The 223,230-nt window shown below is 41.1% G+C and overlaps 6 protein-coding genes and 2 pseudogenes across 12 annotated transcripts; 4 read left to right on the forward strand and 4 right to left on the reverse strand.

Moving 5' to 3' along the window:
• Positions 1 to 878: 878 nt before the first annotated feature.
• Positions 879 to 39,322, reverse strand: LOC143383245 (putative ATP-dependent RNA helicase DDX28; annotated as a pseudogene).
• Positions 10,177 to 12,017, reverse strand: LOC143383640 (DPEP2 neighbor protein). Its single transcript, XM_077105794.1, is given in 4 exon segments — positions 10,177 to 10,274; positions 10,310 to 10,420; positions 10,423 to 10,509; positions 11,936 to 12,017. Coding segments are annotated over 4 exon segments (378 nt in total).
• Dus2 (dihydrouridine synthase 2) lies at positions 38,705 to 86,898 on the forward strand. Of its 2 annotated transcripts, none has more exons than XM_076837463.1 (16): positions 38,705 to 38,856; positions 41,545 to 41,686; positions 48,912 to 48,957; positions 51,716 to 51,807; positions 52,894 to 52,937; positions 54,176 to 54,236; positions 69,966 to 70,013; positions 75,588 to 75,653; positions 75,833 to 75,903; positions 78,132 to 78,218; positions 79,449 to 79,617; positions 81,824 to 81,945; positions 83,184 to 83,333; positions 85,023 to 85,110; positions 86,010 to 86,083; positions 86,313 to 86,898. In XM_076837463.1, the coding sequence occupies exons 2-16, from the start codon at positions 41,561 to 41,563 to the stop codon at positions 86,548 to 86,550; spliced, it is 1,482 nt and encodes a 493-aa protein (XP_076693578.1). In that variant the 5' UTR covers positions 38,705 to 38,856; positions 41,545 to 41,560; the 3' UTR covers positions 86,551 to 86,898. The 2 variants fall into 2 exon arrangements, with proteins under 2 accessions (XP_076693578.1, XP_076693577.1); XM_076837462.1 differs by lacking the exon at positions 38,705 to 38,856 and adding an exon at positions 39,371 to 39,454.
• LOC143384126 (DPEP2 neighbor protein-like) lies at positions 63,270 to 65,347 on the reverse strand. The gene is made up of 3 exons (XM_076839187.1): positions 65,281 to 65,347; positions 63,469 to 63,649; positions 63,270 to 63,378 (listed from the first exon to the last, which is right to left on the reverse strand). Exons 1-3 carry the CDS (start codon positions 65,345 to 65,347, stop codon positions 63,270 to 63,272), a joined length of 357 nt encoding a protein of 118 aa, XP_076695302.1.
• Positions 86,899 to 92,159: 5,261 nt separating the features above from the next.
• Nfatc3 (nuclear factor of activated T cells 3) lies at positions 92,160 to 192,444 on the forward strand. Of its 3 annotated transcripts, XM_076837424.1 has the most exons (11): positions 92,160 to 92,522; positions 142,498 to 143,632; positions 146,581 to 146,743; positions 154,256 to 154,455; positions 157,167 to 157,339; positions 158,299 to 158,439; positions 160,875 to 160,930; positions 161,644 to 161,770; positions 168,228 to 169,235; positions 179,863 to 179,966; positions 190,928 to 191,013. In XM_076837424.1, the coding sequence occupies exons 1-10, from the start codon at positions 92,420 to 92,422 to the stop codon at positions 179,961 to 179,963; spliced, it is 3,207 nt and encodes a 1,068-aa protein (XP_076693539.1). In that variant the 5' UTR covers positions 92,160 to 92,419; the 3' UTR covers positions 179,964 to 179,966; positions 190,928 to 191,013. The 3 variants fall into 3 exon arrangements, with proteins under 3 accessions (XP_076693539.1, XP_076693538.1, XP_076693540.1); XM_076837423.2 differs by lacking the exon at positions 179,863 to 179,966 and having other exon boundaries at positions 190,928 to 192,444; XM_076837425.2 differs by lacking the exons at positions 158,299 to 158,439; positions 179,863 to 179,966 and having other exon boundaries at positions 190,928 to 192,444.
• LOC143384584 (U6 spliceosomal RNA) lies at positions 139,783 to 139,872 on the forward strand (annotated as a pseudogene).
• Positions 192,445 to 193,319: 875 nt separating the features above from the next.
• Esrp2 (epithelial splicing regulatory protein 2) lies at positions 193,320 to 199,962 on the reverse strand. 3 transcript variants are annotated; one of them, XM_076837427.2, is made up of 15 exons: positions 199,744 to 199,962; positions 199,528 to 199,656; positions 197,887 to 198,000; positions 197,661 to 197,775; positions 197,209 to 197,307; positions 196,945 to 196,999; positions 196,766 to 196,876; positions 196,561 to 196,693; positions 196,437 to 196,479; positions 195,977 to 196,278; positions 195,654 to 195,866; positions 195,348 to 195,546; positions 195,033 to 195,219; positions 194,443 to 194,608; positions 193,320 to 194,363 (listed from the first exon to the last, which is right to left on the reverse strand). In XM_076837427.2, the coding sequence occupies exons 1-15, from the start codon at positions 199,960 to 199,962 to the stop codon at positions 194,274 to 194,276; spliced, it is 2,175 nt and encodes a 724-aa protein (XP_076693542.2). In that variant the 3' UTR covers positions 193,320 to 194,273. The 3 variants fall into 3 exon arrangements, with proteins under 3 accessions (XP_076693542.2, XP_076693541.2, XP_076693544.2); XM_076837426.2 differs by having other exon boundaries at positions 196,766 to 196,906; XM_076837429.2 differs by lacking the exon at positions 194,443 to 194,608 and having other exon boundaries at positions 194,268 to 194,359; positions 195,029 to 195,219.
• Positions 199,963 to 207,016: 7,054 nt separating this feature from the next.
• Pla2g15 (phospholipase A2 group XV) lies at positions 207,017 to 220,950 on the forward strand. Of its 2 annotated transcripts, none has more exons than XM_076838287.2 (6): positions 207,017 to 207,217; positions 211,117 to 211,273; positions 215,842 to 215,960; positions 216,194 to 216,292; positions 216,690 to 216,914; positions 219,136 to 220,950. In XM_076838287.2, the coding sequence occupies exons 1-6, from the start codon at positions 207,088 to 207,090 to the stop codon at positions 219,645 to 219,647; spliced, it is 1,242 nt and encodes a 413-aa protein (XP_076694402.1). In that variant the 5' UTR covers positions 207,017 to 207,087; the 3' UTR covers positions 219,648 to 220,950. The 2 variants fall into 2 exon arrangements, with proteins under 2 accessions (XP_076694402.1, XP_076694403.1); XM_076838288.2 differs by having other exon boundaries at positions 216,815 to 216,914; positions 219,136 to 219,335.
• The last annotated feature ends 2,280 nt before the right edge of the window (positions 220,951 to 223,230 follow it).

Genomic DNA, 223,230 nt, shown 5'->3' on the forward strand with positions numbered 1-223,230 from the left:
GATTATGGCACATTTCAAGGTGGTGGACAAAGGGTGTTAAATGTGCTCCAAGGCAAAATGAGCATCTCCAATAACTTTATAAAGTAGGGATGTCAGGCCCATTTTAACATCAAATTTGAAACATGTTCATGACAAAATGACATTACAAAATTACCACATTATCATTTTAGTCCCCTTCAAAAAAGGCCAACAAACCATGTGTGGTCATGCAAGCCTATAATCCCAGCAACTCTGGAGGCTTAGGAAAGAGGAATAGAAGTTTGAGGTCAATCTCAGCAATTCAGTGAGACCTGTTTCAAAATAAAAATAAAAAGGACTGAAGAGGTAGCCCAGTGGTATAGCACCCCTGGGTTCAATCTCTATTACCACAAATAAGTAAGAAAAAAGGGAAGAAATCTGGGATGTAGCCCAGAGGTAGAGTTCCTCTGAGTTCACACCTTGGTACTGCAAAAAAAGAAAAAAGCAAACAATAGGGCTGTGAGGATGTAGCTTAGGGGTAGAGAGCTTTCCATCCACAGCACTGCAAAGAAAGAAAATAAACTCAACTGATTCTTTGTCCTACATGTGGCACTTTGGAACTGTGAATCATCAAATACAATAAAGTTTGTCCCAATGATAATTATAGTTAAACCTGCCCATAAAATATCATTTATTGCTAGAAATCATGACAGAAAATCAAAATGCATTTTATTATTCACATTTTATGTGAAAGACTATGCTACTATGGTCCAATGCTCCATTTCTCCGATGCTGGCCAGTAGCTCATTTTGTAAAGCAATAAGCAGCCCCAAGGCCCTGAGAGTCATTAAGGGCAGCCTAGCTGACAAGTGTTTTTATCCATCCAGGACACCAGGAAAGATCCCTAATCCAGAATCCCATTAGTTAGCCAAAATCAGGCTTGCTCTCTCACTGAGGATGCCTCTTTGTCCAGCTGCTAGTTCAATTTTCTGAACCAGGCTCACATCCCACAGATGGGTCACAAAGCTGATGACTGAGCCTGGCATCTCACTCCCAACATGGCCCACTCTCCCTGCTCTGTGGATGTAATCTTGCAGGGTGAGGGGAAAATCATAATTGACAACCAGGTTCACATGTGTGCTGTCTAGGCCGCAAGAAGCTATGTCTGTACAGAGCAGTATGTCTTGGGAGCCCTTCTGGAAGATACCTGCCCTCGTTGAGGCTGGCATTTGCCCCTGAAGCTTTAGGTGTTTGATCTTGTGGTCATCCAGAATATTTTTTTTATTTATATATAACAGTGGAATGCATTACAATTCTTAGTACATAAATAGAGCACTACTTTTCATATCTCTGGTTGTATACATAGTATATTAACATCAACTAGTGTCTTCATACATGTACTTTGGATAATAATGATCATCACATTCAACCATCATTAATTTCCCCATGCCCCCTCCCTTCCCCTCCCACCCCTCTGCCCTATCTAGAATTTGTCTATTCCTCCATGTTCCCTCTCCCTATCCCACTATGAATCAGCCTCCTTATATCATAATATTATCCCAGCTAGTTCAGAATGCTGGAACTGTTACAGAAAACCAGGGCTGTTCCTGAGGATCCAGTCTTATCTGCTTTGTCATGCTGCTTGAGGATCTGTACCAACTCTGTCACTTTTTCTGTTCTCTTCAGCCTCATAACTGTTTAACTGCCATGAGGCAATGATGCAGTGGAGCTTAGAACTGGTGATGGTGGTGAGAGAGTCTGGGATCCCACTTTAACTTAGTGACTGGCCCACACCTTCAAGATCTTAAATTTGGGCCCAACCTTAGCAGCTTAGGGAGACCCTGTCTCAAAAAGGATGGGGGAGGTCTGGGGTTATTGCTCAGTGGTAGAGCAAGTACCTAGTATATGTGTGTTATTGGATTTGATCCTCAGTACCAGATAAAAATAAATTCTACAACTAAAAAAATTATATTAAAAAAGGTGGGAGATTTGGTAAAGGATCCCCCAATACAAAAAAAAAAAAAGTATATATTTAATTAAAAGTCTCCCAACTTTTAAGCAGAGGCAATATTTACTTTTTTTTTTTTTTTTAAGGAGAGATTCTTTCTTTATTTTTTTAGGTGTAGATGAACACAACACAATGCCTTTATTTTTATGTGGTGCTGAGAATTGAACCCGGGTCCTGCCCATGCTAGGCAAGCGCTCTACCATTGAGTCACAATCCCAGCCCTACTTTTTTTTTTATTATTTATTTTTTAGTTGTAGTTGAGCACAATACCTTTATTTATTTATTTTTAAAATATATTTATTTTCTAGTTGTAGTTGGACACAATATCTTTATTTTGTTTATTTTTATGTGTTATGAAGATCAAACCCAGGGCCTCCCATATGTGCTAGGCAAGCGCTCTACTGCTGAGCCACAATTCCAACCCCTATTCTTTTTTTTTTTTTTTTTTTTTTTTTTAGAGAGGTAGAGAGAGGTAGAGAGAGAGAATTTTTTTTAATATTTATTTTTTAGTTATCGGCAGGCACAACATCTTTATATGAGGTGCTGAGGATCGAACCTGGGTCGCATGCATGTCAGGCGAGCGCACTACCACTTGAGCCACATCCCCAGCCCCTCTTTTTTTTTTTAATAGTGTTATTTGTGACTTTTTCTTTAAGTTTTTAGTTGTAGATAGACACAATACCTTTATTTTATTTATTTATTTTTAATATGGTGTTGAGAATTGATCAATGCCTCACACATGCTAGACTAGCGCTCTATCACTGAGGCATATCCCCAGCCCCAATATTTACTCTTTTATGTTTTGAACCTCTTACATTTTGAATATATTATCTAGTCCAAAACAGAAAAAGTTAGAAAGGAAGGAAGGAAATTCTATTGTGTTAAATTGCTGTGGAAGGGGCAGTGAGCTTGAATTTTAGATCTATGGTTCCATAAGGAAGGGCTGGATTGTGTGTGTAAGGACGGATGGAGCTGGGTAAATGCCCAGGCTTCCTTGAGGCCTCTAAGGTTTGTAAGCTGAGTTCTCTAAAGTTTGTATCACAAATGCAGAGCTGCTAGCTCCTTCACCCTACCAATTCTCAAAATGCAAGCCTGGCCAAGTCTCTGGTGTTTGTTGTTTGTTTGTTTGGTAACAGGGATTTAGTTCAGGGTCATTTAATCATGAGCCACAATCCCAGTCCTTTTTATTTTTTGTTTTGAGACAGAGTCTCACCAAGTTGCTGAGGCTGGCTTTGAACTGGCTCACTGTCCTGACCTAATGGTAGTACAGGCATGCACCTGGCAGTCTGTGGTGATTTAATGTTCTGATTGAATCTGTCATCCTTAAACATGAAAATAAACTAACAACTGAACTTGAACCTTCTGAGCACATCCTGTGAGCATTCATTAGTATGCAGTGTGTATACTGTTTTTATTGGATTTGTTTTTCTCCCCTTCATTCAGATTTTGAAGATTCCCTCCTCTACTACTCTTCCTGAGACACTGATTAGTAAAGTAATTCATTGCATTGTCAAGTACATGGGATATGTGGAAACTGTAAAAAGCTAAGTATGATGGCATGGGCCCAAAATCACAGCTCCTCAGGAGGCTGAGCTCAATGGTAGGGCAACCCTGGATTCAATTCTCAGTACTAAAGAGGGAAAAAAGAAAAGGGCAGGGGAATTGTTGGTAATAATCTCATTGTCATGAGACAACCAGTATTGTTAGCATTGAGTTCTGAGTTGGTGGTTTCTGTTTGCTGGTGTTTGGTTCAAGTTTGGCATGTATCTGGATCCTCAAGACTGGGATATTGTTGGTGGCAGAGGAGAATCTCCTGGACAAGGTTTGTGTCCCTGAGTGTCTTTGCTGATGTGGGTACCAAAGTATTGGTATGAGAGGAAGAAGGAGTATTTAATCTCTCATTTAGGGAGGATCCATTGTTTTTAAAGGGGTGGAAGATAGTGGTGTTTAGTTTCTTATGACACTGAGACCTGGGTAGGGAGTAGGAAGGTCTGAAAAAGAATTTTTTTTTTTTTTGGTACCAAGGATTGAACTGAGGGGTGCTTAAACATCAAACAACATCCTTTTTATTTTATTTTATTTTATTTTTTATTTTGAGATATGGTCTCATGAAGTTTCTCAGGGCCTGGGTAAGTAGGTGAGGCTGGCCTTGAACTTGTGATTCTCCTGCTTTAGCCTCCCAAGCTGCTGTATTACAGGCATGGGCCACTTTATTCACTACCTATCCCTGTTTTTTAAAATCTAATTTAAGCCATGGGAGTATAGCTCAGTAGTAGGGCATCTACTTAGCCCTGGTTTTCATCCCCAGCCTCAATAACCAGCAAGCAGACAAACAAGGGTCATCCTCCTGCCTAAAATTCTTTTGCAGTTCCAATTGCTCTTAGAATATCCCAAATTTTTTTGTTTTGCTTTCAAGTTCTGGGGAGTTAGCTGCCACCAACCCTTCCAAACTCAGCACATAGCACAAACCCTTTGCTTTTAAACTGTGGTTGTGTCAGTCATACAGCTTCCCACCACAGAGCCTTGACACGTGCCATACTGTCAGCCTGTTGCCAACTGCTGGGGCTATTGAGGCAGGTCCAGGATAGGAAATTTTGTCACTAGGAAGTGATAAGTATGCAAGTTCTACCTCTAATTGGTCCCCTATGCTGCGGACAAGACAGTGGTAGAAACAGTTTTCCTCTTCAAATTCATTCAGAGCTAACCACCCCTGCTGATTTCCAGTGTATTGCAAGAACATGCTGGGAAGGCCAGGTGTGGTGGCAGCACCCCCTTAATCCCACTGAGTAGGGGCAGAGAGGGGGGAATATGCAGGAGGATTGCAGGTTCTAGGCCAACCTCAACAAATGAGCAAGGCCCTTTGTAATTTAGTGATTCTGAGTCTCAAAAATAACAAATAAAAAGGGCTGGGGATGTGGATCAGTGGTAAATTGCCCCTGGGTTAAATCCCTGGTACAAATAAATAAACAAACAAATAAATAAAAATAAAAGGTTTTTGGTGTAACTTCATAGTTGAATGCCCCTGTGTTCAGTTTCAGTTGACAGAGAGAGAGAGAGAGAGAGAGAGAGAGAGAGAGAGAAGAATATTCCAGGAAGTCAACATCAGGCTGAGTTATAGGTACCACTTTATGTGTTCAGGTGCTCAGCTGCAGGGATGGGTGGAAATGGGGGCTTAGTTGATATTCAGTGTTGCCCAGTTGATGGTCATCTATATCTGAGGACCCCCATATCCTAGTCCTGGAGTCTCACACTGCCTCTGCCTCTTTTTTGGTATTCTTCTTGATCTGTTCCCATAATTACTGATAGTGAAATTCCTAAGAAACAACAGTCTTCTGAACCAGAAGATAGCTTGGCCGTTTCCGACACACATCCTTCAGTCATAGAGCCTAGGTCACCGTTCCTAAAGTGGTAGCACATTTTTCTTTCTCACAAGGCACTCAGTGTTTATCTTGCTAGGAGAAATGCAATAACCATGAACACATCTTCATTTTCTGCTCCCACCCAACCTTTTCCTCAACCTTCTTCTCTTCAACCTCCATCTTTCTATCCTGGACTCTTACCAGCCTCTCTGTCCAACATTCCTAGGCTTTTTTTTAAGGGAGTTAACGTTTGATTCAGGTCCCTACTTTATCACTGAATCCCATTACAGATGGGCTCTGTCTGGTTTCAGATCATATTGAGGATGTATGTGCATTACAAGGTCTCCAAGCCAAGGTCACATGTTGTGCCTGAGAGGCCTGAAGTGTCTGGGCTGCTTCTGGAGACCAGATGAGTGTAGCACACAGACTTGGAGCCTATGTCCTAAGATTGGTCTATATGCTGTCCTGAGTCCTTGAGCTTTCACCTTCAGCAGGCAGTGTGTGTTCCAGGGTACAGGAGCTGCTTCCAGCAAGATCCTGGGGGTGTGTGTCCTGGGATTCAGATGGCCTCCTGAACCATGTATGATCATCAGTTCCCTGGATGGGGACAGGTCTTGCCAGAAGTTCACCAAATCCAAATCCTCTCCTGTAATCTGACTTCTCTACAAACTGGGACAACGGGAATCCTCTCCACACCCTGCTTAAGTTTTGCTGGGAACTCTGCATTCTCCTCATGGTCTTCTTCCTTCTCGTTACTTTCCTCCTTCTCCTCCTCCTCCTCCTCCTCCTCCTCACAGCAGTCTTACTTGCCTGCTGCTGATCTGGCAGATGAACTGAGCACTCTGTGACCACCACCACTCTATGCTGGCACCTGTCCCTGCACCACCAGTCCCCAGCAAGGGTGCCAACAATTTTGATGCACTTGGCACTTAGGAGACTGCTGTCTCCCCTTACTTTATGGAACAAGGACACATGATAATGGTGATGATGAGAGCAGCTTATGTGACTGTGTGTCCATAGCTGTGTTACCTGTTTGATGTTTTAGCTCATGTGACCCTCACAATAGCCTACAGAGGAGTTTATTTTTTTTCTTTCCTTCTTGTTTTTTTTGTACAGGCAGTTGTACCCAGGGATGCTTTACCTATGAGCCGCATCCCCAACCTCCTTTTTTATTTTTTATTTCAAGACAGGGTCTTGCTAAGTTGTTGAGGGCAATTCATCTGCCTCAGCCTCCCAGGGGGCTGGAACTACTGGCATGTTCCAGTACAATCAGTGAGGTAGAGTTTTACCAGTCTTATTATGTTGGTGGGAAAAGTGAGCTGCTGGGCAGGCAGAGGAACAAGTGGTCCCTCGTGGCCAGGACAGATGGGTTTCCTTGAATCCCTCCACTTCTGCTCCTTTCACCAGGAAAGGCTCTGTTTCCATACATCCATCTGTTTTTTCAGACATCCTCTGCTGCTCAGCCATGGTGTTGGCTGGGGCATTCAGGGAGGTGGCTGGACAAGTCTCCAGTCATCACATGTGCTGGCATAAGCAAGCAGAAAGGTGGCTTGCAGGGGCACCAATTGTGCGAGCCAGTTCTGACCAAAGAAACATCTACACAGCACAAACGATTTGATATTTAGCCTCCAAGTTCAGACATTACATGTCTTTGTTCAGTGTGGTCAGCTCATGTGTGAGGTTGTCAGCTACTTCTGTAAGAGCACTTTGTTCGCTGGCACACTGCACCCCTCCTTCCCATCCATGGCTGCCACAAGCTGGCTGATATTGCAAAGCCATCATCTGAGCCCTCACTGATTGCAAGTCTGACTGAACATTAAACTGTACTTGAGAAACTATCTTTTGTTTTTTTTAAGAGAAAAAGTCAAACATAGATAAAAAAGAAAAAGAAAAAGTAGAGAGAAGGGCTTGGAGTGTAGCTCAGTAGTAGAAGTGGTAGAGTGCGTCTCTAGCATGCACAAGCTCCTGCGTTCTATGCCCAGTACCAGAACAAAGGAACAACAAAATATTAGCAACAACAACAACAAAAATCTCCCACTGCCATACCATTATGACTCTAAAAATGTTAATAATACTTCTGTTATCATAAATTATCATGTTGAAATTTCCTTGCTTATCCAATTTTTAAATAATAAAATGTATTTGAATCATAATAACTATTTTACATGTATGTTATGGCTCAATCTGTAGGTTTCTCTTCCTTTTTTTATCTTCCTTGCAATTTATTTGTTGAAAAAACATTATGTTCTTGTCCTTAGGGCTTTTTCTGTTTTTGAGTTTGCTGATTGCATCCCACAGTGTCATTGAACATGTTCCTCTACTACTTGTTTTTCTTAAGAACTAGTATTTGTTACAAATTTTATTTATTTGTTTAGAGACAGTCTTGCTTTGTTGCTCAGGCCACACTGTGAATTATGGGCCGCTGATATGACACTGGCCAAACCTTGTTCTGTTCCTTCTCTGTTGACTGCCCCCAACCCCCATTCCCCAGCACCAACTGTCCCCTTAACTGCTGAGATAGACATTCCACTGGTAACAGCCAGTGCCTTACTGCCAAGGCTCACACAGTCAGAGTGATCTTTTTGGCATCTTCATCAGATTTCTTCACTACCCTGTTCAAATGTATCCTATGACTTCCCCCTTCCCCCTTGACATCTAAAACAAGATCCATACTCCTCAGTATTGCTGATGTGGCCCACTGGGGTCTCACTCTCACGTACTTCTCCAACTACATCTTTCCTTCCTGGTCACAGTAGCCTTTCTCCTGCTTCTTAGGTAGCTCAGTCTCATTTCTACCTCAGGGTCTTTTCCTGTGCTCTTTGGTCTAGGAATGCTCTCTCTTCAGTCCTCATATCAGTCTCTTGCTTCCTTCCTTGATGAAATGCCCTCACTTTGAAGGGTCCTTCTGTGACTTTTTTGTATAATGTAGTATTCCTCATCACTCTATGCTTTTGTTTTTCTTTATAGTAATTTTAATTAATTGAATTGATTTTTTTTTTTTTTTTTTTTTTTTTTTAGTGTTGGAGATAAAATGCAGGACTCTGCCCACACTAGGAAAGCACTCTATCACTGAGCTACAACCAAGTCTCTGAAATTGTCTCTCATTCTTTGTTGGTGCGGGTCTCGATGAGAGAGACTTGGATCATCTCACTCAGTAATATGTTCTAAGCAGCTAGCACAGTGCCTGCGATGTAATAGGTTCTCAATAAACACTTGTTGAATAATGGAATAGCCAGATGGGTGGATGTAGATGGACCTGTATCTTCTCATTCCTGCCCCTCCCTCACTCATATACACCACATACACACAGAAGCACTCATCAGGGTTTTTTTTTTTTTTTTGGCTCTGGGAATGGAACCCCATTAGCCTCGCATGCTACAGCACGTGCTCTACCACAGAGCTACATCCTCAGCCCAAGGCTCTCATTTCTTGATGAACTGACCTGGGTCCTGATCCAGTTCACCTAGGCATCATTGCAGATGTTACCAGTTGTAAACTGGTACCCGAGAGTCCCTTGTGAAGACAGAAGGCCTTAGAAGACCAAGTCCTCCATGTAGGAACATACTTAAAGGGGATATTATGGTTTGAAGCTTGACCTTGAACAAGCCGAATTTCAAGTCAAATACTGTTACAGAAAAATTTATTGAGGAGTAGGGGGTGTCTTGTGGCCGTAATGGGTTGGGATAAAGGAGCATGTGGGGCTCAGAGTGGCGCTACTGCCTTTCCCCAACCCTTCCTGTTCCAGGTAGCTACTGTGCCCACTGAGAGCACAGGCAGGAGGCTCCCTGGGTAAATACTGCTTCTAGTTTCAGAATCCTACCTGATGGTTTGTGCTGATGCTTCTGGCAATAAGTCAGGGCTGGACCTATTTGGTGGATAGGGCACCAGTGGGCCACTATGTCCTTCTCTCCCTCTACACTTGACTCCTCCTCCCCTTGGAGAGTGTGGAGTGTTCTCTCTTCTGACCAAGGAGAGACTTCAGAGGATTGAGCAGAGAAATGGCAGGTCTTCTTCAAGGTCAGCTTCAGCCCTGGCATGTTTAAAGGAGCCTGTCCTTTCAAAACCCATGTTCTGAGGTTTCTTGCCTGTGGCCAGTTGACATGACAGGGGACCCCTGGCTGTAAAAGGCTCATGCAGATTGACTGAGGTACTGTCTCCAGTAGGGTCAGTAGAGATCACTTCAGAAGATGCATTAGCTGAACATATGTAGTGAAGGCTACCTAATTTGTATTATTCATATTGATATAGTTAATCTTTATAAGGGAAAACAGATTTGAATAACCATACCATGACAAAAGGTATTATAGATGCTCGAGTGAGGCCTGCCAGGCTCCAGTGTGCTCTGCTATAAGCAGGGTCTTCAAGGTTTGTGTATGACGTCCTGGAGGCATTCCACCTGGTATTTCCCTCCTTTCAAGGATTAAATGTAAAGCATTATATGGCATCAACCAACTAGCTGTCATGAGCTAATGGATGAAGAAAAGCCCTTTAGAATGAGAAGACTGTTTTCAAAGAAGTCAGCGTGATAGCCATTGAAAAGGAGGAGTATAAAGGATGGCTTTTAAATACTGCTAAGTCTCTGCCAAGCTGTGAAGACACCAGCTTAAGCTGCTGTAGTTCCTCATGACAAGCTAAACCACGGCCCTAGCTGTGACACCATTGAAAATCATTTCAAACCTTCTGCAGTCCATATCTTAAATTTTTGTATATTGGAATAACTTTATATATAACACAACAGCAACAATAAAATTTTTATTTCTCTAAAAAAACAGGAATTTTAGCTTAAAAATAAAAAAGAAGTTTCATTAGTTGACCTGGGTATTGAAATATTTGTCCTCTCTACAGAGAGGCTCAGCCTGCAAGCCTCTGTGGGAATGGGCTCTTGCCAGTGTGCTTAAAGCCATGAATTTGGGGGCTAGGGAAACACAGAGCCTTTTCCGCCTCTGCTGGAGCACAGTGTTTCTTCAGAGCCCCTTTGCCTCTCTGCTTTGGCTTCTCTTTCGCTTCTCTGCTGGCCTCTCTGCTTTGGCCTTTGGTGGAGTGGCCAAGGGAGCATCTCCATAGAGCTGGTAACCACCAACCAGGCAGTATGTCTCCCATGCCAGCCCACCTGCGTTTCTCCACATCCTCTGTAGAGGACATGGTGGTTTGCAGGTGTAGAAGGAGACATGGGAGGCACTGCTGCTGGAAAGAAAACCAGAACTGATTAATTGCTTCTGCTTTATATACTCTGCCCCCAGGACCTCGTTCTTCTATTGCTTCCTGTTTCTGACTGAAGCCCTCTTCTCTGCTTGGCATTCAAACACAGCCTTTTCCTGTCTCCTGTATAGATGCTTTGCCTGTCTCCTCAAGGGCTGCTGTCAGAGTACTTGAATTCTGTGGAGCCAACGGAAGCAGCAGGAGAACAGGTTTTCTCTTCCCTAGTCCGAGAGAGAACAGTGAATACTCAAAATTACCACAAGCAGCACCCTCTCAGTTTCTCCCGTCTACAACTGACAAAAATTTCTTAAAGTCTGTCATTTCTGAGGCTTAATGAAAATTATTTTCAAGGTTTGGAAAAAATGGTCTAATATAAATTGGTTTAGAACCCCTCCCACCTTGGCAGTTCCTTTTGGGGCCCCATCATACAGCTTGTTTCAATCACACTGAATTTTACCCCAGTTTTTATAGATTTTTCTAATACCTTTTTTGTTTTGTTAAGATGGTTTTTTGCTGTGTTTCCTCAGATAGGCCTGGAACTCTTAAGCTCAAGTGCAATGTGTGGCAGTCCAGTAGTCCTGCCTCAGCCTCCTGAGTAGTCCTGCCTCAGCCTCCTGAGTAGTGGGACTATAATTGTGTGCCCAAGTATACCACTTTCTGAAGGCCATATACTCAGACAGAGGGATTAAGAGATTGAGATCCAAATTCTGGGTACCAAGTTTAGGTCCAGTAGCCTTCTCATATCCATTTCCTGAGACATCATTTCCTCAGACCTCCAGATTTGGTAACACTGAGACTGGCCCTTCTGTTCTTCCCAACTGCATGACACCACCCTTTTCTTCAGCATTTCAGACTGGGATGTGTGTGAGGGGGTCCATGTGAATGTATCCATGACAGTATGATAAAGGTGCCTGGGTGTGAAGGTGAGATTCCATGAGAGGCCAATAGCTCTCTCTTATCACTTGGAAAAAAAAAAAAAAGCACATTAGGCTCCTGTAGGACTCTTATTAAAAAGGATCTGATAAAGAAGCCTCCTTTTGGTATGGTGATGAGTGCTCTCACCCTGTTTCCCAGGTATCACTATATTCCCTACCAACATCCTTTAGCCCAACTCCTGGGTTTTTCACCTCTCAGCCACCCAAGTAGCTGGGACTATAGGTGTGTACCAGTGTGCTGAGCTCTGAAGGAAGCATTGGGAGAGGCTAAAGGGGAAGGCTAGATTGATAGATTAGCACCTTTCTGAACACTTGCCCTCAGCAGTGAGCAGAAACACTGTGGGTCCTTGAGGGATCACCAGACCATTGGTTTTACTCATAGCTAGGGAAGTTCTGAGGTATGATGGGGAAACCCAAAAGTAATGTGTGGCAGTCCAGTGAGATTGTGTGTTTATTAAGGGCTCCATTACAGATACCTGGCCTAGGCCTCCCTGCTGCTCTGCTCTCCCAGGAGATAGAGGACAAGTTAGACTGAATATAGAATATCTGGTCAGACATTCAACCAGACACTCTGGTGTCTTGTAGAGAACTGGTAGAGAAGATTCCTAGCGTTAACCTGCCATGGAAACTGAGGCTGTGATGTCATCACTACTCAGGTCACAGAAGGAATGTGTGACTTGAGGGGTAGGTGACAGATTCTTGGTATGTTATGGAAAGCCAGGTGAAAAGAGCTCTGCTTGGGCACCCCCTCTGGCCTCTCCCCCCATAGTCAGATAGCCACTCTCTGTGGAGCACAGCCCAGACCATAGAGGGGCAAGCAAAACCCAGATTCTGAAACTGGCCTGACAGTCATGATTAACATAGACAGCTAAGTTGCATGACCCTGATACTAAGTATTTTCCTGTTGGAGAGGCAGAGATTTGAGTGGATTAGGGGGTCAGGGAATGCTCCTTGGATGTGAGCCTGAACATAAGTTAAGATTTGGGTTGAGCGCGGTAACCCATGCCTGTAATTCCAATGGCTTGGGAGGCTGAGGCAGGAGATTTTTTAGTTCAAAGCCAGCTTCATCAATTTAGCAAGTCCCTGAGCAACTCAGTGAGACTCTAGCTCTAAATAATATAGAAAGAAAGTGCTGGGGATGTGCCATACTTGGTTGAATGCCTCTAAGATCAATCCCCAGTACCCCCCCAAAAAAAAAAAAAAAGAAAATTTGGACATGTGGAAGAACATTCACATTGGGAATAAAAGCAAAGACCAGGTCCTTTTAATCTCATTCTGCTCCAAAGATTTATCCTTTGATGCATTGGAGATGTGTGGCTGTTCCTTTGATCCTGGGCAATACACACGCACACACACACACGCACACACATACACACACAGAGAAATGCACCGTCACCTTCTTACAAGTGAGATCTCAAAAAAGAGGCTAAGGGGCCTACTCAAGGTCACACAGATAATACAGAGGTGTTCTGCTCAACAGTAATGTTGTTCATGTTGAGGTTCCAGATTTATAGCTGATAGGACAAACTTGTCACATTTCAGTGTGATGGACATAGCGAAGGTTGTTATAGGTGCTCCAAGGCAACAGGAGACGTCTCCAGTGACTTTACAAAGTAGGAGTGATAGGTCTATTTTAACATAAAATTTGATATGTGATTATGACAAAATGACATGACAAAGTTACCGTATTATTATTTCAGTCTCCTTTCTTTAAAAAAGGCAAGCAACCCATGTGGTCATGTAGCCCTGTAATCCCAGCAACTCAGGAGGCTTAAGCAGGAGGACCACAAGTTTGAGGTCAGCCTCAACCATTTAGTGAGACTTTTTCAAAATAAAAAATTAAAAGGTGTGCATGGTGCCAGGGCACACCTGTAATCTCAGCAGCTCCAGAGGCTGAAGCAGGAGAATTATAAGTTCATAGCCAGCCTCAGGAAAAGTGAGGCGCAGTGCAACTCATTGAGACCCTGTCTCTAAATAAAATACAAAATAGGGCTGGGGATGTTCTGTTTGATGGACATTTATGTCTGTGTATATTCCTTTGTTATGAATTAAAAGTCTTAAGAGAAAAACATTATTTTATTCTTCCTGTGTTATGTGAAAGACTATGCGACTATGGTCCCACTGCTCCACTGCTCCAATGATAGCCAATAGCTCATCTTTTAAAGCCACAAGCAGTTCAACAGGCCCTGACAGGCATTAAGGGCAGCCTAGCTGACATACTACAGATCTGTATAACCTAGAAAATGAAAATCCTTCATAATCTCACACTTAAAAAAGTTAATCAGGGGCTGGGGTTGTGCCTCAGTGGTAGAGCACTTGCCTAGCATGTGTGAGGCACTGGGTTCAATCCTCAGCACCATATAAAAATAAATATAGTTTCCATATATAACTATTTAAATAAATTTTTTTGAAAAAAAAGTTAAGCTGGATGCAGTGGCATATCCCTGTAATTCCAGCAATTTAGGATTATGAGGCAGGACGATTGCAAACTTGAGGCCAGCCTCAGCAACTCAGCAAGACCTTCTCTCAAAAATAAAAAGGGCTGGGGATGTAGCTCTATGGTAAATTTCTCCTGGGTAAAATCCCCAGTACTGTCCCCTAAAACTAAGCATAATGGGAAATAATATGGACTTTCCTAGACATACCTTATGAATAATGTATAATATATAAATATATGACCTGTTTATATCTATACCTCCCTCCCATGAAATCCTGTCATACATATTGTTTTGCCATTTACTTTTCTACTAGGACATTTTTGCAAGTCAGATACATTAGAATTGGTTTCTCTAGTGCCTTTACTGAGGTGTCAGTATTTTGCTGTTATCAGTAATCTTTATTATAGGTACATCCAAGTTTTCGTGGTTCTCTCACAGTTCTTTCTGCCAGGGTTGAGCTGTCGCTGTGAGAGATCACAGATTACTTCTCCCAACATGTCTTTTTAGGCATCTAATCTGTTCAATGCTCGAATGATAATTACATATTCCCTTTATAGAAATGCATTACATGCTTTAAAGGTCTTAGTTCTCAAAACAGCCTTCAAGATAGGCTTATTTTCTCATTTACCACATTGTCTCTTTTTATTATAGTAGTCATTTTTGAAAGTTAATGTGGTAGTGTTATGGCGAGATTGCAATAAATCACTGAGTTGATCTTAAAGCAGGAGATGGAACCATCTTTTTTAAAAATTTTTTTTACTTTTGGTGAGCACAATATCTTTATTTTGTTTATTTATTTTTATGTGGTGCTGAGGATCGAACCTAGGGCCTCACACGTGCTAGGCGAGTGCTCTACCACTGAGCCACAACCCCAGCCCCAGAACCATCTTTATTTACCACCGGGTGGTCCAGATCCACCAGCTGGTGGGCCAAGGGGTGGGCTGCAAGTCTATACCCTTTGTACCTCTCTCGGGGTTTGAGTTCACCTTTTAGAGTCCAAAACCATATTAATTATAAGTGGCTGTTGCTATGATTCAAAACCATAAACAAATGTCATTAGATTTAAAATCAGAAGCAGAAGTGGGGGAATGGATCAAAATGACCTTAGGTGACTACAAGTTAAAGAATGGTTACTAAGGTCTAGACAGTCAATCTCTGACAGGGTACATTGTCCGAGAAAAATGGGAACCAAAGAGAACAATTTTACATTGTATATGAATTGCCATTTTGTGTTGCCAAGCATGCTATGCTAAGCAACTGTTGATGGGGACAGAGGCAGGGCTTTCCCATGGAAGAAGCATTTTTTAACGTGACATGGAGTCTCAGAGTAAAATGGAGTCTGTTTAGTCATTGCCCATATAGCCTGGCCCACAATAGTTATTGTAGAGCTTCATTAATAAGGATAGATGAGATTTTGTTAATGTTCAATTAAGTTGCTGAGAACACTAAAATCACTACTAAACCAAGTGACCCTTGGGGATATACAAGATTAGAAATTTGCTAGCCTCTGGTCACATTTTCATGAACTGATCACCACTTAAACTCATTTTATGTGGGTTTCTATTCAGAGACTATTTGTTTAGTAGAAGCTAGGGATCAAACCCAGTGCCTTGTGCATGCTAAGCATGTACTCTCCACAGAGCCAAACTGGCAGCTCCACCCATTATACCATTGATTCATTAACCTTGAACTCAAGAGCCAATAGCACTGTATTGTCATGCCTAACCAAGGCTTATCTAACACAAGATTCTTATGCTTAAAGAGTACTAGACAGAACTTCAGCACTATGCTTGGACCCATTTTAAACAGTGAGATCACTAACAAAAAGCACAAAAATACAAAAAATGAAGGGCAAAATATGCCATAAAAGGGCACATTTTTACAGTATGAGAGCTAAAACAAGAAGACAAGTGACACCGTGTTTGAACTCAGCTGGAGATGTGTATGAAAGGTGACTCCAATTTATTGTCTTAGCATCTGTCCCTGAATGACTAGAAACACCACATGTATTGATTTAGGGTTATAAATCAATTTTACTGAATAGATACATTTAAAAATATGTAACTGCAAATAATAGTGAAGATTGACTGATCCACTCCAGTTTTCTGACTCACTCTAAGTAATTAAGAAATGATCACTTGCCTGTCATGTGTAACTAATTAGAACAAATTAAAAATTTCTTTTCAAATGAAGTGATCACTTGCTGCACCTCAAAGGATAACCTTCCAGGAAAATTTGGACCAGTATTGAAACACAAAGTTCAATGTATATACCTTCTTTCCAGTATTTCAAAAAATTGTAAAGTGCTAGTAATCATGCAGAAAAAGTGCATAAAACCCAAACATGCAGTTTAACAAATAATTATAAAGTGAATCACCCATTACCTGTGTCGTGAGATGGACCATCATCAGCACCTTAGATGCCTCCCAGTGCATACTTATTTTGTAGGAATCATCTATGATCCCTTTTTTCGTTTCAAGGTTATACTTGGCTGTGTTCACTGCCAGGGCTTAGGCTAGTCTGAACTTGCATCCCATGTGTTTGTATTTTCTTGCAGAGGTGCTTAGAACAGTGGATTTTGTGGCCCCTGATATCCAAGTCATCTTCCAAACCTGTGAAAGAGAACAGAGCAGGGTGGTCTTCCAGATGTTGATGAGATCCTAATGTCAAGTGTCCTCCTGAGTCTTCCTGTCTCCTGGATTTCATTACTTGGATTCTGTGCTGGCCATTATTGAGTGCCTGAGCTACTTTGCACAGCAGGGACTTCCTGAAGACTTGATTATTTTTCAGAGGGTCATTCCTAAATGCTTATAGTATTGGAGACAGATTATGGAAATCAAGCTGTCACAGTCTGTTACATGCCTGCAAGTCTCAGATTTAATTTATTTAATTATAGGAATCTTTTGTTTTGGCAGCATGATATTTATTTTCATTGATTATTCATGTCATGGTGTTTGATTTTGTGTCGTCTGTAGTTATTTCCTACCAAATGGATTAGATTTCTTCAAGAGCAATTAAATTTGGGTTTTTTTTTTTTTTTTTTTTTTGGTAGCAGGAATTGAACTCAAGGACATTAAACCCCTTTTGAGATAGGGTCTTACTAAGTTGCTTTGAGCTTCGTTAAATTGCTGAGGCTGGTTTCAAAGTTGTGATCTTTCTTCCTCAGACTTCTGAGCCCCTGGGATTACAGGTGTATACCACTGCACCTAGGTAGTTAGAATTGTAAGAACTATATAACTCTCTTGTCTTGCTCTGGACATTTCTTGTTGCTTTTTTAGAAGTAGCTCCTGAAGATATTTAGGTTTTAAAAAGCTAAATGCAATGGGTAGACATGTGATCAAGTATATATAATTATAGACTCCAAGTTGTGAGTATCTGAATGTCCTCTGTATTTTCATAGGGCTGGGGTTGTGGCTCAGCAGTAGAGGGCTCACCTAGCACGTGCGAGGCCCTGGGTTTCATTCTTAGCACCACATAAACAAAAATAAATAAAATAAAGGTATTGTGTCCAACTACAACTAAAAAATAAATATTAAAAAAAAGATTATCTTCATGTTTTTGTATGTTGGAAAGTAACTGCATTAATGACATTGTTAAGGTTTTCCAAGTCCATCATTTCTTTTACCAGTGGCTAATTTATTAGGCTGGCTTTTTGTGAGAAAACTGACCCATTCTGCTTATTGGCATGAACATGTTGTGTGTGGGGAAGGGGTTGGATGTGTTTGTCATGCACTTCTGCCTTTATCAGGGCATTGGTTAATGAAGCCTTTTGTGTTTCTAGGGAACCTCAGATGCATAGTGAGCCCTTGCTGTGGCCAGGCTTATGTAAGTTTCTCCCTCTTGAGCTTCCTTTGTCTCTCCTATGAGTTAAGAGATTCTAATGTCACTGGTGACTTTGAAGGTGACCCACGCTTATGCCTCCTGGCACATTGCTATTTTTAGCTGAGGGTGATTTCCTTTCCTGTTTATGACATCTCAAATCTGTCCTGGGATTCAAATGTACCCACTGTTCCCAGACTGTAGAGGTCCTCATGTGGAGGCCCAATTTTAATGTTTATTCATGGGATTCCCTTTCTGGGAATATTTCTGACTGTGAGTCTTGAAGTTTAACTCTCAGTGTAGGTAAGTCCTATCGCTTCTTGAGTTAACAAAGCAGCAGAGTACCTTCTTCAGGAGTGGGTTTTAGAGTTAAGGTGGACCTGAGTTGGAATTCTGGGTTTGCTACTGACTGTGTGACCCTACTTAACCTTGCTAATAACTTAGTTCCTTTCTCTGTGAAATGATACAAACTTCTGCTATAGGGCAGGGCAAATGAAATAAGGCATGTTATATGGAGCTTGTCACACATTGGAAGTACTTAGTAAATATTAGCTTTTGTTATTGATGAGAGTGATAGCAAGAAGAGACTCAGGCAGTAATTGTTGTTGATCACAGACTATTAACTGTACAAACCAGAGAATAAGGTCAGGGTCCTTTCAACATCTGAGAATTGTTTGGAGTAAGCTACCCATGTCACTCAGCAAATGAAGGCAATCTGTTGTAACTTCTGCCAGAATTGTTGCTCTGGCAAAGGGCTCTTGTGCTTATGTCACTTCTCTGCCTTGACAAATGGCTTTCATTACCCCAGTGAGAAATGGTGACCTGGAATTGAGTTTAGTATGAATGTTACTTAGTATTTGAGCTATCTGATGCAACTCAGGTGTAGCAAAGTCCTCAATACCTAGCTCTTTTCAGATGTGTAGACACTTTGGTTTTCCTCTGGAACTCTGCTCAGATGAGGTCTGTCATCGAGGGTGATGTGTTTCATGGACTCAGAGACATAGTGAGAGGTTCATGAGCATTGACCCATGCATGCTTTTGAGTCTACCGTCTTCCTTCAGTTTGAGTGATCATTGCCTTTTTTCTTTCATGTTTTTCCAGATAAAATAATGTAGATGGTATTGACGTCAACATGGGCTGTCCAAAAGAATATTCCACCAAGGTAAATTGATTTTTTCATATTTCTCAGAAGTATCCTATGGAGATTAAAGGAAGCTAACAAGACATGATGGCTAGGTACAGAACCCATTTCTGGACTAGATCCTGAGCTGGATGGGGAAAATGCTTGAAAGTCTGTTAGTGGATCAATGGAACAGGGGCAGGCATGGTGATCCATGCCTGTAATCCCAGTTATTTGGGAGGCTGAGGCAGGAGAATTGCAAATATGAAGCCATCCCAGGCAACTTAGGAGGACCTGTCTCAAAATAAAACAATAAAAGAACTGGGGATGCAGCTCAGTGGTAGAGCACTTGCCTAGCATGTACAAGGCCCCGGGGTCAACCTCTGGTACTGTTTAAAGAAAAAAAAAAAAAAAAAGCAAAGAAAAAACAATATGAACAGGGCTTTGTCTTGTCATGAATAATACATTTAAGATTATAGAGGGGCTGGGGATGTGGCTCAAGTGGTAGCGCGCTCGCCTGGCATGCGTGTGGCCCGAGTTCAATCCTCAGCACCACATACAAACAAAGATGTTGTGTCCGCCGAAAACTAAAAAATATTAAAAAAAATTCTCTGTCTCTCTCTCTCTCTCTCTTTAAAAAAAAAACATTATAGAGGATGCAGTATAAATGTCGTATCATAAAAGATCAGATCAGAAGGCTATGGCAAGACTGAGAACAGAGTGGAAAGGCGCCCTTAAATTTGTTTCTGAAGAGGAAATGTGGTCCTTGAGGAAGAGATATAAGACAGTATGAGAAGATTTCCATGTGCAGGAGCATGGAGGCCTCTAGGTGTTGAAGACAGAACTATGAATGGCTCATTTTCATCAGAGGACTGGGGAATGGGAGATGAAGAGGAAGCAAAAGAGCATAGGATCACAAACTTGGACTTCGGGTATCTTTTGCCTTTTTTTTTTTTTTATGAGCAGAGAAGTTACTGGAGGATTAGAATGGCAAAAGGTAGCAGTTGGGATACTTGGACTTGGCTAGCAAATTGTTAGGTGTGGGATAGTGGGATAAGAGGTTGGGATTTAGGGAAGAAAGACTGGCAGCCAGGAAGCAGGATTCTTGTTCTTTATCTGTGGTCAGGAACTGAAGAAAGGACAGGTTTGGAGCAGATAATAAAAACAGGTTGTGGTTGCTGAGTGTAAGGCATCAGAGGGACTCCTACAGTGATGTCACTGGAACCTTGTTCAGGGTGAGCAGAAGGTCGACAGTGTAGACATAGTTGTGATGGCCCACTGTCCAGAGTCAGCCACCATGCTCTGAGGAGTCACCAAGCCTGACACCAATGCTTTAGGTATCAGGAGGCTTCAGAATATCTGCCTTACCTGCTTAAAATACTCGAGGGCCCTGTGGACAGTAGCTTCAGAGAATTTCAGAAAGTTGAAAGTGCCTGTTAGGAGTTGAAAACTTATCACTCTGTTTTCTCTCATTATGTCTGTGTGTTCCTGAGTTATGTAAGGAGCAGAGTTAAATGATTTAGAATGATATCCTTGATGTAATGAAAAGAGCAATGAGCAGAATGTCATACAGCATACTACTGTATACTTTAGGAAAATCAGAATGAATATTATGTATTTTGACTTTTTTATTACAGAATTACTTGGAAAGATAAAGAAGAAACTAGAGACATTGGTTTCCATTGGGAATGGAAAGTTGAGTTTTATTTGGTACTATGTAGGTAGTAAATTTACAATCTTGGGGAGCTATTTAAAATAATTAGTAACTGGCACTAGCCAGTCAGAACAGATTTCAACCAGTATGCTGTAATGGCACATAGCTGCTACCTGTCTACTCTGTCCTTCTGGTTCAAAAAGCAATGCCAAATAAAAAGTATAGACTGAGCTGGACATAGAGGTACACACCTGTAATTCCTGTGACTCCAGAAGCTAAGCAGGAAGATCTCAAGTTTGAGGCCAACCTCAGCAACTTAGGGAGACCCTGTCACAAAAAGAACTGAGGGGGCTGGAGTTGTGGCTCAGCAGTAGAGTGTTCACCTAGCACATGCGAGGCCTTTGGTTCGATCCTCAGCACCACGAAAAAATAAATAAAATAAAGATATTGTGTCCAACTACAACTAAAAACTAAATATTTAATAAAAAAGGGGGAGGGGGCTGGGGTTATGGCTCAGAGTAGAGCGCTCGCCTTGCATGTGTAGGATCCTGGGTTTGATCCTCAGCACCACATGAAAATAAATAAAAGGTATTATGTCCAACTACAACTAAAAAATAAAATATGTGAAATAAAGGTATTGTGTCCAACTACAACTAAAAAAATATTAAAAAAAAAGAAAAAAAAAAGGAGATGAGGGGTGTGGTAAAGCACCCCAGTACCCAAAAAAGGAAAAAAAAATAGAGATTGAAAGTCTTCCATTCCTTAATCAGAAGGAATCTTTACTCTTTTATCTTTTGATCCTTTTTATTTTGAATATATGATGTATTAAAAAAAAGAAAGGAAGAAATTTCATTGTGGAAAATTGCTGTGGAGGGGGCAATGAGTTTGAATTTTAGGCCCTGTGATTCCATAAGGAGGGGCTGGATTGTGTGTGTGTGAAGGACAGATGGAGCTGGGTGAGTGCCTGGGCTTCCTTGAGGCCTCTAAGGTTTGTATCTATGGCCTGTAAGGTTTGTATCCTGAGCCCTCTAAGTTTTGTATCTCAAATGCAGAGCTAGTGGCTCCTTTATCCTACCAATTCTCAAAATGTAGGCCCAACATGGCCAGTATATAGTGATTTTTTATTATTATTAGCAGGGATTGAACCCCGGGATTGAACCCTGAGCCACATCTTCAGCCCTTTTTATTTTTATTGTGAGACAGAATCTCACCAAGTTGCAGAGGCCGGCTTTGAACTTGTGATCTTCCTGGCTTCCCCTCCCAAGCTGCTGGGAGTATAGGCAAGCACGACCAACCCTGGAAGTCAGTAGTGATTTAATGTTCTCTCTGATTGAATCTGTCATCCTTACGCATGAAATTAAACTGTTAACAACTGAACTTAAACCTTCTGAGCACATCCTGTGAGCATCATTAGTATGTAGTGGGTATACTGAATTTATTGAATTTGTTTTTCTCCCCTTTATTCAGATTTTTAAAGATTCACTCCTCTACTACTCTCCCCCACGACTCTGATTATTAAAATAACTCATTGCATTCTGCAGAACATGGAAAATATAAAAAATTGTAAAGAGAGGGCTAGGGTTGTGGCTCAGGGGTGGAGCACTTGCCTGGTATGTGTGGGGCACTGGGTTCTCAGCACTGCATAAAAATAAAATGAAATAAAGGACTATAAAAAACAAAAAATAAATACAACAATAAAATTGTAAATAGAACAATAATAAAATTGTGAAGAGAGATGCACATGTCAATAATCCCAGTTTCTTGGGAGGCTGAAGCAGTAGGATCACAAGTTCGAAGCCAACCTGAACAACTTCTGAGACCCTGTCTCCAAATGAAAAATAGAGAGGGTTGTGTATATAGGTCAACAATAGAGCAATTTCTAGTACTAGAATCAATTTCTAGTACTGCAGAGGGACATAAGGGCAGAAAATTGTTTTTGATAATGTCGTTAGAATGAAAAGACTACATTTACAAAGAAGTCAGAGTGACAGTCAGTGAAAAGGAGTATAAAGAATGGGTTTTAAATACAGATGCAGTCTCTGCCAAACTCTGAAGACACCAGCATTTGCTGCAGTAGTTCCTATGTCAAGCTAAACCAAGGCCCTAGCTGCATTGAAAATCATTTACAACAACTTCCAAGGCTTCTCTCAAATTTTTGTATATTTGAATAACTTTATAATTAACACAATAGCAACAATAAATTTTTTTATTTTTTAAAAAAATGGGTAAAATTTAAAAAGAAACATGCCTTGGGGTCCTAGTTAAATAAATGTCCTCTCTACAGAGCAGCTTAGCCAGCCAGCTTCTGTGGCAATGCTTTCATGGCAGGAATTTTGGGCCTGGGACAGCCCAGGGTCTTTTCTGTCTCTGCTGGAGCTTGGCGTTTCTTGGGAGCCCCTCTGCCTCTCTGGTTTGGCTTCTGGGCTGGCTTCTCTGCTGCCTTTTCTGCTTTGGCCTTTGTTAGAGTGGCCAAGGGAGCATCTCCATAGAGTCGGTAGCCACCAACCAGGCAGTATGTCTCCCCATGCCAGCCCACCTGCATTTCTCCACATCCTTGGTAGAGGACATGGTAGTATGCAGGTGTAGAAGGAGACATGGGAGGCACTGCTGCTGGAAAGAAAACCAGAACTGATTAATTGCTTCTGCTTTGTACAGTCTGCCCCCAGGACCTCGTTCTCCTGTTGCTTCCTGTTTCTGACTGAAGCCCTCTTCTCTGCTTGGCATTCAAACACAGCCTTTGCCTGTGACCTCTATGGATGCTTTGCCTGTCTCCTCAAGGGATGCTGTCAAAGTATTTGAATTCTGTGGAGCCAATGGAAGCAGCAGGAAAACAGGCAAACCTCAAAATATCCCAAACAGCTGTCCCTCAGTCTCTCCCTTCTATAACTGAGAAAAATGTATTTTCTGAGACTTTAATGGAAATAATTTTCAAGGTTTGGAAAAAATGGTCTAATATACATCAGTTTAGAACTCCTTCCACCTTGGCAGTTCTCATTGGGGTCCATTCGTAAATGGACCACACTGTTTCAACCACACTGAATTCTAGCCCAGTTTTTATATATTTTTCTAATGCAATTTCTTTTTCGAGATGTTTTTTTGCTATGTTTCCCCAGACTGGACTGGAACTCTTGAGCTCAAGTGATTCTCCTGCCTTAGCCTCCTGAATAGCTGGGACTATATTTGGGTACCTGCCCAACTCTACCACTTTCTGAAGGCCATATACTGGGGCAGAGGGATTAAGAGATTTAGGTCCAAATTCTGGGTACCAAGTTTAGGTCCAATAGCCTTCTCACAAACACTTCCTGAGACATCAGTTCCTCAGACTTCCAGACTTGGTAACATGAGACTGGCCCTTCTGTTCTTCCCAACTGCATGACACCACCCTTTTCCTTGGCAGTTCAGACTGGGATATGTGTGCTGGGGTCCATGTGAGTGTGTCCATGACAGTATGGTAAAGGTGCCTGAGTTTGAAGGTGAGGTTTTTGAGAGGCCAATAGCTATTTCTTAGAGTGCTCCATTTATCACTTGATAATAAATGCACACTAGGCTCTTGTAAAACTCTTATTATGAAACGATCTGAGATAGAAGCTTCCTTTCTGTTTTGGTGATGGGGATCACCGTGTTGCTCAGGTTTCACTATATTCCTCACCCAGATGCTTGAACCTAATTCCTGGACTCAGGTGATCTTCCCACTGAGCCACCCAAGCAGTTGGGCCTATAGGTGTGTACCAGTGTGCTGCACTCTTAAGGAAGCACTGGGGGAGGCTAAAGGGGAAGGCTAGATTGATAAAGATTAGCACCTTTTTAAACACTTGTTCTCAGCAGTGAGCACAGCAACACTGTGGGTCCTTGAGGGAGCGCCAGACCATTGGTCTTACTCATGGCTAGAGAAGTTCTGAGGTGTGATGGGGAAACCCTAAAAGAAGATGTGGCAGTCAAGTGAGGTTGTATATTTACCAGGGGCTCCATTACAGATGGCCTGGGCCTACCTGCTGCACTGCTCTCCCAGGGAACAGCAGACAAGTTAGACTGAATATAGAATATCCGGTCAGACATATTCTCTGGAGCAACCATATTCTCTGGTGTCCTGTAGAGAACTAGTAGAGAAGTTTGCTAGCATTATCCTGCCATGGAAACTTAGGCTTGTGATGTCATCTCTACTCAATGAGGTCACAGAAAGGAATGTGTGACTTGAGTAGCAGGCTTCAGATCCTTCTATTTTATGGAAAGCAGGGTGAAAGAAGCGAACTCTGGGCTGGGGATGTGGCTCAAGCGGTAGCGCGCTCGCCTGGCATGCGTGTGGCCCAGGTTCGATCCTCAGCACCACATACAAACAAAGATGTTGTATCCACCGATAACTAAAAAATAAATATTAAAAATTCTCTCTCTCTCTCTCTCTCTCTCTCTCTCTCTCTCCTCTCTTACTCTCTCTTTAAAAAAAAAAAAAAAAAGAAGTGAACTCTGCCTCAGCCCTCCCTTCTGGCCTCTCCCCTCATTTCCTAGTCAACTAGCCACTATTTGTGTAGCACAGCTGGGAGTTGAGGACAGCCTATGACTACAGGTGGCTCGAGAACCCAAATTCTGAAACTGGTCAGTCATGATTAAACACAGAGACAGCTAGGTTGCATGGCCCTGATGCTAAGCATTTAAGTGTTGGAGAGGCAGAGACTTGAGTGGATTATTTGTTGAGGGAATGCTCCTTGGAAGTGGCCTGAACATAAATTAAGATTTAGGCTGGGTTGGTAACCCACTAGGGCCTGTAAGTCCAGTGGCTTGTGAGGCTGAGGCAGATTTTTAATTCAAAATTCTCAGCAACTTAGTGAGGCTGTAAGCAACTCAGTGACACCCTGCATCTAAATGAAATATAGAAAAAGGGCTGGGGGTGTTACTCAATAGTTGAATGCCCCTGAGTTCAATCCCCTGTACCAAAAACAACAACAAAACCCCCAAACAACAACAACAAAAAACCAAAATCTGTATATGTGGAAAAGCATTCCAATTTGGATTAAAAGCAAAGGCAGGTTCCTCTTCACCTTATTCTGCCCCAAAGATTAGTTATTTGATGGGTTGCTAGTGTGCTTCAATGGTAGAGTCTTGATAGAGTGTTTGGCTAGTATGTGAGGTCAGAGGTGTGATCCTGTACACTAGAAACAAAATGAAATAAAATTTTTTGCACCATCACTGCTTATAAGGGAGGTCTCAAACAGATGTTAAGGGGCCTACCAAGGTTCCACAAGTAGTGTAGAGGTGTTGTGCTCAACAGTAGTTTCAGTTGTTTATTTGGGGCTTCAGATTTATAGCTGATAGGACGATCATGTCACATTTCAAGGTAATGGACAATGAGAAGACTGTTAAAGGTGCTCCAAGGCAAAATGAGGATCTCCAATGACTTTATAAAGTGGGAATGACAGGCCCATTTTTTTTTGCGGTGCTGGGCCTTGTGCATATGAGGCAAGCACTCTACCAATTGAGCTATATCCCCAGCCCATGAAAAGCCCATTTTAACATAAAATTTGAAATGTGTTCGTGACAAAATGACATTACAAAATTATCACATTATCATTTCAATCCCCTTCAAAAAAAAAAAAAAAAAAGCAAACAAACTATGTGTGGTCATGCAAGCCTATAATTCCAGCAACTCAGGAGGCTTAGGCAGGCAGACCACAAGTTTGAGGCCAGTCTCAGCAATTTAGTGAGACTCTGTTTCAAAATAAAAAATAAAAAGGGCTGAGGATGTAGGTCAGTGGTAAAGCACATCTGGGTTCAATCCCTCATCTCACAATAAGTAATAAAAACAGAGGAGAAGCCTGGGAAGCAGCCTAGAGGTAGAGTGCCCCTGAGTTCAAATATTGGTCCTGCAAAAAAAAAAAAAAAAAAAGAAGGAAAAAAAAAAAAAGACCTGGGGAAGTAGCTCATTGATAGAGAGCTTTCTGTCCACAGCACTGCAATGAAAGAAAATAAACTGAGTCTTTGTCTTATGTGTTGCAATTTGGAGTATGACGAGGCAGCCCATAAAAACATCATTTATTGCTAGAAGTCATGACATTACAAAAAACAAAATGCATTTCATTCTTCACATTTTATGTGAAAGAATATGCTACTATGGTCCAATGCTCCATTGGTTCAATGCTCCATAGCTCCACTTATTGCCAGTAGCTCATCTTTCAAAGCCACAAGCAGCTCACCAAGCCCTGAGAAGAATTAAAGGCAGTCTAAGTGACAAATGTGTTCACCCAACCAGGACACCAGAAATGATCCCTAATCCAGATCCCATTTTAGTTAGCCAAAATCAAGCTTGCTGAGGCAAAGGCTCTCTCACTGAGGATGCTAGTCCTGGAAGGCTTCTCCTTGGATGAGCTGTAAGTTCAACCTTCTGAACTAGGGTCGGTCACATCCCAGGGAATATATATAGAATATCCACTCAGACATATTCTCTGGAGTTGATGACTGTGCCTGGTACCTTGATCCCAATCTCTGCTCTGTGGATGTTATCTTGCAGGGTGAGGGAAAAAAATCATAATTGACAAACAGTTCCACATGGGTGCTATGTAGGTCCCGATTGGTTATGTCTGTGCAGGGTATTTATTTGTTTGAAACCAGGGATTGAATCCAGGGTTGTTTAACCAATGAGCCATATCCTTGGCCCTTTTTATTTTTAATTTTTAGACAGAGTCTCACCAAGTTGCTGAGGCTCTCTTTGAACTTGTGATCCTTCTGGCTTGCCCTCTTAAGCTATTGGGAGTATAGGCGTGCACCACTGCCCCTGGGAGTCTGTGGTGAGTTACTATTCTATCTGATTGAATCCGTCATCCTTAAATATGAAAATTAACTAACAATTGAACTTGAATCTTCTGAGTACATCCTGTGAGCATTCATTAGTTTGCAGTGTGTATACTGTATTTATTGGATTTTTCTCCCCTTCATTCAGATTTTTGAAGATTCCCTCCTCTACTACTCTCCTTAAGACACTGATTATTAAATTAATTCATTGCATTGTCTAGTACTTGGGATATATAGAAAATGTAAAAAGCTAAGTATGATGGCATGGGCCTATAATCACAGCTCCTCAGGAGGCTGAGCTCAATGGTAGGGCAACTCTGGATTCAATTCTCAGTACTAAAGAGGGAAAAAAGAAAAGGGCAGGGGAATTGTTGGTAATAATCTCATTGTCATGAAACAACCAGTATTGTTAGCATTGAGTTTTAAGTGGTTCTGAATTGGTGGTTTCTGTTTGCTGGTGTTTGGTTCAAGTTTGGCATGTATCTGGATCCTCAAGACTGGGATATTGTTGGTGGCAGAGGAGAATCTCCTGGACAAGGTTTGTGTCCCTGAGTGTCTTTGCTGATGTGGGTACCAAAGTATTGGTATGAGAGGAAGAAGGAGTATTTAATCTCATCATTTAGGGAGGATCCATTGTTTTTAAAGGGGTGGAAGATAGTGGTGTTTAGTTTCTTATGACACTGAGACCTGGGTAGGGAGTGGGAAGGTCTGAAAAAGAATTTTTTTTTTTTTTTGGTACCAAGGATTGAACTGAGGGGTGCTTAAACATCAAACCACATCCTCAGCCCTTTTAATTTTATTTTTTATTTTGAGACAGGGTCTCACGAAGTTTCTCGGCAGGCTGGCCTTGAACTTGTGATCCTCCTGCTTTAGCCTCCCAAGCTGCTGATTACAGACATGAGCCACTTTACTTCCTACTATTTTTGTTTTTTAAAGTCTAATTTAAGCCATGGGAGTATTAGTAGTAAGGCATCTACTTAGCTCTGGGTTCCATCCCCAGCCTTAATAACCAACAAACAAGCAAGCAGACAATCAAGGGTCATCCTCCTGCCTAAAATTCTTTTGCAGTTCCAATTGCTCTTAGAATATCCCAATTTTTTTGTTTTGCTTTCAAGTTCTGGGGAGTTAGCTGCCACCACTCTTCCAGCCTCAGCAAACCCTTTGCTTCTAAACTGTAGCTGTGTCAGTCATACAGCCTCCCACCACAGGGCCTTGACACATACCATACTGTCTGCCTGTTGCCAACTGCTGGGGCTACTGAGGCAGGCCCAGGATAGGAAATTTTGTCACTAGGAAGTGATAAGTATGCAAGTTCTACCTCTAATTGGTCCCCTATGTTGTTTTAAAGCAAACAAACCAAGTCCTGTGGACAAGGCAGTGGTAGAAACAGTTTTCTTCAAATTCATGTTGTAGCAGAGCTAACCACCCCTGCTGATTTTCAATGTACTGCAAGAACATGCTGGGAAGGCCAGGTGTGGTGGCAGCACCCCCTTAATCCCACTGAGTAGGGGCGGAGAGGGGGGCATATATAGGAGGATTGCAGGTTCTAGGCCAACCTCAATAAATGAACAAGGCCCTAGGTAATTTAGTGAGACTGAGTCTCAAAAATAACAAAAAGGCCTGGGGAAGTGGATCAGTGGTAAAGTGCCCCTGGGTTAAATCCCTGGTACAAGTAAATAAACAAATAAATAAATAAAAATAAAGGGTTGTTGGTGTAACTTCATGGTAGAGTGCCCCTGTGTTCAGTCCCAATTAGAGAGAAAGAGAGGGGTTGGGGGGAGAGGGAATGATGAAGTGGGGGGGGGGGTCGCGAAGGAGGCCGAGGGAGGGAGGAAGAGAGGGAGAGGGAGAAGTAAAATAAAAACAGTATTCTGGGACATCAAACTTAGGCTGAGTTATAGGTTCCACTTAACATGCTCAGGTGCTCAGCTGCAGGGATGGGTGGAAATGGGGGCTTACTTGGTATTCAGTTTTGCCCAGATGATGGTCATCAGTATATCCGAGGACCCCCAGATCCTGGTCCTGGAGTCTCACACTCCCCTTGCCTCTTCCTTGGTATTCCTCTTTTCTGTTCCCATAGTTATTGACAGTGAAATTCCCAAGAAACAATAGTTTTCTATACCGGAAGACAGCTTGGTCACTCCTCAAATCATAAAGCCTAGGCCAGGGCTGGAGTTGTGGCTCAGAGGTAGAGTGCTTGTCTAGCACAGGCAAGGCCCTGGGTTAGATCCTCAGCACCACATAAAAGTGAAATAAAGGTATTGTGTCCAACTACAATTAAAATAAAATATTAAAAAAAAAAAGCCTAGGCCACTTTTCCTGAAGTGATAGCACATTTTTCTTTCTCAGAAGGCACTCAATGTTTATCTTGCTAGGAGAAATGCGTAACCATGAACACATCTTCATTTCCTGCTCCCATCCAACCTTTTCTTCAGCCTCTCTTCAGTCTCCATCTATCTATCCTGCAACCTCGCCAGCCTCTAGTCTAACAGTCCTAGGCTGCTCTTTGAGGGAGATGACTCTTGTCCCCTCTGTACCACATAGCTCTGCCTGGTTTCAGATAATATTGAGGATCTGCATATAAGGACCCCACGGCAAATTTATTTGTTGTATATGAGAGGCTTGAAGTTTCTAACTGTACTGCTTCTGGAGATCAGATGTGTGCATCACATGTTCTGAGTTTGGTTTACATGTTGTGCTTGTACTTGAGATATCAGCATCAGCAGGCAGTGTGTGTTCCAGGGTACAGGAGCTGCTTCCAGCAAGATTCTCAAGGAGGGGTCCTGGGGTTCAGATGGCCCCCCCCGGAACTGTATGTGATCATTAGTTGCTTGGATGGGAACAGATCTTGCAGAAATCTCCCAAATCCAAATCCTTTCTTGTGACCTTCCTTCTGTACAAACAGAAACATGGGGATTCCTCTCCATACCCTGCTTAAGGTTTTGCTGGGAACTCTTCTTCCTCCTTGTGGTCTTCTTCCTCATCTTTGTTTTCGTCCTGTTCCTCCTCACAGCAGTCTGCAGTGGTTGCCTGAAGCTGATGTGGTAAATGAACTTGAGCATTCTATGACCACCACCACTTTATGCCGGCACATGTTTCTCCACCACCAGTCCCCAGCAAGTGTGCGAATGAGGATGTGGGGAAAAGGTACACTCATACATTGTTGGTGGCACTGCAAATTGGTGCAACCACTCTGGAAAGCAATATGGAGATTCCTTAGAAAACTTGGATTGGAACTGCCATTTGACCCAGCTATCCCACTCCTCAGTCTATACCTAAAGGACTTAAAATCAGCATACTATAGTGACACAGCCACATCAATGTTTACAGTAGCTTAATTCACAATAGCTAAACTGTGGAACCAACCTAGATACCCTTCAATAGATGAATAGATAAAGAAACTGTGATATGTATACACAGTGGAATGTTACTCAGCATTAAAAGAGAATAAAATTATGGCATTTACAGGTAAATGGATGGAGTTGGAGAATATATTGCTAAGAGAAGTAAGCCAATCCCCAAAACAGAATACCAAATATTCTCTCTGATGATAAGTGGATGCTGATCTATGGTGGGGGTGGGGAATTTGGGAAAAATGTAGAAAGTTTGGATTGGGCAAAGGGGAGGTAGAGGAGGGGATCTGGCATGGGGGTAGGAAAGATGGTGAAATGAGAAGGACATCATTATCCTAGGTACATGTATGATTGCACAAATGGTATGACTCTACATCTTATACAACTAGAGAAATGAAAAGTTGTGCTCATCTGATACAATGAAACAAAATGCATTCATGTATGAGTAATTAAAGCAAATAAAAAATATTTTTAAAAAAGATCCTCAAGGGAGGGTTTTGCGATTCAGATGGCCCCCCTGAACTGTATATGATCATCAGTTCCCTGGATGGGGACAGGTCTTGCCAGAGGTTCACCAAATCCAAACCCTCTCCTGTAATCTGACTTCCCTACAAACAGGGACAAGGGGAATCCTCTCCACACCCTGCTTAAAGTTTTGCTGGGAACTCTCCATTTTCCTCATGGTCTTCTTCCTTCTCGTTGCCCTCCTCCTCCTCCCCCTCCTCCTCCTCCTCCTCCTCCTCACAGCAGTCTACACTTGCATGCTGCTGATCTAGCAGATGAATTGAACACTCTCTGACCACCATCACTCTATGTTGGCACCTGTCCCTGCACCACCAGTCCCCAGCAAGAATGCCAATGAATTTGTTGCACTTGGTACAGCAAAGGAGGCTGCTGCATCCTTTTCTTTTAATGGAACCAAGGGCACATGATAATGGTTTTGTGTGTCTACAGCTCTGTTTTAGTTTGTGACTCTCACAATAGCCCACAAGGTAGTTTGTTTGTTTAATTTTTTTTCTTTTTCTTTTTTTGGTAGAGGCAGTTGTACCCAGGGATGCTTTATCTGTGAGCCACATCTCTAACCCCCCTTTTTTATATGTATATATTTTGTTAGTGTAGATGGACACAATAACTTTATTTTGTTCATTTGTTTTTATGTGGTGCTGAGGATTGAACCTCACATATGCAAGGCGAGTGCTCTGCCACTGAGCCACAACCCCAGCCCATCTCCAACCCATTTTAATTTTTATTTTGAGATAAGATCTTGGTAAGTTGTTAAGAGTGAACTGGAACTTGGAATTCATCTGCCTCAGCCTCCCAAGTGGCTGGGACTACAGGCATGCGCCAGTGCTGTGGGGCAGGCAGAGGAACAAGTGGTCCCTCATGGCCAGGACAGATGGGTTTCCTTGAATCCCTCCACTTCTGCTCCTTTCACCAGGAAAGGCCTCAGTTTCCTTACATCCATCAGTTTGTTCAGACATCCTCTGCTGCTCAGCTACTGGTGCTGTCCATTTGCTAGGGCATTCAGGGAGGCGGCTGGACAAGTCTCCAGTCATCACATGTGCTGGCATAAGCAAGCAGAAGGGTGGCTAGCAGGGGCACCAGTTCTGACCAAAGAAATATCTACACAGCATTTATGATCTGACATTTAGCCTCAAGTTCAGACTTGCCATCTCTTTGTTCAGTGTGGTCAGCTCATGTGTGTGATTGTCGGAGACACTTCTGTAAGAGCACTTTGTTCACTGGCACACCCCACCCCAGAAGACCCACTCTCCTTCCTTTCCATGGCTGCCACAAGATGAGTGACCCCATGAAGTGACCATCTGAGTCCTTACTATTCCAAATCTGACTGAACATTAAGCTGTGCTTAGAAACTCTTATTTATTTTATTTTTTAAAGAGAAAATGTCAAACATGAAAAAAATGGTGAAAGAAGGGCTTGAAATGAAGCTCAGTAGTAGAAGTGGTAGAGTGCTTGTCTAGCACTCACAAGGTCCTAGGTTCAACGCTCAATACGGCAAAAGCAAAAATCAAAATCACTCAGTGGCAGAGCGATGGCTTTGCACTTGTGAGGTACTGGGTTTGATCTTTCAGTACCACATAAAAATAAACAAAGACATGCTGTCCATCTACAACTAAAAAAAAAAATTATAAAACAAAAACAACAAACTTAAACAACTCTACCACCAACTGCCATAACATTATGAATGTAGCAAAGTTAATAATACTTTTATTATTATCATAAATTATCATGTTGAAATCTCCCTGCTTGTCCCATTTTTTAATAGATGTATTTGAATTTTAATAGCTCTTCTTCATGTATGTTATGGGTCCATCTGTAGGTTCCTCTTCCCTCTTTTTTTTTTCCTTGCAATTTATTTGTTGAAAAAAATCATGTCCTTGTCCTTAGAGTTTTCTCTGGTTTTGAGTTTGATGATTGCATTCCATGGTGTCATTGAACATGTTCCTCTACTCCTTATTTTTCCTATAAACTGGTATTTGTTTTTTTTACTTTTTTTTTTTTAAGAGAGGGAGAGAGAGAGAGAGCATTTTAATATTTATCTTTTAGTTATTGGCGGACGCAACACCCCTGTTTGTATGTGGTTCTGAGGATCGAACCCGGGCCGCAGGCACGCCAGGCGAGCGCGCCACCGCTTGAGCCACATCCCCAGCCCCTAAACTGGTATTTGTTAGAAGATTTTATTTGGAGACAAGGTCTTGCTCTGTTGCTCAGGCCACACTGTGAATTATGGGCTGCTGATGTGACACAGGCCAAACCTTGTGCTATTCCTTCCCTGTTGACTGCCCCCAACCCCCATTCCCCAGCACCAACTGTTCCCTTAACTGCTGAGATAGACATTCCACTGTAACAGCCAGCGCCTTACTACTAAAGCTCACACAGCCGGAGTGATCTTTTAGGCATCTTCATCAGATTTCTTCACTACCCTGTTAAATCTATCCTATAACCTCCCGCTTCACATCTAAAACAAGATCCATACTCGTCAGTATTGCCGATGTGGCCCACTGGGGTCTTCCTTATACCTGCTTCTCCAACCACAACTTTCCTTCTTCTGGGGCTTTCCTTCCTGACCACAGTAACCTTTCTGCTCCTTGAGTAGCTCAGTTTCATTTCTAACTCAGGGTCTTTTTGTGTACCTTTTGGTCCAGGAATTCTCTCTTCAGCTCCTCACATGACTCTCTTGATCCCATCTCTGCCGAAATGCCCTCTCTTCAAATAAGCCTTCTCTGTTTTGTATAACTATTCTTTATCACTCTATGCTTTTATTTTCCTGTATAGCACTTTTTTGTGTCTCTGCGGTGCTGGGGATTGAACCCAGGGGCTTGTGCATGTGAGGCAAGCACTCTATATCCCCAGCCCTGTATGGCAATTTTAATTACTTGAATTTTTTTTTTAATTTTTTTTAGTGCTGGGGAATGAAACACAGGAGTTGGCCCACACTAGGCAAGCACCTTGTGACTGAGCTACAACTGCTGCCCCTGAAATTGTATTGTATCCTTATCTCATTCTTTGTTGGTGGTGCCTTAATGAGAGAAATTTATTCGTTAATATAAAAGTAGCTAGCTAGCAGCTTGCTATCTGAAATGTAACAGGTTCTCAAAAATACTTGTTGAATAAATGCATAGCTGGATGGGTAGACTGTAGATGGACTAGCATCTTCTCATTCCTGCCCATCTTCTCACACACTCACATATACCACATACATATGGAAGCACTTGGCATATTTTTTTGTTTTGGCTCTGGGACTAAAACCCCATTAGTCTCATGCATGCTACAGTGCGTGTGCTCTACCACGGAGCTATACCCTCAGCTCAAGGCTCTCATTTCTTGATGAACTGATCTGGGTGCTGACCCAGGCATCATTCAGTTAGGCATCATTGCAGACGTTATGTTAAAAACTGTACCTGAAAGTCCCTTCTGAAGACAGAAGGCCTTAGAAGACCAAGTCCTCCATGTAGGAATGTACTTCAAGGGAACGAGGGGGTTTGAAGCTTGACCTTAATAAGCTGAATTTCATGCCAAACATTGTTACAGAAAAATATATTGAGGAGTATGGGGTGTTTTGTGGCCATAAAGGACTGGGGATAAAGGAGCATGAGAGGCTCAGGGTGGCGCTACTGACTTTCCCCAACCCTTCCTGTTCCAGGTAGCTACTGTGCCTCGCTGAGAGCACAGGCAGGGGGCTTCCTGGGTGAACAGTGCTTCCAGTTTCAGGAAGCCTACCTGATGGTTTGAGCTGATGTTTCTGGCAGTGAGTCAGAGCTGGACCTATTTGATGGATAGGTCACCAGTTGGCCCCTCTTTCTGCACTTGACTCCTCCTCCCCTTGAAGAGTGCAGTGTTCTCTGTTCTGCACAAGGAGGCACTGCACAGCATTGCTCAAAGGAATGCCAGGTCTTCTTCAAGGCCAGCTTTAGCCCTGCTTTCTTCAAAGGTGCCTCTCCTTTCAAATCCATTTTCTTGCCTGTGGTAGTTTATATGGAAGGGAACCCCTGGCTGAGAAAGGCTCATGCAGATTGATTGAAGTTCTGTCTCAAGTAGGGGCAGTGGAGACTTCAGAAGATGGATTAGCTGAACATATTTAGTGAAGACTACCTAATTTAAAAAATTTATTTATTAAATATATAATCACATTTTGATACAGTTAATCATTATAGGGAAAAAAAGATTTGAGCAACTGTATTGTGACAAAAGGAATTCTAGATGCTGGGTGCTAAGCCTGCAGGGGTCCAGCGTGCTCTGTTGTGTGCAGGGTTGGTGCCCATGTGGAATCTGGGAGGCATTTCCACTGTATTTCCCTCTTTTGTGAGTATTTTAAGCATCATATGTTATTTAGCCAACTGGCAACCACGAGTGAATGGATGAAGAAAAGCCCCTTAGAATGGGAAAACTGTTTACAAAAAAGTCACTGATAGCCAGTGAGGAGTTAAAGGATGGCTTTTTAATACAGATCCAGTCACTGTCAAGCTCTGAAGACACCAGTACAAGCTGCAGTAGCCCTTACAAGCTAAACCAAGGTCCTAGCCGTGACACCATTGAAAATAATTTGAAACCATCTTCAGTTCTCTCAATTTTTTGTACATTTTAATAACTTTATAATTAACAAAACAATATTTTTTCTGTAAATTATATGGGAATTATAATTTAAAAAACAGAAGTTGTATTAGTTGTCCTGTGTAGTCAATGTTTGTGCTCTCTACAGAGGCCCATCCATCAAGCTTCTGTGGCAATGGTCTCTTGCCACTCTGCTTTAAGCCACTAACTTTGGGGTGAGGGCAACCAGGGTCTTTTCTGTCTCTGCTGGAGCTCGGCGTTTCTTGGGAGCCCCCCTGGCTCACTGCATTGGCTTCTCTGCTTTGGCCTTTGCTGGAGTGGTCAAGGGAGCATCTCTATAGAGCCAGTACCCACGAACCAGGCAGTATGTCTCCCCATGTCAGCCCACCTGGGTTTCTCCACATCCTTGGTAGAGGACATGGTAGTACACAGGTGTAGGAGGAGATGTGGGAGGCACTGCTGCTAGAAAGAAAATCAGAACTGAGCAGTCATTTCTGCTTTATATATTCTGCCACCAGGACCTCGCTGTCCTGTTGCTTCCTGTTTCTGAATGAAGCCCTCTTATCTGCTTGGCTTCCCAAACATAGCCTTTCCCTATCTCTTCAAGGGATGCTTGCTGTCAAAGTACTTGAGTTCTGTGAAGCCAGTGGAAGCAGCAGAACCAGATCTCTCTTCCCCATGCCTAGAGAGAGAACAGTCTAACCTTAATATTATCACAAAAAGCCCTCATTCAGTCTCTCCCTTCTACAACTGGAAAAAAAATCCCCTGTCCCCTGTACTGGAGATTGAACCCAGGGGCACTTGTCCACTGAGCCACAGGCCTAGCCCTGTTTTGTATTTTATTTAGAGACAGGGTCTCACTGAGTTGTTTAGGACTTCACTATTGCTAAGGCTGGCTTTGAACTTGCTATTCTCCTGTCTCATCCTTTCAAAAATTTCTTAAGTTCTATGATTTCTGAGAAAGAAAAAAGAAACAGTAGGCCTGGGATATAGCTCAGTGGTGGAGAGCTTGCCATCCACAGTACTGCAATGAAAGAAAATAAAATCATCTGAGTCTTTGTCCTACATGTGGCAATTTGGAGTGTGAATTATCAAATACAATGAAGTTCTGCCCCAGTGATAATTGTTAAGGCAGCCGATAAAGCATCATTTATTGTCTGAAAGCATGCCATGAAACAAAATAAAACCCATTTTAAGATTGACCCAAATATCTTCTCCCTGAGAATCTTGGGGAACTCTGGATAAAAGTGAAATGTTCCCCCAAAGTGTTTATGAATAAGGAAGTGAAACCAGGCATGAAGAACAAAAGCAGAAGAATGGATCAAATTTGAATTCCTGAATTCTTGTTTTGCTCTGGGATTATTTTCATTAAGGTCAAAGACCACCTATTGCTGTCTCCTTTCTAGAAAATAAAATGTGCTTGGGAGAAAAATGTAGTCAGGTTGGAAAGTTCCCACATATATGAGAATGCTCCAGCATGTATTTCTTGGAATTTTCTTTTTACCTTCTTCAGAGAGAAGGGAAATACTGTGGGGCCAGTACAGTTGCTGACATCCCAGTGTTATTCTTGGCAGAGATTATGTTTAAAGTATCTTTCAACTTATGGCCTTAAAACTCTTTCTAGACAGAAAACAGCTGGGTTCTGGTCTGTGAAAGCTTTGAGCTGCCTGAGGATGATGCAGAAGAAAAAGGACACAGGCACACGTGGATCAGCAATCTGGGGCTTACTAGGTGTGCAGTGCCAGCATCTGACCCTATTTTTAGCAATTTCAGCTTTCTAACCATTGTTCTGTTTGACAGACATCTCTGTGTGTATTCCTTTGATGTGAATTAAGTCTAAAATGAAAAAAAAATTTATTCTTCATGTATTACATGAAAGGCTATGCTACTATGGTCCCATGCTTCACTGTTACAAAGGTGGCCAGTACCTTATCTTTCAAAGCCACAAGCAGCTCACCAGGCCTTGAGAGGCATTAAGGGCAGTGTAAATGATAAGTGTGTTCACCCACCCAGGACACTAGAATAAAGATTCCTTACCCAGAATTCCACTTTAGTTGGCCAAAAACAAGCTTGCTGAGGTAAAGGCTCTCTCACTGAGGATGCTAGTCCTGGAAGGCTTCTCCTTGGATGAGCTGTAAGTTCAGCTTTCTGAACCAGGCTCACATCCCAGGGATAGGTCAAAAAGCTGATGACTGTGCCTGACACCTTGCTCCCAATCCCTGCTCTGTGGATGTAATCTTGCAGGGTGAGGGGAAAATCATAATTAACAACCAGTTCCACATGGGTGCTGTCTAGGCCCCAGGAGGCTGTTTGTGCAAAGCAGTATGTCTTGGGAGCACTTTTAGAGGCATTATAAGATACCTATTCTCACTGAGGCTGCATTTGCCCCTGAACCCTTAGGTGTTTGATTTTGTGGTCATCCAGAATATATTCCCACCCGATTTCCAGTGAAGGAAGCCAGAGACCCCCACACTGAAGACCCTTGCCATAATTAAGCTTCTCCTCTGGTCAGAAAGATTTTTACAAAGAGTATCAGCAGGCAGGATGTCTGCAGAAGGCATTGTGGTTTGAAACTTACTCTTTCTTGTAAGTGCCAGGAATGCACACACAAGGTATGAGTAGAGTCTGCAAGCTCATTGTACAAAAAGATATTATCTCTGTTTTCTTGGTTAAAAAACAAAACAAAACAAAAAAACAAAACAAAACAAAAAAAACCTTGTGAAATCTGTGTCTGGAACACAGAGCACTTGTCAGCACTAACTGAGCTTTGGGGTTGAATGGGTCTTGTAAGAAAGCTGGGCCTTGGGCTATATAACTCTTTTCCAAGATGTAGTTCACCAAGATGTTTCTGCCTCATTCAACAGCATGAAGGAGAGTTGCTCCAGGGTGATCAGTTGACTCTTCAGGGCCTTCCATAAAGCCCCCGGAGCAGCAACAAGCATATATGTGCTGAAGGTTGTTTGGACAGTTGCAGCCTGATTCTACGCATGCCATGACCTTCTCCTAGTTCTTGTACCCGCAGGCCCAAGGAGCGGCCTAGCGATTGGGCCACAGCCTGCACCTGTTCTGCTAATCTCGGGAAGGCACAAGGACCAGATCCCGGGGAGCAAGTATGCGGTGGGTTTCCAGAGCTGGACGATCAACAAGCCTTTGCAATAGAGTAAGTAAATAGCTTAGAGTCTTGCCACTGCCCGTTCTGCGGCGCAAAGGAGGTAGTGGCTGTGAAGCAGTGGGGGTCAGGTGCGTGACTGCACGGTGGTGGGCCGAACGACTTCGGTATCGCGGGCAGCATCGTGCAGTGTGCGCAGCAACCCAGGCTCCAGACCCAGATCCGCGGCTGCCGTCGGACGGCAGGCCCGGCAGCGCTGGCGCCTCCAGTTGTGCGCGCTCCATGCTCCCAGTCACGCGAGGCGAGCACTCTCAACGGTCCGGCGTGAGGCGCGCTGGCTGGTTTAACTCAGGCCGCTGGGCAATCCACGCATGCTCTGTCGCTGTTCCTGCCGCCGCGGTAGAGCTCGCGGAATGAGCACCACTGGGAGGGGTTCGTCGAGGACGCCTGCAGCAACTGAGCAACGACCAACCACAGCAAGGTCGGGCGCGCGACAGTCTTGTTGCCCTTGTTGTTGGAGAGGCGCACGTCAGTTACGTCACGCATGCGCCGCTTCCTAGCGTACGGCGGCTGGCTCGGCTCAGTAAGGTGCGGAGCTGGAGACGCGTCAGGAAGTGGGGAGGATTCCCTACGTTTCAGTGACTGCTAGGTCTGTAGATCAGCACCGGGATGGCGATATCCAGATCTAGACCGCCTTTGGGTGGGGAGCGCGGTGGAGGCAGGAGCATGGGCCTGCAATACCCGGCGTCAGTGGGGCCCTGGTCCTATGGACCTGGTGGGCTGGTGTCTTCTGGAGATCGGGTCCCCATTCTTTGAGCTTCTCGTTTGTCGTCCTCATTGCCCCTGTTGATGGCTTGTTTAGTGCCAGGCTCCCCTTGCAAATTCTTTGGGTGAGGGATGCGGTGACGTTTCCAGACTTGCGGAAAGACTGGTAATACTTGTTTTCCCAGCGTCTGAATGAATGGTAGGTCTGGGGACTGACACGAGGGTGTGGAATTATAAATCTAAGCTCAATTCCCGCTCCACTCTGGCTCAGAACTCGCAGTACAAGGTGGTGTCCTTAAGCTTATTTTTTTTCTCTGAAGTGGGAGGTAAGTTGATAAGGCTTTCTTTTTAGTGGTGACATCTCTTCTTCACATTAAAAATTTTTATTTTTAAAGTCAAATTTCTCTCTCTGCTTCCTTGTCACCTTTCCATATTTCCCATCCTGAATACACCACTCACCTTCTGAATACAGCCAACTCACCTTCTATCTCAGGTATGGTAATTTCACAGATAGTAGTAGAAATAGATCCAGAAGTCCTCAGCTTTGTTATGTGGTTTATCTCACATAGGCCTGGTCAGTAAGAATATTTGACTGAAATTCAGGTATTCAAGTTGTAAAAGAGAGTTACACTAATTATACTTCCTGAAAAGTTCTCTCTTGATTGTAGACCCTTCCTATCCTCAGATTGCGAATCTGTAGATTCAATCAAGTGTGGATTGGAAACATGCAGGAGAAAAATGTATCTGGGACTAGTGGAATATCTCAGATGGTAGAGCTCTTGCATGGTAGGAGTGAGGCACTGGGCTCAGTCTCCAGCAGGACACACACAGAAAAAAAAGAAAGAAAAAAGGAAATTTGTATTGAATATTAAGAGATCTTTTGTTTTAGTGGGAAAGCCTTGAACCAAGTACCTCAAAACATGCTAGGCAAGCTCTCATAATGCCTTTATCCTCAGCCCTTTAACAGTGTCTTACTAGGTTGCCTAGGCTGGCCTTGCACTTGCAATCTTTCTATTTCACCCTCCCAAGTAGCTGGGATGATAGGTGTGTGCCTCCAGCACAGCTTCTATGCTACTTTTATGATTCTTTCTAAAAACGTAGAGCTCATTGGAAGTCTGACCTGAAAATTTTCCTCCATTTCAATGTGCTCTTGCACCAAGCCAGAACAGATAACAGTTGCTGACTCAAATAACAAAAAGGGGCTAAGGGTGTTGCCCAGTGGTTAAGTGTTATGGGTTCAACCCTGAGCACAAAAATAAATAAATAAGGGGCTGTGGTGGTGGCTCAGTGGTAGAGTGCTCGCCTAGCATATATGAGGCACTGGGTTCGATCCTAGGCACCACATAAAAACAAACTAATGTATCCACCTAAAAATAAAGATACATAAATAAATAAATAAATACATAAATAAATAAGGGAATAAATAAATAAAATTGCAGCCCACCAGGACTGGCACACACGTTTGCAGTCCTTGGTACTTGGGGGGGTTAAGGCAGAAGAATCTCTTGAGTCAGGAGTTGGAGACCAGCCTGGGCCATATAATGAATGAGACCCTGTGTTAAAACAAAATAAATAAACAAACTAAAAAAGTAAAAATAAGATTGCTTCATTTTAAGAAAGGCAAAGTTTGCAGTTCATCACCTGCTCTTTTCTCTTATAGGTCCCTACCAGTTTTTCAATCTGCTGCTTAATGACTTTTGCCTGTGTTCCTCCAGTAGCATGAAAGCTCTGCTGAGCAGGAATTTTTGTCTGTTTTGTGTTCTAATGTATTCCAAGAGACTAGGACAGTGCCTGGCAGAGATTAAGCACTTAATGAATACTGGTTCGATGAATGACTGAACATGCATATTTTGCAAGATCAGACAAAAGGAACACAAATGACTGTGGGTTGGAAGGAAAATGGAAAACCTGTCCTTGCTAAGAGAAGGGACTGTTTCCACTTGAATTTCTGACCCTTATTTTCCTGTTCTTCAGGTGAAACAGAGGAGGAATGATTGTGAATAGTGTCTCTCTGTGCTACCACAACAAACTCATCTTAGCCCCTATGGTTCGGGTCGGCACTCTCCCAATGAGGCTGCTGGCCCTGGATTATGGAGCTGACATTGTCTACTGTGAGGTAAGTGCTCCTGGTTTTTCTGGGAGGGCTTTCCCACAAGTGCAGCCTCCTCATTTGGATGTGGGAGTGGTCAGGAGTGGGGGAGGCAGAATGGGAACTCCCCACACAGGTGTTTGTTGAAGATGGGAGGGGAGCAACAGGCAGGCACTGATGAGTTCTGTGGGCCCTACTTAGGGCCAGCATCCTGGGCAGCACAGAGGAGTTTGGGTTACTGAGATGAGTAGATGAGCATCAAGTTGGGGAAGTGCTGTGGCCCCTGTAGGAGCTAACATACATTCAGTACATCAGTAAATGGACTCAGAGATTAGGAAGAAGAGGAAAAGGACCAGAATCAGGCTAACGAAGCTGGATGAGGTTGGTTTTTGGTTGCCATAGGATTTTCTGGTGGTGATAGCTGGTAGGCCAGTAGATATACTTGCTGACTGCTCTGGAGAAAAGTAGGCTTTAGACCCAGGTTTAAAAAGATCTGTCAAGGGGCTAGAGTTGCAACTCAGCAGTAGAGTGCTTGCCTCAATTTCTATCACCACAATATATAAGCAAATTAAGGAAATGTCCATCAACAACTAAAAAATATTTTAAAAAATCTATCAGGAAAAATGGAATTGAAGGAGTAGCTAATGTTGGATGATGAAGGAATGTGAGCAGTGGTTCTCAAATGAGTATGTATCAGAATTAATCTGGAGAGGTTTCTTTTTTTAATAATATCTTTATTTTGTTTATTTATTTTTATGTGGTGCTGAGGATTGAACCCAGTGCCTCACATGTGTGAAGGAAGCACTCTGCCACTGAGCCATAATCCCAGCCCTGAGCCACAATCCCAGTCCTGAGCCACAATCCCAGCCCTGAGTATAGGCAGTGGGATGATTGTGACTCTAAAAGGCAATAAGAGGAATCCTTGTAGTGATGGGATCTTTCTGTTCCTTACCTGTGTCAGTGTCAGTATCCTGATTGTGATTTTGTGTTATTGTTAAGATGTTGCCATTGGGGAAACTGGGTGAAGGGTACTTAGGTCTAAGATCTCTCTCACATCCTTATAGCTGCATGTGAACCCACAGTTACTCTAAGATAAAATGTTCAATTGGAGATGACCCCACTGTGTAGAGATTAAGGAAGGTGTGTGAGTGGAGTTGGGGAAAATACCCTATATTCTGTGTGGGGTGTTTGAGAACAAGAGTCAACATGAGAAGTAAAAATATGAGAAAATAGGCAAATTAAGAAGAGTCTATGGACTGGGGTTATGTCTCAGTAGTAGAGTGCTTGCCTCACATGCGTGAGCCATTGGGTTTGATCCTAAGCACCACATAAAAATAAATAAATAAATAAAATAAAGATATTGTGTCTATGTACAACAAAAAATATTTAAAAAGTACTGTTAGGGAAGGCAAAAGTCAGGTCTGTGAACAATGACAGATGGTACAGAGAGATTGAATTGCAAGAAGACTGGTGGTGGTATATGTGAGAATGAGGTCACTGGGGCCTGGTGAGGAGTTAAGGGCTTAAAGATGAACAGCAAACAAGGAGGCAGAAAAAGGACTGCTGGCTACTACTTCAGCTACATAAGCGTGGAACAAGTATAGGCAGGTGGCTTGAAGGAAAGGAAGTTTATAGATATTTATAGATGAGTTGCATGTTTGAGGAATTAGAGAAAGGAAGGAGTTAGAAGTGAGGGGGTACCAAGGGTGATGGCCAGTGGTGAAGTGGAGTCAGTTTCTTTTTTTTTTTTTTTAATTTTTCTTTTGGAGGGGAAAGGATTTTTTATTTTTTATTTTTTATTTTTTTGGCAGTGCTGAGGGTGGAACCCAGGACCTTGCATATGCTAGGCAGGTACTCTGGGACTGAACTATATATCCTCAGCTTAGGACACAGGATTCTTTTTTTTGTTGTTCTTGTTAAATTTGTTCTTTTTTGTTATACATTACAAGAGAATGTATTTTGGCATAATATACATACATGGAGTATAACTTATTCTAATTAGGATCCTATTTCTGTTGTTGTACATGATGTGGAGTTACCCTGGTCTTATATTCAAAACAAGTCTAGAAGACTAGGAAGGTTATGTTTTATTAATTCAACTGTCCTTCCCATTCCCCTTCCTACTGCCTTCCCTTTGTTTTCCTTTGTCTAATCCAGTAGAATTATATTCTTCCCCTTCCTACCCTTTGTTGTTCTTGGTTAGCATCCACATATTAGAACATTCAGCCTTTGGTGTTTTGGGATTAGCTTATTTCACTCAGAAGGATTTTCTCCAGTTCCATCCATTTACCAACAAATACCATAATTTCATTATTCTTCATGATTGAGTAATATTCCATTGTGTATATATACCACATTTTCTTTTTCTTTTCATTTGTTGAAGGTCACACATAGCTTAGCTATTGTGAATTGAGTTGCTCTAAACATTGATGTGGCTATGTCACTGTAGTATACTGATTTTACATCCTTTGAGTATAGACCAAAGGGTGGGATAACTGCATCAGTTGGTGGTTCCATTCCAAGTTTCTACTTGCTCCCCACATCCTTGCCCACGTTTATTGTTCCTTGTATTGTTTATAATTGCCATTCTCACTGGAGTGAGATGGAATGTCAGTGTAGTATGTGCATTTCTTAATTTTGCTAGATATGTTGAACATTTTTTTCACATATTTTTTGACCATTCATATTTCTTCATTTCTGAAGTGCCTGTTTGTTGAAGGACACCCAGGTTGGTTCCATAGTTTAGCTATTGTGAATTGAGCTACTCTAAACATTGATGTGGCTGCATCACTCTAGTATGCTGATTGTTTTTAAACATTATTTTAGATGTTGAGGGACATTTAATTTATTCATTTATTTATACATGGTGCTGAGAATCGAACCCAGTTCCTCACACATGCTGGGCAAGCACTCTATCACTGAGACACAACCCCAGCCTCTAGTATGCTGATTTTTAAGTCCTTTGGGGTAACATTAGGTCATTAGTACCAATAACCACATTATTGTTTAGAGTATCAGTAAGGTTGCTTATTCGGAAGTTACATTTCATAGTTACAATATGTAATGTTCAGGGCTTTGTGCAGTTCTCAAGGAGGTCCATTGTCTGAAGTTACTGTTAGGCTGGCAGCTCCAGGAGTGCCTGACCTTGGTGAAACATAGTTACCAAGCAAACAAGTTCCTTTATTCTCAAGAGTTATGTGCCTAAGATTAAGGGGGAAGCTGATAAGACTCTAGCATGGAGGGCATTACCATAGCAACTGGGCATCCTATGCCTTTGCACAGGAACTTTCCCAGGCACCAAGCATGTCACAGCCATGAAGTCATCAGGGACACAATCCCAAATACAGAACCCCTTCAAATTTTTAATTCTAATTTGTCATATATGACAGCAGAATGCATTACAATTCCTATTACACATATGGAGTACAATTTTTAATATCTCTGGTTGTATAGAAAGTATATTCACACAATTTGTGTCTTCATACTTGTACTCATGGTAATGATGTCCATCTCATTCACCATCTTTTTTACACCTCTTGCCCCCTTCCTTGTTCCATCCTCTTTGCCATATCTAGAGTTCCTCTAATATTCCCATGGTCCCCCTCCCAACCCCATTATGAATAAGCCTCTTTATATCAGAGAAAACATTCGACATTGGTTTTTTGGGATTGGCTAACATCACTTTGCATTGTATTCTCCAACTCCATCCATTTACCTGTAAATGTCATGATTTTATTCTCTTTTATTGCTGAGTAATATTCCATTTTGTATATATACCACGTTTTCTTTATCCATTCATCTACTGAGGCATCTATGTTGGTTCTACAGTCTAGCTATTATGTGCTGCAATAAACATTGATGTGGCTGTTGATAGACCCAACCTGATTTTCTTTCAAAATTGGGAGCCATCTTGCCACAAAGCCATGAAAAGATAATTTCAGCTTTACTATAAATTACTGTAAATTCTGAACCTGCTTGGAATGCCTGCCTGTGCCTTGAACTCACCCATGCCTGGCTCTCTGACCAGATAGCAGCCCTCTCTGAAACTTTAGTGACACCTCATGAATATTGGCCTTCCCTGGCCAGATAACGACCCTCTCTGAGGCTCTAATGATCCTCATAGATTCTGATGTTGGGGCCAGCAAAAACTGTAAACTACCATTTGTGTTATGCTCCTCAGAGTTCTGTTATCTGTAACCCCCCTTTGTGTAATTTTCTGGGCTATAAAGCTGAACTGCAGGAAAGCTGCGGCTGCTGTCTTGTTCCTGCGGTTTTGGGTGGGAAAGGCAGCCCGGACGGTCGAAATAATAAGCTTGCTTTAATTTGATTTTAATTGGAGTCAGTGCTCTTTTCTTGCATCCTGGTCTAACAGCTGTGTCCCTGTAGTATGCTGTTTTTAAGTCCTCTGGGTATTAGACTGAGGAGTGGAATAGCTGGGTCAAATGGTGGTTCCATTCCAAATTTTCTAAGGAATCTCCATACTGTTTTCCATATTGGCTGCACCATTTTGCAGTCCTACCAGCAGTGTATGAGTGTGCCTTTTTCCCCACATCCTTACCAACACTTATTATTATTTGTATTCTTAATAGCTGCCATTCTGACTGGAGTAAGATGAAATCTTAGAGTAGTTTTGATATGCATTTCTCTAATAGCTAGAGTGTTGAACATCTTTTTATATATTTGTTGATTGATTGTATATCCTCTTCTGAGAAGTGTCTGTTCAGGTCCTTGGCCCATTTATTGATTGGGTTATTTGTTATTTTGGTGTTTAGCTTTTTCAGTTCTTTATATACCCTAGAGATTAGTGCTCTGATGTGCAAGTGGTAAAAGTTTGCTCCCAAGCTGTAGGCTCTCTCTTCACCTCACTGATTATTTCCTTTTGTTGAGAAGAAACTTTTTAGTTCCAATCCATCCCATTTATTAATTATTTTTTTTAAATTTTGTTTTTAAAGACCTTTATTTCACTTAATTTTATGTCCTGCTGAGGTTCGAACCCAGGGTCTCACGCCTGCGAGGCGAGCGCTCTACCGCTGAGCCATAGCCCCAGTCCCATCCCATTTATTAATTCTTGTTTATACTTCTTGCGCTATAGGAGTGCTCTTAAGGAAATAGTGTCCTAATCTGATATGATTGAGATCTAGGCCTACTTTTCTTTTGTTAGACGAAGGGTCTCTGTTTTAATTCCTAGGTCCTTGATCCACTTTGAGTTGAGTTTTGTGCATGGTGAGAAATAGGGATTTAATTTCATTTTGTTGCATATGGAGTTCCAGTTTTCCCAGCACCGTTGTTGAAGAGGCTATCTTTTCTCCAATGTATGTTTTTGGAGCCTTTGTCTAATATAAGATAACTGTAAATGGGGCTGGAGTTGTGGTGCAGTGGTAGAGTGCTAGCTTAGCACATGTAAGGCCCTGGGTTCGATCCTCAGCACCACATAAAAATAAATTAAAAAAAAAATAAAGGTACAATACTTTGGGTCCAACTACAACTAAAAATAAATATTTTTTAATAAAAAAATAAGATAACTGTAATTATGTGGGTTAGTCTCTGTGTCCTCTATTCTGTACCATTGATCTACCAGTCTGTTTTGGTGCCAGTACCATGCTGTTTTTGTTAGTGTTGCTCTGTAGTATAATTTAAGGTCTGGTATAGTGATACCACCTGCTTCATTCTTCTTGCTAAGAATTGCTTTGGCTATTCTGGGTCTCTTATTTTTCCAGGGGAATTTCATGACTGCTTTTTCTATTTCTATGAGGAATGTCATTGGGATTTTGATTGGAATTGCATTAAATCTGTATAATGCTTTTAGTTGTATGGCCCATTTTGTCATATTGATTCTTCCTATCCAAGAACAAGGGAGATATTTCCATCCTCTAAGGTCTGCCTCAATTTCTTTCTTCAGCGTTCTGTAGTTTTCTTTGTAGAGATCTTTCACATCTTTTGTTAGGTTAATTTGCAAGTATTTTTTTTTTGAAGCTATTATAAATGGCATAGTTTTCCTCATTTCCCTTCCAGAGGATTTGTCCCTGACAAATTTATGCCTATGATTTTCTTTTTAAAATAATAGCCATCCTAATGATCATATGAGGTGTATTTCATTGTTTATCTGGAAATGTCATATTAATTTTTCTTCCTATTTTTTTTAAAGAGAGAGAGAATGAATCTTTTTTGTAGATGGACACAACACAATGCATTTATTTATTTATTTATTTTTATGTGGTGCTGAGAATCGAACCCGGGTTGCGCCTGTGCTAGGGGAGCGCTCTACCGCTGAGCCACAATCCCAGCCCTCTTTCTTTCTTTTTTTTTTTTTTAAGAGAGAGAGAAAGAGAGAGAATTTTTAATATTTATTTTTTTTTAGTTTTTGGCAGACACAACATCTTTGTTTGTATGTGGTGCTGAGGATCGAACCCGGGCCGCACGCTTGCCAATTGAGCACGCTACTGCTTGAGCCACATCCCCAGCCCCTCCCAGCCCTCTTTCTATTTTATTTTTTATGGTAGTGGGGATTGAACCAAGGGATGCTTTACCACTGACCCCTATCCCCAGTTCTTTTAATTTTTTTTTTTTTTTAATCTTGAGACAGGGTTTTTTTAAGTTACTGAGGTCTTAGTAAGTATCTGAGGCTGGGATTACAGGTATGTGCCATGGTGCCCAACTCCCTCCATGCTTATGATACGAAATTTGAAGAACCCCTTATTTCTTTTCTTTCTGTGTCTGCTTGAATGTTTCCTGAGTTGGGGAACTCACTGGATAGACTTTTCATTCCTGTGTTTATCTCAAATCTTCGTCTCTATGCTTCTCTGCCCTGGTCCCAGTTTTATCATTCATTAGGCCTTTCTTCAGAGCTCTTCACTTGTCACCTTCTGCCTAGGGATTGAGGTGAGAGGTTGTTTGAGGGGAGTGGGCTTGAGCTGAGACTAATAAATGAGGAGAATATCTCAGTATCCACATTCTAGGTAGTTATCTGCTCTCTGAGTGGCTCATCCTTCCTCAAACATCTCCAAGGTTCCTGTTAAGATAACCTGATAACCTGATTAAGGCTAGCTTACTCAGGGCCCTGTTTTCCATGCTTGGGTGGAGAGGACCACATTACATGTCCCCCAAATCATGATTTGTTGTTAATACTAGTGTGACCGTCCATGCAATACCCATGTGATGTGAAATGAAGGTAGTTTTCCTGAGTCCAAGGCCTTCTCTTGTGTCCAGGGTCTACATGTCCAGGACTGACCATTGTTCTCCAATTTCTCTACAGGAGCTGATTGACCTCAAGATGCTTCAGTGCAAGAGAGTTGTCAATGGTGAGTCCAGCCCTGGCCCAGAATTGTGTGTGTGCTCATTTGGCTTAGGTGACACTACCACTGTCCCTACCTGGGTTCCTGCCTGGCTGCATAATGTGATTGTGTGGATCATGTGCTCCCTTGAGAGTAGTCATTGCTCTCCACCTAAAGCCTGATGTGAAGCAGGCTAAGAATGCCTTGGTGACATAGAAATGACCATGTTTAGTATACAGAAGGGACCCTAGGATCCTTGAAGTCACAATGGCTTCAGTGCTTGGCCTGGCCTGTGACTTGGGCAAGTCATAGCACTTCTTTCCACCACAATTTCTTATCATTCAGATGTAATTATGAGCCTTGGTTTACTTAAATTGTACAGTTAAAGTGAAGACGAAATAAGATAAGGAAACAGTAAGTAGTTTGTACACCTTAAGCCCTGTGAAAATGGAAGTGCTTGTGGTGAACTGTGGGTTTTCTTCTAGTTTATTGATGAGGCTGATTCTGCTTTGATTAGAGTTGTGGTAATCTTTGAGGTTTCTGATACATATGTATGTACATATGCATATATATATATATCAAATATTGATATTTCACAAAAAGTCATGACTCAATTTCATCAAATTCTCTTTTATTTACATTTTTGTATGTTATGAAAAAAATCAATATTATGAATCCATAAAACCTAAAAAATGAAAATCCTCCATAATCTCATACTTAAAGAGTTAATCAGGGTGGGTACAGTGGCACACCTCTGTAATCCCAGTGACTCATGAGGCTGAGGCAGGAGGCTACCCTCAGCAACTTAGCAAGACCTGTCTCAAAATTAAAAATAAAGAGGCTTAGGGATATAGCTCACTGGAAAATCACCCCTAGTTTGAATCTCCAGTACCAAAAAGAAAGGTTATTATAGGGTTTTGCATGTAGCTCAGTGGTAGAAACTTCCCCAGCATTCATGAGATTCTGGGGTCATTCCCATGTACCACCACAACAACAAAAGAATTAAGCATAAAGAGGAATAATGTGGGTTTTCCTACGCGTATATTATGAAAAATGTGTAATATTTAAAAATGTGACCACTTTTTATCTGTGCCCCCTTCCCTTGGGATTGTGTGGCATGTACTGTTTAGCCACTGTTTTACATTTTTGCCTATCAGATACATTAAAATTGGTTTCTCTAGTGCCTTTACTGGGGTTTCGGTATTTTGCTTTTATCAGTAAACACACCCTAGTTTTTGTGGTTCTCTCACCTTTCTTCCTGCCAGTGTTAAAAGCTTTCTCTGTGAGAGATTACTTCGATTACTTCTCCCAGCATGTCTTTTTAGCCTTCTAAGCTGTTCAATGCTGGGATGATAATTCCAGATTCCATTTATGGAAATGCTTTACATGCTTTAAAGATCTTAGTTCTCAAAACAGCCTTCAAGATAGGTATATTCACCCATCTGCCACATTGTATCTTTTTATTATATTAGTCATCTTTGAAAGTCAGTGATGATAGAAGCTTTTGTTGAGTTTCTGCTGTGGCTCAGCAGTAGTGCATTTGTCTGGCATGTGTGAGGCACTGGGTTTGGTTCTCAGCACCACACACATATAAATAAAATAAAGGTCAATCAACAACTAAGAAAAAAAAAGAAGAAGAAGGATATATGAGATGTAGTTGATTTTTGTTAATGTTCGGTTAAATTGCTGAGAAACACTTAAAATCTATTCATGACTATTGAACCAAATGACCCTAGGGGAAATACAGGATTAGGTTTGTGCTAGCCTCTGGTCATATTTTCATCATCTGATCATCACTTAAACTTAGTTTATTTCATTTGTTTTTGTTCAAAGACATGCTGTTTATTTATTTAGGAGCTAGGGTTCAAACCCAGAGCCTTGTGCATGTTAAGCATATGCTCTCGTGGAGCGATATTGGCAGCTCCAACCCATATATTATTGATTCATTAACCTTGAACTCAAGAGCCAATAGCACTATATTGTCATAACCAAGGCTTATCGAATACAAGTGTTTTGACCTTTAGGTTCACCACAGCCTTCTTTTGCTTAAGATAATAGACAGAACTTCAGCACTATGCTTGGAGCCATTTTAAACAGTGAGATCACTAACAAAAAGCACAAAAATACACAAAATGAAGGGCTAAATATACCATAAAAAGGGCTCATTTTTACAGTATAAGAGCTAAAACAAGAAGACAAGTGGCACCGTGTTTGAACTCAGCTGGAGATGTGTATGTACATCAGGTGACTCCAATTTGTTGTCACTTAGTGTCTGTCCCTGAATGACTGGAAACACCACATGTATTGATTTAGGGTTATAAATTAATTTTACTAAATAGATGAATTTGAAAATATGCAACTGCAAATAATAGTGAAGACTGACTGAAATAGAGTACTCCTCCACTTAATTACTCTAAGTAATTAAGAAATGATCACTTGCAGACCCTCAAAGTGCCATCTTCCAGGACAGTTCTAGTATTGAAACACAAATTAAATGTGTGTACATTTTTTCCAATATTTCAAAAAATTGTAAAGTGCTTGTAATCACGCAGAAAAAGTGCATAAAACCTAAATATGCAATTTAACAAATAATTATAAAGTGAACCAACCATTACATGTGTCGTGAGATGGACCATATCAGCACTTTAGATGCCTCCCAGTGCATACTTATTTTGTAGGAATCATCTGATCCCTTTTTTCTTTTCAAGGTTATACTTGGCTGTGTTCACTGCCAGGGCTTAGGCTAGTCTGAACTTGTATCCCATGTGTTTGTGTTTTCTTGCAGAGGTACTCAAAACAGTGGATTTTGTAGCCCCTGATGACCGAGTCATCTTCCGCACCTGTGAAAGAGAACAGAGCAGGGTGGTCTTCCAGATGGTATGAGACCCTAAGGTCAAGTGTCCTCCTGAGTATTCCTGTCTCCTGTTTCATTGCTTGGGTCCTGTGCTGGCCACTATTGAGTGCCTGAGCTACTTTGCATAGCAGGGACTTCTGAAGACTTGACCATTTTTCAAAGGATCATTCTTGAGTACTTATAGTATTGGAGACAGATTATGGAAATCAAACTGACACAGTCTGTTACATGCCTGCAAGTCTCAGATCTAATTTACTTAATTAAAGGTCTCTATATTTATTTTTCTAATCTGTAACATTGAGTATTCATATCATACTGCTTATTTTTTATTGTCTGAATTTATTTCCTATCAAAGGAATTAGATTTCCTTAACAGTAAACTTTTGAATTTTTTGTTTGTATTTGTTTTTTTGATAGCAGGATTGAGCTCAAGGGTACTCAACCCCTGAGCCACATCCCCAGCCCTTTTTATTTTTTATTTTGAGACAGGGTTTCACCAAGTTGCTTAAAACTTTACTGAATTGCTGAGGCTGGCTTCAAACTTGCAATATTCCTGCCTCAACCTCCCCAGCCGCTGTGATTATAGGTGTGCGTCTTGGTGTCTGGGTAGTTAAACTATAGCTCTCTTCTCTTGCACTGGACATTTCTTGGAGCTTTTTTAGAAATAGCTCCCAAAAGGTGTTTAAGTTTTTATAAAGTTGATGACAATGAGGGGGTATGTGATCAAGTAGATATAATTATGGAATCTAAGTTGTGGTATCTGAATGTTTTCTATAAGATTTTTTTCATGTTTTTGTATGTTGGAAAGTAACAACAGCATTAATGACATTGTTTAGACCTTCCAAGTCCATCTTTTTTTTTTTTTAAACCAGTGAGCTAATATATTGGGCTGGCTTTTTGGGAGAAAACTGGCCCAAACTGCTTGTTGGCGTGATCATGTGTGTTGTTTGTGTGTGTGTGTGTGCGTGCCTGTGTGTGTGTGTGTTTGTAAGAGAGAAATAGAGAGTGGGAAAGAAAGAGTGTGTGTGTATGGTGGGGGAGATGGGTGTGTTTGTCATGCACATTTGCCTTTTTCAGGGCATTGGTTGATGAAGCCTTTTGTGTTCCTAGGGAACCTCAGATGCAGAGCGAGCACTTGCTGTGGCCAGGCTTGTGTAAGTTCCTCCCTCTTGAGCTCCCTTTGTCTTTACTGGAGTTAAGAGGTCTTACTGTCACTTTGGAAGTGACCCACACTTATGCCTCCTGGTATGTTACTATTTTCAACTGAGGGTGATTTCCTTCCCTGTTTATGGCATCTGAAGGCTGTCCTGGGGTTCAAATGTACTCACTGTTCCCAGACCGCAGAGACCCCCATGTGGAGGCCCAATTTTAATGTTTATTTATGGGATTCCCTTTTTTGAGGATATTTCTGATTGTGAGTCCTGAGGCTTTAACTCTCAGTGTAGGTGAGACTTATTGCTTCCGGAGTTAATAAAGGCAGCAGAGTATTCACAGTTTAAGAGTGGGTTTTAGATTTAATGGTTTGCTACTGGCTAACTGTGTGACCTTAGGAAGTTACTTAACCTTGCTGATCACTTTGATCCTTTCTATGTGAAAGGATACCAGTAGTAGTAACATCCTCTGGCATAGTGTAGGGCAAGTGAAATAAGGCATGTTATTTGGAGAATGTCACACATTGGGAGTGCTTAGTAAACGTTCCCTTCTGATATTGATGATAGTGATAGCAAGAAGAGACTCGGCAATAATTGCTTTTGATCACAGACTGTTAAAATCAGAGAATGAGGTCAGAGTTCTTTCTGCATCTGATAATTGTTTGGAGTAAGCTACCCATGTCACCCAGCAACTGAAGGCAGTCCTATAACTTCTGCCAGAGGAGTTGCTTTGGTGAAGGGCTCTTGTGCTTATGTCACATTTTTGCCTTGGCAAATAGCTTTCATTACTCCAGTGAGAAATGCTGCCTTGGAGTTGAGTTTAGCATGAGTGTAACTTGGTATTTGAGTTATCTGACACAACTCCATTGTAGCAAAGACCTCAATACCTAGCTCTTTTCAATGTGTAGATACATTATGTCTTTCCTCTGGAACTCTTCTCAGATGAAGTCTGTCATTGAGGGTGGTGTGTTTCTTGAATCCAGACTCACAATGACAGGTTTATGATCACAGACTCATCCATGCTTTTTACTCTACTTTCTTCCCTCAGTTTGAATGTTTTTTTTTTTTTTAATATTTACTTTTTACTTGTAGGTGGACACACAATATCTTTATTTCATTTTCTTATATGTTGCTGAGGATCGAACCCAGTGCCTCATGTATGCTAGTTGAGCACTCTACCTCTGAGCCACAACCCCAGCCCTTTAATGTTTATTTCCTTTTTGCTTTTCATGTTTTTCCAGAGAAAATGATGTAGCTGGTATTGATGTCAACATGGGCTGTCCAAAAGAATATTCCACCAAGGTAAATTGATTTCTTTATATTTCTCAGAAGTATCCTATGGAGATTAAAGGAAGCTAACAAGACATGATGGCTAGGTACAGTACCCAGTTCTGGACTAGATCCTGAGCTGGATGAAGAAAATGCTTGAAAGTCTGTTAGTGGATCAATGGGCACAACTGGAACAGGTCTAGGCATTGTGGTCCATGCCTGTAATCCCAGTTATTTGGAAGGCTGAGGCAGGAGGATTGCAAATATGAAGCCATCCCAGGCAACTTAGGAGGACCTTGCCCCAAAATAAAACAATAAAAAGAACTGGGAATGCAGCTCAGTGGTACAGCATTTGCCTAGCATGTACAAGGCCCCAGGGTCAACCTCAGGTACTGTTTAAAGAAAAAAAAAAGCCAAGAAAAATAATAGGACCTGGGCTGTGTCATATCAGAAGAGATCAGACTAGAAGGCTATGTTAAGCCTGAGAACAGAGTGGAAAGGCACCCTTAAACTTGTTTCTGATGAGGAAATGTGGTCCTTGAGGAAGAGTTATAGGACAGATGAGAAGAGTGGCATGTGTAGGAGCATGGAGGCCCCTAGGTGGAGAAGACAGACTGTGAATGGCTCATTTTCATCAGAGGACTGGGGAATGGGAGATGAAGAGGGAGCAAAGGAGCATAGGATCGCAAACTTTAGTTGGGATCAGATCAGCTGGACTTGGACTTTGGTATCTTTGCCCCCCTCCTTTTTTTTTTTTTGGAGCAGAGAAGCCATGTGTCTGGTGGATTAGAATGGCAAAAGGCCAGAGGTTATTGGCTGGCAAATTGTTGGGTGTGTGGTGGTGGGATAAAGTGGTTGTAGCTCAGGAAGGATTGACTGGTAGCCAGGAAGCAGGCTTCTTTTTCTTTAGCTGTGATCAGATGTTGAAAAAGGACAGGTTTGGAATAGATAATAAAAGCAGGTTGAGGTTGCTGAGTGTAAGGAATCAGAGCAGAAGGTCGACAGTGTAGACATAGTAGATGTTTCCCTGACCCAGTGTTCAGAGTCAGCCACTATGCTCTGAGAAGTCACCTAGCCTGACACCAATGCTTTAGGTAAGGAGGCTTCAGAATGCCTGCCTGCCTGCTTAATAAACCAGAGGGCTTTGTGGATATTACCTTCAAAGAATTAACAAAAATTTGAAATTGTCTATGAGCAGTTGAAAACTTATTGCTGTTTTTTCTCATTACTGTGTGCTACTCAGTTCTATAAGGAGCAGAGTTGAAATGATTTGGAATGATCTCCTGATATTGTGAGAAGAGCAATGAGAAGAATTTCAAATAGTGTGCTACTACTGTATACTTAAGGAAAATGGGAAATGAGTATTTATATATGTTGCCTTTTTTATTTATAGAATATAATTGAAAAGACAAACAATAAACCAGGGACTTTGGCTACTTCTGGGGAGGGAAACTTGAGTTTTATTCAATCTTATATAGGTAGTACATTTATACTCTGGGGTGCTACTTAAAATAATGAGCAACTGGCACTAGCCAGTCAGAACAGATACCAAGCAGTATGCCGTAACAGCACATGCCAGCTACTGTCTGCCTTGTCCTCCTGCTTTAAAAAGTATAAAAGTGTAGATTGAACTGGATACAGTGGTACATGCCTATAATTCCAGTGACTCCAGAAGGTACATAGGAGGATCTCAAGTTTGAGGGCAACGACAGCAATCAGCTCCCTGTCTCAAAGAAAATTGAGATTGTCAATTAAAAAAAAAAAAAAAGTCTCTTATCCCTTAAGTAGGGAAATGCCGCAGTCTGGCTGGGCACAATTCAGGAGCCACTTGTCAAAAGAAACTAACTTTATTTTTAGAACCACACAAGATAAACAAAACAGCTCCTCAGGAAAAAACCCTCATAGCCCAACTGCCACCACCGGCTTCCCACAAGCCACACACCCCAACAACCTCTTCCTCCCACAATCCTCCTGCTCTTGAGGCCGATTGGCTGGGTCGCATGGGCGGAGCCAAAAAAGTCCCCCAATGAGCAGCTCCGTGGTCTGAAAGGGCAGGGAAACAGCCCAATGAGCATCACCACAGAGGAGCCAATCAGCTAGATGTTGCTGGGGCCGCTGTGAGCCAATCATCAGCTGGCAGTCTGAAAGTTTGCTGGGACCCCTTCAGCTCATCAGCTGGCAGTCTGAAAGTTTTTTGGGGCCCCTTCGGCTGTGGCTCTCAACATCTCCCCCTCTCTGTTTAAACAACAAGCATGTGGCTTAGGGACCGTGCCTGCCTTAGGTTGTCCAGTAGTACATATGGTCCTTACCCGTTATCGGATGAGCTGACCTCAAGGCGTCAGCCTCCTGACTTAGGTTGGTACCATAGTAATTGGATCTTACCCGTCATTGACTACCAGTCCAGTATACAGCCACACCTGTGTAGAGGTCTTCGTACCAGCGGGGGGGTGAGGTTCTTTGCCTCACCTCTGTTGGCCCCCAAATTTTAGCTGAACGATCATGACAAACAGAAGGGAGGAAGATACACTAAGCTAGCTGACGGCTCCTTTTGGAAAAATTGTACCACCGATGACACCATCAGCATAAATACCCCAACACTACCAGAAGTTGCTGCACCAACAGATAGTTCACAATGCATACAAGTGAGTTCACAATGCATATAAGTGATGCATAGTCCAGGCAAGTTCTGCAAGCAGTTCAGTGATGGCTATTGCAGAAGCTGTAGATTGGGTTTATCTTTGTCTTCATGCACTGGGATGAAGATAGGAATTCTGGCAATAATGGCTAAAGAAAAATTATATAACATTATATAACATTCCAGAAGGCACTAAAAGAAAACAATTTTCTTAACAATTTACATTGTCTTCACTGAAGATAGGAATTCTGGCAATAATGGCTAAAGAAAAAATTATGTAACATTCCAGAAGGCACTAAAAGAAAACAATTTTCTTAACAATTTACATTGTCTTCACCGGCACTGGGATGAAGATAGGAATTTTGGCAATAATGGCTAAAGAAAAAATTATGTAATGTTCCAGAAGGCATTAAAAGAAAACAATTTTCTTAACAATTTACATTATCTTTAAGAGAATTATTAAATATAATGAAAAGGAAAGGTGAAAGTAAACAAACAGATCTGTTAACCTCCTTTTTTGTTCACATTTTAAAACAATCTTCAACAGCTATTTACCCAATTTAAATTAAACCATTTAAATCACGTGAATAAAAAAAAAATTATTTGGATCCATTTTTTCATGAGCGCTCATCATATATGACATATGGACATACGTACATTCAAACACAAAACACAAGTGTGCACACATAATACATACGACACATAACATAATAGTAAAGGCCTTATAACTTTTTACAGGTGAAATCTCCATTGCAATGTTTAAAAACTCTATATAGTCAAAAAATAGGACTGATCATCAAAACATTAACCTAGGTCTGTATGAGCTCAAAAAAAAAAAAATATGGGAAAGGGCAATAATAAAATAGATATTGAAAAAAGCATTCTGGTTCTGTCGCAGATGTAAGAATAACCAAACTGGAGTTCTGGATATCACATCTTCTTTTTGGTCTGTAGAAATCCTTTAGTTAATCTGTCTGGAATCCAAATCAGCTGCTGTTCTCCCTGTGGAAACACATAAACAGACCCCCGATTCCAGGCAATCACTGGGTCAGGACCTTAGTTAATCTCTCTGGAATCCAAATCGGCTGCTGTTCTCCCTGTGGAAACACACAAACAGACCCCCGACTCCAGACAATTACTGGGTCAGGACCTTTTCATTGTCCTGTTAGAATATCCTTCCAAAGTACCTTGGGCTTATGTACATTTTTTGGACACGTATGCCTTTCCGCAGCACTAAGCCCTGATGAATCCAAATTTAAAAAGTTTAGAGTAAAAAGGGTTATTTTAAGTTTATCTTTGGGGAATATATACCCCTTCCCAATTCCTTCTTTTTGCTTTAATAAGTACGTTTTAATAGTTTCATGAGCTCTTTCAACTATGCCTTGTCCCTGTGGATTGTATGGGATTCCTGTTATATGAGTAATGCCAAATGATGAGCAAAATTGTGTAAAAGAGGTAGAAGTATAACCAGGGGCATTATCTGTTTTTAACTGTTTTGGAACGCCCACAGTGGCAAAATTTTGTAAGCAATGAGCTATAACATCTTTAGTTTTTTCTCCGGCATGAAGGGAGCCCATCAAAAATCCAGAAGAAGTATCAACTGTAACATGCAAATATTTTAATTTTCCAAATTCTGGCAAGTGTGTGACGTCCATCTGCCAAATATGGTTAGGTATCAATCCTTTAGGATTGACTCCAAGATTAACTTGTGGTAAAAAGGTCACACAATTTTGACATTGTTTTATTATTTGTCTAGCTTGTTCCTTAGTTATTTTAAAACGCTTTTGTAAAGTATTAGCATTGACATGGAACTTTTTATGAAAATTTATAGCTTCTAGTGTAGAGAAAATATGGATGTCATGTGTAGTTTTATCTGCTAAATCATTGCCCAAACTAAGGGCTCCAGGCAATCCTGTATGTGCCCTGATATGTCCTATAAAGAATGGATCTTTTCTGTCCCAGATTAGACTTTGTATAGTGGAAAGCAAAAAGAAAATAGTAGAGGAAGGGGAAATCCTACCAGCATCTTCAAGGGATACTATAGCATTAACTATATACTGACTATCGGAAAATAAATTAAATACAGAATTTTTAAACATCACAAAAGCCTGTAATACTGCCTTAAGCTCTACCTTTTGAGCTGATTGTTTGGGTACTAAAAATGTAAAAGTTTGGTCAGGTGTAACTATTGCTGCTGTACCATTATTTGATCCATCAGTGAATATATTTGGAGCATTCCCGATAGGTGTTTTTCTTGTCATTTTTGGAAAAATTACAGGATGCGATGACCAAAAAGACAATAAAGGATTAGATGGTAAGTGGTTATCAAATGAAACATTAGATTTGCACATGATTATTGCCCAAGTATTTAACTCATTAGCTAACTCATCAATTTGATTCATAGTATATGGAGTAATAATTTTATTGGGAGAAATTCCAAACACTCCCTTTGCTGCTTTTATTCCTTTGAGTATTAATTGTCCTACAGCCTCAGGATACCTAGTAAGAATAGTGTTAGGAGAATAAGATAAATGTATCCATAATAATGGGCCTTCTTGCCAAAATACTCCCGTAGGAATATTTTTTGTTGGTAGTACAATAAATAATAAAGGCAAACTTATATCAATTCTATCCAAATGCATATTTTCCATATATGTTTCAATGATTTTTAATGCCTTTCTTGCTTCAGGCGTTAACATTCGGGGTGAATTTGGATCTGATGGACCTTTTAGGATATCAAATAAAGGTCCCAACTCTCCTGTTGGTATACCTAGATAAGGCCTTATCCAATTTATGTCTCCTAATAACTTTTGAAAGTCATTAAGTGATTTGAGTTGATCTACTCGTATTTGAATTTTTGGTGGACGGACCATGGTTGAGGATAATAGAACTCCTAAATAATTAATTGGAAAATTTAATTGTACTTTATCTATTGCTATCTCTAGATTATAATTTTTTAATAAGTTTGTAAGTGTGGCATAACAGTCTAGCAATGTGTTTTTAGCTTTGTGTGCTAATAATACATCATCCATATAGTGAAATATTTGTAGTTCAGGATTTTGATTTCTAAGTGGCTGGATTGCTTTGTTAACATAAATTTGACACATAGTTGGGCTGTTAGCCATCCCTTGAGGGAGTACTTTCCATTCATATCTCTGATCAGGACCTTCATGATTCAGTGCAGGGATAGTAAATGCAAAACGTGGACTATCCTCAGGATGAATTGGAATTGAAAAAAAACAATCTTTAATATCTATAACTAAAACATACCAGGTTTTTGGCAAAGCAGACAATTGAGGAATCCCCGATTGAGCAGGTCCCATAATAACCATCTCATTATTAATGGCTCTTAAATCTTGCAATAATCTCCATTTACCAGATTTCTTTTTGATGACAAAAATGGGAGTATTATGGGGAGATACAGAAGGTTGTATATGTCCTTCTGCTAATTGTTGTTTGACCAGATCATGGGCTGCTAGTATCTTTTCTTTAGTCAGGGGCCACTGAGGAACCCATACTGGTCTTTCTGATTTCCAAGTAATTTTTATTGTCTCAGTGGCCCTTTCTGAAAATCCAACCCATGTCTGTCTGTTCCTTGATCTATTTGTATTAGTGCTGCTATACCTTGTTCTTGTTTTCCTAATCTTTTTCCTTTCCTAAAACCTTGTCTAGTCATAATAGTGGGTGCATTTTGGTTGATGTTATTTGTTAATGTCAAACCTAATTGATCTAGGACATCTCGTCCCCATAAATTTATAGGAAGATGATCCAATACATATGGCTGTATAGTTCCTTCACATCCTTCAGGATCCTTCTAATCTAATACCATTGCACTTCTATGGGGATTAGTCGCCACTCCTAGGCCTCGAAGTGTTTGAGTGGCTTGTTGTAATGGCCAATGTTTTGGCCATTCTTGACGAGAGATGATGCTAAGGTCTGCACCTGTATCCAGTAGCCCATTAAATTCATGTCCTTGAATATTTAGTTTTAGCATGGGGCGAGAATCTAAATTTAAAGACAGCATAGCCCAATCTACACCTGTGGAGCCTAATCCCTTGGAACCTCTTTCTGTAGCACGACTGGAAAATTTATCATGTAGGCTTGGTATTATTAGTAACTGTGCTATTCTATCTCCTGGTGAAATTACTGATATACCATTTGGAGAACTGGCTATAATTTTTATTTCACCTTCATAATCGGGATCAATTACCCCAGGACTTATCATAAGTCCTTTTAGAGTAGAAGAGCTGCGTCCCAATAATAAGCCTACTGTTCCTTTGGGAAGAGGTCCTTTCACCCCTTTAATAAGTACATTTGGGCACAATTCAGGAGCCACTTGTCAAAAGAAACTAACTTTATTTTTAGAACCACACAAGATAAACAAAACAGCTCCTCAGGAAAAAACCCTCATAGCCCAACTGCCACCACCGGCTTCCCACAAGCCACACACCCCAACAACCTCTTCCTCCCACAATCCTCCTGCTCTTGAGGCCGATTGGCTGGGTCGCATGGGCGGAGCCAAAAAAGTCCCCCAATGAGCAGCTCCGTGGTCTGAAAGGGCAGGGAAACAGCCCAATGAGCATCACCGCAGAGGAGCCAATCAGCTAGATGTTGCTGGGGCCCCTGTGAGCCAATCATCAGCTGGCAATCTGAAAGTTTGCTGGGACCCCTTCAGCTCATCAGCTGGCAGTCTGAAAGTTTGCTGGGGCCCCTTCAGCTGTGGCTCTCAACAGGGAAAATTGTTACTTTCTTAACTTTTGAACCTCTTGCATTTTGAATGTATTATCTATTCAAAAAAAAGGAAAAAATTAGAAAGGAAGGAAATTCCATTGTGGAAAATTGCTATGAAAGGGGCAGTGAGCTTGAATTTTAGATCCTGTAATTCTTTAAGGAAGGGCTGCATTATGTGTGTGTGTGTGTGTGTGTGTGTGTGTGTGGTGAAGGACAGATGCAGCTGGGTGAGTGCCCAGGCTTCCTTGAGGCTTCTAAAGTTTGTATCCTCCTGCCTCTAATGTATCCTCCTGCCTCTAAAGTTTCTATCTGAAATGCAGAGCTAATGGCTCTTCCTCCCTGCCAATTCTCAAAATGCAGGCCCAATATGTTCAGTTTGTGGTGATTTTTTTTGGGGGGGGGGGTACCAGGGATTGAACTCAGGGTCATTTAACTACTGAGCCATATCCCCAGCCTTTTTTATTTTTAATTTTGAGACAGTCTCACCAAGATGCTGAGGCTGGCTTTGAACTTGTGATTCTCCTCGCTTGCCCTCCCAAGCTGCTGGGAGTATTGGTGTTCACCACTGTACCTGACTGTCTGTGATGATTTAATGTACTCTTTGAATCTGTCATCCTTAAGCATGAAATTAAAACTGTAACAACTGAACTTAAACTTTCTGAGCACATCCTGTGAACATTCAATAGTTACGTAGTGTATATACTGTATTTATTGGATTTTTCTCCCCTTTATTCAGATTTTTAAAATATTTTTAATTGTAGATGGACACAATACCTTCATTTTATTTATTTTTACATGGTGCTGAGGATCGAACCCAGTGCCTTCCACATGCAAGGCGAGCACGCTATCACTGAGCTACAGCCCCAGCCCCTCAGATTTTTAAAGATTCCCTCCTCTTTTACTTTCCCCTGAGATGCTAATTATTAAAGTAATTCATTGTATTGGCTAGAACATAGGAAATGTAGAAAATTCTAACAAGAGGGCTCTGTTTGTGGCTCAGTGGTGGAGTGCTTGCCTGGAATGTGTGGGGCACAGGGTTTGATTCTCAGCACTGCTTAAAAATAAATTAAATAAAGACCCATTGACAATTAACAAAATTAAATAAAAAATAAGAAATTTGTAAAGAGAGCAAGGTATCATGGCACATGCCAATAATCCCAGCTCCTTGGGAGGCTGAGACAGGAGGATCACAAGTTTGAGGCCAGCCTGAGCAAGTTCTGAGACCTTGTCTCCAAATAAAACATAGAAAGTGCTGGGTATATAGATAAAAGGTAGAGCAACCCTGGAATGAATTTCCAGTAGTATAGACGGACAAAAGAAAAGGACAAGAAAATTGTTGATAATGTCCTGAGAATGGGAAGCGTGCACTTATAAAGAAGTTACTCGATACCAGTGAGAAGGAGGAATACAAATGATAGCTTTTAAATACAGTCACTGTCTCTTCCGAGCTCTGAAAACTCAAGTTCAAGCTGCATTAGTTTCCCATGTCAAACTGAACCAAGGCCCTAGTTGCAATGCCATTGCAAATCATTTGCAACCACCTGCAGGGATTCTTTCAAATTTTTGTATATTTGAATAAATGTATAATTAACAACAGCAACAATAAAATTTTTTATTTCTTTAAAAAAATATGAGTAAAAATTTTTTAAAAAGATGCATTAAGTGTTATAGGTAAATACAAGACCTCTTTACAGAGAGGCTCAGCCAGCCAGCTTCTTTGACATTGGTCTCTTGGTACAAATTTTGGGGCTGGGACAACCCAGAGACTTTTCTGCCTCTGTTGGAGCTCGGCGTTTCTTGGGAGCCTCTCTGGCTCTCTGGGTTGGCTTCTGGGCTGGCTTCTGGGCTGGCTTCTGGGCTGGCTTCTGGGCTGGCTTCTGGGCTGGCTTCTCTGCTGGCTTCTCTGCTGGCTTCTCTTCTTTGGCCTTTGGTGGAGTGACCAAGGGAACATCTCCGTAGAGCCGGTAGCCACCAACCAGGCAGTATGTTTCTCCATGCCAGCCCACCTGCGTTTCCCCACATCCTCTGTAGAGGACATGGTAGTATGCAGGTGTAGGAGGAGATGTGGAAGGCACTGCTGCTGGAAAGAAAACAGAACTTATGAGACACTTCTGTTACTTGTGTTTTGTGCACTCAGCTGCTAGTACCTCCCTCTCCTAATCTTTCCTGTTTCTGACTGAAGCCCTCTTCTCTGCATGGCATCCCAAACATAGCCTTTGCCTGTTTACCTCTATGGTTGCTTTGCCTGTCTCCTCAAGGGATGCTTGCTATCAAAGTAATTGAGTTCTGTGGAGCCAAAGCAAGCATGAGAATAATAGTCAAACCTCAAAATTATCCCAAACAGCCCTCCCTCAGTCTCTCCCTTCTACAACTGAGAAAAATATCTTAAGGTCTGTCATTTCTAAGTTTTTAATAGAAATAATTTTCAAGGTTTGGAAAATCTGGTCTAATATAAATTGGATTAGAACCCCTCCCACCTTAGCAGCTCCCTGTGGGACCCATTGTTACAGCCTGTTTCAGACACACTGAATTCTAGATTAATTTTTATAGATTTTTGTAATTCTTTTTTTTTTCCCGTGGGGTGGGGGTTGGCTACCAGAGATTGAACTCAGCGGCACTCAACCACAGAGCCACATCCCCAGTCCTATTTTGAATTTTATTTAGAGGCAGGGTCTCGCTGAGTTGCTTAATGCCTCACTTTTGCTGAGGCTGGCTTTGAACTCACAATCGTTCTCTCTCAGCCTCCCAAGCCACTGTGCCCAGCTGCTTTTTTTTTTTTTTTTTTGAGATTATGTTTTGCTATGTTTCCCCAGACTAGACTCGAATTGAGCTCAAGCAATTCTCCTGCCTCAGCCTCCTGAATAGCTGGGATTATCGTTCCATACCACTGTGCCCAACTCTACCACTTTCTGAAGGCTATATACTGGGGCAGAGGGATTAAGAGAACGAGATCCAAATTCTCGATACCAAGTTTAGGCACAATAGCCTTTGCACATCCATTTCTTGAGACATCGTTTCCTCAGAACTCCAGTCTCTGTATCACTTCACCTCTACCCCTGGCCCTTCTGTTCTTCCCAACTGCATGAGAACATCCTTTTTCTCAGCATTTCAGACTGGGATATGAAGGGGATCCATGTGAGTGTATCCATGACAGTATGCTATAGGTGCCTGGGTCTGAAGGTGAGGTTCATGAGAGACTAAAATGCTCTTCCTCAAATGCTCCAATTATCCCTGGATAACAAAAGCACACTGGGTTTCTGTAAGACTCTTATTAAGAAAGGATCTGAGAATGAAGCCTCCTTCCTGTTTTGGTGATGAGTGCTCTCACCATGTTGCCCAGGCTTCATTATGTTTCTGCCCAGATGCTTGAGCCCAACTCTTAGGCTCAGGTACTCTTTCCATTTAGCCACCCAAGCAACTGGGACTATAGGTGTGTACCAGTGTGTACCAGACTATAGCTGTGCTCTGAAGAAAGCATTGGGGGAGGCTAAAGGGGAAGGCTAGACTGATAAAGATTAGAACCTTTCTGAATACTTGCCCTCAGCAGTGAGCAGAAACACTGTGGGTCCTTGAGGGAGCACCAGACCATTGGTCTTACTCATGGGTAGGGAAGTTTTGAGGGTGATGGGGAAACCCCAAAGGAAGATGTGGCAGTCAAGTGAGGTTGTATATTTACCAGTGCTCCATTACAGATGCCTGGCCTAGGCCTACCTGCTGCTGTGCTCTCCCAGGGGATAGCAGACAAGTTCGATTGAATATAAAATATTCGGTCAGACATACTCTCTGAAGCAACCAGACACTCTGGTGTCTTGTAGAGAACTGGTAAAGAAGTTTCTTTTTGCCATGGAAACTGAGGCTTGTGATGTCATCACTACCCAGTGAGATCACAGATGGAATGCGTATCTTGAGTGGCAGGCTTCAGATCCTTGCTATTTTATGGAAAACAGGGTGAAAAGCAAACTCTGCTTTGACCCTCCCTTCTGACCTTTCCTAGTCAACTAGTCTGTGTAGCACAAATGGGAGTTGAGAACAGCCCATGACCACAGGTGGCACGAGAACCCAAATTATTAAACTGGTCAGTCATGATTAAATACAGAGACAAGTAGGTTGCATGGCCCTGATGCTAAGTATTTAAGTGTTGGAGAGGCAGAGACTTGAGTGGATTATTTGTTGGGGGAATGCTCCTTGGAAGTGGGCCTGAATGTAAATTAAGATTTGGGCTTGCATGGTGGTGTACGCCTATAATTCTTTTCACTTGGAAAGCTGAGGCCGGAGATTTTTTTAATTCAAAGCCTGTCTCAGCAACTTAGTCCCTAAGCACCTCAGTGAGACCCTGTCTGCAAATGAAATAGAAAAGAAGGGTTGGGGCTGTTGCCCAGTGGTAGAGTGTTCCTGAGTTCAATTCCCAGTACCAAAAAAAAAAAAAAAAAGAACATGTTGAAAAACATTCCATTTGGGAATAAAAGTAAAGACTGGCACCTTGGGACTTCATTCTTCCCCATAGTTTAATCCTTTAATGAGTTGGAGGTGTGCTTCAATGGTAGAGATTAATTTTTTTTTTTTTTTTTTTTTTTTTTTTTTGGTACTAGGGATTAAATTGAGGGGCACTCAATCACTGAACCACATACCTAGCCCTATTTTGTATTTAATTTAGAGACAGGGTCTCACTAAGTTGTTTAGCACTTTGCTTTTGCTGAAGCTTGCTTTGAACTTGAGCTCCTCATGCCTCAGCCTCCCGAGGTGCTGGGATTACAGGCCCTGAGGTGCTGGAATTACAGGCGTGTGTCACAGTGCCTGGGAATTGTAGAGCCTTGAAGTGTTTGCCTAGCATTGTGAGGCCATGGGTTTGATCTTGGGCTCCACAAAAAAAAAAAAAGAAAAACAAATTCTTTGCACCCTCTCCTTCTTAGAAGTTAGGTCTCAAGCACATGTTAAGGGCCCTATCCAAAGTCACACAGGTAGTGTAGAAGTCTGCTCAACAGTAGGGTTTCATGTTGTTCATGTTGGGGCTCCAGATTTATAGCTAATATGGCAAACTTGTTACATTTCAAGCTGGTGGACAATGAGAAAGATGTTAAAGGTGCTCCAAGGAAAATGAGAGCCTCCAGTGAATTTATAAAGCAGGAATGACAGGCCCATTTTAATGTAAAATTTGAAACGTCTTCATGACAAAATGACATTACAAAATTACCACATTATCATTTCAGTCTTTGTTCTTCAAAAAAGGAAAATAAACCATGTGTAGTCATTCAAGAAAAAGAAAATAAACTCAACTGATTCTTTGTTCTATACGAGGCAATTTGAAACGTGAATTATTAAGTACATTGAATTCTGCCCCATGATAATTATAGTTAAGACAGCCCATGAAAACATCATTTATTGCTAGAAATCATGACATGACAGAAAATCAAAATGCATTTTATTCTTCACATTTTATGTGAAAGACTATGCTACTATGGTCCAATGCTCAATTACTCCAATATTGGCCAGTAGCTCATCTTTCAAAGCAACAAGCAGCCCCCAGGCCCTGAGAGGCATTAAGGGCACCCTAGCTGAAAAGTGTGTTCAACCTCCCAGGACACCAGGAAAGATCCCTAATCCAGAATCCCATTTTAGTTAGCCAAAATCAGGCTTGCTGAAGCCAGTGCTCTCTCACTGAGGATGCTCCTCCTGGAAGCCGCCTTCTTTGTACAACTGCTAGTTCAATCTTCTGAACCAGCCTCACAGCTCACGGATGAGTCATAAAGTTGATGACTGCACCTGGCGCCTCACTCCCAACATGGCTCACCCTCCTTGCTCTGTGGAGGGGAAAATCATCATTGACAAGAGCTCTGCATGGGTGCTGTCTAGTCTCTGAGAAGCTACATCTGTAGAGCAGTATGTCTTGGAAGCCCTTCCTGAAGCACTGAAAGATACCTGCCCTCATTGAAGCTGGCATTTGCCCCTGAAACCTTAAGTGTTTGATCTTGTGGTCATCTAGAATATTATCCCAGCCAGTTCATAGTGCTGGAACTGTTATGTTCCTGAGGGTCCAGTCTTGTCTGCTTTGTCATGTTGCTTGAGGATCTGCACCAACTTGTCACCTTATTTGTTCTCTTCAGCCTCATAAATGTTTGTCTGACATGAAGCTTAATGCAGTGGAGTTTGGAACTGGTGATGGTGGTGAGAGAGTCCAGGATTCCGCCTTAAATTAGCAACTGGCCCATGCCTTCAGATCTCACGTTTGGGGCCAACCTCAGCAGCTTTAGGGAGTCCCTGTCTCACAAAGGATGGTCTGGGGTTGCAGCTCAGTGGTAGAGTACTTGCCTAACATGTGAATTACTCAGTTTGATCCTTAGCATCTCATTAAAATAAATAAGTAAAACCATGCATTGTGTTCATTTTTAACTTTAAAAAATTATATTAAAAATGGATGGGAGATTTGGTAAAGGACTCTCAATACAAAAAAAAAGTATAGGTTGAAAAGTCTCTTGTTCCTTAAAGAGGGGGAATCTTTACCTTTTAATGTTTTGAATCTCTCATATGTTTAGTGTATTATCTATTCAAAAAAAGAAAAAAGTTAGAAAGGAAGGAAAGAAGGGAATTCTATTGTGAAAAATTGCTGTGGAAGGGCCGGTGAACTTGAATTTTAGATTCTGTGATTCCATAAGGATGGGCTGGATTTTGTGTATGAGGGGTGAAAGACAGATGGAGCTGGGTGAGTTCCTGGGCTTCCTTGAGACGTCTAAGTCTTGTATCTGTGGCCCTCAAATGCAGAGCTAGTGACTCCTCCACCCTGCCAATTCTCAAAATGCAAGCCTAGCCAAGTCTGAGGTGACTCTTTTTTTTTGGTGCCAGGGATTGAACCATAGGATGTTTAATAACATTCCCAGCCCTTTTTATTTTTAATTTTGAGACAAGAGTCTCACCAAGTCGTTGAAGCCCACTTTGAGCTTGTGATCTTCCTTGTTTACTCTTCTAAGCTGCTGGCAGTATAGGTATGCATTAATGCACCTGGAAGTCTGTGGTGATTTAATTTTTCCTCTGATTGAATCTGTCATCCTTGATTGTGAAATTAAACTGTAACATCCGAACTTAAATCTCTGAGCACAGGCTTTGAGCATTCATTAGTATGCAATATGTATACTATATTTATTGGGTTTGCTTTTCTCCCCTTCATTCAGATTTTCAAAGAGTTCATTCTCTTTTACCCTCTCATGAGATACTGATTACTAAAGTAATTTATTGTAATGTCTAGAACATGGGAAATATAGAAAATTGTAACAGGAGCTAGGTATGGTGGCTTATGCCAATAATCACAACTCTTTGGGAGGCTGAGTTCAGTGGTAGGGCAAGCCTAGATTCAATTCTCAGTACTGCAGAAGGAAAAAAGAAAAGGGCAAGAAAACTGTTGGTAATAATCCTATTATCATGAGACAAGCATTATTGTTCGGGTTGAGTTTTAAGTGTTTCAGTTATGCAGTTTCTGTTTTCTGGTATTTTTGTTTGTTTGGCATGTATCTGGATCCTCAAGACTGGGACATTGTTGCTGGCTGAGGAGAAGGGCCTGGACAATGTTTGTGTCCCTGCATTTAGTGTTGGTACTAAAGCAAGTATTGGGTATGTGAGGAAGGAGTATTTAAATCTCATCACTTAAGGAGGATCCATTGTCTTTTAATGTCTTGGAAGATGGCAGGTTTAGTTCATTATGACACTGAGACCTGAAAAAGAATTTTTTTTTTCTTTAAAAATAATCCAGGTGGGCTGGGGATGTGGCTCAAGTGGTAGCGCGCTCGCCTGGCATGCGTGCGGCCCAGGTTCGATCCTCAGCACCACATACAAACAAAGATGTTGTGTCCGCCGAAAACTAAAAAATAAATATTAAAAATTCTCTCTCTCAAAATGCATTCTGCTGTCATATATACCTAAGTAGAATATAGAAATAAATAATTAAAAAAAATCCAGGTGTACTTAAACATTTAAACCACATCTCTATTCCTTTTATATTATTTTATTTTTTTATTTTGAGACAGGGTCTCCATAAATTGCTTAGGGCCTGGCTATGTGGTGAGACTGATCTTGAACTTGTGGACCTCCTGCCTCAGCCTCCCAAGCCACTGGGATTATTGGCATAAGCCAAGACATCCAGCCAGAAATTCTGTAGAGCCTGCTTCTAGAGATCCATGGGTTTTGCCAAGGGCATCATTGTAGTGACTTTAGAATTCATCAGATTCCTGTCCTTGTGATTATGGGCATGAATCCTGCTGTCTTCCTACTTGTTTAGGAAAATGCCAGTTGTCAGTGGACCTTGGTTACAAGGTTTGCATACCATGTTACTATGGGAGGCGGGGGGCAGGCAGGAGCCAAGGAGTATCCTCCTCCAACTTAAAGCAGACCTTTCTTCTTGTTCTCTTTAGGGAGGAATGGGAGCTGCTTTGCTGTCAGATCCTGACAAGATTGAGAAGGTAAGTTCTGCATGAGTGAAAGCAGCGTCCTCAAAACATGGCTATGAACTAGAGTTGCCTAGAATGCCTCTCTCCCCATTCCAGATTTACTGAAGTTCCCTTAGTCTATCCATTTTCGGCCTGGAAATTTTTTAGAAAGCTTCCCAGTGCCAGATGCACTGATGCACACCTGTAATCCCCGTGGCTTGGGATTACAGGTGTGCAAAGTTTTTCCAGACCTCACACAAACATCTTTATTTTGAGAAAATTTCAGCAGGTGGTCCTGAGATGCTCCCATGATGAAATCAGGGTCCTAAAACACCAAGCCTGGAACACAAAGCTCACCCACTCACCCAAACTGCTGGAAGATGGCAGGTTTAGTTTATTATGACACTGGAACAAAAGTTCAAAAGTTGGCCCTAGCAATTTTAGCAAAGTCCTAAGCAACTCAGTGAGACCCTGTCTCTAAATAAAATACAAAATTGGGCTGGGGATGTGGCTCAGTGGTCAAGTGCCTCTGAGTTCAATACCTGGTACCCTCATCCCCTGCTGGGAGCCATCAGCCAAGTAGGTATGACAATCTCCTTGCCAGCTTACTCCCATGCTGTCTAGTGGAAGGACTTCTGAAAGGTGACCTTGCTCAAGGACCAGGGCGGTTTAGCATAATAGGAGATTAGGGTGTTCCCCCTTTAGAATAGGGCAGTTTAGCATAATAGGAGATTAGGGTATTCCCCCTTTGGAATAGGGCGTATCCTGCTGCTGAGTTCCTCTTGAGTTCTTAGGGTCAGTATATTTTGGGAGACAGAAGCCCATGTAGAGTGGATTTGGGCAGAGTAGTGGATTTGGGCAGAGTGTGAATTTGGGCAGAGAACGTGGATTCCCCCAGAACGTGTTTATAGACGGCCAGTGTGAGTTGGGGAATAAAGAATTGCTGTTTGAATCTACAAGCTGTGTGGAGGCTCTGATTTGTGCCCAGCCAGAGACTGCGGCAATCCCCCATCTAAATAAAAAGCTTCCCAATGGTTTTGACATGCAGCCAGGTTTGGAAACCCTTGCGCCAGCATACAGCAGCCTTGAGTTGTATAAAAGCCTGGAACTTGGGCCCTAAGTTCCAACTGTCAACTAAGAGCCAGAGAGCCTGAAGACTGGGCTAGAGACTCCTCTATGTTCTTTTTCTCCTTTCTAGGATGCTAATGAGAGCAGAGGCTAGACCACCTTTGGTGAGGGTAGGCTCTGTGTATGTATGTGTTTCGGGGGTGGGTAGATTGTCCTCTCTAAGGGGCCTGGATGAGAGTAGCAGGGGTAGACTCCATACCACTGGAGTCTCATCAGTTCTTTGAGAGCAAGCCAGGTCAGGGTCCCATGAAGCAAGCTGAAGTTAGTCTTTCTTTATTTCCCTTCCTGTGGTGATTTTGCAGATAGGCTTAATGAGTCCCCTGGGTCAGGTTGGTATTTGCTATCTAGTGCTGTGGGCTGCTAGGGGTTGTGGGGGTGATATTCTGCCATATCATACCATGTGTACCTTTTCCCTTCCTTTCCTTTCCCAGCTCATCAGCTGTCAGCTTGTTGCTGATCATAGCTCCTTTGTTTTGCTTTTCATTCACCATCCCTACTTCCTTGTCCAGGATTTGAGCCTCATGGTGCTTCCTGCAGATTAGAGTTATTTGGGACTCAGATACTACCATAAGAGCTGGTTTATTCTGGCTGTTGCTGTTCAACTGTGTATATTCTTTCTGTCCAGCTGTCTCTGGGATATAAGAGGACCACAGTATGTGTTGGCTGGATTCCTTCTGATTTTTCCCACATACAGCCACATATGATGTTCCTCTAACCTGCATATAATGTATCCCTACCATTTCTAGGGTAGTTTCCTTTCAAAGCATATTCCAATGTTATTTTATTTGTCCCTGAAACCCTTTGAGGTACACAGGGCAGGCATTCATTAGCTGCTGCTGCTTTTTTATTGTTGTTGTTACAGCAATCTTACTGTGTTGCCCAGGCTGTTCTCAACTCATGGGCTTAAGAGATCTTCTGCCTCAGTCTTCCAAATAAACGGGACTGTTGGCATACACTACCATGCCCAATTACAATCTCATTTTGATCAAAAGTAATCAACTAGTCATGAGTGGTGGCACACTCCCAGCAGCTTGGGAGGCTGAGGCAGGAGAATCACAAGTTTGAAACCAGCCGCAGCAACTTAGTGAGGTTATAAGCAACCTATTGAGACTCTGTCTTAAAAATAAAAAATAAAAAGGGGCTCAGGATGTGTTTTAGTGGTAAGGGCCCTTAGGTTCAATCCCTAGTACCAATAAAAAACAAAAACAACAGCAACAACCCCCCCCAAACAAAACAAAAACAGAAAAATAAAACACACAGAGAGAAAAATGATTTTCTTCAAGATCATATTACAAATAAGAGGCAGGCAGAGCCAACTTTGGAGTCATAGTCTTGTGATTCCTAATGCAGCGTCAGTGTCCCTTCTCAATGACATCTTCCATTAAAGGTGCCTGGCTTCATTTTTAAATGTCTAACCACAGTTCAATAGGCAGCGGAGTTTGGAACTTCCAGTGAGACACCCATGTGCAAGATGGAGTGGAAATGGATAGCCATGATGTCAAAGCAGTTAAGAGAGGGGTCCTCAGCACATGGGCATTTTCTTATCGTCTGACCTGGTTTCTCCGACCAATGCTGCTGGCTCTATCCTTTCTGACATTCCTCTTTGAATGAGGTACATTTATTCATGAAGCAGTAGAGATGCATTCCAGATGCTTAGATCATTCTGTTTCTTCTCGGGTGAGGGAATCATATAGGTTGGCTAAATGGGGTTTGCCTCATGGAGGGGAAGTTGCAGGGTTGCAGACTTCTCCTACAAAATCCAATGTGATTTTTGCATGGGGGGCTGGATTCAATTTAAGCCCAGATTGTACTAGCAGTTTGGGTGAGTGGGTGAGCTTTGTATTCCAGGCTTGGTGTTTTAGGACCCTGATTTCATCATGGGAGCATCTCAGGACCACCTGCTCAAATTTTCTCAAAATAAAGATGTTTGTGTGAGGTCTGGAAAAACTTTGAAAATACTTAATAATACCACTGAACTAATACCACTGAACTATACCCTTAAAAAGGGCAAATTTTTTTTGGGGGGGTGGTACTAGGTATTGTACTTGGGAGTACTCTGTCACTGAGCTATATACTCAGCCCTTTTTATTTTTTATTTTTAGACAGAGTCTCATTAAGTTCCCCAGGCTGGCCTTGAACTTGTGATCCTCCTGCTCAGACTCCCAAATTGCTGGGATTACGGGTGTGTGCCAACATACTGGGCCCAAGGTGGCAGATTTTATTGTATATAAATTTTATCTTAATTGAAAAAAAAAAAGATGCTACCTGTTGAATTCTCTAACCTTGAAGTGGATAGGGATGGGGGATATCAGTCTATTGAAAAAAGGTTCCGGGGCTGGGGATGTGGCTCAAGTGGTAGCGCGCCCGTCTGGCATGTGTGCGGCCCGGGTTCGATCCTCAGCACCACATACAAACAAAGATGTTGAGTCTGCCAAAAACTATGAAATAAAATATTAGAATTCTTTCTCTCTCTCTCTCTCTCTCTCTCTCTCTCTCTCTCTCTCTCTCTCTCCTCTCACTCTCTCTTTAAAAAAAAAAAGAAAAAGAAAAAAGCTTCTACCAGGTAATGCTAGTATACCTTCCCTGGATTTAGACCCTCAGTTTTAGACTGTAGCTCTTAGTGATATATGGTCTCACCCCGTCCAAGCTTTTTGTGCATCTTCTGGCTGTCCAGGGTATCATTTGTGTGAATGAAGTTTCTTGAGTCATAGCTACCAGTGAGCAGGCCCAGAACTTGAACTCTGGTCTCACTGATACCCAAGCCTGTGGGTTCCGATCTTCCCACCTGCTCCCTCCTCAACAACCTGGGGAGATAGGGCTGCTTTTTCCCAGGAGGCCAGTTGATCTGGTGAGGCAAGCCTTGGGTTGATGTTCTGCTTCTCCACTCAGATATAGGCTTGCCTCTTGTCCTTTATCCCCAGAGATCTTCACCGGGACATGTGGTGTGATGTGGACCTGGAGAGTTGTGTCCAGAAGAGTTTCATGCTAGAGCCTGGCTGGAGGACTGCCTCTAGTTGCTGTTTCCCCTCAGTGCTGCCTTTGCAAGTGGTTAGGGCTTCTAGTTACCTAATCTCCTTCCTTGTCCTTACATGAAATGAACAGAAATTCTATTCTACTTGGTTAAAATACACTAAAAGGAAGTCCTGTAAGACAAAGCATTGGATCAGACCAGCTGGTGCTTCTTAAATTACCAAATATCAGAGGATTCCAAGTGAGTGCTTGCAAGGGAACTGTCGATAGGTGTTGCCTTGAGCCAGAAATAGAATGAGAGTAAGAATTTTTTGTGTCATGATGGACCTGGCAGTGCCCCTTTAAGACCTGCCAGGGTGACCTTAGGACCTCAGGCCCAGTCTCCTGAGGCAGCACCTGTAGACTGTTCCTGCCTGCCTGTCAATTTTGCCTTGTCCAGCAGACCCTGTCTTGCTCATGAGCCATCCACTGGTCAGCCCAGTCTCTTGGTCTGTTATCTACCAGAGTGGCTACCTTAGCCTGTCCCTGAGAAAAAGTCCTCCTCTGTTCGTTCTCTGCTTTCTGCTGCCCCTGCCAGTCTAGAAGACTGGCAGCAGTCACCTAGGTATCTCCTCTGCTGAACAGAGGTTCAGTTCTGGGAAAGTCCTTGAGATCACCCTGCTTCCAACTTGCCTGGGTTGAAATTTTTGATTTGGGAAGAAGATAGCAATGTCACAGCCATGCAGTGTCATTTGCATCTCTCTCGATCTCTGATTCTTGTGTGGTCAGGTCTTGCTACCTCACTGACACTTTCCTGTATGGCTTCTTGAAATCCTTTTCAATTATTATGCAATAAACACTTTTTAGCTTGTTGAAAATGTTGTCCTTTTTTTTTTTTTTTTTTTTTTGCCAGTTTTATTTCTGTATATCTGACATCTCCAAAGAGGAGTGCAAGGGCCCAGGCCTTTTAAGGCCTTCCTGCTTCCTCACTCTGCAGGGCTCAGGACGCACTCAGGGAACATTTCCTTCCCTTCGTCCAGGGGAGAAGTTGCCAGCCTGTTCTTATCCAGGGCTGGGCCTCAAAATCATATTGAAAACAGAGTGTGTTGGTTAGAAACACACATTCCTAATCCCTGCCCCTATAGAAATAACAGGATAGAATATAAGAATTTGTGTTTCTTAAGCTTTTCAGGTAATTCTAATGCTTGAACCTGGCAAAGGATTACTGCATTCCACACAGGAATGCATGCAGATCCATTCACTCCCTAGTTCATTCAGTGTATTTAACAAGTACATATATACCATTTTGTGCCAGGCAGGGATCACTGGTGTTGGGGCTGTAGAATAGAACAGAGGCACATTCCTTGCCTCATGAAGTATTCCATGTGTATGTGTGTAACAGATTGATATATACATTGTGCATACATGAACTGTCTGTGTCCCTGAAATGCATAGATCTGTAGCAGTATACAAGCAGTGTGGAAGTTTGTTTTAGAAGAGGTAGGTGCTCCTGTGTGCTCCTCTTTGCAGATCCTCAGCACCCTTGTTAAAGGGACGTGCAGACCTGTGACCTGCAAGATCCGTATTCTGCCTTCAGTAAGTATTGTATTATATTATCTCAAGGTCTGTTCTCTCAGGTGATGTTGGCTTTGGGGATTGTGAATGATTCATGAGGGATGAATTAGGTTTGGTGGAGGGAGTAGAGTTGAGCCCAATTTAGGAGCCAGCAGCTATAACACTGGGGCCCCAGTAACCACTCTTGTGATCTTCCTCAGCTAGAAGATACCTTGAGCCTTGTGAAGCGGATAGAAAGGACTGGCATTGCTGCCATCACAGTTCATGGGAGGTGAGTGATTGCATTTTTAGAGACTGACTGGCTGAGAGATTCCTCAGCCATTTTTATAGTCTCTCACTTATTTTGCCTTCCTCTGCCCAACTCTTTGACAACCTGGGAGTGCAGAGAGCACTCAGACTTCTTGAATGGGCTTGCATTTGTCTGTGTTTCTTTTATTGAGCACCTATTAGTGCTAGGCCCTGCTCTGAGCTTGAGAGACACAGAGAAAGAGAAACTCCCCATCCACATGACATTGAAGTTGTAGAGATGGAGTGATTTGCTCAAACCTGTATCATGCAGACAGAAAGTGGTGGAATTAGAACTCTCACTCTGAATGTTTTCTTTTGACCTAATCAAGCAATGGCTTCTCCCTTGAATGACCCCAGACAGATGGCTATTCATTCATTTATTCATTTATTGTGGTACTAGGGATTGAACTCAGGGGTGCTCGATCACTGAACCATTTCACTAGCCCTTTTTATTTTTTATTTTGAAACAGGGTCTTATAGTTGCTTAGGGTCTTGCTGAGTTGCAGAGGCTTACCTTGAACTTGTGATCCTTCTGCCTCAGCCTTCCACTTCCATTCCACAGTAAGCCACCACTCCTGGCAAGATGGCTGTTCTTTTGAAGACATTGCTGCTTTGTAGCTAATGTGTTCCTTTAAGAGAGCCAAGGTGTTTCTGAAGGCTGCTCTTGGTTTCCCAGTCAAATCTGCTCCCTGTGCCCAGGATGTCCTTTCATAAGGAACCCCAGACAACAGACTTTGGCTGGTGACGTCTTGTCTCTAAGAAATGTATTTTTTGGGCTCAGGACTCTTATGGAAGAATCCAAGTTTCTGGTTGTCATTTTGACAGCCTTTTCAGAGGGCATCCAGAGGTCCATCATATACCACAAAAAGCAGAGCTACTCAGATTGAAGGCATATGGGGAGGTGAGAGCCACACATGTATTTACATGCTCTCCTTTCTTGGGCAGTAGGCTTTGGGCTAAAATTGCTTGGTGCCAAATCCTATGTCTGCAGCTTATTAGTTGTGTATCCTTTGGGGAATCACTTCTCTGAGTGCCACAGTCCTAATATGGAAATGAAAATAATTTCTTTTTTATAATTCTGTCATGAACTGTTTATGAGATTGTAAATAAAACCCTTGGCACATAGCCTGGCCATAGCCTGGCATCATTATTCTCTTAATAAAGGAAGATCTTTTTTTTTTTTTTTTTGGTGCTGGGATTGAACCCGGGGTGCTTTACCACTGAGCTACATCCCTAGTTCTTTTTTGTTTTTTTATTTGTTTTGAGACAAGGTCTCACTGAATTGCTGAGATTGGCCTTGAACTTGCAATCCTTCTTGCAATCCACCAAAGAGGCTTTTACCAGAAGCAGTAGGAAGACAGATTTGGGTTAGTTTTAGAAAAGACTTTCTGACCACTAGAGCTGTTGAGGATGGGCTAAAACTAGCTGGGGATACAGGGAGACAGAGGTGGAAGCTGAGTTGGCAGGACCTTCTGAGGAATTCAGGAATGTAGCAGAGGGGACACACTCAGAAAAGACCTGTCAACCACCTTGCCTGCTTATCTCTGAGCATGGGTCAGGTGTTGCCTCAGAGTCCCTAAGACTTGCTCACTCATGCACAAGAACTGCTTTCAGTCAACTTTGGAAGGAGAGGCCTTGCGTCATGTCCTGCTTCCCCTGTGGTTTATCATGACAGCCAAGCTCTGTGGCTTGCCCTGGCCACCCTGGGCACGGGGCCTACCCTGTGTCAGGTGCTTTTCCCCAGGATCAGCTGTGAAACTTGGCTTCCGCACAGGCAGCTGTGTGGGAGTGGTCAGTCTGAGTAGCAGCTGTTCCCAGTCCCTTAGAGAGGATAAGACTGGGACAGTCGGGGTAGCGTTCTTATAGCACTGTCTCTCATCTCTGGCGGAGGCAAGGGGAAGTCAGGGAAAGCAGCATGACCTTCGTTGCCAAGCCATTTACATTGGCCTCCTGTAGTCATGCCTTGCCTGCTGGCCTCTGAGATTTGGACTTGCCTTCTCAGCATGGACCTCGGCTGCTCCTACTCCTCACCACAGAGTTCTTCCCTAGAGATTAGGGAGGCCATTCCTGCAACCTGTCCTCGATGACCACATGGCTGCCTAATCTTCCTGAGGTTCAGTAGGGAGGACAGTAGGTCTTAGCTAAGATAAATATGGGTGAGCATTCAGCCTTCAGCCCCATCTCTCTCTCTCTCTCTCTTTTGTCTCCAAGGAAGCGGGAGGAGCGACCTCAGCACCCTGTCAGCTGTGAAGTCATCAAAGCCATTGCTGAAACCCTCTCCATTCCTGTCATAGCCAAGTAAGCCTCTCATCTTCTCCGTTTACTTTTTTATGCCCCAACTCATTCAGAATGGACTTGAGCAGGTATTTAAGAAAAGGAATGAGAGCATTAAAAAATGACCATAAAGGAAAAGGGGGGAAAAAAGTGGAGCAAGATGCAGAGTGGTAAATGAGGCAGAAAAGTGGCTATCAATTAAGTCAGGCCACTTGCGCTCTGGTGAGCGGCTAATGTAGGGTGCAGGGCAGCTCAGGGCTCTCTGATGCCTGAGCTTGGGGAGAGTGATAAGGTGGCTGCTGAAACAGACTGATGGCAAAGTAATGTCATACCCAGGGTGACTTGTGCATGGTGCAGGGGATTATGTTCATAGGGCTTTGGCTCAGGGAAAGTAATGTAGGTCATAGAAACCCAGAGAAGCACTCTGGGTATTTATAGTACCAGGAATATGGACTAGCAGGTGTGAGGTACTGATGAGCAGCCCAGAGGCCACACCTATTTGGTACTGGGGAACTGGCCTGTGTTCAGTTCAGCCCTGCACCTAAAGGAGTCTGGGAGGTTGCATATGGGGAAGCCCTGACAAAATGCATACCCAATAGGTGGGAGGGAAGAACTAAGGGTTGGGGTGCAGCTGGGCACTGTGTCCCCAAGGTAGTGAATTTTGCGGGTGGCTTGGAGAAGCCAGGGCTATTCAAAACCCTTGAGTCTGTCATTTCTACTATCATCACCTGAGGGTCCTCGCCCCATTTGACTAGATCTGGACAGAGACTACCAGCAGTTTCCTGATGAAACAGATGAGGACAGAGCACTTTCTGAGGGGATCCTGGAGCATCAGGGCAGAGGAAGGGGAATTATGACCAAATTGGCCTTCTTCCGGACCCTCATGATCACCAGTGTATCCTCCTTTCCAGGGATTTGACCCAGTGCTTAGAAGACATATGGGTGGCTACTCAGTTTTTTTTTTTTTCATGTCTTCAGATGTGGGCTGACATTTGCTACTGTATTGGATGAGGGAAGAGGAGGAAAGTAAAAGGTCTGGAATACCTAATAAATACCAGGCATGGTTTGGATTACTTTACATATGTTATCTTACTTAGTGAGATTATAATCTCCATTTTGTTGAAGCTCTAATAACTGAAGTGACTTGGCCAAAACCCCACTGTTAATGAGTGGCAGATCAGGAAGTTGCCTTTTTCTGAAAATACTGGTAGGTTCCATAATGAAGACACACCTAACCCTCCTGTTGCTTTTCAGTGGAGGATCTCATGAACACATCCAGCAGCATTTGGACATAGAGGAATTTCGACAAGCCACAGCTGCCTCTTCAGTGATGGTAGCCCGAGCGGCCATGTGGAACCCATCCATCTTCCTCAAAGAGGGTCTGCGGCCCCTGGAGGAGGTCATGCAGAAGTACATAAGATATGTACGTGTCTGCACTTTTTCAAAACTCCCATTTCTGTCTGCCACAATCCTTCAGAGAGCACTTTATGGGGGCCTCCAGCAGCCAGCAGCCCTTGTTGTTCTGCTCCTTTCCTTTTTAGCTCTTGGAGTATGGCACTGAGTCTCATCAGCTGCCATATGAAGAGAAGATGCTAGGATATGTGCCCCATCATCATCTTCTAAAGCTTCCAGAGATATAGAGGTCATAGCAAGGATCTTCTGGATCCAGGATGCTGCTGAGACCCCACACACATGATATTGTCTTCTTTCTCCCTTACACTCCACATGTCCACATGCCCATGCACATGGACAAAGAGGTTTTGTGTCACCAAAGACAGTCATGGCTCTGTGTTGGAACAGGTGCAGCCAAAGCCAGGAAGAGCCATTGTTGTCATTGCTGGAGACAGATTATAGAGATTTCTCACCTGATTTGACTTATCTGTCAAAATCACTTCTAAAACTTTTCTATTGCTAATTTCTAGGATGCTTTGCTATGAATTAGGGAATAATCTAACTTTAATGCTCTACTTAATGAATAGATTTTTCTTTTTTTTTTAAAGAGAGAGTGGAGAGAGAGAGAGACAGAATTTTAATATTTATTTTTTAGTTATCGGCGGATACAGCATCTTTGTTTGTATGTGGTGCTGAGGATCGAACCCGGGCCGCACACATGCCAGGCGAGCGCGCTACCGCTTGAGCCACATCCCCAGCCCCATGAATAGATATTTCTAAAGCAGTTTCTTTCGACTGGGAGCACAATGGTAGCACTAGGGGCATTTCCCTGCAAAGGAATTTTTTTTAAAAATTTTAATGAGTTCACACCTGTTTTCCACAACTGTGGGACTCTGTGGGACTCTGTTACACATCTATAGGCAGAAACTGAGTGGTCCTCAAACTCTTCAGTGAATTGGACCTGGGTGGAGAATGTAGCTCTTGCTCAGAGCAGGCTTCCACCTTCTTTAATCCTAGGGCTTACCTGCATGGAGCTACTTATGTCCTCTTTAAGTTATGGCCATGCATGTGGGGTTCCCATGGCCGAGCAAGCTGGGGATGGTAGGAGGACTTGAGCCTTTGTCCAGAGCTGGGAAGCCACTGTCCTAGAGCCTCCTCTCTTCAGTGCTACAGCCCTCATCCCCTTGGTTCTGGATGTATTGTTGGGCAGTTTGGTTACAACCAGTTCTCCAGTGGTCTGGGTCAGCTAGAGGCAAGGGACTTTGCCTCATCCCAGGTCAGCTTTCCATCTCTTCTGGCCAGCTGGCAGATGTACAGCAGAGAAGACATGTTTAGCAATGCTGAGTCTGCTCACTGGGTGAAAGGTGATGTTATTACTCCTGCTTCACTGTCCCTTGGCAGCTTTCAAGAGGGTGTGTTGTCAGAGAAAGAGAGTGGACTTAAGTGTCAGCAGGGCTGGCTTTTGGTCCAGCCAGATGTCTTCAGGTCCAAATAAGCTGAATCATGGCTCTGCTGTTGGCTGGGGCTTACCCACTTATTTCCCATTTTGTCATGAGTACATCATAGCACCTTCCTAGGCACGATGATAAAGACTCAGGCAGAGATTCTAAAATATATAATTATAGAGAGCAAGGGCTAGGAGGAGTTATTATCTACTGTTTTTTTATCTACTGTTGCTCTCCTACCCTGTCCTTGACCATGTGGGTGTCGATGGTACCCTTGGGCAGTCATCTTTCCTTCCTGAGACTCACTTCCAAGGCTGTGGAATGGAATAATAGCTGCACTTTGTATAAAGATATGAAGTGACATATAGTATATCAAATATGCCTGGTAAATGGAGCTGTACCCTACCCTTGTAGGGGAAGTTGGAGAGAACTTAATCAAGATGTCAGAAGAGAAGGTACACCAAGCTCTAAGAAGACTCTCACCCCTGTCCTTGGTGTTCCCCTTCCCTGTAGTAGGTTTTCCATCATAGTCTGTGGTGGCCAAAGCAGGACAGGGATTCCTGCACTTGTAGACCTCAAGCAGGAAAATGTATTTCTGATTGTGGGCCTTGACTGTGACTCTCAAACTTTGTACCACCAGCTGGAGGAGTAGATGGCTTTTATGGGGTCACACTGCCTTGGCTGTAATCATACCTCTGATGCCCCTTGGAGTCTTTTTTCTTGCCTTTGAAGCCTAGCTCAGGCCTTGGCACCTGCTGGTAGCAGATGGACTCACACCAGTTTTCTTCTCAGGCGGTGCAGTATGACAACCACTACACCAATACCAAGTACTGCTTGTGCCAGATGCTGCGGGAACAGTTGGAGTCACCCCAGGGAAGGTTGCTCCATGCTGCCCAGTCTTCTCAGGAAATTTGGTAAGAAGGGCAATGAACTATCCATCTGTCTTTGCAGATGTTTCCCAGGCTTGACCTTGAGCCTTATGATGGCCCAGGGTGTCAGGCTACATAACTTCTGGACGGTGATCTGTAGGAGTGAGGTGATGGTACAGCTTTGCCTCATAGAGTGTGATACATTCAAAGCTTTGGAATGTTTTAATCCTAGACTCATCTCAACAATAGGGTTTTGGGAAGTAGGGCACTAGTATATTAGAGGAATACAAAAGATAGGCTTAGGAATTCCTGAGGAGGAAGGGGCTTTTCCATTAACAAGCCCGTAACATGCCAGGCTATAGTCAGGAGAGGTAGGGCTATTGAATAGAGCCTCTGGCCTGGGTCTGTTCCCACACCCATTACATTGCAGTTTGAGAGGCCACTGTTTGATCCTCCAGATCTGGTGTAGCTACAACTCAGGTGGTTGACACTGGAGGTACTTCATAGCTTAGCCTAGTCCTGGCTCCTATGGCTCCCTGTCTACCTATCCTCTTTCATACCTCCATACCTGTGCTCCTGCTGGGTACTCTGCCTAGAAAGCCTCTCCCCTTGTCTGTATCCTCCAAGAAGCCCTTCTGAACCAATCTCATTCTTAGGGATCCATCCACTTGCAGGGCCTCCAGCCCTCAAGATACCTCCCAGAGGGAAAATATTTGCCAGAATTATTCTCAATGCCCCTGGCTTGTGGCCTTGATTCTTTCTCTACTCTAATAGCTTAGGTAGCTGGACCTTGGTTCTTGGAAGCTCCAAACTGAGTATAATTCAGCAGCTCTGGTGGTACCTACCTCAGTTCCAGTTAGGCCCATGGCAGCTCTTTGAGGCCAGATGGGAAGTTGGGAACCACTCAGTGGTCAGGCCTCCATCTCTTCCTGCCATGGGCTGACATAAAGAAGAAGCTGCATAAATCCCATGTGCTTAATCAGTGTAGGGAAACTCTATCACAGCTGCTGGGAATACCCACTTGTCTGGTCATCATGGGGGAGAGACTATAAGTAGTGAGGGTGACCTTAGAACCTTTTCCACCCACCCCAGCTTCCCTGCTCAGGGACATTCATTCTAGCTTCCTGTCTAGGTTAATAATGGGCTGGGCAGGAGGCTTTTGTTCTGGCCAGGCCCTCATGGCATTTGGTCCAATTGATTCTCAGTCGTGGGGCCCTGGGTTCCTAAAGTACCCTGAATGCTGCTCTACTAAGGTGCCTGCTCTGTTCTACTTCCTCTTATAGTGATGCCTTTGGCCTTGGTGCATTCTATGAGGAGACTACTCAGAAGATGGATGCCCGGAGGGCTGAGCTCTTGGCCAAGACTGCAGAGAAGGTGGGGGAACCAGTTGAAGATACCTCTGGTGTCATTAAAATGGCTGTCAAGTTTGAGAGGTAGGTTTCCAGCTTAGCCTTAGCATGGGCCAGGGCCAGTACCTTCAGAGTATGACTAGGCCAACATGCTGGTTGCTGTATGTGCTGGGCACAGTGGCACATGCCTGTAATCTCAGCTACTAGGGAGGCTGAGGCAGGAGGATCACAAGTTTGAGACCAGCCTGGGCAACTTCTGAGATCCTATCTCAAAAAATAAAAAGGACTGGGGATGTAGTTTAGTGGTAGAGTGCCCTGGGTTCAATCTTTAGTATCCCCAAATGCTTAGGTACTACAAATCTCCTTGAATACTTGTTTGGTTTGGATACTTGTTCCCAGAGAAGACATTTTCAGCTAAGACAGTCCCTGAAAGCCCAGGCAGGACTGTTTGACGATGTGCGTGTTGTCTCAAGAGCAACCAAACTCTACTTTTTCCCAGACCAATCCCTCTCCCCCTGTGGCAGGGGAACTTGTTTTCTATTCCTAAAAGTCAATGCTTCTTTCCCCCTGGCCTTGAGGAGCTAGCTGCCTACATGGAATTCCCCAACAGCTATAGGAGCTTCACCTTCATTTGACTCTGGATCCCTGCCCACATTCACTGCCCTCACCAGCTCTGTGGTTCCCTCTTTAGGCAGAAGTAGCTTCATGCTTATTTTTACTTTATTTTCACTTTAGGTTGTGACTCAGCTCTCCCACCTCCTTCCCCCTCACCCCTGTACTGGCGATTGAACCTGGGGTGCTTTACCACTAACCTATATCCCTATTCCTTTTTATTTTTTTATATCGAGTCAGGGGTCTCACTAAGTTATACAGGCTGACCTAAAACTTGAGGATCCTCCTGACTCAGCTTCCCAAGCCACTTGGATTATAGACACGTGTCACCACTCCAGGCTTGTGACTCAGCTTTGAATGGTGCCCTCATCCTTGTCCTCTGCCATCTGATCTGAGCCTTTCTTCAGTCCCTGGACCCAGACCAGAATCCAGTCTTCTCTGGCAAGACTGTGTGGTGTTGTGTGGTAGGGGTGAGAGGATGACTGATGGGCAGTCACATGCCAGAGGGAGCTCCCAGTGGGAAGTTGAAACATGTCCCTCCTACATTGTCACTCTGTCTCAGACAGACTCTGACATCAGAGTTCATTGTGTCCATGGCAGCAACAGATTGTTTTGACACTTGGCAGATGGAGTCAGAGTGGGCACTGAGTTAGAATCCTGAGCTAAGTTCCTCACCTTTGTCTACTCTCAGAAATCTTGTGTTGTGAAGCAAATTGGACCTTCATTCTTGGTTATTAAAGACTATTTTTAAAATAATTTTTAAAAATATTTTTTAGTTACACGGACACTATATCTTTAATTTGTTTATTTATTTTTATGTGGTGCTGAGGATCGAACCCAGGGTCTTACATGTGCCAGGCGAGCACTCTACCGCTGAGCCACAACCCCAGCCCTTAAAGACTGTTTTTCAAGATCGAGTTTTAGGATTCTCCCCACCTTCAGTTTCCCTAGAATGCTGAAGCCCATCTTTGCTTTAGGTAGAACCTAGTTACCAACCACTGGCAGGAAAGGAAGGGGAGCCCAGAGGAGTAAGCATAGGATCCTTAAGGCAGCAGCCTGGGGTCTCAGTTCCTGCAGCCCCTATCAGCTGAGTGGCACCATTGGTAAGAGGGGGAGTAGAGATGGTGAGTGGTTCCTGAATGCTTCTTCTCCTTTCCACAGGAGAGCCTATCCACCCCAGATCACCCCCAAGATGTGCCTGCTGGAGTGGTGCCGGAGAGAGAAGTTGGCACAGCCTGTGTATGAGACGGTGAGTTCCTAGCTGTGACTGCCCTGCAACCAGCCATGGTGCTCCCTCCAGTGGTGCCATCGCCTAGTACACCCACAGTTCATACCCTGAATTCTAGACTATTTGGCTAGTGTCTAGCTTCGCCCTCTAGGCATGCAGAAGTTGCTTGTGGCTGGGTCAGTTGCTGATAGCCCTTCCGCTCTGACCTTGGACTATTGTCAAACCTGGCAGGTATATCTTTGGATTGGACCTTAGCCAGTGGGGCACAGAACTAGGGCCTAGACATGGGGCCTGTGGTGTGGAAACCTTGAGATTAAAACCTTGCTTCACTTCTTTTGGTCATTCCTTGTTTAGGGTGCTCTGCCTCTTCCAGACAGGCTTGTACCTTCTATGCCTTGTGTCCCCTTCTGCCAGAGTGACTTTTGCAACACAAATCTAACCTCTGTCTCTCTTGCTCAAGTTATCAGCTCCCCAGTGCCTGTAGGATCTAATTCCAAGACCCTCAGCATGGAGCATGTGACCTCCCATATGCCTTGCTGCTTCAGGTCTCATCCACTCATCCATATCACCTGGTCTTCCAGATGTATCTTCTCTGTCCCCACCCATGTCCTCTTTCACCCCTTTGCCATCTGGTAAACTCCTCAGTAGGAGGAGGTCCCATATTCGCGGGCAGTTAAGGACTTGACGGCCCTTTGTTTGGGTTCATGACAGAAATTTGGTCACACATGGTGTCATTGTTAATTTGTATAGGTGGCTTTTTTTCCTTAGAAGACGCACCTCCTTTTACATGGGAGAAGCATATGAATAGACAGCCTTCAGTTGCATTAGGTTAGAAGTACTTTCCTTTACCTTCCTTTGATGCGATGGGGCAGGTGGGCCTTGAGGGCAATCAGCCCTTTTTCCTTTGTCCTTTGTACCAGGTTCAACGACCCCTAGATCGCATGTTTTGCTCTGTTGTCACCGTTGCAGAGCAAAAGTACCAGTCCACCTTGTGGTGAGTTTTCTTATCAGAGGGCATGAGGCTTGGGGTGGGAGGTCCTGAATCCAGCATTGGTCTGGGAGGGTTGGGTGGATGGTGTGCCTGAGCACTGATGTCCCTGCATGATGACACTTTATTCAGTTTTATCAGAATCTCTGCTAAGGATGTATAAGAGTAAGAATTCCTGGCCTTTCATCCTGCAACCTGCCCACCTGTCTTATTTCCCTATTACTCAACTGTCCAGGGACAAGTCCAAGAAATTGGCGGAACAGACTGCAGCCATCGTCTGTCTGCGGAGCCAGGGCCTCCCTGAGGGTCGGCTTGGTGAGGAGAGCCTTTCATTGTACAAACGTAAGCGGGAGGCTCTTGACCAAGACTCTGGAGGCCCCAGAACTCAGGAGCCAGCCCTGCCTAAGGAGCTATGCAAGAAGCCCTTTGTGACATTGGGAAGTGGTGAAAAGAGGACCCTGGAAGGTTGGTGACTACTGTCCCTGCCATGGTAACCCTCTTCATGGGCGTGGCACTAGGTGGCCTTGATACTGGAGCATGAACCAAATGCCACTTGGTCAGTTTGCTGGCCCTGCCTGGCAAGAGTGTAGGAGGTCCAGGACTAGGTCATCAGTCTGGAACAAAGGCCAAGGAGTGCCCAGGTGTGTATCGCATTTCTTCTGACTGGCAGGGCCAAGTTCCTAGTGATTTGAGTATTGTCTTTGAAAACAGGAGGTTTTCAGGTGGTTTATCCCTAATTTGACATTGGTACAGTGCAATAAAGACACCTTCCCACTGTTACCCATGGCTGACTGCTTCAGCCCTGGGCATCTTCACACATAGACTTGTGTCCTAGCATGATTATTCTACTCCCACCCTTTGTGAAGAAATGTAGCTTCCAAAGCATGTCCCCTGCACATCCTTATGGGTATGATGGAGCTGGGGGATGGGCTATCAACTTTCAGGCCCACCAGACTTGGGTTGACCTAAGAAGGTCCAAGAGACCCATTCTAACATAGGAAACATGAGGTGTTAGGCATTAATTGACTTTCCTTAGAAAGAAAAAGTAAATTCTTACAAAAAAAAAAAAAAAAAAAGTAAATTCAATGAGAATTTGGGAAAGGACTAGGGTGTCTGCTGGCCCATTAAGTGACCAGCCCAGTGGGGTGGGGAGTGTTGATCTGATTCTTCAGTCTTTAAGCCTGAAAGGTGATTGGAGCTCAGACCTGGTGAAATACCTGCTTTGTATAGTGGGCACTGGAAGCTGTGGGTGACAGCAGTTTGGCTATTGCATTCACAGGTCACACCCACTCTTCCCCCTCCCCAACCAACTTGGGGCGGAAGGAAGTGGCAGATTCACTTTAATTTCCTCTTGGCAGTGAGAAGCAAACAGTCAGCCACTACCTCATCTCTTGGGGCCTCCCCCCACTTACTGGGAGGGGCATTCTGACCAAAGGTCTCTGCCCAGCTCCGCCCCCATTTCCTCTGCTGTAAACATGCTGTGTGTCCTCCCCTTTTCTAGGCACTATGAGGGGAGGATTCCCCTCTGGGCCAAGGCTATCCTCCTTACATCTCCCTTGGATCAACCTAATGGCTCTGTGGCAACCTGACCTAGGGTCTGGCCCCCTTTCTAGCCAGTAGCCCTTGTCTCCATGGGTCTCTGAGTCAAGGGTTTGGTGGGTGAGGCTTTGTCCTAGTCCCAGTGCTGCCCTTCCCTGTCACCCACACTTGCTTTTTTGTGTTGAGATAAGAATACTCAATCCCAGCTGCTTCCCAGAGCCTTGGAACTGCGCAAACAGAATAACCCCAATGGAGCCCCCTCTGTCACTGGGGAGGCACTAAATCCCACCCCTCGGATGGGAATGGCCACTGATCTTTTCTCCTGTCAGTGTGGTTTTCCTGGGAATGTCTCCTTCCCCGTCAGGGTTAGGTTCATTGCTGGGTCATGGGGAAAGACAGGCAGGGATAGAGTTCCATTAAGATAGAGGCTGGAGTTTGGAGCCTCTGAGGGCATAGGGGAGAGGCTCATTCACTAGAGTCAGGTAGGGAGGGGCTGGTTACTTTATGTCTGGTGACTGAGGACGTTTGGCATAGGTCCTAGTTGAGGGACTGGGGTGCTGGGGCTCAGTGGTAGTGCACTTGCCTGACACGTGTGAGGCACTGGGTTCTATTCTTGGCACCACATATAAAAATAAATAAAATAAAGGTCTATCAACAACTAAAAAAATTAAAAAAAAAAAACAGGTCCTGGTTGAATATGTTGGTCCTCAAACGGTCTCACTTCATTGCACCTCAGTGGTAACCTGCCCAAAGCCTGGGACTGAGAGCCTTAGATAGGCCTAAAGACTTTATCCACCATTAGTGACCATGCCTACCTTAAATTAGGCCACTTAAAACCCCCAGACCCCTTTCTGGGCTAGTAGCTCAATACTTATACATCCATTTACCTACTTTTGAGGCCTTTCCCTTAACTCATCATATTTTAGGGACAAAAGGTTGTGTTTTTTTTCCTAATATTTATCAGTTATTGATGGACCTTTATTCATTTATTTGTTTATATGTGGTGGTGAGAATCTAACCCAGTGCCCCACACATACTAGGCAAGTGCTCTACCACTGAGCCACAACCCCAGCTGACTAAAGGTTTTGATATGAGCACAAGAGGGAGAGGTGAGTAAGATTGGAGAAGGTGGCAGGATTTCCAATGGTATCGAAAGAAGACTGGATTTGTGCAAAGGTGAAGGGGAAATCTCTTAGATCTACAGGTCCTTATCTTAGGGCCTCCCTGGATATCTTGAGACTGCCCTCTGGACTGAGACCAAATCCCTCTGCCTAGTGAGGACAAAGTGCTGACCTATCTTCTCAGCACCCTGTGCTGACTCCAGCAGCTAACTTTCTGAGGTGTAGTTGGCTGGTCTTATCTTTTCCACCCTGATTTGGGAGCTGCACAAGGGCAGTCCTTATGTCCTTTATGGCCAGTGTTGGCCTGGGGGTTGGGGAGCAAGCACAGAAGACTAAACCAAGAGCTTCAGATGAGAGATTCATGGCATGGAGAGGAGGAACTTGTTTAAATTGAGTTTCTGCCAAGCCTCCTGTTTCCCCCTGGAGTGAAACAAGGGGCTGGGTTGGGCTAAACTATACCATCCTATGGCTTTGAGAACACAGAACCTTCAACAGTGGGACCTCAGGACCAGGCCTGTGGCAGCTGGTAAAAGAAATGTCTTTATCTGATATTCAGGCCTGGCTGGCATTCACACATGAGGGAGAAGGGTGTTCCTGCATTCTACTTCCCTGGCTCCTGGGCTTTCATTTCATAGTGCTCTTAGGTAAGGAGTGGATCAGGTGACCTGCAGGGCCTTTGGAACTTGTCTTATAAAGAGGTAATGAGGGGAAATCTTGGCCCTTGCTGGGAAAGAGGGTGGAAACAGTATGCATTTTTGGGTGTGTGTTTATAGGTCCCTTCATAACCTGCAGCATCCTGGCCATTGTTACTTTTTCTTAAACAAAACCAATTGCTCCCTGCAGTTGGTGGCCACTCCTGCCCCAGACCTCATCACTCCTTGTTAAATTCTCAGTTTATTACAGACCAGAAGTCTGCCCCACAACATGACCCATTCTAAGTGTTCTCCAGATGCTCAGTCCTTGCATTGCTGAACATTTGATAAATGGGCGAATTTTTCAAGCCATCTACATTTTGTCTGTGGTCCAATTGGGGTGTAGGGGTGAAGGAGCTGGCAGGCCCTGGATCTCTCTCTTGCCTGCCCTTTCGTCTGATTGGCTGAGCTCCTGGTTCAGGTGAAATCGTGTCCGGAGGGAAAGAAGACCTGGGATAAGGGTCTATTTTCTAAATGCAGATGACAACCTGGGAGGTATGTGTATAATGGTGGGGAAGGGGATTCATCCTGAAGTTGCTTTAAGTTTTGTGCGGTGGGGAGGTGAGCTGACTAAGCTTTTGGCACCTTACACTATATCAGGATCATATCGCATGTGGTACTAATAGGTGGGCCGTTAACTTAAGGCAGAGGGCTACAGAGCTGGAATGGCATTTGGGCTCCAGGTTGGAGATTCTCTGAAGGCAGGACTGCTTGTTGGGAAGAACTTTCTACCAAAAGCCATTTTTCCCCCTAGTTGGTCAGTTTGTCATCTCCTGCCATTAACCTCACCCAACTCCCCATTCCAGTGTTCCATCCAGAATTCTGATCATGCAATACCCTTGCTCTAAACCCTTCCATAGCTCTCTACTGTCCTCAGGATATAAATCCAGGCATCTTGTAGTGGCCTATAGATCTCTGTCCACACATTCAGCTTCCCCTTTGTCTACTGCTTATTGCGGTACTTTCTGGTCTCCAAGTCTTTGGAAGTCTGTTCTTTGCCTGGAACAACCTTTCTTACCTCTTGCTTGTATCTCCTGTTCTTACCTACCCTATGAAGGTCCTGCAGCCAGGGAATTTTTGAACCTTTCAGAACTGCTGGCACAGCTCTAATCTCTTTGTACAGTAATTAGAGATTTGCTGTTACCCTTCCCCTGATTCCTGAAGGGAGACTTAATTTATCTCTGCATCCCCAGATCCAGAGTAGGTAAAGGCACACAGCACTGTGCAGGAATGAACTGGTCCAAGATGAATGTCTCACATGCTCAGGACATTCCTAGTTCTCCTGACCTAGTTAGGTTCCCCCTAGGGCTCCCTGATAGCTCAGGAGTCACTGAGATCTCTACAAAGAGCTCCACCTAGCCTCCTCTCCCAGGGGTTTTTGTGGGTGGTGTGGGTATGCTGTAGGCCCTGTGAGGTGGCACTTTTCAGGCCTCCCATCTGCACTCAAGCCTCTTGAGGCAGCACCGTGGGTTCTTCCAGTAATGCTCTTCAGGAGATACTATGCCCTGTGGGCCTTTTGCCAGGGGCAAGGAGCCTGGGGAGACCATCATTAGTGCCTCTCCTGACTCCCTGTCTACTCATGAGCCTCAGTGGATCCCCAAGTAAACAAGCAGAGTCCCCAGACCCAAGAGGCAATGTCTTGGGCTGTCCTAGGAGAAGGCAGGCCTCTGGGGATGGACGGGACAAGATCCCTCCTGCATTCATGGCTGTGTATGGGGATGTAGAGGTCAAAGCTGTGAGTGACCCGAGCTCACAAGGAGTTCCCTGCTCTGCCTGCTCAACTTTGATAGGGAGATAAGCCCTGCCCCTCTGTCTTTTCGATGAATCCTAGAATGCACACGCTGCTTCCAAGCAAGGCAGGCTAGTGGGGCAGACAAAGGTACAACCATCAAGACACGGGCCCCACTCCACCGTAGAGGGTCTGTTGCTACCCATTTCCTTGGGCTCCATCCACTCCTTACCTGGAGCCTCCGTTCAGTCCCTGCTCTTTCGAAATTCCACCGTTGAAGTTGGGATGGAGGGATGGGATTGAACCCAGGGGACGCCTAACCATTGAGCTACGTCTCCAGCCCTTTTTATTTTCTATATTGAGACAAGGTCCCGCTTAAGTTGCTGAGGCTGGCTTTTAACTTGCGATACTCCTGCCTCAGCCTCTGCCACCTGAACGGCTGGGATAATAGGCGTGCGCCACCGCGCTCAGCGGCTTTTATTTTTGCTCAGCTGACCTCGAGAGCACATAGCCTCAGCTTTCCGAGGTATGGGGATTAAAGGCGTGTGCCGCCCAGGCGGGCCACCATGCATTCTTTAAATCCTGTCATCAGGAGTAACTCTAAAAGGCCGCCCATCATCAAACCCATAACCCTACTGGTGCTCCTTCCTCGACGTGAACTCTGCCTAATGAGGAAAAGCATCTTCTCCAATTGGCCTGTGGTGGTTTCTCTAATCCAACTGAAGAGGACTATGGGCTCTAACAAGGGCTTGGTTTAGGAGTTCCGGAGGGAACAGAGGCGTAACTACAACTCCCGGGAGGCAACAAGGCTTTCACGTGACTTCCTTCTCGCAGACAGGGAAGTCACACGATAGGTTGGCGAGGGGCGGGGCCCGCAGCGCTGCCGGCCTATGAGTGGCCGGGTCGGATGGGCGCGCGGCAGGGGGCGGGGTCGGGTGCGCGGTACGGCGCGGGCGCGCGCCAGCAGCGGCGGTGGTGGCGGCGACTCTTGGGGGGCGGGGAACTTTGGCCAAGGCGGCGGTGGCGACTTAGACACCGCAACTGGCAGCGGTTGCAGCTCCTACTGCTGCTCCACGCACGGCCAGCTTTCTAGTTCGAAACGAAACGCTCAGCGTGGCGGGCCACGCCCGGAAAGTTTGCCGAAGAGCCACGACCTCCTGGCCGGCGCGGCCCGGCATGAAGCGGCGCTGAGGAGCCCGCTGCCGCCGCCTCCGCCACCGCCGCCGCCTGAGGAGGAGCCGCGGCATTCCGGGCCACGCCGATGACTACTGCAAACTGTGGCACCCACGACGAGCTCGACTTCAAACTCGTCTTTGGCGAGGACGGGGCGCCGGCGCCGCCGCCCCCGGGCTCGCGGCCTGCAGGTGGGTGCCGGGCCGGGCGGGACTGAGGAACGTGCCTCTCCAGGCTAGCGCGAGCTCGCTTTTGCCTGGTTCTCCGATTGTTCGAGCACTGTTAACCTGGTGTGAGTGAGCGTACTGGGTAAAGACAAATTTAAAGAGCTGAGGAGGTGTGTGAGTTGCTGTACCGTGGAAGTGGCTGCTCGCTTGCCTGTGAAGCAAACTAGGGAGGAACTTGACTCCGGGACGCCAGTGGCCGGTGCATACCCGGGGTTTGGAGGCCGAGGGTCGGGGCCGCAGCCCAAGTGGCGTCTGGTTGTCGCTCCTTTGCCAGCGTGGTGCAGAGAAAATGTTATCCCAGTGTTATGTGAGGCGCACTTGGTATTTCATCTGTGCTAGGTTGTTTTAAAAATTATTCTTCTTCTTTTTTTTTTAAAGAGGCGTATTTGAGGGGTAGGATTCTTTTAAAATTCGTGTACTGTTTTTAAAAATCTACGTTGCTAGGGGAGTAATGCTTTCGGGATAACTTTCAGTTGTGCAAGTTTATGGCCTATACCTAATTCGGAGTGTAATTATAACGGAATTTATCTGAAAACTGTTTTCTTGCTATAGGAAAGGGTAAGTTTTGTTATATTTTGTTTTAAAGTAGGATATCTTTTTTTATAATTATCCTAGAAAGTTCTGAAAGTCTTGTTTTAAGAGAAAGCTCTCTCCTTAGAACATTTTAAAGGAGATCGTAAATTGGGAAAGCTGGACACTGTAATTCTTGCAGGTCAGACCAATCAGGAAATAGAAACAGGACGACTGGGAACTTGGCATTCTCCTATGACCTGGTTTGGAATACTGTGGTTCATTAAATTCAGTTACATATGCAGGAGAACTCAAAAAAGTGGATGGGTAGGGTACTCCCTATTTATTCTTTCTGGGTATTTAGGTGAATTACTTCATGTTAATATTGATGTTTAACAGATGGTTCTCTAGAGTTGGATTGGAAATTTACCTGAACGTGAGGCATAAGAATTCTCTGGACGCTTCAGTACTTGTTTTATCAGATCTTTTTATTCTTTATGTTTAGGTGTCTTTTTCAAAGTAATAAATAATTTGCAATAGTTATTTATTGGCTGCATTTCTTTTCCATTTTCTTTCTTTCTTTTTGTACTGGGGATTGAACTCAGGGCCTCTCGACCACTGATATCCCCAGCCCTATTTTGTATTTTATTTAGAGAGGGTCTCACTGAGTTGCTTAGTGCCTTACTTTTGCTGAGGTTGGCTTTGAACTCACCAGCCTCAGCCTCTTGGTACAGGCAGGCATGGTGTCTGGCTCTTTTCAGTTCCACCAACATTTGAGCATCTATTATGTTAAATGTGGTGTTACTTTGATGCAAAAAGGACTGGCTCCTCAGGAGCTGGGGCGATAGTTGGAGGAAACACATAGTCCAAATAATTAGGCAGATTGACTCATGATGTATTTTGTAACAGAGGAAGAAACAGAAAAAGTGGAATTTGTGGAGAGGATGGCATTAAATTGTACTCAGATTATTGGGACTAAACAAAATAAAAACAATGTTTGAATACGTTATAAAGAAGATAAACAATTGATACCAACTTTCCTAGGCACAGATTTTGCTAGGGTCAATTATATACTAAATGTATAATTAATAAAGGTGTTAACCAAACATGAATTTTAAAAGGGTGTTGTCATCTAAGTAGGAATTGTATGTACATCAGAAGAAAAAAAAAAGACCTTTTTTCTTTTGTGGTACTGGGGATTGAGCCCAGGGTGCTCTGCCAACTTGAGTTATATTTTTTATTTTTGGGGGGTAGCCTTTTTTTTTTTTCTTTAAGGGTAGTGGGAATTTAACTGGGCTTTATCTTAAACCCTTTTTAAATTTTATTTGAGACAGGTTCTTTGCTAAGTTGCTGAGGCTGGTCTTGAGCTTACAATTCTCCTGCCCAAGTCTTCCCAAGTTTCTGGGATTACAGATGTGCACCACCATGCCTGGCTTTGTATATAATGTGTATACTTATTTTGTTTGGTACCAGGGATTGAACCCAGGGACACTTAACCACTGAGCCACATCCCCAGCCCTTGTTTATTTTGAGGCACAGTCTCCCTAAATTGCTGAAATTGGCCTTAATTGTATGATCCTCCTACCTCAGCCTTCTGAGTAGCTGGTATTACAGGTGAATGCCAGTTGCCCCCTACAGAAATAAACGTTTGATATTAAAATGGGTCTTGATTTATAATTGATGTTAACTAAAGGTAAAATGAATAGTTTTATTTATGACAAAAAAGTCAGCTTTTCTAACTGGTAAAGTTTTTAAAAATTAAGGTGAAGTACATGTGAAAAAGTAAACTATTTTCAAATCAACAATTTACTGTCATTTAGTACACTCATAGTATTGTGCCTTACCACTTCTAATTCCAGATCATCTTCATTACCCCAAAAGAAAACTTGTACCCATTAAACTTCATTCTTCTTCCCCTCCCAGCCTTTGGCTACCAACAATCTGATAAGTGTAATTATGAGTACAGTATGTTTCCAGGGATTGATTCATTCTGTGTATTTCATATAAATGAAATAATATGATATATAACCTTTTGTCTCTGATTTCTTTCAATTAAGATGTTTTCATAGTTTGTTCACTGTCTATCATGTATGCATACTGCATTCCTTTCTAGAGCTAAATAGTATTTCATTGTGAACATATAACTCATCACAATATATTTATCTCTTTATCCAGTGATAGACATTTGGGCTGTTCCATCTTTTGGTTTTTGTGAATAGTGCTGCTGAACAGCACTGATAAGTGTAATTATGAGTACAGTCTGTACTTTAAAGGAATTAAGTAGATTAACTGAATATTTTTGGGAAGGTATATGCAGTGAGGTAAGCCATGAGAATAAAATTGGAGAATTGATCAGTACTTGGTTGTTTAAATGTATTTACTTGGTTTTGGATTCTTTTCCTCTCTGGAATGGAAGTTCCTTGAGAGGAGGAGGGTTAGTGTTTGTATGTTGTTAATAATTATATTGTTCTTCGTTGTGGCTAGCACACTGCTTTGATGTAGTAGGCACCTGATATTTATTTAATTAATAAATATCATGTTAAAAATTAAAAAAAAATTAAGTTGTAGATAGACATAATACCTTTATTTTATTTATTTATTTTTATGTGGTGCTGAGGATAGAACCCAGTGCCTCACATGTGCTAGGCAAGCACTCTACCACTGAGCCACACCCCCACACCCCCCATGTAAAATTTTGAGTCAGTCATTTTTTTCCTAGTAGATGAAGTTAATGATGTTGTTTCAATTCTTTGGCTTTTGTTGGTTTAATTTCATAAGGTAGCAAATCATGATAATTTGGGCCTACAGAGGGTATGCATTTCTCAAAAGGTTTGAGGGTACTTAGCACATCTTAATTTTTTTTTTTTTATTTCTCTTTCTTTTTTGGGGGGAGGGCATATCTAAATTTTCATACAGGGAAAATATTTTTGAAAAATGTTTGGTGGGAGGAGGAGATAGAGAGTAAAGCCAATCTAAAGGGCTGAATTTAATGTGTATGCTAAGCAAGCTTGCTAAAGTTTCTACACAGTAGATGATTTGTGGCATACTTGATAGCATTGAATATAATGTGATTGACTTTTTTAATGTTTTGCTTATTGAGGTGTTTTGAGATTTTTTTCCCATTGAAGAAAATTTAAGACTAGATCTAGAGTCTTTAGTTGTTTTTTATTTTTGTTTTAGCTCCCAGTGCTTCCTCTGATTTTCCCAGTTAACACGGGAAAACTATTTTATTAGACTTTCTTCTTGTACCCAGCTTCAAATTGATGATACCTACCCCTCAATAGTAAATAGGAACTTTAAAATAGTACCTGTTTAATATTAATTTCATTATTTGCCATTGTAAAGACCAGCTTCTGATACCCTATTTTGGTGTACTAAATATATGTCTAATTTTGATGTTATAATAAACTTTATTTTGCAAATTCAGAGTTTCGTTGTGAAATATTGGTTTTCTAATCTTCAACGAGAGTCACTGGGAGGAATGTATGCTACACTGTCTAGTATCTTTTTTTTTTTTTTTTTTTTTTTAAAGAGAAAGGCAGAGAGAGGTAGAGAGAGAGAGAGAATTTTCAATATTTATTTTTTAGTTTTTTTTTTTCGGCGGGCACAACATCTTTGTTTGTATGTGGTGCTGAGGATAGAACCCGGGCCGCACGCATTCCAGGCGAGCGCGCTACTGCTTGAGCCACATCCCCAGCCCCTGTCTAGTATCTTAACCTACTGCAGTTTCTTAAAAGAAGCAATATCTTAGATATAATACATATTTTTGTAAGAAACTTTTAATTTTGCCAGGTATTATTTAAAAAAAAAAACTTGTAACAAGTTTTTTCACATGTGAAATTGAGGAACTTTTCTCGGATGATCTATCTATTTATTTATTTGGCACTAGGGATTGAACTCAGGAGTACTCAACCACTGAGTCACATCCCAGCCCTATTTTGTGCTTTATTTAGAAACAGGGTCTCACTGAGTTGCTTAGTGCCTCACTTTTGCTGAGGCTGGCTTTGAACCTGTGATCCTCCTGCCTCAGCCTCCAAAGCCACTGGGATTACAGGCATGCACCACCATGCCCAGCTTGGGTGATTAAGACTATGATTTAGTGTTTTTGTCTTGTGCTTAGAGATCTGCTCTATGTGTTCATTATAATTTATTGCCTCTTAGATTATTTTCTCATTTTTCAGCTTTATTTTTTACTCAAGGGTTTTATTTTGATGCTCTTTAATGGTATGGTAGTTAACATTTTTTTGTAACACAATAAGCTGGTTCCCCCCACCCCTGCTAGTTGTCAAATTTGGTTTTAGACATTTTATCTGTTTTTTAAAATTCTCTTAATTCTAGTCTTTATTCTTTAAATGTTACTTCTTTTCTCATATTTTACCAAGTAAGTGTAAGTACTGAAGGTCATTTGCTTTTTATTTATTTATTTTAGTTGTTGATGGACCTTGATTTATTCATGTGCGTTGCTGAGAATCCAACTCAGTGCCTCACACGTTAAGCAAGTACTCTACAACTCCAGCCAGGTCATTTCCCTTTTTTGGGGGGTACCAGGGATGGAACTCAAGGGTACTCAGCCATTGAGCCACATCACCAGTCCTGTTTTGTATTTATTTAGAGACAAAGTCTCACTGAGTTGCTTAGTGCCCCAAGGTTGCTGAGGCTGACCAGTCTCAACCTCCTGGGCTGCTGGGATTATAGACTTATGCCACCATGCCCACCCAAGTGTTTTGCTTTTAATTGTTTTTCCCCTTTTTTGAATTGTTCCTGCTGCTGTAGGGAGTGAAAGGTGGTTGATTTGCTAACCATTGTAAGTATAATTGGATATTTAAATTAGGATTAAAAAAGGGAAGTTGTTTGTGTGGTTTCCTGTAGAAATTTAATGGTATATTTGTACATCTCATTAGTTACTGTAAAGGATGATTTGATTGCTGCTAATCCATATTTTCGTGCCCATAGGCCACCTTTTTCTGTAGACTTGAATGCAGTGAGAATATGTATTAAGTAGAGTCAGTGATAAATATTTCACCATTTCATTTGAAAAAATAATTAAATATTTCATTGAAATGCTTCCTTGATTGGGATTGGAGGATGTTTCTGTGGTTATTAGCAGAGTTTCATGGTGGAGATTAGTGAATAAATGAGTTTTAGTGAGTATGAGGAAGAACCCAGGGGAAGAAAATTCAGTGTCATATTGTTGTGTTTAAAAACATTGACCATGGGCTGGGGATGTGGCTCAAGCGGTAGTGCGCTTGCCTGGCATGCGTGCGGCCCCAGTTCGATCCTCAGCACCACATACAAAAAAAGATGTTGTGTCCGCCAAATACTAAAAAATAAAATATTAAAAAAAATGACCATGTATGCTTTGGTATTCCTGCACTTTGTTAAGTTTTCCCATTTGCTAATACAGAAGGAATATTTTGGTATGTATTCTGAAGTATTAATAGACGTTATACTATAGCTTTATTAGATAATGTAAAAGTTAAACCTGTGTATTATGTACATGGCCAAGAAATTGTGGGTATCCAATAAGGCCTATATCTTAAGCATTAATGAGCTTTTAAAGTTATTAATTTGGGGTAAATTGTAGAATCACCTTCTTATGACTTGCCTTTCAGTGGCAATCATAAATTTCCCCTAAAATTGTATATATTTTTATAGAAGGCAGAGTCAAACTCTGCTTTTTTAAAAAAATATTTTTTAGTTTTAGGTGGATGCAATATCTTAATTTTATTTTTATGTGATGCTGAGGATTGAACCCAGTGCCTCATGAATGCTAGGCGAACACCCTACCACAACCCCAGTCCAAAACTCTGCTTTTGGAGATTCACTCTATGTGTAACTTTTTTGGTGAAGAGTGATCATAAGGACATTTTTGGTGAGAAAATGTATTCCTTTTTTGTTCAGGGAGTCATAAATACTGATACGTAAAATGAAAACCTTTTAAGAGAGGATAGTGAGGTATATTACTGATTTGCCTCTCTTTATTGCTAGTTGAGAAGTAGATTGTTCCAAAATGGTAATGTTTTATTTTAAATAGGGGTGGAGTGAAGAAAGCCATAGTATAGTGAAGGCAGTCATATTACTCTCAAGAGATAGGAAACCTGAGTAGTTTGAGCCTCATTTGATAGTAAGTGGTAGGTTGACTGCTCGAGCAGTAACATAAATAAGGGAGGTGCTGCTAAAGCTGTCCTGATGGTTCAGGGGAGTAGATACAGCAGATTTGGCGGTAAGCCTGCCTTCTAAAACTAAATCCAAGTCATCAAATTTGCCCAGGCTTGCCATATGAGGTTCAAATAGCAGTGGAATTTAAGAGGAGTGAATTTGTTCTGGGAGGTTTAGGAGAATCACAAGCCAGAGCAAGCATTTTTTTTTTTTTTTTTTAAAGAGAGAGAGAGAGAGAGAGAATTTTTAATATTTATTTTTTAGTTTTCGGCGGACACAACATCCTTGTTTGTGTGTGGTGCTGAGGATGGAACCCGGGCCACACGCATGCCAGGCGAGTGCACTACCACTTGAGCCACATCCCCAGCCCCATTTTTTTTTTTAACAGCCATAATTTTAAGTCAAACATAGGAATGGTCTGCATATATTTCAACATTTCAGGTAATTTTCTATATTTATGTCGGATGACTTTCACCTGTTTGTCTGAATTTGACAAACTTTTGGAAAGAGGAACAGTTGGAGCTATAAGATTTAAGTAGTATTGCTTATCAACAGCTGAAATTTGTTTGGACTGTCCTAGAATCCTGGTATATTGGAGAAGTAGCTTGAAGAGTCCATTTTCCTACAAATTGTACAATTTTCATTAAGTTTTATGTTTCAGCAGCAGATGAGAGTTTTAACATCTAAAATATATATTTTAATGTCTCAAAATTTGTATTAATTTTGGGTTAAATTTTCATCAGCTTTTACTGTTTATTTTAATTAAAAATAAATAAGAATTGGGGCGGGGGTTGTGGCTCAGTGGTAGAATGCTTGCCTAGCACGAGTGAGACACTGGGTTCAGTTCTCAGCACCACATTAAAATAAAGATATTGAGTCCACCTAAAACTTAAAAAAAAAAAAAAAAAAGAGGATTATGTGAGCTCTGAAATTGGGTTAATTCAGATTATTATTATTATTATATTTTGGTACCAGGAATTGAACGCAGGGCCACTTAACCACTGAGTCACATTCCCAGCCCTTTTTATTTTTAAGCAGGGTCTTACTAAGTTGCTTAGGCCTTGCTGAATTGAAATATAAATATATTTCAGTATTGCTTTATAAAAATCTTACAGTAAAGCTTGGTAAATGTCACATTCAGAAAAAATGTTATTTAGAAATAATTGAAGCTAGACACTGGGTATATGGGGATACACTTATAATCAGTGTTATGTGTCATGAATATGTAATAACAAATCTCACTATTATTTGTCATTATACATCAATTAAAATAAGGAAAATTATAATAGTCTCTGCTCTTTGTATGTTTTTAAGTTTACATTTAAAATTGCACTCAGAAGCTCCTCAAGCTCTTTGAGGTGCTAGGTTAGGATAAAAAAACTGTTTACTTTTAAAAATAATACTGCAAAGTTAATAGAATTTGCTGTTTTTTGTAATTTTTAAAACTTTAATTTTTTGCAGTACTGGGAATGGAACCAGGGGCACTTTACCATGGAGATATATCCTTAGCCCTTTTTATTTTTTTATTTTTTAGTTTGAGAACAGGGTCTTCTTAAGTTGTCCAGGCTGGCCTTGAACTTGTAAATTAGCCTCATCCTTCTGAGTAGCTGGGATTGCAGGCATATGCCACTGTGCATGGCTAAATAAAACTTATTTAACAAATTGAGAAGAATTAGTGGTATGCCTGATTTACAAAATTCATTTCTTCCTTTGATTTTGTGTATTAGCAGTGGGATGGTGAAGTTAGTGGTGTACATAAATACAAAGTCAGCTGATCTTGTGACATGACTTATTAATTTATTTTTTGCAGTACTAGGGATCAAACCCAGGGCCTCATGCATGCTGGGCTCTGAGCTACATTTCTCAGTCCCTGTGATATGCTTTTGAGTAGGTATTTTTTATTTGAAATTATTTTTTAGTTAACTGTGTGTGATCACAAAAGTTTACTTGTTGTTTAGCAATTTAAGAGATTACCTTAAAACATTTAAATGTTTGAGCAGATTGCTTGTATCCATCAATCTGATGTTTATTAAGTGTTAGTTCACTTGCACTTTTGAATTAATGATGAAATGAAGCTAGAGAGGTTCCTCTTAAAGACTACATTTTTAATCTATAAAATTGATAAGAGATTTATTCACAAAGATAATAGATATAAATTCTTTAGATTTGCGAACATTACAGAGCAAATAAGATCTGAAATTTATATCAAATTTTACCATTTGTGCCTGGTGCAGTATCACACGCCTGTAATTCCAAGCTACTCAGGAGGCCTGCACAAAAGGATTGCAGGAATTCCAAGCCAACCTGGGCAAGTTTATTTACTTATTTATTTATTTATTTATTGGTGCTGGGGATTGAACTCAGGGCCTTGTGTATGCAAGGCAAGCACTCTATCAACTGAGCTATATACCCAGCCCCTGGGCAACTTTATTGACCCTGTTTCAAAATAAAATTTAAAAATGGCTGGGGATCAGTACCCAGTACTGCAAAACAAACAACAAACCGCAAACCATTTGTAAGATCATACTAAACACTTAAAAATACAAATTTTAATCCTGTCCTTTATTTTTTTTAAGTTTATTTTTAAAATATTGTTTTAGTTGTAGATGGACACAATATCTTTATTTGTTTATTTTTTTATATGGTGCTGGGGATTGAACCCAGGGTTCCACGCATGCAAGGCAAGTGCTCTACCACTGAGCTCCAGCTCTAGCCTTAACCCTGTCCTTTATATAAGGAAAGTCTTTGGGGGAAAATATAGAAAGTTTTACCTAAATGTTGCTTTAAAAATTTCATTTCACTGTAAGAGGTTTAAGAGAACTTGATATTTTCTCTGCTTTCAGCACTTCTTTATAGTTGTCACTTCCTTTCAGTAAGGTTGTCAGTAAAAATAACATTCAAGAAAAAAAGGACAAGTGTTCAAGCTAGATGACAGGTGTATGGCATTATTCTTTTTTTTTTTTTAATTCTACTTAGTTTTACATAACAGCAGAATGCATTTCATTTCATTGTACACAAGTGGAGCACAACTTTTCAGTTCTCTGGTTGTACATGATGTGGAGTCGCACCATTTGTGCAGTCGTACAAGTACCTAGGTAATGGTGTCTGTCTCATTCCACCATTTTTTATATGGCATTATTCTATCTATAGTTTAGTTATGTTTGAAAACTTTCTTATTTTTCAGGGTGGGGATTGAACTCAGGGGCACTCAACCACTGAGCCACATCCTCAGCTCTTTTTTTGTATTTTAATTACAGACAGGGTCTCACTTGAGTTATTTAGCACCTTGCTGTTGCTGAGGCTGGCTTTGAACTCAGAATCCTCCTGTCTCAACCTTCCAAGCTGCAGGGATTACAGGCACAGGCATGCGCCACTGTGAGTGGCTGAAAACTTTTGTAATACAAAGTTTTGAATCCTTTTTGACCATGATCCAAGAAAGAAATACTTCTTTTGAACTACACAACTCCTAGAAGGAAATGTAGGATCGATACTCCAGTATATCAGCAGAGGCAACAGCTTTTTCCGTAGGACCTCTAAAACTCAGGAAATAATGCTAACAGTAAATGGTTGACATCAAGTTAAAAATCTTCTGCATAGCAAAGGAAACAATTAGGAATGTGAAGAGAAGCTACCAAATGGGAGAAAATCTTTGCTAGCAATTCTTCCGATGGAGGATTGATATCTAGAATATATAAAGTACTCAAAAAACTTTATACCAGAAAATCAAATAACCTAATTAATATGTGCAAATTAATTCAGCAGACTCTTGTCAAAAAAAAGAAATACAAATGGCCAACAAATACATGAAAAAATGTTCAGGATCATTAGCAATTAGGGAAATGCAAATCAAAACTATACTGAGGTTTTCTCTCACACCAGTCAGAAGCAGTCATCAGGAATACAAATAATAAATGGTGGAGAGGATTGGAGAAAAAGGAACGCTTTTAGGTGAAACTGTAATTTAGTATGACCACTGTGAAGTCAGTGTGGAGGTTCCTCAAAAGACTAGGTTATGGAACCTCCATATGACCTAGCTATATCACTCCTTGGAATTTATCCTTAAGAATTAACTTTGTTGGTGGCTGGGATTGTGATAGAGCACTTGCTAGAAAGTGCAAGGCCCTGGGTTTGATCCTTAGCACCACATAAAAATAAATAAATAAAGGTATTGTGTCCAACTCCAACTAAAAAATAAATATTTAAAAAAATTAAAGTTGTCATACTATAGTGATACATAGATACCCATGTTTATAGTAGTGCAGTTCACAAGAGCCAACTGTGGAACCAGCCTAGGTGTTTATCAAAGGGTGAATGGATAAAGAAAATGTGGTATATACATAATGGAGTTTTATTCAGCTATAAAGGAAAATGAAATTATGGCAGTTACAGGAAAATGTATGGAACTAGAAACTTTATGTTAAGCAAAATAAATCAAACAGAAGGTTAAGGATCCTTTTTTTTCTCATGAGGAAGCTAGAGAGGAAAAAAGGAAAAGAAAGGTGCAATGGATCTTATTGAAATCAAAGGAAGGTCAGTAGAGGAAAGGGAGGGACCAAGGGGGGGTGGGAGATGGGTAGAATGGGAGAAGTGCTGAAGAGTGATATTAGCCAAATTATATTGTTACATGGTGTTCACATATGAATGTGTAACAGTAAATCCCATTATTATGAACAATTATAATGCACCAATAAATTGAAAAAGAAAAAAATAAAAACAGAATTTGAAAAAGAAAAAAAATACTTACTGTGTGGTAGTGGGGGTTGAACCTTAGGGGTGCTAAACCACTTAAGAGATAAGTAAGTGGTTTAGCACCCCTAAGGTTCAACACACACATATATAAAATATATACACGCATATATGTATGTATACATATATATGTACATATATAATATGTAATGCATTCATTTATTCTATAGTACTGGGATTGAAGCTGGGACCCTTATTTATTTTGAAATGGATGTCTAAATTGTTCTGGCTGGCCTTGAACTTAGAGTCTTCTCTTTCTGAGCCTCCTGAGTCTCAGTACCACAGTGCCTGGACTCTTTATTTTTTGGGACAGAGTCTTGCTGAATTGATTGAATTTTTAATTCTTCTGCCTCAGCCTCCCAAATTGGTGGGATTTTAAATATATGCTACTGCGCCCTGGTCTGGAAATATTTTCTTTTTTTTGGGGGGGGTACCAGAGATTGAACTCAAGGGTGCTTAACCATTGAGCCACATTCCTACTCCCCCACACACTTTTTAAAAAATATTTGTTAGTTGTAGTTGGACACAATACCTTTATTTTATTTTTATGTGGTGCTTAGGATCGAACCGAGGGCCTCGCATATGCTAGGCGAGTTCTCTACTGCTGAGCCACAACCCCAGCCCCTCCCCAACCCTTTTTAATATTTTATTTAGAGATAGGGTCCTGCTGAGTTGCTCAGGGCCTTGCTCAGTTGCTGAGGCTGGCTTTGAACGCACAATCCTCCTGCTTCAGCCTCCTGAGCTGCTGGGATGATAGGTGTGTGACACCATGCCCACTCCAGAAATATTTTCATTTCAATACACACTCTTTTTTTTTTACAGTACTGGGAATTGAACTCGGGTGTTCTACCACCGAGTTACATCTCCAACCCTTTTTGTTTTTTGTTTCTAGATAGGGTCTTCCTAAATTGCCCAGACTGGCATGGAATATGTGATTCTCCTGCCTCAGGTTCTTGAAGTGTTGGGATTTTTATATGCATAAAATGAACACATTTCATACAAAACAATGCTTAGCTTTTACTCCATGGTATTATGCTGACATTTTCATTATATTAAAAAATTGTAGGTTGTAGCTCAGTGGTAGAGCACCTCACGCACGTTGAGGCACTGGGTTTGATTCTCAGCACAACATAAAATAAAAAAATTAAAAAAAAATAAAGATATTGTGTCCATCTACAACTAAAAATATATATTAAAAAATTGTCACAGGTCATTAAAAGGTCATGTACCACCTTCAGTTTGATAAACAGTTCCCTTGCTCCAAATGCAAAGGCATGTCTGTAATCCCAGCTGCTCAGGATTGCAAGGTTGAGGCCAGCCTGGGCAGTTTAGCCAGATCCTGTCCCAAAATTAAATTAAAAGAAAAAGGGATGGGGATATAGCTCAGCAGTAACATGCTTGCTTAACACACACACACACACACACACACACACACACACACATACCAAAAAGAAAAAGAAAAATACCCTTAAACCAGAGCTCTAGGAAATAGTTTAATAGTTCCGATTAAAACCGTTAGGGCAAGGATGTCACTATGTTGCTTAGACCCTTGCTTGCTAAGTTACTGAAGCTGGACTCGAACTTGTGATCTTTCTGCCTTAACCTCCAAAGCTGCTGACATGCTCCACCATGCCTGGCAGAAAACAAATATATTTTAATTGTTAAAAATATGTAGAAAATAGTAGTCAAATTTTAATTTGATATTAAATAACATAGAAAGTATTCCTTTTAAATTTATCACATTTAAATTTGCATTTTTATCATTATTGACTACTTTTTTTTTTTAGAGAGAGAGAGAGAGAATTTTATTATTTATTTATTTTTTAGTTTTTGGCGGACACAACATCTTTGTTTGTATGTGGTGCTGAGGATCGAACCCGGGCCGCTCGCATGCCAGACGAGCACGCTACCGCATGAGCCACATCCCAGCCCCCCATTATTGACTACTTTAATCCAAAAAGTTTCAGTCATATTTTAGAAAATTTTTGAAATTGGAGGAGATAAAAAATTGTTGTAGGATCAGGTTAGGAAATATTATTTGCATGTATTATGAGTGTTATAACCAATGGGTTAACGGGAATCATAATGACATAGTCATACAGACTATAAAACATTAACTTTCAGTGTCCTCTTTGTAATAGTTTCATTAACAGCTTCAAAGTATCTTTCAAATTTCTGAAGTTAAATTTTTCTAATAACTAACTGTTTGCCAAAACTTCTTTTTTTTTATGTAGTGCACAGAAAAAGTATTTTAAAAAATTAGGTAAATAATTAATGTTAATGATTTTTACTCAAAATAAGAAATTCTAGCAACAAATATTAAAATGAGCTAAAATAATAATTATTTTACTAGGAATACTAAAAAATAAGTAATAGAACATTTCCCCAACATTGTATTAATCATTTTGGTCAGTATATTTGGTTTTAGACATTTTTATTGATTACAATTTAACTGTCTATTGAATGCTGAGATCCGTGTTTTATACTTTATGTAAACAAAAATAATAATTCTGGTTTAGCTAATATAAATTATTCAATTTAACATTCATTTTAATGTTGATTAAAAAAATTAAAAACAGAGTGTTTTACTGTGTTTCTACAGTGAGGAAAAATACTGGTTTCTGAACACTAGAAATATCAAAAGAAGACCAGACAACAGAATCTATAGCAAGAAAAAAAATCAGCTTTTTTGTTTATGTTTAATGGTGACCTTTTAGAAATAATATTTTTAGCAAGTTATAATAAAAATATTTATAGCCATATTTGAGAAAAAAACCTGTTTAAGGCATTACCATATGAAAACTAGCAGGGTGCAGTGGCATATGCCTATAATCCCAGCTACTCAGGAGACTGAGGCAGAAAAATTGCAAGGTTGAGGCCAGCCTAGGCAATTTAATGAGAACCTGCCTCAGATTTAAAAAAAAAAAAAGTGGGGGACAGGCAGGGTGCTGGAGATTTAATCAAGAAGTAGAAAGCTCTAGGTTCTCTAGATCTATTTCCTAGTATAGGGTTGGGTAAGATGTATAAACCAATAAAAACTACTAAGGCATAATATTTTTTAAAATTTTGCTTTGGTGTTACGGAAGGAACCCAGGGCCTTGTGAGCAGCACCTCCAGCCCTGGGTTTTTAAAAAATTGTTTAATTTATTGCTATCTTTTTATATGTTAGTTGATTAGTAAAATTTGCCACTTCTCAAAAGTGACTTGTATCTCCCTCATTCTCTTTGTTCTATGGCCAAAGTCAGAACAAAGTCACCTTTGGTGACTTGTCATAAGACAAGTCAGAGTCTTGGTCACCTTTCAGTTGGATTTGTGTAGTTTCTCTTTCTATTTTATTTACCTAAATTCAGGAGTTTTTTTGTTTTGTTTTCTGGTGGAGGAGTTTCTGGGGTTTGAACCTAGTGTGCTGTTCTACTAATTGGGTCTCCACCTCTTTATAATTTTTTTAATTTAAAAGAGGGGTTTGCCAGGCTGACCTCAAGTTTGTAATCCTCCTGCCTCTGCCTCCTGAATTGCTGGGGTTATCAGCATGTGCCTCCTTGCTTGGACCAAATTCAGTTGAAAGTCACAGCTAATGTGATCTTCAGTTTCTGCTCCTTTTTGTCTGTAACTGTCCTCAAAGGTCACGGTCATTGTGATCACCTAAATTAATATCAAACTTATCACCTTTAATTTTATTTTTATCTCTTTCCAGGCTCAGAATTCTATACTCATTTGAACTGCTTGGGATATCAATATTTTATGTTTTATAGTCTTTCAAGGAGATCATTTAGAGGTATTTTGATGTCATACTGAGCAAGATCTAGGTTTATTTCTATTGTTATTTGTGTGACATCGCTAAAAACTACAAAATAGTATCCATCTATATTTCAGTCCTTTCATTTTGTGGGGAACAAACTGAGGTTCGCATTGACTTACCAAATTGGATAATTTAACTAGTTAATATCAAAACAAAGACCTAGGACCTCTAACTTTCAGATCTTTGCTTTTTTTTTCAATAAATTGCTTAATTTGTGATTGAAAATCCTAGAGTTGTTTTTACACAGCCTATCATTTTGATCATTTTTTAAACTATTTTTTTGCATATGTTGTTAGATAAATATTTAATCCAGTATTATTGGGTACCTGTTATGTGCAGAGTATTTTTGTATATATTATCTTTAAGACTCATGATAACCTGGAGAGGTAGGCATTATTTTTTTTATACATGAAGAAACAAATAGATATTGATTTGATCATTTAGAAAGTGGGATAGTTGTAATTTGAGCCTTGCTTTTTTAAAATATTTTTTTAGTTGTAGTTGGATACAACACCTTCATTCCATTCAGTTAGTTTTATGTGGTGCTGAGGATCGAATCCAGGGCCCTGCACGTGCTAGGCGAGCACTCCACCTCTGAGCCACAATCTAGCCCCTAGCCTTGCTCTTTTTTAACTGAAGTCTTGGACTCTGCTAGGTCTGGACTTTGCCTCTGGACTTTGCAGAAAGAGTATAAATATAGAAATAATTCAGTTTTTTCCCCCTTGAGGAAAGCAAGGCTTATGGTGAGCACATGGAATCAAACATATCTTAGCTAAGACTTATAAGTTACTTGTGTTCCTATGACTAGATATTCTGCTTTTGGCTTGAAATAGCTACTTGAGGGATGCTGCTTATAAAATTTTTAAATGGTAGCAGTGGTATAGCAGACCAGGACCATCAAATGGTACTGTACCATTATATGTGTTAGACCCAAATTTATCTCTTATGGGCCTTTTCTCTTTTTTTTCTTTTTTTCCCCTGTGTATCTACAAGTAAAGAGATGTTACTGTTTTAGGGTTTGTTTTTTGGGTGCTGGGTATTGAACCCAGGACCTTGTACAAACTAAGCATGTACTTCCAGGACTTGGGTACACTCCCAGTCTATTTTAGGCTGTAGGGCAGTTTACTAGTAAGGAGGATTTGGGGTGTTTCTTTTTGGCACCCCGCCCCCCCAAGATATCCTGATGAAGTCTGCTTTGTGATTTTGCAGGGGTTTTTTGGTAGTTGGACTGAACCCAAGGGCAGTTTACCACTGAACTACATACATCCCCAGCCCTTTTTATTTTTGAGAGAGGATATTGCTAAGGTGCTGAGAGTCTCACTATTACTGATGCTGATCTTGAACTTGTGATCCTCCTGCCTTAGCCTCTTGAGTCAATGGGATTCCAGGCATATGCCACTATGCCTGACTCTTACAGGCATAGAAACACCTCCACCAGTTTCCCTGCCTCCCTCCCCTGCTCACCCCCTCCCTTCCCTGCACTCTGCCACTCAGCTACACTTCCAGCCCTAAAGTTTAAAGCATTTTTAGATTTGTCATCAAAGTTACACGAAACCTAAAGAGGGAAAAGTTTTAGAATTTTGAAAATGCTGCACTGAGAAATATAGATCATTAGTTTTTTTTTAAGGTTTACATTTTGCTTTCACATGTTAAAAAAAGAGTTCCATTTATTTACTTTGAATTTCGAATGCATGTAAAACTGTACTGCCCTTTATAGCCAATAACATTGATGCACATTTTTTCCTTGATATTTTGATCAATTTTTCATCTGCCATTTATTTTTTTTCACTATACTGGGAATTGAACCTGCATCTTCCCACATGCTAATCATGTGCTATAACACTAAGCTACATCCCCAGATCTTTATTTTACTGTTTATTTTTGTTTTTACAGAAATGTGCAGGCTGGCCTTGAACTCTTGATGCTCTGACCTCAGCCTCCCAGGTAGCTGGGAATAGTTGGAATTTAGTGCATGCATCACCATACTGGGTTACCTGCCTTTTATTCTTATCGCCCAAGATCAGTATTATCTTTTGAACTTTGCCTATAAACTTTCTCTGTTTAATACATATCCCATTGTCTGCCTTCACCAGAACTCTTCTGTCCCAAGACAGGAAAGGCCTTTTTGTCCGTATGGTTCCCTAGTAAATGTTGGCTGATCACTGTTTTAGAACTTTTGTCTACTTTTTATTATCTGATCTCTATTTGAAAGAAATAGTAAAATACTTTTCATTTTCTAGTTTAAACATATGCAAAATAATTATATTTGGGATTGATATTGGTGGTGAGAGGGAGGAAAAGAGAGACAGATGCTGGCCTCATATAGCAATTTTCTTTTTAAGAATGTGAAAGAACTTTTCTAGAAGGTCTCAGCAAACTTAACCTTATATTTCATTGTCCTAAATTAGTGGCTAATAAAGATGGAAGGAATTATTCTTAGCCAACCAAGGACTATCCCTTGGACTGATTGATGTGATTGGCTTCCCTTGGAGCACCTGCTTCATGGAAGAGGAATGGGTACATGGATGAAAAACTGTTAAGGAGAAAGAAGGGGGAAATGGATGCTGTGAGATGGTTACCACAAGAACCTTCTGTACTTATTAACTTCAGTATGCTGAATTTGAGGAACTTTAAAATGTATATGTGGCTTTTACCATGCAGTTACTTTTTTTAGCTGTTGCTTTTTTTCCTGCTTTGTCACCATTCTTGAGATGGGCTTTGAGATGATAGAGGTGCAGGAAAAGAGAGGGAAGTATAACTGATCCTTTATTGGTAGGTTTCTGTGTTCAGTGAACTTGGTGTCTGGTGGGCCAGAGATGTAGGGGGTACTAAATTCATATTCTTTGTGATCTGAGTGCAATCTGATGGTGATACAGATGTACAGAATCTTAACAGGTTACCTCACAAAACCAGTTCTGATCAAAATATAGTAAAACATTTTTCGTTTTTGTTTTGGTTGGGTTGGGGATTGAACCCAGGGCTTCACACATGCTAGGCAAGCACTCTACCTCTGAGCTACATCATTGACTCTTTTAATTTTACTAATCTACATATTTGATTGTTACTGTTGTTATTATTAGTGGTACTGGGATTGAACCAAGAGACTGACACATGCTAGGTAAGTGCTCTATCACTGAGCTACATCTTCACCTTTTTCTTTAAATTTTATTTTGAGATAGGGTCATGCTAAGTTGTCTAGCCCAGCCTCAAACTTTTGATCTTCCTGGTTTATCCTCTCCAGTAACTGGAATTACAGGCATGCACCACCATGCCCAGCTAGTAAATGTTTTGAAAATGTCTATTAAAGTAGTTTTATATCACTCTATGGCCAATTTGAAAGGAACTAGCTTTTGTTAAACGGGAAAAAAATAGAAGACTATGCATTGGGTACAGTCATAACTGGACAGGAGCACTCTATGATGTCTTGGAGTAACTAAGCTGAAAGGGACCTTAAGTTTCCTTCCATTAGGTGGATGTACTAAACCATTCAATCTTTAATAAATTTTATGTGTCAATATGATGTGCCCAATGTTGGAAAAACAAATTGAATATGATTTAGTCTATTGAAGGGAACATAAATAAATACAGCTGTATAAATGTAACAAGTATAAAGAAGGTCCTCTGAGAATAGAATGACCAAGAGCTTATCCCTGAGTTGAGAGGGCAGAGAAGGTTTTTTTTTTTTTTTAATTATTTTTTGTAGTTGTAGATGAACAGAATGCTTTTATTTTATTTGTTATATGGTGCTAAGGATGGAATCCAGTGCCTCACATAATGCTGAGCAAGCACTCTGCCACAGAACCACAACCCACCCACCCCCACCCCCGGCCTGAAGAGGGTGCTTTTGAGCCAAATTCATAAGGGTGAGTTCACCAGAAAGTAAAAAGTACCTGAATTTCAGGTTGATTGATTACCATGCCCAGAGACACAGGTTAAAGAATGTGGTTAAAGAGCATTTGGAAAAGTGGAAGATCAGGATTCTGGAGTGTCCAGATGTGGCTGGAGAAGGAAAACCTATAATGCTATATTGAGGAGTTTAGATTTTAGTTTGAAGCATTAGGGAGCCATTGAAGAATTTCAAACTGGACAGAAGTATCATTTATAGCTCAGATCACTGCTGCACTGTAGGGAATGGATTGAGGAAAGCAGGAATGGAGGTGGGAACAAATGTATCTGACAAATGAAAAGGGTAGAGTAGTAGAGATGCCAAGGTGGAAATAGAACTGAGATAGATTTAGAGAAAATAAACCAGTAGGATCTGGAGCTGGGATTGTAGCTCAGTGGTAGAGTGCTTTTATCACTCATGTGAGGCACTGGGTTTGATCCTCAGCACCACATAATCTACAAATAAAAAAATATTTAAAAACAAACCAGAAGGATTTTATATCAATTGTGTAAGGAGAGGAAGAAGGATAGGATGATTTCTGTTTTACTAGCTTGGGTCAATTGTGGTAGGAAAATCAGACTTGAAGTTGCGGGGCATAGAATTTATTTAATAAAATGTGCTAAGCAGCATGAAAATTCTGTCAAAATAGAGGTGACTGAGAGAGATATGGTCCTTACCCTCCATGGAATTTACAATCTGGTAATTATTTGTGAAACAAATGTAAAGAAAATAAAGAGATTGAATTTGAGAAGAGTGTATAAATGTTAAGCACTGGAAATAAAAGTTTAGCATTCAAAAGAGAATTTTGCCCAGAAGATACAGATGATAGTTGAAGCCTTGGGAATGAGTGAAGTCACTGCAGGAGGTTGTAGATTAGAATGGGAAAAGAAGATTGTAAGTATTAGCATCTTGAAAACTTTCAACAAGAATTTGATGACCAGAGAAAACCCTGAGGAAGTGTCAGAGAGTTAAGATAGATAACCAAATTTGGTGCAGTGGTACATCCCTGTGATTCCAGCAACTCAGGAGGCCGAGGCAGGAGGATCACAAGTTTGAGGCTAGGCTTGGCAGTTTAGTGAGGCTAAAAAATAAAGACTGGGGATGATGTAGCTCAGATGTAAAATGCTCCTGGTTTCAATCCCTAGTACCTACCCCGCTTAAAAAAAACAAAAAACAAAAAACAAAAAAAAAACGAGAGAGAATACTGGATACTGTATTGAATTTATTTTTTATTTATTTTTCATACCACTTTTTTGTTTTTTATTTAAAATATTATAACCCATTGACATACTAGATAACAATGTTTACATTCCAGTGGTGCATGTTTAATGACTAGGGCATGAATGATTAAAAACCACAATAATGATCTCAGCATTCCCTACAAAGTGCCCCATTTTGTTTCATCTAAAGAGGCGAGGAGAGGAGAGGAGAGGAGAGGCGAGGTGAGGAGAGGCGAGGTGAGGTGAGGAGAGGAGAGGTTCGGAACTGGACATGGGGGAAGGGGTGGTGAAGAAGGAAATGACATGTATAGGGAGGAAAAAAAAAGTCAGTAACTATACTTAGGTTTCCAGGTTCAAAAACCTGTTGAACAGGATAAACTGTAATGAGAAAATAGATGTCACAGTCCAGGTAGACAGCTACTTCAGTTTAACTTCATCATTCGGCTAAAAGATTAACAGCTTCTCAAAAATATACCAAATATTGGGCCTACAAAAGTAATTTATTTCTTCGTAAAATTTACTAAGATTTACTCCTTTTGTAAAATGTAAAGAATGGACTGATACCACGAGCAGGTTTCTACTTACAAAAACAGACAGTAATAATGTCAACAAGCACATCTAACACAATTTTCAAGATATACAGTGAAAGATTTTACACGTGAGTGTCTCTTACTGATGCAAGGTATATATTTTACATACTTACTGGTATTTTTTCAACATTGGCTATAAAGTATTCAAAGCACATTTATAATTCACACTCAGTAAAGATCTAACAGGGCAACAGCTTACTTGGGAAAGCATAGAAAATTAGTGTGAGGTAGTTCAATAAAAACCTAGTTTCATTTTAAGTCATTGTGAGAATAGAATATTGTGCAAAACTAATCCACAGGTAATATTTCTCAGAAGTTTCAGTAATGAAGAGAATCTAAATCAGAAATGGCCAGAAAGTGTTACTCTTACTAGACTCTCCTTAAGAGCACTTTACTAAGAGCAGTTACTTTGAAATTGACTAGGACTTTTGTTTTCCTTATGAGTTTTCCAATCTTACCCCAAACTATACATTTCTGCTTCAATGCCCTTTACCTCTTCATCTTTCTTGCTATTTTTTATTAAGGACAAGTTAGTTTCCTGTGAGTCAGGAAAATCCTAAAAGAGATCAGTAGAAACACGATGCACGCTAAAATGCAACAGGCTATATGGAGAGGCAACATTTAAGAGGGCTGCTAATGACAGAAGGTGGTGCTTGGTTTCTACTTCACTGGTAAGAGAGGTTTACTGGGGTCACAGGGTGTCATGCATCCACTCTACAGCTAATGTGTGACTAATGGAACAACACTCACAAACTACAACAGTATTCTTGAAAATATACTATGTTTTAACCTCAAAATGTTGTGCAGGCTAGTGCCTAAGCAACACTGAATAGTCTTCATACATGTAGCAGATACTGGCCAATAGTATTTGTAACCCAGGAAACAGCTTCACTTGCCTGCTGCTGATTTCACTACCAGACATTGATATACTCTTCATCTTATCTTTTTGGACAACCTGGCAAGATTAGCCCAGAACAGAATAACAGAAAAGCTTATAGGAAAGTCTGCTGCTTTGTACACAATCAAGCTTCTCTGTATTTTTAAGGAGGCTGCGTGACAGCTTTCTCCTTTGAGAGGCTGGTCTTTCCTAGAAAGTCTGGTGTAAGCACGTTGCGTCTTTACCTACTTGGAAGAGTGCACACCAGGAGCAATCAGCAGCTGAAGGTGCGTGACACAATGAAAATTGTTCAGCAAATAGTATGAAAGAGCTTAGATGCTCTATGTATATTATAATTTAGCAATCTCAATGACATGATCAGTTTACAAATGATTACTATATATTAGAGAGTAAGAGAACTGTAACTAGGAAGATGTGAATAAAGAATCAGTATCTTGTCAAACTTACAAAGTCAAGTCATAAGTCTCAGCTAAAATAATTTTCTGACAGTAAGATGATGGGTATATTAAGTGTACAAAATTGAAAAACAATTATAAGAAAGTGGCTTAAAACAAGTACTGCTTGACAGCTTTGTAATTTCTTCAAAAACAGATGTAAGACACTTTAAGACTCTAAAAGAAAAAGTACCAGTACATAGTTAGTTTAATAAATTTAAGCAAAACTGTATTGAATTTAAAGCCGAGGTAGAAGAGGGTTCTAGCTATTTTAGCTATTTATTATTAAAACAGGTTTATGGTGTTTGATATAAGCTACAAATATTTGCACAATTATATATGTATGTGTGTGTGTGTTTGTGTATGTGTGGTGCTGGCAATTGAACCCAGAACTTTGCTCTATCACTGAGCCACATCCCCTCCCTAGTTATAGGTTTTGATACATGTATAAACCCATGAAACTAACCATGTTCAAGACAATGAAGATTCCTTTTCTTCCTTTGTAAAACTCTCTTCTCCTTTTTCAGATAACCACTCGTTATAGATGTTATATAAATGGGATCATAGTATGTTATTTTTTTGTGGGTCTGACTTCTTCATTTATAATTATTTTGAGATTTATACATGTTATTGAGGTGTGTAAATAGGTAATTTGTTTTTATTGCAAAGTAGTTTCCATTATGTGTGAATACTATAATGTGTTTGGACTACTGGACTGTTTCCAGGTTTTGGCTATTACAAGTAAAACTGTTATGAATGTTCATCTATAAGTCTGTGTATTGACACATATTAGGAATGGAGTGTTTGGATTATTTGTTAGTTTTACATTTAGTTTTTAAAGAACAAGCCAAGTGTTATCTAAAGTAGTTATATCATTTTACATTTTCACTAGCAGCAGAATTACATATTTTTACATCCTTACCAACATTTGGTAAGGCTTTTTTAGTTTAGTCATTCTGACAGGTGTGTAGTAGTATCTCTTTTGGTTTTAGCTTTTATGTTCCTGATGTCTAAGGCTTTTTGAACATCTTTTTTATATGCTTATTTGCCATCTCATATCTTCTTTGGTGAAGTATCAGTTCAGGTCTTTTGCCCATTTAAAAAAAGCTTTTGGGGGGTTGGGGTGTGGCTCAGTAGTAGAACACTTGCCTAGTGTATATGAGGCCAGTGGTTTGATCCCCAGTACTATGAAAATAAAATTTAAAAATGCTTTAAATTTTGAAATAATTATAGATCCACAGGAAGTTGCAATAAAAAGCGGGGCCTGTTCTGGGTACTCGGTACTGTTTCTCCCATTGTTAGCATTTTGCTTAACTGTAGTATACAAGACCAGGACATTGACATTAGTGCAGTCAGTTTACTGAGATATACATTATATATGCACCGTGTGTGTGTGTGTGTGTGTGTGTGTGTGTGTGTGTGTAGTTCTGTGCAGTTTTGTTACATGTATGGATTCATATAACCATTACCACAATCAAGATACAATCTGCGGGCTGGAGTTATGGCTCAGAGGTAGAGGGCTAGCCTAGCATGCATGGCACTGGGTTTGATCCTCAGCACCACATAAAAATAAAATAAAGGTATTTTGTCCACCTGTGCCTAAAAAATAAATATTAGAAAAAAGATACATATCTGCTACATTATTACAAGGTTCCATCTCACTGACCTCTATAGCCACACCCACTCCTCCCCTCCCCACCCTTACCTGAAATTCTTAGCAAAATCACTAAGCTGTTCCCACTTCCATAATTTTATTTCAAGAACATGTGATACAAATTGTGTCAACCGAGTTGGGCTTTTTTTACTCACTCCTGGCAGTCCTACCAAGTTGTTGAGCATATTAATAGTTTGTTCTTTTGTATTACTGAGTAGCATTTTATGATGTGGATATACTACAGTTTGTTTAATGTTTTATCCATTGAAGGATATTTGGGTTATTTCCAATTATTGGCTATTATGAGCAAAATTGCTATGAATATTTGTACAGTTTTTTTTTTGTATGAACACAAGTTTTCATTTTTGTGCTATAAATGGCCAAAAGTACAGTTGCCTTCTGACCTTCAAAATGTGAGTTTAATTTTATAAGCAGCTGCCACACTTTCACATTCCCACTAGTTGTGTATGAGTTACCCAGTTCCTCTGGATCTTAGGCAACATCTGGTATTATCACTTTTTTTAGTTACTCTGATGGGTATATAGTGATCTCTCATTTATTTATTTTTTAATGACTAATATTGTTGAGCATCTTTTTTTTTTTTTTTTTTTTTGGGTCCTGGGAATTGAACTCAGGGGCACTGGATCATTGAGCCCCAGCCCCAGCCCTGTTTTGTATTTTATTTGGAGACAGAGTCTCACTGAGTTGGTTAGTGCCTCAGTCTCCCAAGCCACTGGGATTATAGGCATGTGCCACCATGCCCGGCTGTCTTTTTTTATTTTTGCCATCTGTATGTCATTTTGGTCTTGTGTCTGTTCAGGTCTTTGTCCCTGGTAAAATTGAGTTGATTGGGCTGGGGTTGTGGCTCAGTGGTAGAGCGCTTGCCTAGCACGTGTGAGGCAATGGGTTCGATCCTCAGCACCATATAAAAAAATAATAATTTTAAAAATTCCATCTTATTAAAAAATTGTTGTTTTCTTATTGTTGTTTTATGAGTTGAAAAAAATTTTTTAAAGAAACAAGTTCTTTATCAGATACATGCTTTGCAAAAAGTTTCTCTCAATCTGTGGCTTGTGTTTTCATTCTCTTAACAATATCTCTTGTAGAAGTTTTAAATTTTGATGACTTTGATTTATCAATTTGTTCTATTTTGGGGAGAAGGGTGCTGGGGTTTGAACTCAGGGGTACTCGACCACTGAGCCACATCCACAGTCCTATTTTGTATTTCATTTAGAGACAGGGTCTCACTGAGTTGCTTAGTCTTCGCTGTTGGTGAGGCTTTCTTTGAACTTGTGATCCTCCTGCCTCAGCCCCCAAACTGCTGGGATTACAGGCAGGTGGCATCAATTTGTTCTTTTATGGGTTGTACTTTTGGTGATATATCTAAGAAATCTTTGCCTAATTCAAACTCACAGATTTTCTTTTGGAGATTAATACACATTTGGGACTATGATCAATTTGGGGGGTTAATTTTTGTGTATGATGTAAGAAATGGTTCTAGGTTTATTCTTTTTACACATAGATATCTAATTCTTTCAAACCCATTTGTTGAAATACTATTCTTTCTCCACTGCATTAATTTTACCATTTGTCAAAAAATTAGGTGACTGTATATGTGTGAGTTTAATTTTGGATTGTTTGTTCTGTTCCATTGAGCTGTATTTCTGTCCTTTACTGATACTGTATTATCATGACTACTATATCTTGGGGCTGGGGATGTGGCTCGAGCGGTAGCGCGCTCGCCTGGCATGTGTGCGGCCCAGGTTCGATCCTCAGCACCACATACAAACAAAGATGTTGTGTCTGCCGAAAACTAAAAAATAAATTTAAAAAAATTTTTTAAAAATGATTACTATATCTTTATAGTAACCATAGAAATCAGCTAATGTAACTCATCCAATTTTGTTCTTTTTCAATTCCTACCCCTCCTCTCTACACTGAGCTACATTCCTAGCCCTTTTTATTTTGAGACAGGGTCTTGTTAAATTGCTGAGGCTGGCCTTGAAGTTGTTCTACCTCAGACTCCTGAGTAGCTGGGATTATAGGCATGTTCCACCATGCCTGGTGATCTACTGGAATTTTGATTGGGATTATGTTGAATCTGTAGATAGTTTTGGGAGAGTGGATATCTAAATTATAATTGTGTCTTCTATCCTGTGAATAAGATCTCTATTATTGTTTTTGTTATTATTTTTATTGGTGATGGTTGAACCCAGGGCCTTGCAGAAGCTAGGCAGATGCTCTACCACTGAGCTGAATACCCAGACCGCTTCATTTTATTATTAAATCATATTTCCTTTAATTTTTTTTCAGCAAATATTTTTAAATTTTAAGTCTAAAAGTTTTATGCATCTTTTGTCAGATTTACCTCAAGTAAATATTACCCCTGTTTAATATTTTTGGTGCTGTTATAAGTACTACTATAAACATTCACATAAAAATTGGTGTGTGGGCACATAAATTTTCATTTCTCTTGGGTGTATACCTAAAATGGAATTGCTGGATCATATTTTAATTATTTTTTAACTTTTGACAATTCTCCAAACTTTTCCACAAGTTATACCTTTTTATGTTCCCACCAGATCTATGGGGATTCCAGTTTTTCTATATTCTTGCATTTACTTGTTATTGCCTATTTTTTTGGTATTGTGCTGTGATTGGTTTGCATTTTCCTAATGGCTAATGATATTGAACGTTTTCATGTGCTTACTAACCATTTGTATATTTCCCTTGGTTAAGTATTTATTTAAGTCTTTTATTCATTTTTAAATTGGGTTTGTTTTTTATTGAGTTGTGAGATTTGATTATATATTCATTTTATATATATATATATATATATGTATATATATATATACATTGATTATATATATATATATATATATTCATTGATTTATATATATATATATTCTACATACATACCTCATAAGAGTTTTCTCTCATCTTGTAAGTTGTTTTTTACCCTTCTTTCCTTCTTATCTTTTTTCTTCCCTTTACTTTTTGAAGTGTTGGGGTTTGAACACAGGGCCTCACCCATGCTACACAAGTGCTTTGCTGCTAAGATACATCCCCAGTCCTCTTTTTGCTTTTTTAGTAGTGTCCTTTGATGTACAGAAATTTTTAATTTGTTCTTTAGTTACTGAGGATCAAACCCAGGGTCGCTGTACATGCTAAATATTCATTCTGCCACTACCCATCCCCTCCCAAACTTTTAAATTTTGATAAATATATAGAGTTTTTTATATAATAAACAGTAAAAAACAGTTCTATCACCTTAAAAAATGCTCTCAAGACCTGTCCCTCTTCCTTTTGTGTCCTATTTCTTCTAGTTAGCAAAATGCATTTAAGATTCAGACTTTTTGTGTGGAACTATTTCTTTTCATTAGAGTATTCCAATTGTATGGAATAGTTCATTTTTCCCCCCACTTTGGAACTGTGAGTTGAATTGAGGGGCTCTTAACCACTGTGCTACAATTCACAGCCCTTTTTATTTTTTCTTTTGAGACATGGTCTCTCTAAGTTGCTGAGGCTGACTTTGAACTTGTGAGTCCTCCTGCCTCAGCCTCCTACCACACCCAGCACCATAGTTAATTTATCTGTTTGATGAAAGATACTGTATTTCCTTTTAGTATGTGGTAGTTTTGAATGAATTTGCTGTAAACAATTTCATACAGGTTTTTGTGTGATTATAAGTTTTCAGTTTATTTGATCTCATAGAACCAAGTTTTAGTTTCTCTGATACTTTTCCCTTTTGTTTTCCATTTCATTTATTTATTTTTCAGCAAAATAATTTTTATTTCCTAACACATGGTACACTTTTTCATCTTGAGCATCTGTTCACAAATGACCTCTTCAAACCACCACTGGTTTGATATTTAAGAGCGTATTAAAATTTATCTTAGTTGAAATAGGAAAAATGCTTTTAGAGAGATAACATTCTGAATATATTGGCCTGGTCACAGCAGAATTTAGCTAGATCAATTCTGTAAATTTAAAGCTACTACTTTTGCATCTATACTCCAGGAAAAGGTGATACCCTTTACAAATTTGTGTGTCATATTTGTGTAGGGGTCATATTGTTTCAGTTGTAGTACATGTGCTGTTGAAGTGAGCACTGCATTTATTGTTTGTTTGTTTGTTTTTCCTGCTTCGACCTTCATGTTTGCCTTTCTAAAAGGGAATTTTAAGAAGGAAAGGTAGTAGTTTGTAACTCTCCTACTTGGGAGGCTAAGGTTGGAGGATCATAAGTTCAAGGCTGGCCTCAGAAACTGAGCAAGACCTCCCTTTAAAAAAGGGGGGAGGGCTGGAGATGTAGCACAGTGGTAGAGCACTTTTGGGCTCAATCCCCAGCACTAAAATAAATAAATAAATAAGGTAGAATGTGTGGTGGCTCATGCTGGAAATTTCAGCAGCTCAGGAGGCTGAGGCAGGAGGATCATGAGCTCTAAGCAACTTAATGAGGTCCTCAGCAACTTAGTGAGATCCTGTCTCAGAAAGGACTGAGGGGCTGGGTTTTTTGCCCTGTGGTAGAGCTCCTGACTAGCATGTGCAAGGAAGGCACTGGGTTTGATCCCAGCACCACATGAAAATAATAAATAAAATTAAGGTAATGTGTCAAAAAATGTTTAAAAAAAAAAGACTGGAGATGTTGTTCAGTTGTTATGCACCTCTGGGTTCAATCCCTGGTACCCCTACCCCCCAAAAAAATTATCTCTAGTGCCTTAGTGCCTCAGTGAAATTTGTACAAATGATGGCTGAAAAAGTTTACATTAGGTTTAGTGATTCAGGTAATAATGGCTATTATTAAAATTGGTTTCTCTGAAAAGATGTGATCTGAAGCCAGATAACATTGGAAAGTGAGAAAGTAGAGACAAGACAGTATACCACTCTTTCTAGGAATTTACTTTTGAGAGCATGTTCTCTCAACCTTGACACTATTGACATTTTGAGCTAGATAAGTCTGTTGTGGGGGAGGATTGACCTGTTCATTGTAGGATGTTTAGGAGCATCTCTGGCCCCCACTGACGATATGCCAGGAATGCCCCTCTATCTGTGACAACTCAATGCCTCCAGATATTCCCAAATGTTCCCCCTTTGAGAACCACTCTTTTAGAGGAAGGAGAGAGAAGAACCTAAAAACAACTCATCTGGGGGAATCTTTTTAAAGGAAATAATAGATTGAAGGAAGTAGCCACTGGAAAGAAGGGGAAGATTGAAGATATGGAAAGAGAAGTGATGAAATTAAGGGATGGAATTTAGAGCATAGAAGGAGAAATTAAATTTATTTTGGAGACAGGTCACTTCTTTTATTTAAAAATTTCATTTTTTAGTTGTAAATGAACAAATACCTTTATTTTTGTTTATTTATTTTTATGTGATATTGAGGATTAGATCCAGTTCGAGGCAAGCTCTCAACTGCTGAGCCACAACCCTAGCTCCAGGTCACTTATTTTCAATAAAAGGAAGAAGTAAAAAGGGTAAATGTAGACATTTTAGAGATACATATATATTTTTTTATTTTTTATAGGGTCTCACTAAGTTGCTTAGGGCCTTACTAAGTTGCTTTGGCCGGCTTCAAACTTATGATTCTCTTGCCTCAGCTTCCCAAGCTGCTGGGATTATAGGCGGGAGTTTATTTTTTCTAATACATGGATGTTAAGGTGTGATTGTAGCACCATTTCTGTGCAATCAAGCATAATTGTGTAAATAAGTTGTTGTTGAATTATTCTCCTGATTTCTTTTTCTATTTTTCATGAGGCTTCCTTTAAATTATTATTTTTTTCAGCAATGATAGAATGTAAAGTCAGTGGAATCCATTGGGTTTTTAAAAAATTTTTTAATATTATTTATTTATTTATTATTTTATGTGGTGCTGAGGATCGAACCCAGGGCCTCATCTGTGTGAAGCAAGCGCTCTACCACTAAGCTACAACCCCAGCCCTATTTTTTAATTTTTTAATGGATATTTTCCATTGGTTTTTAAAACAGGAAATATTTTCTTTCCCTTTTGGCAGGAAATAATAGAAATGAGTATTTTTGTGAAAGTCTACATTTACTCTTGTCACAGTTTCTCAATATGTTGTAGTTGTTCTTTCCCATTTCTTTCTCATTTTCCCCTCCTCCTGCTTCTCTTTTCATGGCTACGGATCTAACCCAGGGGAGCTTCATGCATGCCAGGCAAGAGCTCTTCCTTTGGAATATATCCTCACCCTTCAGAATGTCCTCGAGTGAAACAAATTTCCTTTGCTTAATGAATTTTGGGTATAAATTAGTTCACGTTTTCTTACTCCTTTATTGCATTTTAAGACTCTTGATTCTGCTAATCTATTCTCGTTTCCAACATAATTTTCCCTTTTTTGTAATATTCTTGTTTTTCTTTATTTATGAAGAGTTTTAGGTTTAGCCAATTGATAGCTTGTTAACCCTCATTATCTTACAAAATGCTGTTTCTTAATTGTTGTTAGAGACGGGGTCTCACTGAGTTGCTTAGCGCCTCACCATTGCTGAAGCTGGTTTTGAACTTGTGATCCTCCTGCCTCAGCCTCCCAAGCCGCTGGGATTACTGGCATGTGCCACTGTGCCCGGCTCTCATGCCTACTTCTCGATGCTTAGTTCATAACTCGTTTCTTCCTCCCAATCTTTTAGGTTCTTCTCTTTGTCCTTTGTGTTCTAAAATTGCAGGATGATGTGTATCAGTATGGGTCTGTTCTCATCCATTATGCTGGATACTCAATGATACTTTTTTTCATTTTCGATTCTCTTCTGTAACTCCCAGTTTTCAGGAATAGATTTCAATATTTTAATCCTATTTTTTTAACTTTTAAAATTTTAATTAATTAATTAATTATTTTTTTGCCATACGATTTATTTTTTTTTTAGTCATACATGACAGCAGAATGTATTTTGACATATAATACATACATGGAATGTAGATACATCAATCATATTGTCTATTCTATTCTGCTGCCCTTCCTATCCTCCCTACTCCTCCCCTCCTCTCTCATCCTTTCTCTCTATCCAATCTAATGTGACATACTTATTTTTTCTTTTTCTCATCACAACATCATATATGTATTCTGTATAACAATGAGGTTCTCCTTCCGTCTTTCAATATTTTTATCCTATTTTCTGTTTCATTCTTGGCTTACCTTTTTGGGAGATTTCTTCAATTTCATGTTTCAATTTTTCCTGAAATCTTCCATTTATAAGGCTCAAATAAAATAGTATATATTTATATTATTTGTATAATAAATGATTTTAGGGGCTCTTATTTAATCTTTTAAAATAAACACATAATCTAATTTCAGGGTTGCAATATTATCTTTTTTTGGTGTGAGGGTATTGAGGGTAGGTTTTGTTGTTTCTATCTTATTACAAACACTTTTCCATCTGCATTTCTTTTCCTTTTATCTGTCTTGATGTTGCTGATTGATTGATTGATTTAGTTACTGGGAATTGAACCAAGGGGCACTTAACCATTGAGCCCTTTTTTTGTTTGTTTTATTTAGAGACAGGGTCTCCCTGAGTTGCTTAGTGCCTTGCTAAATTGCTGAGGCTGGCTTTGAATTCAGGATCCTCCTGCCTCAGCCTCCACAGCTAGCTGCTGGTGGGATTACAGGCATGTGCCACCACACCTGGCTAATGTTGAAGATTTAAAATAGAAGATTTTCTCAAATGCTGGTGTGATTGTCACTATCTGCTTATTATTAAAAAATGAACCACCAAAATTTTATTAGTAATTTATCACCAGTGTCATTTGATAACCTCAGGCCTTGTTGGTAGTGGTTTTTACTAGTTTACCACTCATGTTAATATCTGAAGTTCTTTACTCTTAGGCTAATTAGCTTTCCAAAAGGAGAAATCTTCCAGTCCATTGCCTGCAGAGTATAAATAAGCCCATTATTCTGAGTCTAAGGAGTAGAAAAGCACTTAAGTTTTCAGTATACAAGTTTTAAGGACTTTTATTTCATCACTCTGTATTTAGTGTGGTTGCCCAGGCTTTCAGTCATCTGTTTTTACCTCTTCACAAAATTTCATCTTTTGCCTCGAGGAAGTCATTCAGTAGTATAGGGTGGGAGGTGTTCAGAAATAGATTTAGCTACTCTTTAAATAAACTTTATATCAGTCTTGTTTTTACCTTTGGTTTCACATCCTCTTCCAGAATACCTGTTAGTACATTTTCTGAGTGTTTGAGGTTGTTTGTTATAAATCAGTTTTTTCCTTGGCTTTCCTCAGTGTTGACTTATATTTTAGATTTTTCAAGTTCTAAATCAGTTACCAAGAAGAGTCCTACATTCCAGCATCTAAAAATTTTGTTGCTGTGGTTTCACCTCCTGTTCTTTTTGTTCTTGGGAGTTTACATCCATTTTATAATTATTTTCTTATCAGTTAGTGGAGTTTGAAAAGGACATGGGTAAATGAATATTTTCAGTCCTCTTTCTTCACTGAAAGTTCTTTGCATTCTTTCTAATGAGATGGAATTCAAAATAATAATCACCATTTAAAAACATACAATTAAGTGATATTCCGTGCATTTACAATGTGGTACAACCACCAGCTCCCCCACCTGCAACTTCCCCAAGTACTGGGGATTGAATCCAGTGGCACTTAACCACTGAGCCACATCCCCAGCCCCTATCTATCTTTCTTTCTTCCTATCTATCTATCTATCTATCTGAGCAGGATCTTGCTAAATTGCTTAGGGCCTCACCAAATTGCCAAGACTTGTCTCAAACTTAACAACCCTCCTGCCTCAGCCTCCTGAGTTGCTAGGATTACAGGTGTGTGCCGCTGCACCCAGCTGTCCCCAATCCTTTTTATTTTTGTTTTGAAATAGGGTCTTAGCTGAATTGCTGAGACTGGCTTTGAACTTGTGATCCTACTGCCTTAGCTTCCCAAGTTCTTGCATCACTGTGCCTGGTAATCACCAGCTCTCTCTAGATTCAGAACTTTTTATTACCCCCAGTAGAATACCCCAGACTCATTAAAAAGTCTCTCCTTATTTTTTCTCCATATCCGTTGGTGACCTCTATTCTGCTTTCTGTGTCTTTGGATTTGCCTATTCTGGATATGTCAGATAAAAAGGCATCATATGGGCTGTGGCTGTAGCTCAGCAATGGCAGAGCTGAGCATGTGTGAGGCACTGGGTTTGCTCCTTAGCACCACATAAAATAAATAAAATAAAGGCATTCTGTCCATCTACTACAACAACAACAACAAAAATTTTTTAAAAAGGCAGCGTTATATAGTATGTGGCCTTTTGTGTCTGACTTCTTTCACTTAACAATGTTTTCAAGGTTCATTCAAGTTGTAGCATCTATCAGTACTTAGTTTCTTTTTGTGTTTTACTGAATTTATCACAGTTTTCTTATTCATTCATCTATAGAGGACTATTTAGGTTTCCATATTCTGGCTAATATGAGTAATGCTGCTATAAACATTTATGTACAAGTTTCTATATAGACATATTTTCATTTTCTCCGATATGTGTAACTGCGGGTGGACTTGCTTGCTCATATGGCAATTATTCATTAACCTTTTGAGGCACTATCAAACTGTTTCCCACAGTATCTATACCACTTTACATTGCCACCAGTAATGTACTAGGGTTCTCACATCCTCACCAACACTTACATTTTCTGGTAAAAAAAAATTTAAAGCTGAGCATCATGGGGCATGCCTTGTAATCCCAGCAGTTTGAGGCCAGCCTGTGCAACTTAGACCCTGTCTCAATAAAATAATAATAATAATAACAACAAAAGGGTGGGGATATAGGTGGTGATAGAATGATTGCCTAGCACACACAAGGCCCTGGGTTAGATCCCTAGTATGAGTGTTGCGGCGGGTGGCCGTGGTTTCAGAGGCATCCTTGTAGGTGTAAAATGGTATTATTTTTCAGGAGGCTGAGGCAAGAGGATTGTGAGTTCAAAGCTAGCCTCAGCAAAAGCCACACAATAAACAACTCAGTGAGACCCTGTCTCTAAATAAAATACAAAATAGGACTGGGGATGTGGCTCAAGGGTTAAGAGTCCCTGGGTTCAATCCCTGGTATCAAAAAAAAAAAAAAAAGTATTATTGTGGTTTTGATTTGCATTTCCTTAATGGGCAATGATTTTGAACAGCTTTTCATGTGTTAGCTGGCCATTTTTATATCTTCTGTGAGGAAATGTTTATTCATACTCTTTGCCCATTTTTTTACTTGGGTAGTTTGTCTTTTTGTTATTAGAGTTCTTTATATATTCTGAGTACTTTTTTTAATCAGAAAAGTGATTTGCAAATTTTTTTTTTCTTTGTAGACCATGTGCTTCACTTTTCATTTTCTCTGATATGTGTAACTGCAGGTGGACTTGATTGCTCATATGGCAATTATTCATTAACCTTTTGAGGCACTATCAAACTGTTTCCCACAGTATCTATACCACTTTACATTGGCTTTTTGAGATTGGCTAACTTCCTTTGTGCACAAACATTTTAAACTTTTACCATGTCCATTTGATTTAGTAATGTTCCTTTTGTTGCTTGTTGCAACAACCCTTATTTTGAGACTGGGATCCCCAAAATAAAATTCATCTGCTCCAGTCAATCCTAGATTAACTATAATACTAATGAAATAATGAGCAAGGACTAAATTTATAATTTACTTTTTTTTAAAAATCTGTTCTGGGGATTGAGCCCAGGACCACAGGCAGGCTAGGCGAGCTCTCTACCACTGAGCTATAGCCTTAGTCCTTTAAAAAATTTTTCTTTTTTCATACAGGGTTTGTAACCTAGGCTGGCCTTAAGCTTGATAATTATTCTGCCTTAGCCTCCCAAGGAGCTCGGATTTGAGAGGCATGCACCAATTAGGCCCAGTTTATAATTGACATTTTAAAGGAAAATGTACTTTGCAAATAAGCAATATGATTAGATGGAATTCTTTTTATTTATTTATTTTTTAAATACATGACAGCAGAATGCATTACAATTCTTATTATATATATAGAGAGAGAGCACAATTTTTCATATCTCTGTATACAAAGTATATTCACACAATTTATGTCTTCATACTCGTAATTATGGTAATAATGTCCATCTCATTCACCATCTTTTTTACACCTCTCGCCCCCTTCTTCCCTCCTCTTTGCCCTATCTATATAGTTCGTCTAATCTTCCCATGGTCCCCCTCCCAACCCCACTATGAATCAGCCTCCTTATATCAGAGAAAACATTTGGCATTTGGTTTTTTGAGATTGGCTAACTTCACTTAGCATTAGTTTCTCCAGTGCCATCCATTTACCTTCAAATGTCAAGATTTTATTCTCTTTTATTGCTGAATAATATTCCATTATATATATATATGCCACATTTTTTAAAATCCATTCATCTACTGAGGGCATCTAAGTTGGTTCCACAGTTTAACTATTGTGAATTGTGCTGCTATAAACATTGATTTTGCTGTGTCCCTGTAGTATGCTATTTTTAAGTCCTTTGGTATAGACTCAGAGAGGGATAACTGGGTCAAATGGTGGTTCCATTCCCAGTTTTCCAAGGAATCTCCATACTGCTTTCCATATTGGCTGCACCAATTTGCAGTCCCACCAGCAATGTATGAAGTAGACCAATGGTACAGAATAGAGGACACAGAGACTAACCCACAAAATTGCAATTATCTTATATTAGACAAAGGCACCAGAAATATGCATTGGAGAAAAGATAGCCTCTTCAACGAATGGTGCTGGGAAAACTGGAAATCCATATGCAGCAAAATGAAATTAAACCCCTATCTCTCACCATGCACTAATCTCAACTAAAGTGGATCAAGGACCTAGGAATTAAATCAGACTCTGCATCTAATAGAAGAAAAAGTAGGCCCTAATCTTCATCATGTGGGATTAGGTCCCAGCTTCCTTAATAAGACTCCTATAGCATAAGAATTAAAACCAAGAATCAATGAATAGGATGGACTCAAACTAAAAAGTTTCTTCTCAGCAAAAGAAACAATCTGTGAGGTGAATAGAGAGCCTATATCTTGGGAGCAAATTTTTACCCCTCACGCATCAGATGAAGCACTAATCTCTAGGGTATATAAAGAACTCAAAAAGCTAAGCACCAAATAATAATAATAATAATAACAACAACCCAATCAATAAATGGGCCAAAGACCTGAACAGACACTTCTCAGAAGAGGATATACAATTAACAAATATATGGGAAAAAAGTTCATCCTCTTTCACAATTAGAGAAATGCAAATCAAAACTACTCTATCATCTCACTCCAGTAAGAATGGCAGCTATTATGAAGACAACAATATGTTTTGGAGAGGATGTGGAAAAAAAGGCACACTCATAGATGGAATTCTTATAGAACAGGTTGTTCTGGATGCTTTTAAGGTACTATGCCATTTGAACTGCCTGGTTTTTGTTTGTTTGTTTGTTTTTTTCCCCATTTCTTTTCCAGCCACCTTCTCTTCTGATTTCCTGCTTCTAATCTGAGCATATAGAATTATGAGTTCCGAAACTGAGTTAGAGTGCTTGAACAAGAGGCCAAGGAAAATTCACATTCCTTTGAATTAAACATCTGAGATTTTATGCTGTGTTTCTGTATTTTGGGTGTTCAGAGATTTGTTTTACCTCTGTGTGTGTAACTACTTTTTGGATAGGTGACATTATCAGCTAAGTGGTTCTTGATTTATCCTAATTCAACAAGTCTGATACCATTACCAAGAAAATCATGGTTCAGAAATTTCTAGTTGAGGGTATGCAGAACATAATTTAGGGAGTAACATGGATTCTATAAGGGAAATAATTCAACAACATTAACAAATTATTATAGGTGAAATAAATGTTAGGGATTTGCTAGGTATTGGATATACAAAAGTTGAAGTTATTCTCCAATATAATAGGAAATGTTATTCTTTTAAAAACTCTTACCATGGTTTCCAGTATACTTTGAATAAAATTCACACTCCTTACTATGGTTATAGTTCTTGCTTCTTCCAGCTCTCTTCATTGGTTAGCTCTAGCCACATTGGGCCTTTAACTTCCTCAAAGAAACAAAGATTTTATCAGACTTAGATTCTGTTTTCTTATGTTGTTCCTCTAGGTCAGAATTATCACCTTCTTTACCTTTGCCTCCCTTTCTTTGCTTGCTGGTTCCTAAATATCTTTGAGGTTTTATTTTACATGTTATCTTGTCAAAAAAGCAATTTCTGTAGCCTGTCTAAACTAAGTTCCATTTTAGTCTTTTTTATCACTTAGTAGTACTTGAAATTTTTAATTTATGTTTTTGTTAGTCTCTCTTGAGACTATATATTTCATGAGGACAAGGTCCATACTTATAAGCATATCTTTCTATGCTAACCATGTAGAATAGTTCCTAAAAATAACAACCACATTATTAGTAGGTCTTCACCTGACTTTTAGGTGCCACATTCTTCTTAATTTTACTGATGTCTCCCCCCACCCCCCATTTGTTCTTTGTTCAAAGTACTGGGAATTGAACCTAGGAGTTCTCTACCACTGAGCTACAGCCCAGCCCTTTTTAAATTTTTTATCATGAAACAGGGTCTCACTAAGTTGCCCATACTGGCTTTGAATTGGCAATCATCCTCCTCTAGCCTTCCAAGTTGCTGTGATTACATTCACTTGCCAGCATACCTGGCTACTTTTCCCAATTCATTCTTTTTTTTTCCCCCCTCCCTAATCCCTAAACCTTGAAGTTCTCTGTGCCTCACAGTTGCCTGCTTTCTTCTCTGTCTCAAATCTGTGGTGATATTCTGGTCTGTGGATTTAAATAGCTATACATTTATGACTCCTAAATTTTCATGGTCAGCCTGTGCTTTTTTTTTTTTTTTTTTTTTTTTTTTAGTTCTCGGCAGACACAACATCTTTGTTTGTATGTGGTGCTGAGGATCGAACCTGGGCCGAACGCATGCCAGGCGAGCGCGCTACCACTTGAGCCACATCCCCAGCCCCCAGCCTGTGCCTTTATGTACAAGTATCTACTTGATATTTCCACTGAAGTACTTATTGGAATCTCAGTTCAATATATACATAGTAGAAGTTTTTTTATTTCATATCTCCCGAATCTCTCTTTTCATTTATGTGATTAGAAGCGCTGTTCTTGGGCTGGGGTGTGGCTCAGTGGTAGAGCGTTTGCCTTGTACTTGTGAGGCCTTGGGTTTGATCCTCAGCACCACATAAAAATAAATAAAAATAAAGATTTTGTGTCCATCTATAACTTTAAAAAAAAAGTGCTGTTCTTACCAAAAGCCAAATATTCTCCATGATAAGTGGAGGTTGATCCATATTGGGGGCGGGGGGGATGGGAAGAATGGAGGAACTTTGATTAGGCAAATCGGGGAGGGAGGGAGGGGCAAGGACATGGGGATAGGAAAGATGGTGGAATGAAAAGGACATCATTACCCCAGGTATGTATATAACTATGATGCAACTCTACATTGTATACTACCAGAGAAATGAAACGCTGTGTTCCATTTGTGCACAGTGAACCAAAATGCATTCAGCTGTCATGTATAACTAATTAGAACCAAAAAAAGAAAAAGAAGAGGTGCTGTTCTTATAATAGTACATGCCTCAAGCCTTGGTCTCATCCTTGATTCTTCTCATATCTAGGCAAGGAATTCTGTCAGCGCTATCTTCATCCAAAATCTGACTCCTATTGTTATTTACACTTTTACAACCAACTGCCACACAGGTCCTGTGCTCCATTATTTTTTACCTGTTATTACAAGTAGCCTCTCACATGTCTTATTAGATATGTATATCAGATTATGGCACTTTTCTGTCTAGTCCCCTTTAGTGGTTTCTCATCTTACAAGGTCCTTGACTAGCTTTCCTCTAATCGCATACATCCACTCTTATTTTCCCTTTCTTACTCAATTCTAGTCCCACTAGAATTTCTCATCCACTCTGAGAACACTTCTGTCTTCATTCCTTTTTATTTGCAATTATCCTTGGCTTACAGTATTCTTCTCCCAAATTTCTATATAGCTGTGTTAAATTCATACTTTTTTGGTACCTCCTCAAATATTAGAGAAGCCTTTCCAGACCTCCCTTTCTAAAGTAATAATCTTGCTTCCTCACAGTCTTCTTTGTTTTAATTTTCCTTATAGCAATATCACCATCTGACATTTGTTACTAGAATATAAGATCCATGAGGGAAAGGACTTTGTTTTATTTACTATTGTGTTTTCGGTAGGACTAAAAAGTGAACAGCACAAAGTTAGTACCCTCAAAATGTCAAAATGAAATGTAGCAAGAACGAACCAACCAACCTACCTACCTTCCTTCCTTCCTTCCTTCCTTCTGATTGAACTGAGGGGTACTCAACCACTAAGCCACATCCCCAGCCCTGTTTTGTATTTTATTTAAAGACAGGGTCCCACTGAGTTGCTAAGCACCTCTCCATTGCTGAGGCTGGCTTCTTTGAACCTGTCTCAGCCTCCGGAACCGCTGGGATTACAGGCATGTGCCACCACACCAAGTTGTCCTTCTTTTCATCCTTCCTTTCTTTTATCCTTCCCAGGTATTACACATGCTTGGTAAGCACTCTGACATGGAGCTATACCCCCAGAAACTGATTTCTTGTAGACATTGTTGAACTGATGAGATAACCACTTCTGGAAATGTCTGGTAAATCAAAACTTCTGAGACCCAGGGATCTCTGAAATAAAAAGATTTTTGAGCCATTATGGATAGTAGCTTGAAAAACAAGGTCCTGGGACAAATTTCTGTAACTTTTTGCAGCAAGGCTAGATAGTAGTTGGAAAAATGTCTGTTGGACATTTTTAAATGAAACTTGGGGAAGAAAAGCAAAAGATGTTTACATTGAACCTACATTGGCAGGATATAACTCAAAGTGAAGAAAATTTTGGAACAGGAAGACTCTGAATTTGACTAGGTACCTCATATAACTGGAATCACGCAGTATTTTTCTTTCTGTCACTGGCTTATTTTAGTAAAACATTTTCAGTTTTATCCATGGTGTTGTACGTGTCCTTTTTTTGATATTTAAAAAAATTTTTAGGTGAATATGGACACAATATCTTTATTTATTTATTTTTATGTGGTGCTGAGGATCGAACCCAATGCCTCACACATGCCAGGCAAGTGCTGTACCACTGAGCCACAACCCCACCCCTGTATGTGTCCTTTTAAAGACAATAATATTTATGTACACTGCATTTTGTTTATCATCTGATAATGGATGCTTGGATTAATTAATAACATTACTATGAAAATAGTTATGTACAAATCTCTCTTTGATTCTCTGTTTTCAGTCTTTTTTTTTTTTTTTCCCTTTTTGTCCTCAGTACTAGCGATTGAACCTAGAGGTGCTCTATCATTGAGCCACATTCCCAGCCCTCTTTTAGTTTTTCTTTTGAGACAGAATCTTGCTAAGTTGCTGTGACTGGCTTCAAACTTGTGATCTTCCTGCCTTAGCCTCCTAAATCACTGGGATTACAGGTGTGCACCACTACACCCAACTGCTGCTTTAAATTATTTTAGGACTATATCATGTGGTAATCCTGTTTTTAATTATTTGTGAAGATGCTTGACTGTTTTCCATAGCACCTACATCATTTTACATTCCCAACTGTACATAAGTGTTCCAGTTTTCCCATTTTTCCACATTTTCTCCAAAACTTGCTATTTTCTGTTTTTTTTTTTTTTTTTTTAAATAGTATCCATCCTTATTGGTGTGAGTTGGTATTTCATTGTGGTTTGATTGTTATGTCCCTTATAATTAGTAATGAGCATCTCTTTTCATGTGCTTTTTAAAAAATACCTTTATTTTGTTTATTTTTATGTGGTGCTGAGGATTGAACCCAGTGTCTCACACATGCAAAGCAAGCGCTCTACTGGTGAGCCACAGTCCCAACCCCTCATGTGCTTTTTGTCCATTTGTATATCTTTGGGAAAATGTCTGTTAAGTAAATTTTTTTTTGTCCATTTTAGGAGTTCTTTATAAATTCTGTATGTTTACCCCTCATGAGACATAAGATTTACAAATATTTTCTTCCACTCCATAGGGAATTTTTGTGTTAGTGTCCTTTGATGCACAGATATTTTCAATTTTGATATGTTCAATTCATCTATTTTTACTTTAGTTGCTAGTGATTTTGACATCATATCCAGAAATAATTGCCATATCCAATGTCTTGAAGCTTTTCCCTTACATTTTTTTTCTGAGTTGTATGATACAATTCTTCCATAATAAAGAACTTAACAAAGTTGTTTAAATTTATTTTCAAAGATTGACTCATTGTATTTGAAGAAAATATATCATTGGTAGGTACTGGAGAGGAGTGAAGGCAGATGGATGGTATTGTGTAAGTGGATCTTCAATTCACTGATTCTCTTAATATATTATTGGAGTCCTAGGCCAGAGGCCTGACTCTGGGGGTCCTAACAGACCAGGTTCTGCCCAAAATAAAACTGAAAAGGTAATGGTGGAAAGTAAGAAAATAATTTTTTAATTAATACAGTAAAAGTTGGGGCAGAGGGTGAATGGTATGTATAATTAATATTCTTGGTCAGACTGTGGTCTGGTTGATTATTTTTTCAGTTCTGGTTCTGTAAGGTGACTCTGGAGATGTTCTTATCCTCAAGTGGACAATTTCCACTTGATCAGGATGTTTATTTATCAGATTTATGATTCTGGAAAAGTCAAGTGAATTTCCATGAGATAGATGATTGTTACTGCTTGGGTTAGGGGCAGTTTCACATTGGGTGATGTACCTGCTTCCTGTTGTTACTGGAAGGTGTAGGACAACCACTGAAGACTTGTAGGCGCCATTCCAGGGAAGTCTGAAGCAGGATGCTGCCTTGGGTTGGAGTGGGATGAGATAGGTTGGGTAAGTTTAGGGATAATAAGCCTTTTGTTACTACCTTTTAGATGAACGCTCCTTTAATGATTAACATGCCTTCATGCAGAGCTGAGCAGAGACCTTAAATTGACCCAGTTAAAAGTAGTAAAGCAGACAGTTACAGAAAGAGAGTAGAGATGCCAAGTTTTATCCACATTTAGCAAAGATAGCCTAAAAGATAGCATAAAAGATAGCATAAAACTCAGTTCAGTTGAATTCAAATTTTGGCATAGTCTTGGATTTATACCCCACAAGTTAAGGATTCAGTTTCCTAAGACTTCCCCCACTTCAGATGTTGACTGGCTACACATTTGCAGGTTTCATCAAGAAGAACTCAAAGAACTCAAGTAGACAACTAACTTTTATTTGATTATTATAAAGGATACTACTCAAGAACAGCCTAATAGAACAGATATGTAGGGCAAGACATGGGAACGGGTATGTGTGCTTCCTTGCCCTCTCTGGGCATATCACCTTCCCAGCATTTCAGTGAATTTACCAACTGGAAGCTCTTCAAAACACATTGTTGCAAAGGTTTTATTAGAGATCTTATTAGATAACTCAGTTGATTAAATCATCTGCCACTGGTGACTGGATTCAGTTTCTAGCCTTTCTCCCTTTGTTTTGTGTGTATGGTGGGAGCCAAAAGTTCTAATGCTCTAATCATGCCATCGTCATTCTGAAGACCAGCCCCCATCCTTAATCTATCTAGGTACCCAGAGAGTCACCTCATTATCATAAACTCAGGAATGGTTAAAAGGGGCTTGTTATTGATAACAAAAGATGTTCCCATCTCTCAGGAAAGTCCAAGGAAGCTCTGTGCCAGGAATCTGGGACAAAGGCCAAATATAGTATATGTTTTCTGTTACACCGTGGTGTTAGAGGAGTTGTTGCCTTGAAGTTTTATATATGGAGAGCATGAGTGTGCATATGTGCACACATGCAATACTGTGTATAACTCAGGGGCACTGTACTTTTGAGCTACAACCTTAGCCCTTTTTGTTTTGAGACAGGGCCTGCTAAGTTGCTGAGACTGGCCTCTAACTTGCAATCCTTCTGACTCAGCCTCTCCAGTCCCTGGAATTACAGGTCCACACCACTGAATCGTACTACTTCCAAATCTTAAGTGGTTACTCCATTACAGTTAAATCATAATTACATTAAATCATTATACTTAGTAATGATTCAGAAGATGTGCATGATTTAAGTTTTCATATCGACAAAGTAGAGTAATATTTTCTGGGAGTTAAGGGGAGGAAGAATGCAGAGTAACTGGTGTCACTGGAAAAGTGATATCACTAGAAGAGGGTCCCAAGGAATTACCAAGGAAAGGGGGGCACTTAACTCAGGATAAGTGGGGTCCTTCACATATGTCACAGAAAAAAAGTTGAGCATATATCAGTAAGAGGGATAGATTAATTTTGTAAAGTAAGTAGTGCACATTTTTCTTTACCACATTCTTTCTTGTGGTGAAAGATATTCCTCAATCTAGAAAGAGATGTGTTTTCAGGGTTCCTGACTCTTAAAGAAAACTTGATGAAGGCTGGATATGGGAGAGTAAGGTTATAAGGGTGTCAAAAAGTAAGGGTATAAGGCTGTCAGTCTAGTAGTTCTTAGCATCTTTAGGCTGAAGGTGGTCTTCATTACCTGATTGGTAGGTAACATTGGAAAGTACCCTAAGTTATAGGTTTCTTAAAATATCATATCTTTCTTCATTTTATTTATTTTTTTGGTGGGCTAATTAACGTGCCCAAGGTAATTTATATAAGTGAGTGAATTTATGGTAACTTTAAGACTTAGAGATTTTCTAGAAATTTGGGAGTGATAGGCATAGGAGAGAAACTGGCTCGGGGAATGATACACCAGGAAAGGTGTATAGAACCTTAAGATTATATTTCCTCATCGTTGCCTTTTGTATCCTTTCTTCCTATTTTTATTTCTTCTCTCCTACCTGTATAGGTTTGGAGTTTCTTTGCGGAGGCAAGAAAAATATGGAATTAGGTCTGGGGACATAACTTAGTGGTAAAGTGATTACCTAGCATGCACAATGCCAGGTGCTAGGTAATCACCAGCAACACAGAGTTAGATAATGGTGATGGTTTTACAACTTTATGAATATATTAAAAACCACCATACGGCACCCTTTAAAAGGGTACATTTATGGTATATAAATTATATCTCAATAAAACCCTTATAAGAATATTACATGATTCATCACATTGAACTGCAGTAATCTCAATACAGAAGGAATTAAATTACCAAGTGAACTTGATTCATGACAGACAAGTTTATGGTTCAAACCATTGTCAGACTGTGAATTATCAGGTATAAGTCAGGTAGAGGATCCCTTTGGTCATTATTTGTTGTTCTAGAGCTGGCATAAAATTAAGTCATTCTGGATTTCTTCTGCCTGAATTTCCATGTTAGAAACTTGTCTTGAATCTATCCCATTTATTTTCCACTATCAGTTAATGTTCTTAAATTTTTTCACCTGAACTATATGTGTATAAGCCTTCCAAATCGGTATGGTGTTTTATTTTTCTTTTATTCTCATTTTCCTGTCATATTGCTGTGTAGCTCATTTCCTTCAAATAAAGCTAATCTTATCGCTTGCTTTATCAGAAAAAAAACAACTCACCAGTAACCACTCCATTAACTGTATTTTCCTTTCCTTCTGTTCCCCACTAAATATAATTTATTTTTCACTCAGTAATGTTCCCTGAATGTGCTTCCATATTTGCTTATATAGATATATTATTTTTATAGCTCCTGTATAGTATTGTATACAAAGATTATTATGTTAGCGAAGATTAAATTGTCCCTAGTTTTTTCTATTTTAGAATAACTTCAGTGCATATAGCCTTACATAATAATATAGCATTTCTATAGAATTTTTACTTGGAATTGCTGACCTGGTAGGTGCAAGTTTGTTAATACTTCAATTGAACAAACATTTTGTATTTTGGGATAATATAATTTGTTTTGGTTTAGAAATGTGTTTTCTTTTTTTCTTTAAAACAACAACAACAACAACAACAAAAAAAAAAACCTTTTATCAAGAGGTATGTAATACAGATGTGTGTGAAGTAAAGCATGAATCTTGTTACTCTGCCAGGTTCCATTCATGGAGATATTCAGAGTTAAGCCTATATCATTTTTATTAATTTATTAAATAGGTGCATTCATGTGATTCAAAAGGTATGAAAATACATATTGTGAAAACACCCATCTTCTAACCTATCTTCTAACATCCAGTTTACCTACCAGCATGCAGCCAATGTTAACAGTCTTGTGCGTCCTTTTAGGGAAAGTTGTGTTTTTTTTTTTTTTTTTTTGTGGGGGTGGTCATTTCTGGTATGGAACCTCACACATTGCTAGGCAGTCCTCTACTGCTTAGGCAGTCCTCTACTGCTTGAGCCACACCCCCATCCCTCTTTCATGTTCATGTATCTTCTATGCATATCTAAATGCACAATTTCATCTACTTCATTTGTTTTTATGTATGTATTAGAATACCATATCCACTATCCTATATCTTTTATTTTTCCCTCATTCTACATGACAGTGTTTTTCAGAATTTACTGTGTCTCAGTTTCCTGGAGAGCGGTCACATCAGATTGCTGAACCCTACACCCAAAATTTGTGATTCTGTAGGTCTGTGGTAGGATCAGAAATGTACATTTCTTTCAGGTTTTCATTTGTTAACTGCTGCTATGATGAACAACCACACAAGTAGTAACTTAACATAAATTTATTATGTTACAATTCTATATTATTTCTTGAACCTCATTCTTTTGTCTTACTCTTCCCCTCCAACCCCTGTTCTGCCTATTCACTCAGTGTTTCGTCTTTCTTGTTATCCACGTGACATGTTTGGGTTATACACCTTTCTTTTTATCCACAAATTTAGTTTTTTTTCTTCACCACATTCTTTCTTGTGGTGAAAGATATTCCTTAATATCTATCTTGTTAATATTCCATTGTAGCTTATGGTACATTCTTTAGCAGCCTCTTTGATTGTTTTTCTTTCTTTTTTTTTTTAAAAAAAACAAAAAACCTCCGGGCTGGATGAGATGATGCATGCCTGTAATTTTGGGGGAGACTGAGGTTGGAGGATTACAAATTCAAGGTCAACCTGGGCAATTTAGTAAGACCTTGTCTCAAAATAAGGGTGGGATTGTAGCTCGGTGGTATTGAACCTCTGTTTTAATGCCCAGTACTGAAAATAACCCGAACAGAAAAACCCCCAAAGCCATTTCATTTTGAAGTGTTTCCCTATGAATGTCCTTTTTCTGTTACAGCATCTAATCTTAAGATCCCACATTGCATTTAGTTGTTGTCTCTTCTGAGACTGTTTTTCGTTCTTTCTTTGTCTTTCATGGTCTTCATACTTTTGATGAGTTATTTGTAGAATCTCTGTAAGTTTGGGTTTGTTTAATGTTTCCTCATTATTAGATTGAGGGTTGTGGGTTTTTTGGTTTTTTTTTTTTTTTTTTTTTTTGGTACTAGGGATTGAACTCAGGGGCACTCAATCACTGAGTCACATCCCCAGCCCTTTTTGTATTTTATTTAAAGACAGGGTCTCACTGAGTTACTTAGGGCCTCGCTAAGTTGCTGAGGTTTGCTTTGAACTCGAGATCCTCCCGCTTCAGCTTCCGGAGCTGCTAGGATTACAGGTGTGTGATATTGTGCCTGGTGAGTTTATTTATTTATTTATTTTTTGTATTTTTGGTAAGAATACCACAGAAAAAGCTGGGCACAGTGGTGCACACCTGTAATTCCAGAAATTTAGCTTATGAGATTTCTTCTGTGTACTTTATCTGTTTCTAGCCCTTGTATTATTCTGTCATTCTAATAGTCTGTGTTGCAGTAACAAATTCGGAGTTTTGTTTTGCTTTTCTGCAGTGCTGGGAATTAAATCCTTTTAAATGTAACACTAAGCGATTTTTAGTATATTCACAGAATTGTGCAGCCGTCACTACAGTCACAGCCAATTTTAGAATATTGATTGTGTTCTAAATCAGTCATTTTCCTAAAAAGAAACCCAATATCCATTAGCAGTCACTCTACATTTTCACTAAAGCCCTTCCTTTTTTTTTTTTTTTTTTTTTTTTGGTGTGTGTGTTTGGCGGGGATTTTGGGGGTGGAGGTGCTGGGGATCGGGTCCTCATGTATGCTCTGCAAGTGCTCTACCACTGTTTTTTGTTTTGTTTTGTTTTGTTTTTAATTTTCAATAGCTTTTTTTCTTCAGCTTTTTTTCCCAATCACATATGGGTTTTCTTTTTTAGAACACTTACTTCCTACTTCTGTTTAAGTAGAGAGGTGAGAAAGAATAGTATACTTAAAAACTGTTTTGGTTGATTAAGAAATATTTCAGAATTAAAACATTGTGTGTGTGTGTGTGTGTATGTATACGTGTGTATGTGTGTGTATATATAGAGAGAATGTGCATGCGTGCACAGTGCTTCCATAGTACATATGATATAATTGAAATAATATGAAGATGATTAGCATGGCCTCTGTGCAAATTTGTAAGTTGTTCCATATTTAAAAAAATATATGTATATACCCATCTTAAATTTAAAAAGGGGAAAGAAAAGGTAATTGATGTGTTAGTCAGTTTCCTTTCACTGTAATAGATAACCTAATATAAATCAACTTAAAGGGAGGAAAGGTTTATTTTGGCTCACAGGTTTGGAAGTTGGGATCCCTGGTTAATGGCTCAGTTGCATTGGGCCCATGGTGAGGCAGCACTTCGTGTCAGTAGTGTATGGCAGAGGAAGCTGAGAAACTAAGAGAACATTAATAGAGTTCTAGTATCCCCTTCAAAGCATGCTGCCAATGACCAAATTTCCTCCTAAGCCCCATCTCTTAAAGTTTCCACTACCTCCCAATAGCACCACAGGCAGGCGACCATTCCTTTAACACATGGACCTTTGGGGTACACTAACTCAAACTATAGCAAAATGTATTGTGTTCTTGCCAAATATTAGTCATTAGATTAAATTGCCTATCTTAAAATGATCCTATATGTTTTAGATGATACCATACTCAGCTACTGCCAGGTTTGATAGTCCAGAACGTTGAGATTCAACCAGGTGAAGTAACTTGTCCAAATTTGATCAGTGACTGGGGATAGCCATGAACTCCTGTGATCCTAGTAACTCAGGAGGCTGAGGCAGGAGGATCACAAGTTCCAGGCAAACCTTGGCAACTTAGACTGTCTCAAAGTTAAAATAGGGCTGGGAAAGTGGCTCAGTGGTAGAGGGACTCTGGATTTAGTCCCCATTACATTCTCCTGCCCATCCCCCCAAAGTTACAGAATCTATCATTTACAATGATTATTAAAGGACCCTACTATTGATAGCAACATCAGAAGTTTAAAGAAGTATATTTTTTCAAGGTATAATAATATAATGAGACAACATAATCGTCTTGACTTGTGAGCAGAGGCATTTGTACTTCTCTTTGGTGTATTTGTGAACAGTTTTCTTTTTGGTTCCCCATTGGTGATCTCCTTCGAGGAAGATGTTAACAAGCACCTGTACTAGGGTTTATTAAAACTTCTGCCTTTGTGAACATGGATAATAATGATCACTTCTTCCTAAAAGTGAAGTTGCAAAACACCCATATTGTTGCAAACACTCTCAGTAGGTTATCTGACAGGACCCATTTTGTGTTAAATATACCAGCAAGGGGTGAGTTTTAAACTTCTGTCCTTATGAAAATTACTGATAAATCATTAATTTAAAAGCCCCACTGAATTATTTTCTTTTTTTAATATTTATTTTTTGGTTAGACACAATACCTTTATTTTGTTTATTTATTTTTTATGTGGTGTTAAGGATCGAACCGAGGGCCTCGCGCATGCTAGACGAGTGCTCTGCCTCTGAGCCACATCCCCAACCCCACACTGAATTATTTTCTACTGAAGTAAAGTGTCCATTGGTATCATATGGCTTGTAACCTGGTCTGCTTTGAGCAAATATATGAATTCTTGATGATTTGACCGCAGGGGAAGGAGTTGTCAGTGTTTATAATAAACATTTTATGAAGAAAAAATCTTAGGGACTGGAGTTGTGGCTCAGAGGTAGAGCGCTCACCTAGCGTGTGCAAGGCCTTGGGTTCGATCCTCAGCACCACATAAAAATAAAAGTATTGCGTCCAATTACAACTAAAAAAAAATGTTAAAAAAAATCTTTAAAAATTTTACTGGAAAGAAACTGAGGCTTAGATTAAATGATGTGACTCAGAGCTCAAGTTAATGGCAGAGGTATTCTAGGTGTCTTGGGTTTTGAGTCTATAATCCTTTGTTTTAATAAATCTAGTATGTAAGCTGGATGTGGTGCACACCTGTGTCCTGGCAGCTGGGGAGGCTGAGGCAGGAGGATTTCAAATTCGAGGCCAGCCTCAGCAACTTAGTGAGACCCTGTATAAAAAAAAAAAAAAGTGCTGGGTATGTGGCTCAGTTATTAATTAAGCCTTGGGTTCAATCCCTAGTATCTCCCAAACAACAAAAACAAAGAGCCCTTGTGTGTAGGCCAGAGATGTTGCTCAGTGATATAGCATGAGCTTAGCATGTGCAAGGCCCTAAGGTTCAAACTCTAGTACAACCCTCCTGCCATCACCACCACCAAACAAAGGACTGGTGATGTAGCACAGTAGTAGAGTGATTTTCTGCTGTGCACAAGGTCCTGGGCTCCATCCCCAGCACTACAAACAAAACCCCACCACCACCCCAAACAACAAAAACAACAACAACAACAACAAAAGCACTTTTTTGGTATCCTTTTACACCATTTTAACCTGCAAATCCCAAGTGAAGTTCAAATTATATGATTGTATCATCCTGTAATTCTGTTTTTTAGGATCACAGATGTGATTATCTTTTTAATAAGTGTTTATCTTCAGATTATATTGTAAGATTATCATTTTTAGGAATGTGATAATAAAAATTATGCAATTATGTAAAGATGTAATAATATATCTGCAGAAATAACTAGATGCATTTAAAAAATATCAACTCTTTAGTGGAGCTAGTGACATTTAATTTACCTCCCACTTTTTTCTCTAAAGATTATTATTATTGTTTTCATCTAGTAAGTTATACACCTGAATCTTCTAATTTCTTGTTTTGTTGACTTTTTTTTTTTTTTTTTTTGGCTTTCCCTCATAGATCTTGAGCCAGATGATTGTGCATCCATTTACATCTTTAATGTAGATCCACCTCCATCTACTTTAAATTCACCACTTTGCTTACCACAACATGGATTACCGTCTCACTCTTCTGTTTTGTCACCATCATTTCAGCTCCAAGGTCACAAAAACTATGAAGGAACTGGTGATGTTCCTGAATCTAAATACAGCCCATTAGGTGGTCCCAAACCCTTTGAGTGCCCAAGTATTCAAATTACTTCCATCTCTCCTAATTGTCATCAAGAAACAGATGCACATGAAGATGATCTACAGATAAATGACCCAGAAAGGGAATATTTGGAGAGGCCTTCTAGAGATCATCTCTATCTTCCTCTTGAGCCATCCTACCGGGAGTCTTCCCTTAGTCCTAGTCCTGCCAGCAGCATCTCTTCTAGGAGCTGGTTTTCAGATGCATCTTCTTGTGAATCTCTTTCACACATTTATGATGATGTGGACTCCGAGTTGAATGAAGCTGCTGCCCGATTTACTCTTGGATCCCCTCTGACATCTCCAGGTGGTTCTCCGGGAGGCTGCCCTGGAGAAGAGTCCTGGCATCAACAGTATGGACTTGGACACTCCTTGTCACCCAGGCAATCTCCTTGCCACTCTCCTAGATCTAGTATCACTGATGAGAATTGGTTGAGCCCCAGGCCAGCCTCAGGACCCTCATCAAGGCCCACTTCACCTTGTGGGAAACGGCGGCACTCCAGTGCCGAAGTTTGTTATGCTGGATCCCTATCACCCCATCACTCACCTGTTCCTTCTCCTGGACACTCCCCTAGGGGAAGTATAACAGAAGATACCTGGCTGAATGCTTCTAACCATAGTGGATCAGGCCTTAGCCCTGCACTTTTTCCATTTCAGTACTGTGTAGAGACTGATATCCCTCTGAAAACAAGGAAGACTTCTGAAGATCAAGCTGCCATACTACCAGGAAAATTAGATCTCTGTTCAGATGATCAAGGAAATTTATCACCATCCCGGGAGACTTCAGTAGATGATGGCCTTGGATCTCAGTATCCTTTAAAGAAAGATTCATCTGGTGATCAATTTCTTTCAGTTCCTTCACCCTTTACCTGGAACAAACCAAAGCCTGGCCACACACCTATATTTCGGTGAGTTGATGGAAATGGCTGCTGCTGACTGAATAGTTTGGATCATTGGTGGAAATGGTTTAAACATTTTTACTCCTTCCCTCCCTTTCTTATTTTCCTTCTTTCCTATCATCCATCTATCTATCTATCTATCTATATAACTTTTTGGTACTGGGTATTTAACCCAGGGGTACTTTACCAGCCCTTTTTATTTTTCTTTTGAGATAGGGTCTCACTGAGTTATTTAGGGCCTTGTTAAGTTGCTGAGGCTGGCCTCAAATTTGGAATCATCCTGCCTTAGCCTCCCTAGTCTCTAGGATTACAGGCATGCGCCACCACTCCCAGCTCCCTTTTTATTATTATTTTTAAAAATTTCTACTTACAAATAACTATTTGTAAATCTATTTTTATTTTCTTTGAAGTCTTCAAAGCAGATAGGATAAAGTTATAATTTTGGAGGTATATAGGTGTTATGCATAGTGCCACACATTTGTAATCCCAGCTACCTCAGGAGGCTGAGACAGCAGGATCCCAAGCTGAAGGCCAGTTTGGGCAATTTATGGAGACCCTATCTCAAAATAAAACTTAAAAAAGGATTGGGGATATATAGCTCAGTGGTAGAATACTTGCCTATCGTGTGCAAGGCCCTGGGTTCAAGTCTTAGTGTCCCCTCTACAAAAGTATATAGATGATGAATTGTAGTAAGAAATTACACTTAAGGATTTCCTAGAAGGAATTTTCTTATCTAGAAACTCTTGTAAAAGATGGGTTATGGTGTGAATTATATTAAAAATAAAACTAATTAAAAAAGAATTGCCAAAAAATTATATATAGCAGTAACATAAGAGAATTCTAAGAGCATTCATGTAATTACTAAAATCCTGTAATCATAGAATTCTAACATGGGAGCAAAGATAAGATATGAGGTATATTTGTCCTATAATATTCAGCATTAAAGTCATACTTTATCTGAAAAAAAATAAAATAAAAAATAAAACCTAATTGGGAATAAACTTAACTATATATTTTTTTAAAAAAAAAATATTTATTTATTTATTTTTTAGGTATAGATGGACACAACACAATGCCTTTATTTTTATGTAGTGCTGAGGATTGAACCTGAGTCCCGCCAGTGCTAGGCGAGCACTCCATTGCTGAGCCACAATCTCAGCCCCTTAACTATATTTTTAAGAGCTTAAAGTCCCTTGTCAAATTTGTGGCAAGCATTTTTCCCCCATAATGTTATTTGTTGACTGACTGACTAGGATCTTACTACATGGTGTTGCCCAGGCTAACCTTGAATATACCATCATCCTCTTGCCTCAACCTCCCAGTAGCTTCCCAAGTCCACTATACCTGGCCTTAATAAAAATTTACCTTTTGACTCTCAGCTTTATAAGTTTGATTTTATTGTTTTTTTTGAGAAATTTAAAAATTTTTGTATTCATATGTATCTTATTCTTTTTGACTTTGTGTTACATTTGAAAAGTCTTATCCTACTCTAAAATAATTAAAATTAAAAACCTAGCTTTCAAGTATTTCTAATAGTTTTATATATATAACATGCATGGTATTTATATCAGATATGTTTGAATCTTGGATCCAGCTGAAATATATTTTGTTGTAAGGAGTGAAGAATAGTATAACGAATACTTTCCAAACAGCTTGTCAGTTGTCACAATACTATTTCAAGAATTAATCTGATCTATAATTGATTATAAAATATAACATATTAAATACTCACACAAAGCTGTATCCGTTTAAGGGATTTATTTTTATGCTTTTCCATTGGTATGAATTATCTGTAGAATTCTTAACTTTAGAAAAATATAATTTGGAATTGTGGTATTGATGCTGTCTTTGAACCTATTGGTCTGCTTCTGAAATTAATCTTTCTGTGTGGGTTTTCTCAAGCCTGCAGAATTGTTTTTTCAGACTAATAAATATGAATACCTTCACAGTGGAAAGGTAGGATGAGGACAGTGAAGGAGAAACAATGAAATAATTGAGATATTTTAGATGTTAAGAGTTACCTTAAAAGTTCCATTTCAGGGGCTGGGGTGTGGCTCAGTGATAGAGTGCTCACCTAGCATATGTGAGCCCCTGGGTTTGATCCTCAGCACCACATAAAAATAAATCGATAAAAAAATAAACAACTACAACAACAAAAATAAATTTTTTTTTAAAAAGTTCTATTTCATCAACCATTAAGATGATGTTACTTTTTTAAAAAAGTTTTTTTAAGATGGACACAATAGCTTTAATTATTATTTTTTGTTTTCTTATTTTTATTTTTTATTTTATTATTCTTTATATTTTTATGTGGCACTGAGAATTGAACCTAGGGCAGAGATCAGCAAAAGAGTAATAGGAAGTGGGGTAATCAACATACGTAATACGGACTTCCACTGATTTATACCTGAGAGGAAAAAACGTATGTATTCTGAGACAAAATGGAGATTTCTGTTCTTGAAGAGATACTGGTAAACATACAAAGATGCACATCTTTGTTTTAAGAAATCAAATTACTGGTTTTTTGATTGTATACATGGTGAGAAACAGTTGTAGGTTTAGAGTTTGTCCTTTTCAAAAAGAAGTCCAGGGAGCTGGGGTTGTGGCTAATTGGATCGCTTGCCTAGCACATATGGGGCCCTGGGTTCAATCCTCAGCACCGCATAAAAAATAAATAAATAAAGATATTATGTCCACAACTACAAATTTTTAAAAAATTTAAAAATCCAGCAAAACAAAAAGTTAGATAGATTTTAGCCTGTAGAATTAAAAAATTAAAGAATTATATAATAAGTACCTACCATAACCAGTGTTATAACTTAACTATGTAAAGTTTATTTTGGAGTTCTTTGTTTCAAAGATCATAGGAGGACATGTTAGTGCTGGCAAAGAAGTGATTTGAATCACTGCTTGGCAGTAAGCATGCTGAAATGCATCTTTGTGTGTTTTGTTTATAGCACATCTTCATTACCTCCACTAGACTGGCCTTTACCATCCCACTTTGGACAGTGTGAACTGAAAATAGAAGTGCAACCTAAAACTCACCATCGAGCCCATTATGAAACAGAAGGTAGCCGAGGGGCAGTAAAAGCATCTACTGGGGGACATCCTGTTGTGAAGGTATGAGAGTTTTGGGCTTCTGTTGCACATACCACATACCTATTAATGGTTAGATGAGTTATTCATTTAGGTGTTACAGAGCTGATAGGGTGAAAACTCAAATCTGGAAAACCTCTGTTTTCTGTACTTGTAGCTCTGGCTACATTTCTGTATTGAGTTTTCTTTGATAGTCTAAAAGATATTCTTCTTGACTGACTTTTCCAGCTGGAGAAACCCTGGGGAAAGATTGCAGTGCATTAAAGATAGTGCATTAGTCAACTTTGTATCACTGAAACAAAATACATAAGATGATCAACTGTGTAAAATTTGTGAGGTAATCAACTTACGAAGAGGAAAGTTTTATTTGGCTCATAGTTTTAGAGGTTTCAGGCTATGGTTGACTGGTACTGTTGCTGTTAGGCCTGTGGCAAGTGTGTGTAGTAAGGAAGCCCGTAACCACATGGAGATTGGGAAGTAAAGAGAGAGAAAGGGGCGGTTCCTAACAACCCCTTCACTGGGGTCACATCCCCAGTGACCTAACTTCTTCCCACTAGGCCCTACCTGTTAAAGGTTCCACAGACTGATAATCAAGTCAGTCCTAATATGCCATAGACTGACAATCAAGCCTTTAACACATGGGCAGAACTGTGGATTCTTATATGCTGTTCTTTTATTAAGAGTTTATTAACTCTTTTAACTTTTCTATTTAAGAGTTCTTCAAAGATCTAAGCTCAAAAAACAAATTTAACCAGGCATAGTAGTGCATGTTTATAACTCCAGTGACTCAGGAGGCTGTGGCTGGAGGACTGCAAGTTTGAGATCAACCTTGGCAACTTAGCAAGACTGTCTCAAAATAAAAAATAAAAAGGGCCAAGGAATATAGCTCAGTGGTTGAGTACACCTGCGTTTCAATCTGCACTATTGCAAGGGAAAAAAAAAGAGAAATTAATTATAATTATCAAGATATTGAAAGCCAAACTCAGAAGGTCAAAGATCATATGTTTTCTCTCACATGTGAAATTTAGGGAGGAAAAAGAAAAAAGAAAATTGGGGTGGAGGAAAATCAAGGAAGATCAGTAAAGGAAAGTGACCGTGGGAGGGAGGAATGAAGGAAAAGGGTGTCTACCTTCCCACCCATTTTTTTTAGCCTTAGCCCTGTATCTGCTTGAATTTGATGCCTATTACCAGTTCTTCATTGTTAAGTTTAGTTGTTTAAGAAGGACTTTGGATTCTGCATTCCTTGGTTTCTTTAATGATTGAGAATGTGTGTATATAGTCTATATACTCAACATCAGAATGGCTGTATATAATAATATTATGTCATCCATTTTACTCTTAGAATTATGTAGATAGTAAGTATTTAGTGGAGAAACTAATTATACTGGAGCAATTTTCAACCATTACAGTTTATGAACTATCATGTATTATAGCAGCTTTACTTTATGATTTATCATCATTGTTATTTAAGGATGTTTTAAAATGCAAAAAGAGATTTGCATTTTAGGCAGGTTTTAAATGATTTGCAGCAAAAAATATCATGAAAATAGAACATGAGACTTTGTCATTTGGGCTGGATGCAGTGGTGCCTGCCTATACTCTTAGCTACTTTGGAAATGAGGATCAAGTAGGATCTCTTGAGCTCAGAAGTTTCTGGTTAGTCTAAGCAACATCGGCAAGACCCTATCTTGAAAAACAAAAAGAAAAGGAAGGAAGGAGGGAGGGAGGGGACCGAAGAAAGAAAAAATGAAATTGTCATTTGCTTTTAGAATCATATTTTGGTGTTAAATCAGAGTTTATTTCAAGTCAGTTAAATTTGATTAAGGATGTAAATCCTGCATTTTTTTTTTTTTTTTTTTTTTTTTTTGTAGTACTGAGATTGGAATCCAGGGACACTGTACCACTGAGCTACATCCCCAGCCCTTTTTATTTTTTGAAACAGGGTCTCACAGAGTTGCTGAGGATCTTGCTAAGTTGCTGAATTTGTCCTCAAACTTGGGATTCTCCTGTCTCAGCCTCCCAAGTTACTAGTCACTGGGATAACAAGTGTACACCACTGTGCCAAGCAGTGTCTTGTATCTTTGTCATTTCTTGTTAGGAAATAATTTTTTACAAATGCATAAACGGACAGAAGTCTTTTGGATGTCCTTGCGATTTATTTTTACAGTAATCCTTTGATTAAAAATGGTTTTCCTACTCAAGGGAAGATTAACACTCTGGTTTCATAGTTTTTTATATTCATCCTTCTTGTGAATAACTGATTTTTTCTAACTTGTTGCTTGAAGAATTATTTCATGATACTTAAAATAATGGACTTAATCAAGAGTATTCCAGATATTGATGATATTTTTGTCTTTTTTATTTTTGAACTGTGGATTGAACCCAGGGCTTTGCAAATGTAAGGCAAACGCTTTGCCTCTGAGCTACATCCCAGCCCTGATGATATTCTTTATCAGTCTGTCTTAGTGCCTATGATGCTCCCTTTCTATCTGAGATTCCTTCTTCCTTCATTCAAAATTTTTTTTCTGTATAACATATGCTTATACATTTCCTAGTTCATTATTTTCTTCAATGACTACAATTATTATTCAGACATTGACTTGTCTGTTTACCCTCAACATCTGTGTCTGTTCTCTGGGTGCTTCAATGTCATTTCTAATTTATTGAGATTTATTTTTTAAACTTCCCTCCATGTTAGTGACCTGATAGTTGCTTGACATTTCTAATTTACTTATTAGATCTGCATTTGTGTTTTAAATTTTAGTTTGATTTCTTGACTCCATTTTTTACTCATTTGGTATTTTACCATTATAATTGGCCTATTGCTTCCTTGAATTTATACTCACTTCTTGAAATGTCACAAGCAATCCATTTCTGGGCTGTGTGTGTTTGAGGGAGAGGTTTTTATTTTCTTAATTAAAAGCAAACACATTTGTTCTTCAAATGTGTTTTGTTACTCTTTATTAAGTGAAAATAAAAACTTAATTATGATAGCCTAGTACTTATGCTTTTTGTCCTTATTTTATTTGAGAGCCATGGTCTTTAGCCAGAAGAAATTGGAGCAAAGAGATAGAGAATTAGGTTAGAATAGTCCTTGTTGGGTTTGACTCAGTAGAATGGACAATATCATGTGTTATGGTCCACTCCCAGGATTCTCACTGGTATTATACTTTCATGAGTGTTGCTTTATCATTCAGTGTAACATAGCATTCTGGAAAGTCGTAATCCTTTGTGACCTTTTCTACTTTGGCCAAAGGCCCTGGACTTTATTATTACTATTATTTTTAAATACTAAAAACTAGATGAGGAGTGCTTGTCTTGCGTGTGTGGGGCCCTGGTTTCAGTTTCCATTGCTGCAGAACAACAATGAAAACAAAATAGAAAAACACAACAAACTCCTAAATACCAAAACTGCATTTTGTCCTATGTACCCAGGGAATAAGATAATTCCTTCTTCTGTTTTGTTTTTTTTTTTTTGGTGTTAGTAGGAATTAAACCAGGGGCACCTACCACTGAATCACATTCTCAGCCCTTTTTATTATTTATTTTGAGACAAGGTCTTTATAAATTGACAGGCTGACCTTGAATTCGCAATCCTTCTGAGTCTCAGGAATTATAGATAACGTGCCATTGTACCTGGCCAGTCTACCTCGAAATGTTATTATATGGTTTCACATGTAAGAAACAGTATTTTCCCAATTCTGTTTTTAGGGTGATTATTCATTTGTTTCCTGTATCTATTTATATGCATATACCAAAACATCACAGTGTACTCCTGTATTCCTTATGCATACAAGTGTGATGTCAAAAAAATAATGGTAACTTAAGAAATTTAAAAGAAAAAATAATTCTTTAATACATGTTTAGTCCTATTTTATCTGATTCCTGTTCAGAAGACAGAAATAAATACAGAAGATACATCATGAAAAGCTTTCATTAGAAGAAGTAGGAATCATGGGGTGCTTCAAATGGAGAAAATAGAAAAACATACTTGGAATCATATAAGTGAATGCAGGAATATCTATAAAATATTTGTTTGGAGAGAAGTGAGAATACAAGGGTTATCCAAAGAATAAATTTGACTTGTGGAAATAATAAAGATAGCAAAGGGCTGGGGATGTGGCTCAAGCGGTAGCGCGCTCGCCTGGCATGCGTGCGGCCCGGGTTCGATCCTCAGCACCACATACAAAGATGTTGTGTCAGCCAAGAACTGAAAAATAAAAATATTAAAAAAAAAAAATAAAGATAGCAAAAATCAGTGGACCAACTGAAACATTTCTGACTTAATTTTATAGACTGCTTATAATATTTGTTATAGTAAAAAACTGAATGGATATATTTTGTTATAAAACATGTTTTTTTAAATAAATAGTTAATATTCCACATACTCAAAAAGTAGTAAAAATCCATGAGGAAGAATGGAATCTAGCATAAACAACAAGCAGATTTATAGCTAATGAATAATAGAACTTCACTAAAGGAAATGGATAGAGAAATATATTAATCTAAGTATTTTTAAAAATTTTTATTTTTATTTCTTATATACATGACAATAGTGGAATGCATTACAATCATAATTATCCATTCACAGCATAATTTTTCGTAACTCTGTATGTTCATGCCAAATTATGCCATTATACATGAGCTCTCTTATTTTTTACTTTTTTGCATTACAATTCTTAATACAACTTTATACCACAATTTATCATATCTCTGTTTGTATATACGGTATGCTGACACCAAATTCACATCTTCATACCTGTATTTTGTATATAATGATGAGAATCTCCTTCCACCATCCATGCTATTCCCCTTTCCTTCCCACCCCTATTCCCTATCTAGAGGTAAACTTCCTCCCTTGCTCTCCCTCCCAACCCCATTTTGAGTCACCCGCCTTATATCAGAGAAGACATTCGGCATTTGGTTTTTTTGGGATTGGCTAACTTCACTTAGCATAATCTTCTCTAATGCCTCCATTTCCCTGCAAATGCCATGATCTTATTCTTTTTTATTGCTGAGTAGTATTCCATTGTGTATAAATGCCACATTTTTTTTTATCCATTCATCTACTGAAGGACATCTAGGTTGGCTCCACAGTTTAGCTATTGTGAATTGTGCTGCTATAAACATTTATGTGGCTATGTCCCTGTAGTATGCTGTTTTTAGGTCCTTTGGGTATAGTCCAAGAAGAGGAATAGCTGGGTCAAATGGTGGTTCCATTCCCAGCTTTCCAAGGAATCTCCATACTGCTTTCCAAATTGGCTGCACCAATTTGCAGTCCCACCAGCAGTGTATGAGTGGACCTCCTCCCCGCCCCAGCCAGGACTTATTGTTGTTTGTCTTCATAATGGCTGCCATCCTTTTTTTTTAAACATAGTCTTTGTGGTTGGCTTCTTTTCTTAGAATCACATTTTCTTTTTTTTTTTTTTAATGTTTTTATTTTATTTTTATTTTTATGGGGGTGCTGAGGATTAAACCCAGGGCCTCACACATGCAAAGCAAGTGCTTCTACCCCTGAGCTACAACTTCAGCCTATGGCTGCCATTCTTACTGGAGTGAGATGGTATCTTAGAGTAGTTTTAAGTTGCATTTCTCTGATTGCTAGAGACGATGAGCATTTTTTCATATATTTGTTGATTGATTGTATATCCTCTTCTGAGAAGTGTCTGTTCAGATCCTTGGCCCATTTATTGATTGGATTGTTTTGTCGTGCTTATCTTGTTGAGCTCTTTATATACCCTAGAGATTAGAGCTCTGTCAGATGTGTGAGGGGTAAAAATTTGTTCCCAGGATGTAGGCTCCCTGTTCACCTCACAGATTATTTCTTTTGCTGAGAAAAAACTTTTTAGTTTGAATCCATCCCATTTGTTGATTCTTGTTTAATTATTGCACTATAGGAGTCAAGGAAGTTGGGGCCTAATCCCACATTGCGGAGATTAGGGTCTACTTTTTCTTCTGTTAGACTCAGGATCTCTGGTTTTATTCCTAGGTTCTTGATCCATTTTGAGATTTGTGCATGGTGAGAGATAGGGGTTTAATTTCATTTTGTTGCATATGGATTTCCAGTTTTCCCTGCACCCTTTGTTCATTGAAGAGGCTATATTTTCTCCAATGCATGTTTTTGGTGCCTTTGTCTAATATAAGATAATATGAATTGTAAAGCATTCCGCTGTCATATGTAAATAAAAATATTAACAAAATAAAAGAATACAAATGACAAAAAGTGTTGGCAAGGATGTGGGGGGAAAGGCACACTCATATATTGCTTGTGGGACAGCAAATTGGTGCAATCCATCTGGTAAGCAGTATGGAGATTTCTTAGAAAATTGGATAGGAACCACCATTTGATCCATCTATCCAATTCCTTGGTCTGTACCCAAAGTCAGCATATTGTAGTAACACAGCCACAACAGTGTTATAGCAGCTCAATTCACAATAGCTAAACTGTGGAAGCAACCTTAAACAGATTAATGGATAAAGAAACTGTGGTATATATACACAATGGAATATTACTCAGCATTAAAAGAAAACAAAATTATGACATGTGTAGGTAAATGGGTGGAGCTGGAGAATATCATGCTAAGTGAAATAAACCAATCCCCAAAAAACCAAAGGCTGAGTGTTCTGAGCAGTGGATGCTGATCCATAATGGGGGCGGGGCATGGGAAATGGAGGAACTTTGATTGTGCAAAGGGGGAAATGGGGAGGGGAGAGGGTATGGGAAAAGGAAAGATGGTGGAATGAGTGGACATCATGTTGGAATGGTGTGCACATTATGTACAACAAGAGAAATGAAAAGTTGTGCTGCAATTGTGTATAATGAATTCAAATGCATTCAGCTGTCATATATACCTAATTAAAATTAATTAATTAATCTTAAAAAAAAAAAGAAAGTCAAATATCGCATCTTGTTAAGTCAGTTGAATTTCGAAGTTGGTAACAGTTTTTCAGAATCTTAACTAAAGCAAAGTGCCTCTGATTTTAATAGTCTGTCAGAGGACCTTCCCACACACCCAAATCATTAGGTCTAGTCTAAATGGTTAATGTTGTCAAAAATAAAGAATCAGCTTTTTAAAAAAAACCTTTATTATTATTTTTTTTATTGTTGATAGACATTTACTTATTTATTTGTTTGTTTGTTTATATGTGGAGCTGAGAATCGAATCCAGTGCCTCACACTTGCCAGGCAAGTGCACTGCCATGGAGCCATAATCCCAGCCCCAAGAATCAGCTTTTGTTTGTGTTTTTCACAGTGGAATCAGAAGGATTTTAAAATTTTTTGATGATTCAGATGTTTATCAGGAAAAAAAAAAACCACATGTCTTTGGAGGATTGTTCATGTATTACTTTTTTATTATTGTCTTTTTTGAAATGACATTTTTTGCATCGATAGTATATGATACAAATAAAGGGATTTATAGATTTATAGCATTATAGAGCATGCAGACCTGAGTTTAGACTTAATTTGTGAGCTTGTTGTAAAATGGTTTGTATAATGAATTGTGCTTTTTTTCTCTGTTTGTTCTTCCTAATTAGCTCCTGGGCTATAGTGAAAAGCCGATAAATCTACAGATGTTTATTGGAACAGCAGATGATCGATACTTACGCCCTCATGCATTTTACCAGGTGCATCGAATCACTGGAAAGACAGTTGCTACTGCAAGCCAAGAGATAATAATTGCCAGTACAAAAGTTCTAGAAATTCCACTTCTTCCCGAAAATAATATGTCAGCCAGGTATCTTGAAACATACTCCCAAATGGGCACTTCTTTCTTTTCCTGAGACAGCTTTCAAAAGGACATATATATATAGCTGGATATGGTGGTGCACACCAATAATCCTAGTGGGAGCCTGTGGTAGGAGGACAACAGGGCAAGTTTGAGGCCAGCCTCAGTAACTTAGCAAGACCCTGTTTCAAATTAAAAAACTGAAAAGAAGTAGGGATGTAGCTCAGTGGTAAAGTACCCCTTGGTTCAGTCCCTACTACCTTTCATATATATGCACACACGTATACACAACATAATTATACACAGGTTATAATATGTCTATAAATTACTTTCTTATGTAAAAATATAGTCATTGTTCCAAATTAACTGAATGATATTATATAAATAATTGTTAGCACATTTGCTACTAGTGGTGGCATATTTCCAAAAAGAAAATTCAATTTAGCATATGTTAGTGGATCATGAGCCACTAGCCAGGCATCATCTTAGGTAATAAAAATAAAAATATATCGACTTTCATCAATTACTCATTGTAACAGAATGAACAATAAATAAATAATTGCAATATAATTGTAATTGTTAAGTGTCTGTAAGAAAAACATTTGACTTTACCCCAGGTATCCCATTTGACCCATTACATACCTCCCCCTCTCCAAATGATGTGGCTAACCTTTGAATGAGAATTCAAGTAAGCATCTTCTTGCTCCAGGATCTTACTTTTCCATATAGCATCAGAAACACATTAGTATACAGTTTGCTGTCTGCTGAGGGAAATTTAAAACTTAGCTTTGAACTGTCTTTTTCTTAAGAGCTCAAAAAAATTGCTCTGGTAGGGGTCAGTGTGCAGGCATTGTTTTCATTCATTTCAGTGGATTGTCAAAGTACTATATTTGAATCAATTTTAAGTGAAAATCACTAGAAGCTTATTAGACTTGCTCATTTTACTTGAGGGACAGTATAAAAAAGAGCCATATGAATACTCATTTAAATTTTTTTGAGATAGGGTCTTATTGTATTGCCCAGGCTAGTCTTGAACTTATGGTCTCAGATGATCCCTCTGCCTCAGCCTACAGTGCTGATACTACCTGTGTGCATCACCATGCCCAATTTGAATATTTCTTTCTAATCTGAAGAATTACTGTTAAACATTTTCTTAGGTTGGTCACTGTTATATACACACACAAACTTCTTTCAACTTAAAAAAGTTGATGTTTCTTGATGGCATGGTAGGTTTTGCTTTACAGGCAACAGAAAACCTATAAAAACTTTATTGTCTTTATTTTTGCTTTGCTTTCCAGAGAGTTCATGGTTAAGCTCAGTTATCATAATTGTAGTAATTTATTACAGTTTGGAGTGTATTTATTTCCTGTTCCTTATACTTCAAAATTTTTTGTTTTTCTTTTCTTGGTCTTATTTATATTATAAAATGCCTTATATCCTTTCTATAAATAACACACAAACCAATCAGTTAAAGGGGGAAAAAAAAGTACATGAGTTTCTGTGAAATAGTCTTAGGAAATTGGGAAAGGTTCAAATCCCAAATAGTGTGAAAAAATCAGTAGAGACTAAGCTGCAGGAACACCACTTTGACTAATAACAAGCAAATAGCTCTGTTGCCCCATCCTGCACATGCACACCTGAAGCATCTCTGGCTATTCTGTCTATTCTCCATTGATAGATTGGGGAGCAGGAATTATATAGGATCAGAGGCTTATGACAATATTGTGCATATTATAGAAAGCATTGAGTAAAGCCAGATGTGATGATACACGTCTGTAATCCCAGCTACTTAGGAGGCTGAGGCAGGAAGCTAGGGCAAGTTGGAGGCTAGCCTGGGCAATGTAATTAGACCCTGTCTCAAAATAAAAAATAAAAAGTACTGGGGATGTAGCCAGTGGTAGTGGGTTCATTTGCCAGTATTAAGAAAAAGGATTGAGGGGCAACTGGGAAGTTACCCAAACCTAAGAAACTTTTTCCATGGGGAATAGATAACAAAGAAGCTAATGCCAGATGATCCTGTTTTGCCCAGTAACTTAAAATTAGGTAAGCTACTAACTGGGATAAGCTAGTATCCAAGCAACTTATTGAATGTAACTATATTATATTCAATCATTGTAGTTTTAGACAGTGGGAAATATAAAATTCTAAGTGATAGATAAGACCATTGTTCAAAATAATTTATGTATAAGTGAGTCTTAGGTATGTATTAAATGGATTTACTGTTCTCTAAAGGCAATAAAGGTAGGAAGATTAGTAAATACTCCCCCAGTTTTACCTAGTTATCCACAAACTTGGTTATTTCATTATTAAATCTCTTGTACATATAAGACTAAACTGTAAATCACAGAGCCATCCTACAAGGTACTTCAACATAGGATGCCAGTGTTCATTGCCTTACCTTCTCATAACTTCTTTCTGTTTTTAAAATTGGATAAGTACGGATGTGGCAAAGTTATACTGTGGTATAAAATAAAGACAGTTATAATTTTAAACAGAATTTAATACTTATTTTCATTGTTGTAAATGAATATTTCTATGGGTTTGTGGGATTTTTTGTGATTTATTAGAATTTTAAGATAGTCATACATTTCTTTGTTATTTGACGTGAATCTGCATAGATATTTCTGCCCTGACAAATTGACAGTACACATCTGTGTAATTTAGTTGTTTAGAAACACTCATTATCAGTAAGCAAATAAAATTTTTGTATTTTTCCCTAGTATTGACTGTGCAGGTATTTTGAAACTTCGAAATTCAGATATAGAGCTTCGAAAAGGAGAAACTGATATTGGCAGAAAGAATACTAGAGTACGACTTGTGTTTCGTGTACACATCCCACAGCCCAATGGAAAAGTCCTATCTCTGCAGATAGCTTCTATACCTGTTGAATGCTGTAAGTGAGATTGTGATATGTTTTAAGATGTTATTGAAAATAGTTTATTTTCTATTTTGCTTTTAATGTAAAGTGTACATTGAAAGTATAAACTGAAAGTGTGTGTGGTGGCACATGCCTGTAATCCCAGTGATTTGGGAGGCTGAAGCAGGAGGATTGCAAGTTTAAAGCCAACCTCAGCAACTTAGTGAGTTCCTAAGCAACTTAATGAACTTTGTCTCAAAAAATAAAAAGGGCTGGGAGTGTGGCTCAGTGGTTAAGCACCCATTAGTTGAATCCACGGTAAGGAAAAAAAAAGTATGTTTAAATAATTACTGAGAAAAATTAGATTATGTTTCATGTACCTGTAAAGGTAAAAAAAAAAAAAAAAGTACTGTCACTAAAGTAACATGTATACACTTCTAAAAATTCATTATTGAAATGTGTACTTCATGTGTTTCAATTAATTGGTTATTTAGAAAACTATACAAAATACACGTACACCTGATGTTGCAATGATCATCTAAGTATTCTCTTGATAAAAGAGTTATTTGGTGTTGTCCTCTAGTAGGTTTTTTAGATTTGTCTTCTGTTAGTTGTATGTAATACAGTTATACATTTTTGTACTAATATGCTTTGGGGATAATTAGATTTGTAAATTTTAACAGATGATTGTATGGAAGAAATATATTAAAAATTTAACTGGAAAAGAAAAGATGAGATAAATGTATGGGAATAAAGGTGAAGTTGAAGATATTAAGTAGTCTAAGAAAATAATTTAAAGATATAATATTTTAATATATCCTTCCTTGTTTTTTAAACTAGCCATGTTTTTTCACTGTGAAAGCCTAATGAATTAATCCCTAAATTTACTTTTAATTTTATTTTGTAGCTTGAGCTTGTCTCATTTATGTGAAATCTTTAGACTAATATTTTGGTTTTTTTCCTCAACTGTTAAAAAAAAACAAACAAAAAAACAGCCCAGCGATCTGCTCAAGAACTTCCTCATATTGAGAAATACAGTATCAACAGTTGTTCTGTAAATGGAGGCCATGAAATGATTGTGACTGGATCTAATTTTCTTCCAGAATCTAAAATAATTTTTCTTGAAAAAGGACAAGGTAAATAATATAAATTGATTGACTGTAAGGGGCAAAAGGATAAAATAAATTTAGATATTTAATTAACATTAATCACAAAATAATTTCTCTGACTCTACACGCATCATTTATATACTAGATTTTATTATAAACCAAACATTTATTCAATTTCCATATAAATGTGGAATTCTCTGTAAGCATGTCTTTTCCTTGACATTTCTGCTCTTAGGTACACATTCAAAGAATTTAAAACAAAAAAAATAAGTTACAGATGTTTTTAGCAACATTATTCATAATAACCAAAAAATTAGAAACAACCCAGACAACACCTCAAATACTCAACAGTTGGCAAATGCATAATTAGAATGTGGCATATCCATTCAACGATAAAAATTAATGAATTAATAAAAATTAACACGTGATTCGGAATGGATGAACCTTGAAGTCGTGATATGGTACTTGAAAGAAGCTCACACAAAAGACCATATACTGTATAGTTCCATTTTTACAAAATTTCCACAATAAATAATCTATGGACACCAAAACTAAGTTAATGGTTGCTCATAGTTGGAGAGGGTTGTCAATTTGAGTGACAACTGATATCTGAAGGATTTCTTTGGGGGGTAAAAAAAAAAAAAAAAAAATCTTCTGAAATTAGAGACAGGGTCCCACTGAGTTGCTTATTACCTCGCTTTCGCTGAGGCTGGCTTTAAACTCACCATCCTCCTGTCAGCCTCCTGAGCCACTGGGATTACAGGCCAGCCCCACTGCACCTGGCTGACTTGTATACTTTGAAAGGATGAAATTAGCCTGGAGGGCTGGCACACACCTGTAATCTCAATGACTTGGGAGGCTGAGGCAGGAGGAATGCCATTTCATGACCAGCCTTGCCAAGTTCAAGGTCAGCTTGTGCAATTTATCAAAATCCAGTCTCAAAGAATAAAAGGGGCTGAGGATTTAATTCAGTGGTGCACCTCTGGGTTCCATCCCCATTATCTCTCTCTCTTTCTCTCTCTCTCCCTCCCTCCCCAGTTTCTCTCTCTCTCTTCCCCTCTCTCTTACATACACACACAAGCACTCGTGCACGCACATGCACACAGAAAGAAAGAGAAAAAAGAAATGTATAAGATGTGAATTATATTTGTAGATTATGGGTTATATCAACTTTTGAAAAAGTAGAAGAACCCTATGTTTATTGGGGAGTTTATTTTTATCCCTTAAGAATATTTAAAACACTTTTCTATCATTTGGTCTCCCTTCATCTTTAACAATAATTACAAATTACCACTCTTAAAAATAATATACACAAATAGTTTATACCTATTGCCCCATTTAAGATATACAACTTGCAGCTGGGCTCAGTGGTGAATGCCTGTATTTCTAGTGACTGGGAGGCTGAGGCAGGAGGATCGTGAATTCGAAGCCAGATGCAGCAACTTAGTGATGCCCTAAGCAACTCAGGAAGACCCTGTCTTTAATAAAATATAAAGAAGGGCTGGGGATGTGGCTCGGTAGTTAAGCACCCTGTGTTCAATCCCTGGTACCAAATATATATTTATATATAATATATATATTGCTGTTGGAGGGTTCTTGCCAGGCTGTCTGAAGTGGATCCTTTGCCTGAATTGATGCTTGCTTTTTCCTCTACAGTTTTATTTTATTTCCCTATTTTGGGATTCCATAATAGTACATATATTTTTCTGGGAATTGTTTATTTCAGAGGTCAACAATAAGATTGATCTACATCCATCCATGTAACTAGAATTTTTTCACATTCACTAATATATAGTTTTTACTGTTGAATATATTAAAGTTTATTATCCCTTTTCTTAGGTGGGTATTTGAACTGTGTTCATGTTTTAGCACTGCCAACAGTAGCTTTCAGTGTTATTATGAATGTTCTTGTCCTTATCACCTGGTGAATTAAATTTTTTTTTAATGTAGTAAAATGGTATTCTGAACTTTGGTATGAAATTTCCTGATGTCTATTAAGAGTTTTATTGACAATTCATGTTGACTTTTTGTGCAATACCTATTCTTGTCATTGCCCATTTTTTTCTGCTGGGTTAGTTTTTCATTTATGTATTCTAAATATTGAAGTGAGTTAGGGAAGTGTACCACATCTTTTCCCACTATCTGTGACAGAACAGCCATTATTTTCCAAAGATGGAGTGGATTATCTGGTGAGGGAATGAATTTCCTTTCCATCATTTGAGGTATATGAGCGAAAGTTTGCCACTGCTTTGTAAGTTCACTCTGAGACTTTCATTCACTTGATGGATAGAAAGAATTCTTTCTCCCCATTTTTTTCCCCACAATTATGCTTTCTTTTCATATTGGAAGTCAGTAAGGAAAAGATTCCTTTTGCCATAAATTTGTGATACTACATACATAAAATTTTGTTAGTATACTTTCTGACTTAAATTGCTTTTAACTGAAATTGTTTCTTTCAACAGATGGACGACCTCAGTGGGAGGTAGAAGGGAAAATAATCAGGGAAAAATGTCAAGGGGTAAGAAATTCAATCTTTGTGTATATAAATTCAATCTTTGTGTATATAAAATAACCTTTAATATTTGATAGAATAAGGTATGTCACTGCATAGTATGTGATGCATTGTTTTTATTCTACTAGAAGTTAGATGATTAAAAAGCAGTTTCTCAGCCTGTTATCGTGGATGATTAAAAAGTCATTGGATGATTAAAAAGCAGCCTGTTGTGGTGGTAAATGTTTGTGGTTCCACCTATGTGGGAGGCAGAGGCAGGAGAATCACCTGAGCTCATGAATTTGAGATAGCCTGGGCAGCATGACAAGTCCTCATCTCAAATAAATAAATAGTGACCTGGGGTTGTGGCTCAGTGGTAGAGCGCTTGCCTGGCACCTGCAAGGCGCTGGGTTCGATCCTCAGCACCACAAAAAAATAAAATAAAGGTATTGTGTCCAACTACAACCAAAACAACAAAATGTTAAAAAAAATAAAGTAAAAGAATTTTTTAAAAATGGCGGGGTAGGAGTTTCTCCTTTAATGATTAAAGGGTTTGTCTTTATCAAAACTGAAGTATCCATGTAGTAAATTTCCAGATTACTTATATGACTGATTGATGTGTATAATTTTGTATGATGGTAGAACCTTGTATTTAAGACTCATAACTTACTCTGTGTTTAGCAGGTGCATTACATTTTTAGTTCTGAGTGTAACACAAACTTTCTTTTCATGCTCCTTAGGCTCACATTGTCCTTGAAGTTCCTCCGTATCATAACCCAGCAGTTACAGCTGCAGTGCAGGTGCACTTTTATCTTTGCAATGGCAAGAGGAAAAAAAGCCAGTCTCAACGTTTTACTTATACACCAGGTATGAGGAGTTTTTGTGATGGTTTATTATAATCTTGCTTTCATATTGAATAAAAATTTGCTCAATGGATACTATCTATATTAGAATATTCAAAGTACTCTGATTATAATCAATAAAAATATCAACATATACCTGAAGTTTATATTGACTTTAAATTTTGTTTTTTAGTTGTAGATGGACACAATACCTTTATTTTACTTTATTATTTTTATGTTATGCTAAGGATCAAACCCAGTGCCTCACATGTGCTAGCCAAGCACTCTACCCCTGAGCCACAACCCCAGCTCTTCTTGGACTTTAAATATGAGATGTGCTGATGGTTAACTTTAGTTTTTTTAGAAGTTGTCAAAAATCATCAACCCTAGCTGGGTGTGGCAGCTTTAGAGCCTGAGGCAGGAGGATCACAAGCTCAAAGCCAGTCTCAGCAACTTAATGAGGTTCTGTCTCAAAATTAAAAAATAAAAAAGACTGGTGATGTGGCTTAGTGGTTAAGCGCCCCTTGAATTCAGTCCCTGGTTACCCCACATACCTCACCCCCCCAAAAAAAGTCACCAACCCTAAATACCTTTGACTTGGGAGACTGAGGCAGGGCAATTCCAAACTTGAGGCCAGCCTAGATAATTTAGTGGAACTTTGTCTCAAAATAAAAAGGCTGGGGAAGGAGGGGCAAGTGTTTGTGAGTATGTGTATGCTATTGGGTCATGAATTCCTTTTGTAGCCATAGCACACAGAAAGACAATGTGCCCATTTCATAATGCCTTCATCTTTTTTATTTTTTTAAATGGTTTTATTCTTTTTAGTTATATATGAAGAGTAGAATGTATTTTGACATATTATACATAAATGGAGTATAAGTTCCCATTCTTATGGTTATAAATGATGTGGAGTTACACTGGTCATATATTCATATATGAACATAGGAAAGTAATGTCCAATTCATTCTACTGTTTTTCCTATTCCCATTCCCCTATCTTCCTTCATTCTCCTTTGTCTAATCCAAAGTACTTCCATTCTTCCCCCCTTATTGTGTGTTAGAATATGCATATCAGATGATGTTTTTATTTTAATCATAATGAAAAATTTCAGGGCTGGGAATGTTGATCAGAGGTAGAGTGCTTGTCTGCCATGCACAGAAAAAGAAAAATCTCTTGGATTTTCATTTGACAAACATCAGCTGTGTCATACTATGGGCATTGGGGGCTGTAATGTTGATACCAGGTTTTTTATTTCACACACTAACAAAGAGATGTTGATACCTCTTTTTGTAGCAGTTCAAGTGTTGTAACTTTCCAGTTTTTTATTATGACACAAAAATATATGCAGTAATACATGCTGATGGTTGCATACTTGGAGAATAAATATTTATTGGTCTTTTCTATATTAGGAACTGTGCTAGTCACCAGGGCATATGATAATTTTAAAAATTGTGGTGATAAAATAGATAGTAGACTGTTTCAAAAAGTGAGCAGTAACAACAGAAAACAAAGAAATCATAGTAAATTATCCATAACTTGGAGAAACTTTTAGTTTATAGTAAGTGAGAAGAACAGTTATATTTGAGAAGGTGCTGGTTATTCATTTATCATGCATGTTTTTAATGGCCTGGTTATATTTCATTTATTGTCTATAAGGGCTACTTATATTCCCAAATCCAAAATCATTATTACTTGATAATGTTAGTGTATTACTTGAATATAATATTTCAGATAGGGCTGGGGATGTGGCTCAAGTTGTAGCGCGCTCGCCTGGCATGCATGTGGTGCTGGGTTCGATCCTCAGCACCACATACAAATAAAGATGTTGTGTCCGCCGAAAACTAAAAAATAAATATTATTAAAAAAAATATTTCAGATAATTGAAAGATAGAATACAAATCTTTGAAAGCTAAAGATTTTGGTTAGCAATTTTGTTCATTCACTAATTGAGTAAGTATTTGGGTGGTAAAACCTGCTAGGTGGCAAGATCTGTCAGTCCTTTTTTGCATAGGACTTATGTCTAGTGGGACAAATAGGACTTAGGAGGGAGGTAGATAAATAAATACTAGCTAATTTGAATTCTGCTCAGCCTCTAACTTTGGAGCTTCATATGTGGGAGTCCCCATTCCACTTTGATTTCCAGGAAGCTATTGGAGCAACATACTTTCCCCTGAGGCCCAATAGAAGTTACTTGCACTAGAGGTATGATCTGAGCTCTAGTTTTGGAATAATGGGGCCTTGCAGGGTAGCATTGGAGTCCAACTCTCATGTGTAACATTGTATCTGGGAAAGTATATTCTGTATTCTAAGCAGTTGATTGGATAGCCTGTCTTTTGGATTGTGGTGATTCTGATTGCAAGAGAAAGCATGCTGTAGAGTCAGGAGATCAGGTATTAACTCTACCCCAGATAGTACTCAACTGAATGTAAGTAAATTAATTTCAAATGGTTTTCAATTGTTTAAGTTGCTCAATTTCTCATATAAAGCTTTATGAAAACCCAATATTATTAAAAATAATAAAAGCTAACTAAACTGCACTCTTTGCAATGAAAGACAAAATGTAAAGCTTCTGGTATCTGAATGTTGCATTCACTGCCACATCCACTACTTGAAGGGAAGTGTTAGGCTGCCAGTGGTTTGAAAACCACTAGACGAGTTAATGTTTTTCTTGAATGCCTGCATGCATTGATACTCTAAATTTGAGAATGAGTATATATAACACAAAAGATAGAGATAATTTGTTTCCAAAATTCAACTCATTCTAAATATTGTTAAGCTTCCTGTGTTGGTTTTTTGTTGCTGTGACCAAAATACCTGCATAAACAACTTAAAGGAAGAAAAATGTATTTTGACTCCTGGTTTCAGATGCTTCCCACTATGTTTGGCTCCATTGCTTTGGCCTTGAAGCAAGGTAAAATAACATCATGGTGTATGTGTGTGGTAAAGAAAAGCTCAAGGTGTTGGGGGGAGGGGGTTAAGACAAGATATAATCCTCAAGGGCACACTTCTGGGGACCCATTCTTTCCATTAGACTCTAATAATGCCTTCAGATCATTAACCCACTGATGAGGTCAGATCCCTCACAATCCAGTCACTTCCCAAAAGCCCCCACTCTGAACAGTGCTGTATTGGGGAGACCAGACCTTCAACATGTGAGCTTTTGGGAGATATTCCAAATCCAAAACAGCAGTACCTTTAACTATCTTTTATCCAACCAAGAATAAATGACCATGGATGGGCCAGTGGTGAGGACTTCCATGGTTCGGTCACGTTGGAGTGTCAGCCCCTTATAGACAAAAAGAATAATAATTGATTTGGCAGAGCAGAACTAACATTCAATTTAGCAGAGCAAATCTCTCAATTTAAGTATGCAGATGTTGGTTAAAAGCATAAGAATAAGGTTTGAATCATGTAGGGAAAAAAAAGTAGACGTTACACTGTAGTTTTCAGTCCCTTTGTCTGGCCCCGTTCCAACCCCGTACTGGGGATTGAACTGAGGGGCACTCGACCACTGAGCTATATCCCCAGCTCTATTTTGTATTTTATTTAGAGATAGGGTCTTACTGAGTTGATTAGTGCGTCACTGTTGCTGAGGTTGACTGTAAATTAGTGATATTCCTGCCTCAGCCTCCTGAGCCTCTGGGATTACAGGTGTACGCCACTGCACCCTGCTTTGTCTGCTTTGTAGTCACAGTAAGCAACCATTCATGTAACCAAGGGATCTACTTCTGCCCTCAGAATTAAGGGGTAAGAGTAGGCTTTCTTTTTTTCTTTCTTTTTTTTTTTTTTTTTTAACTATTTAGTGGCATTATACATCAACCCTCTAACAATGGTAAAAGACAAGTTTCTTGTACATACATTTTCTTTTTTTTTTTTTTTTTAAGAGAGAGAATTTTTTATTATTTATTTTCTAGTTTTCGGCGGACACAACATCTTTGTTTGTATGTGGTGTTGAGGATTGAACCCGGGCCACACGCATGACAGGCGGGCGCGCTACCGCTTGAGCCACATCCCCAGCCCAAGAGTAGGCTTTCTTAATAGTCTCTCTCCTTAAGTAGAAATATAATTCTGGTTATAGGATTCATTGTAACTTTTCTGAGACCACAGTAGGAGCTGTAGTGGGGGGAAAAACAACAACAACAAAAAATTCTACTGGTTTAGGGACACAGTTCTAATTCTGCCAAGGTCAGAATAAAAGTCAATAGGTGAGAACTTACGAATTAAGTCAGGAACCAGTAGATATGGAGAACTTGAAACTCCTGAGCAAGAATCAGAAACAGGATAGAGGCCTGAATAGTGGTGCTCAGAAGCAACAAGATTGCTGGTAACATTTCTCTCTGTCCTTGATATTCTTGTCTCATTGTTAGTGATGGGGTTAGCTTTGCCAGATTTAGAGCTTACTGCAGGTCGATCATGAGCCCATTATGTTCTTGTTAGGATGTCAGCATAGAATGCGGAATTCAAATACTCCTCTAAACAAGCATTCATTTCTCTCTTTTTCAGTGAGATGTACTATCAGCTAACCAATTTTTAGCCTGTTTAAGACTCTAAATTGAACATCAAATTCCTGAACTAACTAAATGACTTTGAATAGAAACAAACTTTTCAATCCTCAGATTGAGACCATGATTGTGTGAAGAGACTTGTATTGGGCAGGAGTTTTATAGGTAGTCATATGAGGTTTGACCTTGATTTAGGTCTCTTGTCTTCTTCTGACATTAAATGAGGTTCTTTTATTTTGTGATGATCGTGAAAATTTTAATTATGTTAGCTGGAATTATAACCCGAAAAGAGCAATGAAATAATAATTATTTTTATTTTTTAAAAATATTAGTATTTTGGTGATACTGTTGATCATATCCAGGGGTTTAGTATCACTGAGCTACACCCTCAGCCCTTTTTATTATTTAAAACAGAGTGTCACTAAGTAGCTGTGACTGGCTTTGTCCTTTTCATGTCTCTTCAATAGGAGACTTGAAGCGTGGGTAATTTTTAGAAAACTAAATAAACAGTATTTGTTAAGGGAAATATTAAAATCAGTTTACTGGTAGTTAATTTGGAAGCTGATTTTATATGCTCATTAAACAAAATAAATTCATTAATTCCTACTGTGAGAGATCTTTTCATCAGGAAGATTCATCCTAAATCATGGATATACTGCTTGATGTGATAAATAATAATGATTGGTATTCATAGCCTCTGCTTGCTTGATGGAATGGCAAATTGAAATCTTTATAATACAGTGTACTACATAAAAGGTATGGACTTTGGAGGCAGAAAAATCTGGTTCAGATATTTTTAATGCCACTTAACTGCTGTAAGACCTTGGTATCTTTAATCTCCTTTTCATTATACTCATCCTATAAGGTAAGGAAATAATCTCATAAAGGTTGTCTTGAAGTAAGTTAGCATCTTTCAGTTGCATGGGATAGAAATCCAATTTAGACTCTCTTAAAGAGAACTTACTGGCTCATGTAATTAGGTTAACCAGAAGACTGGCTTTTTAAGCATGGTTCAGCTGAAACAGTGTTGTCTCAGGCTCAGGCTTTCTCTTTGTTTTAACACTGCTTTTTTTCCCTCTCCTGTTGGCTCACTCTCTGGAAAGCTCTTACCAGATGGCATTTCTAGGTTTGATCTTGTTAATTAGCAATCCTAGATTAAAGAGCTGGCATGTGCAAGTGTGTGCATGCACACACATACACATAAACCTATATGTCTCGATTTAGATGATCATATTCAGATCTAGCCAGGTACAGTGGTGCACGCCTGTAATCCCAGTGGCTTGGGAGGCTGAAGCAGGAGGATCGCTAGTTCAAAACCAGCTTCAGCAAAAGCCAGGCAATAAGCAACTCAGTGTTGTTGTGTTTTTTTTCCCCCCCACTACAGCTCTAAATAAAATATGAGTAGGGCTGGGGATGTGGCTCAGTGGTTAAAACTGAATTCAAACCCTGGGATAACCCCCACCTCCAGCCCCGAGAAAAAAAGAATAAAATAAATCTCTAGTCTAATTCTGTTGAGTTTTGGGGTTCTGCATATATTCTGGATATTGAGCCCTTTTCAGATATAGTGATAGGTTTCAGATCAAGGATTCCAAATTCAATGCTTTATTAAGCCATAGGATTTAATTTTCTCTTCACTTATTTTTGGGTAGGTAATATATACAAAGTGAAAAACATTAAAAGGCATAAAAAGTATATGGTAAAAAGTAAATCTCCTTCCTGCTTCTTTCTGTCCTTTCCCGGTAGTGAATATGACACTAAATGGTTTCTTGTGCATCTTCTTAGAGATATCCATACATATACAAACATTTGTATATGTATATATACACTCAGTGTTTTACATAAAATGCCCTTCTCTGAAGGTATTTGAGTTTGCCATTCCCATCTTGGATACATATTACATTTGTATAACTTAAAATGAAGGTCTGCCATAATTATTTTATGTGTTGCATAATAACATAGTTTTGACCATTTTCTTTTCAGTTTTGATGAAGCAAGAACACAGAGAAGAGATTGATTTGTCTTCAGTTCCACCTTTGCCTGTGCCTCATCCTGGCCAGACCCAGAGGCCTTCCTCAGATCCAGGGAACCCACGTGACTTTTTACTGTCAGCACAGAGAGGCTTGGTTTGTCCCATGCAGCAAGTGTATGCCTCTATGGTAACCTCATCCCATCTACCACAGTTGCATTGTAGAGAGGAGGGAGCAGGTAAAGAGCAGCATATGCTACCTTCTTCAGTTGTGCACCAGCCTTTTCAAGTTACACCAACATCTCCTGTGGGGTCTTCCTATCAGTCTATGCAAACTAATGTTGTGTATAATGGACCAACTTGTCTTCCTGTTAATGCTGTCTCTAGTCAAGAATTTGATCCAGTTTTGTATCAGCAGGATGCAGCTCTTCCTAATTTAGTAAATCTTGGCTGTCAACCGCTATCATCCATACCATTTCATTCTTCAAATGCAGGCTCAACAGGGCATCTCTTAGCACATACACCTCATTCTGTGCAAACCTCGCCTCATCTGCAATCAATGGGATACCATTGTTCAAATATAGGACAAAGACCTGTTTCTTCTCCGGTGGCTGACCAAGTTATTAGTCAGCCTTCCCCTCAGTTGCAGCATATAACATATGGTCCTTCACATTCAGGGTCTGCTACAACAGCTTCCCCAGCAGCCTCTTGTTCCTTGGCTAGTTCACCACTTTCTGGGCCACCGTCCCCTCAGCTGCAGTCTATGCCTTATCAATCTCCTAGCTCAGGAACTGCCTCATCACCATCTCCAGCCACCAGAATACATTCTGGACAGCACTCAACTCAAGCACAAAGTACAGGTCAGGGAGGTCTTTCTGCACCTTCATCTATAATATGTCACAGTTTGTGCGATCCAGCATCATTTCCACCTGATGGGACAACTGTGAGCATTAAGCATGAACCTGAAGATCAGGAACCTAACTTTTCAACCATTGGTCTACAAGACATCACTTTAGATGATGGTAAGTCCATCTATATGGGATTTTTTTTTTATATATGTGTTTGTGTGCTCACAGTGCACGTGTGTATGTATGTGTGTGAATGTGGGGTGAGGTGGAGTTACTGGGGATTGAACCCAGGATTTCACACATGCTAGGCAGGCATTCCACCACTGAGCTATATCCTCAGTCCTCATCTGTGTGTTCTTAAAGGAATGAAAATTCAGAAACTTCTCCAAGAGTCTTGAAATAGTAAATAAGTAAATCGCTATTACTAGAAATACATATTAATATATAACTTTGACCATCAGTAGGAAAATCTATACTTTAAATTGATATACCACTAGTATTTATTGCTGAATTAGGGCATCCTTTGAACATATAATAAAATCACAGTATCTAGAGAATGGAATTCAGGGGCATTAATTCAGTGAACATTGCTGAATAATACCATCTATTGCAAGAAATGGAGCTAGATTCAAAGAATACTAGGAATATATTCAGGTAGAATTCCTGTCCTTGCAGAGACTCATACAAGAGTCCTTCATGCTCCCCTGTGGTCATGGTAGCTTGCCGAGTCAGGTAATGGTGATGTTTGGATTGCTGTTGCTACTACTGACTGTTGGCATGGAAATAAATTTTTTTGTTTGTTTTTTTGTTTTTTAGGAGTAGCGTCTTTAATGGGTTCCGCCCCCAATGCCCACCAAGCTGCCCTTTTAAATTTTATTTTTATTAATGTATTTGGTATACAAATTTCTGATTTTGTGAAATCATTCAGTTAGAGAACTATAGGATAATTAATCATTTCAATAATCAGAGTTTCCCAAAGATAGAATTTTTAGGTCATAATTTTATAGCTTATTCTTGGCTTTGCTATTTACATAAAAATGAAATTTTGTATATGTATTCAGTTAAAGCTACCTTAGAAATGGAAGTATGTCTGGGAAAGCATGATTCTGTGACTAGGGAATGAATGGTACAATAGAGAATGTTTTTCAAGGCATGAAGGTTGGAACATCCCTAGACAAGAGAACCACACCAAAAACTAGCATAGCAATTTCCTATTCATTATCTTACCCCCACTTTACCATTCCTCTACTTCTGAGGTAAATAGTGAAATTCCAAAGGTCACACCACTAGTAAGCTTCATAGCTGAGACTTTGATTCAGGTTTTTTGTTTTGTTTTCTTTTGTTTTGGTCTATTTCTTGTGGTGCTAAAGCAGGTTTCTGAATTTTAAAAAAATATCTGGATAGTTAGGGACATTCTTAGGACTATGTGTGCAAAATTTCACTGCATGAACACATGTTGACAGCTGCATCTGATATGTCACACTTGCAGGATCTGGTATTAAACATCTTGCTGGGGGCTGGGGATGTGGCTCAAGCGGTAGCGCGCTCGCCTGGCATGCGTGCGGCCCAGGTTCGATCCTCAGCACCACATACAAAACAAAGATGTTGTGTCCGCCGATAATTAAAAAATAAAAAAAAAATAAAAAAAAAAACATCTTGCTGTGCTGTCTGTGCACAACTGGCATAAATGTCACTGCTTGCTTATGAAGCCTGGAGATATACACAGAAGATACTACCACTTTTATGCTAAACAAATTTGAAATAAAGGCTTTTCCTTATATACACAGGCTTTTTAAATGTTATCTATACTTTCTTTAGGCAGTTTTAAACTTATTTTTCATAGTGCTTTTCACCCTGAAACCTTGGGTAAGATCTTATCCTTATCACTCATTTGTGTTGTAACTGAAGATATGAGATTTATTGAGCAGGTTTATAATGGTATTTCAACTCTTTTTTTTTTTTTTAATAAAACAAACGAAGATACTTTTCCTTCTAAAAAGAGACAAAGCCTAGAACCTATTTATAACAGATTGAGTGATATGAAAAGAGGGGCACAACAAATTAAAATTTCTAGAAAAGGTTTTATGAAAATTGATTTCACCTTTTGAATATATGAAGATGTATTGCAAAAATAGAACATCTGGAGAGATGGGGTCTGAGGGCATTATATAAAAGCAATTTTATTTTTGCTTCATTCATTATATAGGGGATGTAATCAAGAAAGTTTTCAGATTGTAGCCTCACAGAGGACAGGGACTGGCTATTGAATTCTCTCATTGCTACCTGTCAGAGGATTTGATACAAACTCAGTCATGTCAAGCACTAATTAGAAAAAACTAAATGTATTCTGTGCACCTTGGATTATTTGCTATATGTCTATGTTTGTGAGTATGTGTACATGCGCATACACACTTTTTTTTTTTTTTCAGTGTTGGAAATTAAAACCATGGTCTTACATATGCTAGCCTAGTACCCTATCACTGAGCTATGTTCCCAGCCCCTTGCTAAGTTACCAGGGCAGGCTTCAAAATTTCGATCCTCCTGCCTCAGCCTACTGATTTGGCCAGCATCCTGATTTTATTATAAAATCAGTGACATTTAGAAGAGAAGATATGTGTGCATCTGGAAGTATTCTAATAACACTTGATAGATGATCAAGAATGAGTCTTACACAGAGCCTAAGGTACACAGTGTTATATACTTGAGTTAATGGCAGAGAGTAAAGATTTAACACCCAGGTCTCCTGATTCTAGAAGTTCAGCAATCATGTTTATAATTAGCCTATGGGTTGAGGTGTTAGAGTGAGTATAGAACATACAGAATAAGTGAAAGAAAATGCCATTTTCATACTGGTGAGTGAAGCTCAGTAGTAGAGCACTTGCCTTAGCATGCAAAAGACCCTGGATTTGATCACTAGAATCACAAAGCAAATGAACAAACAAAAACATAAATGTCATTTTCTCCATAGATGCTTGTTTTATGAGAGGGGCTAGGACCATCTTAATGTAATTCTCAGTATTAGATGAAGTTTCAAATGTTCTCTATTTCATCCTCTTCTACCAGAGGAGCACTTTAGTGTTCTTTGTGATATTATATTCCTTTGGGTTCCTTTGGAACGTCTCAAAGCCTCTGAAGTTCTAGCTATTCTTCTGGTTTTATGTGGACTCTGATGCCTCTGGAATCATGCAGAATTAATTGAATCCTTCTCTTCACTGATGTTTAAGTTTATTTTCACAGTGCGATATCCAGAGGGAACATACTCTAATTAGTTCAGTATAGGTTAGGATCATCACCTTACTTCTTCAGAAGACTATCATTATGTCTTGAGATCATTGGATTTTCTTAGCTTCATTGTGCTGTTAATTTAAATTGTGAGTTATAATTATTTTCAAACTCACCCCCCCTTTGTTTGAATCAAAGACTAAACTTTACAGTTATTCTCATTCAGTTTCATTGAGGTGGTTTTGACCCCTCAAAACAACTTTCCAAGCTTAAAAGAGTTCCAGAAGCATTTGTGTTTAATAGATGTATGGTTCCTGCTTCAGGGAGCATACCTTAGGGGTAATAACAGCTAGACTTTAACCCAGCAGTTCTCTTTCAGTCAGTCCCCTTGGAAGGCTGTAGTCTATACTCATTCAAGGCATTATTCAAGACTAATTTTGATACTTGCCTTTATTTTTTTTTCCTTAGCTCCCTTCATATATCATTGTCTGACCTTGAAAAGTGTGTTCTGTAGCATCAGATTATCAATGAGTTTCTATTCATGGTATAATTAGTATGCTTAGAACTGCAATTTTTTCATAAACTTCTCTGCATTATGATGTATTTACCCTCTTTTGGGACCAAACATTTAACCACTTATTTTATAATAAATACAGAAATTGTCGTGGTTATGTTTTAAACATTAAAACATAAATTGTCACAGTTATGTTTTAAAGATTACACTATTGTAAAACTAGACTGTCTTAGATCATTAAATGTAGGCCCATTTAATTTGTGATTGAGCTAACTGAATCCTGTTACAACTTTCCATTAGAGTCCTTTCTCCAATCCCATTTGTCCTCCTTTGTTCACAGACTAACAGAGCTGCAGCTGCAGCTTTTTATCAGAGAAGAGGTTGCATGTTAAATATAGCCTGACCTGCTGGCTGTGGTGAAAACTGACACTGCCACTTGCGGGTTCTGTGTAGCAATATGCTGATCCTGACATGTAGGGCAACTGCAAATTTGACAGTAAACGGGATCTCTAGATATGACCTTAGCTGTTTCAGTTCTGTGTGTAAGTGACAAACAGAAAAGCCTGCTTTAAGTAGGTAATTTTTTTTTTTTAAACAAGGAAATGATAAACCCATGATCTAAATGGTTACTTAATGGGGGAAGCAGGAAGCTTGTGTGAGGGAGCAACAGAGAGGTAATTATGTCAGCATTTTGGTGCACCTGTTAGACAGTAGTTTCACTAGTGTTTACATATTTATATAAATAATTATATTTAAATAAAATATGCCATGCACAGCTAATAGGGAGAGAGTATCATGAATGAAGTTATTATAGTTAATCTACTTCCAGGTATTGGAGAAGAGGGGAAAACATAGTTAATAACTGAACTATCTCCTTTAAGTGTGACACTGGCTCCTTTTTCAGGAAACATAAATGTACCATCCAGCCTTAGACATATTTATGATGAATAATTCCAGAGACTGAAAAGTCCCATAAGTAATGTCATGTAGGTTTGGATTCCGGCTTATGCAGAGTATTCAAGACCTTAGACACTACTATCCTGGTATATACAATAAGAAACATTAATTTTTAGATCCAATGAAGAAAAAAGGTATTTAATATCAAGTGTGTCTTTGTCTCTTTATAGACACAATTATTCTACACCTTTAAAAATAAATGTTTTACAATATGAGCAACAAATTTTTCTTTTAATTAACTTTATATTAAAATTTATACGTAAGCTAGGAAAAAATCCAAGAAAGGCCACTGTTAAATAAATAGCACATGAACCAGGTGTGGTGGCACACACCTATAATCCCAGCTGCTTGGGAGGCTAAGCAAAGAGGATCACAAAACTGAGGCCATTCTGGGCAATGTAGTAGTGAGACTCTGGCTTAGTGTAAAGTAAGAAAGAATGCGGACGTAGCCCAATGCTTGAAGGCTTGCTTAGACTATTAAAGCCCTGGGTTCAATTTCTACTTACTTAGCATACTTGAAGCCTTGGGTTCAATCCCTAGTTTGTAGGTGGAGGGGGTGGACAGACATATAACAAGTCTGCCAAATATTTATTTAAAAATTATTGCTGGTGATGCACGCCTGTAATCCCGACTACTCAGGAGGCTGAGGCAGGAGGATTCAAAACTAGCCTTGGCAATTTAGTGAGGCCCGAAGCAAGTCAGTGAGACCCTCTGTCTAAAAAATAAAATAGAAAAAAGAGTTAGGGATGTGGCTCAGTGATTAAGTGCCCCTAGATTCACTCCCTAGTACCATACAAACTAAAACAAAAATTTCAATTATAATTACTATTTCTAAGCAAGAGAAACAATAAGAGAGGTAAATAGGGAGCCTACATCCTGGGAACAAATTTTTACTCCTCACACTTCAGATAGAGCCCTAATATCCAGAGTATACAAAGAACTCAAAAAATTAAACAATAAGAAAACAAATAACCCAATCAACAAATGGACCAAGGACCTGAACAGACACTTTTCAGAGGAGGACATACAATCAATCAACAAGTACATGAAAAAATGCTCACCATCTCTAGCAGTCAGAGAAATGCAAATCAAAACCACCCTAAGATACCATCTCACTCCAGTAAGATTGGCAGCCATTATGAAGTCAAACAACAACAAGTGCTGGCGAGGATGTAGGGAAAAGGGTACATTACATTTATACATTGCTGGTGGGACTGTAAATTGGTGCGGCCAATTTGGAAAGCAGTATGGAGATTCCTTGGAAAGCTGGGAATGGAACCACCATTTGACCCAGCTAGACTGTGGAACCAACCTACATGCCCTTCAGTAGATGAAAAAAAATGACAAAATCATGGAATTTGCAGGGAAATGGATGGATGGCATTAGAGCAGATTATGCTAAGTGAAGCTACCCAGTCCCTTAAAAACAAATGCCAAATGTCTTCTTTGATATAAGGAGAACAACTAAGAACAGAGCAGGGAGGAAGAGCATGAGAAGAAGATTAACATTAAACAGGGAGGAGAGTTGGGAGGGAAAGGGAGAGAGAAGGGAAATTGCATGGAAATGGAAGGAGACCCTCATTGTTATACAAAATTACATGTAAGAGGAAGTGAGTGAAAGGGAAAAAAAACAAGGGAAAACAAAAACAATGAATTGCAGTAGATGGGGTAGAGAGAGAAGATAGGAGGGGAGATAGTAGAGGATAGGAAAGGCAACAGAACACAACAGACACTAGTATGGCAGTATGTAAAAAAGTGGATGTGTAACTAATGTGATTCTGCAATCTGTACACGGGGTAAATATGGGAGTTCATAACCCACTTGAATCAAATGTATGAAATATGATATGTCAAGAACTATGTAATGTTTTGAACAACTAATAATAAAAATTTTAAGAAAAAAGAGAAAAGAGGGATGTGGCTCAATGGTTAAGTGCCCCTAGATTCACTCCCTAGTACCAAACAAGCCAAAACAAAAATTATCAATTATGATTACTATTTCTTGATAATAAAACTCCCATTTTATTGAGCAATGTGGTAGGCACTTTGCTAGTAGCACATTCTTCCTAATAATTCTTGAAATGTGGATTATTAGCTTTATTTTCATAGACTTGGCTCAGGGAGCTTAAAACGCCATAAAAACAAACTACTTGAATCCAGGTCTGTCTGAAATTTAAATTGTCTCAAATGTTAAGTGATTTCTAAAAGAGCTGTGATTGATGACTTTATATAATCTTGCCTCTGTAAACACAACAACCTAGTAACTTTGTAAAGTCTGTCATATGTAAGATGGTAAAGCCAGTGTCTTATTCTATTTTAAAATTCATGTCCTCTTTTTAAGTTTCTTTGAAGATAGATTATTCATAGGGGCAAAAATATTTCAAATGAATCATAATTTAATTTTAGGCTTATCAGTTAAACTGTGATTTGTGGCAGTTCTCAGACTTGGCACCTCTTGCCAGGGATCTTAGCTTTTGATAGACTTAGATAAACATATCCAGACCAGCTCTTCTCTGTTTGAAGATAATTGACTCTTTTTTTTTTTTTCTTAAACATTTCTCAAATGTAGAATTATCCCATTTATCTGGGCAAGAAGAAAAGCATGAAACTTTAATTTCTGATGAAAAATAAGATAGGATTGACGGTTATGGTTGCAGGCATTTTAGCTTCTATGAGAATATGGAACAGATTGATTCCCTGAAGACTATATTGTATATTTAAAAGTATCTATAAATACTTTTGAAATGGATTTGTTGTTATTGTTATTTGTTTTGGTATTAGGGATTGAACCCAGGGGTGCTTTACCAGTTAGTTGCTTCCCCAGCCCTTTTTATTTTTAATATTGTAGATGGACACAATATCTTTATTTTATTTATTTATTTTTATGTGGTGCTATGCTGAGGATCAAACCCATTGCCTCATGTGTACAGGGTAAGTGCTCTACCACTGAGTCAAAACCCCAGCCCTTTTTAATTTTTATTTTGAGATAGGGTCTTGATGTGTTATCCAGGGTGGCTTGGACCTTGTGATCCTCTTGCCTCTGCCTCCTAAGTCACTGGTGTTTTAGGCATATGCCACTATGCCTGTCTGGAATGGGAAATGTAAGATTTTTATCTGTTATTGATATAATCATTATTTTTAATAACTAATACATTTATATGATTCCAAATGCTAAAAGTATGGTACATAGTGAAAAATCTCTCTGCTAGGTACTCAGTTGTCCTCTATATGGACAGTTGGAATTAACCAACCAATTTTTTGGCTATCACTCTAGAGTTATTTTATGTATTTATAAAGTTGATTATATTTTTCCACATTTTTACTGGGATATTATATATTATTCTGTACTTTTTCTATATAATATTGAATCTTGTATATTCAATAGAATATATTGCTCTCCTGTAACATGAATGAGTCCTTGGATGATTTTCAGGGGCAAGGTTTCTGGATTTTTGAACCCAGTGTCTCGCACATGCTATGCCTATGTTCTATCATTGAGATACAACACTATTCTGGAAGGTTTTGTTAATTCCAACTGAACCCACAGGTACTCTGTCACTGAGCTACATTCCCAGCATTTTTTATTTTTGAGACAGGGTCTCCCTATGTTGCCCAGGATGGCCTTCCAATCCTCCTGCCCAGCTTCTTGAGTAGTTGGGATTTTAGGCAGGCAGGTAGCAAGTTTGAGGCTAGCCTGGGCAATTTAGTGAGACCCTGTTTCAAAATAAAAAAATAGAAACTGCTGGGGATGTAGTTCAGGGGTAGAGCACCCTGGGTTCACTTCCCAGTACAGGTAAATTTTTTTAAAAATCAGGAATTGTGACTCCTCCAAATTTGCTCATTTTTGTCAGTATCATTTTGGCTTTTTGAGATTCCCTGTGGATTTTTCTACGTGTCATAGACTTTGATAGGAATTGCATTGAATCTGTACCTCACTTTGAATGGTACTGTCATCGTAACAATATTAGTCTTCCAACCCATGAACATGGGATATTTTCCATTTTTTTTCATTCTTTAATTTCTTTAATCTGTTTAGTTTTCATTTTAGAAATCTCCTGCCTCCTTGGTTAATTCTTTAGTATTGTGTTCCTTTTGTTGTTATCATAAATGGAATTGATTCCATTATTTGGATTATTCATTGAAATTATGTTTGTTGATTTTCTTATCCTGCAACTTTGTTGACTTATTATCATTAACATTTTTGTGTGACAGGGATCCTTTAGAGTTTTACATGTATAGGTTGAATAGAAGTGGCAAAAGTGAGCATCCTTGCTTTGTTGAGGGAAAAGCTTTCAGGCTTTCACAGTTGAATATGTTAGCTTGAAGGTTTTTCTTACATAGCCTTTATCATGTTGAGGAAATTTTTTTTATTCCTAGTTTGTTGTTTTTTTTTTTTAATTTTTTTTTTTTTTTTAATATTTATTGTTTAGTTTTCGGTGGACACAACATCTTTGTTTGTATGTGGTGCTGAGGATCGAACCCCGGGCCGCATGCATGCCAGGCGAGCACGTTACCGCTTGAGCCACATCCCCAGCCCTAGTTTGTTGTTTTTATCTTAAAGAGAATTGAATTTTGATAGATGCTTTTCTGCATCAATTGAGATCGTCTTATGTTTTTTCTCTTTCATCCTATTAATGTGTGATGTATTGATTTTCATATGTCAAATTATCCTTACATTCTGAAAGTAAAACTCATTCGGTCATGATGAATAACTCTTTTAAAGTGGTGCTAAATTCAGTTTGACTAGTTTTTGTTAAGGAATTTTGCATCTGTATTTTTAAAAGATTTTTTTTTTTTTTTTCTTCCCTTGACCCTTGCAATGCAGGGGATTAAATCCAGGACCTTGTGCAATACTCTACTACTGAACTACACTCCAGAATCTCTTGTAATGTCTTTGTCTGGTTTTGACATCAGGGTAATACTGGCCTTGGGATAAGTTAGGAAATGTTTCCTCCTTTTTAATCTCTTGGAAGTTTCTGAAGAATTGGTTTAGACAAAGTTTTTGTGATCAGGAGAGGTGAGATATATTTTAGATCTGTCACTGCTGCTTCAAGGAAGTATAAAGATGTCTGAAAGACTGCATATTTCTGTAAAGTACCCTCTGAAACTACCACTGAGTTAGCCAATTCACCAAAGCCACTAGTGTCTGTTGGACTATTTGTTTGTTCCTGCATTTCCTTCATATAATTTATGTGCTGATTTACGTGGAATCACATGTCTCACGTAAGTCTGTTTTGGAGGATTCTATTGTAGAGATTGGGCACACTTAGAGAGGATATTTAGAGTCTCTAAAATACTTTGCACATACTGGAATATTTAAATTAACTCTGAAAACTATGTGATTTCTCAAATTTAATAATAAAAAAACTTGAGACAGAAAAATGTTGCCTAAGCAAAGGATTTCTGTGTTTTTTTTGTTGTTGTTTGTTTGACTTTACTCTTTTAGCAGGATGGTTTTATATAGATTAACTCCTTTGTTTTTCTTTTGTCTGCTTAAAATGAGGGTACAAATTAGTGTTTACAGAGATTTTTTTCTTCCAAAGTTTGTTTCTTTTGTTTGAAGTTATACAACAATGACCAAAAGTAATTCCTAGTAGGCCAAAGCAGAAGTTTTGAGGAATTGCTGATACTTTTATTAAAACTATTATATTTAAAACTGAATTTATACCTCAAGATCTCTAAAAGCAATATTTTAGCTCTTTTAAATTATTGCCTTTTTTTTTTTTTTTTGTACTGGGGATTGAACCCAGGGATACTTAACCACTGAGCCACATCCCCAGCCCTTTTAGATTTTGTGATAGGGCCTTCCTAAGTTGATGAGACCTTGAATTCAGGATTCTCCTGAGCCTCCTGAGCTGCTGAGATTACAGGCATATGCCACAATGCCTGGCTAAATTATTACCTTTTTAATTAGAAATCATCCATTACTTAAACTATTTGGACTCCAGTATTTATATTATCTAATAAAATATGGGGAGCCATTTTATGCAGTTTTGATTGATAAGTAAATTCCTCTTGATTATAGAAGAAAACAGGCTGGGCACTGTAGTGGATTAAGTTCACCCTCTGGTTTGTTCCATTCAGTAGTGATCTTGTCTTCTTTGACACAGAGCAGTTTATGTCTGACTTGGAACACCAGCCATCAGGTTCAGCAGAGAAATGGCCTAACCACAGTGAGCTCTCATGTCCAGCTCCTTTCTGGAGAATCTAGAGGGTGAGTGTTGATTGAAATGTGTCATTGTTTTTGTGCCCTAGTCTTGGTATTTGCATGCATTGGCTCAATTTGCATGTGCTACACAGGAGGGGGTATGCACAGGCACCTTCTTGGTAGAACCACTTGTTACCTTTGAAGCTATACTTTCGCCCAGACTCTGTTTTTCAAATTAATACTTGTGCTTATAATTTTAGTCTGGATTTGAATGAAAGGCAAGTGTTTAATTAGATTTATTAAGAAGCAGAGAGAGGCTCCATATGTATGATTTCTGTAGTTTGGATGCTCGGTAAATTTGGTTGTTAATCAAGTGTGTTAGCCTGTTTATTGCTGGTCAAGTACTCATTCTGGTTAAGTTTTGGTGTGAGGTAGTGTGGAATGGAAATAAAGCAGGAAGTTGTATCCACTTTTCCGAGGCAATCCAAAATGTTTATCCTTGGCCTATACTGAGTCCCATGTTTGTACTGTTAGTTCATCTGGGACTTCACTTGGAGGGAAGCCAGCATACTGGGGAGTCAGTGTGTGAGGGAGGAGGCTACCTGGGCTCTGGACCTCAATAGCTGTCCAGGAACATAACCTTCCCTATCATTGAGCCCTAGTCTTGGTATTTGCATGCAAATACCAAGTTCTTCAAGTACTCTCAAAGACCCTTAAAGTCTGTGCTGGAAATTGTAAACATACTCATTGTAATTCTCTAAATGCCATTTGAATTTCATTTAAATATGAATTTAGTTTTAGAAGGGGCCTAAAAGTTTTAGAAGTATGTCTACATGCAAATTTTAAGGATTTTGAATCTTCTGTATTATTCATCAGAGCACCAAAACCCTGACTTTTTCCAGAAGCTGGACCTACCCTGGTCTAGCATCATTCTTATCTGATCATGAGAGGAATAATAGTGGTGACTAGATTCCTGTATGGGGGTATGTAAAACTTTTAGGAGATTTATAACCAGAAGATTTGAAAGAATTTTCTGATATTATAGGTAAGAAAAGCTTCCAGAAAAATTAGTAGATAAATCACCCTAGTCACATCATAGCCAAACCAAGACTAAACCTTATTTCTTTCAGTGTTTACCTTAGTGCTTTTCCCATGTGTGAAAACATTGGTCACTAGTAATCTTGATAAAAAAGAAGTGTTGCTGAGAGAGCATAGAAACAGTAGTGTAAAAACATCCTTTTAAGATGTTAAAGCCCCCAGATGCGGTGGCCCACTCCTGTAATCCCAAAGGTTCTAGAGTCTGAGGCAAGAAGGATCCCAAGTTCAAGGCCAACCTCAGCAACTTAGTGAAGCCCTTAGCAATTCAATGAGACCCTGTATAAACAAAATATTAAAAAGGGCCGAGGGTGTGGCTCATTGGTTAAGCATCCCTGAGGTCAGTCCCTGGTACTAGAAAACAAAAATGTTAAAGCCTTGAAAGAAAGAATTAGATATAGGGGGGAAATGTAGAGGTCTAGTGTTTGTTTGCTTGCTTGTTTTTTTGAGATGGAGAGACTTACCTATGTTAAAGCACTGATGAGAAACATCAAGGAGAGGAAGATGGATAGATTGAGACTGATAAAAGATATAGAGAATGAAGAAAATTGATGGAGCAGGTCATGAAAAGGACCCTAGAGCATATGTCATAGAATGAATCCTATGGATTTATAGCTCTGAAACTCAGCTTTGTGCCCCCTTGAGGTAATAGATTTGGAAGTCAACAGTTGACAGGATTTTTTTAGAGAAAATAAAGGGATCTTCTGATAATTCTAAAATATTTTTGAGGGACTGAGGATGTAGCTCAGTGGTAGAGCATGTGCCTAGCATGCATGAAGCCCATATTTCAGTTCCCAGCATGGCGGGTGGGCAGTGGATGGCAGGGTGCCAGGTACTCTCTCAGACTCACATTGACCCAAATTGAAAAGAACAGCCTATTTTTTCATGTTTCAGTTTTTGCTGATAAAAAAAGAAGTACACACCAATATTTGAATATCCTTTCAAGTACCTGTGTACTGTTTTCCTCAGCTGGAGCTTTAATGTTTGTAAAGTGTTTTGTTACAGACAATTTTAAAAAAAAATCTGACATCACACATATCAAAAGTTTCTTAAAAAGAAAGGAGTCTAGCTGGCCGTGGTTGATGCATGCCTATAACCCAGAAGCTGAGGAGGCTGAGGCAGGAGGATTGCCAGTTTGAGGTTGGAGATGTAGCTCAGGCAGAGCACCCCTGGTTTGATTGCCAACGCAGGAAAAAAAATAAAACAAATTAATTAAAAAGCTGAGTGCAATGGCATAGGCCTACAGTCCCAGCTACTCAAGAGGCTGAGGCAGGAAGATTGCTTGAGCCCAGCAATTTGAGGGTAACCTGGGCAACATAGCAATATCTCATCTCAAAATAACAATGGGTGGTTAGAAGTTTAGCTCAGAGGCAGGCAGAGTGCTTGTCTAGCTGGTAAAGCCTGGAGTAAGGCCCTGGAGTTCTATCCTCGGCTCTGGGTGGAAAAAAGGAATAATAATAGTAACAATAACGCGTCAGTTAAAAACCTGGTCTGAGAAACCTTGAGTTGGTATCTTGCTTAAAATACATAAATATCCTTTCTGGGTTCCCATTACGGTATTGAATTTTATTTTCATTAGTATAAGCTAAGCTAATGTAATGAAGATCCTAAAGTATAATGGTTTAATCATATTAGAAGTTTCTCTCAAACCTTATGGTAACTCAGATCAGAATTCCTTTTGAGTTATTGTTTCTTCCTCCTCTAAGTTTTGTCAAAAACAGTCATCACTTGCAGGCTGAATCTTAACCTGAAGCAAGGTGTGGGGGAAGGGAGGGAAAGAGAAAGCCAAGCAAGTGATGAAAAAGATGTAAACCTTAGTGTTTTGCTTATCATACATTGGAGTTGGATTTCGGTTTTGTACCAGGGATTGAAACCGTGGATGTTTAACCGATGAACCATATCCCCAGGCTTTTTTATTTTTTCTTTTGAGACAGGATCTCCCTAAGTCACGCTGACTTTGAACTTGCGATCTTCCTGCCTCAGCTTCCCAAGTCTCTGGGATTACATGTGTGCACCACCATACCTGTCAACATTGGAGAAATTTCAATGGCCATACTTTAGCTACATGGGGAAAGCAAGGAAATCTAGTCTGTAGCTGAGCAGCCATTGTGGCTAGTTAAATCTCAGTTATTAAAAAAGAATAAATTGAGATAGCAAGCTACCATAGAGATCATCTGAATTTTTCTTTTGGCACTGGGGATTGAGTGCAGGGGCATTTTACAACTGACTGAAATACATCACCATTCCTTTTTATTTTTTATGTTGAGAACAGGGTCTTGCTAAGTTGCTAAGGGTCTTATCAAGAGGCTGATCTCAAACTTGTGACCATCTCCTTAAATTAATACCCAGAGACTAAATTACACCTTTAATATTGGGGTTTTAGAAAAAGGAAGAAAAGATGAACTTGAGGTCTTGGGTGGTAGCTCAGTGGTAGAGCATTTGCCTAGCATGTGTGAGGTACTGGGTTCAATTCTCAGTACAATAAATAAATAAATATCCATCAACAACTAAAAAATATTTTTTTTAAAAGATGAACTTAAGGGCTGGGGATGTGGCTCAAGCGGTAGCATGCTCGCCTGGCATGCGTGCGGCCCGGGTTCGATCCTCAGGACCATATACAAACAAAGATGTTGTGTTCGCCTGAAACTAAAAAATGAATATTAAAAAAAAAAAATTCTCTCTCTCTCTCTTTTTTAAAAAAAAAAAAAAAGATGAACTTGACAAAATTCTAGTGAATGTTCATTGTAGTCTTAAGGGAAAATAATATTTTGAGCATGGTGGTGCTTGCCTATAAATCCCAGCTTTTCAGGAGGCTGGGGCCAATGGACGGATTACAAGTTCATGGCCAGCCTGAGCAATTTAGGATGAGACACTGTTTCAAAATAAACCTTTATAAAGGTCTTGGAGTGTTGTTCAGTGGTTAGAGCCCTTGCCTCCTAACATGGGTTCAGTCCCCAGTATCACTTCCCACCCTTCCCCACCAAAGGAAATAACATTGAGTCTAATAGTACTCAAAATCCTTTACTAAAATGCTCATTAGAAAGTGCTTTTGGAGTTTTGTGTATGTAGCAATGTGACAAAGTGGGAGTGCCCTGGATTACCTTGACTTTTCTCATTGGGTTGTGAGATTTCATACCATACTGTTTTTGTCAGCTCTAACTTTGAATCCTTATAAATGGGAAATAGCTTTGAAGGAGAGGACTGCTGCTATGCAAGCACCTCATTGTTATATGTAGAAATCGCATTCCAGTGGACTGCTAATTTGAACATTGCTTGGAGGTAAAAGTTTTGTGTTTTTAACAGCAGATATTGTTGATAGCTCTGATTCTACTTCTTTATGGTGGCACAGGCAAACCCAGGTGTTGGAGTAGAGGGAATTGAGGATGGTGGCTGCCAAAAGTGGGCCAGATGCTATGACCTACATAACCTGTTAGCTCTGGTGTTTAGGCTTTTAACTTACCTTACTTTTTTTTTTTTTTTTTTTTTTTTTTATGGTACTAGGGATTGAATTTAGGGGCACTCAACCACTGAGCCACATCTCAGCCCTATTTTCTACTTTATTTAGAGATAGGATCTCACTGTGCATCTTGCCCATTGCTAAGGCTGGCTTTGAACTCACAATCCTCCCATCTTGGCCTCCTAAGCTGCTGGGATTACGGGCATTTGCCACCATGCTCGGCCCCATCTTACTTTTTAAAGGGAATTAGAGGCATAAAAAATTATTTACTCTTCTACCAGTTCTTAAGTTGGCATCTACTTAGTGGACTAGGGTTTACATAAATCAGTAAATTCATGCGTATATACATTAAAGTTGAAGTGAGAAATGAAATTGCAAGCATTAATTTATTTTGTTTTGTTTTTTGGTCCCAGCATTTGAACCCAGGGGTGTGTAACCAATGAGCCACATCCTTAGCTTCTCCGCCTGCACTCCCCCACCCCACTCCTGTTTTGAGACAGGGTCTAAGTTGTTTAGGGATTTGCTAAGTTGCTGAGGCTGGCCTCAAACTTGTGACTCTCTGGCCTCACCTCCTTAGTTGCGGGGATTGCAGGCATGCACTACCACACCTGGCTCAAGATTAGTATTTATAAGAAATAACGGGGCTTGGGCTGGGGCTGAGTGGTGGAGTGCTTGCCTAGCATGTGTGAGGCACTGGATTTGATCCTCAGCACCACATAAAAATAAATAAAGGTAGTGTCCATCTACAGCTAAAAAAATGTTAATAAAAAAAACAAAATTTTGTGTTTATCAAAATTGCTAATAATTTATGTATACAACTCTACATCATAGATTTGTTTGCCAGAAAAAAAAATATATATATATATATATTTTTTTAATTCTTCAGTAGATGAACGCAATACCTATAATTTATTTATTTTTATGTGGTGCTGAGGATTGAACCCAGTGCCTTTACACGTTCTAGGCAAGTGCTCTACCACTGAGCTACAACCCCAGCCCTGCCAGAAATATTTTTATTTGGTTCAGTTGACACCTGAGTTTTGGCCAGTCCCAGCAGGAAGTCATACCTCAGAAACCCAGAAGTTGGAGCCTGAATTTAAGCTCCCAGAATGAGGAAAGTGAGGAAAGCAGAGGGTTTGAATAATTGATAAGCTGTGCTCCATTTATTGGTTTTAGTACTGGGGATTGAACCAGGGGTGCTTCACCACTGAGTCACATGCCCAGCCCTTTTTATTTTTTATTTTGAGAAAGGGTTTCATTAAGTTGCTGAGACTTTTTTGTAGCCTTGAACTTGTGATCCTCCTGCTTCAGCCCCCCAAGTCTCTGGGATTACAGGAATGTGCCGCTGCGCCTGGCTCTCGATTTATTGTTAAAAGACTGTGAAAATACTCAGTTGCAGTTCTGATTTACTGCTCTAAGATTTTTATTTTAATTCTTTCATATTCCCAAATTGTACTGCAGATTCAGGTAAAGGAAAATGGAAATACCATGACATTGAACAGACTTTCAATTTATGTATTTATGTATTTGTTTATTTAATTTTTATAGTACTGAGGATTAAACCCTAGGGCATGTTACCATTCAGCTTCATCCACGGTCATTTTTTTTTTAATTTTAATTTTTTGTAGTTGTAGATGGACAGAATGCCTTTATTTGCTTTTTTATTTTTATGTGGTGCTGAGGATCAAACCTACTACCTCATACATGCCAGGCAACTGCTCTGCCACTGAGCTACAGCCCCAGCCCTCATCCACAGTCATTTTTAGTTTTTATTTTGAGACAGGATCTAGCTCATTTTCTGAAGTTGGTCTCAAACTTGAGATCCTCCTGCTTCAAACTCCCAAGTTGCTGGGATTACAAGCATGTGCCACTATGTCCAGCTTAATCAGACTTTTATTATAAATAGTACTCCCTGATGGGCATGGTGGCACATGCCTGTAATCCCAGCAGTTCGGGAGGCTGAAGCAGAAGGATTACAAGTTCAAGGTTAGTCTCAGCAATTTAGTGAAGCCCTGAGCAATTTAACAAGACTTCTGTCTCAAATATAAAAAAGGGCTGGGATGTGACTCAGTGATTAAGCGCTCTTGGGTTCAATCCCTGGTACCTAAATAAATGGTACCCCCTGCCTATTTCAGAAAAATGATGTTTTCATCCTTACCTAAGTATTCTTGGTAAGTAGATGAATAGTGCTAGATATGGACCCTCAGTGGCTTGGGAGGCTGAGACGGGTGGATTGCAAGTCCAAAGCAAAAGCCAGGTGCTAAGCAACTCACTGAGACTCTGTCTCTAAATAACATACATAATAGGGCTGGGGATGTGACTCAGTGGTTGAGTGCCCCCCTGAGTTCAATCCCTAGTAAACCTAAAAAAAAAAAAAAAAAAAGACCCAGAAAATAAAATATCTTATGGTTTGAAGTGCTCACCTTTTTTTTTTTTTTTTTTTTTTTTTTTTTTTTAAAAACAAAAAGAGAAAATAAGGTTGAGAAGTGTCTGAGTGACTTGGGTGAGGCCACCTCACCAAATGGTTTTAGAATTGAGATATCACCCAGCTGGCCCCAGCGCCAAGGCTTCTTTTGTACTATCCTTCATCACTACCCACCACCCAGCTCTGCTTTGCACTCATCTCTGTGAGAACTGAGATAAGAAGGCACAGAGTAGCACCTTATTCCATCTCAGGTGAAAATGTGTGTAAAGAACCATTTTAAATCAGCTTTGATATTTTAAAATCTGAACAATGAAATAAGAATTGAAAAAGATATGTTTCATGGTAGTCTGGAACATCTCTGAAATGACTAATCATGGAAGGGCAATAAGTGATGGCCAAAGATGACTTGTATGTGAACTGGGTGCTTGCTTATATTTTGGACTTTTTGCCACTGCTATAAAACTAACCTAAAATAGACACTGTTAAAATCAGATGTCATGTTTTAATATTAATGATATTCTCTGGCTGGATGCCTGTAATCCCACTGACTCAGGAGGCTTGATACAGGAGGATCCGAAGTTTGAGGGCATCCTGGGCAACTTAGCAAGACCCTATCTTAAAATAAAAATTTAAAAAGAACTGAGCTAGAGTGCCCCTGGGTTTGATTCCCAGTACCAGAAAGTTGTTAACAATAGTCTCTGATCCCCTTCCTACCCAATATTTTACTGTATTAGTTCCACATAGCTTCTGAGTGATTGTATTAAATTAGGATCCATGTACAGAAGTTATTTCCTCAGTAGTAAGACCCTTGCCTTTCAAGAGATCACAACCTGTTTGTCAGAGAGTGATTGTGTCTGCTGATAATTTAATATGCTGGGGAAGGTTAAAGGTCATGCCGAGATTGTGGGCCAGTGTGTGCTCTGTCTTAGCACCAGAGTAGCCCATAGAACCCCCAGAATCCATGCTGAAAATACTGTCCTTTGAATTTTGTGTTGCTTGGAATAACAGAGACTACGGGTATCTATTTCAGCCACCTTAATGTTTCTACTTTATGTACTATGTAAGAGATTTTCATCCTTTCTAATATATTGAGGAAGAAACTGGAGACAAAAATATATTCTTACACAAAGCTTCTTCTCAAGTCAGGAGTAAGCTGAAGTTACTGTTATTCTTTGCAAACAGCTATCAATGAATGATCAGTAGATTCTAGCCTGGCAAATTTATTTTAAAACCATCTGATTATGACCTTTATAAATCTGTACCAGTTACTTTCAAAAATTGTCAATTCTTGACTATTGAATAATCATTGAATAATTTTGTAACTGTTTTGTAATTAAATCCCTTTGGCTTCTAATCCCTAATTCTTTCAGTATACATTCAGTGCTAATCTCAGTTAAGCCCTTTTTTTTCCTTTTCTCTCTTTTTCTTCTCTCTTTTCTTGTGGGTACTGGGGTTGATTCATGCAGGGCCTTGCATATGCTGGATAAACATTCTTAGCACTACATCCCCAGCCACCCCCACCACACCCTATCCTTTTAAATTTTAGTTTTGAGACAGGGTTTCACTAAGTTGCCCCAGCTGACCTTACACTTGTGAAACTCTGATCTCAGACTCTGGAGTAGCTAGAATAAGGTAGGAAACACTATGTCTGGCAATCAAATCTTTATTTCTCTTTATACCATCTGAGTGTTATCACTTGAAAGTTGCTGACATGAAAACTCGTATTTAGCCAGGTGTGTGCCTATAATCCCAGCAGCTCAGGAGGATCCTGAGTTCAAAGCCAGCCTCAGCAATGGTGAGGTACTAAGCAACTCAGTGAGACCCTATCTCTAAATAAAATACAAAAATGGGCTTGGGATGTGACTCAGTGGTCAAGTGCCCCTGAGTTCAATCCCAGGTACCAAAAAAAAAAAAAAAAGAAAGAAAGATGCTCCCCTCCCTAGAGAGTATATGCTAGGCAAGCACTCTCTGAGCTGCATCTTTAGTCCATTTTTAAAATTTTATTTTGAGGGCTGGGGTTGTGGCTCAGTGGTAAAGTGCTTGCCTTGTATGAGGCACTGGGTTCGATCCTTAATACCCCACCCACACATACATACATAGATACATACATACATAAAGCTATTGTGTCCATCTACAACTTAAAAAAAATTTTTTTTTGAGACTGGATTTTGCTAAATTGTGCAAGCTGGCCTTGAATCTGTGCTGTTCAGCCTCCCAAGTAGCTCTGATTACAGGCATATATCATCTCATCCCATGATATGAGATTTCACTAGTCCAGTACCAACATTGTATAGATAAGGAAATAGAGTCTTAGATATGTGAAGTAACTTGTCAAAGAACATGCCTGAAATTGGTGGCAAAGGCTAAATTCAAACCAAACCTAATTTCTAGACTGCTCATCAGCATCCATATTTGCTTTCCCAGGTATTTTTCTTATTAAAACACAAACCTACTCTGACTTATTATTTTCAGCCTTCTGCTTTTCAGTGGAATAAAATTTTTGAGTGCAAAACTTCTCCCACATTTTGAGGTCTAATATGACTGTGTCAAATTTCTTCTTGCTTTGACAGTACATTATAGCCCTTTGCCCATGGATTTCTTCTTAACTATTATACTTGCTCTCTAGTGTAACCACATTTTCCCAGGTCTTTTTTTTTTTTTAATTTAAATCATTTTCCTGCCTTACTATGCTTTTGACTTTCAAGAGCATGATAGTTTTTGTTTTTTTTTTTTTTTTTTAAGACAAATTGCACTATTCACTAAACATGTAACCTTAAGACAAATTATGTGAACTGGTTATAGCCTTATTTAATTCATCAATAAAGGAGGATAGTAGTTCACTTAAAGGGTTGCTATGAAGATTATGTAGATATCTTAGTTCTCTTGAGTATATGCCTAGGAATGGAATTAGTATAGAATTTTTAGTTGAATAGCATGAAATAAGACAGAGAACTAAAATTTATTATTTAGGAGATTTAGTTTTTTTTTATTTTAAAACTAGGCATTGAACCCAGGAATACTTATCACTGAGTATATACCAAGTCCTTTGTCATTTTTTATTTTGAGATAAGGTCTCTCTAATTTTCTGAGGGTTTTGCTAAATTGTTAAGGCTGGCCTTAAACTTGAGATCTTCCTGCCTTGGCCTCACCGGTTGCTGAGATTATAGGCATGTACCACCATACCTGGCTTGTTTAGGGGATTTGGGATTTTCTTTCCCTTTTTTATTGGTTAAGATGTAAATTCTTTGCATCGGGCCTCATGGAGCACTGTGCTCCCTAAGTTTCTTGGCACATCAAAGAAACTGATGGAAAACAAGAGCCTGCATGGCAGTGGCACATGCCTATAATTCCAGTGTCTTGAAAGGCTGAGGCAGGAGGATTGCAAGGTCAAAGCCAACCACAGCAACTTAGTGAGGCCCTAAGCAACTTTCCAAGACCCTGTCTCAAAATTTAAAAAGGGTTGATTGAGGATATGGCTCAGTGGTTAAGTGCCCCTGGGTTCAATCCCCCAGTACCATAAAAAGAAAACAAAAGCCTACAATCAGAAAGGACCAGAAACAAGTAAGGATGTCCCACATAATAAAAGGTATTTGTATTAGATAGGATAACAGAAATAACCCCCACATCTTTGTTGTTTTACTTTGGCCAAAGCATTCATTTTCATTCACTTCATAGATTGGAACTGTGGGAATTCCTTTTCCCAAAGGAATTCAGGTTAGAAAAGGTTAGATTAAGGTGAACACTTATTTCATATTTTTTATAACATAGCCTTTCCTGTAGAGCACGAGCCTTTGGAGATTTGATAAAAAGATTTTCTTAGCCATTCCCTTTCCCAGTCCAAACAGAACTGAGAGGGAGAGAAAGAAATCTGAAGCCACTTGGGAAATTATTTTTTGGTCTTTCATTCACTCATCTCAGAGCAGGCTTTCAAGCATTTCCTTTAACCTTTACTGAAAGCCTTAGAAATGAAATAGTTGAGGGAGAACTTAGTGTAAAGCCTGTGGCGTCACTTGGAGGTCACTCATCACTTTTTCTTTTCTTCTTTTTCAGTAAACGAGATAATTGGGAGAGACATGTCCCAGATTTCTGTTTCCCAAGGCTCAGAGGCGAGCAGAGTCACTCCCAACCTGGATCCTGAGTCCCTGGATTTAGGAAGATCTGATGGGCTCTAACAGTTCTCACTGCAGCCTGGTATCCACCAACTTCTCAGCATGTTGCTCTCTTGGACCTTGGGTTTCCAACTTTTTGGCCTTCAGGACTGGTGCCAGGAGTTGGATTCACCACTGTGGGGAAAAGCAGCATTCCTCCACCTCAGGCCTTGGATAGATTTTGTAAAAGAACAGGAGCAGTATAGGCTATATTTGAACTGTGGGGAAGAGAGCTTTGCATTTTTTATATTTAAATAGGATACTTTTTATATGATGGGTGCTTTGAGTGTGAATGCAGCAGGCTCTCCATTTCAGAGGTGCTGCTTTTGCGGGTGATCTTGTTGTGTAACTAGGATTGGTAATTTGTACTGTTTTCCTGGTCATTTGAAGGTCCCCTTAGTTTTGATGATATTTTTAAAATAGGAACTTTTGATAAAACCTTCCAGAGGCAAACAGCAACAACAACAAAAAATTATCCTAAGCCCATACCAATGCCTCAGAAATTTGGCATGTGTCCTGAAGCCTTTCATAGATTCATAGGAAATAAAGCCAAATGTAGCTCATACTCTTTATAAAAGTAAACTATTAGAAAAATGAGACCATTCCATCATTGAAGTGTTGGAATATAAAGACATTCCAGAGCATAGCCTTTTTGTTAACTTTATAGGTAATCTTCCTGCAGTCTCTCCATACTGACTCCATGTTGAAACTGCTTTTTTCCCTCAGGACCATGGGGTAAGATGGCTACTTACAGGTGACTCTGAAAGGTGAAGTATTAGCTAGGTAATTTTCAGTTCCTGCCATTCTAAAAACTAGCAGTCAGTAAGAGTGCTCTTCCCATTTGTGTTTCCTGGCCCCAAAACCTTTTCCAAGTGGGAGCTTCTCCTTTTAGTCTGTTCTTGTCACCATTGAAGCAAGTTTCCTCCTGATGGTTCAGAAGGCTTTGCAGTTTTCTTTTCTAGAGCCCAGGCAAGCTATGTCAGGAGCTGAGCATAACTGACCTATGCATCAGGATGAACAAAGAAAATGCAGGACTCTATATGGAAAGGCTTTAAGATTCTCACTAGCATAGGTTTGTCCTCCATTCTGTTTACAACCTAAAATGACTTTAGCCTACCCTGTCCTGTATGGGTGACCTAAAACCTAAAACCCAGCCTTTTTTCTAAAAGGCTTTGAGGTACATCCAAAAAATGAGATGGCATCATAGAACTGACCCTCCAAACCAAAGACGCCCTGGTGCTGTTGCTGGTGAGACTGGCATCCAAAGCAGGGGCTAGCACAAACTCCAGCCTGCTGTCTACCAAAGGAGGTACCCAAGGTGGGTACTTTTTTCAAACCCCACTTCATATCCCTCCCTCCAGTGGGATTCAATAATTGTTTCTGGGCCTATTTCAGAGCCCTTGAAATTTTCATTATGTTTTTAAAGGGGGTTGGCCTCTCAGGTGAAATTTCAGAGACATGGCCAGACTTGCTGTACCCTCTTGCCCCAGGGTAGCTGCCTCATGTGGGGTCCTTGCAAGACCCTTTTGTGGGTTGCTTTGCTGCACTCAAGAAGAAAAGCCTCTATGATCCAGAATTGCTATGCACCAAATTTTTGATGCCTTTTAAATACCTTGATGCCTGTAGCATTAGAAATGCTTTCCTATTTAAAATAAAAGTTAAATTTTAAAATAGAGCTTTGTATACTATGTAAGCAGTTTTATATTAGCTTTGTAAGAGTTTTCATGTAAGAGTCAACAATATTTTTTGGCGCTGTAGATAAAGACTAATTTTTGTGCAACATAGTGGTGTTAAAGCACACATCCATTGAACTATGCAAACTAACTTCTAGTGGCAGCACTAAGCAACTGGATATGTGATAGCATGTCCCCCTTCCCTCTTAAACTTGTGCTAGATCTTGGATTGAAGAATGAAACAAGCAGCCTTCTGCTTACTAGAGATGCACAGAGAAATATGGCTGAAAACAGCTTTAAAAAGAACAAGTGTCTTTAGGTTCACATGTGGTGCTGCTGCCGCCCCAGGTCCAACCCCACCAGGGCCAGTTACTGTCACCAGACCTTTATTTGGCCTGGCAGTGAAGCCCTATGTGTGACATTTAGAAAAGATCTTGGTCATCTTTAAGGCCCAGTTGGGCTCAGATTATGAACCCTGTATTTCATAAAATGGATGTTCAGTAAAGAAACTTGTTCTCAGTTATGTTTACAGCACTTGAGATCGTGTTTTCTTGTACAGTTTATATTTTGAAACGTTTTATAGGAGTGCAGTGCTCCTTAACACAAAGGGAAGAAAAGCCAACATTTCAGGCTTCTCCTTAGTTGTAGTGCTAAAATAATAAACGGTGACAGATCAAAAGTCTCTTTGAAAATCTGTCTTGAGTTTTTCTCCGCTTGAGGCTAGTTGGAACTCTTCACTGAGGCCAAAATTAAGGGCACTGTGACTTTTAGAAAGTCCACTTGGTTAGCAACTTTCGTTGATTTTTACAAAGAGAATTCTAAATTCCTTTTGAGGCTTCAGTTCTGCACCCTTTAATGGGTGCAAAGGACATTCCATGATGTTTGCTGGGTATGGGAAAGTTCAGAGTCCCCTTTAAAATTTAAGCCTGGATTTTTGTGTGGGGCCCCTCTGCCCCCTAGTGTTGTCAAGGGATGCTGCAGCACGTAAGAGTTTGTGGTTTTGCCATCTGATATTTGTGCCCAGCTGGCTATTAACCTTGTGTGGAGACACCCCTGGCACAATGTTGTCTCTGAGGTTTAAGTGTCCTGAGGTCAGGAGCTATTTCTCTGCACCTGTCTACCTGCCACAGGAGTAACAGGGATTGTAGAGCACTGGGACCTCTATTTAAAGGCTCAGATGGATGGACCCTTTGATTCTCCCAGGAGTCACACATTGAGGGAAGCAGGGTTTACATTTTAAAAAGAAAAGCAAGCCTGCAGTGTGCCTGTGAGCCTCATGATATCTGAGGACATAGTCCAAGGCAGAACAGACCAAATGCTCTCCGATCTCTGGGTGCCATTCAAGATGCTCATCATCCCTCCAGGTCTCTAGACCCCAACCCCTGGATGCAAGATAGCCATCATCTTTGGGGTGAACAGGCAGAGAAGTAAGGGTGGAACTGGGCTTGGTCTTCTCTATGTGCCTTCTGAGAGCTTTGACAAGCCAGAAAGAAGCCAGTGGATTGAGGGTGCTCTTGGCACAGGAGAGGCATGTTAGCTGAGAATAGATATCAGCTTATTTCCTGGCTTTCTCATCTACAAGCACACCCACTCCTTGGGGGCTTGTAACACAGGGCGAGGTGGATCACCAACAGGCATCAGAGTGGCGTAGTCATCAGGGGCTAGCTGAAGAAAGAACACAGATTTAGGGTAGGGACCTCCAGACTCAGCCAGGCCCCAAATTCCTCAAGCCATAAAACCTCACCTGGTAGGCCTGGAAGACACTGAGCAGATCCTTCATACCAGTTGTGTATGGGACACCCTGCATGCGCACCAGGGCTCCTGGCTGGGACAATACTGAGGTGGAAGTAGAAGCCAGGGCAGCAGGGGGTGTGGCGAGGTAGCCCACAGTGGTTGGAGAGACTGGAGGGCTAGGGTGGGAAAGACAGGTGTTTGCGCTTTGTACTTAGTTCTTCCTTCTTCAGGGGCTTTGGGTGTCACATGCCTGTACTCCCAGCAACTTGGGAGACTGAGGCAGGGAGATTGCAAGTTTGAGGCTGGCCTCAGCAATTTAGTGAGATGTCTCAAAATAAAAAGGGCTGGGGAATGTAGCCCAATGGTAAAGCACCCCTGGGTTCATCCCTGGTAATAAAAAATAAAACCATTGGCTCTACAGTATCATCTCCCATCTATTTTACAGATAGCATCAGCCAGCCCATACCTTTTACTCCTTTGTCATCTCAGAATAAAGTCCAGTCTTCAACAGACCTTGGGTTATCTGGGCCAGAAAGGGATCACAATCCTTCCCCAAACCAGGACAAGTAGATGGTCTGTGGGATTCTGGCAGCAGCATACCTGGGGTAGTAGGCTGTGTAGTTCATGTAGAGTTGAGTGGCTGGCCCTGGGTAGTAGGCAACAGGGGTAGGGGCAGCAGGCACCCTAGCAGCTGGGAGCAATGCTGAAGAGGGATACAGAGCTGCTGTCTCCGTGGGAATAAGGGTTGGGGTGGCCTGGAAGGTGGCGTAGGTGGGTGGTGAGAGGCCTAGAGGCAAGTAGAGAATACATCTGCATGGAGTCCAGTACTGCTCTGGGTGGGACAACTATAGAAATTGGGACATAGAACAGCCTGGTCCCCACATGCCTCTTTCTCCAGCCCCAGGGAACACTCACAGGGCAGTTTGCAAGGTGGAGGGGACATGCCACTGCGGCCCAAGGTGCCACCCATCAGGACACGGCTCATCTCCTCTGTGGAGCAGGGGACCACCTCTACATAGCGTTCCTTCATCACCTTCTTGTGGCAACGCTGAGCAGCAGCTAGGGCCCGCTCTGCTGACATCATCTGAATGAAGGCATCACCAGATGGCCGGCCCTGTACACACCATCTTATAAGCAGTCTGTCTTTTGCAAGAGTGCCTTACCCCTAAAACTCTTCCTACCTGTAAACACAAGTGTCCCCCCTCCCAGCAGCAGTCTCACCTGCTGGTTGAGTACCATATGCACACCATGGGGCCGGATGTCAGCTGCTGCCTCCCCCAGAAAGCTCAGAATATCTTCAATGGTGGCCGTGTAGGGTAGGCCTCGAAGGCGTACACAATCCCTCCCAGGCCCAGCTGCCAGTGGGAATGGGATGGGTAGCAGTGGAGCAGTCAATGTGGGAAGGAGTGGGCTAGATGCATATCGGTTCAGAACCTAGTAGGAAGACAACAGGCTTATCAACCAAGTAGGGCAGGGGCACAGAGGAGTAAAGGTGCATCCTGGGGAAGGAGCACATTGTGGGGTGAGGATCCCTGAGTACTCACCTGCTGCACTTCAGCTGCAGTGCTCCTGAAGAGTTCAATATAGCGCTTACCAAGCATGCCCTTGTGCCTGCGCAGTGCAGCCTGTGCCAGCTCCTCACAAGCAAAGAGGGCAAAGGCATCACCAGTTGGTCTCCCATCAGGATGACGTACAAAGAGCAATCCATCAGCTCCTCCAGTCACTGGGCACTCCGGCCCCAGGAAACCTAGTACATCAGTTGGCCCAGCTGAGAAGGGCAGTCCTCGAAGCCTCAGAATCACTTGGTCTTCCCGTGAAAGGAAACGAGCCACCTCTAATGATGTGCCTGGGTGGGGGCACAGGAGTCAGCTTATGAGTCACCTGTCTTCGTTCTTGTACTTCCAAACATCCAACCATACAGGGGAGCAGAGAGGTAAGAGGTAGTGGTGCGTGGGATACAGGTCAAGAAGCAGGGGAGCTAGGCCCTGTGGAGGGTACACTTACCCCCTGCAATCTTCACAAACTCCTCCCCTGATGCTTTATATACCTGTGGATACAAAGGGAACAGCCCATGGGTCTCCAGCCTGATTCAGCTTTACCCTGCTTCACTCCCAGCCCAAAGCCCCACCTCAATATAACGGATGCCCATGTGGTGCTTGTGTCTCTGCAGTGCTAGGTCCCGCTGCTCGCTGTCCACAAAACGGATGAGGGCCTCACCATTTCTGCGGCCCTGGGCGTTGAGGCAGAGTGCTACACCACCCCTGTGGAGCCAGCACTGTTAGTGCCTCCTGGGTAGGCCTGCCCTCTGGGCCCTCCCATCCTGCCACACCTACCTGGCAATGTTGAGCCCTTTGAAGAAGCGAGCCACATCCTGGTCTGATGACTGCCAGGGCAATCCACGGGCACGTACCACAGTCTCACTGTCTACCACATCAGCCTTGCTGCTATGGGGGCAGGGCACAAAGTCAGGGGTGTCCAGTTGTTGTCACCCCACCCAAACTCCCATACTCACCAAGGCCCCGTCTCATACTTCTGCTTTACCACCTGGGGCTTTGAAAACAATTGACCTGAGAAGAGATGACATGGGGATCAGCAGAGTATGGTGGAGGGGGTCTCCCCACAAAGCTCTACAAAAAGAGGACAGTTGAGGGGGCTGGCTGAGGAACTGACAATGGGGCTTATATTCTCTCAGAGGAGGTCACAAGTGAGCAAGAGGACTTTGAGGAATAGGCATTTACCAACCTTGACAGCAAGTAACAGGATGAGGGAACCTTACCACTGGGCCTTTCAAGCAGCTGGAGGATGATGGCCACCATTGTCTTTACTTCCCAGACCCCAAAGTCGTCCTCTGTGGCATCTGTCTGTAGTCCCAAATCTATGGATAGAGAAGTGACAATAAAGAAATTCCAGCACAAGAGGCCATGGGGCACCCAGCATGAGCACTAATCATGTTCACACCTAGGCCCAAGTCCCCTTCAGATACATGCACATTGGTTTGACCAAGTTCATGTGTCCCCAGCCCAAATGCAGGTCCCCAGTCCAGATGCAGGTAGATGTGCCCACATCCCAAATGTCTACAACATAGAAAAAGAAATAGGTACCCTCAAGGACTCCAGATAATGCAGACTTGCCTGTGTTCACAATACCCACCAGCAGCATGCACATGCTCAGAAACATAAAAAAGCCTGTAGCTGTCCCTCCACCTTAACCCTGTTGGGTCACAGATACCCTGTGCCATGGTGGCCACTGTGAGGTCCCTGGCAGAGCAGGCAGTTGGGTGCTGCATGTGGAACTCTCTGCGGAGGTCGTAGAAGGAGAAGAAAGTGTCGGGGAGCACCAGGTTCTGGGGGCACATGGGAGAGGAGATGAACGAGGAAACTGAGTTGTGTTGCCCACCCCCATGACAACAAGGGTCTTGGGAACCCTACCACATATTGTGCCTTAAGTGGCATACCTTCCTTGAGGCCTCAGGGTGCAGAACCTGTCGCAACAGCTGCTGCCCATCAGTGCAGAGCACATAGGGGCCCCCACCCAGGAGAGCCACATCCCTGTTCACCAGCTGTAAGAACTGGGGATAGGGAGTGAGGAGAGATTCAGTTAAGACACATACACAGACACAGTTCGGTAGGCAGGAATTAGGGCTAGGAGGAGGGAGGGCACAGGCTGCAAAGCTGGTTCAGCCAGATGTTCAGCCCTACCCTGCCCAGGGAGGAGGAGGCCACACCTTCGAGGCCTGTCTCTGTGTCCCAGCCCTCTCCCCAAAACCCTGTCCCAGTCCCAGTCCACTGTCGCCTCCTCCAGGCCAAATAAGGGCAGTCACATAACCGAAGCCCCCATCACACACACTCCAGAAGTCTGGAGAGGGGCCAGAGCAAACACTTGATAGAGTGGGACAAGCAGTGGGAAGGGGAGGAGCAAAGCAGGTTAAACCTGTCCCTGAATAGGCACCACCCTCAGGCAGGTGGGGGAAGGCCCAGGCCTGCCTGAAGGCCAGAGAGCTCATGGTCAATGGCAGCCCCGCCTCCAGATCTAACCAACCAGAGAAACAGAGAAACTCCAAGGACAGAGCTCCACACTTGAACACCAGGGGCAGCATGAGCTTTGACCCACACCCTATTGACCAGCTGGCACCAAGTGTTTGCTCACAGAGGAGGTGCACTCAGGAGGCTGCCCAGCCCCTCCCCCAGGCTCCATCCCTGCTAGAGAACTGGTATAAGCACTAATCACCAATTCACAAACCCTCATCCCACCCCCATCCCTGCCCCTGCCAATTCTGTGACACCTTACAACATGAGGCTAGCAGAGCAAAGAACCCAGCTTTTCCCTGGCACCTCCCTCAGGTGAGGGATAGGCCAGGAACTTTTTTGGAACAGACTCAGAATCTTTGTGCTTCCTCATCAAAAAAGATGAAAGAGTGTGCGTGTAAAGGTACTTACACTCTATACTCAAGAGTCAGTCACAGAATGGCATAGCAGTAAAGAGAACAGCAACACCTCCCTCTTTAGCCAGGCTTAGGAGGCACTCAGCAGGCAGGCTGCCCCAGACAGGGTAAGGACAGCGCCCACGCCTGGCCAGCCGACCAGGACAGGCCTGGACGAGCACCTTACACCTGGCGGCGTCTGCCCTAGAGGCAGACACCGCCCCTACGCCCCCGCTCTAGCAGCCACCCGGGGGGCGGGCAGAGGAGGAGAGCCGTAGAGCCCGGCGACCTATGGCCAAATCAGGGCCCCTCGACTCTTTCGATTCTGGCTGCTGGCTCTGGAAGACCTGACCCGGCAGGTTTAGAGACGTCTCAGCTTCCTCCCCTGCTGGTCGACGACTCGGAATGGATCTGGCAGCCGCCATCCCCTGCCCCCGCCCTAAAGCAGGAGTGGATGCCCACAAAGGTTGAAAAGCAAGGCCAGGCCACCGGGAATGGCCAGCAACACACGTACACGTGGGAGTAGCTCAAAGTTTCAAAGAACAAGACCCTCTCCTACCACCCGGCCAATTGGTCTCGGTGCGCCAGGCCTTGCTTCCTGCCGCTCTCTCGCGGCTCTCTCGTACATCCCCACGGCCCGGGTGTATAGTCATCTTTGCCGGCTCCGGCGCTCACCTGCTGCAGCACCTTGTCCAGTGACTCGGCCCGCGCCAGGCTGTCCGCGCTCAGCCCGCTCGCCTCGCGGCACTGTGGACTCAGTGCAGTTGCCTCGGCTCGAATCAAAGACTTGTGCAGCGTCCCAACCTGCGACAGGAGGGATAGTCCAATCACCCGTCGCGCTCCGTGGGCCCTGAAGTTTCCTGGCGCCCCTCCACCTCTTTTCCACCCTACCTGACGGCTCCGCGGCTCCACCACTTGCCATACAATAAGGATTAAGTCGGTCTCATCAGAGCCCAAGTCCGGCCCCAGCGCACCCGCAGTGGCCCCAAACAGCACGACCAGTGATCCGGACCCGGAACTGGGGTCTTCTGCGGAGTCTACTGCGGGGTCTGGGCCAGGCGACAGGGGCGGGGGTGGCGGCGGCGGCGGCGGCGGCGGCGGCGGAGTCATGGCCGCAAAGCAAGGGGGCGCCCGGCCACACACACGCGGACCAAAGAGGCGCACGCACGCACCGTCGGAAGGCCGACGCGGTTGAGCTTGGGCGGGACACCTTGTGTTGGGGGCGGCACCTGCGGCACCTCTGGCGCGGTGGGCGCGCCGAGATCCGCCCGCGGCGCCCCGCAGGGCGGGGCGGCTACCGGCCTCCGCCCTCTGCCTGTGTTACCTGCCGGCCTGGCGGACCACGTGACCCGGGGCGGCCCCTGAAATCTTGGGGTAGGGCCAAGGAACTCAGACAGAATGCAGGAACTTACACTCCCTATAAGGGGACGCGCTCAGGATCCGGACCCTACTTTCCGGTCCGGTCCTGCCCAACTGTGGTGAACCCAGTTTTTCCTCCTTTCGCTCGGACCTTAAGACCTTCGCAAAAGAACGCGCAAGACCTGAGGCCTCTTCCGGTCCATGACGGTCACGCCGGACTTGTGGAAGTCACCAGCAGTCCAGGGGCTGTGGGGGTCACGACGGCCGGCCGGGGTTTATGGAAGAAATCATCAAGGGTCAAAGCGGGCGGTGAGAATTACCACGTATCACTTGGAGGCTTCCGGGAGAGATAGAGAATGGAGATGGCGAGGGCGGCAGAGATCAGGAGTCCTTAGAGCTTTGGACGGTCAACCCAGATCACAGCAAAGGATCTGTCCACATAGGTGCAAGGGCCGGCCTTAACACTGGGGTATGAGGAATCCCTTTTCCCCCAAACCCCGAGTGCTGCACCTTAGACGAGGCTGAGCCAAATGGTCCAGACCTGGGGCTTCAGTGCTACCTCATGTAGGGGCGCCTGCCTGTTTTCGTCGCTTCGTTGGACGACTGTCTGATTGCCTGGAGATTATGAGTGTGCTGGCGGTAGGAGCTAGCGAACTTCTGACTCCATCCCTTGTCCATTGGGGGCCAACAATCCTATTCTAAATAGTCCCTTTCGCCCCCTCGCGGCTTGGTGAAACTTGACGGCGCGTTTTCAGACCGCCCTGTACTTCCCTAAATTCTCCCGTTAGGTGACTGAGAAATTTGTAATCCGGCGCGTAGGGCTCCAGCCTGGAAGGAGCAGAGACGTGAAATTGCCAAACCCAACCCGCGTCCAAAGCTGGAGCCGCTCCTCGTGCTGTCAGAAAAGTGGGTCCCTGTGTCCGGGACAGTGAAAAAGAGAGCGCAAGACCCAGGCACATCCCCAGCTCATGCCCAGGGAAGGGACGCAGCCCAAGAAGAGAGGGGAGACGAGGTTGGTGGGGATGCCTTCCAGGCCATGCCACACTACAGCTTGTCCCCACTTGGCAAATGAAGAGACTGAGGCTTCTGGGCCGGATGTGACTCGCGCCGGAACCCAGCTACCGGGACGGAGTGGTAGGTGGACCTGGGACAACTAGAACGGATTGCAGTGGTGCATAGCAACCCTTCTCCAGACCGCCCATCCAAGCGACTGCCCGCGTGTCCCTACCCCGGGGAAAAAACTTAAAGAGAATCTTAGGATTAGGGTTAGTGTTTGTGCACTGAGAGAGGGGAGAATGTAGCTCCTCAGGCCCCACCCCCAAGTTTGGAATTTCAAATATTTATTCGTGGGGCTGGACGGAACTGCGAGATAGGCCCCTCCTTTTCCCCCATCCTGGAGCACGCCTTTGTCAGGAGTCCCGCCCTCTGGGCTGTGCCCTTCCAGCCACCTCCCCTTTACCTGTGCAACCCTACCTTTCCAGATCCGTTTCCAAAACTATCTTGGCGTTTGCATCTGGCCTTCCCCGCCTCCTGCCTGGCACCGGTTCCTACTGAACAGTCCCCGCGTCCCTTTAGGGCTTTCCCAGAGCCGCTTGTCACTGTTGCCCCTTCTTCAACCTCATTCGTTTAACCTCCAAACTACCATGCCCAACTCCTCCGAAAGTCTCCCTGTCGAGGTGACCAGTTCGTTGTGGCATCCTTGGTGACCCTAAACCCATTCCCACTAGAGAGGCACTCATGTTCGCTACCCAGGGTCTCCGCTGGGTAGTGAGCCCCAAGTCCCAAGTTGGCAGTACAGGGAGGCTCCTCCAAACCCCCACCAGCCCACCCAGCTGTTTTCACCCCAAGACTATTCGTGACGCTTGGATCTTCTTGAAAAACCAAATTCGTCCAAATAACATGGGGTCCTTGTTTTGCTGAGCTCCCTTATCTGCATGTGCTTCCTCCTAGATCACCCCCTTTTTATTAAGCAATCTGTGCTTCCCCCTCACATAACCAACTTGTAATATGATTTATTAATCATTTATTGTCTCCCCACCACCCTACCCAACATTCTATCCTCGAGGACACAGGCTTTTTCCTCACATACATCTGAGGCTGGCACTGACTGAATGAATTGGCCTGGAGATTGTTTCTTTTGTCTTGGAATATTCCAGCAATGGTAAACTTCTAGGGCCACAAGGCCTTTGCAGTAGGATATTCTATATGTCTTTACCCTCCTTCCCAGACCACTCCTGCTTTTCCTCCTCATTTCTGCCCCTTAAGGTAGCTCCCTTCATAGCTGGGGTCCATTCTACAATTTGAAATATTCTCCTACCCCAAACTGTCCCTTGCTTTCTGCTTCTAGGATTCATGAATCATGAATGAATGGATGAATGGGAAATAGGTACTGACAGAGGGCTAAGAAAGGCCCCAATGGCCCAGCTCAACTAAGGCCAGAGGTCTTTCCTAAACTGCCCTTGGAAATCTCTTAGCCGGGAGTCCTAGAGGCAGCCGGAGCGCCAATCGCGGGTTAATGAAGGCCTGGGCAGATACAGGGTGAGGGCTCTCGCAAGGAGAGAGTGACAGTTTTCTCCTAAGTAGTGAAAAAGCATCCTCTCGGGACTTTCCCTTCCTAACCAGAAAAGGTCCCTCTGTGGAACAAGATTCAACGGTGGCTGGAGACCACCGCAAGGATTCACAGTCGTTGGCTCATACCTGTCGCGGCCCTCAGTGAACCAAAGGCTCCCAGCTAACCCCACTGCTAAGGGTCCTGATCTCCAAGGCCAACAGAGTAGCTAGCGCTCTGGGCTCCTCCGCGGTTCCCATTCCAGCATCTTTGCAGAATTGCGTCTGAGTTCCCACCAGAGGGCGCGCTGACTCTGTAGTCAGAACCCAATGGTGAGGATCAGAGGGCAGGAACGTGCTCCTGTGAGAATGACGCTAAAATGCAGATGCCCTGGACTCCGCTTTCTAGGCCGTTTCTGTCTGGCTTAGAATCTTCGAGTAGCTCCTGGATCCTTGCACATTGGCCGAGTCTTAAAGCTTGTTTTTCAGGGTCCTCAATCTTTACTTCACTCTGCCCTAGTCTGTACCCCAGACACATTGTGATTCTTTGGATCCATGGGCTGCTGAAGCAGTCACCTACCTACATATCTCTTTATTGATCTGGGAAACTGCTTATCTTTCAAGACACATCTCTAATGATTCTTGCTCTGGACAGCCTTCCTTGATGCCTAGACCAAGTTAGATGATCTTGTCTGGGCCTCTTGTCTCCAGGATTCTGTGTTGAATTACTGATTTGATCAGTTTGCCTCTACTTCAGGGAGGCTCTGGCAGGAAGGAATAGGGGTCTGCTGAGGGAGAATCACTTGGCCTCCGATGGGCTCAGCTGTGATCACCAAATCAGTTGGTTGGGGTTTGGTTGACCCAAGCTCAGCACCCACCTGGTCTATGGTTCCATGCTCCCCTCGCATGGAACATGGGATAGTGAGAGGAAATGCAAGGTCCAGTAACAGTAGAAGCAGAGGCTGTATTCTCACACACATTACAACTGGCCTGGCTCTTCAGTCTCTGAGTTTATTCCCACTACTGGTCTTTACTCAATGTATTCCCCATCTTCAAACGCACCCTCCTTCTTTCCCAATCTTTTCCAGAATTCGCATCCAGCACTGCTGACCATTCAGTCCTTTATCTCCACCTCCAGGTCTGACAAGCACCAAGGTCCTGTCATGAAAGAGGGATGTTGTGGAGAAGGATGAATACATTCCTTCAACATATATTAATCATCTGCTGTGTACCAGAAACTGTGCCAGGTAATAACTAGTAACCAAGGATATGATAGAAAAAAGACAGGTGAAGGAGTCGTGGCTCAGTGGTAGAGCACTTGCCTGGCATATGTAAGGCACAGGGTTTGATTCTCAGCACCGCATACAAATAAATAAAGATCCATTGACAACTAAAAAAAAAAAAAAAACGGTGAAGAGCTTGCTCTTGCAGCCATTGTAGTATAATAGGAGCCAGGCGATGGATGCTTCAATTCCAGTGGTCTTTTATGAGCTGAGGCCTGAATGTAGACTCCCCCAAACTGGAGAATGCAGGGTAGTCTCACTGTAGCAAGTGCAGAAATCCTGAGGAACGGGACTTTATATCCTGTTCTAGGCAGCAATAAAGCCATTAAGGCTAAAAACAAGCCAACTGGAGAGAAGGGAAAGTACAAGTTGTGGAAACAGAGCCAGACCTCATTCACTATGAGTGAAAAGCATACCATGGGAGTTCTGTGGGTGGGCTTAGGAAGAGAGTGATGGGAGTTGACATAATTTTTTTTTGGGTGGGGGGCGGGAGATTGAACCTACAGGCATTTTACCACTGAGTTTCATTCTCAGCCCTTTTTTTTTTTTAATTTTTCTTTTTTTTATAGTTGTAGATGGACAGCATGCTTTTATTTTATTTGTTTATTTTTATGTGGTGCTGAGGATTGAATCCAGTGCCTCACATGTGCTAGGCAAGTACTCTGCCATTGAGCTACAGCCCCAGCCCCCACCCCAACCCTTTTTAAAATTTTGTAAAAATATTTTTTAGTTGTAGATGGACATAATCTTATTTATTTATTTATTTATTTGTTGTAGTTGAACACAATACCTTTATTTTAATGTGGTGCTGAGGATTGAACCCAGGGCCTTGCATGTGCTAGGCGAGTGCTCTAACACTGAGCCACAACCCCAGCCCATAATCTTTATTTTATTTTATTTACTTTTATGTGGTGCTGAGAATCAAACCCAGTGCTTCATACATGCAAGGCAAGCACTCTACTGCTGAGCTACTACCCCAGCCCCCGCTTTGTAAAATTTTGAGACAGGTCTCACTAAGTTGCTTAGGGCCTCCTTAAGTTACTGAGAGTGGCTTTGAATTTTTTTTAAAATATTGTTTTAGTTGTAGACAGACATGATGCCTTTATTTATTTATTTGTGTGTGGTGCTTAGGATTGAACCCAGGGCTTCACACATGCAAGGCGAGTGCTCTACCACTGAGCCACAACCCCAGCCCGGTGGCTTTGAATTTTACATCCTCCTGCCCCAGCCTTCTGAGTAGCCGGGATTACAGGCATTTGTCACTGTGCCTTTGCAATGACTTAATGTTTAATGATGTCAGTCTGGCATGTGGAAAGCAGCCCACAGGAATAAGGGCATAAATTGGGACACCAGTGACGAGGCTACTGTGGGGATGAAGGCAGTTTAGCATTGGGATGGATAGAGTTGGCAAGACTTAGTGATCATCCAGTTTGTGGGATGAGAAGCAGGGTGGCATCAGAGTCCAGGATGACCCTAGGTCTGTAGACAGGGGGAATGGGTAGATGGCAGGCTCACTGAGTAAAAGTGGGGACCCTCACCTTCTGACCCTTCTCCACAGTGTCAGCAAGGGTCATTGATGACCAGGCATTGCCATCCCTCATCCAATAGTCACGGTTCCTAATATCTGAATTGCTTGTGGGAGTGGGCTATCAGTGAACTCCTGAGGACAGGGCAACCTTTCCAGGGGCCCATGGTCACCTGAGGCTGCTGGCCTGTTAAGAAGTTTAGTGTGGCCAGAGTCCAAGTCTACCCAGGTCCTTTGATCCCTTCTCTCTATCATGTAATTCTTGGCTCTGGGCTTCTGACTTTCCCTAATCCTGGCAGAAGGGTCTCTATGGTCTCCCATAATAGGCCTTCAAGAGCAGTCTTCAGTGATCTTCTGTTGGTGCCAGAGGTGAAGGAGGGGGAGGCAGGGCCTGAGGTAGGGAATATTTGGACATCAGGAGAGGAGGTTACCCTAATAACTAAGTTTCAGTTTCAGCATATGAACCCAGGGAAAAGCCAAGATAGAGATCAGCTTTAACACAGCTGCTTACCAAGAAGAGGGAAGTGGTTAGACAGAGGTCCTAGAACCAGACAGGGATGAACAGGGTGTATCTGGCCCCAGGGAAGGGATGTGTGGAAGACCATGACTTCCATTCCCCAAACATACTGGTCTCTTTATCCCAGAATGAGGCATGGCTGTTGATAACCTAGCTGCTGTCCAGTTTTCGTCCACATTGTTTGCCCCAGATTCTTGGCGTAGGGAGTCTGTGACCTCTCTGGATCCCCAGGTTTGCTTGGAGTGGAGTAGGAGGCAACACAAGCTCCTAATGCCCTTTCCACTCTTCAGGGTCCAGGCTCAAGCCCATTCCCATCCGGAACTGCCTCATCTGGTTGGGTTACCCCAGGCTCCACTCCCAAAACGCTTACGCTGAGCCACAACCTGACTAGTATCCATAACCACAAGGTCAGGACCTAGGTAGAGGGTCCTTGAGCCGGGTGACTAAACCCAGGTACCCTCAGAGCAAGTTGGGAAGAGCTGGTGTGGGGGTTGTGCAAAGGTCCAGGTTAACTGCTGGTAACCTAAGGCCCAAGAACGGCCCCTTGACTCACTTCCCCTCTTCTTGCTTTGCCAGGGGTAGTTAAGCCACTACGAGCTCGGGACCCGGTATCCCTCTAGTGGCCAGGTGGGTTTCCTATCCTCGAGGTTTGGGAGGCTCCAGGATCTGGAATGGGGGCTGCCCAGCGTGGACCTCCGATGGGTACGCACCGGGTGAGTTGGGTTGGCCAGGGAGATTGAGAGCCGGGAGCCCAGCGGCCCCTAGAAGGGCTGATCGATGCTCTCGGCACGCAGCGCGGTGGAGAGAGCCAACCCCTGGGTGGACAAGGGCGGGGCCGCGAGCTAGGGAGGGAGGGACGCATCTGATGGCGAGTCGCTATTGGCAGGCTGTTTGCAGGAGGTGCCGCGGGCGGCGGGGTTAAGCTCTTAGCCACCGCCCCGGCCTAGGCACGAGCTCGGAACACTGAACCCGCACCTCGGACCTGCAGTCTGCCGCCGCACGCCATGGACCTACGCCTCTGTCCCTGCCGCAAGGCCCTGCTCCCGAGTGGCCTCCTGTTTGAACTGCTGCTGCTGCTGCTGCTGCTCGCGGACCCGGCGCTCCAGGCCCAACGTCACCCCCCAGTGGTGCTGGGTGAGGCGTGCGTCTGGTGGTGGGTCGGTCCAACTGGACTGGGAGAAACAGGGCCTCTCTCCGGTCTGCATCTAATAGTGAAATGGGGGATCGTCTTGATATCCGTCTTGTCACCTGGGTCTGCCAGTCCACCACCCGCCATTCTGGGCAAGGGTGTGGTCAGCCTCTTACCACCTGCCCCTGGTTTAAAAAAAAAAAAAAATGGGAGTGAGTGGGAGTGATACCACCCGGTTGTCCACTCCATCAGCAGTCCCACAGCAGTGCCAAGTTTTGCTTCGCCCTATCCCTATTTTGTAGCTGGAAAGAGGCCGTTGGGCTCTACTCCTGGGGCTGGTGGGGTGGGCAGGGTTGCCTCAGAGTTGGCCTCTCATTGGCCTTGGTCTGAACTAGCTGTTACTTTTAACCCCTCAAGTAGTCTGGTACGTTCCAGGTTTCAAAGGGCACTGCTGGAAGCAAGGTATTTGGGGAAAAGATTGCTATTCTAGCTGGTCACCAAGCTCATTTTCCCTCACCCTCAACTTATCAAATGGATGGCAATGAGCCTGAGGGAGGAAGGCCTCAGGGAAACAGGATTACTGAAGACAGGGGAAAGGGTTGGGACAATAGTCATGGACAGGTGTCAGGGAACATGCATGTACACTCACCCCTTCTAGTTAGACCAGGCTGTTGGGACTGGGTGACTTCCTTGATCACTCCCTCCTTGGTTTGAGGCCTGGCAACTACACAGGAACCAGTGTTTCCTTGTATTGGTGGGCCAGGGTCAGACACTGGAGAGCCTTAGGTGCCTCTTTCAGCCCATATTTCCCATTTAGAGATGGTGTGTCAGTGGCCTGCCCAGGACTCCAGGGAGCAGAGGCACACTGAGGCATACCTTACATACTGAGTCTGCTGCAGCCACCCCTCCTTTGCCCACCCATGCTTTTCTTTTCTTTTAATTCATTTTTTTAGTTTTCGGTGGACATAACATCTTTGTTTGTATGTGGTGCTGAGGATCGAACCCGGGCCGCATGCATGCCAGGCGAGCGCGCTACCGCTTGAGCCACATCCCCAGCCCCCCACCCATGCTTTTCTACTGGGGATATTTTAGTGGGGATGATGCAGACCACGGAAGAGTAGAGTTGATAGGCAGCATGATTTCAGGAGGTCCCAGTAGAAGTTCCAGGTCAAGAAATGCTCAGTCAGGTGTGGTGGAGCAAGCTTGTAATCACAGCAGCTCGGGAGGCTGAGGCAGGAGGATTGCAAGTTCAAAGCCAGCCTCAGGAAAAGAGAGGTGCTAAGCAACTCAGTGAGACCCTGTGTCTAAATAAAATACATATAAGGGCTGGGGATGTGACTCAGTGATCGAGTCCCCCTGAGTTCAATCTGCCGTACCAAAAAAGAAAAAAAAAAAAGGGAAGAAAGAAATTCCCCTGGGGGATTCTGGGGCCTGGATACACCTTGGAATTCGTGCTGTCTTGATCCTTTCTCCCCAGCTTTCCAGAGTGGGACTAACAGTGACCCTCAGAGATGGAGTCTGCTGGGCAAACCAACCTGGATGAGTAGGTGTCAGAGAAGGCTTTCTGGAGTATGATGGAGATCAAATAGGGAGATTCCTTCCAGGGAGAAGGAACTACAAATCAGGAGATAGGCAAACTCTGGGTTGGCTGGCTGGAATGTGTGATGGGGGAAGTGAATTGGGTAGGGCTCATGACTTGTTGGGTCATAGGGACTTTATCCTGGGGGTCACAAGAAGCCATGTGTGGGCTAGGGAGTTCTGAGCATGAGGGGTGTGGCATTGGGAAGTATATGGTTAGCACACAGAAACTTTTTGCCTGAATTGGTACTAACTTACTCATTAATTTGTCCAGTCCTTGCTTAAGTCAGCAAAGGAGCCTCAGATCTTAAAGGAGCCTGAGCAGATAGAATATTAACCTGCCCATTTTCTCAGGGAATTGGGATGATAGTGTTAACTCAGAGACCCCTTGGCAGGCAGTGGTGGAGTTGACCTTGAGGATGAATCCTCTAGATGTGGATGCCAAGAGATAGTAGAAGCCAGAGAAGGGGAAGAAACTTTTTAGGCAAACCATTCCCACCTTTCTCTGTTTCCTTATCTGTTAGGTGGGGATAAAGATAACCCCTCCCAAGGTTATTTGAGGCAAATAACCTTGTATGACTCTTATCCTAGTTCTAGGCGCTGGGGGTCTTAGGAAGTGGCCATTGCTATTTTTAGAGGCCTAATAGTCTGACCAGGGCAAAGGGTATCTGGGAAAAGCAGATCTGGTGACTTCCTCTTTCAGCCATTTCCCCCTTTGTTGGAGGCAGTAACCTGCCTAGTCCAGAGGCATATTTTCTTCACACTGGAGACTCCTTGCCTTTTGCACCTGCATCATTAAAGGAAGTGTCTTCTACCCTGAAAACACTGGAATGGTGCACAGGGAGGACACACCCTGTGCTGGGCTGGGTTCAGTCAGTAAGCAGTGAATGTCTAGGGCGCTAAATGCTGGCTGTTCATCAGTGGTCAAGGATCCTAAATGGAGCTGTGTTTGGGAAGTGTTGAGAGCATGGCATGTGGGGGCAGGTATGGCCTGAAAAGGTCAATAGGAGTAAATAGACTATAAAGGGCATTGAATACTGGGCAGTAAAGCAATGGTGATAGGCTTAGGTGTCATAAGGGGTCCAGGGCTCTGAGTGGACTAAACAGGTTGCAGGGTTGTAGTCAAGTCATCTTTGGGATCTGGTCACACCCACACCTTACTAGGCTGTGACTAGAATTGTGTGCTATTTCAGGATAGCTGTCACCAATGCCAGCTCCCAGCTTTGCTAGGGCTCTCCAGATGATCTACCCTCTGGAACTTTCTTGGACTTTGGCTTTTAGCAAGGCCTGGGGACCTTAGTAGTCCAGCAGGTACCACCAAGCTTCTCATGACTGTTTCTGTTGATGGCTTCCCTCCGACAACCCTACCTTAGACTGCCTTGTCTGGATTCAGTTCAGTTGCCCCTGTGTTATCCTGTTTCCCACTTCCTCTCTCAGGGAGAACAAGGCCGTCTCTGTGTGTGTGTGTGTGTGTGTGTGTGTGTGTGTGTGTGTGTCTTTTTTTTTTTTTTTTTTTTTGTAGCCTGGGATGACTTAAATAGAAGTTTAGGCCTTAAGGATTTCTATCTAATGACAGGGCTATAGTCTTGGCCAAATTTAAAAAAAAAATTAGTTTTAGATGGATACAATATTTTTATTTTACAGTTATGTTGTGCTGAGGATTGAACCCAGTGCCTCATGCATGCTAGGTGAGCACTGTACCACTGAGCCACAATCCCACCCCAAATTTTAGGGATTTGAGAAAACTCAGAGGGGTCTCCCAAGCTCCTTCTAGTCAGAGCTCTTATTTGGATCCATTAACTATAGAAACTAGGAAAAAAAAAAAAAAAGAAAAGAAACCCTGTATGTGCTTGTGGGGGATGGTTCAGGTTAAGATCTTATTTGTCAGATAAGGAAACTGAAGCTTAGCAGGGGGAAGTGACTTTGCCCTAAAGCCCCTTCCAGTAATCTGAATGGCCTAGGAGGAAGTTCCAGTGAAGATTTATTTTATCTGGAGTTTGGGAGAATGTTAGGGGCCTCCCCACAAACATGTCAGGCCTCTCCCAAGTCCTCCACAGAGTATGTACCCATAGGCTTTGTTTTGTGCTACTGTATGTGCCCTACAACAGTAATAGCTGATCTGCATGAAGATGATACCCTGGCTTCTATGTCAAGGTCCCTGCTTTCTGACTTTCCTGCCCTGTGCTTTAATTTGCAGAGTGGAACTGCAGAGGTCTGTCATTATGTCCATGGCTCTGCAGAGAGGAGGCAGTCCTGCTGTAGACTTGAAGGTTCTTGGGGGTCTCCAGCTTGCCAGAGTTCACAGATGTCCTTTGTACCCCCACAGTGCCTGGTGATTTGGGTAACCAATTGGAAGCAAAGCTGGACAAGCCCTCCGTAGTGCACTACCTTTGTTCCAAGAGGACCGACAGCTACTTCACTCTCTGGCTGAACCTCGAACTGCTGCTGCCTGTCATCATTGACTGCTGGATTGACAATATCAGGTGGGGGCTGGGGCACATGGACAGGTACCACTCACCCGTGGGGCCCAGGAAGGCCTTCAGAGTCCATTTCCTTATCATCTCTATCTCAAGAAACCTTGAGGTCAGTGACCTCTCCCTCCCCAGGCCCTCAATCTGTTCTGATCTGGTCGGTCAGCCACCTCTGCACTCTGCTAGGAAGAACTCTCTTCCCCTTTCTGTTGCTCTTGTCCTTCCTCTCTCCAGTTTAGCCCTCACCCTTCAGACCTTACACATAGTTTCTATGCCTCGTCCAGCCCCTATCTATGGCTCTACTGTTCCCTTTGTCTGGGTCTTGGTCACAACTGCCTCTCTAGCTGCTTGTTCTTCCTAGGATATGCTGTGTCTTCATGTCTTTGTACATGCTGTTTTTTCCACATGGAATTTACTCGTACACTTTCATCTGATAAATTCTCTCCCATTTACCCTTGAAAACCTGACCGTAGTTCCTTTATGAAGTCTCTCCTGCCAATCCTTCCCCAGGCCGAATGAATGCTTCCTTTAACCATCAAGTGCCAAACTATGTTAAAAGGATGATTCCCCAAAATTAAATATAGGCACTGTACATTTTGTATACAGTCTTATGCCACATTCAATCCCAGACTGCATATGTAATGGTGGTTTCCTAAGATTATAATGGAGCTAAAAAAAATACTATCACCTAGTGATGTAACCATTTAACCCTAATAATGAAATGCATTATGCATCTTTTATGGTGGTGCTGGTGTAAATAACCCAGTACATAATACTTTTTGGGGGGCGGGGGTACTGGGGATTGAACTCAGGGGCACTGGACCACTGAGTCCCAGCCCTATTTTGTATCTCATTTAGAGACAGGGTCTCACCTCGTTTTTGCTGAGGCTGGCTTGAACTTGTGATCCTCCTGCCTCAGCTTCCTGAGTCACATAATACTTGATAATAATAGTAAACCAGGAGCTGGGGTTGTGGCTCAGGAAGAGCACTTGTCTAGCATGCATAAAGCATGGGTTTAATCCTCAGCACCACGTGAAAAAAAAAAATGTATTGTTTCCACCTACAACTAAAAATTTAAAAATATGAAAAAAAATAATAATAGTAAACCACTATATTACTGATTTATGTATTTACTTACACAATATTTTATTGTTATTTTAGAGTGTACTCATACTTATTAAAAGAAAGGGGGGTTACTGCAAAATAATATGCCATGTTAATACACTCTATGATGTTGCTTTAGTTAGCTTTTTTGTTGCTGTGACCAAAAGACCTGGAAAGAACAATTAGAGGAGGAAAAGTTTATTTTGGCACTCACAGTTTCAGAGGTCTCAGCTCATAGATAGCTGACTCCATTGCTCTTGGCCTGAGGTGAGGCAGAACATCATGGTGGAAGTGTGTGGTGGAAGAAAGTAGCGGGGAGTATGGCACCAGGAAGCAGAGAGATAGAAAGTGCTCTAGGGCTGGGAATGTGGCTCAAGCAGTAGCGAACTCGCTTGGCATGCGTGCCGCCCGGGTTCAATCCTCAGCACCACATACAAACAAAGATGTTGTGTCTGCCGAAAACTAAAAAAAAAATAAATATTAAAAAAAAAAAGAGAGAGAGAGTGCTCTACTCAGAAGGGACAAAATATATATCTGGGGGCTGGGATTCTAGCTCAGTGATAGAGCACTTGCCTAGCACGAATGAGACACTATGTTCAATTCTCAGCAGTACATAAAAAAATAAAGAAAGATATGAGTCCATCTACAACTAAAAAATAAAAAAAATTAAAAATTAAAAAAAAATATATATATATGGTTATGCTTATGGCCTAATCAGTTCACTTCTGAAATTTGTTGCATTGCCTCATACGTGAGCTTTCTAGGGATAATTCATATCTAATCATAACAGATCACACAATGAAATTGCCAAATGACCCATTTCTCAGAATGTTTTGGTACTGGGCATTGATCCTCCTGCCTCAGCCTCTCAAGTCACTGGTTTATAGGTGAGTACCACCACACTAAGCGAACGAGTGCTGTTTTTAAACTTGCTTTCCAGGGACTGGAGGTTTGGCTACTAAGTGTTTCCCTGACCTGTACATGGTCTTGGATTCCATCCTCAACACCTCAAAACAAGACTAAGATTTTTTTAGTTCTGGACTAAGGAAATCTGGAAACTCAAAAAAGTTACAAAATTGACTACTCACTCAGCTAATAAGTGGCAAAATCAGAATTCAAACTCAGAAATTGTGTGACTCCAGGTTAATGTTCCCTCCCACACTGACTTTCCTGAGGGCAGGGATTATAACTGTCTTTATAGCAGTAGAAGCAAGAACACTCATGCTCAATAAACTTTCACAAATTTAAAGTTTTCTCCAGATACCTACTGGCTACTTCTCCAGGTACCCTGCTTTCCCTGTTTATGTTGCCTGCTTTGTTCACTATTTTTTCCTCAGTGTCTGATTTGTGTGTGATCAGGGTTATTTCTGGGCTGTTGATCTTCATTTCTATTTTTGTACTGAAGACATGGCCTTAAGTACTGCCAACTGGAGGTGTGGGTGGTTACTGAGAGGGGCTTGTCTGCCTTTGTTGAGCCTCTGACCTGTTTAGATTTTTAAACAAACTGCTTGGTTTCTTTTTTATTTTTTTCCCCCACTTTGGATGCCAGGGATTGAACTCAGGGGCACTCAACTACTGAGCCACATCCCTGGCCCTTTTTTGTATTTTATTTAGATACAGGGTCTCACCAAGTTGCTTAGCACCTTGCTTTTGCTGAGGCTGGCTTTGAAATCATGATCCTCCTGTCTCAGCCTGCTGAACCACTGGAATTATAGGCATGTTCACCACTCCTAGCTGATTTTCTTGTTTCTTTAAATTTTTTTTAGTTGTTGATGGACCTTTATTTTATTATTTATTTATATATATTGCTGAGAATCAAACCCAGTGCCTCATACATGCTAGGCAAATGCTTTACCGCTGAGCTACAACCCCAGACCCTGCTTTGATTTTCTAGAACAATTTTCTGTACTTTGTTGGATGGCTTTTGGGATAATCTATAGAATATGGAGAATGGGCCCCTAGGACCTTTTATTTGGGTCAGTGCTGGGGATCTTGTCAGCATTTTGTGATCCCTGTCCCCCAACATCCCCCCATTCATAATATAGGCCAGGTACAAGGCCTGGGCTGAGGTATAGTCAGTGTAAGAATACAGCCTGTGGTAAGTACCAGAAAGCCTCTGTGGCTGATCTTTAAGGGGGTGGGTGGTAACTTCACATTTTCTTGGGCATCAAGGCCACAGTAGGAGTCCTAGCCTGGCACAAGACTTTTCTTCTATCTTGCCCCCAACCCCATGTTCCCATCATTCCTCTAAGCCGTCCCAGCTCCCTACCTGAAGCAGAGGGTAGAGCAGCCATGTATTCAGTCCTGAAGTGGGGGGTCCCTCGTGTCTTGTTCTGTTTTGCACTGTAGCTATAGAAATTATCTATATCAATAGAAAACTAACAAAAGGGGTGTTAGGGATATCAGGCAACTGGCATACATGTCATGGTTTTAGGAGTTTGTTGGCCAAATCCTGTGTGTTATAGTCACTGGCAGGTGAAATATAGATATATACAATATCTATATCCTTGGGATACTAAGCAAGTCATTTGAACATGGTTCATTCCTGTCTTCTATTGATGTTATGATTGGGATGAGGCTGGCTACTGGGTCTAATGCCTAAAGCACAGGCTTTTCTTCTGTCTCTTTATCTGGCCATGACATTCCTCTGGGTTTTGTCTACCTTCCTATACTCCCACCCTCCTAGCAGCTACAGTCATAAGACCCTGAGGTGGGGTCCCTGTCTGAATCCGTTATGTGCTATACTCAACATCTCTTTTGCCCTGTGATGCGTTGTTGGGTGGCAAGAGCTAGATCTACAGGGAGGGAGTGATGGGAGCCTGCAAGATGGGCTACCTTCTGGAGTCAAGTGTGAAGTTCACAGCAGAGCTAGGACTGGCATTTCCTTCTGGCTGGTCTAGGACCTCATTCTAGGGTGAATGACATTGGAGGGAAGGGAATTTTGCTTTGACATGAGTCCTGTGGTCAGTCTTTGGTGTAAGCCTCAGTGAGAGATTCTTGTTTGGATGTGGTTATCTTTTTTAATATTTATTTTTTAGTTGTAGGAGGACACAATATCTTTATTTCATTTTTTTTTTTTTTAATGTGGTGCTGAGGTTTGAATCTAGTGTCTCACGCATGCTAGACAAGCACTCTACCCCCCTGCAACAACCTCAGTCCCCTGGATGTGGTTATTCTGATCCATGCTTTATAAACATGCTTTGTTACTTTTTGGTCTCTTTTTTTTACATCTAACTAAACCCTGGGGATGAAAAGGGAGTATGACTCAGGTCCCCGTATCAGTTTCCTCATTTTGTTTTTTGGTGCCAAGTTTCAAACACAGGGCCTTGTGTAAGCTAAGCAAGCCAGGCTTTCTTATGGTAGTTGGAGATCTAGCTCTGCCATTGAGCCATATCTTCTGCCCCACAGGGCAGTATTGGGACACACCAAGCTTAATGTCACCTCTGGATCACCAGATCACTATTCTCTCCCAATAGGCTGATTTACAACAGAACATCCCGGGCCACCCAGTTTCCTGATGGTGTGGACGTGCGTGTCCCTGGTTTTGGGAAGACCTTCTCATTGGAGTTCCTGGACCCCAGCAAAAGCAGTGTGGGTATGTAGCTCCTGGGGCTGGGGCTAGAGCCTTTTCTGGACTCCTCAAGTTAGAAGAACCCCTACTGATTTGAAGGGGTAACCTGTGAGCTATCTCTGATCAGTGTGGGCACAGAGCTCTATACTCCTCCTCCAGAGATCCATTTGGGAGACATCACAGTCTTTGTGTCAGTAGTGGTGTGGGTGTCTGGTGCTAGCTATACCTTCTCTAATCTTGCATATTTTTGTCTATAGGTTCCTATTTCCACACCATGGTGGAGAGCCTTGTAGGCTGGGGCTACACACAGGGTGAAGATGTCCGAGGGGCCCCCTATGACTGGCGCCGAGCCCCAAGTAAGAAGTCACCCTTATTCCTTCCTCAAGGTTCTGGGAGGTGGGCAGAAGGCAATCATAGCTGCCATAGGTCTTGAGCTCTCAGCCCTGGGCTTTCCCCTATCTCTGGGCCCCTGTGGTCACACCAGTACCCCTGGTCAATCTTGTCCTATTCTTCCCCATCCCTTATCCCAGGACCTCTGGGCCTCTGAACCCTGGGGAGGGTTGATAGATAAGACTGACGGGAAAAGGGGCCCCTTTGTCCTCCCTTTATAGAAGCTGGTGGGGAACCAGACCACTTCCATTTGGGTTTTAGCACTCTCCCCACCCTCTAGTCCTGGGTCTGGCCTGAAGAATGGTCAGTGGTGCAAGCCCCAGGACCCTTCCTGCCTGACCCCTGCTTGGCTCTGGCCTGCAGATGAAAACGGGCCCTACTTCCTGGCCCTCCGAGAGATGATCGAGGAGATGTACCAGCTGTATGGGGGCCCTGTGGTACTGGTTGCCCATAGTATGGGCAACATGTACACACTCTACTTTCTGCAGCGGCAACCACAGGCCTGGAAGGACAAGTATATCCGTGCTTTTGTGTCACTGGGAGCTCCCTGGGGGGGCGTGGCCAAGACCCTGCGCGTCCTGGCCTCAGGTAAGACCTACCTGGCCCAGTGTGGGTGGCTAGTCTCAGGAATGCCTCCTTTCTCTCCTTCCTGCTAGGCCAACACCCTTCATGTCACTTCCTTGGTTCAGTGCCTTTCTTTCTCCAGAGCAACATTCCTTTTCAAATATCTCTTTTTTTTCTTTTTTCCTAAAAGAGGATCTAATACTACTACTAATTTCACATCTTTAATTGATAGCCCTTGGAATCTGTGTTTCTCACACCTTGTACTTGGAGAGGCACAACTGCTGGCCTCACAGCCACTTGCTTGTGCATATACAGCACAAACATATACATGCACACACATTGCTATGTCTGCCTGCTGAACTTGGTTTGTCCCAAAGGTCTTTGGAGTACCTTCTCATTCCCCCTCACCTGCATCCTCACTTCTTCATCTTCACCTGTGCCCCAGAGGAGGAAGGCTGGACCACCATTTCCTGTTTATGAGTTGTACCTCCATCTGTGGGCAGGGGGGAGCCTCTGTGGGTAATGCAGGGAGGAAGCAGGTGCAGATCTGGCTGGGCCTGCTTGTCTTGGCAGTTGGGAAAGTCACCACCTTGTTGGTTCCTCCGTAATCCACTTGCCTTTTTATGACTGTCAGAACTTTCTAGTTGTAGCCATGGGGTGGGGCTTCCTGCTTTAGGAAGAAGTTTCTCTCCCTTTGCCAGGACTGTGTGGAAGCCCTGAGGACCTTCACTTTGGGGACTGAGCCAGGACCATGCCAGGCTTCCTCCAGTCATTAGCACTGTCTGACTGCTTGGTCAACTATTCATTATGATTGGGTCAGGCCCAGCGCCTGTCTCAGTGTCCTGAGTTGTCTGGATAATGAGGTTATGACTCAGACATTCAGGACTGGATGCCATGATGGAGTTCAGGCCACAGCCCATTTCAGAGTTTCCTCCTTTTCCTCAGATGCTAGAAAATTGTCGTCAGCACTGGCAGTCCAGGAGTGGGGGGGTGAGATGTGGGAAGGTGAACCCCTAGGGGCATCCCTTTCCTCAGAATCTTATAGAAGTCCACAGCAGGCAGAGCTAAGGTCGTATGGTTTCTGTTTTCAGATATTGTGGCCCCTGTCTCCAAGTTCAGATCACCCCTAGAGGTCTCACTGGCTGATGGGTGTGTTTGTGGTGTTACATTCCAGTAGGTGAAGGTCTGACTCTGTCTGTAGCTTCCCCTCCTGCCCTGTCTCCAATAATCATGGCCCCAGATCAGTGCACAGGCAGGTAGGTGGGATGAGATCAGGCTGGCTGAATTCTATTCTGAGCTTAGGAAGAAAACAACGTGTATATAGTTCAATGTGATAGAGAGGACCTATTGCTTCACCTTAGACAAAGCCAGTGCCCACAGGTGTGGTGATAACATGTTTGGAGGAGGGTACCAGTTACAGGTGAGGAAATATAATAAATCACTAGGAAGAAAGGGAGAAGGGGAGATGGTGTATTGCCTAAATCCCTTGTGAGGAAATGCAAAAGAAACAACAACAAAAACAAACAAACAAAACAAAAAACCCCACAAAACTTGGATTTGCTTCCTAAATAAATGTAGCAAAAATAAAGGGAAATAATATCTTAGCTACTTGGGAGGCTGAGGCAGGAGAATCAAAAGTTTAAGGGCTGGGATTGTGACTCAGTGGTAGAGCGCTAGCCTAGCACGCGCAAGACCTGGGTTTGATCCTCAGCACCACATAAAAATAAAGGCATTGTGTTGTGTCCATCTACACCTAATAAATAAATAAATAAATAAATAAATAAATAAATAAATAAATAAAAGTTCAAGGGTAGCCTGGACAGCTTAGCAAGACCCTGTCTCAAAAAAAAAAAAAAAAAAAAGAGAGAGAGAGAGCTGAAGATGTAACTCTGGTAGGACACATGTGGGAGACCCTGAATTAAATCCCCAGTACCAGAAAAAAAGGGGGTGGTGGTGGAAGGGGACCATAAAAGCTAATGTAGAAGTGGCTGGGGATGTAGCTCAGTTGGTAGAGTGCTTGCCTTGCATGCACAAGGCCCTGAATTCAACCCTCAATTCCACCAAAAAAAAAAAAAAAAAAAAAAAGCTAATGTAGGGATGATGATTAACAGTGTAGAGATTGTAGAGATTCCAGAGTATTGACTGGGCCATTGGCTGGGATCCAGCAGAGGACATGGTCCTGAACCTGCTGCCCATCCTATTTGTGTTCATCAGCACAGAACTGATTGAAGTCCTCTCCCTGCAGGAGACAACAACCGCATCCCTGTCATTGGGCCTCTGAAGATCCGGGAGCAGCAGCGGTCTGCAGTCTCCACCAGCTGGCTACTGCCCTACAATCATACCTGGTCACCTGAGAAGGTGTTTGTACACACACCTACAACCAACTACACACTGCGAGATTATCAACGGTTCTTCCAGGACATTGGTTTTGAAGATGGCTGGCTCATGCGGCAGGACACAGAGGGGCTGGTTGAAGCCTTGGTGCCACCTGGTGTGCAGCTGCACTGCCTTTATGGCACTGGTGTCCCCACACCAGACTCCTTCTACTATGAGAACTTCCCTGATCGTGACCCTAAAATCTGCTTTGGTGATGGCGATGGCACTGTGAACTTGGAGAGTGTCCTACAGTGCCAGGCCTGGCATAGCCTCCAGGAGCATCAAGTGTCATTGCAGGAGCTACCAGGCAGTGAGCACATTGAGATGCTGGCCAATGCCACCACCCTGGCCTATCTGAAACGTGTGCTCCTTGGGCCCTGATTTCTGTGCCAGGTGCTGCTGAATGGCTTGGCCATTCCCCCAGTCTCTGGGACTGTCATCAAGCTCCTGGGTCTTGGGCTTTGGATTATCTGCCTTGAGAAAGTACTGTTTCTTATCCTTCCTCTATGGTAGTGAAGAAGGAGGAAATAAGCATGGACTCAAGGGACACTTTATAGAAAGAATGCTGCTGCTGTTGGATTTGTTGTGACCTCAGAAATGGGCTCTGCGGGGTGGATTGGTTGGTACCTGGCCCCAATCTCCAACTTGGGGGTCATACATTCCTTCTACCCCTATGGCCTTTCTACACTGCCCATTGGCCCTTGAACTTCCTGTGAGAGATGTTATTTAGCGATGGTCCCTGCCCCCACAGGTCCCAGGGTGACCCTTTTCACATGCTGGCCTCAAGTAGGCCTGCTATTGGCCATGGGTGGCTGGAGCTGCTGGCTTCCCTGTGGCCTCACTGGTAGACACAGTGGCCTGACTTCAGGCCATGGGGTAGGCTTCATGGGGTAGCCTGGTACCCCCTGCAGGCAGGGGCAATTTGTTTAGTTTTCCATGGTTCCCAGATCCAGGGGCATATACTCCACTCCTACCTCTCACCTCCAGGAGCAGCCTAGTCTGGATCAGGCAGCAGATGCTCCCTCAGTTTTGGGGGCTATGTCCCAGAAGCCCTGATCCCCTTGGTTGTGCTGTGTCAGTCCTAGTATTGAAGCTGGCTCCCTTGGCTCTGGGACTGTGGTTCAAGGAGAGCTGTGCCTAGTGCCATGACCTTTTAGGGAACTGAAGGAAGCAACCATGGCTGCTCAGAGCTGCCCTGAGCTGCCCTCTTGCAAACCCTACCACCACATTACCATCCTGCTAGGGTTTCTTAGAACCTAGCTGGGCTGGCACAGGGCTGAAAGGTAGTGGGTTTCTGACCCACTGCCCAGCACCTCCTCCCAGGAAGCTGAATGGTATTTAGTTTCCAGGGTCTAGCCCAGAGACTTAAGAGCCAGGAGCCTAGGGCCCATCTAGGGGTTTTCTGTCTGCCCCAGGGATGTTATATGGTCTCCTGTGATAGCTGGGATGGAGAATCTGGACCTGCCTAATGGCAGTGGGTGCCAAATGGGCATGTGGCTATAGGCTGAGATCTAGGTCCAAAGCCACCTTCAGGCTGGTCTGCATTGTTGTACCACCAGATTTCACAACTCCAGATTTTCCATGTTGTACACATGCCCAGCATCTGTTTCTTCCTTTATTTCTGGGTGGTGATCCCTGTATGGGGCTCTGAGCAGACTGTATCTAGATACTGGCAATAAAAATATTCTGAATGCTGTAAAGTGTCCTGGACTACTCTGAGCATGAGAAGAGGGAGGTTATGGAAGTGTGCAGACAACTAGAGAGGCAGGATATCAGGGACTGGACCTTTACTGGGGCCTTGATGGCATCTCAGCACCAAAGCATGGCTCCTGTGCCCTACCTTGGGCTTTATCCTCCTACCACCTTTCCTGAAATCCAGTTCACCTCTGAGATGAAGAACTAGGGCTGGGGTTGTGGCTCAGCAATAGAGCACTCACCTAGCATATGCAAGGCCCTGGGTTTGATCCTTAGCACCACATAAAAATGAATAAAATAAAAGTATTGTGTCCAACTACAACTAAAAAATAAATATTAAAAAAGAAAAGAACTAGAACCTGTAATACTAGCCACTTCAGAAGCTGAGGCAGGATGATCATGAGTTCAAAGCTAGAATCAGCAATTAGTGAAGCCTTCTGCAACTCAGCAAGACCCTGTCTAATAAAATATAAAATGGGCTGGAGATGTGGCTCAGTGATTAAGCACCCATGGGTTCAATCCCTGGTACCAAAACAACAACAACAACAAACTAGAACCTGAAACAGTCCTCTTGGAAGGGGGCTCCTGTCCTCCCCTTATTTCTGCCTGGTCAGATTCCACATGCTGCCTCAGAGCTGGGGGCAAGGATAGTCTTGCAAGTTACTGGCTGAACTCCCCTTCCCAAGCTGTGTCCTCCTTCAGCTCTCAGGTCTCAGCATCCTTTGAACCTAGAGTTTCTTTTTCCTCATTTGCCTGTCATGTAGACTCCTTTGGGACCGAGACTGAGGGAAGCAGAGAGGCTAGGCTGAGACTGGTATAAGCAAAGAGAGATGGGACCAAACAATGGTAGAGAGGAAACATACATAGGGATGGGGTCCCAGACTGAACCTGGTAGTGGAAAGCCTGGGGCCAAAAGGGTTGATAGGAGCCCCAGTTCCTGTCTCTTTCACAGAACCCCTCAGCCTACACTCCAGATTTTGATATAGTGTTGGCCACTAGAAGGCGCTCATGCCTCTCGGGACTAACTACAGTACTGTGTTCGTAGGACTTGGATAAAAGGGGTGACCCAGAGAGGGGATGAAGATACCTGGGAATACAGAGACCAGCTGCAGAACTGCCCTCTGTAAAAGGATGGCAAATTCCAGCTCTACCAGTTCCCGTCAGGTAGCCTGGGCAGCCTCCTGGCCCTCCTCAGTCTGTTTCCTGGGCTAAATAAATATATCCTGCAGGGTGGTGCTGTGAAGCATTGATAGTGTTGGAGAATATCTGATTGAGTTCCTGGTGCCGTGGGCTTTCAGTTGATGGGTTGCTTGTGACACAGCAAAGCCAGAGGTTTGGAAGCCAGCAGGTTAACGTATGCAATTGTTGCAAGGACAAGTGGACTGGCTGCTACCAAGTTTCAAAAGTGTCCAGAACTGTCCCTCTGCCTGGCCAGAGAGGCTGGAGGAGCTGGTCCTGGAGGTAAAGGGTCAGATGTATTAACCCAAATATGTATATATAGTCCTTTATACTTATGGAAGTTGTTCTAAGCAGAGGACAAAAGAAGTTAGCATTATCAAGGGCTCCTCAGACTGTCATCCCAGGCCTATGGGTGGGTAGGACAGGGAATGGAAAAGGTTTCTTTGGGGGGAGGGGGCAGTACCGGGGATTGAACTCACAGGTACTCAACCACAGTGTCACATCCCCACCCCTATTTTGTATTTTATTTAGAGACAGGGCCTCAATCAGTTGCTTAGCACCTTGCTGTTGCTGAGGCTGGCTTTGAATTTGTGCTCCTGCTGTCTCAGCCTCCCACCTGCAGCTGGTGGGAGGAAATGGAAAAGTTTTTAGGGGAGGCTCAAAGTTATTACAATCTGTATTTTAGGATCATTTCTTATCCTGCAGAGATGGGTTAGAGCAGGATAGGGATTGGGAGGCTATTGCAGTCCAGGAGAAAAGCAATGCTTGTAGCCTTGGGGACAGAGAGGATGAAGAGGTCAGGTGCTGCTGGACCACTAGGTGGAGGGGAGCAAGCATCTGAGTGTAGTTTGGAGCTAGAGGATGTGCAGTTGTCAACATACAACTGGGAGAAATGAATGAATGACCCAGTAGATTCATTGCCTGAGGTAGACAGGAAACCAAGGGGGAGGGCCCAGGAGCCCATGAGGTCAGGAGGAGAGGGAGAGGACAGAAGGATGCAACTCCTCTAAGAGGGGCACCACCAGGGTCGGGCAGAATGAGGACAGAGCCGTGGGGAGGCCCAGATTTTGCTAAGGGAGCGGCAGTGACT

This window comes from Callospermophilus lateralis, chromosome 18 (genome assembly GCF_048772815.1).
Source record: "Callospermophilus lateralis isolate mCalLat2 chromosome 18, mCalLat2.hap1, whole genome shotgun sequence".
Lineage (NCBI taxonomy): Eukaryota > Metazoa > Chordata > Mammalia > Rodentia > Sciuridae > Callospermophilus > Callospermophilus lateralis.

Bases quoted from the DNA above. Each gene is read 5' to 3' on its own strand.
- Dus2 (XM_076837463.1), top strand. From the start codon at position 41,561: ATGATTGTGAATAGTGTCTCTCTGTGCTACCACAACAAACTCATCTTA. The intron at 41,687-48,911 runs GTAAGTGCTCCT...ATTTCTCTACAG, and splicing joins CTGACATTGTCTACTGTGAG to GAGCTGATTGACCTCAAGAT. The intron at 75,654-75,832 runs GTAAGTATTGTA...GATCTTCCTCAG, and splicing joins AGATCCGTATTCTGCCTTCA to CTAGAAGATACCTTGAGCCT.
- LOC143384126 (XM_076839187.1), bottom strand. From the start codon at position 65,347: ATGTCTGACCGAATATTTTATATTCAATCGAACTTGTCTGCTATCCCC. The intron at 63,650-65,280 runs GTAGGCCTAGGC...TTTTCTTTCCAG, and splicing joins CTGGGAGAGCACAGCAGCAG to CAGCAGTGCCTTCCACATCT. The intron at 63,379-63,468 runs GCCAGCAGAGAA...CCAGAGAGCCAG, and splicing joins GAAGAGAAGCCAGCAGAGAA to AGAGGCTCCCAAGAAACGCC.
- Nfatc3 (XM_076837423.2), top strand. From the start codon at position 92,420: ATGACTACTGCAAACTGTGGCACCCACGACGAGCTCGACTTCAAACTC. The intron at 143,633-146,580 runs GTGAGTTGATGG...TTTTGTTTATAG, and splicing joins GGCCACACACCTATATTTCG to CACATCTTCATTACCTCCAC. The intron at 169,236-190,927 runs GTAAGTCCATCT...CTTCTTTTTCAG, and splicing joins AGACATCACTTTAGATGATG to TAAACGAGATAATTGGGAGA.
- Esrp2 (XM_076837426.2), bottom strand. From the start codon at position 199,962: ATGACTCCGCCGCCGCCGCCGCCGCCGCCGCCGCCACCCCCGCCCCTG. The intron at 196,694-196,765 runs GTAGGTGTGGCA...CTGGCTCCACAG, and splicing joins AAAGGGCTCAACATTGCCAG to GGGTGGTGTAGCACTCTGCC. The intron at 195,220-195,347 runs GTGAGTGTTCCC...ACTTGCCTCTAG, and splicing joins TCCACCTTGCAAACTGCCCT to GCCTCTCACCACCCACCTAC.
- Pla2g15 (XM_076838287.2), top strand. From the start codon at position 207,088: ATGGACCTACGCCTCTGTCCCTGCCGCAAGGCCCTGCTCCCGAGTGGC. The intron at 207,218-211,116 runs GTGAGGCGTGCG...GTACCCCCACAG, and splicing joins TCACCCCCCAGTGGTGCTGG to TGCCTGGTGATTTGGGTAAC. The intron at 215,961-216,193 runs GTATGTAGCTCC...TTTTGTCTATAG, and splicing joins CCCCAGCAAAAGCAGTGTGG to GTTCCTATTTCCACACCATG.